The following is a 214898-nucleotide window of genomic DNA, read 5'->3' on the forward strand; positions in this document are numbered from 1 at the left end:
GGATGAAGAGCTCTTGGGGGCAGGAGGAGGAAGGTCGGGAAGGGCCACTCCCGAGCCGGACGCTGAGTTCCACCAGCTGGCGGCCCTGGCGTCATCCACCGCTTATGCCCAGCCAAATGGGGTAACCCAGAGGCGTGGAGTGGTGCGGGGAGACAGCACCGGAGGAGAGGAAGGTTCACCTTCCCCAGGCCCACAAAGGATGGTGTTTCTGGAGGAGAGGATGTCGGCGATGGAGACCACCCTGGCAGTGATGTCGAGGGCGATGGAGCGCCTGGCGTTTTTGGCGGAGCCAGAGAGAGGAAGGGAACTTCGGGCTGGCTCAATGTGGGACGTGAGCGTGGGAAGCAGCCAGGGCTTTGCAGACCTTCCAGCACCGAAGGGAAGGGAAATGCGAAAGGAGCCCGGCGCCCGGCCCAAGACCCAAACAAGCCTGACGCGGGTGGAGGAGAGTGACGACGAAGGGGAAAAGCCTCCGAGAATCCCGGCTACGCTCCCAGCTGAGACCCTAGTGCCCCTGGCGAATGCCGGGCGTGGCACAGGGCAAAGAGAAACAGCAGCGGGGCCCACTGGTCCGCAAGGGGGCTTGTGACGGGCGGAGAATTGGGGATTGCCACCACAGGGACCCCTACCGAGACGAGAGGAACTAAGGATCGATTTTGGGGGAGAGTCCTCTGAACTGGATTTTTTCCTTACCACGGTGAGGGGCTATATGGAGGACAATGCTCACACTTTTAGAACGGAATCCAGCCGGATACGGGCCATTGGTGCAGTGTTGAAGAGGGGAGCGGCTAGCTGGTACGTTCAGCTGCACGCGCGGCGCGACCCATGTCTGGGGTCAGTCCGACGCTTTATGGGGGCCCTGGAGACCCGTTTCCGAGATCCATTGGAGCAGATCCGGGCGAGGGAGAAGTTGAAGACCGTCTCCCAGGCGCAGAGGTCGGTATCTGAGTATGCGGAGGAATTCCAATGCCTCGCCGAAAAGGTGCCGGAATGGTCTGCAGTGACAAAGATGGAACTCTTCAAAGAGGGGCTCAGGCGGGAGATCCTCTCCTGGGCGGTGCATCGTGATGAGCCTGACACACTGCGCGGATGGATTCAGCTGGCGGGGCGCGTCGAGACATCGCTGGCCCAGGCGAGGAGGCACCGAGGAGCGCTACAGCAACGGCCGCAGATGAAAGAGGGGAGCCGGAAGGAGGGATCAGCCCCAGCCGGGAGGAGAGCGGAGCCGACAGGGAACGTGAGCGCCAGCAGGAGTGGCTGCTTTGTGTGCGGCCGGTTGGGCCACAGAGCTGCCGAGTGCTGGCAGAGAAAAGGGGAAAGCGGAGGCCAGCCCAAACCAAGAGCCGTGGCAGGAAAACGCGCCGAGGAAGAAACACCGATGAGGCACCATTCGGGGGGGTTGGTAAGTCAGGACAAAGCTATGATAGTGGTCCCCATTCAGCTTGAAAATGGCAGCAAACAAGCAACCTGCAAAGCGTTTGTGGATTGTGGATGTTCCAGGAACATCATTTCCCCTGAATTAGCCGAGGGATTGGGATGCGAAAGAACGAACCTAGAATCCCCAATAGCATTTTCGCAGTTGGACGGATCCACAGCATCAGGATCGTTAGCTAGGTACAGTGCCGAAGATGTAAAGTGTAAGATAGGGAGTTGGGAAGGAAAGGTGTCATTTGTGATATCACAAATAGCCAGCTATAATGTTATACTAGGCATGCCGTGGCTGGGGCAGGCCAACCCGCAAATCAACTGGGAGGATAAGAGCATGATTTTCGGGATGAATTTGGAAGAAGGGAGCCAGGAAGTTGAGAGGGAGCCGGGGAAAAGGGGGGAGGAAGACTCTATCAGAATAGCAGAACTGGCAGATAAATTACCCCCAGAGTATCGGGATTTTGTGGACGTGTTTGACGAGAAGGAAGCAGACAATTTCCCACCGAAGCGGAGAGTTGAAGTGAAAATAGAGCTAGTCCCAGGAGCAGAGCTTCCCAAGGCAAAGATATACCCGATGTCGGCTAGGGAAAAGGAGGAACTGAGAAAGTACATTGATAAAAACCTAGCGAGGGGTTTCATAGAACCTTCGAACTCCCCTTTAGGGGCACCTGTGTTGTTTAGGCGGAAAAAGGACCAAACGCTGAGGCTCTGCATTGACTACAGGGGCCTGAATGCAATCAGTACTGTAAATAAATACCCCCTACCCTTAGTGAAGGACTTGATCGCTCAGTTATCGGAGGGACAGATATTCACTAAATTGGATTTAATTGAGGCTTACCATAAATTGCAGATCAAACCAGAGGACAGGTGGAAGACGGCCTTCTCCTGCGCCTTCGGATTATTCAATTATTGTGTGCTCCCATTCGGTTTATGCGGGGGAGGGGCCGCGTTCATGCAATTAATCAACGAAGTGTTGCATCCATTATTGTACAAGGGAGTCTTTATTTTTTTAGATGACATATTGATAATGTCTCGGACTAAGGAGCAACACGTAGAACTAGTCAGGGAAGTCCTACAAAAGTTGAGGGAAGCGAAGCTGTATGCGAAGCTTGCCAAGTGCGAGTTCAATAAAGACCAGATAGACTTTCTGGGGTATAGGATTTCCTCCCAGGGAGTGGCGATGGACCCTGCGAAGGTGGAAGACGTGAGGGGGTGGGAAGCCCCCAGAACACGGAAGCAGCTGCAATCCTTCCTGGGGTTCGCAAACTTCTATAGAACATTTATCAAGGACTTTGCGCGCCTCACTTTGCCGTTAACGGATTTGTTAAAGACTAAAGGCAGGGGAGAAACAGCCAAAGTGAAGGCCCCAGGGGCCAAACTGACCTGGACAATAGAATGCCAGGAAGCTTTCGAAGCCCTTAAAAAGCGTTTTACTGAGGAGCCTGTCCTACAGCACCCTGATATGTCTAAGGCCTTTGTACTACATTGCGATGCGTCAGACCGGGCATATGGGGCAGTTCTGCTGCAGAAAGACGAGGGGGGGAACCTGAAGCCATGTGGCTATCTGTCGAAAAAGTTTAGCGATACAGAAAAAAACTGGCCGATTTGGGAGAGAGAAGCCTTAGCGATTCTGAAAGCACTAGAGTGCTGGAGACACTTTCTGGAAGGAAGTGGAACACCGTTTGAGGTGTGGACTGATCATAGAAATTTACAGTATCTGAGATCCCCTCGTAAACTATCAGCGAAGCAGATTAGATGGGCCCAATATTTCAGCCGTTTTGATTTCAGACTCAAGTTCTTCCAGGGGAAACACAACATACTCGCTGACGCTCTCTCTCGGATGCCTCAGCACGGGGGAGGAATTCAGGAATCTGAGGGGAGCCTTTTCCTAGATAAGCAATGGGGCCTGGCAGTACTGACTCGAGCACAAGCGGCCAAAGAAAACAAACGTACTGCCATTTCCAAGGGGGGAGGAGAAATATGGGAGGAAGAGTTGAAGCGAGCATATGGAATGGACAAATGGTTACAAACGAACAAAGAACAGGGAGAACTGTGTGGGGATTTGGTGTTTGTAAATAAGAAATTGTATATTCCTGAATGTTTAAGACAAGAAATGTTAAGGAAGTGCCACGATAACAAGGGTGCAGGTCATCTAGGCCCCACCAGGACTATTAAACTGTTGGCCAAACAATGCTGGTGGCCCGGAATGAGGAAAGACGCCAGGGGGTACGTCACGCAGTGTGAATTATGTGCAGAGGGAAAAACACCACCTGGGAAGCCCCAAGGGCTATTGCAGAAGGTGGTGGAGCCCATGAGGCCATGGGAATGCGTGGCAATGGATTTTGTAGGCGAACTACCCCCCAGCAGAGGCCACAGATACATTTGGACAATATTGGACCTATTCTCAAAACAGGCACACTTTGTGGCCCTGCCAAAACTCCCCTCGGCTGAAAAGCTCACTGATTTGTATGTGAAGCATGTATATCGCCTACATGGGTGTCCCGACAAAATAATTAGCGACCGGGGAGTCCAATTCACTGCAAAATTTTGGGGAAAATTCTTACAGCTGTTAGGAGCAGAAAGGAATCTGAGCTCGGCTTTTCATCCCGCAACCAACGGGGGGGTCGAACGTACCCAACAGACACTGTGCCAATTCTTGAGGATGTACACCAATTATAGACAGGACGATTGGGCGGACCTTCTTCCGTTTGCTGAGATGGCTTTTAACGGGGCCGTACATTCGGCCACAGGTCGTGCCCCATTCGAAATAGTATACGGACAGGAGGTGGCACCTTTCCCCAGGCTACCCGAGTGGAAGGAAGGAGAGGGCCAGACCGACAAGGAATGGCCGGCCAAAATTAAGCAAGGGTGGCAGACCGTGGTGGAGGCATTGCGGGAAACACAAAAGAAGTACAAGCTCTTTGCAGATCGTAGGCGCCGAGAGGGGGACAAATTGGGCGAAGGAGATCTGGTTTGGCTGAGCACAAAAAACCTGAAATTGGGGTTCCCATCTAAGAAATTGGCTCCACGCTATATAGGGCCGTTCAGGGTAGCGAAAAGAATAAACGAAGTGACCTATGAGCTGAGGCTACCCAAGGACCTAGGAAAGGTACACCCGGTATTCCATTGCAGCCTGTTAAAAAAGTATAAAGGAACTCTGGACAGCGGAGAACAATAGTTGTGTTTAATCTTTTCCTTCCAGGACGAAGGGGAGGAGGACGCCATGTCAGAACCCTGCTACTAGAGCCTGTATGTGGCTCTGAGTTTCAGGGTCACTGACATTGATAAGACACCTGCGTCTCAGGACTCGGAGAAGAAACGGCTGCTGGACTTGGCGGGGAATTTGCGCGGGGTTTTACTGAGCGGGAAGAGACTTTTCAAATGAGGGGGAGGGTATATAAAGGATGGTTGGCCGGAGTCTCCCATTCTTGGCTTTTCTGATGTTTATGTTTCCTGCAGTAAAGTTTCTGGTGATATCACAGAGAGTCTCGTGTGTTCATTCAGGAGCGGCTGTGGTGAGCTGACACAGTAGAGTCTCACTTATCCAACATAAACAGGCCGGCAGAACGTTGGATAAGTGAAAATGTTGGATAATAAGAAGGGATTCAGGAAAAGCCGATTAAACATCAAATTAGGTAATGATTATACAAATTAAGCACCAAACATCATGTTATACAACAAATTTGACAGAAAATGTAGTTCAATGCTCAGGAATGCTATGTTGTAATTACTGTATTTACAAATTTAGCACCAAAATATCACAATGAATTTAAAACACTGACTACAAAAACATTGATTACTAAAAGGCAGACTGCATTGGATAATCCAGAACACTGTATAAGCGAATGTTGGATAAGTGAGATTCTACTGTAATATGAAATAATTATTGTGGTAATCCAGTCCAACCCAATTCTGCCATGGAGGACACAATCCAAGCACACCCAACAGATGGCCACCCAGCCTCTCAATAATAATACAGTAGAGTCTCACTTATCCAACGTTCTGGATTATCCAACGCATTTTTGTATTCAATGTTTTCAATATATCATGATATTTTGGTGCTAAATTTGTAGATACAGTAATTACTACATAGCATTAATGTGTAATGAACTACTTTTTCTGTCAAATTTGTTGTATAACATGATGTTTTGGTGCTTAATTTGTAAAATCATAACCTATTTTGATGTTTAATAGGCTTTTTCTTAATCTCTCCTTATTATCCAACATATTCACTTATCCAACATTCTGCCCGTATATGTTGGATAAGTGAGACTCTACTTTAAGAAGAAGAAGAAGAAGAAGAAGAAGAAGAAGAAGAAGAAGAAGAAGAAAAAGAAGAAGAACATCATACAATCATAAGGTTAGGAGACACCCCTAAGGATCATCCAGTTCAACTTCCTTCCACCATGCAGGACGACAGAAACCAAACACTCCTGACAGATGGCCATCCAAGATTTGCACAGTAATAATACAAACCGAATCATAGAATCAGACAGTTAGGAGAGACCCGTAAAGGCCATCCAGTCCAACCCAACTCTGCCATTGGACGATACAATCCAAGCACTCCCAACAGATGGCCAGCCAGCCTCTCAATAAGAATAAGAATAAGAATATCATACAATCCTAAGGTTAGCAGATACCCCTAAGGATCATCCAGTTCAACTTCCTTATAATCATACAGGAGGACACAATCCAACCACTCCTGATAGATGACCATCCACTATCTGCACAATAATAATACACATCGAATCATAGCATCAGACAGTTAGGAGACACCCCTAAAGGCCATCCAGTCCAACCCAATTCTGCCATGCAGGACATAATCCAAGCACTCCCAACAGATGGCCACCCAGCCTCTCAATACTAATACTACTACTACTAATAATAATAACAACAACAACATCATCATACAATCCTATGGTTTGGAGTGACCCCTAAGGACCATCCAGCTCAACTTCCTTCTACCATGCAGGAGGACACAATCCAAGCACTCCTGACAGATGGCCATCCAGCCTCTACATAATAATGATGATGATGAAGATGATAATAATAATAATAATAATAGAAGCATAGAATCCAAGAGTTTGGAGAGACCCCTAAGGGCCATCCAGCCCAACCCTTTCTACTGTGCAGCATGACACAATCCAAGCATTCATAACACATGGACAACGTATAAATACTATACAATACTACACAGGGACATAGACCCCCTCTACCCTCACCACTTTCACAGTACACAAACAACCAAATGCATACTAAACATAAAGACAACCATACAACAGACACTCAATACCACCACTACCTCAACAAGTTCTCACCAACACCACCAGACAACGCCACAGCAACGTGTGGCCGGGCACAGCTAGTATAGTTATATAGATATATAGAGATATATATTTATGGGTCAAAAGCATAGCATATATAAATAAGTATAAAACTGATAATTAAAAAAAAGGTTTCACAAGCAGCTAAATAATTTTAGACCAAAAACAGACAACAGTGACTGCATTGTCTGTAGCTTTAAACAGTTCTCCCTCTGTGCATGAGGCAGGGCATTATGGGCAAGCATACAGGTGCTGAGTTGTTCTGCTCCACAGTCACACAAGGTGGAGGATTCTTCTCGGTAGTGCCATTTTGCCAGACTGCCTTTTGATCTGGGGTTGGGTATTATGTGCAGTCCTGGGAGTCATCGTTTTCCAAGGTCCATACCCTTCACTGGATGTATCTGCACCGGACAATAAATGCAGTCAGGACTCATTTTAAATGTTGTTGTTCTTGTTGTTATTATTGTGCCATGTCTCCATGTTGTGCAGTCCTGGGAGTTATAGTTTCCCAACGTTCACACCCTTTTCAGGATGCATCTGCACTGGAGAATAAATGCAGTCGGGACCCATTTTAAATGCCATTACAGTAGAGTCCCGCTTATCCAACATAAACGGGCCAGCAGAATGTTGGATAAGCCAAAATGTTGGATGATAAGGAGGGATTAAGGAAAAGCCTATTAAACATCGAATTACGTTATGGTTTTACAAATTAAGAACGAAAACATCCCGTTTTACAACAAATTGACAGGAAAAGCTCTTCAATGCACAAGAACATTATGTAGCAATTAGCACCAAGGAGAAGGAGGCGGCTGTATCATCTTCGCCAGAGAGAGAGAGAGAGAGAGACAGAGAGAGAGACAGAGAGAGAGAGAGAGCATCCTCGCTTTCCCTTCCCTAACCCTCCTTGCGTCTGGAGTTGAAAACATGGAAGAGCTGAGAGGTTTTTCCCCACAAAAAGCAGGAAGGGGAGGGATGGTGGGCGGTGCCCAGAGATTCAAGTGTGAGGGCAAATGTCCTGAAAGAAGGCTGAGTGCCACTGACACATTTCGCAGTGTGATGCAGGTAGGAAAACCATCCGTTTCGTTCCAACACTGAGTCAGACTGAGCCCTACACTTCCCTGCTTCAATGTGATGAAGTTATTTGCAAGGATATGGAGTCTACTCACCTGCAATAAAGACACAAGAACTATTACTATACCCATGAAGAGGAGTCTATTCATCTTCTGAAAAAAGAACAAGTTACCTTTTTTTCAATGTGAATGTAACAATCTTACCTTTGACTGGCCTCATTTGTGTTTCTATGCATTGAACTTTTTTGTTTTAAAATACTTTTAGAATCATAAAGTTCGAAGAGACCTCAAGGGCCATCCAGTCCAACCCCCTGCCAGGAAGCAGGAAAAGCACACTCAAAGCACCCCCGACAGATGGCCATCCAGCCTCTGCTTAAAAGCTTCCTTTTCCATCACTGCAATTGCTGGATACTGGTCTTTCCAGTTTTAAGGGAACCTGTTTTGTTTTTCAGGATTGCTCAAGCCTTTCCTGAAGGCATCTCTCTGGGCATGAAAGGCATCTATATATATATAAAAGAGTGATGGAATCGCGGCACCGAGCAAAACAACTAAACTACGGGCCCCCCAACCTTGAAATTGGACAACACAACCCATCATCCACGCCTCTAGGTTGATACAATTAAAAATCCCGTCAAAAACCTCGACGGGGCCTTAAAACCCCAGCCGTCAGCCTGGCTGGAAGGCCCCATGGTGGTTGGAGGAGGAGGGGCCTCCACGCAGCGGGGCCTGTGACGCCTGCCGAAGAGGAGGGCCGCGAGGCCCCAAGGTTTCTTTTTTCTTTTCTTTTTTGGATGTTGAGGCCTGCAGAGGCGAAGGCCAGGGGGGCTTCCAGAAAGGCCCCCCCGCCCACGAAGAGCAACGCAGCCTCCTCCATGCCCCGCAGGCCTCAGGGCGGCTCCAGCTAGGAGAAAGCCGGAGCCGGAACCTCCCCCCGCCCCCCCCCCCGGCCGAAGAGCCAGGCTGGAGGGAGGCCGCAAGGACCAAGGTTTATTTTCTTTTAACCATTTATTTTCTTTTGGAGATAGAGGCCTGAAGGGGTGGCCTCAAGGCCGGGAACAGACCCCGCCCCCGCCGTGTCTTAAAGGGTCCTAATAATCTATAATCTCTAAAATCAGGACATTACATAAAGAAAACAATCTGAAAATGGGAATTCCAGAAAAGAAACCAACAGGGCCAGCTAACACCTCCCGACAAAGGATTCCCCCAGGCAGGAAGCAACAATATAATCTCTAAAATCAGGACATTACATAAAGAAAACACTCTGAAAATGGTAATTCCAGACAGGAAACCAACTGGGCACAGAGTCTGTGCAGTGAGGGAGGTGGGGGCAAGGGTCTGGGCATACGCTGCCATCGAGGCAAGGCGGGAAGTTTCCCGTGTTATGTTTAGAGTAATGGGGGGGAAGTCAGGTGGTGACGCTTCCCTCTGGGAGATGGGGCAGAGGTACGTCAGGCAATGTGGGCCATGGAGTGACTGGTTCTCCAGGCCCTCCACAGGGACCCACAAATATGCCATGATGCGTGGCAAATCCCGACATCAGTGTGATAAATTTGCATGTCTCTCAATATCCAAAAGATTGCCATCATCCATGACCCTCACAAGAGTCAAACCCGGAGTCAAAAGGGTGGAAACACCCAACGTTTGCATAATCTCTGCTGCAGCAGGCAGAAGCATAACTCGGGGAAAGGGTGAAAGCTGGACACTGTGAAGCTTGCCAAGTGGCAGCCAAAGGCTGAGGGAAATGAGGCACAGTTATGGAAACAACAGGAGCAGGGTGCCACACAGTCGGGGTGGCAAGGATGGGGAAACGATGATCAGTGGCTTAGGATCACAGAAATAGGAATGAGGAGGCACTCCAAGACTTCAGGAAATGTTGCTTCAGGGTGGACAGAAGCCAAATGGTTCTCCCACAGGCAGGCAGTTCCTCCCACAGATCCAAGTATTCCATTGTTTTGAACACTTTTTCTGAATCTTCCAATGGTCTCCAAGGTCAAACAAGCTCCAGTTGAGCCAGATTTTAATTCTTTTTCCAGCAGCTGTGTAACTAGGCCACTTCTTGTCATATATTTCTACAAAGCATCACAACTGCATGCCAGTCTAGGAGAGCAGCTGACCTCCCTCCCACTACTGGTACCTCCGTCCCATGGACCTTTTCTGGCGGTGTTCCCTATGCACTCTCCCACTTTTCCTAATCTGTAAGGCTAAGTAACCTCCCCCAAACACCACTTCCATGAAGATGGCCAGAAGACTCACCCCAATCATGGCATACCCAGTATGCACCAATAAGCATTCAAGGGAAGAAGGTTTGAGCTAATCCGTCTGCTTATGTTTGTTGTATCCCAGACAAGACCCAACTGTTGGGCCCAACTGAATATATTAGACCTGCTGCATATCATCCTGTGGACAAACAGATTTCAAACAACAACAACCATAATCATCATCTTTTATTTATTGCTTACCTCTCTATGTGGCCTGAGGGAAGACACAACCTAATTAAATACATCTATGAAATCATGTAAGAAAGCTAAGTTAAATGCAACCAGAAGTGCATATTTTAAAACATGCACATATTAAAATACAAAAACACAGAATATGATGTAAAAGCCATAGTTAAAACAGACTGGGTAGGCTTTCCAAAACCAGTGGAATCACTCCTAGATGTTCCTATAACTAGTTTCCCTGCCTTGTTTTGAACTAATCGGAATTTCCAAACTTGGTACAGAGGCAGCACAATGTAAAGAGCATTGCAGGAATCCAGCCTTCTTAAGGTCCTGCAATTCTTGGAAGGGGCACAACTGGCGTATCAGCTGAAGCTGGTACTAAGCACTCCTGACCATCACATCTTCCTGTTCTTACATTTCAAGAGAGGGATCGAGGGGCGCACCCCCCACAAGCTGAGACCAAAGACTTTAATGGGGAGTGTAACCCTATCCAGAACTGGTTGATCCACCCATAGTGCTCTCGATGTCTTGTCTGGATTCAGTTTCAATTTGTTTCTCCTCATCCTGCCCATTACTTCCTCCAGGCATTCATTCCAAGGAGACCCGCTATCCTGAGATAACAGTGTTTTTCATGGCATGGAGAAACATCTTTGGGTGTCATCAGCATACTGATAGCCCCCTGCCCCATGCCTCCAGATGATCTCTCCTAGCGGTAAATGTAGATGCTATAAACCAACTTTGAAAAATAACTAAACTTTGACCAGGACACCCACTTCAAGAACAAGCAATTTGTGAGCTTCTTGATAAAGACGAAAGGAACAGCTTATTGAAGATCAGGAAGTCTCCCCAAGTCACTTTGGGGAGAGGGGGTGGGGTATAAATAAAATGTATTATATTATTATTATAAGGGGGGTTTAAAAGTGCAGAGTACCACAATGCAACATTCAGCTCACGTGCCTATATAGATAAGTATTGTAGTTCTCCCAGAAAAAGTTACATTGTCGTCAAAGGCAAAAAAAAAAAAAAAAGACAATGGTTCAACTGTGTTTTCCTTCTGACATGTGAACACAGAGCTCAGCATATATTTGATGCAGCATGTTTGAGTAACATCTCTCTTTTTTGGCTTTATGAATTAAATCTTTTGGACCAATTCACAGTTATTGTAATATTGTTTAAATTGAAAGGAGTTCAATCTCCTGATGATGTGGGACTATACTTTGTACTATTTATTAACCTTAAAGATACAGTAGTCTCACTTATCCAACACTCGCTTATCTAACTGGAATGGCCAGAAACGAGAAAACATATATAGGTGAAAGATGGCCTTGGACAACAGAGACAACTGTAGATTGGGTAGTTTCATTCACTTTTGCATGATATAACTAAATATGTGTTTGTAACTGGTGGGACCAGCGTCTGTTCTCAGACAGACAGGGGATGTGGCAACCCTTGAATGTTTTTTTACAAATGAGTGGATTTCCGAGAGGTCTTCTGGTCATGATTTTGGAGGCCATGTATAATGCGTTGGACACTTTTTTCTTCTAATTGTTTTTTAATTTGTTAACACTGTTTTCTAATTTGGTAGGGCAACTACCCAATGTATATGGGTTCAGAAAGGGGCCATCACTTCCCTGGAGTCTGGGGCCCCTTGGTTTACACCATTGTCATGAGAATGCAGTTCCGAAGCAGACCGGTTCCGTCTGTGACAGGAAGACAAAACGGAACGTTGCCATCTCTATTGTCTTCTGGTCTTGTACAGAGACAAACATGTCTGCCCGGAGACTGCTAAAAGTAAGTTCTTGGTTATTATTATTATTATTATTATTATTATTATTATTATTATTATTATTATTATTGTATGACATAGCAAACAAGATAGATATGCTGGATTTTGTTTCACAAAATCACAAGTAGAACACTTCCCAAGTGTCTAGGACTGTGTGATGTATTTTCGGATGATGCACACAGATCCCAGTAGGGTGGCCTTTTGCAGTTGGCAGATCGTAATTTTGTCAATGTCTGTTGTTTCCAAATGCCTGCTGAGATCTTTTGGCACGGCACCCAGTGTGCCGATCACCACCGGGACCACCTGCACTGGTTTCTGCCAGAATCTTTGAAGTTCAATCTTGAGATCCTGATAGCGGCTTAGTTTTTCCTGTTGTTTTTCGTCAATGCAACTGTCACCTGGGATGGCAACATCAATGATCCAAACCTTTTTCTTTTGCACAACTGTGATGTCTGTAGTGTTGTGTTCCAGAACTTTGTCAGTCTGGATTCAGAAGTCCCACAGTATCTTTGCATGCTCATTTTCCAATACTTTTGCAAGTTTGTGACCCCACCAGTTCTTTGCTGCTGGCAGGTGGTACTTGAGGCATAAGTTCCAATGAATCATTTGGGCCACATAGTTGTGCCTCTTTTTGTAGTCTGTCTGTGGGATTTTCTTACAGGCTTTTTGAACGTTTGAGTCCTCTCTTCCAGAGGCTCTTAACACAAGCACTATTCACCCATAGAGGCTCGCTACAATTCCTAGCCCTAGTTTAACTTTTCCCTCAAAGAGCTTTCTCACTAACAGTTCCCAAAACCTTCCTTCCTTCCTTTTCAAAACTCCAAACTCGGATTCTTCTCACTCCAATCCCTAACTCACTCGCTTTCTGGTTGAAGAGCAATTCCTGTCTTGCTGGCCCTGCCTACCTCCTCTTGCTAAGCAAATCCCTCCAATTGCACCAACCAATCAGACTGCACTTCCATAGAGTGGAGCTGCCTGATCACTCCTCCCCTTGCCTGGCTTTGTCTTTCTTACTAAGGCCTTGATCTGTCTTGACACACCAACCCTGCAAGGTAGGCCAATCCGTTACAGAGACCTAGATTATCTGTAAGAACAGTTGGAAGAGACCACATGTGCCATCTAGTCCAACCCTCTGCCATGCAGGAGAAGCACAAAGTACCCCTGACAGATAGCCATCCAGGCTTTGTTTAAAAGCCTCCAAAGCAGGAGCTTCCACCACATTCTGAGGCAGTGAATTCCAATGTTGAACAGCTCTTATAGTCAGAAAGTTCTTCCTAGTGATCAAGTGGAATATCCTTTCCTGTAATTTTTAACCCACTGCTCCGAGTTCTAATCTCCAGGGCAGCAGGAAACAAGCCTGCTCCCTCTACCTTATCCTTTCAAATATTTATACAAGACTATCGTGTCCCCTCTCAACTTTCTCTTTCCCAGATAAGATTAGTCTGGCGTGACCTGTTTTGAGAATCACTGGGGAATTTTAGTGATCATAGCATTCTTTTCTAAGTGGTTGCAAACTGCCTCCTCAATGATCTGCTCCAGAATCCTTCCTGGTATTGACGTCAGGCTGCCTGCACAGTAATAGTTAGCGCCCTTTTTTTCTCTTCTTGAAGATAGGGACAACATTGGCCTTCCTCCAATCTGCTGGGACTTCTCCTGTTCTCTAAGAATTCTCAAAGATTATTTCCAGTGGTTCTGAAATGACTTCTGCCAGTTCCCTCAATATTCATGGACATCGTTCATCTGGCTCTGGAGACTTGAATTTGTTGAGAGTAGCCAAACTCTATTTTGGGTTGCATATCCCCTATTGTCTCATCTGTCCCATATTACTCTGTTTCTCTATGATGTTAATGAAATGTTTGGTGTCCTTGATATATGACATAGTTTGTTTGACAAAGGGCTGTAAAAAAGAGTCAACCAATCTGGATAGTGGTTCGAGGACTGAGCCAGACCCAGATACAATGGGCCGGCCCAAAGGTGGCCTGATGTCTTTGTGTATTTTAGGTAGTGTCTATAAGACCGGAATGCATGGATGTGAGGTCATAAGGAAATCTTTTTTCTTTTTCTGTGATATAATCTAAACTAAGTCCTTCCAGAATTATGGTTCTTATGATGAATTGAATATGTTTGGTCGGGACTTTATCTACAAGAGAATAATGCTCTTTGACTGACAGTTGTCTATATACCTCCTGCATATAATTCGTTGTGTTCATTGCAACGATGGCACCCCCCTTGTCAGCAGGTTTCCATATGATGTTTTTGTCATTGGCTAGTTCTTTAAGAGTTTACCAATCAGTCCTGGAGAAGCTTGTTTTAAATCTGTCATTATTGGGAATGCTTTTCAAATAAATTTCATCACAGACTCTTTTTTTCAAAAGCCCTGATGTCAACATGATCAGTAAATGGAACAAATGGGTCTGCCCCCTCCATACATAACTATATCCATGGGGGTGTCCATCCTCCCCCTTTTCAGCATCCTGCCTCTATTTTCGTGGTAAATTTGTTTACTGGACTGCTGTCTGAATCCTGGAAGCAGAGAGAATGCATAACCTTTTTGAATCTAACAACTCACAAAATCTATTAAACCCTTTAATGAAATACCCGCTCTGTGGCAGTGCCAGTGAAAAGATGCAGAGTCAGAAATTGAATTTTAAATTAAAATGTTGTTTTTGTAGTCTCTGTGACTTAGGTGGAATGGAAATTAAAGGGGCCGCCTGCCGATACCTGGTTGTTTGGTCATCTACACTTTGAAGCATTGCAGGAAACATGGATAACATATTGTTTTATTTGCTAGGTTGGGATTCCTCATGGAAAATGAGGCATATTTTAGATTATTCCAATCAGTTTAATGTCTGGGAAGCAGCATTTGTGTTGGAAAATAGGACCATCTGTAAGGGGAATGTCCCCTACAGTCTATTTGTCACAGTAAGCCTGTGGGGTATATATCTGGACTATTTTATTGCATTTGGGGCTCATAGAAAGGAATGATGGCCCATACCAAAAAGAATCTCCACAAGGAGAATCAGAAGATAATTACAATTTCATTAGTCATTTGGTTTATCGCAAGAAACGGTGCTCCAAACAGGTTTACGAACCAGTTTGAGAATACCTGAGCAGTTCACTTTGGGTTGGATCTGGACTTCTTGCAGAGAGGGATCCCAACTCTCCATTCCTCTGTCCTTTTACAGAAATTGGTGGCTTCTGAGAACGGAAGTATTTGCAAACTTATTTTCTGCTGTTAAAACCCATAAGATTATGTTACATTAATAGCATTTGGATCTGTTCTCCAGTTTAAAATGTAATCAATCTTTCATACTATTTTTATGGATATTAAATAATACTTTTGAATTATACCCGCATTGGCCTGTGACTCCACAACAAACTGTGATATCGGAAATAACATATGTTTTATATTATTGTATTTTTTTCTAATGATATTTGTATTTAAGATGATTTCTTTATTTTGTTCTAATAAATATTAATGTGTTGCCTCATGGTCTGTTAATTACCCAAAAGACTTCTTCCTCTTTTTCCTCCTCCTCTCATTTCTTCAAGTACTATTAGAACAATTTTACAAAAAAGAGGGACCAAAACTAGGTTGCAAAATAAGAAAAACCAAAAAAATAGCTTCTCTAAAGGGTTGTTGTGTGTTTTCCGGGCTGTATGGCCATGTTCCAGAAGTATTGTCTCCTGACATTGCGCCCACATCTATGGCAGGCATCCTCAGAGGTTGTGAGGTATGGAGAAACTAAGCAAGGAAGGTTTATATATCTGTGGAAGTTCCTAGGTGGGGGGAAGAACTCTTGTCTGTTGGAGGCCAGTGTGAATGTTGTAATTAATAACCTTTGTTAGCATTAAATGGCCCTCCCAGCCTCACATCCTGGCCTGGGGGAATCCTTTGTTCAGAGTCATTAGCTGTCCCTGATTGATTTCTGTCTGGAATTCTTCTGTTTTCAGAGTGCTGCTTCTTATTTACTGTTCTGATTTTGGAGGGTTTTTTTAAACAATGGTAGCCAGATTTTGTTCATTTTCATGGTTTCCTCCTTTGTGTTGAAGTTGTCCACATGCTTATGGATTTCAATGGCTTCTCTGTGTAGTCTGACATGATAGTTGTTGGAGTGGTCAAGCATTTCTGTGTTCTCAAATAATATACTGTGTCCAGGTTGGTTCATCAAGTACTCTGCTATGGCTGATTCCTCTGGTTGAGTTAGTCTGCAGTGCCTTTCATGTTCTTTGACTCGTTTCTGGGCAATGCTGCGTTTGGTGGTCCCTATGTAGACTTGTCCACAGCTGCATGGTATACGGTAGACTCCTGCAGAGGTGAGAGGATCCCTCTTCTCCTTTGCTGAATGGAGCATTTGTTGGATTTTCTTAGTGGGTCTGTAGATAGTTTCTAGGTTGTGTTTCTTCGTTAGCATTGCAGAAGTCCAACCTTGACCGCATAGGCAAACTGATGAAGAAACACAACCTACAAACCTTGTTCTCCTTTCTCTTTTGCAGAACATCCAGAAATTATGTTTAAATTGTTGCAAATGCTGTCGGGGGAGGAGGAGTATTAAAATATACCCTGTAAGGTAAGCCCTTCCCCCTTCTCTTCTGGTTGTTTTTTTCCCTTCTAAATTGCTTCACAGGGTTCTGTGACTAATGTTTTGCTGTTTTCTCTTCCTCTTCTCTAGTCCTCCAAAGGAAGATCTGGAGGCCTCCTCCTCCGATGAGATCACAGAAATGGAGACCTGGGTAAGAAGGGAAGGCAAGAGGATTGTACTTCTGCGAAGAGGAGGGGACCAGAATTTCAACTAAGTCTCTTCTCTTCCTTCCACAGCACCAATGGATGGCATCTGTTTCGCAGCCCGGCCAGGATGCGAGGAGGAAGGGCCCCAGTCTATCCGAGGAGTCCTGGGTAAGGAGCGAAATGCAGGCGCCCTGTCTTCCTGCAAAGGGGAAGGGGAGGACGGGATTTCACTTTGCTCTTCTCTTTCCTTGACAGAGCACCCTGGCCAGTGGAAGTGATGAGGACGCACGGTGGAGTCAGCAGTCCCAGGAATCGAGGTAACTTCTTCTCACTTTTTGGGTGTGGGTTGGGCCTTTTTTTGGGCTGGGGGAGTCTTTGGGTGTTATGTACTAACAATTTTTTTGTTTCTTTTAGTGAAAAAGAACCAAGTCTAATTATTGAAGATCTAGAAGATTAAGGTGAGTTGGGAAAATAGAGGGAGGGATGCACCCGGTGGCGCAGTGGATCAAACCACTGAGCTGCTGAACCTACTGACCAGAAGGTCAGTGGTTCGAATCCAGCCAGTGGGGTGAGCTCCCACTGTTAGCCCCAGATTCTGCCAACCTATCAGTTCAAAAACATGCAAATGTGAGTAGATCAATATATACTGGTCTGGCAGGAAGGTAACAGCGCTCCATGGAGTCATGCCGGCCACATGGCCTAGCAGGTATCTACGGACAATGCCGGCTCTGAGGCTTAGAAATAGAGATGAGCACTAACCCACAGATTCGAACATGACTAGACTTAATGTCAGGGGAAGCCTTTACCTTTAACTTTCTCTTTTCAGATCCATCCTCTTCCTGGGACTGCTGTCTCCATCGTGCGTCCACCTCCTTCCCTGGTCAGGGTGCCCAGTGATCCATCTGGAATGAGGCCCTTCCTCCTCCCATCCCGGCCTGGCTGCGGAGCAGATGCCATCCAGAAAGGCGGTAAGAGACTGTGAAAATGAAAGTTTTAACTGTTACCCTACAAACATTTGTCAAAAGGGAATTGCAAGCATTTGAGAGAGTTATCTGATACTGAGCTGGGTTATAAAGTTCTTGGAAGGGATGCTATAGAAGCTGGGGTATCATTGTGGTCCTACCAAACTGTAACTTTTGCTATGGTAATCAATAGCTACAGCATCTCAAAGACTTAAAACTATCAGAAGTTACCTAAGCAAGGAGTATAATAAAGGAGTGGACCCTTCCCTTCCATAGCATGTCTCTCTTGCATCAGTTCACCATCGTTTTATTCCTTCCATCCAGGAGACGCCACAGACACAGAGAGGACTATGTGGAAAGAAGTGCTGAGTTTGCCGATGGTTTGCTCTCAACAGCAATGAAAGACATTCAGTCCGGAACACTGGACGTTAATGAAGAAGGCATACTTTATGGCATACCTCAAAAAACTTTACTTCTCAACTTAGAAGCCTTACCAGCAGCAAAGCCTGCATCCTTTAAAAACAAAACTCGGGATTTCGATGAAAGTGATTCTTACAAAGACAGTAAAGAAACATGTGCAGTGCTGCAAAAAGTAGACTTGGGAGCAAAAGCTTGAGTGGAGCGCACAGAAAAAAGGAAACTCACTCTGTTTGAAACCTCAGAATTAAGATTCCCAACAGCTTCCAGTTACCTCCACCAGTTAACTCTACAAAGAATGGTCACTCAGATTAAAGAAAAAAATGAAACTGTACAATGTGGAAGAACAGGTCTAACTGTACAGCTAAAAATTCCTCAGCTGAGAATGAGTGTTTGTTTCCCAAACAACAGCCTGATAGTGGCAGATTTTCCATGTTATGTACCATGTTTCTAAAACCTCAACAGTCTTAGAAGGATCAGCTCTTCAAAAACTGAAAAGTATACTCCCGAAACAGAACAAAATTGAATGTTCTGCATCTGTAACTCAGTCAAGTGTCAACTCCTACTTTCTGCATGGGGACCTCTCTCCTTTGTGTCTCAATACTAAAAACGGAACTATAGATGGCACCTCTGAATCCACGGAAGGCGGTTTGGATCGCAAGGATAATAAATAGCCAAGAAAAAATGTGGCAGCTTAACATCTGATATAGAGAAAACATTTCAGTTTTCAAAGCATGTGCTAGATACACAACTGAGGTCTTTTCATTTTATTGTTGGTTTAGCAAGAAAGTTGGTGTTTACAACATATGTACTTGTGAAAACTGACAAATTTAGTATAGCTATAGAATGATTAGTACATAAGATGGAATACTAAAGGCATAAAAATGTCACCGTTTTCCTTTAGTGCGGAAAATATGCTAACTTGTAAGGGTTTAAGATGAAGGTTGGAATGCAGATTAGAGGATGTTCAGAATGTGCACAGAATGAGCTTGAGAATGGTTATTTTGGTTTAAGTGTGCGGATTAGTTTATTTAAAGTTTATTTATTTATTTAAATACATTTATTTAAGGATTGTGTTTCATTCCTGTTGAAAAACCTCAATATAACAGTAATGTAATTGCTGCTGTGACATTTCAAAACTTTCAATTTATCAAAATGAATATGAGGTTTTCATTTTGGTGGGCCAAAGCATCATCACTTTGCTAATAACCAAATTTGACAGTTCAGTGTCTTGATAGATTGACAGATACAAACAGGGAAACTGTTTTGAACTTTTAGTACTAGAATTTTCAGTACTAGATAGAGAAAAAGAAAAAAGAATTAAAAAAATAAAACAAAAAGTTTAAAAAATAATGAAATAAAAAATAAAAAAATAATAAAAAAATAAAAATATTTTATTTCAGTGGCCCTTTTTATTGAAAACTAGTTTCTTTTTTTAAAAAAAATGGAAAGTTTTTTTTGTATATTTACTATTTGGAAACTGGACAGTTCATTTTAGATATATAACTTTTCAAAGAATCTCAGAGGACCAGTTATCTTTAGATGACAGTCTTTAAATAACTTTAATGTTCACATGATCTTATCTTCTAGAGATACTCAAAGGGTTATGTTGCTCTATTCCATTCTATCATCGGTATGCAGACAGTGCACCTGGGCAATCTGGAGCCGTAGGAAATCTGTATGAAATCCAAATCCTATCCTCTGCTTAGCCAGGTTGTGCAAACTCCATAGTTCATATACCTCTGGAAGGGAAGCAGGCCTAGATCCCAAAAAATTGCTTATTCGATAAGTTCATTTGTATGCTTTTTCAGCCATGGGATGAAGAAATGCAAGGGAGTTTTCAACCCCAGTGAGGATACGTTTGTATGTGGACACTAAGGGAAAGATCATACCCATTACATTTGGTTTAATACTGAACTTGGGTATACAATCATATTAAACACACAGTGGAATTAAGACATCAATGGTCCTTTTTATTTTTTAAATAGATTTTTATTAAGGTTTTAGTTAAAATAAGAAAAAAGAATTTTAAAAGTAAAAAAATAAAAAGTAAAAAAATTAATAAAAATAAAAATTAATAAAAAATAAAAATTAAAAGAATTAAAAAAAATAATAAAAATTTAAAAAATATATTTCAGTGGCCCTTTTTATTGAAAACTAGTTTCTTTTTCTTTTTTTAAAAATGGGAAAGTTACATTATTAAAAACTTTATCTATTTTACCCTATATGGTTGTTACCCAACCCAATTAGCATACATTTGCTAAAGGATTGCATAATTTAGTATCTGTGACGTATAATTTGCATATAGTGTTTTTAAAGTACTACGTTTAACTAATTTGTTAGCATTTCATAATGAACTCGATAAACACCCAGTCCTTACTGATTGTTACAAATAGAAGGCACTTACAAAATAAAGGTTAACACAACAGCGGTCAACATATCTACTGTTTGCCTTGTTACATATGGATTCAATTTTTTGGCTTATTCACATATTGGGAAGCAAATCATTATAAACCAAGATTTTCATTAGATAGTTGAGACTATCATTAGATAGTTGAGACTGTCAAATATTCAATGTCAAGATCATCTTTAATTTTTTTAAAAAAAAACACAAAGCCATATTTTTGTCAGGATTCAAAAGATTAATTTGTTGCAGCTTTCCCCAATAGCCAAGACGATTACAAATTTCAAGACTTTTTCAGTAACACTTTACTCCTGTTTTTAATTTATGGCTTAAAAGCATGGACAGGGATCCAAAGGGACGCTTCTGATATTGTGCAAACGTACCGTCTTTTGCCTTCCTCTTCTTACCTTGTGTCCTCAGTTACGTTGAGCGAGGGATGGAAGTGTGTGGCTTTGCCACTCACACTGGCGGGAGGCTGGAATCCCAGCTTTTAAAATGTTTGTCAGACAACATTGTATTTTAGCCAGAAATGTATCTCAAAGACAAGTTACAGGACACATTTGATATCATTGAAAAGATGAAAAAATAACAAATTCATAAAATTAGGGATCATTTTGCTATTGACTTTAGCAGTGGCAGTTTTGTATGTAATGTTATAATTTTCAGCATTTTAGTATTTGTATTTATTTTTTGCCAGAAAAAGTATATCAAACTTTTTGATAGTTTGTAGATAATGCACAACCTATACGTTTTTAAAAAATGTAATTATTTTTAACAAATAGGTGGAATCTTTGATTATACAACTGAGGAAAGGCAGAGAAACACATAGACTCCCCTTATTTGACCCTAATGTATTTGTTTTAAAAGTTGTTTACATTATAATTTTGAAGTTCTTTTAAAATTCAGTTACCAGTTGCTACTTAGAAATGGATAAGTTTCTGAAAATTCATATTTCAGCAGACTTTTAAATGAAGGAGAAAGCAAACCCTACATGCTTTCTACTTATTTGAATGTTTCTCAATTATTTTATGTTAAAAACAGTGCTTCTGTTTTTAGATCTACTGCTCAGTAAAGTTGTTTAAACAATTTCTGGTAGCTAATGACTATTTTATATTAAATTAAAGTGTATATTAACTTTAGTGAGACTGATGTTTTGTTACAATACAAATAACTGTATTTTGTGTTTTTTTATTGCATTATTTCCATTGTTGCAGTAATTTAGTAAAACTCTGTGGCTGCCTTGATTTTTCACAAATTTTGTTAATAACAGATTTCTAGGTAATCAGTTCTATTTATGCATAAATCAATTGCACTATAATCCATGAATTATTTATTACAATATTTTCTAATTAATTCCATGTATTTTGTCTTGTGTTGTAAATGTACTGGAATTCTGTTTCCTCTGTGTTGTTATATTTCTAAATCTGATTGTATGAATTTGTTAATGTGTTTCTATGTTGTAATTTTTAGTAAAGCACTTCAATGCTTTTGCACAGAAATTTACAACACTGATGCGTGATTGATTTGCTCCTTCAGTAAAAAGAAAAAAATACTTTATGTTGGCTGATTTGATTTATTCTATAAATATAACCATATCGGCTTAACAAGCCTATAGAAAACTTGTCCTCAAAGCTCTAATACACACAGATAGAACACAATGCAGTTTAAATACATATCTATAGAAAACATGACAGCATTTTTATGTACAGAACAATAAAGAAGGGGAGAATTTTAAAGTGGATTGTGTCCATGATTAATTAGGGTTTTGAAAATGTTAGCAATGTAAATGTGATGTTCCATTCATTTCCTCAAAACAAAATGCTGGCATTCCATAAAACCTGCAATCATTGTGCTCAGTTGCACCAACTCACAGAATGTCCCTTTATGAGAGATTTAAAATAGTCTTTCCTTTGTCTGCATGCAGTCATGCTGGCCACATGTCCTTGGAGGTGTCTAAGGACAACACAGGCTCTTTGGCTTAGAAATAGAGATGAGCACTAATCCTCAGAGTCAGACACAACTAGACTTAATGTCAGGGGAAAACCTTTACCTTTACTTTTCTTTGTCCATGTGGCTAAATTCCTTCCAGCAGCTCATGAAGCAAGAACACGCTTCAAACTTTCTCTCTCTCTCTCTCTCTCTCTCTCTCTGCTTTTTTCTTCCAACTGTCTCTGCACCTGGTTTGCAAAAGCCTGAACAAAATTGCAACTGTACCAAAAACTCCCAGGCTTAACAGCTCTCCTAACAAGGCTCAACCAATCAGCTTCATGCATCTTATTTTGCAGATGACGTACACATATAAACTGATTACTAACATATTGAACAATCTCCATGCCAAATAGATGAGAAGCAACAATTAGAATCCCTCCAAAACTACAAGCACTATCTCAACCCAATTTTGATTATTCTATCATGACCCCAGAGTCAGACATGACTGGACTTAACGTCAGGGGAAACCTTTACCTTTACCTTATCATTATCATTACCTACCTTCAGGGTCGTGGCCAGAAACAAATTTCGGGGGGGGGGGGGGTTGAAAATTTCGGGGGGGGGGTTTAACCCCTAGCACACACCCCTCTCCGCTACAAACCTGTCAATATCTGCTTGAGATAGTGCCTGGAGGGGCTCTTAATGTTTTGTGTCTCATAGACGTAGCATGGGGATTTGGTTAACCAGTTAAAATTCATGAGTAAACCAGGTTTTTTTTATAACCTGAAAAATTTCGGGGGGGGGGGTTGAACCCCTAAAACCGCCCCCTCGCTACAGGCCTGCCTACCCTACTCTTTTGCCAAGATATTTATTTCCTGTGGATAAGAAGAGACACCTAAGATTTCAACCCAAATGGTTCAGCAGATTTCCCTGGTTAGCCTACTCCTTTCACGTACAAGGTGCACTCTGTAAGTAGTACTACTGTGTAGTGTTTGGAGGAGACGTTGGGGTAAAGGTGGTCATCAGAAGCTTGGCACATTGGTTGCTAAACCATTTGTGCGATGGGGAAATGCAATAGAAGTCTTCAAAAGACACAAGAAACAGAGTACCATCAGAATACAGCACCTGCTTATCTACTTCTGTAACTTTAAAATGACTGAGAAACTTAGGTAATACTACCGTGTTTCCCCGAAAATAAGACAGTGTCTTATATTAATTTTTGCTCCCAAAGATGCTCTAGGTCTTATTTTCAGGGGATGTCTTATTTTTCCATGAAGAAAAATTCACATTTATTGTTGGACAAAAAAACGAACATTTATTATATACTGTACTGTAGTTGTCATCATAAACCAGCATAACCAGACAAACTGTGAATCCTATCAAGAATTTCTTGTAACTACTAATATTTCCATATACTACAATCTATGGTACATACATTTACTGATCTGGTGTTCTGTTTGGCGGGCATGCTTCCAAACAAAAACTTTGCTAGGTCTTACTTTCAGGGGAGGCCTTATGTTTAGCCATTCAGTAAAACCTCTACTAGGTCTTATTTTTTGGACATGTCTTATTTTAGGGGAAACAGGGTATCTAACCAGTTATGTCCTGATGTTCTGTTATCCTTGAAAAGTAAATCTCTTTCTGCAGCAACTTTTTCCAAACATCAGCGGTTTCTCTCAAACATAGGCCTCATATAGGCCTTTTGCAAATTAGGTCAAATAGCAGTAAACCAGGACATATGGGACATAGTCACTGGATGTATCTCTGAAAATTCCCTTTTAAACCCACGTCTCTCTCAGTTGAGATCTCGTGACAGATCAGAGGACACTGACTTGAAAATCATCTCAGGAGGGAAAAAGGTTTCAACCCCTCCCAAAAAACTTTTTCTGGTTACAGGCCTGGATAATAGAAAGCATTTGGTGACGTCATTATGTTTCATGGGACCCAAACGCCTACAGGTTTTGGTATCCACGGCTGGCCCTCGAACCAAACCCCAGCGGATACTGAAAGCCCCCTGTAATTCTCCGTCTCCACCCTTAATAAAGGAGATAAAAGGGCCCACTTTACTGTCACAAGCAATGTCTGTGTTTATACACACACACACACACACACACACATATAATGGGTCAAAAGCATTGCATATATAAATAAGTATAAAACTGATAAAATAAAGATATCACAAGCAGCTAAATAATTTTAGACCCAAAGCAGGCAACAGCGACTGCATTGTCTTTAGCTTTAAACAGTTCTTCCTCTGTGCATGAGGCAGAGCACTTTGGGCAAGCATACAGATACTGAGTTGTTTGTTCTGCTCCATAGTCGCACAAGGGGGAGGATTCTTCTAAGTAGTGCCATTTTGCCAGACTGTTTTTTGATCTGGGGTTGGTTATTATGTGCAGTCCTGGGCGTCATCATTTTCCAAGGTCTATACCCTTCTCTGGATGCATCTGCACTGGAGAATAAATGCAGTCAGGACCCATTTTAAATGTTGTTGTTGTTGTTATTGTTATTATTATTGTGACATGTCTTCATGCTGTGCAATCCTGGGAGTTATAGTTTCCCAACGTCCATATCCTTTTCTGGATGCATCTGCCCTGAAGAATAAATGCAGTCAGGACCTACAGTTGAGTCTCACTTATCCAACATAAATGGGCCGGCAGAACGTTGGATAAGCGAATATGTTGGATAATGAGGAGAAATTAAGAAAAAGCCTATTAAACATCAAAACAGGTTATGATTTTACAAATTAAGCACCAAAACATCATGTTATACAACAAATTTGACAGAAAAAGTAGTTCATTACCCATTAATGCTATGTAGTAATTACTGTATTTACGAATTTAGCACCAAAATATCACAATGCATTGAAAACATTGACTACAAAAATGCATTGGATAATCCAGAACGTTGGATAAGTGTGTGTTGGATGAGTGAGACTCTACAGTATTTTAAATGCCACCACCACCACCATCATCATCATGCCATATCTCTATGCTGTACAGTCCTGGGAATCATAGTTTTCCAAGGTCCATACCCTTCTCTTGGTGCATTTACAGTATGGAATGAATGCCCTTGCGCCAGGCTGTTAGGAATTGTGAGAATTTTAGTCCAAAAAACCTGGAGGGCCGAAGTCTACATGGTCCGGTTAATTTAGCCTGCAGAAGAGAAGGCTGAGAGGAGACATGACAGCCATGTATAAATATGTGAGGGGAAGTCATAGGGAGGAGGGAGCAAGATTGTTTTCTGCTGCCCTGCAGACTAGGACGCAGAACAATGGCTTCAAACTACCGGAAAGGAGATTCCACCTGAACATCAGGAAGAACTTCCTCACTGTGACAGCTGTTCGGCAGTAGAACTCTCTGCCCCGGACTGTGGTGGAAAAAAGCCTTCTTTGGAGGCTTTTAAGCAGAGGCTGGATGGCCATCTGTTTGGGGTGCTTTGAATGAAATTTCCTGCTTCTTGGCAGGTGGTTGGACTGGATGGCCCATGAAATCTCTTCCAACTCTATGACATATTATATGATTCTGTGACCATATTACACAATTTCAAACTGCTCTATATGGCACTGTAGATGGGGCCTGAGTTATAACAGCATCAGAAGTTTAAAAAAGCAGAGCAGCATAGAGTTGTAACCTTGTGATACAGTGCATCTCAGTAGGGCTGATGAAAAATATATTGGTAGTTATATATACAGTAGAGTCTCACTTATCCAACACTCGCTTATCCAACATTCTGGATTATCCAACGCATTTTTGTAGTCAATGTTTTCAATATATCGTGATATTTTGGTGCTAAATTCATAAATACAGTAATTACTAGCATTATTGTGTATTGAACTACTTTTTCTGCCAAATTTGTTGTCTAACATGATATTTTGGTGCTTCATTTGTAAAATCATAACCTAATTTGATGTTTAATAGGCTTTTCCTTAATGCCTCCTTATTATCCAACATATTCGCTTATCCAACATTCTGTCGGCCCGTTTATGTTGGATAAGTGAGACTCTACTGTATCCAACTACAAGGATATTTTTTTATCATAAATTGCTGTTGAAACATATGAAATTCTTCATAGACAGTTGTTTTGGTGTCACCAGTGTAGTTCACACCTGCCCTACAGACACCACTAGAATGGATATTTAAATACTATCTTGAAAGTAAGATCCTTGTGAGTAATAATAATAATGGCTCTCAACTACATTATGTAACAAAATTTGAAAAAAATCTGTTCCTGGTTTGAAAATGTTATTTCCTATTTAATTCTGCGGTGCCTACTTTGAAAGTAGTTGTTATCCCCCAGATACTTTTTTGTGGCTGGCACAAATGATGTTGAATTGGTTGAGATTCTCAGAGATATGCATTGAAAAGTTATAGCAAAAATGTGCTGCAGGATGTCCCTTGAATGCACGTTTTCCACATTTTGCTATGTTTTTATGATAGAACTAATTAGGAAATGACATCTATAAACCAGGTACATTAATGGTGTTACTGGATTGCTGTGAGTTTTCCAGGCTGTATGGCCATATTCCAGAAGCATTCTCTCCTGACGTTTTGCCCACATCTATGGCAGGCATCTTCAGAGATTGTGAGGTCTTTTGGAAACCAGACAAGTGGGGATTTATCTATCTGTGGAATGTTCAGGGTGGGAGAAAGAATTCTTGTTTACCCGAGGCAAGTGTGAATGTTTCAATTGGATACCTTGATTAGCACCAAATGGTCTGGCAGCTTCAAGGGCTGGCAGCTGACTGGCTGGGGGAATCCTTTGTTGGGAGGTGTCATCCATGGACGCCTTTTCTGGTTGGATTTTTTCCAGCATATTTTTCAGTGCGCCTTTTACCTACCTGCCAATCAGTACCTATTTATTTTATTTACAGTATTTATATTCCGCCCTTCTCACCCCGAAGGGGACTCAGGGCGGATCACATTATATACATATAGGGCAAACATTCAATGCCCACATAAACATAGAACCGAGACAGAGACAGACGCAGAGGCAATCTAACCTTCTCCTGAGGGGATGTTCGATTCTGGCCACAGGGGGGAGCAGCTGCTTCATCGTCCACTGTCACGGCACTTCCTCATTCCAATGTCGTAAATTAGTTAAATTTGCTTCCCCACTTTATAAGTGGTACCTTATTTCCTACTTGATAGATGCAACTATCTTTCGGGTTGTTAGGTCAGCAACGAGCAGGGGCTATTTTTTTTTTAATTGACGGGTGCTCACCCCGCCACAGGCTGGCCTCGAACTCATGATCTCATGGTCAGAGTGATTTATCGCAGCAGGCTGCTCACCAGCCTGCGCCACAGCCCAGTATTTATCTACTTACATTGCTGTTTTCAAACTGCTTGGTGAGCAGAAGCTGAGCTGATGGTTGGAGCTCATCCCAACCTGGGCTGAAACTGGCCCCGATTGTTTAATGACTGGAATTCCTGTTGCTTAGGTGTTGCTCTTTATTTACTGACCTGATTTTAGAATTTTTTAATTATTGGTAGCCAGGTTTTGTTCATTTTCATGGTTTCCTCCTTTCTGTTGAAATTGTCCACATGCTTCAGTGGCTTCTCTGTGTAGTCTGACATGGTGGTGGTTAGAGATTTCCAGCATTTCTGTGTTCTCAAATGATATGTTGCGTCCAGGCTGGTGTTCCATAGTGTCATCCACTGTCTCTGCCTGGGTCTCCAGCCTGGGCTCCTCCCTCACCTGCGGCCTTTCAGCCAGGGAGGCGCGCCCAGAGAGGCCGGGCCCTTCGGCGCATGCGCATCTGCGTAACGCGGAAGTGGCGTCGCCTCCCAGGGGCGGCGATGGGGTGCCGCGCGGGAGCCTAGCTGAGAGTGAGGGGCGTGCGCATGCGCGGCTTGGGGCCCCCCATGGCGGTGCCAGGGCCTGCTGTTGCTCAGGAGTCCCCGGCTGAGGAGGAAGAGGACGCCGACGAGGAGCTGCTCCAGCTAGAGACGGAGCCGCCGCGGGTGGAAGTGTCCCACAGGGCCGCTCCGGGGGCCGCCGTCCGGCTCAGCCAGGCCTCCTCGGCGGAGTTGGACGATGAGGGCGAAGGTGGCGAGGAGGAGGAGTCGGAGCCGCTCCTGGGCGCCTCCGTCCGGGGCAGGGAAGGCCTCGGTGCCGCAGGTGAGGGCCTTGTGGGCGGGAGAGGGGTCGGAGAGGGGCGCCAGCCTGCTGGGAGTCGGAGCAATGGGCGCCTACTAGGCCGGGCACACTCTCTCAGCCTCAGGAGGGGAGGCCCAGGCGAGTGTTGTCAAGGCCTCAGGGGCGCAGGCGCTAAAAATGCAAACAAGAGGAGGAAAGGCATTTCAGGGCCCTTCCACACAGCCATATAACCCAGAATATCAGGACACAAAATCCCACTGTATCTGCTTTGAAGTGGAATACAGTAGAGTCTCACTTATCCAAGCCTCGCTTATCCAAGCTTCTGGATTATCCAAGCCATTTTTGTAGTCAATGTTTTCAATATATCATGATATTTTGGTGCTAAATTCGTAAATACAGTAATTACAACATAACATTACTGAGTATTGAACTACTTTTTCTGTCAAATTTGTTGTATAATATGATGTTTTTGTGCTTAATTTGTAAAATCATAACCTAATTTGATGTTTAATAGGCTTTTCCTTAATCCGCCCTTATTATCCAACATATTCGCTTATCCAAGCTTCTGCTGGCCCGTTTAGCTTGGATAAGTGAGATTCTGTATATGGAAGTGTGGACTCAGATAACCCAGTTCAAAGCAGATATTGTGAGTTTTTATTGAGCTATGTGGAAGGGGGCCCAGAGAGCTGAGTTTGACGTCTAAGGCCCCTTCCACACAGCTGTATAAACTCCACATTGAATTGGAATACAGTGTTCCCTCACAACCTCTGAGGATGCCTGCCATAGATGTGGGCGAAACGTCAGGAGAGAATACTTCTGGAACATGGCCACACAGCCCGAAAGACATACAACAACCCTGTTCCCTCACTACTTCGCGGTTCACTTTTCGCGGATTCGCTGTTTCGCGGTGTTTCAATAAACTCTAAAAGAATACTATAAATCATAAAAAATTACAATTTACAGCCTAAGGAAGGAGGAAGGAGAAGCCAAAGGGAGAGAAAAGGAGCCCAAGCGGCAACGGGGGGAGAAGGAGGCAATTTATCAACACACAATTTGTTGATAAAGAGTTAAAATAGTGTATAAGTACTAAAATAATGTATAAATATTAAAATAAATATAGTGTCCCTATTTAGCAGATTTTCACATTGTGGGTGGTCCTGGAACCTAACCCCAGTGATAAGTGAGGGAACACTGTGTGGACTTATATAACCCAGTTCAAAGCAGATATAGTGGGATTTTCTGCCTTGATCTGGGTTATATGGCTGTGTGGAAGGGCCCTGGGTTATCTGAGTCCACACTGCCATATATTCCTTTTCAAAGCAGATAATGTGGGATTTTATTCAACTGTGTGGAAGGGGCCCCGGAGAGCTTGATTTGATGTCCAAGGCCCCTTCCACACAGCTGTATAAAATCCGCATTGAACAGATTATATGACTGTGTGGGTTCAGATAACCCAGTTCAATGCAGATATTGTAGGATTTTATTCAGCTGTGTGGAAGGGGCTCCAGAGAGCTGGGTTTGAGGTCGAAGGTTTCTTCCACACAGCTGTATAATCCACATTGAACTGGATTATATAGCTGTGAGGATAACCAAGTTCAAAGTAGATATTATTCATTATCTGCCTTGATATTCTGCGGTATATGGTTGTGGGCCCTACAACAGCCAGCATGCAGACCAAGACTGGTGGGAGACATAGATAGATAAGCTTTATTTATATTCTGCTCTGTTTCCCCTAGGGGACTCGGAGCAGATTACAAGTACACATATGACAAATATTCAGTGTCTTTATACAATTGACAAAAAAAAATAGTACATAAACAGAGGCAAGTCTTCCCTCTTTTCATCTCTGGCATCCAGCTGTGCTTGATTCGGACATGGGGAGATGCTTTTGTTTCATTTTCCATGCCAAGGAGCCTGTCATCCATGGACGTCTTTCCTGGTTGGATTTTTTTCCAGCATGTTTTTCAGTGCGCCTTTTAACCTACCTGACAATCAGTACCTATTTATCTACTTACATTGCTGTTTTCTAACTGCTAGGTGAGCAGAAGCTTGGCTGATGGCTGGAGCTCACCCCAACCTGGGCTGGAACTGCCAACCTATAACTAGCAGTTTAACCACTATGTTTGTTTGTTTTTAAGAAAAAAAAAGAAATTTTGCCTTTAAGGGATTTGCTACCTCTTTCTGTTACAGATGTAGATTTACGTTGTGAGGGGATCAGGATGCTTTTGAGGCATCGATTCATCACATGTCTATGCCATCCTTGTTCATCTAGGGGCCCTTTCACTCAGACATATAATCCAGAATGCCAAGGCAGAAAAGCCCACAATATTTGCTTTGAACTGGGTTATCTGAGTCCACATTGTCATATATTCCTGTTCAAAGCAGATAATGTTGAATTTTATTTAGCATTGTGGAAGGGACTACATTGCTTAGTGAGGCATCGTGGGTGATATTCTATTCTTGGTCCATCTACCTCAGGCATGAACAAACTTCGGCCCTCCAGATGTTTTGGACTTTAACTCCCACAATTCCTAACTGTTTACATTCTAAGAATCATTGTTAGCATTCATACAGCACTTTAGAATATGGGCAACCCCCAGGTTACAAACATCTGACTTACATACAACTCACAGTTAATAACAGGTCTGAGAAAATGGGCAGTGAGAGAAATCTGCCCCTTGGAAGGAAAATTCACTCCTGGAAGAGTTATGGGAAAAGGGGGTCTCCACCTAAGCTTTATCTCCAATCTTTGTTTCCACAATTTTAAAACAAATCCTATTATTACAAGGACAGAAAGTGAGGTGGAATCTTCTGAACAGCTGCACAGACAGCAAGAAAAAAACCCACAGGAGTGTCAACCCTCCCCTATTCATTCCCCTCCCCTTCATTCATTTATTTATTTGGTTGGTATTACACTTTAAAAAGTACCTGATCTGGCTTACATACAACTTCAGAACAAACCTACAGAACCTATCGTGTTTGTAAGTTGGGACTGCCTGATTCACATGATCTGAAGATAAGTTTTTACCTGTAGAATTGTATGGTTCACACTGAGCAAAGGTGGGAAAGTCATGTCTTTAAATTAATGGTTCTCAACTTGGGGTCCCTAGATATTTTTGGCCTACAACTCCCAGAAATCCTAGCCAGTTTACCAGCTGTTAAAATTTCTGGGAGTTGAAGGCCAAAAACATTTGGGGACCTCAGGTTGAGAACCACTGCTTTAGATAGTATTCTGCATTAAAACTCACAGCAAGTAAAAAATACTGGTAATCTTGGAAATTAATATGAGTTCTGACAGTTTTCTCCATTTTATGTGTGGGATAAATCAGTGCTAGTGTGATGCTGTGGCTGGAGTATTTGAAGAAGGGCCCTTCCACACAGTAATATAATCCAGAATATCAAGGCAGATAATCCACAATATCTGCTTTGAATTGGGGTTTCTGAGTCCACACTGCTATATAATTCAGTTCATTGTGGATTTTATTCAGGTGTGTGGAAGGGGCCAAGGACTGTGGAAACCCCAGTTGAAGTCTCCAGGCAGTGATTCACACTTATGTTGAACCAGTCGTTTCTTCCAGTCTAATTCATTGCACAAAATAAACAAGGAGTCACACCATGCCTTCTGTTATTAGATGTGTGAAGTGAATTCTGGGGAACACATACAAATGATGAAGTAGACAGAACTCTGAAAGCTTGTAGGAAATCTGGGATATATAAATAATAAATATTCTAAATAAAGCAGAAATTTGCAGCTTCTCTGAAACACTGGTATCACAGTACATTTTGCCATGCCATTCTGTATGGGTAGACCAAGTTTCAGTAATGAAAGGTGGGAGCTGTGGTGGCGCAATGAGTTAAACCCTTGTGCCAGCTGAACTGCTGACCTGAAGGTTGATAGTTTGAATCTGTGAGATGGGGTGAGCGGCCATCTGTCAGCCCCAGCTTCCCATGCAGGAACATGAGAGAAGCCTTTCACAGGATGGTAACACATCTGGGCGTTCCCTGAGCAACGTTTTGTAGATGGCCGATTCTCTCACACCAGAAGCGACTTGAGTATGTTCTCAAGTTGCTTTATTTTTAAAAAGTAACAAAAGTTCATATATATATTGGTAATGGAGAGGCTATGGATAAAATTAACCTGACAGTGGCCACTAAATGACTTCAGGGAAGAGATGTGAGTTAGAGATTTACTGATTCACAGTTTAGCCATTTGGTCATTACATTTACTTGAACTGCCTTCTGTGTTTCAGTGGCCAGCTAGAAACTTCTACCCCCACACTAGCATTCATGAAGGGAATAATAACTTTTTATTGTTTGTTATTGCCTGGCAAACAGGTGTATTGTTTCTGTCTGGGAGTTATGATCAACTGCTTTTAATACTTGAGAACAGCATGAATGTTTGGAATAGTTTTCTTAAACCTAGTTAGTCTTGTCTCCATCTCAGTTGTAACCTATCTGCCTGTCTGTCTTTTCAGTTCCTACCTTGTTGTCTGGTTCTATTTCCAATAGACTCAGAGTAGTTCCCTTTAACCAGTTCACCAACTCTGTTCAAGTGCCTGTCTTTTGCAACATTTTGTATTTGTCAAAGGAAGACAAAGTCAAGATGAAATTATAACTACAATCTTATGTAGACAATCTAAGTCAAACAAGTCCCCTGTGAATTCTTTGAGGCTATTTCAGAGGAAATGTGTGTTGGATCAGGTTTCACAAGAGGTTATTTTCGATGTATGAAATGCAGCAAAAGGGGAGGGGATAGAAACGAAGCACTAAAGGAGTAAATAGGTGCAGGAGAATTTGTAGTAAATAGGTGCAGGAAAATGTACATAGAGCAATAAATAGAAGTAAGTATATTCTATATTTGGACTGTTTGAATTCTGAAGTATTGCCAAAATGTAAGGTAAAAAAGAGGACAGAGTAAAATGGTCATTAATTTTAGCTGTATATTGCAGTTTTTCTTTATAAATTCTAAAGTATCTCATGTTGAGCATTTTAAAATGTTATATTAAATATTTATTATTTTAGTTATTTCAGGAACTACTATTCCATATTCTTTTTCTGGCATAAAGGAAGGGACTGTCATATTGTTTATAATCTCATAACCATAATAATTTTAAATATTTCATATATATAGTTAGTACTTTATGTATTTAAAATGATTTAATTAACCAACACTACTAATTTGAAATGATTTATCTAGCACATACAGGAATTATTGGATGTACTGCAGAGATGAATTGTTTCTTGGATGATGATCCTGAATTTGGTGAAATCATGCAGCGAGTGGAACAAGCCATAGAATGTGGGGTTTTCCCAGAAAGAATCTCCCAGGGGTCCAGTGGGAGCTACTTTGTCAAAGATTCTAAGCGAGTAAGTGTGTTATTAATGAGAATTTTTCAATACTTTGTTGTTAATAACAGTTTACTTTTGCGGAAGTTTTGTTATGGCCATAGCTAAATATGCATAGTCATTCTGAAGCTTGTTTAATTAATGTCACAATATTGTTTGTGCATAGGTAATGAATAACCAGAGAAAGCTCATGTTATACTAATAGTAAAGGGTCAAAAATCTCTTGTGAGCTTGGGAGTTCACTTCTTATAACATATGAAATACAGCATTATTTTGTATATCTGGGGCAGGCAGCTGTGCTGGGGGCTTGGGTCACTATTAGGAGCACTCCTGTACTTCCACTAGGCTCAATTCCCCCCTGGCCGCCCCCCCCCCCCCAAAGTGCAAAACCAATTTTCATTTTTGAGTGAAATTTGTTAGGCTGTTTTTCATCATTTGAGGTAAGAAGGCAAAAGTATTATATGTTACAGTGGTTTTGAGATTAAGCACCTCATTTGGGGTTTTTAAAAGCCTGGAAAAAATTACTGCAGGTGCAGTCTTGAAACTCCTGGGTTGCCCAAAGGCCCTAAAAACAGAGGGTAGGCTTAATGCAGTCTTTCTCCATTCTTGGTATACTTATTTATTATTTATTTATTTAATACATTTATATCCCGCCCTTCTCACCCTGAAGGGGACTCAGAGCGGCTTACAAATTAAATTTACATACAATATCATATTATTAGCATAGCACAATACTGGCAATAAATTACCATATTGTACTATATCTATATATTGTAATATTATTAATAATATTACATGTAATATATAATTTATCATTAATATTATTATATTGTATTATTAGTATTATATTGTATTATAAAATAATATTATTAATATTATGTGCATATACAATATATTATAATACTTCAATGGATATACATAATATGTCTTTCAAGAATCTATATTTAAGTGCATAAATGCTCTGGTTACTTAGCATTTGACCCGGAGACAAAAATATTGTTTGCTTTGAAACACTGCTGAAAATTTTCCATAATTAATGTTTATTGATTTATTTTATTAGGAAAAGTGGTTGAAGGCATGGTATATACTAGGCATATACCATGCCTGGTATATACTCATGTATTGACCTCATATCTATGTTTAAGGCAGGTTTGGGGACCCCAATTATGGATTTTAATATGACAAAGTTATTTGAAAGCACCAATGCTGACTCAATGAGGTAATTACCCTTGGCCGCTGCCACCTCAATTTTCTCACCCTAGCATTCAAAAAAGGGCAGAAGTGGTGCCATGGAGGAGGGAGTAGCGAGTGGTAGTGTTTATTTAAGGTTCTCCCTGGATAGACTAAGGTCTTGCCTTTTGACATTATATTCAGAGATGGTTCCTTTTATATATATACTAGCTGTGTTGCTGTGGCGTAGTCTGGTGGTATTGAAAATAAAGTAATAAGAAGCAGCCTGGGTTTGTAGTTGCAAGGCTCTTCAACGACCTTGAAGCTGCCCAACAAAGGATTTCTCTAGGTAGGAATCATCGAAGCTTTGTAGCTGCAAGGCTATTCAATGGTATTCTAGCTGGCCAAGTAAGGATTCCCCTGGGCAGGAAGCAGCCAGGCTTTGAAGATGCAAGGCTATTCAATGGTATTCAAGCTGACCAACAAATTGTGGGAGTTGGAGTTCAAAACACCTGGAGGGCCCAAGTTTTCCCAGGCCTGATGTAGAGGCACACAAGGAGGGTGTTTCTGAAGTGTTTGTGCTTCCCTCAGAGGGGGACAACACTTAGAGCAGCCTATCTCCCTCCCAAGATAGTGGTAGCTCTTCCTCCTCTTCCTCCTCCTCTGTGGGGCGGGATGATGGCACCTCCGCTCCCTCTCAGTGTGGAGCAACGGGACTTCCAGCAGCAGCAGCCAACAGAGCAAGAGGAGAGTAAGGGGAGCCAAGCAGGAGGGCGCCCCTCAGCTTCTCCATAAGCAGCCTCTCGACATCGCCTTGTGTGGGGGAGAGGGAGATGAGGGAGCCCTTCGTTGGCCGAGGATGGGAGAAACTTTCCTTCCCGCTCCCTGGGGAACCCACGGTGATGTTGCGATGTGTTCTCTGTGTTCTCGTAGCTCGAGCTAACTCCATGGCTAACTGGCTGATCTGCACATACGCTGCTACGTCACCTTGCTTTTTGGGAGATTTCAGTCTGTTCCTTTTTTGTTTTTTTAGTGAAGGTCATACATTGGATTAATAGGTGTGTTGTGACCAAATTTGGTATCATTTCCTCCAGTGGTTTTTTGTTTATTTGGTCCTAAAACACAGAGTACATTTTTGTAGATATAGATAAGAGTTAAGGTTCAGATCTTTCATTGAGCCAGATTGTTTTTTAACAAGCATTTCTAGACTTACATGAGTATATAGGTTTTTTCTTTCTTGTAATTGCATCATCTTCTAGCTTCTATTTATGTATGCTTTAAGTTTCAAACAAGCTGATTTTAAAATGAATGGGTTTTATTACAGCATACCATTTCAAACCAGTTCTGCTACCTTCTCTTTACATGGTATTGTAATATGGAGTCATTTGCTTCTTTCTCAATTTTTTGCTTCACATGTAATATTGAAATGATATATCTAAAATATACCATCAGTAATCTCTAGATATAGTCTGTTCCTCAGTACACTTATTTGGTCCTTTAGGAAGACAAGCTGAAGCATGTACTTACAGATTTAATAAGTGCGTAGGCTTAGTGTCTTGCTGATGGAAATACAGGAAATACAGATGATTTGCTTGGAGATGTACCTGAGGAATATTTTGAATTTTAAACAGCAAATTAGCACAGATACATGCTAGTAAATTTACTTCTGGTTGGATATACCTGTGTTTGATTTGAAGCAGTTGAAGAGTCAATCCCGCATAGAAATATATATACAACTCTTTGCTTAGGAGCCAGTGTTTCAGCTTCTCACGTGAAATGGTGTATTTCAGTTGCTTGCCTAACTAAACTATTTATTTTTATTCAGTAAATAATTTCTATTTATTCTTCATTGTTTTTGTTATGGCTTTAAGAAAGTGCCTTTGCTTTGAATGTAGGCATATTGTTTGTGTGAATACAGTAGAGTCTCACTTATCCAACATTCTGGATTATCCAACCCATTTTTGTAGTCAATGATTTCAAAACATCATGATATTTTGGTGCTAAATTCGTAAATACAGTAATTACTACATAGCATTGCTGCATATTGAACTACTTTTTCTGTCAAATCTGTTGTATAACATGATGTTTTGGTGCTTAATTTGTAAAATCATAACCTAATTTGATGTTTAATAGGATTTTCCTCACTTATCTTCCATTTTCCAAAAATCTTCCATTTTTATTGTTAATTGGACCAATGTTCTTTTCTTTTTTAAATGTAACTTTTATTCAACAAAAAGCAGATCAACAAGCCTACAGACAACCTAATATAAAAAACACTAGACAAAATACAGAATCACACCCACCCACAAAAACAAAACCATTCAAATACCTTTTCTTAATATAAAAAGCAACAGCAATATTATCCACAACAATAACTACGACTATCTCAGCCCCCTACCACTAAACATATAATACGCACACAATAGTGCCTACTCTATTTGCCTCACACTCGCTGCCTGATGGTTTTAACTTCTTTGCTTTTTTATACCCATAATATATCACTAATGTCACTCTTCCACTATTAGCACTCTTCTAATTCAAAAAATCAGAAAAGGTTGTCTCTGTCTCAGATGTAAAAAGGTAATAAATAAATGATCACTTATTTATTACCCATGTTCTTTTCTAAAACATTTCATCATACATAATAGTAACATAATGACTGAGAGCCAGCTGGTGTAGCGGTTAAGCATCAGAACATGGCACTGGAGACCAGAATTAAAATCCCAATTTGGCCATGGAAATCTATTGAGTAACCTTAGATAAGTAACACTTTCTCACTCTTAGAGAGAGCCTAAGGACCTTATCACATTGGGATATAATCTGTTTATATCAGTATGCATTCCATATTTTTTTAGGAGTGGGTGCATACTCTCCTCATCACCGCTGGTTATTGCCATTCTTATGATTTGAAAGAACTGCACTTTGACACATCACATCACGGAAGACTGACTCCTCCAAACCATTCAAAACACCCCTTAAATCACTCTAGGTGACCTTTAAAAAGTGTAGTTGCTGATGGGATGCCTACAGATTTCCCTGTCACATATAAAAACCGTTTCAATAACGGAAGAATTTGTAGCATTTCAAAAAACACGATTAGAATTCCATCTGCAAGTAATCAGTTTCTATGACGCTTTGCAGATGGATTCTGATGGAATAATAGCAGGATGGAGCAAACCTCATGTGATGGGACCAATTCGAAAACATTCTCAAGCAGTCTCAGAAATGGAGCATTTCATAATGTGATAAGGTCCCATGGCAAACCACCAGCCCCACCTCGAAATAAATGTTGTCAAGAAAACTTTGCAATAGGTTTGCTTTAGGATTATCATAAGTCGGAACTGACTTGGAAGACACACAAAAGCAATCATTATATGCAATACTTATAAATAGGGCAGCTTCAAACCTGTAATTAACTATTTTTTCAGGTGTGACTCTAGAGAGAAGGAACCTGTGAAATATCCCAAGAACAGGCTTGTCCGGAGGACTAGGCTAATATTTCCTAATAATTTCCTAATCCTTTGTCATGGTGATGAATTTACCTAAATTCTCTTGACTGACTTCTGTAAATTCGCCACGCTATTCCCCCTGCTTTCATTATGTAATTTAATCCCATTTTTCCAAATGTATTTAATCAAGTTTTACTGTGTTTTAATTTATTGTAGTTAACTATTATAGGAGTTTTAACATAGTAATTAGTGTCTACTTGTCTGTGTATTTTTGTTTTTGTCTTTTATTGTTGATATAGTTAGTGGACTAATCAATAAATAGATCTATCTATCCTAATCATTTTTTAGTTTGGGTTTCTGACTCTGCTAATCTATATCAGCTATAGTGCTTTCATTTTTTGCTGTGTGGGGTTTCTTTTTCGAAGTTGTGGTAGTAGGAGTTCTTTAATACTTTTGTATTTTTCTGTTATGCTTGTTTATTAGTACTTGCAAATAGCACTATGGTTTGTTTGGTTTTTTGTGAGTTGCTTTGACCTAAGTATATTGAGAAAACCAGGCTGTGTTATTTAAACATTTTGCTATACCATACCAGACTTTGCTAAAACATGTTCCATATTTTAAACTTTACAAGAACCCATGCTGGAGCAAAGGGAAACAAAGAGTGGTGGGTTGGATAAATCAGAAAATACCATGCACATTATATGTAATTTCAGCTATCATAGCTGAAACAGTAAGAGACAATAACTATATATATTCGAAGCTGGAAGCTAATTTCCATGAGAAACAACTTAGTTTCTGATATAGCCCTATTAATTATATATATAGTGTATGTTGATGTTGCATGGAGTGACTCAGCTCTTTTTATACATTTTAAATTGGCATTCTGCAGTCTTGTTTACAATCAGATCTCTCAAGCAGAATGAGAACTTTGCTTAATGACTTGTAAAAGCCTAGGAGAACCATGCCGCTTTCTAGAACCAGGAAGGCAAAAAGAATTGTAGCCCCCTAGAGACTAGCTGACTTGCTGTGACATGAGTTTTTAGTGTGTCCTTGTTAAACACAAACTATGCCATAACATTTTCATTTCTACTGTGATACATTGAAGTAACTCCAGACTGTATGCATTCCCCAGATTATAGACAAAGTAGATTCTGTTGGTTTATTCTTAAATTAATTTTATATAAGTTGGGACAGGTAATCTTTTGAGTGTAAATCAGCCATATACATACATCTATAGGTTTTGGATACCATAGGAAAGAGTTAACATCCGTATGAGGTTTGTTTTGCTGTTTATGCCCCAGTCAGAAGATTTCACCTCACTTTCTGTCCCTGTGATAATTGGATTTTGAAAAAAAAAATGGATTGTGGAAATACAGCCTGGTGATATAGCTATCTTTTTCCCATGGTAATTCTTACAGGAGTGAATTTACGTTCCTAGGGGTAGATTTCTCTCACTTCCTGTTGTATCAGCCCCGTTTGGTTCCTAGGAGTCAGATGTAAGTCTGATGTAACTCGGGGACTGCCTGTACTGTATTAAGTGTAAGCAGATGTACAGTATATTGCTGCTGATACTTTTAAAGTATAATCACAAAGATAATGAAAAAAGAAGAAAAAGGAAATATGAGGGAATATGTAAGTTAAGAACATGGGTTAGGAATAATGCACATTAATATAAGCTGACCAGAAAGACATAGCTAAATCAGCAAGACCTTGCAACCATTCTGTGATGATGGCAAATATTTATCTTCCCGAACTTGGAGTAGAAGTCTTTCATTTTAGTGGTAGTTTGCGGAAGGTAGACTCGAAAAGTAATTCCTACTTGAACTAAGATACACATGGATAATGTATTTCCTAGTAAGCTGTAATTACATTACTTGGAGGTCTGACCTTGTATATTATTATACAAGAAGTCATTATGTCTTCTGCTCCTGGGTATTTTACTATCACTGCTCGTTATTTTGGTCTTCTAATATATCAAATAACATGCTATATACAGGTCATAATTAGTATTAATCAAATCAGTATCACACCCAGGAGTACTGTCTTGGTAGGAGTTCAAACCTATCGTTAAGCTGCTTTTTAAAATGTTCAGATTAATAAATTGTATAAAGTAGAGAAAAATGCAATGGAAAGTATCTTAATACAGCTGTAAAATGCTCTCAGATCTTCTATACTTTGGAGCAGTGTTGAACAAGAAAAAAAATGCTTTTACTATCTGATACAGACCAGTAGTGTTAACTCTCCTACTGCAGTCTGAAATACTGATTACAGTCACCTTGTAAAACATTTTGATGGGGTAGTAGAGATTTATGATGGCACCTCTCTAAGAGAGTCTTTGAGAACTATCACTTGATCTATTTTCACTGGTGAAATTCTATAGCATAGGTACTTGTCTTTGCTGCCCTACACTCTATGCTTTCCAGACACAGAGAGATAATAGAATATGTAGATATACAGATAAATCTATCTCACCAAGTGGCCATGGGTTGAATCCAGTAATGTTTATCTGCCTCTTGGAACCAGTAGAATGGCAGCGTTGGAAGCAAGTAGAAATCCTTTTTACATATATCAAAGTGATTATGCTTTCATTTCCTGGTTTGCTGCCTTTCTGTTAATTTTCTTTCATACTGTAACTCTACTTGAGAAGCTGGAAAGATTCAACAGAAGGCAGTCAAACACCCTAATTACATTGTCAACTTATTTGACAAAGTCACCACACACAATACATAATGACACTCCTGTGTTACACAGTACAAGTAGAATTTATAATAGCAAATATTGTAAGATAGCTGAGACCTCCAGCCGAAATGAGACAACATTCTATTTTGAAAAGGGAAATTGGATTAATTGTTGAAGGAGACAGTTTCCTATCAGTGATGAAATGCCTAAGGGAATAAATTCATCTGGTTTGCTCATTCTTTTCTTTTCCCTCCTTAGAACACTATTGGAGTGTTTAAACCAAAATCTGAAGAGCCTTATGGTCACCTGAATCCAAAATGGACCAAATATTTTCACAAAATCTGTTGTCCTTGCTGTTTTGGTAGAGGTTGCCTTGTTCCTAATCAGGGATACCTCTCTGAAGCAGGTGCCTGCCTTGTGGATAGTAAACTGGGATTAGGAGTGGTACCTAAAACAAAGGTAAGAACAAGTTGCAGTGGAAATCAGCCCAACAGAAATAATATGTAATGATCTGTTTTACATTTTTGTTTTTATAATTCCGCAGAGAACAAGTTACAAACTATTTGTGATTTATCATGCCTGCTGTTTTGGTTCTATTGTGTTTTTGTAAGAGCTTCCTTGTAAATTAACCTTTTCAGTTTGATCTCTCTGTCCGTCCGTCCCCTCCCAAGTTGATTTATTTGTTCACTGTTTGGACTAGGGAAAATATTATCGTTTCAAAGATTGATATAAATTGGTATTGCATCCCAACATTCAACCTACTGTATTTCTCAGGTTGGTAAAATGTCAATAATAACAAAAATCATTCTTAAATATCAATAAAAGAATTGAAAATACAACTTGTTTGTTTTAAGGTTGTCTGGATTGTTAGCGAGACCTTCAACTACAGTGCAATAGATCGTGCAAAATCAAGAGGCAAAAAATACGCTTTAGAAAAGGTGCCAAAGGTTGGCAAAAAATTTCATCGCATAGGACTACCTCCTAAGGTAAGCCTTTCAAATAGATTTTACAATATTTAATTTCAATGGTATTTAGAATCCTAAATCTAATTCAACTAAAGAAAACTGGACAGAAAAACTATTCTGTTTTACTGTCGAGGATCCTATACTGGTTCCCCATGGTTTGTTTTCTCAAAAAATTCATCACACATTACTTTTTTGAAACTTTGAATCACTGTGATACAGCTTTAGGAATACAGGCAGTTCCTGTATTACAAACATCTGACTTACAAATTACTCATAGTTAAGAACAGGGATGAGACAACAGGTAGTGAAATAAATCTGCCCCTAGGAAGCAAAATTAACTCCTGAAAGAGTCATAATGGGGGAAAGAGGTCTCAACTGAAGCCCACTGAAGTCCGCCCCCAATAAATTAAATAAACAAACAGATAAATAATGCAAATTATGAGTGATTAATTTGCACACTTTGCACATTTTTCTACATCTGGACAATCAAAATTTAGTTCCAGTTGTTTTGAACACAAAATATAGACTATCGGTCCAGCGAAGCAACTTCAATAATTGTACAACTGCTTCACTTTTTAATAATAACCAAGATCTCTAGATTAGCATGGCCCAGCTATTTGAACTTCAGTTCAAGAGCCAAGAGCTGTTATTTCACTTTGGATTTCTTTCATGGCACCAAATCAATTTCTGGTCTAAATGTCTGCTACCAATTTTGTTTTTAAATCTGTTTTGGAGTTCATTACAAGTTGGTTCAGTCTACAAAAATATTGAAACAGTAGGTACTTTTAAACTCAATGTTGGTTCTTTCCTAAATGTAGGATTTATTTTAAATTATAGGTTGGCTCCTTTCAGCTGTTTGTTGAAGGCTATAAAGAGGCTGACTATTGGCTCAGGAAATTTGAAACAGACCCTTTACCTGAGAATACAAGGAAACAGTTTCAGTCACAGTTTGAAAAATTGGTTGTGCTTGATTATGTCATCAGGAACACTGGTATTTAGTCATTTCTGTTACTTTGGCAAGAGAATGGGATTCTTATATTGTATCTTTCAAATTTAGAGATAAAAGTATATCTGTTCTACAATCCATTTGAAATATTGAGATTTTCAAAATGTATGGATATAAATTAGCAGTTGCTGTGAATGCTAAATTTGTTATTTGGGAGAATGGCCCTACCATATTAGTTTTCTTCAAAAGTTGTGATTGGTCAGTGTTTTCATTTTAGTAGATTAGAGAACATTTGTCTTTGTTACTGAGCTGTATGTATAGGAGTAGAAATATCTATTCCAGGAATGAGACCTCTAAAGGTTTTTGTACTACAAATCCGATAACTCATTACTGGCTATGCTGGCTGAGGCTGCTGAGAATTGTCAGATATTTTCCAAAATTTTAATTATTTAGTTAAAATACGCTGTTTCGATTTTTGTAAGGCCATTAATTCAGTTCCATTAAATTATGTAGATAAGTACACTGTAAAATAATTAAAAACTTAATTTAAGCATACAAAAGAAATTGTAAGGAAGACGTGCAAACTAAACATTGAGCACATGGCTTTGAATACCTTTTTGTCATATGATTAAAATTGATCAAAATCCTGCCAAAATAAAAAAAAACCTTAAGAAGTTGGTGGAAAGAGAGCAGAGAGGGAACTAAATGGACTTCCCATGGGAGATCGTGCCTCAGTCTGAGAGCAGACACTTAGGCTGGATCTACATTGCCATATAATCTAGATTATCAAAGTAGATAATTCAGATCATCTGCTTTAAAATTGATTATATGAGTCTACACTGCGATATAATCTAGTTCAAAGCAGATAATCTGGATTTTATATGGTAGTGTAGAAGGGACCTGAAAAGGCTCTTTCCTTAATTCTCACCAACTACATCTATGAAGATGGAAGATCTGAGGAAAAGCCATCCTCTGAAGATCTTTGAATTTAGGCCACCTTTCATAGGGAGAAACAGCCTTTTAACTAATTTGCACACAAGACTGTAAGACTTTAAAACACATGTCAATGCTCTCATGAATACTTCTTAGTGGAAAAAAGTTAAAGGTAGTAGTTCTGTTGTTTGTATAATTGGGCCAGTACTTTGGTAAAACACCTCTAAATTATTCATTTCAAAAATATGCTTCTTATTATAAACACATACATTTCACTAACTGCTTCTTCCTACTTTCTTTGAAGACCGTGGAAATGACAACTGGTTAGTCAGATATGAAAAAGAAAATGATGGAATAGACCTTTCTGATAAGGTAAGACAAAAAGATGTTTGTAGTTACACAGTATAGGATAAATGAAATAGTTGGTCTATTCTTGAGCTTTGTCTAGAAATCTGGACTGTGGCATGAGATTCTTTATTTTCTCATCTTGTTTTCTTGCAGACCAGGATTTAACTTGAGTGAAGAATTTACGTTCAGCAGTTTAAGGGAATTGACTGTTTCCATGTGATATAATAATATATATGATAATAACATGATTGTTTTGCTCATTTAATATTTTTTCGGAGCTTGATTATTATCATTTTGATGCAATGATTAAAATGCATGCAATCCCAAGATACAGAAAAATGAGAAGAATATATGCCTTATGCACCTAAATTCTAATTTTCTGTATAAATTCTTCTTCTGATAGGATATCCAGTGGATAAATGATAAAGAATCTATTATCAAAATTGCAGCGATTGATAATGGTCTAGCTTTTCCTTTCAAACATCCTGATGAATGGAGAGCATGTAAGTTTTTTTATGTTGATCACGGTTATTATTAATTAATCACTTAAGTGAATGTAACATCAGTGGTCTTACATATCCATTAATTTCTCTTAACTGAAGAAATAAAGTTTCTTGTTTTATCAACTGGGCAAAGACTCAGATAATGCTTTTTCCCCTAGGACCTCAATGACCTGTTCTCTGACTTGTCTATAATTTATTTATTTACAGTTTTTATATTCCTCCCTTCTCACCCTGAAGGGGACTTGGGGTGGATCATAGATCACATATATGGCAAATATTCAATGCCATTATATACAGACAGGACAGATAGAGGTATACAGTCATTTCTCATCTTTGACGTCCTGGAAGTTGTGCTCGATTCCGGCCACCGGGGGGAGGGAGTGCTGTTGCTCCATCTTCCATGTTGAAGAGCCCTGTTCACAGACTTCTTCCTTTTTTTACCATTGCCATTATTCTGATATTTCCTTACGATGCCTTTAAAATACCTCCCCATTTAAGTGGTACCTATTTATCGTCTCACAGCTGTTTTCGATCTGTTGGTGGGTGGGCAGTGAGCTGAGCTGAAGGTCGGGCACTCACCCCCGACCCGGGCTTTGAACTACCAAACTTTCAATTGGAAAGATTTATTGCAGCTGGTAGTTAACCTGCTGTGCTAAGCCCGGATACAGGATAATGCATGGAGGATTCCTGCACTTCCCTTTTTTGGAAATTCCTTTCAAATGTGTTGAATTAATTTCCCCTCTTGAGTTTGAATTAACAGATAAAACTAAGGTTTTGGGGAAAATGTAAAGAAAGAATGCTTGTATTTGCAGTTAATTTCTAGTTTCTTGTTTTAGTATGTGGGTCATTTCCAATGACTGATTGACAAAACTTCAACATAGCAATAAACACAAAGTATAATTCTTCCATTTATAAAGTATGAAATCTTTTGCCATGACAACAGGGAACTTCAGTTTTTAACTAGAGAGTATAAACAATTTGCATTTCTTGGCATCAGTGAATTGAGCAATCCATTTGAAAGTATTCAACTCAATATAATTGAGAAATGCCTCTTTCACTTTTTCTTCCTAGATCCATTTCACTGGGCTTGGCTTCCACAAGCAAAAGTCCCTTTTTCTCAAGAGACGATAGACTTGATACTTCCTCGTATTTCTGACATGAACTTTGTACAGGATCTTTGTGAAGATCTTTATGAACTCTTTAAGGTAACTTCAAAAATTGGGCAGAATTAGTTAAAGGAGATTATTTCTAATATTTGAAGCTAAGAATGGTCAGCTCTGATTAGTATTTGGAAAGGAAACCACCACTGAATGTATGCTGTATGCAAAATTACCTCTGAGTATTTGTTGCCCAAGAAACCTCTATGAAATTCATAAGGTTGCCATGAGTTGATAGGTGATTTGAAAGCACATATGCACATAGTATTTATCACATGGCAGAAAACCAAAATGCTTGTCTTAATTAGTTATATCAGCAAAGAAATAAGATTAATTGGACCTTTCAAATACACGTTTTAAAATTATTTAATACAACATGCTTACAGTCTTTCATTTATGGTGAAAATGTAGATGGCTTTGATATTAACTATGAAACATCGTTTGTTTCCTTTAAAGACTGATAAAGGATTTGACAAAGCTACGTTTGAAAATCAAATGTCTGTGATGAGAGGACAGGTAAGCATGATGTCTATCAGTAACTTTTAAAATATTGCCATTTTGAGACCCCTTTGGGGTGATAAAGCAGGGTATAAATATAATAATAATAATATATTGAGTTTTTTAAACTACCGAGAGCTACTATTCAGCAGCTGTTCCAGACTAAATCCTATGCAATCCTATGCAAATATTTCTCGGAATACAAGATTTTACTGTACATTGCATCACATCTTAGCAGTTTTGCCAGGAGCTAATGCACCAAATAACCAATAATATTTCTCCTGACATGAAACTAAATGTTCCTACATGTCTCAAAGACTCATAAGTTCTCTAACAAGTTACTGGACCTTCAAAATAAGAGTATTGAGTGTGTTGATCACCTCATAGTTTATCTAGCATCCTCTTAACTTCAAGCAAATTTAGTTCTGGATTTTCTTGGTTCCAAGGACTGCTGTAATTTCCAGTGCATAGTTTGTTGCTTGTTCTTTGGGTTATTATGTAAGGCTATAAGTGGAAGCCCATCATGTCCATCCTGAACCGGACACTAAACTTGCTAACTTCTTAATATCATATGTTTTAATCTGTTTAGATACTTAACCTTACTCAAGCACTGAAAGATGGGAAAAGTCCTCTTCAGCTTGTTCAGATGCCTCGTGTGATTGTGGAGAGAAGTCAAGGTGGAAGTCAAGGACGAATTGTTCACCTGAGCAATGCATTTACACAGACTTTTCATAGCCGAAAGCCTTTTTTTTCCTACTGGTAGAAACAAGTAAATATCTTCATTTTAGCAAGACTTTTTTTGACTGCGTAAAAGTTTCAGAATAATAAGAGTTCTGCTGAATACAGAGTGCTGGACTGCCAAAACCGTGGAACATAAGTTTTGTATTTTTGAATGTAATAAGTTTACAATTTGTTTGAAATTGTGAAAATTTACATCAGGGAAATGAGGAGCTTGTCCTATACTGTATTTTTTATAAACAGTTCAATGTTTTCCTTATTTAATATTAAAAGGGGAAAAAAATAAAGTTTACAATACCAAAGACTACTTTCGATTAAATTGTAGGAATGAACCGTTCTGTTGCATATAAATATCAGAAATCAAAATCCAATTTCATTTGCTTGAAATTAAGCATGTTTTCATTCCTCTGTTGGAAAGTTACTTTACATTTCATCTTAAGTTACCAAATTGCTACATGAGTTTTTATCGATTTATGTACTCAAGCATCATAAAATTGTTTCTTGATCAGCTGATTGGTACCTGGGATCAGTAATATTATATAAGTATGTGAAAAACTAAGGGCAGGTAGATTTATTCAATTAAGGATCACTTTTGCACTGTATAATTGAAAAAAAAAACTGGTTTATTGCATGAAATGCGTGTACCAGTATATGCTGTTTTGTGTTGCAAGTGGAAGAGACCAAGCAGATGTTTCCATTATTTTTCTCTGTAAATGTAAGGCTTGTCTCTCTCCACATGAACTGAGTTATTGACAAAATTAATCAAAACTTCTAACTTGTCTGGAGAAGCAGGCCAACCTTCCTGGCTCTTTTGTCACAATAGACCAGGATGGCATATTCACAGTTCATTTAGTTGTTCTACCTCCTTGCAAAAGAAGCCAAGCAGGGGCAATCAAGCATTATCACATTTTGGATTAAGCCAGAATTGTGATTTTTTCTTAGCACATAAATGGGGCCAGTGCCATAAACCCAGAAGAAACAATTATTTCATAATTTGCAGCACTTACCTCTTCAGTGGATGTGCACATGACATGTTCTGTTTTGTAGTTAGTTGCAATCTGTTACTCACCTTTCCCCTACCTGTGCATAACGTATAATGTGCCATTCATGCTTCATATGTACATTATCTGTGCAGACAGCATTTCTGCTAACAAATGGATTTTTTGAGTGCATCCAATGAGTCTCTAAATCTATACGGGTCCTGGGTTCTTCTGTGGCACTCGCTGTTATATTTGAACATCTTCATGCATCTTTCCATCTGTAAGGTACCTGCTTTACTATTACCATTTTGAGTTGTTGCTTTCCTTTGGGTGAAAAATCCAATTATTGTAGGCACATTGAGTCAATGTTGTTTATGTAAGCTTTGACATACCAATGAGAATTTGATTCAGTGGATCTATATTAGTGGGGAGTAGCCATTGGATTTTAGGTCTTTGTGTTTTAGGAAAGTGGATAAGTGCATGTTAAATTCCTCTGTTTCTTACTGTGTCTTAAAGTACCTCCAAAGATTCTTTTGTTTGTTGCAGACCAAGTTCAGGATTAGAGTAACACTAGTGAGAATGCTTACACAGCTTGACTCTGGTGATGGTTGTATGCATTTATATAGATATGCTTTAGTCTTGATACTTCTGGTTCATTTTTAGGTTGATGTATTGAGAAAATGAATTACCATATATATATATATATTTTCTTAAAGTAAATCAATATTAATGCTGCAGTTCCACCATAATATATATTGAAAGACCATTAATGCTAGTTAAATTGATAATGTGACACCAAAGTAGATAACTTCTATTGCTAACACATTGGTTTTCTCTCTACTGTCTCCTGGATTTAAGTACCGTACCACCTAAAATCTGCAAAGGATTCACCTTGTACATTCCTATCCATTTGTTGTCACTCCTCAGCTGGTTCAATCTATTTTATTGGCCTTAATGTATGTAAATATCAATGCCAAGGGTAATTTGGGATACAGAAATGAGTAATACGTGCTCTAAACTCAGTGTTGAAAATCTCAAATAATATCTGTAGCAAAAATTGCTTCTATGAGAGTTGTGTTTCATTACTTCTAGTGATGCTGTATCTTAAGCTGCTGAGCAATACTCTTGAGCTCTCCAAATGGGTCTATTTTTAATGATTTGTAAAGTGGTAGTAAAACAATGTAGCATAGTTGGAACAATTGACTTGATATACTAAGCCTTAAAATGTAAAAGTTATTGTGGGTTCAAATGACAAGACATGTTCATGAATTTACTGTGGCTTCAAATTTTATCAACTCAAATTTTTAAAGAATGTGCAAGACTACCTTACTTTACTCTTAAAATAATAAAGATCATGGTCTGAAGTACACCTCTCTTTTCCATGAGTGTCATTGGTTGCCTTTTATTTGATTGACATCAAAGTTTTTCACATATTAGGTTAGCATTCATGAATATTAAAAAGAAGGGAGAATTTTAAAGGAAAATTCTCTTGTATATCAAAGATCTAAAGTTATAAGCTTTATGGCTGAATATGGATTCAACTTTTGGTGGGTTTTTCCAGGACCTTTTGTGTATCTTATACATAGGCTACTTTCATTACTAATAGCTGATATCAAAGGGAATAGTGTGTATATGTTTGGTATTGGCAAACAACTTGTGGCCCATCCCAAGAGTGAGAAACAATAATGTGCAGTTTTATCCGGAGATACAAAGTTAAATTATATATTAAAGGAAATGTAATTTGGGATGTGAAGTCTCGGGCATGGCTCAAACCGATCTGCTCGAGTTCAAAGAGTATGTGAAGAATACTAGCCCTCGGTTCAGTTTCCATTTCTGCTTCTACCCCTTGGGAACTTCCAATATCATGGGTCTCCTCTAGGGCTCCTTCTACACTGCCCTATATCCCGTCGGCCATGGCCACTTCCACCTCCTTCAAGGTCAAGCCAGTCACTTCAAGGATACCATCCATCCATCTTTTCCTTCCATTTTTCTCAGTATCATTATTTTCTCCAAGCTTTCCTGTCTTCTCATTATGTGGCCAAAGTACTTCATCCTTGCATCTAATATACTTCCCTCCAGTGAGCAGTCGGGCATTATTTTCTGGACTGGTTTGGTCTTTTTGCAGTCCAAGGCACTCAAGATTTTCCTCCAACACCACATCTATCTTCCTTCGCTCAGCCTTCCTTATGGTCTAGTTCTCACATCCATAGGTTCCTATGGAGAATACCATTGGTTTAACTATGCGGACCTTCGTTACCAGTGTGATGTCTCTACTCTTCACTATTTTATCGAGATTGGTCATTGCTCTTCTCCCAAGAAGTAAACGTCTTCTGATTTCCTGGCAGCAGTCTGCGTCTGCAGTCATCTTTGCGCCTAGAAATACTAAGTCTGTCACTGCCTCCACGTTTTCTTCCTCTATTTTCCAGTTATCAATCAGCCTGGGTGCCACAATCTTGGTTTTTTATGTTTATAGGGCCCCTCCTAGGTAAAGGTAAAGGTTTCTCCCTGATGTTAAGTCCAGTCGTGTCTGACTCTAGGGGTTGGTGCCATTTCTAAGCTGAAGAGCCGGCGTTGTCTGTAGACACCTCCTAGGTCATGTGGCCAGCATGGCTACATGGAGCGCCTTTACTTTCCCGCCGGAGCGGTACCTATTAATCTACTCACATTTGCATGTTTTTGAATTGCTAGGTTGGCAGAAGCTGGAGCTAACAGTGGGTGCTCACTCCACTCCTCAGATTCGAACCTAGAATCATAGAATCATAGAATAGTAGAGTTGGAAGAGACCACATGGGCCATCTAGTCCAACCCCCTGCTAAGAAGCAGGAAATCGCATTCAAAGCACCCCCGACAGATGGCCATCCAGCCTCTGCTTAAAAGCCTCCAAGGAAGGAGCCTCCACCATGGCCCCGGGGAGAGAGTTCCACTGTCGAACAGCTCTCACAGTGAGTAAGTTCTTCCTGATGTTCAGGTGGAATCTCCTTTCCTGTAGTTTGAAGCCATTGTTCCGTGTCCTAGTCTGCAGGGCAGCAGAAAACAAGCTTGCTCCCTCTTCCCTATGACTTCCCTTCACGTATTTGTACATGGCTATCATGTCTCCTCTCAGCCTTCTCTTCTGCAGGCTAAACATGCCCAGCTCTTTAAGCCGCTCCTCATAGGGCTTGTTCTCCAGACCTGCAACCTTTCGGTCCGTAAGTTCAGCTTTAACACACTGCACCACTGGGGACTCTTAGGGCCCCTTCTACACTGCCCTATATCCCAGGATCTGATTTCAGATTATCTGATTCAAACTGGATTATATGAGTCTACACTGCCACATAATCTGGGATATTCAGATAATCTGGGATGAGATCCTGAGATATAAAGCAGTACAGATCCAGACTAAGGGCCTTTCCAGACAGACCCTATATCCCAGGTTTTCTGTTTATCCCAAATTATCTGGAAGGGCCCTAAATTTCAGTTCAAGCAACTTTTCCACCTGATCAAAGCTTCTCCCAGCGAAGGCAAGATACCACCTGGAATACTATGTAGGTCAGTGGTTCTCAACCTGTGGGTCCCTAAATGTTTTGGCCTTCAGCTCCTAGAAATCCTGGTAAACTGGCTGGGATTTCTGGGACTTGTAGGCCAAAGCACCTGGGGACCCACAGGTTGAGAACCATTGATGTAGTTACTCGGTTCACTTTTTTTTTTTTTTTGAATGACCTACTGAACATCCAAGCAAAACAGAAAGCCAGTGGGCGTGGCTTATGTTCGACTTTTGTTTACCGGCGGCGCCCATTGGTTCGGAGCTCTATCCTTTATGTCTCTGGACTAGAACATAGAGTTGAGAAGTGAAGATTATCCTCACTTCCGGTTGTCATGCGACGCAAGTCGTGCACACATCCTTGAGAACGCGTTTGGAGCGCTTTGCTTGCCATACCGACCTTTGCCTACCTCGCACGCATTCGGTGAGGAACCTCTGCGCCTGCGTGAACTTATAGGCGTGTGGCGCGTGACCCCTTTCGGCTGCGATGGAGGGGAGCGCGCGCGCCGGTGTGGCCCTCGTTCTTAAAGGGGAAGGCACAGTAGTCCCATCCCCGCATTGCCCGCACGGTGAGTGAAGGCCAGATCTTCTGTTCTTAAGCAAGTTATTACTAAGCATTTTTTTAAAGCCTGCACTGGGTGTTTTTTAGCCAACTGCGAGCAACCAAGTCTTCCAGGACTTTTGGACTTCAACTCCCAGAAACCCTGATCAAGGGAGCTGAGGCTTCTGGGAGTTGAAGTCCAAAATCACCTAGAGGGAGCTAGGGATGCTCTGCTGAATGGTTGCTGCAGTTTAGTCATCTCAAGGTTTCATACTTCAGCTCATAGAATTCCGGATGGTTGGCTTTGCTGGCAGAGAATTCTGGGAAATGAAGTCTTTCTCCCAAATCATTTTCACCGAGGTTCCAGAAGCAAATTATTCCAATTTATTCACAGTGCCAGTTCCATCAAACTACAGTTTGGATATAACAACTAATATCATTGTTTTTTGATGCCTGCATAAAATACTTATTTTATTAAATTTTAATGCAAGTTCTAAAGTGGGTTGCTGTGAGTTTTCCGGGCTGTATGACCACGTTCCAGAAGCATTCTCTTCTGACGTTTTGCCCACATCCATGGCAGCCATCCTCAGATGTTGTGAGGTATGTTGGAAACTAGGCAAGTGGGGTTTATATATCTAGGGGAATGTTTAGGTTGGGAGAAAGAACTCTTGTCTGCTTGAGGCAAGTGTGAATGTTGCAATTGATCACCTTGATTAGCATTAAATAGCCTTGAAGATTCAAAGATTGGCTGCTTCCTGCCTAGGGGAATCCTTTGTTGGGAGTTGATTAGCTGACCCTGATTGTTTCCTGCCTGGTATTCCGCACCTAAGCTGGACTCTGCAGGCCAATGGATACTCCACCACAGACATCAGAAGAGCTGCAAGACCAAAAACAAGTCACGAGAGTAAAGACAGATCCATCTAGAGGAAAAGTGTTTGTACCATACATCAAGGGAACCACTGACTGCATAGGGAAGCCGAAGAAGAAACACAACCTACAAACTATCTACAGACCCACTAAGAAAATCCAACAAATGCTATGTTCAGCAAAGGAGAAGAGGGATTCTCTCACCTCTGCAGGAGTCTACCGTATACCATGCAGCTATGGACAAGTCTACATAGTGACCACCAAAGGCAGCAGCATTGCCCAGGCACGGATCAAGGAACATGAAAGGCATTGGAGACTAACCAGGGAAGTGAACCATAGCAGATTGCTTGATGAACCAACCTGGACACAGCGTACTATTTGAAAACACAGAAATGCTAGACCACTCTAACAACCACCATGTCAGAGTACACAGAGAAGCCACTGAAATCCACAAGCATGTGGGCAATTTCAACAGAAAGGAGTAAACCATGAAAATGAACTGGCTACCGGTATTAAAAGACTCTAAAATCAGAACAGTAAATAAAGAACAACACTCAGAACACATGGGAATTCCAGACAAGAGACAATCAGGGCCAGCTAACACCTCCCAACAAAGAATTCCCCCAGGCAGGAAGCAACCAGGCTTTGAAGCTGCAATGCCATACAATGCTAGTCGAGATGGCCAATTGCAACGTTCACATTTGCCTCAAACAGACGAATTCTTTCTCCCACCCTGGACATTATTTCACAGATATATAAACCCCACTTGCCTAGTTTCCAACAGAACTTTTAACCTCTGACAATGGCTGCCATAGATATGGGTGAAACTTCAGGAGAGAATGCTTCTGGAACATGGCCATAGAGCCCGGAATCATAGAATCATAGAATAGTAGAGTTGGAAGAGACCTCATGGGCCATCCAGTCCAACCCCCCACTAAGAAGCAGGAAATCGCATTCAAAGCACCCCCGACAAATGGCCATCCAGCCTCTGCTTAAAAGCCTCCAAAGAAGGAGCCTCTACCACGGCCCGGGGGAGAGAGTTCCACTGTCGAACAGCTCTCACAGTGAGGAAGTTCTTCCTGATGTTCAGGTGGAATCTCCTTTCCTGTAGTTTGAAGCCATTGTTCCGTGTCCTAGTCTGCAGTGCAGCAGAAAACAAGCTTGCTCCCTCCTCCCTATGACTTCCCCTCACATATTTGTACATGGCTATCATGTCTCCTCTCAGCCTTCTCTTCTGCAGGCTAAACATGCCCAGCTCTTTAAGCCGCTCCTCATAGGGTTTGTTCTCCAGACCCTTAATCATTTTAGTCGCCCTCCTCTGGACGCTTTCCAGCTTGTCAACATCTCCCTTCAATTGCGGTGCCCAAAATTGGACACAGTATTCCAGGTGTGGTCTGACCAAGGCAGAATAAACTCACAGCAACCCAGAATAAACTCACAGCAACCCAGTGATTCTGGCCATGAGAGCCTTCGACAACACAAAGCTCTAAATTCTTTAGTTTCTGTCTAGACTTTTGCTACCTCCACCAGCTTTAATATTAATAGTCCAAATGGTAATGTGTACACTACTGGAGTTATGCATACCCTGTAATGTTGGAGTTTGTTTTCAAAATGTACCAGAGCCAAAAAATTAATAATACAGAAATGATTTATAGGTGACAGTGCATTGTTGGCCAGGAGTAGAATTTCATGTACAGATCAAAACTACCCAAATGTATCTAGTTGAGCAAAAGAATATGTATCCTCAGCACTTTTTCCTATTCCTTTAAAAAAGTTTCTGATGGATTTGATACTTTTTGGAAACAAGCTTCACAACTAAATTAAACAGCTATATTCCACTGATTTTAGCAGGAACCCACCTTCCCAATGTCATGTAGATGATCATCTTGAAAGTGGTTTTGTTACAAATCACAAAAAGGCATTGTTGTTGGAGATACCAACCTTCTCAAGCCTCCACTATTTAATGTTTTGTTTCTTTTATAATATGTTGGTTTATTTCCTGAAGTATTTGTCTTCTTTGGTTTGCAGTTTCCTTAGATCTATGTACTTAAAGCAGTGGGAGGGACTGCAGACCATGTGACTGGTTCAGTGATTGTTTAGAATGTTCAGTTTTAAACAGGTGACAGTTAGAAAACAGTTGAGGCTTGAATCTATTAGAGTGCAGAAACCAGTGTTACGAGTTAGAAGACAGTTGAGGCTTGAGTCTGTTTAAGTACAGAAGCTAATGTTAGAAGTTAGAAGTCAGTTGAGGCTTGGGTTTCTTTGGAAGCAGACTGTTATTAAAGAGAGCTGTACAAAGTAACATAGTTTTAAAGAGACTGTTAAAGACTACAAGTTAAAGTTTAACCTGACAAGAAATGTACCTCTATATTTAAATACATGAAGTTATGAGTAACACGTTATTTTAAAGAAGTCTACTTGAATCTGTCTATTGAGAGCATAGAATAGAAACAAACTATCTACCTGCCCAGTGATCATCCATTACCCAGTAAATGCAAGGAACACCTCTGAAACTCTGCTATCCAATAGGTTATGATATTAACTGGTCATAATCCCCATTAAATTGTGATCCTAACAGATAATAATCCATTAGCCCTAGAATGATCAATTCTGGGAAGTTTCTGTAATCTCCCCCTGCCCTCCATTTTAACATCCATTAAGTTTCTTGTTTTTCCACTTCTAGGTCCAACTCTTCTGTTTGCAAAGATTGTTCAAGGAAAAGAAGAGGGAAGAAGGTTTTATGCTTGTTCCGCTTGCAGAGAAAGAAAGGACTGTAACTTCTTTCAGTGGGAAGATGAAAAGGTGAATCAAAACAATACAGTTGGAACATGATAATTTCTCTGCCAATATTAGATAAACAAAGTTGAACTTTGTTTAATTGAATTGATTTCAGTGAGAGAGTTAAGCATATTATTTGATAATAACATTATGTAACACGATTTTTGTTTCAGGGTTATAAATGTCTTTTCCTAATTGGTTCTGTCATAAAAAACGGGAACTTTATTAAACTGCAAAAACGTTGTTTTTGCGGGACTTCCTGCAATATATTTTGTTATAGTTTCTCAATGAATATCTCACAGAGTCCCAACTAATTCAACAGAGTTTGTGGCAGCCATAAACACAAAGTTTCTGGAGTATAACTACTGTATTTTCAAAAAAAATACCACACAATTAAACAGGAAATGACACTTTCAAACCAGGAATATAAAATGTTCCTACTTTTGTTACATGGTGTAATATAATCACAAATAAATAGATACACTTCAACTCTGTCGGTAACTTGCAAAGTAAAATATAGTATTATTTTTATTTAGTGTATGTAGAAAAGGCAATGCAGTCTGCGAATGAGCTTTTGAAAAATCAGTTAAATGTTGTTAAATTCACAGATTCATTAAAATAAATATAAAAAGGGAAAAAAGACGAGGGTCATAAGAAAATTTAATCAGTGTAATGTAATGATTGGAACTTTGGACTGGAACTTAATCCTCACAGAGTCATTAAATTCACCAGGTAGTTTTGGATTCGTAATTCCCTTTTATTATAACCTTTTCTAAAGAGTTGCCATGAAGATAAAATGGGGAGAAAGGCCCTCATATATACCAGGTGGATTTTATTGGGACAAAAGTGAGATATAAATAAAGGAAATCATGAATCAAAACTTAGACCATCTATAAGTCCAGTGAGGCACATAATGCATTGCATATTATAATAAAACAAAGCAAAGTCTTTTTCCAAATGAATGTGTGATCTCAATCTCAGGGATTAACCAGGGATTAAATGAAAGCGATCATCAATGTGTGGGATTTAGGCTTCGCTTAGGACTAGTAAAAAGACAACCAAGACCTTTATTTTCTTCTTGAAATGTGAATATTGAAAGGAAAAATTGAAACTTGATCTTACTGAATTTTTGAAAACTATGAGTTATGATTTACATTTTTTCCATATATGTATTTCTTAGGTATCAGAAGCTAGACTTTTAGCACGGGAAGAGTACAACCAAAGTCGCAAACCAACTTTCTCTCATGCAGACAATGTGGAAAGGTATTCTTTTTTAAAAAATATGTTTTTATTGTAAATACCAGTGGAATAATATCAAAATCCATCACAATTTCAATATACACATTCAATTATATATTCTCAGTAACATTACACTTGCTAATTTCACCTTTATCTCCCACTTATGTCTACTAGTTTTTTGCCCCTCCCCCCACCCTCTGTGAACAGTACTTTCTTTCATTCAGATATTATTTTAATTGATCAATCGTAAATAGAGAATGATTCAATTCTTTATATTTTCTTTGTCCTTTGACTTTATCTATCAATCTTCTGACTATTTCCTTTAAATTTGAATTTACCCAGCATTAGTTTAACTTGTTTTAAAATGTAGGTTTTTAATTATTTGTATATTCCGAAGTCCCATAAGAAACGTTCTAGCACTTTGTCACTAATTTCCAGTATTCTACCTTTAAATCTCTTTTATTTCAGTGAGAGAGAGTGTTGGTTATGTCTACAACTTGCCCATTGAGATAAGCGAGACCTAAATTCCACCCCAAATGCATTTATTTCTGGGAAGCAGTGCTGTTGTGTTTGCCTAGCATTTTCAGTGTTATGGACTCAAAAGGGTGTGGGAAGTGTGTGTTTGCAACCTAGATACGGTGGAGATATACACACCAAAAGAGAGTATATATATCACAAAATGAACTTCAGCAAAGTCAATGACATCAATGTTGGTTTTCTCATTTGTTTTTGGACATAAGGTATAAAGCGTTTCTTGCCTTGCCACTATCAAAACGGAAGTTTTGTAGAGAATGCCAACAGCTGCTGTTACCACTGGAGTGGGGAAGGCACTCTGGCCATCAAGTACTGAATGACATCTCTGTGGCCCAGCTAAAAAGACCCAGCCAGCTCCTCAGTCCCCTGGAGAATAAGAAGACAAACGCACAGTATCTCTTTGCAGACAGAAGTTGCCAGTTCCTCTTGGACCTGATTGTTGCTCAGGGATTCAGAAGGGTCCTTTGTGTTGGCACCCCAAGGTAAAGTGACTGAGCGCATTTCTTAACTACAGTACTTTTAAGCAATGTGTTGTGTATCTCTGTGAACTTTTAGTTAAGGAGACTTGGCAGTGTTTGCATCGGAGTGGAAATTGGGGTGTTGTTGATCTATGACTCCCATAATCCCTCACTCTTGGCTATGGGCTACTCCTGATCAGAGCTGGAGGTTCATATTCTGCTCCACTAAGAAGCTGAGGAGGACTTTATCCAAGCAAATACTGTAGCACCAATCTCCTTTTGTTCAAGAGCTCCTTTCCTAGAAGGAGCTCCACTCCTTCTATTGGTAGATAAAAACATTTTTGGAATAGATAATAGTAGATGTGACCCCAGGTATATAGGCATATAAAATAGATATAAAATCAATCATTTATTGAAAATAAATCAACATCTGCAAGGCTTGCTAATCAGGCTGATTTTCCTTTGTGTATAATACAGATTATTTATTTATTTTGTATCAAAAGCATTTCATAAATTAGTATAAAACTGATAAAAAAAATAGAAGGAGCACAAGTGACTAAATATTTTTGGACCAAAAACGGGCAACAGCTATCGCATTGTCTCTAACAATTCTTCCTCTGTACATGAGGCAGGACACTGCGGACAAGCAAACAGATGCAGACTTGTCTGCTCTGTTTCACAGTCGCACAAGGTGGAGGATTCTTTTAGGTAGTGCCATTTTGCCAGGTTGTCTTTTGATCTGCCCACTCCACTTGTGAGTCTGTTCAGGGACTTCCAAGTTGCCCATTCTTGGTTTTCCCCTGGAGGCAGACCTTCATGCGGGGCCATCCAACTGGAATTTCCTGGTTTAGCTGACCAAAAGGACACCCTTGCTGTTGCTGGGGGAATGTCAAGAGGAGTGGTGGTCCTCATAAAGCTTTTCCTTGATTTGATTCTACTGGGTTGTGTAATACAGCTGAAGCATTTTCTGCAGAGTTCACTGTAAACACATCACGTTGTTACTAACAGATTGGTGTGAATGGGTGGCATTCAGAAACCTTTTCCTGTTGCCAATTTTTTCTTGACCCCAGTAGTGATGGCGTCAGGACCCACAGTTTAAGAAGCATAGTACTGGATCAGCCTTTAGTCCTTTGCATATCATTTATCTTTTAATTCCTAGAAGCCCCACCAAGCATGGTCCATAGTTTAGACATTCTTGGAGTTTTAAGTCTAAAGCCTCTTGAGGACAAAAGTTGAGAAGAAGACCAAGATTAGATAGTCTAAGACAGATAGATATACATGTTACCAGCTGTAAGGAATTGTGGGAGCCGAGGTCCAAAACACTGGAGGAGCAGAATTTGAAATAGTGCTATCTTTGTGCAGTGAAATCACCCCAAATTAATGTTTTCCTAAACCTACAAGTTGGTGATCTCCAAAATATTTCTCTTGTATTTTTTTTACATTTTATTGTCTTCCCCTCATCATATAAAACTTTAGGTTATGATAACTGATTTTGTGGTTATCATCACAAGTATCCCAGGTCTTAGAGTCATAGAATCAGAATTGGAACTGCCAAGAAGCAGGACAATCACATTCAGAGTACCCCTGACAGATAGCCATTCAGCCTCTGCTTAAAAGCCTCCAAAGAAGAAGCCTCCACCGCACTCAAGGGCAGAGAGTTCCACTGGTGAACAGTATTCAAGTTCTCTAACAACTGGCAGTAAAAAAATTGTGCCCCTGAGTATATGCCAGGTGCCTTGATTTCTAGCCCATGAAATTAAGATTGGGAAACTAATGCTGGGCAAACATTTAGCTACAGAGAGCAGAGATTTGTTGTTGCTCCCAGAATTGATAGGCTCATGACGTCAACTCTTTCTTGAGTTCTTCAAAGATTTCTCTACTCAGGAACAGTATTGCCACAGGTATCAACTCAATGTAGAATAATGAAGATGATTGATGACGATGATTGAGATTCAGGATCTTAAAGACATTCAAAGTGGTGAACAGTAGTTAAAACAATACAATGTACAATTAAAAACTTATAGACAACAGACATCCAAATTGCGAAACTAGGACTATGTAAAAATGAAAAATTAAAATTACTACAACCAATTTAAAGATACTGTTACTGATTCTTGTGCCATCATCATCTGAGCTAATGCCATGAGAGAAGCATGTCATGGCTGTATGACAGGTGCAAGCCACAGACCACAAATTATTTGGGGGGATTTTTTCCCCTGCTTTTCAGACTTGCTCAAAAAAATAATAATCTGCATCTCCCCAATTTTTTATTTCTTGCAGCCAACGCTGCCAAACGGCTGTTCCTTGAGTGGAGGTTATCCTTTGTACATCCTGAAACCCGTAATTAATAGCCTTAATAGAAATGATATTTAAATGGAAATGAATTGTGTTCTTGATAAAGATCATTCTATGTTTTCACTGGTTGTTGCATGATTTTTGTGAACTATTCTTCTGAATGGCTTTGTGACACTTTTTTTTTCTTCCAGGCTTCATGAATTGATTAAATTCCAAGCATCATGCAAAGGGGAGATGAAAAGCCTTTTGTTGGATATTGATTTCAGGTGGGATTTATATTTAGTTTGATGCTGTCTTCATTTAGAGTTCATTCTGCTCTGTACAGAAGCTACTTCATTTCTAAGCTTTGTCGCTATGCTGATAAAGGGCTTCCAAAACAGTAGAGGCGAAACATTTATATCTAGTTACTTTAATAATAAATCTATAGCCAATTAAGAATTTAAGTAATTCCTGAATTATGCTGTGTTGGGGACAGTTCAGTGCCTAGTTTGGCTAAGGCCTATTCCACACAGCTGAATAAAATCCCACATTTTCTGTTTTGAACTGGAATATATGGCAGATAACCCAGTTCAAACCAGATATTGTGGGATTTTCTGCCTTGATATTGTGAGTTATATGACTGTGTGGAAGGGCCCTAAGTTGATGCAGTGGAAACTTGGAGATAGTGAAGATGATTATGAAAAAGGTACAGATTTGAAAAGACCAAAGAAAAAGGTCAGGGAAGGCTTGAAATTAAGCCACTTCATATGTTGACTTCAAGTAATCAGTAATTGGTTGCAGATTTATATCTCAATTTGGCAAGTAATTACAACCATTTTTTACAGGTATTCTCAGTTTTACACAGAGGAAGAATTCTGCCACTATAATATGTTTAACCATTATTTCTTTGCTGGAGAGGTAAGAAATGCCAAAGGGCTGAAAAAATGTTAGCATTGTGGAATGTAGCATTTATAAAACATTTTGGGAAATGAATGTGAGAAACTAATGACCACAAAGTGCCCTTATTACATGGCTACTGACTCATGGAGATTATCCAATGCTCACACAATAAAAAGAGTTCACTCCTTTTATTTCAGTTCTGTCCTCTTAAGGCAGCCAGATAAAAATGCCCTAAAGATACTGAATCAGATGCATTTGTATATGAATAAACTCAAAATGAATAAAAAATAAGGCAGCTAAACGAAGGTCAATCTTATTGGAGGGCCTTGTATAAATTACACTATGTAACAACATTTTAAAAAATGTTCTTGGTTTGAAACTGTTATCCCTGTTTAATTGCATAGTACTTTGAAAGTAGTTGTTTTACTCCAGAAACTTCATGTTTGTGGTTGCCACAAACTATGTTGAATTGGTTGAGACTCAGTGAAAAACTATAACAAAATGTGCTGCAGAATGTTCAGCAAAAACACAGTTTTTGGAATTTAATAAACTTTTCCCATGTTTTTTAATAGAACCAATTACAAGATGACATTTATAACTCAGGGACAAAAATCATTTTACATAGTGTTAGTGCAATGGTGTGAGGTGACAGGGAAGAATCCTTTTAATCCCACCGCTGCCACCAATTTGTACAGGTGTGACAGGGAGGAATCCTTTTGATCCCACCACTGCCACCAATTTGTACAGATCTGAGGTGACAGAGAGGAATCCCTTTGAATCCCACCGCTGCCACCAATTTGCAATGGTGTGAGGTGACAGGGAAGAATCCTTTTTATTTTAGGTAGTCTGTGATTTTTAGTCACAGGGGACAGACTGGTTCCAAGTTTAAGGAAACCAGGGAGGCAGACCTCTATTAGGCCAGACTAAGCAAGTTAGGTGACTTGTTTAGGGTTATTTATAGAGGCTGTGGATTAGGGGAAGTTAATCCCAGTGGATCCAAGAGGATCAGGTTCTAGTTAGTTTTGGAGAAAGAAGTATTTTGAAAGTTGGAACACCTCACATCTATTTGTAACCGTTAATCTAAGTGCCTTTAAGAAGTTATTGAAACCACTAAGCTCTGTACATGCAATAAACTTGTTTTGATTTTTATTCCATCTAAGTCTCTGTCACAATCATATTCTAAGTTAAGTAACATCACCTTCTGAAGTAAATAAAGAAAGCATAAAAAGAATAAGTGCCATCTGCCTAACATCTCCTCCATTTGGTGGCAGCGAAGATAATTAAACACATAATAATATAATTAACATCATCATCAAGACATCTTTATAATTGGTGGTAACTGTGTGTGGTGGGAAATAAAAGATTCCATTCCTGTCACCTCACGCACCTGTACAAATTGGTGGCAGCGGTGGGATTCAAAGGGATTCCTCTCTGTCACCTCAGATCTGTACAAATTGGTGGCAGCGGTGGGATCAAAAGGATTCCTCCCTGTCACACCTGTACAGTTAGGTTTATGCCTAACTAGGAAATCTGCTGGCATTGATGCTGATGATTTTGCTTATGATTTGAATGGGGGGAGGGGGAGATTGAGTGATGTTATTGGAATCCATAAAATTTGTTTTCACTCAGGTTCTAGGCAAAATATATAATAAACAGCCACCATAACCCCATTCAGATTTTGCCACTGGCCCCAAATATGCCTGTCCTGGTCAAAATAATATATTAACACATATGCATTTTAGAACGCACATGTGGGGACATAAGAGAAGCCTCCCAAAGGATGGTAACACATCCAGACGTCACCTGGGCAATGTCTTTGTAGACGGCCGATTCTCTAACACCAGAAGCGACTTGCAGTATGTTCTTGATTCGCTTCTGACATGATAAAAAATTAAAATGAACAATTAGGAATCTGAAGTTTAGGAAATACCTAAACTTGTTGAAAAAGTGGCTCCAATGTTTACTATGGTCTTCATTTTAGTCCTATGCATTAATGCTCCAGATTTATTGACATTGTTGATCAAGCCTGTGAATATTTGTATAGAAGAACAAAAGATATTCTATGTGAACAGATAATAAAGGAACAAGTAGAGAAATGAACACATATTAGTACATATGCAAATGTGGAAATAATGGTTAGAATTTAAACAACAATACAGTGTGTCTCAGCACAGTACAAAGGTTAAGTCTGATGGGTTGTTGTATGTTTTCCGGGCTGTATGGCCATGTTCCAGAAGTATTCTCTCCTGACGTTTTACCCATATTTATGGCAGGCATCCTCAGAGGTTGTGAGGTATGGAGAAACTAAGCAAGGAAGGTTTATATATATCTGTGGAAAGTCCAGGTTGAGAGAAGAACTCGTGTCAGTTGGAGGCCAGTGTGAATGTTGTAGTTAATCACCTTAATTAGCATTGAATAGCTTCATCTCCTGGCTTCTTCCTGCCTGGGGGCATCCTTTGTTCAGAGTCGTTAGCTTCCCCTGGTTGATTCATGTCTGGAACTCCTTCTCCTGTATTAGCCAATCACTTAGAACCCAATGGGGTTTTCTTGTGAATGAGGCTGTTGTTAAAGGAAAGGATTTCCAGAAGTCATTCTAGGCCTTGACATATATCTATTTCTTTAGATCCCTCAGAATGAGTCTAAATTAAAAGTGAACTATTATCCATTATAGGCTGCATATGAAATCTGTCGGAAATTCTTACAGCAAGACAAAGGTGAAGATGTTATCATGGTGGCCGATCCTCCCTTTGGAGGCTTGGTTGAAGCTTTGGCTTTTAGTTTCAAAAAGCTGATTGAAATGTGGAGGCAAGCAGAAGGTCCAGGTAATTGTTTCTGATATGATATGTGGACTTTTGAAATGATTCATTGATTTCTCAGAAATGATGGCTTCTTTTGTGATTGTTCTCTTAGGCCAGATATGGGTTGTTTCAGACAAATAAGTAGACTGCAGCAATAGCCCAGATCCAACAGTGAACATCACCTAGGATAGTGGTTCTCAACCTGTGGGTCCTCAGATGGTTTGGCCTTCAATTCCCAGGATCAGCTGGTAAACTGGATGGGATTTCTGCGGGTTGTAAGGCAAAACACTTGGGGACCCACAAGTTGAGATCTACGGCCCTAGGAAGAATTGTGTCCTCAAATGGGTTTTGACTGTAGGGAAAGGGGAAAGAAATATATCCCATTCCCCTGGCACATGAACACCAAGGAAATGTTGAATTTAGGCCAACTTTTTAGTAAATTGTGCATTTAAATACCTGTCAGAGCGACTGCTAAAATACAGCAGTAAAGGTAGTACCTGCAATGAGCTGAAAGTCTTGACAGACTTACTAGATAATGCTTTGCTAAAGGCTAAGGAGAAACAATAGTTCTGAAACTTGAATGTAGACAGTTATATATCCTACTTGCAATTGTTTAAAATAAATTCCTTAAAAAATAAAATTGTATACACATTTCTTTTTCTTACTAGACGATACCTGCAAGGAGTTACCTATACTTTGGATATTTCCCTATTTCTTTGAGTCACGTATTCTTGAGTTTTTCTCACATTTCAGCATGTTGGATTATCAGGTATGGATAAAGAGAATGGATGGTGCTTTGAAATAGACAAACAGTATATGCTTTATCAAAATGTTTGAGTGCTTTTTTAAACCATTGATTCCTTTGTCACGTAGTCATTTGTTTAATACTGTGTCCAATTTTGGGCACCACAGTTGAAGGGAGATGTTGACAAGCTGGAAAGCGTCCAGAGGAGGGCGACTAAAATGATTAAGGGTCTGGAGAACAAGCCCTATGAGGAGCGGCTTAAAGAGCTTGGCATGTTTAGCCTGCAGAAGAGAAGGCTGAGAAGAGACATGATAGCCATGTACAAATACGTGAAGGGAAGTCATAGGGAGGAGGGAGCAAGCTTGTTTTCTGCTGCCCTGCAGACTAGAACACGGAACAATGGCTTCAAACTACAGGAAAGAAGATTCCACCTGAACATCAGGAAGAACTTACTCACTGTGAGAGCCGTTCGACAGTGGAACTCTCTCCCCCGGGCTGTGGTGGAGGCTCCTTCTTTGGAGGCTTTTAAGCAGAGGCTGGATGGCCATCTGTCGGGGGTGCTTTGAATGCGATTTCCTGCTTCTTAGTGGGGGGTTGGACTGGATGGCCCATGAGATCTCTTCCAACTCTACTATTCTATGATTCTATGATTCTATACAGTAGAGTCTCACTTATCCAAGCTAAACGGGCCAGCAGAAGCTTGGATAAGCAACTATCTTGGATAATAAGGAGGGATTAAGGAAAAGCCTATTAAACATCAAATTAGGTTATGATTTTACAAATTAAGCACCAAAACATCATGTTATACAGCAAATCTGACAGAAAAAGTAGTTCAATACGCAGTAATGTTATGTTGTAATTACTATATTTATGAATTTAGCACCAAAATATCATGATATATTGAAAACATTGACTACAAAAATGGCTTGGATAATCCAGAAGCTTGGATAAGCGAAGCTTGGATAAGTGAGACTCTACTGTACCTTTATCCAAAAGCTACTTTGCTATTGGTATATTCATTTTAGTATATCTAAATTTCTCAGTCTCCCTTTTGGAAATTAAATTTCACTGTGAATGATTGGGTTTGCCCTACTCTTGGTTTGTCCAGAATCTATAACACTATGTAACAAAATTTGAAAATAATTTCTGTTCCTGGTTTGAAAGTGTTATTTCCTATTTAATTGTATGGTATTTCCTTTCAAAGTACTCTAGTTGTTATACTCCAGAAACTTTGTTTTTGTGACTGCCACAAACTATATCGAATTGGTTGAAACTCTTTGAGTGGTCTGACAGTATGAGACGGCTTCCTCTATTCTTGTATAGAAAGATCAGATCTGCTAGATGGCATCTCTTTTCCTTTAATATATATGCTCAATCTAGAGAGGTTTTTCACTGTGATAATTAGATTTTGAAAAATCAAAGCTGTTGTGGAAACAAGGATTGGTTATACAGCTTCAATGGAGCCCTCTTTTCCTCTTGACAGCTCTTTTAGCAGTGAATTTCCCTTGTGATGGATAGATTTCTTCTCACTTACCCCTGTTATCTTACCCCTCTTAATAGTTGTGTGTAAGTTGGATGTTTGTAACTCAGGGACTGCTTTTATATGTATGCAGAGTAAAAAATGATGGAAAATGTACATGTAATTTTCCGCTATTACTGGAAGTGTGGATAATTGGGTCCTTCCACATTTTGTTGGGACTCCTGTTTCCTATAATCCCTTACCATTAGCTTTTGTGTCTAGGGTTTGAGGGATTTGTATGCCAAGCATATCTGGGGACACACAGTTTCTCATCCTAGTAATATTGAAACTTTGTTTTTCATAGCGTAACTACTGAATCTCCACCTCCTCTGCACCTTTGTTTTTTCATCTAGGTAGACTATGACAACCATGCACTCTATAAACATGGGAAGACGGGTCGTAAGCAGTCACCAGTTCGTATTTTTACCAACCTTTCACCACGTTTGATCGTGCTTCCTACAGAGGAAGGATATAGGTAAGAAATATTCAGTGATCATCAGACTTTAAATAGTACTTTTATAAAAACCCATTAATTTGGCTGAAGATATCAATTACAGGAATGTGTAATGCAATAGACCTTGGAGCAGAAGAAATATAATAATAACAACAACAACAGCAACAATACACCGGACATCACAGTTTTGAAAAGAAAAAGGTTTGGATCATTGATGTTGCCATCCCAGGTGACAGTTGCATTGATGAAAAACAACAGGAAAAACTCAGCTGCTATCAGGACCTCAAGATGGAACTTCAAAGACTCTGGCAGAAATCAGTGCAGGTGGTCCTGGTGGTGATGGGCACACTGGGTGCCGTGCTGAAAGATCTCCGCCAGCATTTGGAAACAATAGACATTGACAAAATTGCGATCTGCCAACTGCAAAAGGCCACCCTACTGGGATCTGTGCGCATCATCTGAAAATACATCACACAGTCCTAAACGCTTGGGAAGTGTTCGACTTGTGATTTTGTGATACGAAATCTAGCATATCTATCTTGTTTGCTGCGTCATAAAATAAAATAATAATAATTTATTTCTACCCTGCCACCATCTCCCAAAAGGGACTCGGGGCAGCTTACAAAGCACTCATAATGTAACAATACAGTTAATTTGGCTGAAGATATCAATTACAGGAATGTGTAATGCAATAGCTCTTCGAGCAGAAGAAATAATAATAATACTGATAATAATAATAATAATACCCCGCCACCATCTCCCAAAAGGGACTCAGAGGAGTTTACAAAGCACTCATAATGTAACAATACATACGGTGCAATAAATGCAGATACATCAATATCAAAGGAAAACATAATTTACATCATCAATACATAAAAAATACCATAATAAAATAAATCAACCCTAAAATAGACATTGATAAAATGTTATGGTAATTATAGACCTAAAATGAATAACAACAAACTCATTGGTTTTCACTGAAAGCACTTTATGGGTCTACAATTTGAACCTTTTGGAAATGCTTTCAACTGCTCTCTCTCTCCACCAGATTTTGCTCTGTCTGTCAGCGATATGTCAGTTTAGACAACCAGCACTGTGAAATCTGCAATTTGTGCACATCTAAAGTAAGTATATGTCTTTTGGAAGAGATTAGTAAGAGTTTAACTTTGATCTGGTATAGAGAGATATGGATTGGGGAGACAAGTGGTTTCAAATTGGAAGCTAAAACCGAAATCCAGTTGCTAAGGAAATAAACATATACTTGCTTCCTGTGTGCATGTACCCTTTTCCTCTAAGAGGAATATATTACAGAGGTAATATATTTTTCCCTTCCAGTTGAGCATATATTCTGACGTACACAAGGAAAGGCTTCAGAGTAGAGGTTATAATAATATAACACACAAATAAAGCACAAAGAGATGTTGTGCTTAAAGCATAACATAAATATAAGTATAAATGGGGAATTCTGACAATTTTGGTCTAAATTCAGTACACAATTAATCTTTTCTTTTATTTTTTTTACAAATAGGATGGGAGACGATGGACACATTGCTTTCTTTGCAAAAAATGCGTAAAACCCAGTAAGTATTTTTGATCTAATTTTCAAGGCCATTCCATACAGCCATATAACCCAGAATATAAAGGCAGAGAATCCACAGTATCTGCTTTGAACTGGATTATCTTGAGTCCACACTGCCATATAATCCAGTTCAATGTGGATTTTATATAGCTGTGTGGAAGGAAGGGACCACAGTTGTTCCTCAAATGTCAAACTGCTACTGAAGGTTTTGCTGCAGGTTGCACTTGTAAAACATGGTTTTGAAATGCCTTTGAAAGTGAACCCTCCAGATAAATTGGGCCACGGTCATTGGAGAGGGTTGTTCTCATGCTTAGGATTGTCTTAGAGCTGCATGGACACTTTCTCTCTTTATAGCTCTAATATGTTCCTTTTATTTTGCAGCTTGGGTTCACTGCAGCACTTGTGATAAATGTGCTCTTCCAAGTCACTCTTGTAAGGATACTGACGCTGGGTGCTATATATGTGGAGCTGCAGACCATAAACGCACCACCTGCCCTAAACTGCAAGTGGCCGGGAGAGGTTATCAGTAAGTTAGTTATATGAATTTTCCTTTTCTTTGCGGGAACAAACAATCTAATTTACTTTTCATGAAAAAAAGGGCCACCTTCGCTGCTACATGGAAAACTACATGTGACTCACAACTCTTTGTATACACATTTTTAAAAACTCAATTCGGTTGCTGTGAGTTTTCCAGGCTGTATTGCCATGTTCCAGAAGCATTCTCTCCTGATGTTTCACCCACATCTATGGCAGGCATACTCAGAGGTTATGAGGTCTGTTGGAAAAGAGGCAAGTGGGGTTTATGTAGCTGTGGAATGATGTCCATGGTGGGAGAAAGAACTCTTGTCTGTTTGAGGCTGAATGTTGCAATTGGCCATCTTAATTAGCATTGAATAGCCTTGCAACTTCAAAGCCTGCTGCTTTCTGCCTGAAGGAATCCTTTGTTGGGAGGTGTTAGCTGGCCCTGATTGTTTCCTTTCTGGAATTCCCCTATCTTCTGAGTGTTGTTCTTTATTTACTTCCTGTTTTTAGATTTTTTAAATACTGGTAGCCAGATTTTGTTTCTTTTCGTGGCTTCCTCCTTTCTGTTGAAATTGCCCACATGCTTGTGGATTACAATGGCTTCTCCCAACAAAGGATTCCCCCAGACAGGAAGCAACCAGGCTTTGAAGCAGCAAGGCTATTCAAGGTGGCCAATTGCAACATTCAAACCTGCCTCAAACAGATAAGAGTTCTTTCTCCCACCCTGGACATTCCACAAATATATAAACCCCACTTGCCTAGTTTCCAACAGACCTCACAACCTCTGAGGATGCCTGCTATAGATGGGGGCGAAACGTCAGGAGATAATGCTTCTGGAACACGGCCATACCATACAGCCTGGAAAACTCACAGCAATCCAGTGATTCCGGCGATGAAAGTATTCGAGAACACATTAAACTCAACTACGTTTACAAGTATGTTTGCTGCAAACACACAAGAAAGGAAGCTGCTATGTTTCAGTGTTTCTGTAGCATTTTAATAAGTTAATTATATATGCATTTATACAATAATTCCTGGGGCCTGCACAATATGTGTTTTCTTTCTGATACTTAAATTTCCATCACAAACTGTGTTTGTGCTCCTGAGCTTGTTATATTGTTCAAATCAAACTCAAAATGCACCATGAATTACAGTTGTTGATGTGCACATTGTCCACCACAGTTATCAGGGTTTATTTCACAGAGAGAGAGAAATCTGTATACCTGTAATTATGTGGCTATTATGTGTTATGTTAATCATGTATTAACATAGAGGATGGATATATTCAAAATAAGAAGAGACAGGCTCTGTGCATCCTTACTAAAGAAATAAGGAAAGATATACAGTAGAGTCTCACTTATCCAAGCTAAACGGGCCGGCAGAAGCTTGGATAAGTGAATATCTTGGATAATAAGGAGGGATTAAGGAAAACGCTATTAAACATCAAATTAGGTTATGATTTTACAAATTAAGCACCAAAACATCATGTTATAGAACAAATTTGACAGAAAAAGCAGTTCAATACACAGTAATGTTATGCTGTAATTACTGTATTTACGAATTTAGCACCAAAATATCACGATATATTGAAAACATTGACAGCTGCAAAAGGCCACCCTACTCTGATCTGCACGCATTATTTGCTGATACATCGCATAGTCCTAGATACTTGGGAAGTGTCTGACATGTGATCCGATACAACAACAAGCATAGTAATCTTGTTTTATGTGTACTAATCTTGTTGTGTATCAAATAATATTTTATTTATTACCCACTTCTCCTTTTGACTCAAGGCGAAATACATCTACAAAATCACTAATTGAAATGCAATCATTAAAACATACATTAAAACATAAATGTTTTAAAATACCTGAGACAAAAGTTAAAACACAATAACCAGATAATATGATTTAAAAGTCATAGCTTTCAATTGTTTTAAAATTTCTAAGGTTAGACTAGAATACGCATAGTGTTTCTAATCGGCCTCTTAACAGTGCTTTCCAGGATTATACAAAGAGTTTCAAAATAGTGCTGTGAGCTTTGGAATTTTTTTTAATGGGCCTGGAACTTTTAACTATTTGTTGAAGTCACATTTCCAGTTTTCTTAATTAACAAATGCCATTTTTTTACATTTTCTTCTTTTCAAAAGTGGCAAAAAGACAAAGAAAAAGAAGAATGCAAAAGCAAATGTTGCCAAAATAAAAGGCACAAAAAAGACAAGAACGGCAAGACAAACGAAGAGCAAGAAATAGAAAAACTGCTCCGGTCTCAGTGTTTGCATCATTTCTTCATTCAGTGTTTTCCAGTTATTAAGCAGCAATTTGGAAGACTGACTGAATTAGGGCTGGGTTTTGCACATATTGTACTGTTTACTAAAAATGGCACAAAAAGGCTTCACAAAAAAGGTCAGCTTCCTAATGTTCTAAAAGTAAACACTATTATATGTTTATGGCTACATACATTATTCAGGGTGAACTTTTGAGAATTCAGTGCAATTCAATAATATTGTATAAATGTGACTATATTTTTGTACCAAAAAAATAGCCTCTTTGATGCCGTCATCATTTTTGTTCATCACTTTGGGTGGGTTTGAATACTCTGACCTGCTAAGAAGATGTTGCAAAGTACTGTGAGACATAGGATAGCTCTACACAAACCATTTATCCCCAAAGACAATCCAAGAGCAAAGTAAGTAAGTAAGTAAAAGTTTATTTGTCCCGAAAGGCACTCAGGGCGGTTTCCAATATAAAATCAGCATAAAACATTGTACAATAAAACACTGAAAACACTATAAGAATTAAAAACAAAAACAAAACATAACAATTGACTAAAACAATCACATAAGCAGGAGGAATATAAACACTCAAATAACATATGAATCTGAAAAAAAAAGAAAACTGGGATGGAGGAGAGGATCAGTAAAAGTTTTTATTCAGATAAAAAGAACTCCATTGTAGATAGAAAGGCTTGGGAGCTGTCTAGTCTACTCTAGACTGGTTTCTAAGGAAAAATAAGAAAGGAAAAATAACAAACATCTAAATACTTGGCTTGGAGCCCCCTGCTCTCCCTTCTCCGATCACTTCGTTGCTTCATCTAATGCCAAACTAGGTGATAAGTGGCCCAATACAAATATCTATCTATATAAAAATGTTCTGACCGTTTTTCCCTTAACTTAAACAACAAAACTACTGGAGCAAATAACACCAAATCGGGCAACAAAAGACATAGTCATCCGGTCTGTGTTTTTACATAAAAAAAACCTTTAAAAATAATCCAAATTACAGAGAATGAGAAAGAGCCTTTCTCCCCTTAACTACCAGTTAGAAAGGTAGACTCTGCTGCCTTTAGCCCCTCCCCCAATGCTGCCATTAGGCCCCGCCACCTTCATGTCCTAGCAACTCCCTCAGCCAAGATGGCGCTCAGGGGACAGGCTCTTAGGCCTGATCCACACTGCCTATAAAATACAGATTATCTTATTTGAACTGGATTATATGGCAGTGTAGACTCAAGGCTGTCCCACACAGCTATATTACCCAGAATATAATCTGGTTAGAACTGGATTATCTTGAGTCCACACTGCCATATAATCCAGTTCAGAGTGGATTTTAAACAGCTGTGTAGAAGGAGCCTCATATAATCCAGTTCTAAGAAGATAATATAAGATTATAAATATAATGTGTAATAATTACTGTGATATAAAAATACAGAACAATATAATATCTAAAACCTGGCCAGTAAATAAAGAACAACACTCTGAAAGCAGGGAAATTGGGAATTCCACAAAGGAAACAATCAGGGCCAGCTAACACCTCCCAAGAAAGGATTCGTCCAGAAAGGAAGCTGAGAAGGGAGTGAAGCACTGTGTATTACCAAAGTCATTATTATTACTATCATTACTATTATTATTATTATTACAGTAGAGTCTCACTTATCCAACGTTCTGGATTATCCAACGCATTTTTGTAGTCAATGTTTTCAATATATCATGATATTTTGGTGCTAAATTCATAAATACAGTAATTACTACATAGCATTACTGCGTATTGAACTACTTTTTCTGCCAAATTTGTTGTCTAACATGATGTTTTGGTGCTTCATTTGCAAAATCATAACCTAATTTGATGTTTAATAGGCTTTTCCTTAATGCCTCCTTATTATCCAACATATTCGCTTATCCAACATTCTGCCGGCCCGTTTATGTTGGATAAGTGAGACTCTACTGTATTATTATTATTGTGTTGCGGTCAACCGTGAAAATGAATACAGTCTGGCTCCAAGTATTCAAAAACACTAAAATCAGAATATATAAAATTAATGTGGTATAATAAAACAGAACAATACAATCTCTAAAATCAGAACATAAAGAACAACACTCTGAAAACAGGGGAATTCCACACAGGAAACAATCAGGGCCAGCTAACACCTCTCAACAAACTATTCCCATCATCAAAGTCTGGCAAATCCTCTGTTTTCTCAGGGCCACAGACAGTAGAAGCACATAAAATATCGCAAAGAACACCACGCTGAAAACAAGGGAATTCCAGACAGGAAACAATAAGGGCCAGCTAACACCTCCCAACAAAAAAATCACTCAGGGAGGAAACAGCCAGGCTTTAAAGCTGCAAGGCCATTACATCCTAATCATTCTCCCTATTTGCAGCATTCATACTTGCCTCCAACAGACAAAAAAACAAAACAATCAGAAATATTGTATATTCACAACCTTTAGGAAATAATATCCCCTGATGGCGCAGCGTGTTAAAGCGCTGAGCTGCTGAACTTCTGGACCGAAAGGCTGCAGGTTTGAATTGGGGGAGCGAAGAGAGCCCCCACTGTTAGCCCCAGCATTTCTGTGTTCTCAGATAATATGTTGTGCTCAGGTTGGTTCATCAAGTGCTCTGCTGTGGCTGACTTCTCTGGTTAGGTGAGTGAGCAGTGCCTTTCATGTTCCTTGATTCGTGTTTGGGCCATGCTGCTGCCTTTGCTGGTCTCTATGTAGACCACCTGATCCTACTACAAGGCATACTTTCTAAGGATGCAGGTTGGCTTTTCGACCACTAGATGGCGCAAGGCAAACCCTCTTACAGGAAGTCCGGGATGGTGATGCTGCTGCTTGCAAAAGCCCGGGAAGGAAGTGAAGCTGTGTTTCATTGCACTGCGGAGTGACAACCGGGCAGGAGAAAAGAGGGTATGATGTGGTTTGATTGGACATATTTTTCAAAATAGGATCCTTCCATTCGATTCCTTGCAGGCACCTCTGCATCAGGGAGTGCTGTCCCGTTGAGAGGCAGAATTATACAGGCTGAGGATCCTTTCCCTGAAATGCATGGTGTCAGATTAGGGAATTTTTTTTGGAACACATATATTTGCTGCTCCGTATATAATTGATCTATATTGGAAATAAGACCCAAGTCTGAACACGATCAGAATGACTATATCATATTTCTTAAAGGGAGTGGACTGGAAAACCCATCAGACATAGTGAGAGGTCTGTAGACAAGTCTTTATTTTAGGCCCCTTCCACACAGGTGTATAAAATCCCACATCTTCTGCTTTGAACTGGAATATATTACAGTGTGGACTCAGATAATCCTGTTTTGTGGGATTTTCTGCCTTGATATTCTGGGTTATATGGCTGTGTGGAAGGGCCCTTAATTAGCTTTATTTTAGTATATACTAGATTGGGTAGCCAGCATTGAAAAAATCAATTTTAATTGTCCAAAAGGCATAAGGTTGTGAATGAACTACAACTCACATCATGCTAGTTAACCCCGAGAAACTCCATCAGTACTTAAAGTTTGTTATGTTGGGCAAGTTTGCTCTGGATCAGTGTTTCTCAACCTGGGGTCCCCAGATGTTTTTGGCCTTCAACTCTCAGAAATTCTAACAGATGGTAAACTGGCTGGGATTTTTGGGAGCTGTAGCCAAAAACATCGGGATCCCAGGTTGAGAATCACTGTTCTAGATGCATCATTGGTGGGGTTTAGTGTGCTCTCTGGCTGTTGTGTGAACTACAACTCCCACTGTGGTGACCCAGTCCACTTAAACCCCTCCAGTAGGTTGAGTTAGTCCTGAGAGTTTTGTGTGACAAGTTTGGTCCAGATCCATCATTGGTCAAGGTCACAGTTTCTCAGGTTGTGGGTGAACTACAACTCCCAGAAAGGAAAGTCAATTTTCCCCAAACCTCTCCAATAATCAAATTTCGGCATATCAGGTATGTGTGCCAATTTTGGTCCAGATCCATCAGTTTTTGGGTTCACAGTGCTCTCTGGATGTTAGTGAACTACAACTCTCCATACAGGGTGATTTTTCCCCAAAGACCTCCAGTATGTTTTGCTGGTCATGGGGGCTCTGTGTGCCAAGTTTGGTCCAGGTCCATCGTTGGTAGAGTCCAGAGTACTCATTGATTGTAGGTGAACTATAAATCCCAGTACCTACAGCTCCAAAATGTCTAAACCAATGCCCCTCAAAACCCACCCGTATTCAAATTTGGGCATTATGGTTATGCATGCCAAGTTTGGTCCAGACCCATCATTGTTTGGAGTCATAGTGCACTCTTGATGTAAGTGAACTAGCTCCTACAAGTCCCCCCAAAGATCTCCAGTTTTTTTATGTTGGTCATGGAGGTTCTGTGTGCCAAGTTAGCTCCAGGTCCATCGTTGGTGGTGTTCAGAGTTCTCTTAAAGAGATGTCTTGTTGAATCAAAAGCTAAGTGATGAATCAACTTGTAAATAAATACAATTGATTCAATGAGCCTACTTTAGTTTGGGCTAACAGATTTAGGCCAATTTTGTCCATCATGTGGCATGGAGAAGCCAGTGATGAGGACCTTTGGTGGTTAGCAAATAATAGAAGGACATTTTAGACACATATTCAGGATTGCTTGCCCCCAATACATAAAGGGGAGAACCGAAGATTGGATTTGTCTTCTTTGTTCTTCATTATTCTCAATAGGAAGCTTCTCAGTATTACTATTGTTTTGGCATGAGTTTAAATATGATGTGTTTAAAAAGGTAGATTGGAGTAACCTCATCCTTAGCTGTATGTTTTGGTTTTAGGGAATTGCCACATCTGCAGCCATGCCTGCTTTCCGGCAGGTTGGGGAGAAGCAACTACCCCAAGAGATCATTTTCATGGCCTGGTCTCCCAAGAGGGATCTGATTGCCTTGGCCAACAAAATTGGAGAGGTAAGGAAACAGAAGAGCGCTAAGAATGAATATCTGTGGAAAGGATGGGGTGTTGAACGGGCATGCTCTTTGATTTTGTTACATGTAAAATCAATTTAATTCTCTTCATGTCCTCAGTAGATATAGCTTGACATACTCATATTATAGACAGTAACTGTTAGTTGATGTGTATTAATAACACTATGTAACCTAATTTGAAAAAAATTCTGTTCCTGGTTTGAAAGTATTATTTCCTGTTTAATTGTGTGGCACTTACTTTGGAAGTAGTTGTTCGACTCCAAAAACTTTGTTTTTGTGGCTGCCACAAGCAGTGTTTAATTGGGTTGCTGTGAGTTTTCTGAGCTGTATGGTCATGTTCCAGAAGTATTCTCTCCTGATGTTTCGCCCACATCTATTGCAGCCATCCTCAGCGGTTGTAAGGTCATTTTGTCTTCTTTGGAGACAGGCAGTTTAAATATTTTATTCCATTTCCTAACATCTTAGGTTTTACTCCACCGTCTTGCAAACTTTCAACGGGTCTGGAGTCTTCCACCAAGCGACAGCACAGGGAAAGACGTGACAGCCCTTGCATGGAGACCAGATGGCAAAAGTAAGATGTAACAAATAATCCTTCCTATTGTGAATTGCACTGTGTAACTAAATTTGGCAATTTATCTGTTCCTGGTTTGAAAGTGTTATTTCCTGTTTAATTGTGCAATGCTTACTTTGAAAGTAGTTGTTATACTTCAAAAACTTTGTTTTTGTAGCACTATTATTTCCTTCAGTCTAGGCACAATGTTTGTAATTTTCCTTAATGAAAATAAACAATTTTTAACCTTTCAGTGCACAGACCGCAACAAAAATTTTGCAGTTTTAAAAAACCTTTTCCATGTTCTTACGATAAAACCAATTAGGAAATGACATTTATAATCCAGGAACAAAAATTGTGTTACATAGTGTTATATTTAAAGTGAAATTCTGGTCTTAAGTCACCTATCATCCTCTCATTGCATAAGACACATCCTGCTTGCTGGTCTTTAAAAGAAAAAAGTGATTCTGTTTAACATCAAAAATTATGACTAATGGATTTGCCTTATATTCCACACTACATGTATGTACTGATTGTATTTTATGTATCAAATGCAGTTCTTGTAACAGTTTATGAAGTCTTCTGCTGTTTGCAGTTGATATTTGTTAAGTGCACTATATATTTTCATATTTCACCTTTCTTTCTGTAGTTTTGGCTTTTGGACTTGCAGATACCAAGAAAGTCATCCTGTGTGATGTGGAGAAACCAGAGAGCTTGCATTCTTTCTCAGTGGATGCTCCTATTACTTATATGCACTGGATGGAAGTTACGGAAGAAAACAGGTAGGCAGGAGACAAAAATTTATTCATACTCATTCATCCAGTAACTTGTGTAACAACAATTCCTTCCAGATGTCCCAAGCACCAGGGCTTAGTGAGAGTGGGGTGCCAGACTCACACAGTATATTTTGGCGACTTCAAAGGTCTACAGGGTTTTTTTAAGTAATGTCACTTATTATTTTAGTATGACAGTACGAAGACAGATTCAATCAAGATATTCCTGTTGTCAAATTTTTTAAAAAACAGTGAAGAGTTTTTTTATCATGTCAGAAGAGAATTGAGGCAAGTCGCTTCTGGATTGAGAGAATCTGCTGTCTTCAAAGATGTTGCCCAGGGGATACCTGAATGTATTACCATCCTACTGAGAGGCTTTTCTTGCACCATTGGTTCAACTTTCCCTGAACTACAAGGGGCCACATAATCAGAAAGAAAGGCTTCCCAAAATGTATTCTCCAGCTCAGCTAAGGGGAGAAAAAGGCATAAGACTAATGTAAAGATTCAGGGCTGACGCTTGAAGCGCAGGTGTCGGCGGTGGCCGGGAGGGCTTTTGCACAACTCAAACTTGTGCGCCAACTGCGACCATACCTCGTGAAGTCTGACTTGACCACGGTGGTGCATGCCTTAGTTACCTCTAGACTGGACTACTGTAATGCGCTCTACGTGGGGCTTCCCTTGAAGACGGCCCGGAAGTTACAATTGGTCCAACGCTCGGCCGCCAGACTAATAACGGGGGCGAGTTACAGGGAGAGATCTACTCCCCTGTTTAAGGAGCTCCACTGGCTGCCGTTTATCTTCTGGTCCCAATTCAAGGAGCAGACCATCATTTATAAAGCCCTAAACAGTTTGGGACCCGCCTACCTTCGTGACCGTATCTCCTACCATAAACCTGCCCGATCTCTCCGATCATCAGGGGAGGCCCTCCTGTCGCCACTACCTATATCTCAGGCCCGCCTTGTAGGAACAAGGGAGAGGGCCTTTTCTGCTGTGGCCCCTCGCTTGTGGAACTCGCTGCCCATTGAAATCAGGCAAGCCCCCACCCTTTTAGCCTTCAGGAAAGATTTAAAAACATGGCTCTTCCGGTGTGCTTTCGGAGAGTAAATGTTCTTTGCTACTCCCCCCAATATTTATCCTCTAGACTGGTTCACTATCTGATGTCCCTGTCCCTCGAGGTTTTTATTCTGATCCCTTTCTCACCCAGAGTTTTTAATTTTTAATCTAGTTTTTAAGTGTAGTGTTCATGCGCCCCGCCCTTGTTATATTGCTGTTTTGATCTTATGTTGTACTGTTTATTTTATGTATTGTATTATTTAATTGCATTATGTTATGGTTATATTGTATTGTCCTGGGCATGGCCCCATGTAAGCCGCCCCGAGTCCCCATTGGGGAGATGGTGGCGGGGTATAAATAAAGTTTTATTATTATTATTATTATTATAAAGACCTTTTGGTTCGTGATAGTGCCAACATATAGTTTGATATCTTATACACACAAGTTGATCTGTTGGTTAGTATGGGATGGCTAGTTTGGACAAGATCAGGATAATAATGTGCATAAATTACACATTCACAAAAACAAAACAAAAATAAAGAAGGACATTGAAAATGTTCTGAGTTTTTAGGATAGTCCAAAAAGTTGGATCTAGCTATTTCTGCATCTGCTTTGCATTTGTGTTCTCCTAAAATTCCCCAGTACTTTGTATGCTTTAAAATCCAAAACTGAAAGGTACAGCATTTGAAAAAAATGCAACAATATGTTGTCTAAATATCCTAAAAGGATTGAGATTCTGTTTGATCTTGGACACTAAGCAGGGTTCGTTCTGCTTAGCATTGGATGGGAGACCACCAACAAAAATACCAGATATTGTAGGCTTTATTTCAGAGAAAGGAATTAGCAAACTATCTCTGAGTATTCCCTGATTAAGAAGACGCTATACAAATCATGAGGTTGCCATAAGTCAGCAGCCAACTTGAAGGCACAAATATCTTGGCAATGAAGAAACAACAATATGGAGATTTTATATTTGTACTTACCCAAAATATAATTTTTGTAAATGAATTATTTAAATAGCAGCTATAGTGTAAGGCTGCTTAGAATAAAGATTCTGCCTCGATTCTGAGTTCTGCAATGGCTGTCATGTTCAATTTTAATTTTGGAATTACTGCAAAAATCAAAAATGTATTCCTTTATTTCAGTGTCCTGACTTCATTTTATGATGCTGAAGATGAATCTAATCTTCTTCTTCCCAAGCTACCTGCCTTGCCAAAGAAGTAGGTGTCATGTTCTCTGGGATTCGGCAGAGTTTTCTTAGTTTTATGATCCCAAAACTCATACCAAAGCCTTCAGAATTTAAATCAAGGCATTGTTATTACTGGGGCAGTCTCTTATAATTATATTCTGAGGTAAGATGTGGTTTTGGTATCTAAGATAGTGAGATAGGCCAGGTATCTAGTGAGATAGGGCAGGGTTATTTTCAGACCCCTATGCATGGGATTCCCAGCCTACACACTGGATGACCAGCTAGCATTTGTTTCTGAGAACATTTGCTCCAGCCTTTTTAGCCTTTTTGGTTAAGTATCTCAAAGAATGGCTAACAGGAACATAGGAAGCCACATTATATTGAGTCATTCTATCGGTCCATTCTGTATTGTTGTCTACACTGGCTGGATTTCAGATAGAAATCTTTGTAAGCGTTGCGAGGAGATAAGAGAATTCCTAGTTTCTTCAGCACAACTCTAGTCCCACCGGAGGACCTAAAGATCCTAGAAGAGACCTCTCGGATTAAAAAAAATTGTGGCATTTTATTCATCTTTTTTCTTATTTCATAGAGGTCCTTCACCCCAGCGCCAGCAAATGTGGAGGGCTGACTGTAGTATTAAATTATTTTATTATTATTTACAGAAATATACAATTAACTTTACCAAGGAGATATCACTTAATGTGCTTAATATTTCTTTTCCTTTTCAAAAATATAGCTATAGTACCACTGCAAAAATTTTCAGGTACAATTCTTTTTATGTTTTCATCTTTTTCTTTATTCATTGTGAATATTTGTGAACAAGTGTGTCGCAACTGATGTGTTAATGTTGTTGTTTTTTAGTGAAGAAAAATCAGATGAAATAATGAAACTCATGGGCGATGTCAGGTAAAAGTTTGTCCTAATTGTTTCTCTACTGTTCTGCATTGTACTGTGAAAAACATTTTAGTGTGCTGACCTAAAGCAGACTTTTGATGCTTTCTCTGGAGTGCTGTCCTTAGCTTGGAAACAGAAATGTTTTTGGTTTCTCCATTCACTCAGATTTTAAAAAGTTTTTAAAGTGTTATGAAATTATGATCACTCTGATTTATGGGCCATTTGATATTTTATTTTTGCAATATTTTTTGGACTTGCAAATAGTCCCGAAACCAGGTTTAGGGTCAGGCGATAAATACCGTATTTTTCGCTTTATAAGACGCACTTTTCCCCCCCAAAATAGAGGGAAAAAGTCAGTGCGTCTTATAAACGCAATATGACCTCACGTGGGCGGCCCCTACGTCACGGCCCTCTGAAAGCAGGCTGCGCGAATGAGTCGGAGCCGGCCGCGACACAAAAGCTGGGACGATGGGTCCAGCATGAAAGGCGCGCCGGGCGGCCCGAAAGAGCGGCCCGGAGGAGGAGAAGGACGAGGCAGGAGGGCCAGAGGAGCCCGAGGAGGAGGAGGAGGAGGAGGCGGCGCCGTGCCCGCCGTCGGGCCCGCCCGGAGCCTGCTCTCCCAGGCGGCGGTGAGGAGGAGGAGAAGGACGAGGCAGGAGGGCCAGAGGAGCCCGAGAAGGAGGAGGAGGAGGAGGCGGCGCCGTGCCCGCCGTCGGGCCCGCCCGGAGCCTGCTCTCCCAGGCGGCGGCGGCGGCGAGGAGGAGGAGGAAGAGGCGGGCGCTCTCCGCGCGGCCAAGATGATGGTGCACTGCGCCGGCTGCGAGCAGCCCATCCTTGACCGCTTCCTCCTCAACGTCCTCGACCGGGCCTGGCACATCAAGTGCGTCCAGTGCTGCGAGTGCAAGTGCAACCTCACCGAGAAGTGCTTCTCCCGCGAAGGGAAGCTCTACTGCAAGAATGACTTCTTCAGTGGAAGAATGAAAAGACGGATGAAACGGTTATAAAATCATCTTTTAGTTCAAATTATTTTTCCCCATTTTCCTCCTCTGAAAACTAGGTGCGTCTTATCAGGTGCGTCTTATAAAGCGAAAAATACGGTAAATATTTTAAAGAAATGCATAGGAAAAATGAATAACACAGCTCTGTTTCCTGTGCTTAATGGTCCACACCTTAGTTACATCTAGAATGGACTACTGCAATGCACTCTACGTGGGGCTGCCTTTGAAGACAGTTCGGAAACTGCAGTTAGTGCAAAGGTCGGTGGCCAGATTACTAACTGGAGCTGGTTATAGGGAGCATACCATGCCCCTATTAAAGCAGCTCCACTGGCTGCCGATGAGTTTCCAAACACAATTCAAAGTGCAGGTTATTTCCTATAAAGCGCTCTATACACTTTGGGTCCAACCTATCTTCGAGACCATATTGCTTTCTGTGAACCGGCATGAGCACTAAGATCTATCGGGGAGGCCCTCCTCTCGGTCCCACCTCTATCTCAAGTGCGGTTGGTGGGGGCGAGAGAGAGGACCCCACACCCAACTTTGTAATACCTTCCTGACGCTAACCCCCACTCTCCAAGCCTTCCGTACACAATTGAAGACATGGTTTTTCGACAAGCCTTTGACCTCATTTAGATTCTTTTAATGAATACACGAGGACCTATAGATTATTTACAAGAATGAGATTGATTACTGTTGTTTTATACCCGCAACTATTGTTGCATTTTACTGATTTTAACCAGGAGTTTTGTGAAGTTGTGATGTTTATGTTGGTTGTTCATTGTTTTAGGTTATTGTGTTTGCACCTTTTGTATTTTGTGTGTTTGAGTTCTTTGTGAGCCACCCCGAGTCCCTCTAGGACAGTGGTTCCCAAACTTATTTGGCCTACCGCCCCCTTTCCAGAAAAAAAAAAATGGAAAAGGGGCATGTCTTAGAGGGCTGGGCGTGGCTCCTGCTCAAGTGGATGGGGCTGAGCCTCTTCACTAGCCCAAGATGCAGGGCTGCGCGGGGAGGTGGGTGGGGCCACAAATGGGCGGCCAGGACTGGGATGGGCGGAGTTACGAGCTCTGACGCAGGGCTGAGCTTCTATCCCTGTCTTGTGGTGCCGGCCACGACACAGGAGGCGGGGCTAGATGAGGGGGCGGGGCCCCTTCCCAAGTGCCTGACGGGGCTGAACCTCTATACCCTGTCCCCATGTTCTAACAAGCACCTCAGGGGAGGTATACAGAGGCTCAGCCCTGTTTTGGGAAGAGGTCCTGCCCCCGCCCCTAGCCCCGCCCTTTAGTCCTAAAAGTCCTCTCAGGAGAGGTATAGAGGCTCAGTCCTGTCTCGGGCTTTTGGAAGGGGGCTCCGCCCCCTTCCCTAGCTCCGCCCTCTGTGTCCCAACAAGCGCCTCAGGAGAGATAGATTCTCAGCCCTGTCTCGGGCTCTTGGAAAGAAGCCACGCCCACTCCTCTAGCTCTGCTCCCTGTGTCCTAACAGGTACCTCAAGTGCTTAACCCTGTCTCCGGCACTTGGGAAGAGGCCCCGCCCCTCCCCTAATAGGTGCCATCACCGCCCCCCCTGGATCACTGCAGTGCCCACCAGGGAGCGGTAGCACCCACTTTGGGAATCACTACTTTAGGAGATGGTGACGGGATATAAATAAAGTTTATTTATTTTATTTATTTATTTTACTCTTTTTTTTAAAAAAAAAGGCTGAACGCTCTGGTGCTTGGAGGCAACGACGGATTTATTGAGATCTATGCTTATGGAATGTATAAGATTGCTACAGTAACAGGGGTAAGTGGACAGTTTGATATGCTGACTATGGGTAGGAATGACCTCCCCAAAAAGGTTCATTACACTTTGTAACATGATTTTGTTCCTGGGTTATAAATGTTTTTTCCTAATTTGTTCTTTCATAAAACATGGAAAAAGTTTATTAAACTGTAAAGAAATTTTTTTGCGGGACATCCTGCAGCACATTTTGATATAGTTTCAATGAATATCTCACAGAGTCTTAACCAATTCAACATAGATTGTAGCAGTCACAAAAACCAAGTTTCTGGAGTATAACAACTACTTTCAAAATAAGTACACAATTATACACTTTCAAACTAGGAACATAATTTTTTTTTTAAAAAACTGTTACATTTTGTAATTGACGTGCCGAACTCTCCGAGTTTGTGATGTTATGAAAAGATTCAGCCATAGCAGTACAAGGTTGATCAGAGTTTAAAACATACTTTCATGTAAATACCATTGTCCTTCTTGCCATATCTGGATTGCATGATTTTAATTGATGTTTTAATAATTGATGTTTAACTGCTGGATTTTAATTGTATTTGTTTATTTTATGGATGTATATGTGTATGACATCAAATTGTTGCCTGTTGTAAGGCCGTCCTGAGTTCCTTTTGGGGTGAGAAAGGCAGGGTACAAATGAGATATCTAAATAAATAAATATCTCATTGTGCAGATCCTATCTAGCTTTCTGGTTAGGAAAGTTCTGGTTTTGTCTTGTGTTTCAAGCCTTTCTGGAGGATTTGTTATCACCAACATCTGTTCTTTCCAAGATTTGCAAAATTCGGTGTTCCTCACTTCTCAACAATTTATTTTATAATTTTTAGTAATAAAGTATAGGAAGTGGGAATGGGTGCAAGAATTGATATAAAATAGGGATTTTCCTAACATCTTATATTATCTTCTTTCGTAATCATCTGATACAACAAAGGTTTCTATGATGTTAAAAAAAGAAAAAGAAAGAAGAAAAAATACACTTTTATCTAATCTAAAACAGAAAAATAGAAAAGCAGGTATAGAGAATATTAAAACAAAAAAGATAGGAAAGTTAAAAAATGAAAAACAGAAAGCCCTATCTAACTCTTCCTGCCCTGTCACTCCAGTCATCTTCATAATAAAAAATCTAATTTTTTATCTTGTGTCTTCTTACTTCTGGTATGTTAACTTTTCAGAATCCCTTGGATATCATTGGGGATCCTGTTATTCTTGCCACTAACTCCCCATTGTCTGTTCTTGTTAATCTTACATCTGTATAATAGTGATTATCTTTCATTTTTGTGAGAAAAGAAATTCCCATGGAGCATGTGAAGATCCATGTGATCTCCCCAACTTTCTCACCTGTATATACACATGGAAATCCTAATTAAAATAAATTATGTGGTATCATTAAACTGCTTTGTGATAAATACGGAAAACTAATGAAACTGTTCTGAATTCTGTGTTTCTATTTTGAACAGGTTTTATTGCACATGCACAACACACTTTTATTCAGAAGGAAACTCTATTGAGTATACTGATGGTTGCTTTGCCTAGAAATTTATCCCATTGTGTTTTGAATACAGTCTCACATTTGAAAGTGGGAAGCAAGAAAGGCATAGACTGATCATGTACTGGCGTAGTTTATACCTAAAGCCTAACAATTACTTTGTACCATGGATTTTTGCAGGTAATTGGTTCTTGTCTTGCCCTTTGTTTATCGAGTGACTTGAAATCATTATCAGTTATTACTGAAGTAGAGGTTTCTCCAGAGAGCGATCCAGAAATAACTTATTTCCAAGTGAGTTAAATTCAGCAGCAATATTTTTAAATGATCTCAATTGCTTCATTTCTTCAAATTATGTACATAATGAGATATTTTGGAGATGGAACCCTGGGGGTAGTTTTGTCACCATATTTTAAGTAATTTTGTGTCTGAAATAAAGGTTATGTGCATTGAAGGGTCAGAAAAGCCAAAATGTCACTATCTCAGCTACTCATGTGTGCAATTTCCGATTTTGGAGCCTATAGCACATGCATATTTACTAATACTACTTACACATCAGCTATGACTGGTGTATAAGCAGCCAGTGCATGCGTTTGCATTGAGTGGGGAGCCAGAATGACATTTTCAGCAGTTTCTTCACATGTTTGATGCACATGGATACTGAATAGTTGAACATGGCTATAGTTTTAGTTGCTTGTCCTTCCCTGTTACTCTAGATCAGCGATTCTCAAACGATTCTGTGAAACCTAGGCTTCTGCAAAAGGATTGTAGGGGTTCCATAAATAATATTTTAAATCTTTTTAAAAACTCATTTTAAAACTCCATGCCAGAGTATGAAGATCTTATTGAAATTCAGTGCACCCATTGCTTTAAAAGCAAAATTTGAATCTGTGCCACTGAATGACTGAGGGATAGGACTGATGGACATATACCAGTCAATAGCCAGAAAGGCTATCCAAGCAATGTCCACTTCAAAGTGAATCAGGCTTTAGGAGTAATCGGATGCTGCCCCAGATTTATGTAGTCTGCTATCAGCCTTAAAACCCAATTTCAAAATTATTTTAAGTATAAAAATGAAACAATTTCATTCATCACTTTAAGTATGAATACAGTATTTTCCTTTCCAAAATAAACATTTGTGGTTATATGTTTTCTTGTAACAAAATAAAGGTTTGGCTATATTTAAAATGTTTTTATTTCCAAACTTACTCTTTATACAAAACACATGAGCAATAGGAACAAAGCTTAGGAATAAAGTTAAGGTTCCATGTGAAAATAAGGGAGGGAGTATTTTGAAGGGTTTCATGACTGAAAAGGTTGGAAACTGCTGCTCTAGACATCTGTGCTCAATATGTTACATCTACTGTACTGATAAAAACTTTGTTCTTTGATCTAGTTGGACACTAGCCTGCTCTCCACCTATTTACCAGAAGTGACTCGAATGGCTCGAAAATTCACACATATTTCAACTCTTCTACAGGTATGGTCTTAAAATAACCCTCTACTTCATATTGACCAAAGTACAACCTGTGCTCTGGATTAAACCTTCTGCAGAAAACCTGCTCACTTTTGGTATAACCAGCTGTATAAGTGGTAGTAATTTTAATTGAAATTAAGAGACTTCCCTGCATGAAATGGGAATCAAACTGCCAATATCATTTTTCTTTCTTTACATAATTCAAAATAAGAAACAGATTTTAAAATATGGTAACTCTGGTGTTATGCTATTTGAAATTTCAAGTTCTAATCATTTCATTTCATTTCATTTAATGATGGTTGTATAGTAAATGCGTGTGCTTAGTATAAAGACTGATTCTAATTGAATTCTTTTGATAAAAATGGCTTTCATTTCCAATTTTTTGAGAAAACACCGATGTTTGTTTTTCTCTATTTGTAAATAGTACATAAAGCTTTCTCTGACATGTATGTGTGAAGCTTGGGAAGAAATATTGATTCAGATGGATTCACGGCTAACCAAATTTGTGCAGGTATTGGTGATTTTTTCTCCCCTTTCAATGTCGCACTTTCAAAACCACTAAGCAATGTTTCTTACGTGTTTTAAGAATGATGACCACATTATTGACTCAGTTGTTGATGCTTAGTTCAGAAGTTGGAGATCACAGTTATACAGGTGATTAGCATAAATACAATGCCTGCAAAAATCAAGAAGAGTTTTGAGAACTTAGAATTTTAAGAACATCTGAAGCAGTGATTCTCAACCTGGGGTCCCCAGATGTTTTTGACCTACAACTCCTAGAAATCCCAGCCAGTTTATCAGCTGTTAGGGTTTCTGGGAGTTGAAGGCCAAAAACATCTGGGGACCCCAGGTTGAGAACCACTGATCTGAAGGAACATCTAGACCAGTGGTTCTCAACCTGTGGCTCCCCAGGTGTTTTGGCCTACAACTCCTAGAAATCCCAGCCAGTTTACCTGCTGTTAGGATTTCTGGGAGTTGAAGATCAAGATATCTGAGAACCCACAGGTTGAGAACCACTGATCTAGAAAATTCTAAAGCAGGAGTGTCAGAATCATTTTTATTTAGGGCCATATCAGCCTTATGGTTGCCGTTAAAGGGCCGTTGACTCTATTGATGGAGAATCCATGGAGACGGGACAACTAATTTTTTTACGTAGTAGTCGGTGGCCTTTATTTTTTTTTTCCTATTTGGGTCCCCAGATGTTATTGAACAACAACTCCCATCAACTTTGCTTCTCTGCAATGTGGACTGGGGAGAAGGTGAATCATAACCCATCAGCACTTATGGCTCTGAGGTTGGGGAATGGTTAAATGACATTTTAGAGTCAGACATCATATCTACAAGCCTTGTATCTTGTGAATTGTTTAATTTAAAGTCTTGTCATATAATGTCGTAATTTAATGTTTGTGATTATCTGTTTAAATTTTTATGGTTTCTGGGTTTTTTTTATATTGGCATTGAACGTTTGCCTTTGTTTGTTGGAAACCGACCTGAGTCCCCACAGGGAGATATCTAAATTCAATATTTATATAAATTTATATCTAAATTCAAACCCCACTATCCCAATTAAACAGAACAAAATGCAGCCTTTCAGATGTTACTGCATCACAACTCAGCTCTAGTCATGATATTTAATGATATCATGGTGTTGTAGTCCAGCATCTGGAGGGCCACATAAAATGACATGGCGAGTCGGATTCAGCCAGCAGACCTTGAGTTTGACATATGTGTCCTAAAGAGTATTCATACCTCAATCTTCTGTTTTCAGGAAAAGAATACAACCACTTCTGTACAAGATGAATTCATGCAATTATTGTTGTGGGGTAAAGCTAGGTAGGTATTAGAATCCTGCAAATGTTTTTTTTTTCAAATTTGTGCATTATTCATGATGAATTATTCATTTCATTATTCATTATCATTATTCATTTCCTTTTTGGTACACAGTCTCGAGCTGCAAGCCCTATTGATGAATCAACTCACAGTCAAGGTATGTTAAGCTGTACATTACAGTTTTTCAAATGCCATTTGGTTAACTTGCACTGGTAAATGCAACGTCTTTTCCAACAGGGCTTAAAAAAACTTGGCCAATCCATGGAATCTTCATACTCCAGTATTCAAAAGCTTGTCATAAGTCACCTGCAAAGGTAAAAAAATCTATCATTTCTGCTTGCTAGTCATACCGTATCAACATGACATCTTCTAGATATGCTGAGTTATATCTCCACTGTTCCTAGACAACATGGCCAATGGCCGGCATATCTTGAAGATGTCAGGATAGGGAATATGGTAATAAACATCATTTCTAGTCGATGAATGAGAATACAGTAAGGTTTGGAGGTGCAGAACCTCTATAAAAATGAAAAAATGAATTAAAATATTACTATATTTTTAGTTGTGAGACTACCTCTCTAGGAATTTCTTAGGCCCCTTCTACACTGCCATATAATCCAGATTATCAAAGTAGATAATCTACATTATCTGCTTTGAACTGGATTATATGAATCCACACTGCCATATATTCCAGTTCAAAGCAGATAATCCAGACTTTATATGGCAGTGTAGAAGGGGCTTGAGTCCTCCAGGGTGATTCTGTGATCAGCTTCCACCAGATAGAATTGCTTTAGAGGACTTAGAGATTCCTTTTTTTTTTTTCGTGTCAGGAGCAACCGGAGTTGCTTCTGGAGTGAGAGAATTGGCCGTCTGCAAGGACGTTGCCCAGGGGACGCCCGGATATTTGATGTTTTTACCATCCTTGTGGGAGGCTTCTCTCATGTCCCCGCATGGAGCTGGAGCTGATAGAGGGAGCTCATCCACATCTCCCCAGGTGGGATTCGAACCTGGCAGCTTTCAGGTCAGCAACCCAACCTTCAAGTCACTTAGTCCACTACGCCATCTGGAGATTCCTAAACATACCATATTGTTTAAATCTGTGAATAATCAAAAGTTAAATCGCAAATGTGGAAGGCCAATTGTGTTTCAGATACTGGTAAATTGTTAATGTGGAGAATTGAGAATATTCATTTTTATTTTATTTTTTTCATGTCAGGAGCAACCTGAGTCGCTTCTGATGTGAGAGAATTGGCCGTCTGCAAGGACGTTGCCCAGGGGACGCCTGGATGTTTTAATGTTTTTACCATCCTTGTGGGAGGCTTCTCTCATGTCCCCGCATGGAGCTGGAGCTGATAGAGGGAGCTCATCCACACTTTTTATTTATAAGATTATAAAACATTAAGGATAAATGTCACATGAAATCTCCACCTTCTAGATAGTAGGACAAACTGTTAAGAGTCTCCACATATACAAGCACCTCTTACGTCTGGTTCCATGTAATGGCTGGCTCTGCAGAAATTATGTTAAATATATAACTAGAATAGCAGCCAATAGTGTAATAAAGCAGCCTTGAGGCAGCATAAACCCAAACATAACACATTAGCTATAAATGGTTCTACTTTGCCTGTTCCAGTATTTTAGCCAATTATTTTATCAATTATTATTTTTAAAGACTTTAATATTACATTGAGCGTGATGGCAAATCTTCTGTTCAACAATTTGTTATCTTTCCTTGGCAGCGGCTCTGAAGCCTTGCTCTACCATTTAAGTGAACTGAAAGGAATGGCAGCATGGAAACAAAAGTATGAGTGTCTAGGATTGGATGCCTCAGGAATAGAAGGTACAGGGTTAACTTTCTAGCTGTCATATTGATAGCAAATTCAGTGGACTTTAGGTAACTATGAACTCTTTTCCTGCAGAAGCAGTTACTGCGGTGGGTTCCTTCATCCTGAAAGGAAATGAGCTACTTCAGTATGTATTGATCTAAATAATTATATGCAAAGGCTTTGTACCTTTGAAAGTATGGTTGATTATTCCAACAACTGAAACACATGTAGATGTTGTTCGAAATACAATACAGTGTTCCCTTGCTACTTTGCAGTTCACTTTTTGCTCCCTCGCTGTTTTGCCAGTGTACTGTATATTGTAACTGCTAAAATAAAGTACAGACTGCATTGTAGTAAGTGGTCTGTGGTTTGCTCTCCTCCACACATAGAGTAAATATAGTGTCCCTACTTCGTGGATTTTCATTTATTCCAGGTGGTCCTAGAACGTAACCCCCGCAATAAGTGAGAGAACACTGTGTAGCATTCTAGTGTTTTAATGTCCAGAGGCATCAGTTCATTTTTGGCAGATGATCCTCATTTGTAGTCACTTAAAAGGAAGTGTGCATTGTTACATGCTCACTGATCAACCTTACGAAGTTTCTATAAGTATTAACAATTAAGAAAAAATATTCTGAATCTGTATATACATAGGCAAAACTGCTCTGGTTGATGACGGTAATGGAAGATCCAACATAGATGTAGCTTTTGGGATTGCTGTTATCCTGCAAAAAAAAAAAAAGATAAAAACTGGTCTAAGTCGAGAATCTATAGGTTTTTTGCCATTTCCATATATGGCATTCTTTCCCTTCTGTGACTACAGGGTATCCCAAAGGTCGCCATACACAGGGAAAATGGGAAATTGTAGCAAAATGTCCCTTTATTTACAAAATATTCTCTGTTCTAAAAGCACCTCGTTCTAAACACACATGAAGTCAAAATATTAATTCAAATATAATATATGAGTTTGTTAATTTTTCCTGTATGCAGAAACTTTGGGGATACTCTCTGTTTCTGTGGATAGGGGCTGTAATGACAAAAGTAGCCTTTCAGGATATTGCAGGAACCATGCCTCAAATAATCGTGTCATGCTATTCTTATTCTTTCTATGCAGAGTTATTGACAGCAGTATGAAAAATTTCAAAGCTTTTTTCCGGTGGCTCTATGTGGGTAAGTAAAGTGATGCTACTGTGTATTCTCATGTATAAGTCAAGAAATGTTAATAAACATTAAAAACAGTGAGGAAGCTTTCCCTTCTCCACAGTATAGCCCTCAACTTATGTCTGGGTCATGTTAAAATTCATCATTTTGCTCCCAAAATCTGCCCTGGATTTTTACTTGAGTTAATTTATCCACAACTATATATGGTAATTATTTTAGTTAGGGAACAGATGAGCCTGTTTAAAAAAATAAGCAAATAGTTCTCAAATGTGTATGAGACTATCTGAATGATATGTAAGATAACATTGTAGTCCGTGCTAATTTAGACGCATCATAGATAAACACGTCACTTGACTTTCTGAAGGAAACTTATATCTGCATCCAGTTGAGATGTAAGTGACTTTGTAGAGCAGTGGTTCTCAACCTGTGGGTCCCCAGATGTTTTGGCCTTCAACTCCCAGAAATCCTAACAGCTGGTAAACTGGCTGGGATTTCTGGGAGTTGTAGACCAAAACATCTGGAGACCTATAGGCTGAGAACCACTGTTGTAGAGTGAAAGCAACATATGAACCTGCAAACTAGTATATTTAGATATTGCCATGGCATAAACTCTTTAAATGACCCCAAGTGAGGTCTCAACATCTCATGCTAAGAGCTGTTGATTCTGGTTCCTTACACCATTTCTTTTCTACATAAAGTTTTGATATTTTGTACGTAAGGTAGGAATGGAAGATGTTGCATCGTTGTTTTGAAGTTTCAGCCATTTATGTATGCTGATATGTAGGTAGTTTTAAATTCTGACATAATAAAGAATGTTTGTCAAGTATGGCATCCCAGTGACAGCAATATTTTGTATATTATACATATTTAGTCCTCATTTTACAAATTGAGAGAATGCAATCTCCAAGAATAAAGAAGTATTTGCAGCATATTTGTTTCTAGAGCAATGACTAGCACATAAGCATTTCCTTTCCATGCTCCCTTATTCTAGCTATAGCTTTGGGGAAATAGACTTTCCTATTTTCAAACACACAGAAGGTGACATTGTAAGAAGGAGATCTAAAATAACCTAATTGTCTTGGTCATATTTTTATTTTCCAGCTATGCTGAGGATGTCAGAGGATCATGTCCCTCCAGAACTAAATAAGGTAATACTAATGTGGTCGGCTATGCATGTTCAGTAGTAGGTCTATGTAACTTCTAGTCCACCAAGCAGAATTTGACCTAACATTAAAAATCTTCATGCCTTTCTAGCAGCTTCTTTTCCCTCCTTTCCTTGTCCATGTTGTTGAAATTATAAGCAGCCAATAAAAGGAGGAAATTTGTTTACCTTTCATACATATTTGAGATGTGACTTGCTGATAGTGTTGACTTGTTTGACCATTGTAAGAACGGTCTTCTGGTGTTGTTCAGGGACAGTAGATCCTTCTAAACATGGGACTGTTTCTGCATTATAATTTTTGTTTGATATTTAAAATATGAACGTGAATCAGATTAATAGTTTTTGATTTCCATTTTTAAGAGGTTTGTATTAACATTTATATGAACAGTAGAAGGAAAATAGTAACTTGGCCCATTTATTGCTTGCTAGATTTAAATCTGTGCTTCTGTGTTTGGTATTACTAGTTTATATTTTGTTTTCATTGTCTAAAATAGCCGCGGTGGCCATTGGGGTTAAACCCTTGTGCCGGCTGAACTGCTGACCTGGAGGTTGGGTTGCTGACCTGAAGGTTGCCAATTCGAATCCGTGAGATGGGGTGAGCTCCCGTCTGTCAGCTCTAGCTTGCGGGAGGCATGAGAGAAGCTTCCCAACAGGATGATAACAACACATCTGAGTGTCCCCTGGATGTATTGTTAGACAGCCAGTTCTCTCACACCAGAAATGAGTTCTCAAGCCGCTTCTGACACAATTAAAATAATTTGTTCCTGTTTAAAGATTGTGATGGATTTTAAATTTTAAAGTATCTACCTGCTTATTAGGGACAAAACAGATCCCATTTCATGCAAGATTATGAATATTTTGATCTTTTCTTTTCCCAAAGATGACTCAGAAAGATATCACTTTCGTTGCTGATTTTCTTACTGAGCACTTCAATGAGGTAAGTTGTGGAGTTTATTTTTGTTTCCCATGAGAAGCCTGTCCAGTTTACAGGTGCATCACCTGATTTGGAGATTTATTTGTCCAAAGGAAAGCAAGCAGAACCCTTGTGCTATGTGTCAGAAAGGTAGGACTGCAGAACTGAAAGATGCACCAGAGTTCATAAAATCCCAGTCCCCTGCCAGTGCATAAACCCACTGCTGTAATCTATTTCATTGCTTCCAATCTGAAGCACTCTGAAATATGCTTTACATTTGTGCCCTTGTAATGCTGGCTTGAAACCCTTTGAGTCAGCTAGATAACATTTTTTTAAACACGCTTTCTCATTGAGGCTATGAAATGTTGTATAAGACTCATTGTATATACTGAGTTACTGTAGATATTTTAGTAGCCCTTCTTCCTTTGCACAACTAAATCAATTGCAATGTTTACTAGTATGTGTTTCTTTTATAGGCACCTGAGCTTTACAATCGTAAGGGGAAGTACTTCAATGTTGAAAGAGTTGGCCAGGTAATGTATCAGGCTCTTCCTTGCAATTGCAATATGGATAAATAAAGTATTATAGAAAGGGCTGCTGGAAATCCTGAGATGCAACAATGGTATATATACATTCAGCATATAAAATTATTATTATTATGGTTAGCAGCCAGCTGCAATAAATCACTACTAACTGAGAGGTCATGAATTCGAAGCCAGTCCGTGTCAGATTGAGTGCCCGACAATTAAAAATAGCCCAGCTCGTTGTTGAACTAAGCAACCTGAAAGATAGTTCCATCTATCAAGTAAGAAATTAGGTACTGCTTATGCGGGGAAGCTAATTTAACTAATTTACAACACCATAAAAATCATCCAGCAGTGTGCAGAAAGGAATGAGGAAGCAATCCATCAAGGACTCAGTGTCACAGTGGATGATGAAGCAGCAGCTCCCCCTGTGGCCAAAATTGAGCATACCCTCATTAAGCCTGGAAGCTGGAAAATGTTAAATTGCCTCTGTATCTCTGTATGTCGTATGGCATTGAATGTTTGCCATATATATGTACATTGTGATCCGCCCTGATTCCCTTTTGGGATGAGAAGGGAGGAATATAAATACTGTAAATAAATAAATAAATTCTAACCGGCACCTCTCTCCCCGAAGGGACTCAGGGCGGCTTCCAAATATAACACGAAAACATGGCAAACATGCACACTCTACATTTTGTCATCGATCGGGTGAATTTATATCAACACATAAGCAAATGTGTTTCCTTTCCACTGTATCCCCCATGCATTTTCCTAATCCTTATTTTCAACAATAATATCAATTATATAAAACCTGAACAAACTGTGAAATCCCTCATTCCATTTACGTTTGGGTTTTGTCTGAAGTGAGATGGGATGTGCCTGATTTGATGAAACTCTGGATATTATTATCCATTAACTATGTTCAAGCACTGCAGAAATACTGTAGTCCTTCGCCAGTCAGACTTTCAGCACAGCTACAAAGTGAAGGGAGATAGCAAAAATGAGGCAAGTAAATAGCACATTGTAAATGGACAGAAATTTCCTGGAAGGCCACCTATAAATCCTCTTCTCTTGCTTCCTACTTTTCTGCAAATAATACCTGTCCACTCCACACTAGATTTGTGATAGTGATTTGGTATCCTATGTCTGCAGAGAAATATCTGATTTGGGTACTTTGGTGGCTGTATATATGTTGCTTTGAAAATATGATACAGCAAAAAGAAGCATTACTTTTTCCCCAATAGAAAGATGAGGATGTGAATAAAATCAAAATACAACTTGTGCTTACTTAATGCACAATTAATACTCTATTACAATATGCTAGTTGTAGCTGCCAATTTCACAAATCAAAGGTTTATAACCATCTCTGATATCTATTCTGCTTAGGTGACACGGTATTTTCAATAAACTGTGATAACCTGCTGAAGACTAGAGCAGTAGTTCTCAACCTGTGGGTCCCCAATTCCCAGAAATCCCAGCCAGTTTACCACCTGTTAGGATTTCTGGGAGTTGAAGGCTAAAACATCCGGGAACCCACAGGTTGAAAACCACTGGACTACAGGAATCTTATTCTTCTATTTTTTTACATAGATGTTTTGGACTCAGAAGACAGAAATATTTAAAAGCATCCAATATTTTCCCCCTACATTGTATTTTCAAACATATGTTTATCTTGATTAGACATTTGCTCATTCAATTTTCTTCCAGTACTTGAAAGATGAAGATGATGACCTTGTATCTCCACCTAACACAGAGGGAAACCAGTGGTTCAACTTCCTAAAAAATAGCAATCATCTTAAAGGTACAACATCTCCGTGCAGTCATTTAAAGATACCAAAGATGCCAATGTTAGCAAATCCTCGTATATGGTGGTGCATGTTAGCAGATGATCCTGTAGCCATAGGGCAGGACAGTGTATAGCTTCTCATTTTGCATTTGAAGTACAGTATATGGAAATTTGTCTTTAGGGTACAGGGAGGAAATTGGTTGCATGCATCTTAATATCTATATTAGGGCACATGATAGACACATATAGTTCAGAACCAGAATGCCTTGAGTTCAGGTGCTCTGCATCTGAGTTATTCTGCATTCCACATCCTTCCAAACATTTTATGTTGATGGCACACTTTTTAGACCTGCATCATTTTGTGACACCGTATTCAGTTTTGCTAGCAAACTGGAGGTTAAATCAACCCCGTATAAAAGATACAGATACATACATAAATAACAAAATGTTTGGGGACACAGCAATAATTGTCTAATGTTTACATATGTTGTTCTAATGTTTTAAATTGTTACGTAATTGCTTTTAATTGTTGTTGTTCGGGCATGAAATAATGCCACCCATGTAAGCAACCCTGAGTCCCCTTCACGGTGAGAAGGGCGGGATATAAATATCATAAATAAACACAATAGTAACTTTATTCTTGTGCCCCGTTTCCATCACCCCGAAGGGACTCAGGGCGGCTTACATGGGGACGAGCACTGCAACATCATAAGTTTACATATAACCAGTAATTTAAAACAACATAGCAATATAAATATAAACAACATAACACAACAGTTACTTTTAAAACCTGAACATCAATTATAACACATCTCATAAAAAACTTTCATTTATATTTTTAAAAATATATGATTTATTATTTCACATAGACTCAGGTTTCTCATTACGTTCACGTGCCACACCTACACACTGCAGCAGAGACATTTAACATGTTGTGACATGCAGTTTGGAATGCTCTGCTGTATTCTAATAATGAACATATTCTATGAGTATGAGTTATTGTCTTTATCGGCAGACTGGAAGAGATTTGCAGTAAAAAATGACACCCCAACTCCCCCAAAAAATCCTCACGTATCATTTTGTCTTGCTTGTTAGATAATTTAAATATCCAGTCTTCTTCACCTAACTATCATTAATGCAGCACCTTTTTCATTTTATTTAGAAAGCCCTTTGTTATTTCCATACTATCCTCAGAAGTCGCTGCATTTTGTAAAAAGGCAAATGGAGGGAATTATTGATCAGTGTCTACAAAAGCCTTCCGTAAGTATCCTATTCTGGTTTGAATCTCATCTCTTTTATTTTGGAAGCAAGTGAGAAGAATGAGCCATTGTTTTACATGGAAAGCTGAATTTCCTAACTTCAGAAAGATGTGTTCCCTAGTCTTGCTTTTTTTTAAAATCAGGAATTGGAAAAAAATTGAGTTTTCAGATGATTTGGACCACAAGTTTCATGATCTTGGGAACTGATCTGGTAACTGAAGATCCAAAATATTTGGAAGTTCAAATGGTTGCCATCCCTATTCTAAATGGAAATTGTGAGGTTGGAGCAGACATTGGCTCTCTTCCTCAGCTGAGATAGGGAGAAACGGTAACTTTTAGTGCATGTTCTGTATTGCAAATGAGAGCCTGAACTATATTCTGCTTTTTGATGATCCATATTGTTGAGCAATATTATTATATTTCCCTGCCTGAGTGAACCACTTATTAAGCCATACTTCAGAAAATCTGGAGGTTTTATTCATGGTTTTTCCATTTACATAGAGGTCTTGTGCCCCTAATCCATCATCATCATCATCATCATCATCATTATTATTATTATTATTATTATTGACACAATGACATTGTATGACACAACAAACAAGATAGATATGCTGAATTATTATTATTATTATTATTATTATTATTATTATTATTATTATTATTATTTCTTTCCTGTTTTATTTCTTAAAAAGAAGACCAAAACTGCTAACAATAGAAGCAATATAATATAAAATTTTAAACCTAAAAAAGTGAAACTATTAAAATAGAATTAAACATTGACACTATTAAAAATAAGCAGCTAAAACTATTAAAACTAATTAAAAACTATTCATCTAGTATTATTAATGTGGAAAGACTGACTGTATTGCATGTATTTGTCCATGGATTTAAAAAACCTTCTCAGGTGGATTATAATCAACTTCATCTCTTTATTACTCTTACTTTATTTCAAATGTTAGAAGAACAATTGTGCAAGAATTGAAATTTGAAACAGGCACAGTTTACTATAATGGCTTTTGCTTGCATGTAACAGAACTCAATTAACTCTTTTTGTGTTTCTGTGAGTAATTTGTTTATCTATGTGTGCCTATCCTCTTTCTCTCTAGGATGTCATTGGGAAATCAGTGCACCAAGCATTTTCTATACCTTTATACAAAGCATCCAAAAGGTAGGCATGTAAAACAAAAATATATTATATTTATGTATTACATATAGGACATCTAAAAAGGAAATGTTGGGATGTGGCATGCTTCTGTTCAGTAGAGTCCCATCCTGTCAACCATGTCTTTCTTTAAAATGTATGTATATCCTTTCAAGTGATCTGCAGACTTATAGTAATATTATGAATTCTATAGGCCAAGGTGCATGCACTCAGAGATGGGGTGGCCAGTTACTTTCTCTGAAATACAGCTCACAGCATTTGATATTCATTTGAATCTCCCATCCGAGTGTTAACCAGAGCTGAGCTTCCAAGATCAAGTGCTTTTACATCCCAAATAGACATGCTTTTCAATATCTACATGAAACCGCTGGGCGAGGTCATCCGGGGTTTTGGAGTTCAGTGCCATATCTACGCGGATGACGCCCAACTCTATTACTCTTTTCCACCAAAATCCAAGGAAGCCCCTCGGATACTGGATCAGTGTCTGGCCGCTGTGTTGGCCTGGATGAGGGCGAACAAGCTGAGACTTAATCCTGATAAGACAGAGGTCCTCCAGGTCAGTCGCAAGTCTGATCGGGGTATTGGGTGGCAACCTGTGCTTGACGGGGTTGCACTCCCCCTGAAGGCGCAGGTCCGTAGCTTGGGGGTCCTACTGGATTCGGGGCTGACTCTTGAGGCTCCGTGGCCGGGAGGGCCTTTGCACAATTAAAACTTGTGCGCCAGCTGCGACCATACCTCGAGAAGTCTGATCTGACCATGGTGGTCCACGCCTTAGTTACCTCTAGACTGGATTATTGCAATGCACTCTACGTGGGGCTGCCTTTGAAGACGGCCCGGAAATTGCAACTAGTACAACGCTCGGTTTCTAACTGGAGCAAATTACAGGGCACGTTCAACGCTTCTGTTTAAGGAGCTCCACTGGCTGCCGTTTACTTTCAAGGTGCAGGTTCTTACCTACAAAGCCCTAAACGGTTTGAGACCCGCCTACCTTAGAGACCGCATTTCCCCCTACGAACCCGCACGATCTCTTCGCTCGTCGGGGGAGGCCCTTCTCTCGCTTCCACCACCCTCGCAGGCGTGGTTGGTGGGGACGAGAGACAGGGCCTTCTCTGTCGTGGCCCCCCAGCTTTGGAACTTGCTACCTAGGGAGATTAGGCTGGCCCCCACCCTCCTCTCCTTCCGGAAGAACCTGAAAACCTGGCTTTTCGGGAAAGCCTTTGATGAGTGATTTCTGTTGGTTCAAGTTGTCTGCCTACGTAATAATAGACCCACTGATTCGCCTTCTTATTGTCATTATTGTCGTTTCTAGTACTTTAATACTATGTCAATTACGTAACTACCTCCCCCCGATTTGACGCATTCGCCCTTTGGCCTAGATTTGTGTTTTATATCTGTTTTTAACACTTTTTCTTGCAAGATTGTTTTTATGATGGTTTTACTGATATTGTTGATTTATTGTTGTAAATTTATATGTTTTGATTTGTTTTTATATTGTGATGTTGGGCAAGGCCCCATGTGAGCCGCCCCGAGTCCCTACGGGGAGATGGGGCAGGATACAAGAATAAAATTATTATTATTATTATTATTATTATTATTATTATTATTATTATTATTATTATTATTGCAATGCACTCTATGTGGGCTTGCCTTTGAAGACTGTTCAGAAGCTTCAAATGGTCCAACGGGCAGCAGCCAGATTCCTCATTGGAGCGGCATACAGGGAGCATGCAACCCCCGTGTTACATCAGCTCCACTGGCTGCCAGTCTGCTGCTGAGCATAATTCAAAGTGCTGGCTATAGACTATAAAGCCCTAAACTGTTCTGGCTCAGCTTACCTGAATGTATCTCCCTCTATGAACCACCTTGGAGGTTAAGATCTTCTGGGGAGGACCTAATCTCAATCCCACCTCCTTCACAGGCATGATTGGTGGGGATGAGAGACAGGGCCTTCTCAGTGGTGGCCCCTTGGCTATGGAACATCCTCCCCAGCTAAACCAGGGCAGCCCCCACTCTCATAGAATCATAGAATAGTACAGTTGGAAGAGACCTCATAGGCCATCCAGTCCAACCCCCTGCCAAGAAGCAGGAAATCGCATTCAAAGCACCCCCGACAGATGGCCATCCAGCCTCTGCTTAAAAGCCTCCAAAGAAGGAGCCTCCACCACAGGCCGGGGGAGAGAGTTCCAGTGCCGAACAGCTCTCACAGTGAAGAAGTTCTTCCTGATGTTCTGGTGGAATCTCCTTTCCTGTAGTTTGAGGCCATTGTTCCATTGCGTCCTAGTCTGCAGGGCAGCAGAAAACAAGCTTGCTCCCTCCTCCCTATGACTTTCCCTCACGTATTTGTACATGGCTATCATGTCTCCTCTCAGCCTTCTCTTCTGCAAGCTAAACATGCCCAGTTCTTTAAGCCGCTCCTCATAGGGCTTGTTCTCCTGACCCTTCAGGAAGAAAGTAAAAACCTGGTTATGGGACCAAGCTTTTGGCTAGCAACTTAGTGCAATATGAGTATATGGAATAGTGAAATGACTAATGGAACGGCCTTGGATTTTGATTCCGGATGACGTGATTTTAATCATTGTTTTAATATTGTTGTTTGATTTTTGGTTTTAATGTATATGTGTATTTTTACTGTATGTATGTTCATGGCATCAAATTGCTGTCTTTCTGTAAGGTCTTTATGAGTCCCCTTCTTGGGGTGAGAAGGGCAGGATATAAATGTAGTAAATAAATAATAAATTTTAGGGCATTTGGGGTCTTCCATGCTAACCTAACATTCAAATAAGCACTACCCACTGTCCCAGGCTATAATTCTGTCTTAATGCTTGGTCAGCATTTTGTGCTCATTTGACTGGATCCGTCTCCTTGTTATGCTGTTTGTAGCTCCTTCCATATTGTTTGCTATTTGCTAAACAGTTTTGTACAATTCTGCCAGTTTCACTGTTCACCAAATCTGCTGCTACCTTCCTCTTATGCATGGATGGTAATGTTTTGACCTCATAAAGGTGAATGTACAGGGTATTATTTTGCTATTACATGTATTATTTCCATGTCACTGTTATTTCTTATTTCTCTTCCTCTTTTTTCTTTCTTTTTCACTTTAGTGAGGATTCAGCTTCTCATCTGTTCAAGTTACCCTTTTTGTAAGTATGACTGATTCCCTCGTACTTCATTCATTAAGCGTTGCCTTTTCCCTCCTTATCGCTTTTTCTATTACCTTTTCAGGTGGAATGATAAAACCTCCAATCTGCATTATGTTTTGTTCACAATGCTAGAAAACTCCATTTCTAAAATCTATATATTGAGGAGGCCTACGGATGTTTCAAGGTATATCAGTGCTAATGGACTTTTATTTTATTTCTTTTAAAAAAAGTATTAATGTAATTCTGCAAAGCCACATGCTAGTTGACACTGCATTGCAATGATTATAACAAACAGAATATGTGTCAAAATATGTGATGTCATGGGATGTTCATGTACTTCTTTTTAAATTGTTTTATTATGTATATAGGAAATAAAAACACTCTTCCGATGAAAAAAGTTTAGATTGATACATTGATGCATTATGAATAAAGTAAAAGTGTATTTGAGTGCAAAGAAAATATCACAATGCCCAAACAGTGAAAAAGACGTGATATTAGCAGGAAGACAATATAGCCAAGGAACTAAAGTGTTAGAACATCCTGGAATGTAGAAACACCAAATTCCACATTCATTTCAAAGCTCATTTTTTCCAATATTTTATAATGTTATTTTATTTGTCTCCACTATCTTAGGTCTGCAAATAATGGATTACTTGCCATTGACTTTGGAAATTTTCTGAACAACAGTATTAGTGAAAGTTCAAGTACAAGGTTAGCTGGAACAATAAGTATCTTCCAAATATTCATCAAATCATATGATAGTATATTTGTTGTCCTCTGATTCTAAGAAATGAGTCTGACCAAATTGCTCATGAGGTGGGAGGATATTTAATTTTCATTCTGAATTTAATTTCAATTGTATGTGTTTCTGTACAGAGTACAGTTTTAAATAAACCCACTGGGTGTCAGTGTTACAAATAGTTTAGCCTCTCTGTCTTTCGGTGCCTAGTCTTCTTAATCCATTCAGCACTATGTATAAGGCCTCTGAGAGTTTGATTAAGAAACCAGTTGGCTAACAAATATAAAATACATACAGACAAATGTTAATAGTAGCATCTATGATCAGAAAGATTTAACTTGGCTACTTCTGAAAGATTCAATTCACAGCCAATTTGGCTGGTAGATTATGAGAACTGTAATTAATACAGATTTTTTTCCAGGCTCTAAATAGACATAACTATCTAATGACTACTTGAATGTTGTTGATATTTAAAGCTCTTAAATACCATGTTCTTTGTTCATGGTGTTTAAGAGCTTTAAATATCAGTGCTAGCAGACAGAATAGATGTAGTAACTCATGATTGAGGGCACCGGACCTCTGTGAAAGAGACCAGACTCAAATAAATACATTGTTAGGATTTTTTACCTGATAGAATATCTCTCTAAAAATGTGTGGGTCTTCCAGCATGATTCTATAGCCAACCTTTGCTGGATTCTGACCATAGAATCACGTTGAACCAGGTTGGACTATAAAGAAATGGATTGCGGTGATGGGGAGCACAATGGGTAGAACACTGGGGGAAGGAAAAGATTTAATTATATAAATTGTAAAGATTTTCTTTTCTTTGTAACAAAATGAATAGTCATGTAATAAAAATTATTTAATAAAAGAAACTTTTCATTTTCTCTTTGCAAAGGAAAAAAAAAAGACATAGAATCACGTTGGAGGACTTCCCTTCCATTTTGTATATAAATACGTAGTGATTCTTTCACATCCGGTCAATACATGCGGAGTCCTATGAATTATATTCAGGTCTGAAGGCAAAAGAGAATGTTAAAAGTTTGGGCCAACATAAAATATTACATGAAATTTATTGTATTTTAAAGCAAAAACATCTGTATGTACTGTGCTTTGTGAAACAGGTTTGGCCACAATTAAAGTGTTTTTTGTCTTCTTCTCACCATAGCTTCTACAGCTGTCTTGATGCCCATTTCTATGATGATGACACTATAACAGTCATTATCACTGAGAATGCAGAACAAGAGGGGAAGGAAAGGATTTTGGCCCAGCTGCCTTTGTCATCCATATATACCGAGGAGAACCAAGAACTGGAATTCAGCTGGAATTCTGGTCAAAGGTGCCAACTGACAGATGTTTCAGAGTGTTGTTAGTGTTACTATGTATGTGTGTTTGAATGCATACTTTAGAATAGATACAGGGTGTTAGAAACTTCTGAATTAAGAATCTTGTATATTCCTTTTGGTGAAGTACAATGTCCCCCCCCCCCCCCCCAAATATCTCTTTAGGTTTGGTTCCAAGATCCTCTATGGATACCTTATTCCATGGATGCTTAATGGCATTATATGCAATGGCATAGTAAAATTGCACCCTTTATATCAGTGATTCTCAACCTGAGGTCCCCAAATATTTTTGGCCTCCAACTCCCAGAAATCCCAACAGCTGGTAAACTAGCTGGGATTTCTGGGAGTTGTAGGCCAAAACATCCACAGGTTGAGAACCACTGTCTTATATAAAAGGGTAAACAGCAAGCTTTTGCTTTTTGGATTTTTTCAAAAATATTTTTGAGCTGTGGTTGTTTGAATCTGTGGATGCAGAATCCATGGATATGGAGAGTCAGCTGTAAAGTGCTGTGTTTGCTATTTAATTGTTTTGTAGGAACTCGTAGTCCAAAAATGCTCTTATAAGTACAGTCAGGCCTCCATATTGGCTGGGGTAAGGGCTATAAGACCCCTCGGAAGAATGAAAAACTGTAAATAAATTGCAATTTTCTTACCTGAGAGAATAGCTCTCTGTGAATGTCTAAGCCAGTGGTTCTCAACCTGTGGGTCCCCAGATGTTTTGGCCTTCAACTCCCAGTAATCCTAACAGCTGGTAAACTTTGGGATTTCTGGGAGTTGTAGGCCAAAACATCTGGGAACCTACAGGTTGAGAACCACTGAGAGTCCACTGAAAGCTGAACATAGAATCACATTGGAAGACATAGAGAAGTGACCACAGATTTGTAGAGAGAATATTGTAAATCAAATCTGTGTATAATTAAATTCACAAAAGTCAAAACCACAAATGCGAAGGGATGACTGTAGTTTCTGAAGCTAACTTCTTCCCTTTATGTGGCTGTTGCATTACTTAGTTGGCTAGTTTCAGACACATTTTCTTGTCAGAACAAAGATTTCACATTGTCAATATATTGTGGAAAAAGCTAATGGGTGTGACTAATTTACCTGAATGAGTATATGACATTTCCACAATCTTCACTGGAGACCTGGCAGCATATGTGGAAATATACATATTTAACTAACTTGTTAATGCATAAGAAGGAAACTCAGAAAGCGGGGTTGTTGTAAAGCCCAACAAATATAGCCTGAGCTTTTATGGACCGTAACTCACTTTATCAGTACCATGATAAAGATGAAACTTTTCCAATCTGTACCTGCCTACATGTTAAGATGTAGTTAGGAGGGACTCCTCTGTGACTACATTTTAGGAGAAATATACATCTAAGGTGCCTGCCTAGGTTTGGAATGCCCTTTCTTTGGAAACCTGACTAACACAAATGTTGCCTCATATTGGCACCAAGTCAAATATTGGCTGTTCACCCAGGCTTTTGCCCAGGGTACATCACTGGTGCGCTGGACTGTGAGATTTACTTCTTTATGTTTGTTCTTTGCAATACTGATTTGTTATGGCTTCTTTGAAGCTGCTATTATAGATTAAACTTCACCACGAGATATTTAAATGTAGTGATGATAGACATACTTAATAATAAACCAAATGGTGTATAGCCCACAAAAGCTTATGTAGTAATATACTTGACAGATTGTAGGGTGCTATGGGAGTCTTTATTTTAACATGGATAGTAAAGGTAAAGGTTTTCCCCTGACATTAAGTCTAGTCATATCTGACTCTGGAGGTTGGTGCTCATCTCCATTTCTAAGCCGAAGAGCCAGCAGTGTCCATAGACTCCTCCAAGGTCATGTGGCCAACATGATTGCATGAAGCGCTGTTACCTTCCCATTGGAGCGGTACCTATTGATCTATTCACATTTGCATGTTTTCGAACTGCTAGATTGTCAGAAGCTGAGGCTAACAGCGGGAGCTCACCCCGCTCCCCGGATTCAAACTGCAGACCTTTCAGTCAGCAAGTTCAGCAGCTCAGCGATTTAACCCACTATACCACCGGTGGGTCACAACATGGATAACCTTTTCAAAATCTTTACATTTATGGATACATTGAATGAGCATGTTATGAGGGTTTCTGGAATTTTAACACTTTATGTGGAGATGAAAATGAATTTCTTCTGGATCTTACCTAGGTTAGACATGCAGTGCGATGGCATTCCTACTCGTACTGTCACCATAGAAGGCCAGTGGAGGATGCTGGAGAACATGAAAGCCCAGTATGTTGCTGTGAATGGTGTCCGAAAGGTTTCTTGTGTGGTAAGGATCAAGCTTACAGATTTTACACAGGACTGATTCATTGATAGGGTGTTTCAGCAGGGAGACTTGCTTTGAAAGAAAGTATGTGCAGGGCTGTAACCTTCGTTTTTCTTTTCTGATGGATAAAAGAGGCTAGACTGATCTATCCCCATCTCGACGGGAATAGATCAGTCTAACCTCTTTACACTATGCAACAAAATTTGAAAAAAATCTGTTCCTGGTTTGAAAGTGTTATTTCCTGTTTAATAGTGTGGTACTCACTTTACAAGTAGTTGTTATACTCCAGAAACTGTTTTTGTGGCTGAGAGTAGTACTATTATTTCCTTCAGTCTAGGCCAAGGGTTCTCAAACTTTTTCAGCCATGGAGCCCTTTTTGAAGCAAAAGTTTCTTGTGGAGCCCCAAGAAATGTTTATATATAATATTATATATAGTGTATATATCAGACATGGGCAAACGTTTGAAGAACAATTTTAACCAACATAAACTTTACAGTGAGCCCCGGTGGCGAAGTGTGTTAAAGCACTGAGCTGCTGAACTTGCAGACCGAAAGATCCCAGGTTCAAACCCCGGGAGCGACGTGAGCAGCTGCTGTTAGCTCCAGCTTCTGCCAACCTAGCAGTTTGAAAACATGCCAATGTGAGTAGATCAATAGGTACCGCTCCGGCGGGAAGGTAACGGCGCTCCATGCAGTCATGCCGGCCACATGACCTTGGAGGTGTCACAGACAACGCCGGCTCTTCAGAGATGAGCACCAACCCCCAGAGTCAGACATGACTGGACTTAACATCAGAGGAAACCTTTACCTTTACCTTAAACTTAACAGTAATTCAGTGGAAGACCCCGGGGGTATTCAGCCTTTGTTGTGGTAGTAGTAGAAATAGTAGTGGTAGTAGTAGAAATAATAATAATAATAATAATAATAATAATAATAATAATAATAATAATAATACGAGCAACTCCATTCTACCATGCAGGAAAAGCACAATCAAAGCACCCCTGAATGGTGGGAGGGAAATAGGGTTTTGGAAGCAAAGAAAGCGGAGGTGGAGGGGGTGGGGTCTGGGCATTAAGAAAAAAGGCATTTGAGGACACTGCTGCTGCTGCTGTTTTGGCAACTCCAAACTTTAAATTTCCCTGCATTTCTCAGGAGGATGAAGAGGAGGCAGGAAGCAGCTTGGTGCCGCGGAGCCTATCACTCATGGAGGCCCAAGGGCTTCACAGTATAGTTTGGGAACCCCTGGTGTTGCCACTTGATTTGTAATTTTCTTTAATGAAAATATGCCATTTTTAACCTCTGTGCAGACTACAAAAACAAAAGGTTTTGCAGTTAAATAAACCTCTGCTTTTTTTATGATAGAACCAATTAGGAAATGGCATTTATAACCCAGGAAGAAAAATTGTGTTACACAGTGTTAACTGGTAAAATAGTTTTGAGATTCTGTGCAGCAGTACAAGAATAGTATTTTGCTGAAAATGTATTGCTATTGTACTATCCCACAAATTCAATTTATTGCGTTGAAGCATGGGAACCGTTTCTTCATGTGCAATTCCATTATATGAAGCCAAATTTTGTAAACAAAACAAATGGATCAAGAGATAATAATAATAATAATAATAATAATAATAATAATAATAATAATAATAAATTTATTCTTATATCCCGCCCCATCTCCCCGAGGGGACTCGGGGCAGCTCACAACAATAATAAAAACAGATAGAATCTCTCCTACATGTTCAGGACTTGAATCTTTTCAAAACAAGCATCCTAAACCTATCATATCTTGCACTGTTGTGTTGGATTAAATTTTTGGGGTGCTTGTAGCTTTTTAAATGTATATACAGTAGAGTCTCACTTATCCAAGCTTCGGTTATTCAAGTTTCTGGATTATCCAAGCCATTTTTGCAGTAAATGTTTTCAAAATATGATATTTTGGTGCTAAATTCGTAAATACAGTAATTACAACATAACATTACTGCGTATTGAACTACCTTTTCTGTCAAATTTGTTGTATAACATGATGTTTTGGTGCTTAATTTGTAAAATCATAACCTAATTTGATGTTTAATAGGCTTTTCCTTAATCTCTCCTTATTATCCAAGATAGTCGCTTATCCAAGGTTCTGCTGGCCCATTTAGCTTGGATAAGTGAGACTCTACTGTATCCCCAAACTACAGGAAGTTCAGTAATTATGCCAATCTTGTTGTGGTTCTTAAGATGATACATTCAAAATTTGCATTTTGACTTCCTGAGATATATTTTTCTGAAATATTTTCATAGCTAAGTTCGAACCTGCGGCACATCCGAGTGTTTGAAATGGATGTGGAAGATGACGGAGAAGCTGAGGAGGAAGAGGAGGAGGAAGCAACACAGGTTGTTGGTCCGGACCAGGAGGAACTCAAACAAACTACTGAAAACCCTGAAAAGAGTGTCTGCTCTGACTCTGTTGAATTGGCAGATCAAATAGAAGAACATGAATCAAGCCTCCGTGTCTAAGAGAAACTCATGTGATTCTTGTATGTTACAAAGAAGAAACAGAGGCATGGTCTTGGCTGTTGAGTGTTTTTGGTGGGAAGGAATCACACTGATTTTTTTTTAGCTACAGTACACTAGTGCTGCTTTGAGTGGAGAAATCCCTGGATGTTCCTTTTTCCATGACTCCAAAGTTCAGTTTTTGTGTGTTTGTGCTACATTGTCTGAATAAGTGCAGAAATGTTTTTGGGAAGATGTTTCTGCTTTAAAAATGTTAGCCGTACCTTCATTTTCAATACCCATTGTTTACATTCCCACATATTTCCCCAACATTTTCACAGTATTGTTTTCAGGTGCCATAGGTGGACATCCACTGATGCATCTGTTCACTTTTCCAAGCAGCCTGTGTGATGTGAGAAGTGGATGGGAAGCCATTCTGAAGCCTGTTTTTCTTTCCTGTGTGAATTTTGTAAGGGAAGATAAATTAAAAAGGAGTATATTTTTCTGTAGTTATCTGATCTTTCTGTTTCAAATTTCCTTTCACATTTTTGGAGCTGTTTTTTAGATACTTTAATGTGAAAAAAAAGGATTCTCTTTACAACTGAAAGAAATGCTACTGAAAACCAATTGCTTGCTTCAGAAGGTTTTTTTCCCCATTTCAGGAGCAACTTGAGAAACTGCAAGTCGCTTCTGGTGTGAGAAAATTGGCCGTCTGCAAGGACATTGCTCAGGGGTTGCCCGGATGTTTAATATTTTACCATCCTGTGGGAGGGCTTCTCTTGTGTCCCCACATCGGAAGCTAGAGCTGACAGGCGGGAGCTCACCCTGCTCCCCGGATTTGAACCGCCGACCTTTTGGTCAGCAGTCCTGGCAGCACAAGGGTTTAACCCATTGCGCGACCGGGGTCACAGTTTAAGAAAGTGACTTAACTTTTTCTGGGACGTTCTTCACCAGCCAGTTTTAAGTAATAAATACTTAAGACCATCATATCCGTGGGGATATATTCCAGGACAGACCACATTAAATTATCTGACTTCTGTCCCCAGTATATGATAAAGTTGAGATAGAGGACCTAGATATTCTGAGATATGTATCCTCGCTAGGGATTTCCTAGTCCTTCGGCATGATTATGGTAACTTCCAGGAAAAACATACCATAGAATTGCTTGGAGAACCTAGAAAAGACTTAAGAGTATTTTTCTCTGGCTGTGGATATGAAACCACTCATATGAGTTCTATGGTTATGGGATTCTCACTGTATTACACTTTAGGTCAGTGGTGTTTTAAGTGAAAGTCTCTAGACAACTATTGCTTCCAAAGTCCTTGGAAAACATTTAGTACTGGTCCCTGGTACACTGAAAAAAATAATTCTGGTTTTTACATTGTTGAGCCTGAAAAACACTGCTCTAGATGAAAATTAAATGTTTCATTTTCAGTTAATACCTGAAATTGTATCTAACACTAGATATTAAGTTGCTGTGAGTTTTCTGGGCTGTATGGCCATGTACCAGAAGCATTCTCTGCTGACATTTGGCCTGCATATATGGCAGGCATTCTCAGAGGTTGTGATGTCTGTTGAAAACCATGCAAGAGAGGTTTAAATATCTGTGGAAAATCCAACCTAGACACAGCATATTATATGAGAACACAGAAATGCTGGACCACTCTAACAACTACCATGTCAGACTACACAGAGAAGCCACTGAAATCCACAAGCATGTGGACAATTTCAACAGAAAGAAGGGCCGGGCTGTGGCGCAGCTGGTTAGTAGCCAGCTACAATAAATCACTACTGATCAAGAGGTCATGAGTTCAAAGCCACCCCGGGTTGGATTGAGCGTTTGACCATTAATAGCCTAGCTTGTTGTTGACCTAAGCAACTCAAAAGACAGTTGCATCTGCCGAGTAGAAAATTTAGGTACTGTTTTATGTGGATAGGCTAATTTAACTAATTTACAACACTATAAAAACATCCAGCAGTGTGCAGAAGAATGAGGAAGTACTCCATCAAGGACTTGGTGTCACAGTGGATGATGAAGCAGAAGCTCCCCCTGTGGCCGGAATCGAACATACCCTCATAGAGCTGGAAGCTGGAAAATGTTAAATTGCCTCTGTGTCTGTATGTCATATATCTAATGGCATTGAATGTTTGCCATGTATATGTACATTGTGATCCATCCTGAGTCCCCTTCGGGGTGAGAAGGGTAGAATATAAATAGTGTAAATAAATAAACCATGGAAATGAACAAAATCAGGCTACCAATATTAAAAAAAACTAAAATCAGGACAGTAAATAAAGAAAAACACCGAGAAAACGGGAGAATTCCAGACAAAACAATCAGGGCTAGCTAACATCTAACAAAGGATTCCACCCAAGCAGTAAGCAGCCAGTCCTTGAATCTGCAAGGCCATTCAATGCTAATCAAGGTGGCCAATTGCTACATTAAGACGTGCCTCAAACAAGCAAGAGTTCTTTCTCCCACTCTGGACTTTCCACAGATCTATAAACCCCTCTTACCAAGTTTCAACAGACCTCACAACCCCTGAGGATGCCTGCCATAGATGCAGGGGAAAACTCAAAGCAACCCAGTGATCCCAGCCATGAAGGCCTTCGACAACACTAGATAGTTGAGTTTCATAAATTTGTAAGAGTTGGAAGGGACCTTGTGGTCTATCAAGTCCAATCCCCTGCTTAGTGCAGGATCTCCAGCTAAATCACCCCCTAATTTTCATACTTAGGATTAACTTCTATACTCCCTAGAAATATCATTGCACAATAGGTGTTTTTTAAAAGGATAAAAATGTTAGGAACAGATTGCATTTCCTCCAACCAACCCTTGACCATAATGTTATAGTCCTGAGAGACCATAAAATAAAACTTTGGATTCAGAAGGCATACACAAAAATAGGTTTTCGAAGTGATATGGGGGGAAACTGAACAGTAATGATTGAGCTCACTAAATACTTCATTGCAGAAACTGATTTTCACGGCATTGTTCTAGTCAGGGTTACTAAGGTTCATCACATTCTGATCTTATGTATATTTACAGGGAAGTATTTCTCTGTTCTTTTCAGTAGTTTCTTTTCCCTGTGCTTGTTACTATGTGAGAGAAAATATACTAAGGGCTTGGGGATGGGATAATAAGCAGTTGCATAAAAAATGAAAGTGGCAATAAACCTAACAGAATGGGAAAAGATATGGAAGAGGAAACTAAAATTTACATACTCAACTGAACTGAAAGAAAACTGTTATAAGATCTTTTACAGATGGCACATCACACTAGAAAGTCTAGCGAAATTTAACAAAGGTAAGGGAGATGGGAATTGTTGGAAATGTGGTAAACACATAGGAGACTTCACTCACGTGTGGTGGGGGTGTAAAAAGATTTTAAAAAATTTGTCAGGAAACCCTCAAAGAAATAGAGAATATACTTCAAATAAAATTTGATTTAAAACCAGAGTACAGTAGAGTCTCACTTATCCGACATTCGCTTATCCAATGTTCTGGATTATCCAACACATTTTTGTAGTCAATGTTTTCAATACATTGTGATATTTTGGTGCTAAATTCATAAATACAGTAATTACTACGTAGCATTACTGCATATTGAACTACTTTTTCTGTCAATTTTTTTGTATAACATGATGTTTTGGTGCTTAATTTGTAAAACCATAACCTAATTTGGTGTTTAATAGGCTTCTCCTTAATCTCTCCTTATTATCCAACATATTCACTTATCCAACGTTCTGCCGGCCCGTTTATGTTGGATTAGTGAGACTCTACTGTACTACCTCTTAGGAATTACAGACTTTCAGGTGGATTTAAATACGGGAAAGCTCTTCATATACATGGTTACGGCAGCTAGGATATGAATAGCAAAACTATCGAAAACACAAGACATCCCCACAATAGAAAAATGGATGCTGAGACTAATAGATATTAAAAACATGGATTTATTAACACAAACAATATCACAGAATACATCACCAAGACAAAAGACAGATTGGAACAAACTCAGACAATATTTGATAATTTTTTTAAACTTATATGATACGTGTTTACAAGCAATCCTTGGCTTTAGGATGTAAATAGACATTTGCCGGCTCTTATTTTGGGAAGAAGAAGACGTTTCCGGCAATGCAGAGGATCTGGAAGGGAACCACAGTTTTGGCGGGAGGTTCCTTTATCAAAATTCTTTTTTTTTTCTTTCCCTTCTCTATTTCTTCCTCCTTTCTATCCCCCCCTAAACTGTTCATCTACTTTTTTATGTACACTTAAAATCATAAATAAAATATTTTAAAAAATGAAAGTGCACTGCAACGAATAGGAAGTGTGTGTACATTTGACCTTAAGATATTTCTGAAGCCATGATTGGATCTAAACCAGTGGTTCCCAACCTTTTTTTGACCAGGGACCACTCTCCAATATTAGGACCAAAAGGGTTACCAATCCGTTTTTGGTCAACTTTAGATTTGGTTTGGTTATTAGGTGTGCTGATTCAGAAAATTGCATTGGATAGACCACATCAGCTCTAGTTTCTGATACAGAACAAATGCCATCCATTAGTCGCTATCTGTTCACACACAGAAAACCATATTTAATAATCTAGAGCTGATGTGGTCTATCCAATGCAATTTTCTGAATCAGCACCCCAGAAAACCCCGGGAACAGGCTTAAAAATGAAGATACCAAGGCGCCCCTGCTTCTAGGCGCCACATGGAACGGCTCCATGGGAGGAAGAGGAGAAGCAGCAGTCAGGAGGCTTGTCACACTTTTCGTGAGTAGACAGTCTCTCCTCTCCTAACATCCCCGTTGCCTCAGCACTATAAAAGGGTTTTGTGAAACCAGTTGCTCTCATTGCAAAAGTGTAGTAATGGTGAGCCCGTGGACCATATTTTAGTTCTTGGGGACCACTGGTGATCCATGGAGCACAGGTTGGGAACCACTGATCTAAACAGACACTGGGATCAAAATAACTTTTATCCTAAAATCATTTGAAGTTAAAACTTCACAGACTGCATTTTACATATTTGAGATGTATTTGAGTATGGAATGCATATTAAGCACTTTGAGCTTCATAAAAAGATGAATCTAGTCCAGTGTTTCTCAAACTATGCTCCTCCAGGTGTTTTGGATTCCAGCTCCCAGAAATCCCAGCCAGCTTACCAGCTGATCTAGTCCATTAACCTGCAAACAGCAGTGTCATTCAAATACTTCTAGAAAGCATATTGATATTACTATGTAGATCAAACAAGAAAATTAATTTTGGGGCAAAAACTCCCGCATCACCAGACACCGACTCTGATATTCTAGGTGTTCTAGACTTTAAAATGCAACATTAGCTTTAACAAATATGTTGGCAGTTCTTTAGTTCCAGAATTAGAACTTGGAGTTTTACTACCTATAGACTCACAATTGGATGTGTAGAGTGTGGATGTTAACAACCTTCACAATGCAACAATTAGAACACAATAGATGACTCAATCCCTCTTTTTTCCCTTGATTTCTGCTCAAAATTATTGAACTAAATTTAACAACAAAACTGTGCAATGTTTGTGAACTTTCACAAATTCTTTTCCATAAGTGCCTAGAATTATTGCTGTTACTAACTTTATTTTCCAAGAGCGGGACTCAAAGTGCCTTGCAAATTAAAATTCTTACAATATAGTTTGAGACAGAAAAAGTCAGTCTTAACATATAATTAAACCATTATCAACTTGACCAAGTACATGTCCTCAGATGCCCTTCAATTTTTATATCATCCTGAATAATTGCTGCAGATAAGCATCAAGGGCAAAGGTGACACACTTCTTTCCTGGTGGCTTGTTTATTTTACACTTGATTCATGAGTTGACCTAGTGTTACCATGAACCAAAGAGTAATAACTTTTTACTGCTTCAATGTAGATAAGACTGGGATTCCTTCTTAGATATTTTTGTAAGGGAAAGAAGGCCTTGGAAAATATGGGTCAGCAAACCGCTTTCATAGGAAAACTCAATACAGTTGTTTTGTCTAGTTAAATTAGAATGTGCAGAATGTTAAAAATAATGTGCTACACAACAAGCTGGAAGGTTGTTGGGTTTGAAAGAACTTAACAGATCCTCAAGCTGCCTGTGTCAGATGGGTGCACTATATTAGTAATAACATCAAGACCACATTATGTATTGGAATATACTTTCTACTACCATCTGGAAAGAAATGTTTCCAGGAATATTTTGCAGAAAAGTACTCTATCTTGAGTTTGGTGACAACATTTAGCACTATTTTCTTCTGTCTTGAATCCAATCAATAAACGATTTGGTTCCTTCCCAATTTGACCTTTATTGTCACTTAGGTTCCTTTGCTTTAAAGATGATATAAATGCAAGTTATTCATTCAAATTTGTTTTCCCAGTACACATGACAGCCATGTTACTTTCTCAAGCACTTGGTGCAGATTGAAGATTGTATGTCGTTTAGTGTCCCTTCCTGAATCCTAACTAAACAAATAGCAAACTTTGAAATTTTACACAAATACATATTGCGGACCAGGAGCAATGCAGCAATGACTGTGTGATGTACAACAGAACTTGATCAAAAGACTGATTATCTTTTAAAAATATTAATTTACATCAACAGAAATAACAATACTAAATATCAAACATAAATATGCCAGCATTCAAGATAAATTCAGAGAGTACCAAAAATAATAAACCGTATATACGAGTTTAAGCCAAGTTTTCAACCTTTTTTTAAGGTGAAAAAGCCCTTCTCAGCTTATACTCGAGTATATTAAAAATAATAAATAAATAAATAAACACTCTAGACTGGGGTCTTTCCCACTTTTCCAGTTCCCGTTTCCATCCCAACCTTTCCCAGTTTCCAGCCTCTTCCACAATATGTGAAATCTAACTTTCTTGGCATATTTTCACTCTTCAGCATGAAATTTCTCACCATCAATAACAGAAGGGATACAAAACAGTTATGATACAACGTTTTGTAACTAGTATTTGCCCTCTTCCCCTAAAAAGGGGGGAAAGACTGGCTATCTTTGACCTGAACATGTTTGTTATTGTAAAGAAGTATGAATTTTAATTTACAGATGTCATGTTTAACTGCGTTTTAAAAGTCATGTTCAACTGTGTTTTAAAAGAGTATTTCAGTTACTCTGCTCTCATGAGTGGTTGCATTGGGGAAGGGCGCGGAGCCAACTGCGTTTAGCTGAAGAGAGAGCAGAATTTGGAGGGAAACTCAGTCTGTGGTCAGAGAACCACAGGGAAGGTTGATTTTAGAGTCTGTGTTCTGTTGAAGCACAGGGAAGGCTGATTCTCAGTTGGAGAATCAGGATGGCTCAAAGGTTGGATTTTGAGCCAAGTTTAAAATAAGATTGGTGACTTATTTTAAGGTAGTCTGTTTCTAGATAAGGAACAGATAGTCTGTGACTGAAATTCACAGGGTGACTGCAGGTTAAAGCAGTGGAGAAAGAAGTGACATTTTAGGAAGTTTGAATCACCTCATTCTAGCTTTGCAACTGTTAATCTAAGTGCCTCTAAAGAAGTTATTGTAACCATTAAGCTTGTGCCTCAATAAACGTGTTATTGTTCTTTTTAACATCTCAGCTTCTGTCATCTATTTTACCATCAAAAGCGAACAAGAAAGAAGAAAAATAAAAATTTAAAAGTCTCCTCTCTAAGTAGCCAGTGGCTAAATCTTCCAATAGTGGTGGCAAGAATTGATAATCCCTTTAACATCAGGTGGCAGCGTTTAAAATAAAAACATCTTTAATAACTGATGGCACCGGATATAGTTATATATATAATATAATTTAATAAAAACATCATCTTTCTCCACAATTGGTGGCGGAGGTGGGATTCAAAAGTATTCCCCCCTGCCTGAAAGAACCTCAGTCGTTCTTAGATCATTACAATTGGTGGCAGCGGTGGGATTTCAAAGGATTCCCCCCTGCCTGAGTTTGTTACAGTTATCTATAAGAATAATTCTAAAGATGAATTATAATGCAGCAAAAATTGAGTGTTATGTGGTCTGACAACATAAAAATTCAAGATGCACCTGTACATCTTGTCTGGTTTGTAAAATTGGATTATCCATTATATGAAGTACAACTCACAATACAATTATAAATCAAAATATGCTATCAGGTTTAGATGGAATCACTAGATCAGTGGTCCCCAACCTGTGATCCGTTGACCACCAGTGGTCCACAAGAACTAAAATATGGTCTGCAGCTTCACCGTTACTACACTGTTGCAACAAGAGCGACTTGTCTCACAAAGTCCTCATAGTGCAAAGGCTTACTAAATATGGGTTTCTGTGGGCAAGCAGATGGTGACTACCGGATGGCATATGTTCTGTATCAGAAACTAGAGCTGATGTGGTTAATCCAAAGTAATTTTCTGAATCAGCACCCCAAATAATCAAACCAAATCTAAAGTTGACAAAAAGCTGATTCGTAACCCTTTTGGTACTAATGTTGGAGAGTAGTCCCTGGTAAAAGTGGTCCCTGGTCAAACAAAGATTGGGAACCACTGCACTAGATAGACAGACAGATCGATGGGTGGATAGATATATTCCACTTGCTGTTGAAATGACTTATCTATGTCAAGCTATTTTTGGTCTTCATGCAGAGCTGGAAGGTAAAAGTGCCTGTTGAGGTTAACTGGAGCTATGCTCCAGTGAACTTGAAAGCTATAATAAAACTCTATGAACTTCAAAATATCTAACACAACTCTTTAACCTATGCCGTATTTACTGCTTGCTGTCTGGAGAATGAGGTAACACCTCGTGTAAATAATATTACAGTCAAAAAGGTTTCCTCTTCCCATTCTTGAGATAAAGCAGAAGTGGGAACTGAGTGACCCTCCAGATATTGCTGAACAGCAAGTTCCAGTATTCAACACCAATACTTATGCTGGCTAGTGACTAGGGCTAGGGCTGGGCTGTGGCGCAGGCTGGTGAGCAGCCTGCTGCAATAAATCACTCTGACCATGATGTCATGAGTTCGAGGCCAGCCCCTGGCAGGGTGAGCACCTGTCAATTAAAAAATAAAAAATAGCCCCTGCTCGTTGTTGATCTAGCAACCTGAAAGATAGTTGCATCTATCAAGTAGGAAATAAGGTACCACTTATAAAGTGGGGAGGCAAATTTAACTAATTTACGACGTTGGAATGAGGAAGTGCTGTCACAGTGGATGATGAAACAGCTGCTCCCCCCTGTGGCCAGAATCGAACATCCCCTCAGGAGAAGGTTAAATTGCCTCTGCGTCTGTCTCTGTCTCGGTTCTATGTGTATATGGGCATTGAATGTTTGCCCTATAAGTATATAATGTGATCCGCCCTGAGTCCCCTTCGGGGTGAGAAGGGCAGAATATAAATACTGTAAATAAATACCTCTAACATTTAATTTGATCCATCTCAAAGCCCTGCTTTATAGTTTAAAAGGGAGCAGGGAAAGTCATAGTTAGATCTGTTTATTTCACCCTTAAGTCAGTAGATTGAACAGATTGACAGATTGGCTTTGATTGGGAAAAGCCATAAAGTGCCTTCGTGATGAACGTAAAATAACTTTTCATGTGTTAACGATCCATCAAGAATAAAGAGTAATTGGCAAGTGTCTGGTGGTTGCAAAAGAGTGCAGACTGGGAAAGCTGTTTAAACTCAAGAGAAAAAATTTAAGCACTACTGTTTTCATGCTGAAGATAAAGAAATGTTTCATATGGGAAGTCAACCACCCATGACATAATGCTGATCTAAACCATCATATGATATGAAAACTACATTGCTTAGGTTCCAGATGTTCATCCTGTATTTTATGTGACTGAATATCTGTAGTGATGAACTTGCTGAACCATAGAATTAAAGTACAAGGAACATGAGAAGTAACTCAAATATTTTCTTGGGTCAAGAATTGCACAATTGTACACAAATGTGGGGGAGAACTAGGTACTTTTGGGGCTCTAATTTGATTCACAGAAGTTTTATTTGCAAAAAGGATTGCCATAAAAAAGGCCCAGAGCGAAGAGTGGTGTGGCATGTACATCAGAGTCAGTTTTAACATGAAGATATATCTGGTAGTGCAAGTAGTGTCAGAAGTTGTTATGCCTTAATTGGAAAATCAAAAAATATTACCAAGGCTATTTTCTTTTCTCTCCTTATAGCAAGATCTCTCCATTCCATGACTCATAAGCATTTTAATTCTTTGTGCCGCTCTTTCACTCATAGTAATGTGAAGCAAATCTACCTTGACTTTGAAAATCAGGAAACGTGACTGTCAGCTATCCTTCTTAGTAAGTCTACAAACTCTCCTTCCACCAGTAATTAACATAAATGTCAGGATCAACAAAATGCTATACAATTGCTTGTCAAGACTGATCTCAGGACAATTCACAATAGCAGGTGGCTGGGGGAGGAAGTAGAACAGAAAGGATCCTATGGGAGTGGACAAATAAGGGATATTGCCAAAGTAAGTATATTTCAATATAAAATGTTCCTTAATTCTCCAAATTTCTAGCATTTCAGAGAAGAAGACATTCATATGTAGAACTCTTGAATTTGCTTTGTTCATATTCATTTGGTATCTTTGCCTGCCCCATTTCCTAGGATGCCAAAACTATAATTATATATGCCTGGCTGAAGTTGCTGCAATGCTAGAAATTTGGACATTGAAAGAAACTGTCATGGGAGCGATCAAAAATTCTTATTTGGGGAGCAATGCACCATCTCTCCTCCAATAAAGTAGAGTCTCACTTATCCAACACTTGCTTATCCAACGTTCTGGATTATCCAACGCATTTTTGTAGTCAATGTTTTCAATACATCGTGATATTTTGGTGCTAAATTCGTAAATACAGTAATTACTACGTAGCATTACTGCGTATTGAACTACTTTTTCAGTCATATTTGTTGTATAACATGATGTTTTGGTGCTTAATTTGTAAAATCATAACCTAATTTGATGTGTAATAGGCTTTTCCTTAATCCCTCCTTATTATCCAACATATTTGCTTATCCAACGTTCTGCCGGCCCGTTTATGTTGGATAAGTGAGACTCTACTGTAGCTCCATCCCTGGAGTAATGTATGGTAAGGAAATGTGGTCCTACAAATGTTGTTGGATTCAGTTTCCCATCTGTCCCAACCAATATATCCAATGATGAAACATTATGGGAGTAGTAATCAAGATAATAATAATAATAATAATAATAATAATAATAATAATAATAATAATTTATGACCTGCCCTCTCTTCCCAAAGGGACTCAGATCTGGGAAGCTTCAGTTTTCCCAGTTCTGGAATACAGGTAATTCAACGTTGAACCAATAAAGACACCTCATAAGCCAGAGTGTTAAACCGCCTGCTAGAGAAGTTTCTGCCGACCAGAAGGTTGGCAGTTCAAGCCTGGGTCAGGGTGAGCTCTCGCCATCAGCTCATCTTCTGCTCACCCAGCAGTTCAAAAACACAACAATGTAAGTAGATAAATAGGTACAGCTTTCACAGGGAGGTAAAAGGTGCCCTGAAAAACATGCCGGCAAAAATCCGACAAAGAAAGGCGTCCATGAACAACAGGCTCTTCATCATGGAAAATGAAACAACAGCATCTCTCCATGGCTGAGTCGAGCACAGCCAGATGCCGGAGATAAAAAAGAGGGAAGCCTGCCTCTGTTTATGTACTATCTGTTTTTGTCAATTGTATAACGGCATTGAACGGGGAGATAGAGCAGAATATAAAGCATATTACGGGGGGCCCAGTGGCACAGTGTGTTAAAGCGCTGAGCTGCTGAACTTGCGGACCAAAAGGTTGCAGGTTCAAATCCGGGGAGCGGAATGAGCTCCCGATGCTAGCTCCAGCTTCTGCCAACCTAGCAGTTCGAAAACATGCCAATGTGAGTAGATCAATAGGTACCGCTCCGGCGGAAAGGTAATGGCGCTCTATGCAGTCATGCCGGCCACATGACCTTGGAGGTGTCTATGGACAACGCCGGCTCTTCGGCTTAGAAATGGAGATGAGCACCAACCCCCAGAGTCGGACACGACTGGACTTAATGTCAGAGGAAACCTTTACCTTTACCTATATAGTATATTATTATTACAGCAGGAAGGTTAGGTCATCTCACATGAAAGATTGGGAAAAGACCTAAGGCATCTGGCTGGCTCCAGAAATTGTAAGTGGGAAGCTGCCATTATACTACTCCTTGGCTGGGTATGTTCTGGCCATTTTTAGTGCAGGAGTAAGTGTGGCTTTGAGCCTATTGAATCTCAGAAGATAAGTGGATTTCCCTTCATATTAAGGATGTTTGACCATAGTAGGGCTGTGGAGGGAGGACTTTCATGTGCTTCTGGGCACAATATAAATTAAATATTTTAAAGCAAAAATAATATAATTCCAGCAGGAATGCTGTCAAAGTTCTTGTTTTGACTAGAGCTGGAGTACTAGTTATTTGCTAACATCTGAATACAATGAAAACCTTGTGTCAGTTATCATTTACATGAGCTGGTGGAGGAATCCTTCCTCTTTTGATAAATTCTTTGCCTCCCAAATACCATTTCTTTTTTAGTAAGCTATTTAATCTTTGTCATTTTCTTGCCTTCACTAGATACTGCTAATATTGGTGGACCCTGTCCATTGCCTGAGATCTGCCAGACTACATGAGAACTCTTGGGACTTTCACATAGTCCTTTATCTTGTTGAATGTTTGCAACTTCTGTACTTAAGCAGCACCTCCAGAACGGATGCAGTTGTAGGCCGCCTAATACATCCAGTAAATCAGATTTGGGCATGGATAGGTGTGTTTTAGCAATGGCCTATGAGGCAGAATGTTTGCATCAGAAAAGTCCTTGATCTTGCTGATCATTTTGCCGTTGCCGTACTTAAGTAGCTCCTCCAGAAAAGTTACAGCTGTAGGCAGCCTAGTACACCCACTGAGTCAGATTTGGGTACGACAGATTATGTGTTTTAGCAATGATCTATAAACCAGGATGTTGGCATCAGGAAAGCAAAAAAAAGCAATATTCACCGTTGAGATTGCAGGTTTGCACAAGTATCATATTGCACAACATGACAGGTATTTTATTAAGAAACCCTGTTTGGTGCCCATTATTAATCTTGGTGGGAATTGATTGGTTATGTCCTATTTACATAATAGGGTGTTGGCATCAGGAAAACAAAAAAAAAAAGCAAAAAAAAAAGCAATATTCACAACCCTGTTTAGTGCCCATTATTCATCTCAGTGGGAATTGATTGAGTACGTCCTAGTTATATAATAAATAGATGCAAAATTACATAGGCATCATCACGTAATGTCCTTCCCATGCCTTACTCCTTGCAGTGTTAGGAGCATGCTAAAAATGAATATCCTTTTAAACCATGTTTTTGGGCTTCTTGGAAGACTAAAGCATACAGGGATCACTCCCCGCCCCAAAATTGCATTGGATTTTGTTCGTCTGTCAGGTTTGACTTTGCCTCCCTTTGATGGCCACCAAGTGGGTTTCCAAAAGTGTAACTTTCGTTCACATATTAAAACTTTCTGTGGAGCGAGGCCCTCCCAGACGAATGATAATAGGCACTGCCAGTCTGATAAATATTTTGATAATATTTGACAAATAACTTCAGTGGCCGGAGGTTATGGATATCTTTAAATGGTGCTTGCTGTACATTTTTAAATTGTTTTATTTGACATGTTAATTGGGTTTTTTATATAGGCATACGATGTTTTAACTGATTATGTATTGTGGTCAGATGTATTTGTATGAATTTTATATGTTGTATGCTGCTTTGAATCTCACCCATAGGAGAAAAGCGGGCTAGAAATGAATGAAATAATAAAAATAATAATAATAATAATAATAATAATAATAATGAGACTTAAGAGTGCTACAAGTATCAAGTGATATTGGAAAGTGATATAAGGAAAAAGTATAATGAGAATATACGAAAATAGAAAAGATGATAACTCAAAGGGAGGTTAAAGAAGAGAATGTAACATTAAAAGGAACATAAGTGATGTCTATAAACTATTATTAATGGACAAACAGGAACAAGTTCATTTGAAGGAAGTATGGGAAGCAGACTTGGGAAAAAGTGAATAATCAAGAATGGGCAAAGATATGGACTTAGAGATGACTAAAAATATGTCCATAAGAATTAAGGAAAATTATTACAAAACAGTATGGAGGTTGTACCTAACCGCCATTAGATTAAATCAGATTGATAAAAAATATTTGAATCAGTGTTGGAGAGGCTGTCAGGAAATAGGGTCATATCTTCATATGTGGTGATCATGTAAAATTATACAAAAATTTTGGGAAATGATATGTAGAATCATAGAACAGTAGAGTTGGAAGAGACCTCATGGGCCATCCAGTCCAACCCCCTGCCAAGAAGCAGGAAATCGCATTCAAAGCACCCCCGACAGATGGCCATCTAGCCTCTGCTTAAAAGCCTCCAAAGAAGGAGCCTCCACCACAGTCTGGGGGAGAGAGTTCCACTGTCGAACAGCCCTCACAGTGAGGAAGTTCTTCCTGATGTTCAGGTGGAATCTCCTTTCCTGTAGTTTGAAGCCATTGTTCCGTGTCCTAGTCTGCAGGGCAGCAGAAAACAAGCTTGCTCCCTCCTCCCTATGACTTCCCTTTATGTATTTGTACGTGGCTATCATGTCTCCTCTCTGCCTTCTCTTCTGCAGGCTAAACATGCCTAGTTCTTTAAGCTGCTCCTCATAGGGCTTGTTCTCCAGACCCTTGATCATTTTAGTTGCCCTCCTCTGGTGCTTTCCAGCTTGTCAACATCTCCCTTCAATTGCGGTGCCCAAAATTGGACACAGTATTCCAGGTGTGGTCTGACCATGGCAGAATAGAGGGGTAGCATGACTTCCCTGGATCTAGATGCTATACCCCTATTTATGTAGGCCAGAATCCCGTTGGCTTTTTTAGCAGCTGCATCACATTGTTGGGGCCCCTGGTGGCAAAGTGTGTTAAAGCTCTGACCTGCTGATCTTGTGGACCAAAAGGTCCCAGGTTCAAATCCCGGGAGCAGAATGAGCGCCCGCTGTTAGCCCCAGCTCCTGCCAACCTAGCAGTTTGAAAACATGCGAATGTGAGTAGATCAATACTCACGGCGCTCCATGCAGTCATGCCAGCCACATGACCTGGAGATGTCTATGGACAACGCCGGCTCTTTGGCTTAGAAATGGAGATGAGCACCAACCCCCAGAATCGGTCACGACTGGACTTAATGTCAGGGGAAACCTTTACCTTTACCTTATCACATTATTGGCTCATGTTTTACTTGTTGTCCACGAGGACTCCAAGATCTTTTTCACACGTACTGCTATTGAGCCAGGCGTCCCCCATTCTGTATCTTTGCATTCCATTTTTTCTGCTGAAGTATCTTGCATTTGTCCCTGTTGAACTTCATTTTGTTAGTTTCAGCCCATCTCTCTAGTCTGTCAAGATCGTTTTGAATTCTGCTCCTTTCTTCTGGAGTGTTAACTATCCCTCCCAGTTTGGTGTCATCTGCAAACTTGATGATCGTGCCTTCTAACCCTTCGCCTAAGTCATTAATAAAGATGTTGAACAGAACCGGGCCCAGGACGGAACCCTGCGGCACTCCACTCGTGACTTCTTTCCAAGATGAAGGCAATGCATTGGTGAGCACCCTTTGAGTTCGTTCGCTTAGCCAATTACAGATCCACCTAACCGTAGTTTTGTCTAGCCCACATTTTACTAGTTTGTTTGCCAGAAGGTCATGGGGGACTTTGTCGAAGGCCTTACTGAAATCTAGGTACGCTACATCCACAGCGTTCCCTGTATCGACCCAACTCGTAACTCTATCGAATTATTGCATTGCCCTCCCCTTTTGCCTTGCTACTCTGAGGAGGGGCTGGATTCTTTTTAAAATAAGAGTTATCATACAGTATTTGCATTGTGCCATCGATAAATCGACACAGGTTTTCTGGTCATTTTTTGACTAGAATCTACAAAGCATAAAAAGCACGTTGCTGCAGAGTATTTAAAAATAATAGGGGAAACCCTGTCTTTCTAAGCACAATTAAGAAGCAGGGAATGCATGGCATTGTTAATGATGGCATGTAAAGACTTATTTTTCAAAGAAGTTTTCTATTCGTACATTATATAGTCACAATACTCTGGAGTCTAATCACCTAACAGTACCCATATATAGAAATGAAGACATCAACCTAATACACTAATAATAACCTTTCTGACTTGCATTGCACAAAAAGTATTTTTCAAAACAGCAACAGAAATTAAAACCATCAAGGTCATTGACATCAAAACAAGGTGACTCTCACCACAGGATAAAACAATAATATCCCATCTCTATCACCAGTTTTCAATCAAGAGGTGAGGCAACATGCAAATGTTTTGTATTCCTGGAAACATTTAACCCAGTAACACTTTCTTTAACCTATTTTCTTTGCAAAGAAATCTGAAAATTATCTGGGATGTAGCATTTCACTTGTGTCGGTTGCATGTGTAGGATCTAAAAACCACAAAAGCACCAGATTTGGTCTTATTTTGGACTCTATTTTGGTACTTGAATGGCAAGCCACCAATGAACACTAGATGCTGTAAGAAATATTTCTAAGGAAGGACTTGGCAAAACCACATCTAAGTATTCTTTGCCTAAGAAAACTCTATGAATTTCATGGTATCACTATAAGTCAACAGGAAGCTTGAAGGCACACACGCACACATACGTTTCATGTATCAAGCTGAGAAAGATGGACTGTTAGTACAAACATATAATCTAAACTCCATCGGCTTCAGGGTGGCTTACTTTTAGGCGTATCTAGCACTGTAAACTTTATTAGTTTTCATTTGTACACTATGGCGTGATTTTACGAGGTTATTGTTGTTGTCATTATTGTTTCTGTTGTTATAATTATTGTATTTATATCTTGGCTTCTCCCCATTTTGAGACTCGGGGTGGCTTGATACAGATAAAACAGCCATAATTAAAAATTGACAATTAAAAGTAAACAAACAATTTTTGAAGTTAAAAAGTAATAAAACCAAAGTAAATTGCAAAACTAGTTTTAAAAAATGAAAACAAGAAATAGAAGCCCTGCATGTTATACAAATACTAGTTTTGTCTAGAAAATTAATTCTCAAAGGTCTGCTGGAATAAAAAGGGCATTTCCATTTTCACTAAATACGTGTCATAATCTAAAACTGGGATCCTCAAACTTTTTAAGTCAAGGGCAAGTTCACTGTCCATCAGACTACTGACGGGCCGGAGTATAGTTTGGGGAAAAAATGAGCAAATTCTTGTGCACACTGCACATATCTTATTTGTCTTGCAAAAATAATATGAAAGAACAATTCAATATTTTAAATGAGAAACCATTTTAACCAACATAAACTTACTAGTATTTCAATGGGAAATGTGGGCCTGCTTTTGTCTAATGAGATAATCTAGTTAATTAGGATTGTTGCTATTGTGTGCCTTCAAGTCATTTCAGATCTAGGGTCTCCCTAAGTTTAAAGTTTAGTGTGAGGAGGGGGCAAGTCAATGGCCTTGCAGGGCCATATTCAGCCCGCGAGCCTTAGTTTTGGGAACTTCTGATCTAACAGTCAACGATGATGCCTCACTTTGCACTGAAAGGGGGACATACAAAGCATCTCCTCGAAGACTGAGTAAATACAGTTGGGCGTACCCTGGGCAACGTTTCTTGTAAACGGCTAATCTTTCCAACCCAAAAGCATTGCTTTATATAAAATGCATTTGACACTAAATAAAAATTGCACTGAAAGCATACAAGATGGGGAGCTGCAGAAGGAAGGAGGGAGGGAGGGAGGGAGGGAGGGAGGGAGGGAGGGAGGGAGGAAGGAAGGAAGGAAGGAAGGAAGGAAAGTAAGTAAGTCGGCATCACTCCCCATCCAAAAACTCCATGTCCTTCCTTGTTTCCTGGCAGCTGCATTTAACTTCTCCCCGAGGAACAGATTCCCCTTGCTATTTGGATTAACCACAAACCACTAGCACCACTCCCGCAAGGATTATTCTCTTAAAACCCACTCAGAGATATTTCAGAGAGCCTACTTTGAAAGATACTCATTGACCAAACTTTCCCAGTTCCTCCCTGGGAAGGAGGGAAACAGAGAAACTAATTCCCCCATATTTCCTGATAACTCCCATATTTCAGCTATTTTTTTTTGGGATAATCCCAGCTCACCTAAATTTAGAAGCACGACATTGCTCTCTGTGTTTTGTATATGTCTGTGGTGAGGTAGGGCTGGGGACACACTTTGAGGTAGGGGGATTATGGAGGGGGGGGATGGGATGAACCTGTGCACAAATCTTCTCTATTGTGAGGAAACGGGACAGGGTTTAGGGTAGTGGTTCTCAAGCTGTGGGTCCCCAGGTATTTTGGCCTTCAACTCCCAGAAATTCTAATAGCTCGTAAACTGGCTGGGATTTCTGGGAATTGTAGTTCAAGACACCTGGGGACCCATAGGTTTAGAACCACTTGTTTGGGGGTCTCCTTCCCCCCCATACACCTTCAAGTAAGGAAAAGGAGGAAGGGGGGGGGGAGAAGAACATGTCAGGGAGGAAGATGAGAGGAAGAGGTGGAAGAAAGAGAACAAAGAGCTCCCATAAACTTTTCAGTCATACATAACAATGTGCATCCATGAAATGAAACAACCAGGTCGGATAAACCATTCTTTCTGACTTAAAGTTTTTTATGGCCAAGAATTGGTCACCTTTGTGGGAAAGTTTCCCCGTTCTGTACAAAAAAGGGACATCAGTTTCCCTTGAAGCCTGAACCATATAAATGTAACAACAACAACAACAACAACTTTATTCTTGTATCCCACTATCATCTCCCCGAAGGGATTCAGGGCGGCTTCCACAAGGCACAAGGTGTCCAAAAAGCAGAGCATGAAATAAAACACAATATAAAATACAATTGAATTAAACATATAAGCATGTAAACAACAACAAAAAAACTCAGAATAAAACAGCGCTCATCCGTCAATGGCGATAGCTAATGTAAACATGGCTAGGCTGTAAACAACAGGGCAAGGGAATAGGAATAAGTGCAGAGCTGTAACCATGGAACGAAGGCATAGGATAAAGTGCAAGGATTCACAACAAATTCATAGATCAACTAGGGACTAGGCATTCTCAAAAGCTTGTGTGAATAGACAGGTCTTCAGGTCCCTAACAGAAGGCGGAATCTCCTTCCTTAACGCAAGACGCATTCCAGTTTGTAAAATTATATATATATTTTAAGAAGGTGCCAATTGTTTCAGAGCTGAGATCCCTGGGTGCTACAATGACAGAAGAAAGTAATCCAAGGACACAATAGCAGGATTAGAGGAAATGAATACATCTCTAAGCCAGAACTAGTTCCAAAACAGTTTACATAGAAATATAACAACCTGATTGAATCTAACCACTTCATCACTTAAATTCCACTGAGTTCTATACTTAAAATCTGGTATTCCACTGGTCCACTACATTCGTTTTGGTTAAAGTGCAGTTTTTGAGTCTTTTAAACGTTGAGGGCAGCAATTTTTCCAGCATATCAGGAAGAGGTGAGGAAATGGATTTTTCTCCAAACTCCGGATGTTTTGCCAAATTGAAGCATCAGTAGTTTAAATGTTTTTGAATCTTTACATCAAACTGTAATTTAAGATATGACTGTTCAACTCTGATTAAATCATTATTTTCATCTTCTTCAATGTAAATGTGCTTATGTATCCTTTTAATAATAATAGAGTGAAATAATAAATGTAATAATAATAATAATAATAATAATAATAAATGCAGTAAAATAATAAATGTAATAATAGAGTAAAATTCTATGATTCTATGAAAATAATAAATGTATTAATAATAATTAATAGAGTAAAATAATAAATGTAACAATACCAATAATAATAGAGAAAAATAATAAATATACCATATATACTTGAGTAAAAGCCGACCTGAATATAAGCCCACCAGGACCCTCACCCGAGTATAAACCGAGGAGGTTTTTTTTTCAGTCCTAAAAAAAGGGCTTAAAAAAGGGCTTATACTCAAGTATATACAGTATTTTGAAAGATGAATAGCTTCTGCTGGAGCGTTCAAGAAGAAGCAATTCATATCTGGCTTTTTGAGCAGGGAATAGGCATTCCTTAAAATCACAGAATCCCGGGATTGGAAGAAACCACAGGGGCCACCCAGGCCCACCCCCTGCCATGCAGGAACATACAACCAAAGCACTCCTGATAGGTGGCCGGCCAGCCACCCTAATATATACAAAAGAACAGACAGTTCATAAACATGACAACCTGGAGTTTCACTTCATAATTGGTTTATTTTGCCGTGGCATTGCCAAATGAGCCATGAGCTGGCACACCAGGGGTGTGATCTTGAGGGCCAGAATATGGGTGTGCCTTGGGCAATTCAGAAAGAAGGAGGCAGATGAAGACACATGATGAACTTTAATTAGAAGGCCTGTCGTAGTGTTATGTCTACAACAAAAGACAGTCCAGATGTGGGAGTGGACGATACAAAGAATCATCGGGAGTCATTAGATAGAGATTAAAGTCTGGGTGTGAGACGTGAAAGGGAATATCAAAGAGAAGCCAGTGATGAGAGAAACTATGTACAGGTTTCCTGAGAGTGGACCATGCTTCCAGAATTTAAGATAGATTTATGGAAATTTTCCTGAGACAATTAACACTGGAGAGATAAGGAGAACAAGGTTTAATATCTTCTTATCTAGGTCCTGTATTTGATGTCAAAATTAGATTTACAGGGTCAGCTTTTTATGTCCAACAGCGTAGATGCCTGAAGAAGAAAACTACAGCACTCCTTATTGACTGGATGATCTTGATCCCAACTGCTAGTGTATGGCAGTTATCAGACAATGTGAAATACTGGCAATTGCTATAAAATAGCTGGATCTCAAATATTCTATTGAAATACTAGCTTGGGTACCCAGCGGTGCCCAGGTTATTTGAAAAGGACATTGTTTGTTTTTGGATGTTTGGTCATATGCTACACTATTTCTTTGCTTTTGTTTTTTATGAACACTCATAAAATGCATAGAGATGTGGGTGAACTGTAATTCCGAAAAATCTTGGGTCAATCCTCCGCAAACTCCAGTTTGCACAGTTGGCCATGTTGGATCTGTGTGCCAAGTTTGGTACAGATCCATCACTTGCTGGGTTCAGTGTTCTCTGAATACGGGTGAACTACAACTTTCTGATGCCAAGGTCAATCACCCCAAATCCCACCAGTATGCAAAGTTGGCAGCATTGAATCTTGTGTGTCAAGTTTGGTCCATATCCATCATTGGTGGGGTCCGGAGGGCTCATGGAATACAGGTGAACTATAACTCCCAGAGTTCAAGGTGAATCATCCCCAAAGTCCACCAGTATTCCCAGTTAGTCATGTTGAATTTGTGTGCCACGTTTGGTCCAGATCTGTCATCAGATGGGTTCAGTGTTCTCTGGATACAGTGAACTATATAGTCGTATAGTACAATATCTATATATATAAAAGGGTAATGAAATTTCGGCCTAGGACAAAACAACAAAACTACACATCCCAGAAACACTAAACTTGGCAGCACAATCCCTCATCCATGCCTCTACGTTCATACAACAAAAAGAAATGAAATATAAAGTCCTAATTAGAGGGAGAGGAATAATTGTTTTTTATCCAATTGCTGCCAGTTAGAAGGCTAAGCTCCACCCACTTGGTCTGCTGTCAGTTAGAAGGCTAAGCTCCACCCACTTGGTCTCCTAGCAACCCACTCAGCCCAGGGCCACTTCAATCAGGCCTCTTCCACACTGCCTATAAAATACAGATTATCTGATTTCAACTGGATTATATGGCAGTGTAGACTCAAGATGAGCACCAACCCCCAGAGTCAGACACGACTGGGCTTAATGTCAGGGGAAAACCTTTACCCTTTACCTTAACTACCACCAATTCCTCAATACTTTATTTCCCATACCACCATACTTCCCCACAGCAACGCGTGGCCGGGCACAGCTAGTAATAATATATAATGCTTATATAGTGCTTTTATTGTGCTATACTAATAATTTAATTTATTGTATGTATATATAATTTGTAAGCCACCCTGAGTCCCCTTTGGGGTGAGAAGGGCGGGATATAAATGTTGCTAATAATAAATAAATAAATAAATAAATAAACTATAACACCTGGATGTCAAGGTCAATCACTCCCAAACCCCAGCAGTATGCAAAGTTGCCCATGCTGGATCTGTGTGCCAAGTTAGTTCCAGGTACATCTTTGGTAAGGTTCAGAGTGCTCTTAGATTGCAGGTGAACTATACATCCCAGTACAACTCCTATAAATCATGGTGAATACTTCCCCAACCTCTCTCTCTAGTATGTCCAGTTGCCGTGTGCCATAGAAAAGAATAGGAAAGGGTTAAGGGAGAGGCAGTGGGTGGGGTCATGAAAATTCCACACCAATGGAGAGAGAAAGGAACCCTGGGATGTGGCGCTTATTGTAACCTGCAATGTCCTTGGAGGGAGGGCTTTGGTGGCTTCCAAGCATTGTGGGTTAAAGCTGTTTGTGGAGGCCGAAGGCTGTCTGTGTAAGTGGACACCCCTGCCACATGTACACATACACATTTTCACTTTTATTATGTGTACAGATTTTACCATTCAAACCGAGATTTTAAAGATAATAATAAATAATAGTAACTTTCTTTATACCCCGCCACCATCTCCCCGTGGGGACTCGGGGCGGCTTACAACGAGAGTATGAGAATATGATCTTTTCCATAATGTATTTTTCAATTCTAGATGAAAGAAAGCATGCGGATTACACATAAACAAAGGGAATACATATGGAGAACAGACTGAAATTAAGAATGAATGTGTACGTTACGGGATCTTAAACTATGTCCAGTAGAGTCTCACTTATCCAACATAAACAGGCCGGCAGAACGTTGGATAAGTGAAAATGTTGGATAATAAGGAGGGATGAAGGAAAAGCCTATTAAATGTCAAATTATGTTATGATTTTACAAATTAAGCACCAAAACATCATGGTTTTCAACAATTTGACAGAAAAAAACAGTTCAATACACAGTAACGTTATGTAGTACTTATTACTGTATTTATTAATTTAGCACCAAAACATCGCAATGCATTGAAAATATTGACTACAAAAACACTGACTACTAAAAGGCAGACTGCGTTAGATAATGCAGAACGTTGGATAAGCGAAGGTTGGATAAGCGAGACTCTACTGTAGTAGTATGGGATGATCTAGGAGGATTACTTTTTCCTAGTAGATCCTTTGGAGATCTTTGCATTTGCCATCTTGCAACCACCAGAAAAACGCTTTCTAAAAACTTCAGTGTAAAAACTCAGTTCATTTGTAAAATATGCAACAGAACATGATAAATATGCAGAGTGGAGGGGCAAATTAATTAATACCAAGTAGTGAGCTTTGTTACTAGTTCTTGCATTTATTCTATGGATGTCAAGCTGGAGTTTGTGAAAAATAAAATCATGGCCTGACATCATGTGCTGTTATTTCAGATACCTTGGTCTTCAACAGATAACACATTACATTACCACAAACAAATGGAATGCTGGAAGGACTAGTGAAACCGAATGACTCTGCTTTTGCTTAGTGAAGTAATTTATCTCTGGGTTCCTCTCTCTTCCAAATTCTGGGAATTCTAATTTCGTAAAATAAATCTATCTATCTATCTATCTATCTATCTATCTATCTATCTATCTATCTATCTGTTATCCAGACCCCCCATGACGCAGCGGGTTAAACCCTTGTGCCGGCAGACTGCTGACTTGAAGGTTGAGTTGCTGACCTGAAGGTTGCTGGTTTGAATCTAACTTGGGGAAAGTGCGGATGAGCTCCCTCTGTCAGCTCCAGCTCCTTCCAGGGACATGAGGGAAACCTCCCACAAGGATGGCAAAACATCAAACATCTGGACGTCCCCTGGGCAATGTCCTTGCAGACAGCCAGAAGTGACTTGCAGTTCCTCAAGTTGCTCCTGAAATGGAAAAAAAAATCTTCAAAAAAGACATGTATAAGCAGTCTCTGAGTTACAAACATCCAACTTACAAACAACACATAATTAAGAACGGGGGTAAGACAACAGTAAGTGAGAGAAATCTACCCTTCTGAAGGGAAAGTCATTTCTGAAAGAGTTACCTGGGGAAATTGGTGTTGGGGATTGTGGATGATAGATGGAAGCTCTTACGTGTGCCTGTGAGCCCAAAGACACCCTGCAGAAAGAGGCACCACTCAGCTCTGCAAAACAAACAACACAGGAACATTTATTAAATTAAATGGATCAACAGAACTATGGTATTTTCCTTATCATATTATTACTATTATATTATTCATTATTCATGACTACATTGAAACTAGAATAGAGAGAAATCAGTGTGGAAACTGCAAGAGGTACCATAGATCGTTGTACATGGAAATACGGGTAGTAAATAGTTTTTGATTTATTAAATAGTTATATATTACAATTATACATTTTTGTTATTTAAACTATACATATTGCGAAATTATGGTTTTTTTTTCTCCAAGTGACACACCACCCAAGTCATGCTAGGTTTTTTTGGTGAATTTTGACACACCAAGTGCAAAAGGTTGCCCATCATTGACCTAAGGCAAAACAAGTGCTCAAGCAACGCACTCATGATATCTACGCTCAATTGGACCTAGCAAGTATAGGTAGGTCTTCTGCCACAAAGTTTTTAGCCTCCCACAAAATGAATATTCATTTAGAACACTATTTGATTATTCCAGTTCCGTTACCCTTAAGAAGAATATACACCAGGGCCAGGTTCGAACAACTCGGTATTATGATGCAAACTGGTCGCTACTGTAACATCCCAAGAAATGAGAGATTTTGTGTTTGGGGAGAACAAATAGTGGAAGATATCGAACATTTTTTAATTGACTGCCCAGCATATGCCGAACTTCGACACAGATATTTACATCCATTACTATCTAATGAAATATATCTAAGAAATATATCTGTTCTCACTTACATACAAATTCAAATTAAGAGCAAACCAACAAAACCTATGTCGGTTGTAAATTGGGGACTGCCTGTAGTTTCCACAGCAGATGGCCTGTGTAGTCTAGTGGTTAAATCAAGTTGCCAGTCCTAACTAAATTAAACATATTGAGTCAGTTGCTGCATGGCAAGTCAATATTTTTGTAAATCTCATTGGTTCAGTGGGGCTGTTATAGTTGGGACTATTATTTGCATGTAGCTCATGGCCTTTGCCCCCCAAAAAGACTTACTGTTATTAATTTTATTGGGGATTTGTGTAGGGAAATGCCCCAACAGAGCTACACAAATGTCGTACATGCTCTAAAAATTATTCCCTTCACCAGAGTCCTAGGGGTTGTCTCCAAACCATCAAATATGGCTTGTAATCGGATTAACAGTAAAAAAAAGAAAGAAAGAAACAAAGATGAAGGCTGTCATACATCGGTGCTAATTCTTATGATAAATAAGGAAACGGGCTAAAATATTTTGTCTATTGTTTTGTTCTCTCTCTACTACCCTATGCCCCTATGTTTAGCCATCGTTCCTGCGTCTGAAAGGCAAATTATTTGGAAACTGGGTGGATGTAGAATTTCACATGACGTAAAATACTTCTTGTATCATCTATTGACAGATATTCTCCCAGGCAGAAAGGTCAAGTAAGGTTCAATTAATCCATTTTAGAATGTTCTTCACGGAACTTTGCACTCTTCAGCCTGAGCCGTAAGATGCTTCGGAGCAGTTTCCTGGTAAAAAGGAGTACTGAAATCTTGTAATCTGTTTGTAATAGCTGGCGATTTCCTGCTACACAGGTTGAGCAGGAAGGAGGGGCAAGCGTGATCTTACCGTGACTGAAATTTGTTTGGGACAGTAGCTCGATGTGAGATGGGAAATGTGTAGCTCTCCAGATGTCAGATTGTATTGCTGACCACTCTTCACTATTGCCTATGCTTGCGTGAGCTAGTAGGGGAATTGCGGTCCAAAACCTTCAGGAGTGTTAAGGATTATAAAAGGTAAAGGTTTCCCCTGACGTTAAGTCCAGTCATGTCTGACTCTAGGGGTTGGTGCTCATCACTATTTCTAAGCCGAAGAGCCGGCGTTGTCCATAGACACCTCCAAGGTCATGTGGCCGGTATGACTGCATGGAGAGCCGTTACCTTCCCGCCGAAGCGGTACCTATTGATCTACTCACTTTGGCATGTTTTCGAACTGCTAGGTTGGCAGAAGCTGGAGCTAACAGCAGCCGCTCACACTGCTCCCGGGGTTTGAATCTGGGACCTTTCGGTCTGCAAGTTCAGCAGCTCAGTGCTTTAACAACTTTGCCACCGGGGCTCCTTGTTAAGGATTATACATGATGTTAAATTTAAGCTCTTACGTCCACCTGTGAACCAAAGTTACCCTGTAGTGCAGGGGTCCTCAAACTTTTGAATCAGAGGGCCGGTCCACAATCCTTCAGACAGTTGAGGGGCCGAATTATCATTTGAAAAAAAAAAACGAACAAATTCCTATGCACACTGCACATGTCTTATTTTTTATAGTGTAAAACAGCAACAACAACAATGAAAGAACAGTACAATATTTTAAAATGAAAACAATTTTAACCAACATAAACCTATCAGGATTTCAATGGAAAATGTGGGCCTGCTTCTGGCCAATGAGATAGCCAAGTTAATTAGGATTGTTGTTGTTGTGTGCCTTCAAGTCATTTCAGAGTTTGGCCGAGCCTAAGTCTAAAATTAATTATTTATTTACTGCATTTATTTACTACATTTATATCCCACCCTTCTCACCCCGAAGGGGACTCAGAGCAGCTGTATGTACATACAATATATTATATTATTAGCATAACAGAATATTAGCATTATATATTACTATATTGAACTATACCACTATACTGTAATATTATATGTAATATAGAATTAATATTATTATATGGTATTATTATTAGTATTATATTGTGTAACATAATATTAGTATCAATATTATATGTATATACAATATATTATATTATTAAAACTGATATAAAAATATATTATAAAACTGAGGGCGGGGGCCAGGTAAATGACCTTGGAGGGCCGCATCTGGCCCCCGGGCCTTAGTTTGGGGACCCCTGCTGTAGTGTAATGATGTGCCACTCAGCTTTGTAGTGCAAGTAACAGGAACTTTACTAACTTCAAAAGATGAAACAGAGCAATAATATTTACAATGATCTCTCTGGTTGCTTAGAGAACAGTAGGAATAAATAGTCCTTTTAAAGTCCACAAAATTGCCTCAATGCCATAGAAATAACAAGGACTCAGAAAGTCAGCAGCCATCTTCTCTCCTGGCTGTTTCCAGTCAGCATGCACACACTCACTCTGAGGTAAACCTGCTCAAACTGGGTCCCCAGTAGCATGGCAGAGAAAATAACCAATCAGATTCTAGGCTCTTCGCAGGCTCAACCAATCAACTTCTTACATGTAATTTTCCAGTTAACCCATACATAATTGTGTCTTTACAAACCACAACAAGGAGGACCTCAAGTCATGCAATCTCAAGTAAGATAACTTGACAGCCTTTTGCTGATAGTATACCATATCAAAATAGGGCCGTGGTGGCGCAAAGGATTAAACCCTTGTGCTGCTGAACTGCCGACCTGAAGGTTGGCATTTCAGATCCGCTGGACATGGTGAGCTGCCGCGGTTAGCCCTAGCTCCTCCCAACCTAGCAGTTCAAAATATGCAAATGTGAGTAGATAAACAAGTACCGCTTCAGTGGAAAAGGCATAAAGCAGTCATGCTGGTCACACGATCAGGAGGTGACAATGCAGGCTCCTCAGCTTGGAAATGGAGAAGAGTTCCTCCCCCAGAGCCAGAAATTCGTACCACCTCCAAAGCCGGAAATGAAAGGAGAAGCCTTTGCCTTTGTCTGTGTGTCTCATTGTATTGAAACAAGGCATTGAATGTTTGCCTGTACTTGTTTATATACTATAATCCACTCTGAGTCCCCACGGGGAGAAGGGCAGAATATAAATAAAGTGCTATGTTATGTTATTATGCCATTGAGGAGGAAATGAGAAATTTAAATCATTCAAACACGTCATTAAAAATATACAGCAACTAATAAATGACACCATGTAACACAATTTTGTTCTCAGGTTATAAATGTCATTTCCTAATTGGTTCTATCATAGAAACATGGAAAAAGATTATTAAACTGCAAAAATGTTGTTTTGTGGTCTGCACAAAAGGTTAAAAATTAAAAGTTGAAAATGGCACATTGAAAGTTTAAAAATGGCAGCCACAAAAACAAAGTTTCTGACAACTATTTTCAAAGTAAGTACCGCACAATTAAACAGGAAATCACATTTTCAAACTAGAAACAGACTCCCCCCCCCAAATTTGTTACACAGCGTTATTAAAAAAAAATTGTGTCAGGAGCAACTTGAGAAACTGCAAGTTGCTTCTGGTGTGAGAGAATTGGCTGTCTGCAAGGACGTTGCCCACGGGACACCCGGATGTTTTGATGTTTTTATCATCCTTGTGGGAGGCTTCTCTCATGTCCCCGCATGGAGCTGCAGCTGATAGAGGGAGCTCATTCGCACTCTCCGCGGGTGGGATTCGAACCTGGCAGCTTTCAGATCAGCAACCCAACCTTCAGGTCACAAGGCTTTAATCCACTATGCCACTAGGGGCTCCTAATGTTATTTAATGAGTGCGCTGTATGATAGAATCATTCACGGATCTTCATTTCTAACCACCGCGAGACATTGTTTTCACAAAAGTACAAGTCTAATTCCTCTGCTTTGTAAGATCACTGGTGATTATGTGGATTTCACCAGTGATCTCCTTATAAAGCGGAGGAATTAGACTTGTACTTTTGTGAAAACAATGTTTCGCGGTTTTTGTGACAGCAGTTTCTTGTAGTGGTTGAAAAAGAAGCTTAGTGAGCAATTCTAGTCACACAGAACACAGTTGAAAAGCAAATCCCATTTAATACTAATCAAGGTGATTAATTACAACATTCACACTTGCCTCCAACAGAAGAGTTCTTTCTCCCACCCTGGACCTTCCACAGATATATAAACCTCCCTTGCTTAGTTTCCAATATAACTCACAACCTCTGAAGATGCCTGCCATAGATGTGGGCGAAACACCAGGAGAGAATGCTTCTGGAACATGGCCATACAGCCTGGAAAATTCACAACAACCCAAATCCCATTTATCTAATAATTTATTGGTTGCTGCATTTTATCAATTTGTCTGAATGATTTTAAATTCTTATTCCTTCTTCTATAGTTTATCATGCTGCTAATCAAGCCTGCAATTGGCTAAAACAGCAAAAGTTTGAATGGTTTTTAAATTCAGTGCTTCATGCAGCTCTTGCCATATAAATTTAATATGATTGTTTTGCATGGGGAGAAAATAATTGCATTTATACCAGTGGAACATTGTGTTTATATCAGTGATTCTTAAATGTTGTATATTTTGCAAGAAATAATATTATTCACATTATAAATGTGTAATTGAAAATTGCTTGTCAGTTGCACCTAATTTCTATTGGAAATGTAGATTAAAGATACAGGGGCTGGATAGGGGATTCAGGGAGCTATAATTCAAAAAGTAACCTTTCCAAGCTCTTCTTTAAGACCAATGACCATAACAGGCATGCAGTGGGAAAACACCCTCTCCCTTCCTTCCTGGTTCTTGTTTAATAATAATAATAATAATAATAATAATAATAATAATAATAATAATAATAATAATAATAATTTGATTGAAGTCAAAAACCAGAAACTCCTCAAAGCACAGCAGACAAAAAAATCAGTACAAGAAAACCGCACTACAAACTAGAGCTGACAGCTGGCACAACAAAACATTGCATGGAAAGTTCCTTGACAAAATTGAAGGAAAAGCTGATAAGGAGAAGACCTGGCTCTGGCTCACAAATGGGACCCTGAAGACAGAAGGCCTGATCCTTGCAGCCCAGGAGCAAGCCATCAGAACAAATGCAATTAAGGCCAAGATCGAAAAATCAGCTGATGACCCAAAATGCAGACTGTGCAAGGATGACGAAACCAGTGATCATATCCTCAGCTGCTGTAAGAAAATTGCACAGACAGACTACAAACAGAGGCACAACTATGTGGCCCAAATGATTCATTGGAACTTATGCCTCAAGTACCACCTGCCAGCAGCAAAGAACTGGTGGGATCACAAACCTGCAAAGGTTGTGGAAAATGAGCACGCAAAGATACTGTGCGAATCCAGACTGACAAAGTTCTGGAACACAACATACCAGACATCACAGTTGTGGAGAAGAAAAAGGTTTGGATCATTGATGTTGCCATCCCAGGGGACAGTCGCATTGCCGAAAAACAACAGGAAAAACTCAGTTGCTATCAGGACCTCAAGATTGAACTTCAAACACTCTGGCAGAAACCAGTGCAGGTGGTCCTGGTGGTGATGGGCACATTGGGTGCCATGCCAAAAGATCTCAGCCGGCATTTGGAAACAATAGACATTGACAAAATTACGATCTGTCAACTGCAAAAGGCCACCCTACTGGGATCTGCACGCATCATCTGAAAATACATCACACAGTCCTAGACACTTGGGAAGTGTTCGACTTGTGATTTTTGTGATACGAAATCTTGTTTGCTGTGTCATACTATGTTGTTGTGTCAATAATAATAATAATAATAATAATAATAATAATAATAATAATAATAAATATTTATATCCCATTTTTCTCCCTCACGGGACCCAAAGCAGCTTACAAAATATTAAAATCACATAAACAACAGAGTACATCAATAATATAAACATAATAGGATAAACAGATTAAGAAAAACAACTACAGTATACATTCAGGTGATTTTTGTGATACGAAATCTTGTTTGCTGTGTCATACTATGTTGTTGTGTCAATAATAATAATAATAATAAATATTTATATCCCATTTTTCTCCCTCACGGCACCCAAAGCAGCTTACAAAATATTAAAATCACATAAACAACAGAGTACATCAATAATATAAACATAATAGGATAAACAGATTAAGAAAAACAACTACAGTATACATTCAGGTTCATGAGGCATCATATCGAGACATATATTGCACTCTACGCCAGTCCACAACATATGGTATTCTTGTCATTCCTGATTATAAAATAATTGTAACTATGTCATTATAACACCAGCAAGACAAGAGAAAACATTACACACTACCATTTGTTTACTTTCTATTTTAAGCTAAAACCACATCTCGGGAAAATATAGGGTTACAATATAAAGCAAAAATTATTCCTGAGATCTAATCATAACACAATGTAACAAAATTTGAAAAAAAAATGTTCCTAGTTTGAAAGTGTAATTTCCTGTTTAATTGTGTGGTCCTTACTTTGAAAGTAATTGTTATACTCCAGTAACCTCGTTTTTATGGTTGCCATAAACTAGGTTGAATTGGTTGAGACTCGAGATATTCATTGAAAAACTATAGCAAAATGTGCTGCAGGATGTCCTGCAAAAACAACGTTTTTGCAGTTTAATAAACTTTCCCCATGTTTTTATGATAGAACCAATTAGGAAATGACATTTATAACCCAGGAACAAAGTGTTACATAGTGTAATTTGCTCTTGTATCTGTTTGGCAACCTGAATATCACAATAAGCTGGACTGTTTTTTTTTTTTCAAACTGTTTTGCCTTGAGGAAGCATTTCATTGCGGCTTGTAACTCTGCCAGGCCATGCTAACTGCTAAGCACTTGGATGTCTTGATGGCACTCCTTTGCCTGTTGCTTGACTGTGTATCTGTGCCAAATATTGCTGGAGTTGCCAACTGTTCCCAGTGGGCTACTAGAGCCTACATTTGTTAAAATTGAAAATGGTGGGACTTTTTTGATTTATTTATTTATTTATTTATTACATCACTTCTACCCCGCCCTTCTCACCCATCAGGGGACTCAGGGCGGCTTACAGTATAACCATACACATTAAAAACAGTTTTCATCAAATTTAAAAATCCATCAAGATTAAAAATTACAATAAAATTAAGAATAGCCATTAAAATATACATAATTATACATTTAAATATACATTTAAGGCGCTTTCCATGTTCATGTGGGGTCTGTCAGTAGGTCATATATTCTTATCTCATTTTTGCTGCTACTCATGCTCAAATGCCTGGTCCCATAACCACGTTTTTGTCCTCTTTCGGAAAGACAGGAGGGAGGGAGCCTGCCTGACTTCAATGGGGAGGGCGTTCCATAGGCGGGGAGCCACCACTGAAAAGGCTTTAATTTTTTAAAAATTGACATGAGACATGATGATTGTTTGTATATTATATTAGTACTTTGTATCTTATATTAGTACTTCTCAAAGTGGTGGTCCATGGATGTTCTGGTTTATAAGCTATTGGCTGCCAGTGTGTGATAAGTTTCAGGAGAGAAAGAAACAATTATAGTCAATGGGTACAAATATGGTGCAGGTCCCTGGAGCACTGGGTGGGGTGTGTTAATACTGCTGGTCGCCCATATCAGTTAACATATTGCCAAATCAAGGGATGGATAAATCCCCCCCCCTCAGTTTACAATCTATCTATCTATATATATAAAATGATAAAGTTGTTTGCGCAGTGACTATAACAACAAAACTAAACATCCCAGAAATACGAAATTTGGCAACACAATGCAAAAGGCTTGCCTCCAGGTTACAACAACACAACCACACCACAAAACCACAATCCAGACCCACAAAACTCACAACAACGCATCATGCGATAACAACACAACTAAACGCCCCAGAAATACAAAACTTGGCAACACAACGCAAAAGCCTTGCCTCCCAGTTGTAACAACACAACCACACCACAAAACCACACTGGACCCACAAAACTTACAACAACGCATCATGACTATAACAATACAACTAAACGCCCCAGAAATACAAAACTTGGCAACACAACACAAAAGCCTTGCCTCTCAGTTGTAACAACACAACCACACCACAAAACCACAATCCAGACCCACAAAACTCACAACAACGCATCATGCGATAACAACACAACTAAACGCCCCAGAAATACAAAACTTGGCAACACAATGCAAAAGCCTTGCCTCCCAGTTGTAACAACACAACCACACCACAAAACCACACTGGACCCACAAAACTTACAACAACGCATCATGACTATAACAATACAACTAAACGCCCCAGAAATACAAAACTTGGCAACACAACACAAAAGCCTTGCCTCTCAGTTGTAACAACACAACCATACCACAAAACCACAATCCGGACCCACAAAACTCACAACAACGCATTGTGACGATAACAAATACAAAATTTGACAACACAACTCATCCACCTCCCCAATCCCTACATTCACACTTGGCCTCCAAAAAAACAATTACAATAACAACAATGACAACAACAACAACAATAAGAATCAACACCATCACAGGCAAGAAACAGCCAGGCACTGAGGCTGAGAGGCCAGTCAGTGCTACACTGGGCCTCCAAAAAACAATACAGTAGCATCTAACTTATCCAACCTTCATGACCACAACAACAACAATAATAATAAACAGCTACACAGGCAAAACAAAAAAAGACTATTGTACCACAATAAAAATATAAACCGCACTCAGCAGAATCAGACATTACAACTAATAACAAACGAAAGACAACAGGGATCTCAAGCAATTATCAATCAACACAAAAATTGAAGAAGGTAACAGACTTCAAATACTACTACTAATGTGAGTATAAAGAAGGTGGAGGTCACAGCATAAATACAACCTAATGTAGACTGACCAACACCACCAGACTAAGCCACAGCAACGCGTGGCTGGGCACAGCTAGTATATATATAAAAAAGGGTAATGAAATTTTGGCCTAGGACAAAACAACAAAACCACACATTCCAGAAACACTAAACTTGGCAGCACAACCCCTCATCCGTGCCTCTACGTTCATACAACAAAAAGAAAAGAAAAATAAAGTCCTAATTAGAGGGAGAGGAATAATTGTTTTTATCCAATTGCTGCCAGTTAGAAGGCTAAGCTCCGCCCACTTGGTCTCCTAGCAACCCACTCAGTCCAGGGGACAGGCAGAGTTAGGCCTCACTTAGGCCTCTTCCACACTGCCTACAAAATACAGATCATCTGATTTTAACGGGATTATATGGCAGTGTAGACTCAAGGCCCTTCCACACAGCTATATAACCAATTTATAATGGATTTAATGTCAGGGGAAAACCTTTACCTTAACTACCACCAATTCCTCAATACTTTATTTCCCATACCACCATACTTTGCTACAGCAACGCGTGGCTGGTCACAGCTAGTATATATATAAAAGGAGAAAAAAAATTCGTCCTAGGACAAAACAGCAAAACTACAAATCCCAGAAACACTAAACTTGGCAACACAACCCCTCATCCATGCATCTACGTTCATACAACAAAAAGAAAAGAAAAACAAAGTCCTAATTAGAGGGAGAGGAATAATTGTTTTTATCCAATTGCTGCCAGATAGAAAGCTAAGCTCTACCCACTTGGTCTCCTAGCAACCTGCTCAGCCCAGGGGACAGGCAAAGTTAGGCCTCAGGCCTCTTCCACACTGCCTATAAGATACAGATTATCTGATTTTAGCTATATTACTCATTTATAATCTTATATTATCTGCTTTGAACTGCATTATCTTGAGTCCACACTGCCAGATAATTCACTTCAGTGTGCATTTTATACAGCTGTGTAGAAGGGGCCTTGTATAATCCAGTTCTAAGCAGATAATATAAGATTATAAATATACAGTAGAGTCTCACTTATCCAACATAAACAGGCCGGCAGAACATTGGATAAGTGAATATGTTGGATAATAAGGGATTCAGAAAAAGCCTATTAAACATCAAACTACAGGGAAGGAGATTCCACCTGAACATCAGGAAGAATTTCCTCACTGTGAGGTTAGGAGAAACCCCTAAGGATCATCCAGTTCAACTTCCTTCTACCATGCAGGAGGACACAAACCAAGCACTCCTGACAGATGGCCATCCAAGATCTGCACAGTAATAATACAAATCGAATCATAGAATCAGACAGTTAGGAGAGACCCCTAAAGGCCATCCAGTCCAACCCAACTCTGCCATTGGATGATATCATCCAAGCACTCCCAACAGATGGCCGGCCAGCCTCTCAATAATAAGAATAAGAATATCTGTCAGAACCCAGGCTGCAGAGCACCAATAACCATACACAGAGGCCAGATTCTATCTAATATCTTTATTAAAGAAATATATAAAGTCAATAAAAATCAGTGTAGAATATAGTTCAGAAGTAGACCTTTCAGAAAAGGTCAAATATAGTCCAGAAAAACAATGTCCAATATATGATATTAAAGTCCAAAGTTATAATCCACTTCACCGAAACACACACTATTTTGCAAGCAATAGTGTGGGGAACTGTCCATAGTCTTTGAGGCTTAAGGTAAATCCGGATCAAGGGAAACAAGGCTGGAATCCGGGAACCAGGGTCCGTGGGTTTAAAATGCAAGGCAAGACAAAACTTGAGGCTTGGCAAGGTCCAACTAGAAACAAGGCAATCGTGGAACAAGAACTGAGTCCATAGAGATCCGTGGAACAAGGCAGGGCTGGGAACTTGATTCAGGAGCTGGGAACTTGATTCAGGAGCTGGGAACTGGAGTACGTAGTCTACACGCGATCTCACTCCACGAGCTGACGAATTGACTCCGCAAGGAATTCTTTGTGGCCAACATCTATATAGGATCTTGCTTTCCCGCCAAAGCACACTTTCTCTGGGGAACAAGAACCGAAACCTATACTGTCCAGATGCAAGACTCCTTAAACTTTCCCAAGGGAAATAGACTTAATCATCTAATTGTCTGGCAGCTATCCGAGCGCTTCTGCGAGTCGCCTCCCGCGCGTGTCTATCTTGATTATAATAAAGGCGGCGAGAAAATGGGGGAGATTTCGACTCAAAGCTTGTTTGGCTGTCTTCTTGTGGGCAAACATCCTGCAGCTGCAAGGGCTCCAAATCTGGCAGAAACGGTGGGAAACCCAAGTTTTCCTCTTCATCTGTCACAACAGTACTAGGAACAGGACTACATGGCCCATGAGACATCACAATATCATACAATCCTAAGGTTAGCAAATACCCCTAAGGATCATCCAGTTCAACTTCCTTATAATCATACAGGAGGACACAATGCAACCACTCCTGATAGATGGCCATCCAATATCTGAACAATAATAATACACATCGAATCATAGCATCAGACAGTTAGGAGACATCCCTAAAGACCATCCAGTCCAACCCAATTCTGCCATGCAGGACACAATCCAAGCACTCCCAACAGATGGCCACCCAGCCTCTCAATACTACTACTACTACTACTACTACTACTAATAATAATAATAATAATAATAACATCATCATCATACAATCCTAAGGTTTGGAGTGACCCCTAAGGATCATCCAGATCAACTTCCTTCTACCATGTAGGAGGACACAATCCAAGCACTCCTGACAGATGGCCATCCAGTCTCTACATAATAATGATGATGAAGATGATGATAATAATAACAACAACAACAACAACAACAACAGAAGCATAGAATCCAAGAGTTTGGAGAGACCCCTAAGGGCCATTCAGCCCAACCCTTTCTACTATGCAGCATGACACAATCCAAGCATTCATAACACATGGACAACGTATAAATACTATACAATACTACACAGGGACATAGACCCCCTCTACCCTCACCACTTTCACAGTACACAAACAACCAAATGCATACTAAACATAAAGACAACCATACAACAGACATTCAATACCACTACTACCTCAACAAGTTCTCACTAACACCACCAGACAACGCCATAGCAACGCGTGGCCAGGCACAGCTAGTACCATATAATCAAGTTCAAAGCAAATAATCTGGGATCAGAAACTGGATTTTATGGCAATGTAGGTCTAACTTCACACTCTCTGTTTTTTTTTTTGTTTTTTTTTTTACTGACAGTCTGATACCAGTACAATAGAGTCTCACTTATCCAACATAAACGGGCCGGCAGAACGTTGGATAAGCAAAAATGTTGGATAATAAGGAGGGATTAAGGGAAAGCCTATTAAATATCAAATTACGTTATGATTTTACAAATTAAGCACCAAAACATCATGTTTTACAACAAATTGACAGAAAACGCAGTTCAATACATGGTAATATTATGTGGTAATTACTGTATTTACGAATTTTGCACCAAAACATTGCAATGTATTGGAAACATTAACTACTAAAAAATCTATTACAAATAAAGATAGAACTGCATAAAATGAACTTAGAGTAAATAGTCCTATAAGAAGGTCTGTGTCCTATTTTGAAAAACAACCCTGCAATCCATTTTTAAAAGGTGAACTATTTCATTGTAATCTATTTAGAAGGAAATCACTTAAAATTAAAACAGACATAAAACATAATTAAAATACATTCCAATATGAGTCGAGTCATCCAAAGATAAGGTCTAAAACCATTCCATAATCCATTGCACAATTTCCAGATAAAATTATTTACTCCTTTCTGTTGAAATTGTCTACGTCAGTGGTTCTCAACCTGTGGGTCCCCAGGTGATTTGGCCTACAATTCCCAGAAATCCCAGACAGTTTACCAGCTGTTAGGATTTCTGGGAGTTGAAGCTCAAAACATCTGGGGACTCGCAGGTTGAGAACCACTGGTCTACATGTGGATTTCAATGGCTACTCTGTGTAATCTGACGTGGTGGTTGTTAGAGTGGTCCAACATTTCAGTGTTCTCAAATAATATACTGTGTCCAGGCTGGTTCATCAAGTGCTCTGCTATCGCTGATTTCTCTGGTTGAGTTAGTCTGCAGTGCCTTTCATGTTCCTTGATTTGTGATTGGGCTGCGTTTGGTGGTCCCTATGTAGACTTGTCCACAGCTGCATGGTATACGGCAGACTCTGCAGAGGTGAGAGGATCCCTCCTGTCCTTTGCTGAATGTAGCATTTGTTGGATTTTCTTAGTGGGTCTGTAGATAGTTTCTAGGTTGTGTTTCTTCATCAGCTTACCTATGTGGTCAGTGGTTCCCTTGATGTATGGTATACACACAATGCATAGTTTGCATGTTCTGTTTTATCCTGCTTGCATCCTACTTTTAAGTGTTGGATTTTACAGTGTTTTGTATAGATGTTTGTTTGATGTTTGTTTGATGTTGTTTCTGTAAATGCATATGACCATTGGTCGGAGCATTAATAAATTGATTGATTGATGTATGGTAAGAAAACTTTCTCTCTGTGTGGATCTTTGTCTTTACTCTCGTGACTTATGCAGTCACACCCAGGCACCTTTTAAAGCTTTGAGATGTGCTTCTTCCTTTGCCCAGGTGAACTGCGGGGGCCTTACTTAGAAGCTCTGGAAATCCCAGTAACCAAAGGCACTTTAAGTTGAACAATCAAATAAAATTTTATTTTCACAAAGTCCTTGGCAGACTTGGCACACGTAGTTAAGGTTGCAAATAAAAACAGTCAACTTATAAAACCTTGCAGATGTTCCTTTCTTGCTTTTCCCCTTTAGTTGCTGGGTTAACTTCCACCAAAGGCGAAGAGATCCTGAGATCCTCTTTACCCTAGCCCTGAGCTTCTATCAAAAAGGTCTATAACTATCTAAGCTCAAAGCTAGTTTTTGAGGAGAAGTTGGTAGGGCTTCTTCCAGTGGCAAAGAAATCCGGAGATGTTCTCTGCCCCAGTACCAAGCTACTATTTTTAGAAAGAACAGGTCTTTTCCTATCTGTGCTCGGCACTGGTTTTAAAGGCAGGTCAGTACTTACGATGGCTTTTACAGAGTTGGCCTGGCTTGGCCACACAAACACATCTAAGTTGTTTCTTCTTCAGTCTAGAAGGCAGAAGAGGCTTCTCAAAATGGAGCCTTCTTTCCCCAGGAAAAGGCGCAGTCTCTAGAACAAAAGATACATTTGCAGGTTGCAAGCAGCAAAGACTTGCAAACTGGAAGCAGCAAAGGCCTGCATGCTGGTTGCAAACCTCTGTTAATGGCTAGCCATCAGGGTGCTGCAGAATATGCAACAGCCCTAGAAGAAATGCAAACAGATGCTATTCCTATAACTATGAAAAAATGCAAACCAAACCTCTGGGGGATGGAACATGACTTGTTCTTGGCCTTGCCGCTTTTCTGATGTCTGTGGTGGAGTCTCCATTAGCCTGTAGAGTCCAATTTAGTTGGTTCAGTTCACCTTGGAGGAGGTGGGGGTTGAAGATTCTTTTTGCATGGTCTGCCAGGGCTTTAATTGTGCTTCTTTTTTTGACTTGGGTGATGGTTGGAGTTTTTATGTTGGTATCTATCTGTGTGTGTAGGTTTTTTGTAAACTGTGTGACCCAATTGTTGACTGGGTTTGCAGATGAGTAGGACATCTATAAATGGCAGTTTTCCTTCATTTTCTTTTTCCATGATGAATTGGATGTTTGCAGACTAACTGCAGAAAAGTGTTAGCTGATGAAAGAGAAAAATCATGATAGGATGCATTTTGAAAGAAGTCTTGAACATTTTCAAAATGTTTTGTTTACTTTCATTGTTTTCCTGGCCTTTTAAATTCATTTCACATGTTATAGTTCTGGTTTTGAATAAAATGTTTGTTGAAATACGTTCAATTTCTCATCATTTGGGGGAATGTAGAAACCTATCTATTTTCTTTCCATGTCTTTTCTCTATAACCAAATTTTCTATTGAAGAAGTAATGTTCAAAACTCCATCTCCTTTAGTAACTGGAGTCTTGAATGGAGGAGAAAAGTTAAGCAATCTCTTTGCTGCTTTGAGGTGTAGACATCTTAGGTTTTATTGCAGCTTGATAACAAGAAAAAAACAGTAAATATCTGTGAAAAGATTTCTATCCTGGCTCTTTGCACGCATTGGCAGTTCCATTTGGGAAGTAGCGCTTTGACTTTCCTTGTAGAGAGAAAAAGTGGGGTATAAATAAACATAATAAACATAATAATACTCTAATAGTGATTTCATTAAGAAAGCAAGAAACGTTTTAGGAACGTCCCACAATACTGTAGATTCAATATGGATTGATGCACCACAGAAGAAAAAGTTTCAAGACTTTTGTACATACTCATGAATATGTTGTCCTCATGTATAAGTTGAGAGCAGGTTTTTGGGTCCAAAAATGCCACTGCTGTCTTGAGGCCAGTTAAAATTGGCCACTGTCATTTTCTCTTCTAGGCATTAAAAAAGGCCAGAAGTGGCACTGTGGCCAGAAGAGTAGAGAAGTTTGAAGCTTCTTCAGGGATGGACTAAGTTCTCACCTTTTGTAACTCTACTCAGGTAAAGGGATTATTACCTTTTTGATATATGCCGATGATAATGTAGTCTGTGTGCATTCAGAAGACTTACAAGCCATTCTAAACACCTTTACAGAAGCATACGAGAAGCTCTGTCATTGAACATTGAGAAAACCAAAGTGCTCTTCCAGCAGTCACAAGGCTAATCCCTCTGCAATACTGAAGGGACCATAAGCCAGAAAAATAGTAAACTTTTGCCTATGTGGCTTTGCCTCTGCATATGCCCCTCCCTTCCTGTGAGCTGGTGCCTTTCTCCAGAAATTCTAAGGAGAGAAGAAAGCTCAGAGTAAACAAGTTAGGTCATTGGTATCACTTGTGCCAAAGTAGGTGTGGAAGGTGAGGAAGACCCTCAGCCATTGGTCAGGTTTAGCTAGGTCAAGATATATATTCTTTGTTTGCTGTATGCTTTTGCGATGGCTATTTGCATGGTATTGTAGCGGAACCTTTGTGCTACGGTCCTTGTTGAGCGCAGTGGAGGGATTGGAGACGGACAACTGGAGTATTTCCAAGAAAGCAGTTTTATTTGGCAAGTGGCCACTAGGGTTCCCCCTCGCACAAAATAAGTGCTTTCCCAGGGAGAACCCCCAGCGGCGGGCTGAGTAAATATTTATACACACTACAGGGTTCGGGTTATGCCCGCCCACAAGCAAATTCATTGGCTTAGATTTGTGACGCTGCTTGACTTGCATCCAATCAGCGCTGACCAGCGGCCCGGCCGCACTCTTTCTGTGCCGTGTTCACAATCATTCAGGGCGCCTGCGTGCGCAAGCGCTGTTTGTTTATCTTTAGCTTTCATTTCTTCAGAAACACATGATTTCCCAGAAATCACATGTTTCTGTGAGTTTTTGCACCCGGGTCGCTAGCCGTCGCCATCTCTGCCCATATATGGTATTTCCTGGGGTTCTTTAACCTCCCGCCTCAGTATGGACCCATTGAAGTGGATGTGTACAGCTGTTCTAATCATAGCTGTGATAATAAACTTTGCTTTTTGCATCTCTCACGAGACTGGATTTTCTGTCTGATTTCCCTCCTGAGCCAGGACCCTTTGAAGGTAATTTTCTTACAATACCAGAAATACAGCTTAATGGTGTAATGTTAGAAAATGTTGACCATTTCCGCTACCTTGGCAGCCACCGCTTCACAAAAGTCAACATAGACACTGAAATACAACACCGCCTGAGCTCTGTGAGTGCAGCATTCTTCCAAATGAAGAAGAGAGTGTATGAGGATCGGGACATCCATAGGGACACCAAGGTGCTTGTTTATAAAGCTGTTGTCCTCCCACCCGTTACACGCCTGCGAAACGTGGACTATCTACAGACATCAGATTCCACTCCTAGAACGCCTTCGAAAAATCCTGCAAATCTCTTCTGTGAACTAGAAGAAGACAGGACCACCAGCACTGAAGCAATGTTCCTACGCCATCAACTCCACTGGACTGGCCAAGTTGTCCAAATGCCTGATCACCATCTCCCAAAGCAGTTACCAACTCAAGAATGGAAAACGGAAAGTTGGTGGACAGGAAAAGAGATTTAAAGTTGGGCTTAAACCTAACCTTAAAAACTGTGGCATAGACACTGAGAACTGGGAACTTCTGGTCCTTTAGCACACTAGCTGGAGGTCAGCTGTGACCAGCAGTGCTGTGGAATTTGAAGAGGCACAAATGGAGGGCAAAAGGGAGAAACGTGCCAAAAGGATGGTGCATCAAGCCAACCCTGATTGGGATCGCCTCTCACTTCCTATTGCCTCATCCTTGTTCTTAACTATGAGTCATTTGTAAGTTGGATGTTTGTCACTCAGGGATTGCATGTACCTCGAAATATTGCGTATTTAACTTACACCATTAAATGTTTTCTCTGCACATGAAAAAAGAACGAACGGAAGTACTTTCAGATTGTGCTGATAATTCTATAATGCTAACGTTTAGGAAAATCTTTCTGCCGGAAAACTCTTCATGGAATTAGAGCATGTAAGATTACTACTGGGAGCAGATAGGACCTTGTTCCAGACTTTTGTATCTATATAGATAAGTATGCAAGGGGGACAGAGCTCAAGGTTCCCTCCTCCTCCCCTACCAGACCTGATAAGAGATGATTTACTTGTTTCTTTTCCCTTTTTCTTTTGCTTTAAGACACCTTCTCTATTTGAAACATCCTACTAATTCATTCTGAGATGCCTTATGCAGCAAAAAGACAGAGTGAGTAAATGCCTTGTAATAATGGACTGTCTGTTATGTTTAAAAGATTCAAAATAATATCCTACTACAGTAGAGTCTCACTTATCCAACATAAACGGGCTGACAGAACGTTGGATAAGCAAATATGTTGGATAATAAGGAGCGATTAAGGAAAAGCCTATTAAGCATCAAAATATGTTATGATTTTACAAATTAAGCACCGAAGCGTCATGTTATACAACAAATTTGACAGAAAAAGTAGTTCAATCCGAAATAATGCTATGTAGTAATTACTGTATTTACGAATTTAGCACCAAAATATCACGATTTATTGAAAACATCGACTACAAAAATGCGTTGGATAATCCAGAACGTTGGATAAGCGAGTGTTGGATAAGTGAGACTCTACTGTATTTGGTAATAAAACAATATTTGTGCAATTTTTTGAACAATAATATCAATGTTTTCTCCTCGCAGAGTCCATCTTGGGTATGAGAAGGAGTTGTAAGTGACAAACAATACTAATACAGTAGAGTCTCACTTATCCAACACTCACTTATCCAACATTCTGGATTATCCAACGCATTTTTGTAGTCAATGTTTCCAATACATCGTGATATTTTGGTGCTAAATTCGTAAATACAGTAATTACTACATAGCATTACTGCATATTGAACTACTTTTTATCAAATTTGTTGTATAACATGATGTTTTGGTGCTTAAAAGGTTGGCGGTTCGAATTCAGGGAGTGGGGTGAGCTCTCACTGTTAGCCCTAGCTTCTGTCAACCTAGCAGTTTGAAAACAAATGTAAGTAGATCAATAGGTACTGCTCCGGCGGGAAGGTAACGGCACTTCATGTAGTCATGCCGGCCACATGACCTTGGAGGCGTCTACGGACAATGCCGGCTCTTCAGCTTAGAAATGGAGATGAACACCAACCCCCAAAGCCTGACACAACGAGACTTAATGTCAGGGGGAAACTGTACCTTTACTTTATCACACCAAGCCGCTGTTATAGCATGCATATGCACCAAGCCAAGCACTTTCTTCACAGTAGTGAAATTGCACAAGTTCACACCATCATTTTGTAGCCCACCTACCTGCACTATTCTGTATCCATCATGCCTTGCGGTTCATTTATTTTTGATTTTTTAGTACAATTTTTAGCACAATTATACAATCCTGGCATTAAAAAAGGGAGACAGTACTTTGGGAATAATGAGTGCGAGGAGGAAGAGGAGGAGAAATCCCACATTATCTGAGTGTGGACTCCAGATAACCCAGTTCAAAGCAGATATTGTGGGATTTTCTGCCTTAATATTCTGGGATATAGGGCTGTGTGGAAAGGCCCATTAAGGCCACATTAAATCCAGATTATCTGCTTTAAACTGGATTATACAACAGTGTAGATTCCTAATCCCATTCAAATCAGATAATGTGAATTGTCTCCTTTAAAAATCTGGATTATATGGAAATGTAGAAGGGGCCTAAGGGATGCTAGAGGCAGCTGTGGAGTAGCTTTTCTAGGCCACTGTTTCTTTAACTGTAGGTCCTGACCCCAAATAAGATCCCCTTAAGCTAATGTTAGGGTTCCAAAAATTCTATATGCCACCTAGATATTTACGTGAATCCGCTAGCAACAATGTGTAGTGTTTATGATGGGTTCTGCAGAAAATACAGGGTGCTGGAAAAATAACTCCTTAGTTTTAATGTGCATATACTGTACTTAAAACTAGGGAGTTCTTTTTCAAACACCCTGTATTTCAGCAGTACTCCAGAAAAAGGAAAATCAGCTTGTTTGGCAACCTTTGCAATGCTGGCTTACTTTTGATTTTTATACCTGTTTTATATACAGTAGAGGCTCACTTATCCAACACTCACTTATCCAACGTTCTGGCTTATCCAACGCATTTTTGTAGTCAATGTTTTCAATACATCGTGATATTTTGGTGCTAGATTTGTAAATACAGTAATTACTACATAGCATTACTGCGTATTGAACTATTTTTTCTGTCAAATTTGTTGTATAACATGATGTTTTTGCGTTTACAGTAGAGTCTCACTTATCCAACACTCGCTTATCCAACATTCTGGATTATCCAACGCATTTTTGTAGTCAATGTTTTCAATGCATTGTGATATTTTGGTGCTAAATTCGTAAATACAGTAATTACTACATAACATTACTGTGTACTGAACTACTTTTTCTGCCAAATTTGTTGTATAACCTGATCCTTTGGTGCTTAATATGTAAAATCATAGCCTAATTTGATGTTTAATAGGCTTTTCCTTAATGTCTCCTTATTATCCAACATATTCGCTTATCCAATGTTCTGCTGGCCCGTTTATGTTGGATAAGTGAGACTCTACTGTAATTTGTAAAATCATAACCTAATTTGATGTTTAATAGGCTTTTCCTTAATCCCTCCTTAGTATCCAACATATTCGCTTATCCAACATTCTGCCAGCCTGTTTATGTTGGATAAGTGAGACTCTACTGTACCTATATACCTGGGCCCACTGAAAGGGGTTGCGAAAGAATTTCTCTGGCAGAAAGGGGTTGCAAGTTCAAATTTTTTTAAAGCTTTGGTCTGAAGTCTATGCCTTTTAGCAAATTCTCAACCCATTTGGGCCTGATAATTTTTTATGTGACTTTAGATATATAGGTATACTTTACAGATAAAAAATCAGCATTTCCAAGGCTTGCTAAACAGGCTGATTCTCCTTTTTATGAAGCACAACAGAAGCATCTTCTGCAGAATTCACTGTAAACATTGCATTTGTGTAAATGTCTAAAACACCCACTACGTGATGTTGCTGGGACCACATTTGGGGTCAGGACTCTCAGATTAAGGCCCCTTCTACACTGCCATATAATCTAGACAAATCAAACAATCCATATTTTTTGTTTTGAATAGGATCATATGAATCTATGGCCCCTTCCACACAGCCATATAAATATCAAGTCAGATGAACCAGAATATCTGCTTTGAACTGGATTATCTGAGTCCACACTGTCATATAATCCAGTTCAATGTGGATTTTGTACAGCTGTGTGGAAGGGGCCATAGCTACAATAATATTCCTGGCTCAAGCTTTATTGCATTTTCTTTTACTGCAGATATGCTGCAGAAACCCTGATACTGAAAATCTGTGTTTTGCCAGGCCTCATCTTTCCACTGCCAATGCTGCTAAAAATCTTCCAGCCAGACAGATGCCAAGAAAAAAAGGTGGGACTGATGACGTGAAAAAAGGACTGTATAAAGAAGGTTGTTTGCCACATGCATTGTTAACATAGGTACAACTCTAAATAATAATAATAATAATAATAATAATAATAATAATAATAATAATAATAATAATCAACAAAACATTGCATGGGAAGTTCCTTGACAAAATTGAAGGAAAAGCTGATAAGGAGAAGACCTGGCTCTGGCTCACGAATGGGACCCTGAAGAAGGAGACAGAAGGCCTGATCCTTGCAGCCCAGGAGCAAGCCATCAGAACAAAGGCAATTAAGGCCAAGATCGAAAAATCAGCTGTTGACCCAAAATGCAGACTGTGCAAGGAAACCGACAAAACCATTGATCATATCCTCAGCTGCTGTAAGAAGGTTGCACAGACAGACTACAAACAGAGGCACAACTATGTGGCCCAAATGATTCATTGGAACTTATGCCTCAAGTACCACCTCCCAGCAGCAAAGAACTGGTGGGATCACAAACCTGCAAAAGTATTGGAAAATGAGCACGCAAAGATATTGTGGGACTTCCGAATCCAGACTGACAAAGTTCTGGAACACAACACACCAGACATCACAGTTGTGGAAAAGAAAAAGGTTTGGATCATTGATGTTGCCATCCCAGGTGACAGTCGCATTGGCGAAAAACAACAGGAAAAACTCAGCCGCTATCAGGACCTCAAGATTGAACTTCAAAGACTCTGGCAGAAACCAGTGCAGGTGGTCCCGGTGGTGATGGGCACATTGGGTGCCGTGCCAAAAGATCTCAGCCGGCATTTGGAAACAATAGACATTGACAAAATTACGATATGCCAACTGCAAAAGTCCACCCTACTGGGATCTGTGCGCATCATCCAAAAAAAACATCACACAGTCCTAAACGCTTGGGAAGTGTTCGACTTGTGATTTTTGTGATACGAAATCTTGTTTGCTGTGTCATACTATGTTGTTGTGTCAATAATAATAATAATAATAATAATAATAAACGAAATCCAGCATATCTATCTTGTTTGCTGTGTCATAATAATAATAATAATAATAATAATAATAATAATAAAAAATACCCTTCTCTTGGTGCATTTAAACTATGAAATGAATGCCCTTGCACCCAACTTTAAACACCATGGCTCCATGCGATGGAGTCCTCCTGGGAGTTATAGTTTCCCAAGGTCCATACCCTTCTCTGTGGGGCAGCTGAGAGAGAGAGAGAGAGAGAGAGAGAGAGAGAGAGAGAGAGCGCATCACTGCTTTCCCTCCTTGTTTCTAGAACTGAAGCCACGTAACATCTGATATTTCAAAGAGAGGAGGGGAGGGATGGGGGGGAGCGATGGTGTCCAACAATTAAAATGTGATGGAAAATGTACTGAAAGAATGCTGAGTACCACAGAGTATCACAGATACATTTAACAGTGTGATCAAGGTAGGGAAATCATTTGTTTCATTTAAAAACTGAGCAAGACAGATCTCTATACTTCCCTGCTTCAATGTAATGACGTGGCTAGTTTTCAGTGATGAAATATTGCACTCATATAATTTTGAATGGAGCCCCCAGTGATGCAGCGTGTTAAACAACAGAGCTGCTGAACTTGTGGACCAAAAGTTTGCAGGTTCGAATCCGGGGAGCAAAATGAGCGTCCGCTGTTAGCCCCAACTTCTGCCAGCCAAGCAGTTCGAAAACATTCAAATGTGAGTAGATCAATAGGTACCGCTCTGGTGGGAAGGTAACGGCGCTCCATACAGTCATGCCGGCCACATGACCTTGGAGGTGGCTACGGCTAACGCCGGCTCTTGGGCTTAGAAATGGAGATGAGCACCAACCCCCAGAGTCGGACACAACTGGACTTAATGTCATGGGAAAACCTTTACTTTTACTTATAATTTTGGGTGGTTTTCTGGTAGCCAATTCATCGAGATTGGCTTCTTCCCCCCGTTTTGTATCCTTGGCATTTGATGAATCACAAGCAACCCGTTGTTTTGAGATGCTTGTTTTGCTTTCCGAAACTGCGTGATCCATTGTTTTGATTGTTTGCTGGGATTCTGCTTCCATGTAACTGACTGTTCCTTTCTGTGCATTATGCTGGGAACGCAGAGGGACCTTGGTGAAACGTAAGGCTATCGCAAGTCAGACAGAGTTTATTTCTTGCAGCCACGTGACTCATATCCCAGAAGGGGTTATCCCGAAACTGCCTTTTAATCCTTTCTCTTCCCTTATTGCTTTCCTATGCAGCAGAATCCTGGTTGCCACAGAAACAGAGGCTGCCATGTCTGCCAAGGCCTTAGGCCCGGGCTGGGATGGGGGACCATACGTGGAATAAAAACCAGGATTCCTGGGCAGAAGCGGGGATTTTGAGCATTTTCGAACTCCCATGACATTCAGCATTACATCTTCTGAACAACTAATTTTAGACCCCTTCCACACAACTGAATAAAATCCCACATTATCCGCTTTGAACTTGAATCTACGGTAGTGTGGACTCAGATAACCCAGTTCAAAGCAGATATTGTGGGATTTTCTGCCTTGATATTCTGGGTTATATAGCTTTGTGGAAGGGCCCTAAATGTATACAAGAGCAATTTGTACCGAATAGTAGAATTTACCATCAGCCCCTCCATCTATGGATTCAAACAGCCACAGTTTGAAAACATTCCCCCCCAAAAGCAAACCTTGGTTTTGCCATTTTATATAAGGGACAATGTTTTGCTAGTAAAGGTTTTCCCCTGATTTTAAGTCCAGTCGTGTCCGAGGATATAAGTTAGTATAGTCAGATCTATAACTGAGTCAGTATTACAATTGTATGTGTTTTTTATTCAATCAGTGTCTATAGGTAAAGGTAAAGGTTTTTCCCTGATATTAAGTCTGGGGGTTGGTGTTCATCTCCATTTCTAAGCCACAGAGCCAGCATTGTCCGTAGACACCTCCAAGGTCATGTGGTCGGTATGACTGCATGGAGTGCCGTTACCTTCCCGCCAGAGCGGTACCTGTTGATCTACTCACATTTGCATGTTTTCAAACTGCTAGGTTGACAGAAGCTGGGGCTAACAGTGGGAGCTCACCCCACTCCTCGGATTCGAACTGCCGACCTTTTGGTCAGCAAGTTCAGCAGCTCAGTGGTTTAACCTGCTGTGCTACCAGAGGCTCCTTTTTGCTATGCCATTGTATATAACGGGACTGGAGCATTCAGAGATTTTGGTATTCAAAACCCCACTGTCATCGTCATTTTTCCTTCCATTTCTTTCTTATAAATTTGTGTATCATCGCTCAGTCTTCTTGCAAGTTCTGTCAAAGATGCAGAAAACATTTTGCATGGCCGAAATCTGTTTTCCTCGTCTGTAGAACTATTATATTTTTTAAAATTCTTATGATTTGCTGTTTTGGAAGTTTTTTTTTGCTCAAAATGGAAATGTATTGTGACATCTGTGGTTGAAATGTTACTTCTTGGCTAATAGATCTGTTTATTGATTAGTCCACTAACCATATCAACAATAAAAGACCAAAAACAAAGAATACACAGACAAATAAACACTAATCAATATCCTAAAACTCCTCGAATAGTTAACTAAAATAAGTTAGGTGGGTAAAGGTTTCCCCCTGACATTAAGTCTAGCTGTGTCTGACTCTGGGGGTTGGTGCTCACCTCCATTTCTAAGACAAAGAGCCAGCGTTGTCCATAGACACCTCCAAGGTCATGTGGTTGGCATAACTGTATGGAGCATTGTTACCTTCCCGCTGGAGCAGTAACTATTGATCTACTCACATTTGCATGTTTTTGAACTGCTGGTTTGGCAGAAAGGGACCTCGGTGGCTCAGCGGATTAAACCACTGAGCTGCTGAACTTGCTGAATGAAAGGTCGGTGGTTCGAATCCGGGGAGCGGGGTGAGCTCCCGCTGTTAGGCCCAGCTTCTGCCAAACTAGCAGTTTGAAAACATGCAGATTTGAGTAGATGAATAGGTACCACTCCAGCAGGAAGGTAACAGTGTTCCATGCAGTCATGCTGGCCACATGATCTAGGAGGTGTCTACACACAACACCGGCTCTTCGGCTTAGAAATCAAGATGAGCACCAATCCCCAGAGTCGGTCACAACTTAATATCAGGGGAACTTTTTACCTTTATCTTTAGGTTGGCAGAAGCTGAGGCTAACAGTGGGAGCTCACTCCACTCCCCGGATTCAAACTGCTGACCTTTCAGTCAGCAAGTTCAGCAGCTCAGTGATGAAATTTGATTAAATAATATGTTCGGTAAAATAGGATTAAATTACAAGATGGAAACGGGGGTAAGAGTGATGAGTTTAAACAAATCAGTTGGAGGATTTAGGTTTATTTATTTCATTTATCTTATTTATACCCTGCCCTTCTCAGCCTGAAGGGGACTCAGAGCAGTTTATAAACTACGGCAAAATTCAGCGCCGCCTCAAATGCACAACCATAAACATACCATATTAAATTATAAAACAGTTAAAACATATAAACAGTTAAAACATATAGATACAACTAAACAGATTAAAAACCGATTAAAACCTACAAAGTGCCGAGTCATGATTTCCATACTTCTAGGTTTCCTATGGCCATTATTTATTATTCAAGCTGCTAGGTTGAGGCCAAATTCTACATAACTTTACTCCCCAAACGCTTGTGGGGAGTAAGGCCAAAGTGCTGGCCAAAGCCAGCACTTTGAATTGAGCCTGGTAGCAAACTGGCAGCCAGCAGAATTGATGTAACAGGGGGGTTGTATGCGCCCTGGCTGCTGTCCATTGGACACAGTCTACAGAGGCAGCCTCATGGGGAGCACATTGGAGTAGTCTATTAGAGATGTAACAAGAGCATGGACCACCATGACCAAGTATATAAGTTTATTGCCATGACAAGGGATCACATTTTGTGAGATAAAAAAATCTCTCCAATGGGTGGCTTTTATAATGAATTTGGCTATGCAGCGGGCTAAGTGTAGAGTCTCCTCAGAAAGAAAATAAGACAATTTGACAATTGGATTCTAAACAAAAGCTGTTGTAAATATTGGGATCTCACCTTGACATATAGATAGACAACAATCAACAAAATATTCACAATGTTCTCAATAGCTGGTGCACCACTTTTGTGGTAAGGTAATTTTTGAAATCATCCTGGCTTATAGGAAAGAGGTATTTTAAACAATTTTTAATGGAATCATGCCATTATGACCCGCTAAACGAGAGCTTTCCAAACATTTCATGTTAGTGACACAGTTTTTAGACACATATCATTTTGTGACACAGTAATTCAGTTTTGCTACCAAGCCAGAGGTTAAACCAACCCCTCTTAAGAAATACAGATGTGTAACTCAATTGTAATAACAAAATGCATGAGGACACAACATATCTCATGAAAACCTCTCATTTATATTGTTAAAAATATATGATTTATTGCTTATTTATTATTATTATTATTGCTATTATTCTTAAATTTATTTACATCCCGCTTTATCTCTCCCGAAGGAAGCTCATAAAACTCATAACATAAAAACAGTATACAGTTTAATTCTGCCAACCTAGCAGTTCGAAAACATGCAAATGTGAGTAGATTAATAGGTACCTCTCTGGTGGGAAAGTAACGGCGCTCCATGCAGTCATGCCGGCCACATGACCTTGGAGGTGTCTACGGACAACGCCAGTTCTTCAGCTTAGAAATGGAGATGAGTACCAACCCCCAGAGTCAGACACAATTGGACTTAATGTCAGGGGAAAACCTTTACCTTTACCTATACAGTTTAAAATATACAAATATGTAAACATTAAAAAAGATTAAGTATACACAATATTAAAAATTCTCGGTTAAGAAACATTAAAACATATCCAAAGTTAAAAACTTATTTCACATCAGATTTCTCTATATGTTTGCACAACACACCTACACACTGCAGCCGACACGTTCATGTGTTTCAACACACACTTTAGAAGACTCTGCACTAAACCAAAACAAACATTTTTTAATCAAAACTCAAAAAGTGATCAAACTTTAAAAGCAAAACAAAAATGCAGATAAAGTAAATAAAACTAGAAATCAGATAGAAAAAGATTAGTAATGTTTATCACATTTAAAAGCCATGTAATAATAAAGATAGCTTAATATGAGTTGTCGAAGGCTTTCATGGCCGGGATCACAGGGTTGTTGTATGTCTTTCGGGCTGTGTGGCCATGTTCCAGAAGTATTCTCTCCTGACGTTTCGCCCACATCTATGGCAGGCATCCTCAGAGGTTATTTATTATTATTATTATTATTATTATTATTATTATTATTATTATTATTATTGTGAGGTATACCTCACAACCTCTGAGGATGCCTGCCATAGATGTGGGCGAAACGTCAGGAGAGAATACTTCTGGAACATGGCCACACTGCCCGAAAGACATACAACAACCCAGCTTAATATGAATTTATTTCTTTTAAAATCCAATGGCAATGGTATCTGATTTATTAGCTACTCACCAAGACATCCATAGATCAGATCTTCTTTCTGCCAACGTCTGACTCATTTAGGAAAACCACTGTATCTCACTCTCAACCTCCTACGTCAACGTTAACAATACCACCTACTTTTCAGAGTTGTAGTATGTATTAATAGGATGATCAACCTGGAACCTTTTGATATTCAAAAGGGACTATTTTAAATGCATGAGCAAAAATAAACAAAGACATTTGGAAGCTCCTCTGGCTAATTGGTTCAAGCACCTATGTGGGTACCTTTATTTGCAAGTTATTCATTGGCGTTACAACACAACATGGAAATGAGTATTTACTATGAGTGATAGCATAGGCATTGTCCAATATGTACTGCTGACTCTCACTCTACAACACTTCAGATTACACTCTAGATCACAAGAATCTCAGCAGATGAAGAAAGAATTACATTTTACCAGTAAAAAAATATGTATTGTAATTTTAGAGCCAGGCATTGAGATTAAGTTGGACAGCTTTCTTCCAAATGTTTATTGAGCCCTGATGTTCTATCTAGTGGCCAAAATCACTCAGGTACATACATAAATATACTATCAGACATCCCTGATACCCATTAGCTTGTGCTAAGGTGACAACAATGTAGTCATGATGCATATGAAGACTCTAGGTGTGTTCAACATTTGCAGGGCTAGTAGATTTAAATGTGATAAGAGAACATGTTTATTGAGCTTGACAGGAAGTATCAGATGGCATCTGATGGCAATGTTCTTGCATAGAGCTATAGTTCAAAAGTAAGTTAATATATACAGTAGAGTCTCGCTTATCCAAGCTCCGCTTATCCAAGGTTCTGTATTATCCAACGCAGTTTGCCTTTGAGTAGTCAATGTTTTTATAGGCAATTTTTCAATAAATTGCAAAATTTTGGTGCTAAATTAATAAATACAGTAATTATTACATAACGTTATCTTGGACTGAACTGCTTTTTCTATCCATTTGTTGTAAAGCATGATGTTTTGGTGCTTACTTTCTAAAAGCATAATATAATTGGATGTTTAATAGGCTTTTCCTTAATCCCTCCTTATTATCCAACATTTTCACTTATCCTATGTTCTGCTGGCCCGTTTATGTTGGAAAAGTGAGACTCTGCTGTACTCCTATTTCAAAACATTCAAATTGGGCTGCTTCATATACTTTTTCCAGGACCCCCACTGCCAATGCTATGCTGAAATAGGAAGAATGGGGTACTCTTTCAGATACTAAACTTATTATGGATTTTATTTGCCTATAGTTGTCATTACAGTTTTGTTTTTGTTTTTCCCCAGGATGCAGCTGCCAATAGTGAATATAATTTTTAAAAAAATCTTGTCTAAGGTGATTTGTGGTGCAGCAACAGTGACTGAAATAATATAGGTTTTTAAAAAAGCCAAAAAGCAAATAAGGACATTCTGTTAGGAACCGCAGTGGAGCAATGGGTTAAACTCTTGTGCCGGTTGAACTGTTGACTTGAAGGTTGGCAGTTCGAATCCATGAGATGGGGTGAGCTCCCATCTGTCAGCCCTAGCTTCCTGCGGGGACATGAGAGAAGCTCCCTGCAGGATAGTAACACATGCAGGCATCCCCTGGGCAATGTCTTTGAAGACGGACGATTCTCTTACACCAGAATGACTATGGCTACAGCCCTGAGCGACTTGCCTTAGTTCGCTTCTGACATGATAAAAAAAAAGTTGTGAAAAAGTCCTTTCCAAGTTTTGATTATTAGATTTGGTGTATTGACTTTATCAACACGTCTCAACCTGGGGTCTGGAGCCCTGGAGGGTCACAAGGGGGGTTTCAGAGGGATCTCAATCAGAAAACACATATTTCTGATGGTCTTAGGAACCCAAATCCCTCCAGTATTTTCTGTTGGTCATGGGGGTTCTGTGTGTGAAGTTTGGCCCAATTCTATCGGTGAGGTTCAAAGGGCTCTTTGACTGTAGGTGAACTATAAATCCCAGCAATTATAACTCCCAAATTTCAAAGTCTATTTTCCTCAAGCTCCACCAGTGTTCAAATTTGGGGATATTGTGTATTTGTGCCAAGTTTGGTCCAGATCTATCATTGTTGGAAGCCCACAGTGCTCTCTGGATGTAGGTGAACTACAACTCCAAAACCCAAGGTCAATGCCCACTAAGTCTTCCAGTATTTTCTGTTGGTCATGGGAGTTCTGTGTGCCAAGTTTGATTCAATTCCATTGTTGGTGGAGTTCAGAATGCTCTTTGATTGTAGGTTAAGTACAAATCACAGCAACTACAACTTCCAAATGACAAAATCAATCCCCTCCCAACCCCACCAGTATTTAAATGTGGGTGTATCAGGTATTAGTGCCAAATTTGGCCCAGTGAATGAAAATACATCTTGCATATCAGATATTTACATTAGCAAAATTAGTTATGAAGTCGCAACAAAAATATTTTTTATTGTTGGGGGTCACCACAACATGAGGATTAAGCGGTCGCAGCATTAGGAAGGTTGAGAACCACTGCCCTAAAAGGAAGATTTTTAGGGAGATAAACTAGCATAGACAACATGTTATCCAGTCAGGACAAGAGTATTCTCAGAACTCTTAGGCTTAGTTAGGTTTTTATAAACAAGAAAAAAATGACAAATTAAAGTAGTTAGTAATTTAGTACTTTTGAATTATCACAATCCCAGTAACATTGATATGAAGATGAGATATGAGAATCTTTTAAAGATTAAATGTGGAATAGTCAGTGTTGTCTTTTTAAATCTCCACATCATCTTGGAAAAAAATTCAGATTATTAAGCTGCAGGTAGGCAGTGCCTTGAGAGGCTGAGATAAATAGGAATGTGAACCAGTGAGACAGGAGACTTTGGCCAGTACCTGCTCTCTTTATAAACTGTAGCTCCCAGCAGGATACTTCTTTGAAGCCTTCATTGTCTGGAGGGGAAGGAATAGGTGAGTAAAAGGAAACCTCTGCTCAACTTTGTATTCCTTTTATGTTTTCACGAATATTTGCCTGCTAGGTACTTCCCCAGCAGTTTACCTGACATATAACAGCCAGGAGAAATCTGGAAAGTATATGGTAAACTCCTGTTTTGATTTTTCCACTAATTTGATCACAAATTGGAGTATTGTGAACACAAAATGATATTTATACAAATGTTTGTACAACTCTTGTTTTATTCCTAAGGACCAAACTTGGTAAAAGTGAGGGCAAGTTCTTAGTAATGAAAGGATCTGCAGTAAGCAAATGTGCTGTCTATATGCTTGGTTTAATTTTTATTTTTTAAACATTCTTTCCTTTCTGAAACTTCTTCTTCCCCTTGTACCTCTTTATCACTAGGAAACATAGATCCAGAAAATATCTCTCAACTGCATCTTCCGTTGATCAAAATTAAAATGCATTTTCTGCATATCATTTGTTTTGATGCACTGAGATAAAATCAAATATTGTTACCTGAAGTTATCAGTAGGCAGGATTTCACTGAGATTTTCATAATGGTTTTTCCAGTTACATTTGAGTGCCTCTTTGCTCGAAGTGTTCATTGTTTTCTTGTTCGGGATTCCTTACTCATGTTGGAATTTTTTAAAAGTCAGAGTTCTCTTTGTTTAATACCATAGGCTAAGAGGAGAAGGCGGCTAACACACTGTTTTTGACTGGACATTTAGCTGTGGGCGAAAGTGGGCTTTTGAATATCACATCTTATTTAGTGACACACTTAAGAGAACTCAAGATGAATATTTAACTTTTGGGTATTATGTTTCCCAACTCTCATAGTAGAACTATAGGACTAAATTTAAATGCTTTACAACCTCTCCCAGGCTTGAATTGAAGCAAGAAAAACTTGTCTTAGCAATTTTAAGCTCACCTGAGTGCTTGCTTGTCCCATCATGTGAAATATTAACACACCAGTGACATTAAGAGTGCTAGGATGAGTGAGCCACTGGGAAGATGCTGCGAACTGCCAATTAATGATGAGAAATTCTATATTTCACTCTGAGTCTTTTAATCTGTTATTACAACACTGAGAGAGCTAAATTATGCTGTCACTTAGTACAAAGTTATCTAGCCCTGGAGCAGTTAGTTGAATCATTCTGACTTCCGCAGTCATTGTTTTTAATGTGAGTTTGGAAGTATCAGATCACGTGCACTTTCTTAACTCAAATTAAAACCTTTCTGTAGAGCCAGGCCATCCCAGACGAATGATAATAGGCACTGCCAGTCTGATAAATATTTTGATAATACTTGACAAATAACTCCAGTGGCCAGAGGTTATGGATATCTTTCAATGGTGCTTGCTGTAAGTTTTTAAATTTGTTTTGTTTGATATGTTAATTGGGTTTTTTATATCGGGATATGATGTTTTAACTGGTTATGTATTGCAGTCTAATGTACCCTACCTGGCTGTTCCAATGTGCCTTCCCAGATTAATAGGAAATCTCCAATACCAAGTCCCATAAGCACTTTATTAGAACTAAGATCGTATATCGCACTCTGCACTTGCCCTAGAAGCCTTATATATCACCTGTCACTTCAGCACCTTTAATCTTGTACCCATTACTCTGGCCCGGCCCAGTTTTATTGTGTTTTAGCATATTGTTTATTGCTTGTTGTTTATACTGTTTTAATTGTTTCTAATTTGCCTTTTGTTTTGTATTGTTATATTGTGTGTTGAGGCCTTGGCCTTTGTAAGCCGCATCGAGTCCTTCGGGAGATGCTAGCAGGGTACAAATAAAGTTTAATAATAATAATAATAATAATAATATCTGAATGAATTTTATTTGTTGAATCTCACCCATGGGAGAAAAGCGGGATAGAAATGAATTAATAATAATAATAATAATAATAATAATAATAATAATAATAATAATACAACTAAAGTTATGTCTTTGCATCTTGAATATTCTGTCACTTGTAATTTTCCAAGTACAGTAGAATCTCACTTATCCAAGCTAAACAGGCTGGCAGAACGTTGGATAAGCGAATATGTTGGATAACAAGGAGATATTAAGGAGAAGCCTATTAAACATCAAATTAGATTATGATTTTATAAATTAATCACCAAAACATCATGTTATACAACAAATTTGACAGAAAAAGTAGTTCAATACGCAGTAATGCTATGTAATAATTACTGTATTTACGAATTTAGCACCAAAATATCATGATATATTGAAAACATTGACTACAAAAATGGCTTGGATAATCTAGAACCTTGGATAAGCGAGGCTTGGATAAGTGAGACTCTACTGTACTGTGTTGTTTTTATTTGAAGCAAGGGTGGTCAATTGGATTTCAGGCTGGTCTTGAAATTTCGAGACTCTTGTTAAAATCCCTGCTTAATTATGATTTTGTAGATCAGTGATTCTCAACCTGGGGTCCCCAGATATTTTTGGCCTTCAACTCCCAGAAATCCCAGCCAGTTTACCAGCTGTTAGGATTTCTGGGAGTTGAAGGCCAAAACATCTGGAGACCCCAGGTTGAGAACCACTGATGTAGATGAACAAACATAGTTCTTATATCTCAGCTTAATGCAGGAGTGAGTTAACTGCTGCTCTCCAAATTTTGTTGTACCTTTACCTAATACTGGGAATTGGTCAGTAAGCCTTTGGAGGACCATACTTTGTCCACCATGGTTTCATACAATCTGTTTTAGGTACAGTAGAGTCTCACTTATCCAACATTCGCTTATCCAACATTCTGGATTATCCAACGCATTTTTGTAGTCAATGTTTTCAATACATCGTGATATTTTGGTGCTAAATTCGTAAATACAGTAATTACTACGTAGCATTACTGCATATTGAACTACTTTTTTCTGTCAAATTTGTTGTATAACATGATGTTTTGGTGCTTAATTTGTAAAATCATAACCTAATTTGATATTTAATAGGCTTCTCCTTAGTCTCTCCTTATTATCCAACATGTTCACTTATCCAACGTTCTGCTGGCCTGTTTATGTTGGATAAGTGAGACTCTACTGTAGTTGTAAGAATAAAATGGACAAAGGAAACAGATCATAGACTGCTTTAAACTTCATGGAACACATATAGTCAGGTAATAAATGGTTAGGACATTTCACAAGGCTTGCATTTTGAGGTGAATCATTAATTGCACCATGTAGAAGATGTGGCTGAAAGAGTTTTTTTCCACAAGCCCACATAATAATCCTCCGAAACAGGTGGGACTTCAGCATGCATCCATATAAAATGGCCTGCTTTTTGAGTATCATTGATTTAGTATCTCTACCCACAAAGGCAATGTAAGCTGCATGCTTGAGCTAAAAAACAATTTGAGAATGTTTCTCAGCTATAGAGAGGTTATGGAGTAGCGAGAGGTTGGAGAATAGAGCTGTATGTGACATGTGTACTGATTTATGCTCTCAAGCTGTCCTACTGTTCTCAGGTATAACGGAAGATGCAAACCCACACCCACCAGTGTTCAGTTTTTTTTCGTGTCAGTAGCAACCGGAGTTGCTTCTGGAGTGAGAGAATTGGCCGTCTGCAAGGACGTTGCCCAGGGGATGCCTGGATGTTTTGATGTTTTACCATCCTTGTGGGAGGCTTCTCTCATGTCCCCGCATGGAGCTGGAGCTGATAGAGGGAGCTCATCCGTGCTCTCCCCGGGTGGGATTCAAACCTGGCAGCCTTCAGGTCAGCAACCCAACCTTCAAGTCACAAGGCTTTTATCCCCTAGGCCATCGGAGGCTCCTTTCATTTAAATTACAGATATCAATATGCTCTGTTTCTTTATGTGGAATGGGAGTGTCATCTTGTCATCTTGCTTAGAGAGGAATGGTGCTGTGGATAAAGGACCTCATCACATTGAAGTTCTGAATCTGGGGGAATATGGGGGCATCTGTGGGGCAGCGGGGCCAATCCAGCGGGCAGCGTGAAAACCCATTGTTCTGGATCATTCGCATTGCTCCCTTCCCCATTGCCACCCGGCTTCCCCCCACGCTTTTCCCGTTCTATCAGATGAGGACATGGAAACCCTCCTGTGTTCTTAGGGCTCCATTGTAGGATGCTTCCAGCACAGTTCATGGACGGAGCCCCACTGGAAGTAGTTGTGTGTCAGCTGATGGGATCCAGTGCACTCCATCCAGGAACTGTGTCTGAAACGTCCTATGACGGGTAAGAAAGCCTGTGTGATGACGTCAAAAGTTAGACTTGACCCTAGAAGACTTAGATTTTAATGCCATTGTATTATCTGGGAATGGTCATGAAAGTTATTATCCTGAAGTTAATTCAAGTATACGGGATGCAACAACCTTCAAAGTATCTATGTCCCAAGATGATGATAGGATTTAAAATTAAAAACTGAGTCCAGAAATGAATAGATAACTATGGAAATCAAGAAGCATTAGAGTAGTGGAGATCCCTGGACTGGTGCTGATCCCTGGATTGCTGCTGATCCTGGGTGAGTTTCTAGGAAACAAACAAATAAAATAACCATTAGGCATGAATATAGTGCCAGTCACTGTCACAAAAAATAACTGATACTGTAGTTCCCTGCATCAGATAATTTGGAACTAGATTAATATATATAGATGTTTCATGGCAGCAAATTTCAGGTCTGTTGTATACTTCTCAGGCACACATCCTAATGAAATTCATGTTGCAGTACTGCAGTCTGAAGATTAATAATTCACAAATGTTGGTCAGCAAGTGTAAGTGGAAGGTTAGTCATTAATTTAGCATGAGTGGATATTCCTCTGTTTTTTCTAAGCATGGAAAATTGACATGTCATTCACTTATTGTGTGGGCTTGGAAAAATACTTCTGAAGGGTACTTAAGGACATGTCATGAACCAAAACTATATCTGTAACTGAGGAGCAGATCCAATTATATTATGCATTTAACAAAACAGAACAGATGCATATATAGATTTAAATAACATTTTTACAAGTAATGTCGACTACAATAAATGTGTCTTGAGAATTTTCCCAGACACCTGGTAGCCAAAACTTCAGGATCACAGTAAAACAGCCCTTTTGTTAATATCCTCCAACTTAGTGGTGGACCAAGTATTAATCGACCAGATGTATACAAGACTTGGTTGTCCCTTAGATGACAGGGCCTCAAACCATTTAGGATATAGAGGCCAAACTCACTGCTTTCTATTGGTCCCAGAACTGAATAGGATGTCAATGTAGTTTGATCGGCTTTCTTTAGATAGAACTGGAGTTACTCAACCACTGACACTAACCAGCTCTCTATTAAATATTTTTAATTCTTTCCTCCCCCAAATTTACAACTACAGTATAACCATATGTCAAGTACAGTCATACTTTATTAGATCAATTCACTGATAAATAATATATTTATCTACAAAGATAATTAGTCAGAAACTCTTGGCAACTCAAGTAACTTGAGCATTCCCAGACTGTGTATTTTATGCTTTAAGGGAAATGTTACCCAATTCAGGATTACCGCTAAGATTCTGTTGAAATTAGCAGATTTCCATATTGCACTTTTAGTTTTCCTGGAACAGGCTTCAGCTTTTTGGCCTTTATTCATCCCAGTTCAGTCCCCAGATATCTGCCCAGGTGCAGATTCACATATATATGCGTACATAGAGATTGTATAATATGATACTAATAAACTGATTGTGATTTGGGATATTTTTGAAATAATTGGTAAGCAATGTATTCCTGTACATGATTGTCTCCTTTAATACCTAAAATACAAATTCTAGCCACTTGCTGAATTAATAGGTTGGATGTATTTCAGGTTCTGGCAAGTCATTTTCAAGAGTTCACTTCTTCTCCCAGTTTCACTTCAATTTTACTTTGCCTTCTTCCCTGTAATTTTGAATTTTGTGAGTCAGGTTACTTTACTGTACTTACTTCAAGTACAGCTTCTCCTTTCATTGGGTCTGTCATGGATGCATAGCTACAAACAATGCTTTCTAGTAATGTACTAGTGAGGAGTTTATATGCTTCTTTGTGTTATACCAGCAGAGCAGAGATAGGATCTTTTATAAACGAATAAAAACCTTGGGAAAGCTAACCACGGCCACTGTCATTGAGCCAGTGAGTCACCTAAAGCTATGAAAGGTCATTCCTTGTGTTCCAGTTGGGTATTTTTGGGACAGCTACAAATAGTCCATCCAAATAATTGAGAAAGACCTATGGAGCATAGTTCATTATCCTACTGAAACAACTGGGAAGGAAATGTACTTCACGTTGGCTTAGTAATTAATGTGTGTTCTCATTTACAAGTCAGCGTGTATATCCCTGAAAAATTAATAGAAAGTGACTGAATATTTGCAAAAATTAGTACTGAAAGTTGGGGATCATAGGAGCCAAGCTCTTAGACAAGGACCATTCCCCAGTTTTCATGCTTGGAATCTCAAGGGAATGAATGGAGAAACTATTATTTTCTTTTGATTAGGAGCTTGCCAAATCCAAGTGTAGATCTCTAAGAAGTGTAAGATTTGGTGGTTATAATGTGTTAGCATCAGAAACGTATAAGAAGGGAAAATACTGATTCGTAGGTTTAGAAGCTTTTACTCATATGTAGATGACATTCGAACAGCATAATACTGCCTCAGATTAGGAAAACTGATGGGGAATGTTACTGGGGCATGGAAAAGTAGAATTGTGTTTTATGCATTCCTGTTTATGTGTATAATGTTTTAATTGCTGTATGTTTTAACTTGTATGTTTTCTATTGTGTTGGAAACTACTCTGAGTCCCTTGAGGAGAGGTGGTATATAAATAAAGTGTTGTTGTTGTTATTATTATTATTATTATTATTATTATTATTATTATTATTATTATTATCTTATAGGAGCCTCTGGTGGCCTAGGGAATAAAAGCCTTGTGACTTGAAGGTTGGGTTGCTGACCTGAAGGCTGCCAGGTTCGAATCCCACCCAAGGAGAGCACAGATGAGCTCCCTCTATCAGCTCCAGCTCCATGCGGGGACATGAGAGAAGCCTCCCACAAGGATGGTAAAACATCAAAACATCCAGGCATCCCCTGGGCAACGTCCTTGCAGACGGCCAATTCTCTCACTCCAGAAGCAACTCCAGTTGCTCCTGACATGAAAAAAAATCTTATTTGTTTGGCCCTTGTTCACCATGACTAACTCTGTGAGTTGACATGGTACAATTTATTTGGATATCAGTATGTGGGGGCTATGAAAACATTATGACCACTTTTAATTTTAAGAGCATTAATATTAGTTTTAAAGGAACCCCGGTGGCGAAGTGTGTTAAAGCACTGAGCTGCTGAACTTGCAGACTGAAAGGTCCCAGGTCCAAACCCCAGGAGCGGCATGAGCTGCCGCTGTTAGCTCCAGCTTCTGCCAACCTAGCAGTTCGAAAACATGCCAACGTGAGTAGATCAATAGGTACCGCTCCATCAGGAAGATAACGGCACTCCGTGCAGTCATGCCGACCACATGACCTTGGAGGTGTCTACGGACAATGCCGGCTCTTCAGCTTAGAAATGGAGATGAGCACCAACCCCCAGAGTCAGAAATGACAGGGGAAACCTTTACCTTTTTAAATATTAGTTCTAGATACAGAACAGTGAATGCCTGGCTCAACAGTAGTATGTGTGAAAAAGATCTTGGAGTCCTCGTGGACAACAAGTTAAACATGAGTCAATAATGTGATGTGGCAGCTAAAAAAGCCAATGGGATTTTGGTCTGCATAAATAGGAGTATATTGTCTAGGTCCAGGGAAGTCATGTTGCCCTTCTATTCTGCCTTGGTCAGACCATACCTGGAATACTGTGTCTAATTTTGGTCACTGCAATTTAAGGGAGATGTTGATAAGCTGGAATTGTGTCCAGAGGAGGACGACTAAAATTATTAAGGGTCTGGAGAACAAGCTCTATGAGGAGCAGCTTAAAGAGCTGGGCATGATTAGCCTGAAGAAGAGAAGGCTGAGAGGAGACATGATAGCCATGTATAAATATGTGAGGGAAATTCATAGTGAGGAGGGAGCAAGCTTGTTTTCTGCTGCCCTGGAGACTAGGATTTGGAACATTGGCTTCAAACTACAGGACAGGAGATTCCACCTGAACATGAGGAAGAACTTCCTAATTGTGAGAGCTGTTCAGCAGTGGAACTCTCTGCCCCAGAGTGTGGTGGAGGCTCCTTCTTTGGAGGCTTTTAACAGAGGCTGGATGGCCATCTGTTGGGGGTGCTTTGAATGCAGTTTTCCTGCTTCTTGGCAGGGGGTTGGACTGAATGGCCAACGAGGTCTCTTCCAACTCTATGATTCTATGAAGAGTGTTGTGCATGTACAATAAACCTGTTCAAAATAGAACAGAATTCTACGCTTCTATGATTCTATGTTAGATCGTTTCCCAACAGAAACAGTTCTTATTCACATAATGATGGCATATTAAGAACCAGGGGCCCCTGGTTGTGGCGCAGTGTGTTAGAGCGCTGAGCTGCTGAACTTGCAGACCGAAAGGTCCCAGGTTCAAATCCCGGGAGGGGAATGAGTGCCCGCTGTTAGCCCCAGCTCCTGCCAACCTAGCAGTTCGAAAACTTGCCAATGTGAGTAGATAAATAGGTACCGCTCCGGCGGGAAGGTAACAGCGCTCCATGCAGTTATACTGGCCACATGACCTTGGAGGTGTCTACGGACAACGCCTGCTCTTCGGCTTAGAAATGGAGATGAGCACCAACCCCCAGAGTCGGTCACAACTGGACTTAACGTCAGGGGAAAACCTTTACCTATTAAGAATCAAGAAAAATGAAAACTCCCCTTAGAGCTGCTGTTTTTTTTTATTAGAAACAGCATAAATGAGTCAGCAGCACAATGAACAGCAGTTATCAATGTTACCCCTGTACACGCAACGTACCTGTAATCTTACAGTGTTTGATAAGGCTTACTGTCTATAAGTTATTCACGCTGTGTTGACATTGAAAATAAAAGCATAATCGGCATGAGCATCATTTTGCTTCAAAGGCAATGAAAGTTTAAAGAAGAAAAGAACATAAAAATGATCTAGTATTTGTGTGATCAAAAGCAGGCAGACCTTGATCAATTTAAACAAATATTTGATCAATCCAATGTTTATAATGTAGTATGATTTTGAAACATGTACAACTTTATACAGTAAGCCAAATAGCACACATTTGCCAGGAGCATCTTTTATTTTCTTTCCATTTGAACAATTTTTTCGTGTCAGGAGCGACTTGAGAAACAGCAAGTCGCTTCTGGTGTGAGAGAATTGGCTGTCTGCAAGGACGTTGCCCAGGGGACGCTCAGATGTTTTGATGTTTTTATCATCCTTGTGGGAGGCCTCTCTCATGTCACCACATGGAATTTGAGCTGATAGAGGGAGCTCATCCGTGCTCTCCCCAGGTTGGATTCAAACCGGCAAACTTCAGGTCAACAACCCAACCTTCAAGTCATCAGTCCTTGCCGGCACAAGGGTTTAATCCACTGTGCCACCAAGTGCTTAGCGAAAGAACCATTGAAAGCATTTTCTTTTCTTTTCCTTTTACTTATATTTTTTATCTCTGATCCAAGGGGGAGATTACAATAAAATAAAAGATGCTTCTGGTAAGTGAGTGGTCTTTTCCTTATAAATCATCAATTGATTTTTTTCCTCCAGAATGCATTCTCCCATAAAGAGTCATATTAAGAATGTATCTTTCAATTTTATATCTTGAACCCTTTGGACAGTTTTTTTTAAAAAAGTATTCTCTGATAAACCTTTTCTTCTTCTTCTTCTTCTTCCCCTCTTGTAGGACATGGCTCCGTGGCCTGAACTAGAGAACACTGACACTAATAATTATATTGAAGAGCCTTGTTCTAAACAAAACCAGGTCATGTCTGAGAAAGATGTAAAGGATACAGAAGGTGAGAACAAAGATAATTTTAAATGTCTGCTCCTATATACTTGATATAAGCATTTTCAGAACATTGCCAGTTTATATACTTCTTTGGAGGCTTTTAAGCAGAGGCTGGATGGCTGTCTGTTGGGGGTGCTTTGAATGTGATTTTCCTGCTTCTTGGCAGGAGGTTGGACTGGATGGCCCACGAGGTCTTTTGCAACTCTACGATTCAATGATTCTATGCTTAAAAACTAAGGATAAAAATGATATTGGTTTGCTTACTTGTCCCATTAGGTGAGGAAATTTCTTTAAGGAATCAGCTGGAATTTTTGCCCACATACTCCACCATTGCCTTGACAGGAGAAATGGAGGAAGAAGATGATCCATGGAGTATGCCAGTGCTCCAGGATACTGGAGTTAAATGGTCAGGTAAGGTTCTATTATAGTTAAATCTATTGAACGATGTTTATAATTTCCCATTTTCTGTCATCTTCAATCAATTGATAGAGGTCAACTTATAGTCTCCCATCATGATTCACCCTTGGTATGTTGGTTAAGATTAATGAGAATGTTGTCGAAGGCTTTCATGGCCGGGATCACAGGGTTTTTGAATGTTTTCTGGGCTGTATGGCCATGTTCCAGAAGTATTCTCTCCTGACATTTCGCCTACATCTATGGCAGGTATCCTCACAACCTCTGAGGATGCCTGCCATAGATGTGGGTGAAACATCAGCAGAGAATACTTCTGGAACATGGCCATACAGCCCAGAAAACATACAACAACCCAAAGCTCTCAGTTCTCCCAAGCTCCTCTGCCAGCAGAGCCATTGGGAAATGTAGGACTTTATCACACATACCTGCAATTCCACTACAGTTGTGTTATCATTGATAGCATATACTTGCCACATTGAATGCCTTTGGTATCACATTTCTGTTTACTAGTGCAATTGTGCCAATTTGCGGTCCTGCTCTCTCTCTTTTTTAAAATATGTTTTTATTGTACACACCGGTAGAATAATATCAAGATCCATCACCATTTCAATATACATATCGAATGATGTATTCTTAGTAATATTATCCTTGCTAATTCCACCTTTCTCCCACTTGTGTCTATTGGTTTTTCACCCCTGCTCTCATACTTCTGCACACACTTGTAATTTTTTCTTCCCATACTACTGCTGCCTTAATGTTTTTTATTTTCAACACAATTGCGCAATTACAGCATTGATTCTAAGAATCCATTGATTGTAAGATGCACACTGATTTCAATACCACCAAAAGAATCTCTCTCTCTCTCTCTCTCTCTCTCTCTCTCTCTCTATATATATATATATATATACACATACTAGCTTTTCCCGGCCAACGTGTGGCCAGGCAAAGATAGTTTATAATAAATCCACCCCTCTTTGTTAAAAAGAGTGCTGCTTATCTTCCTAGTCTGAATATTATTTTAAAAAAGGGAAATTGCATTATTATTCTCTCACTTTGCCTTCTCATTAAACACACTCCAGTCAGTAGGCTGAGGAGAGGCAATTTCTAAAAATATTCTTGGACATTTAAAGTGTCCCCTCACTACTTCGCGGTTCACTTTTCGCAGATTCGCTGTATCGCGGTTTTTCAATAAACTCTAAAAGACTATTATAAGTCATAAAAATTACAATTTACAGCTTAAGGAAGGGAGGAAGGACAAGCCAAAGGGAGAGAAAAGGAGCCCAAGCGGCAACGGGAGGAAAAGGAGGTGATTTATCAACACAGGATTCGTTGATAAAGACTTAAAATAGTGTATAACTACTAAAATAATGTATAAACATTAAAATAAATATAGTATCCCTACTTCGCGGATTTTCACTTATTGCGGGTGGTCCTGGAACCTAACCCCAGTGATAAGTGAGGGAACACTGTAAACTTCATAAGAAAGTGTTATGATTAACTTTTTTAAAAGGGGAACATTCCTTCTGGTTTATTATCTGCAGAGCTTACAGCATTGGCCTTGACTCCACAGAAATGTTGGAAACTGATGCACTGTGTTGAATATGAGCCTATAGATCTGTTACTGTTTTATACATCAATACCTGTTTTTTGTTTTCCAGAACTGGATGGGAAAGGCAAAATACTCTGTGTCTTTAAAAACATTGGAAAGTTTATACTTTTACTTGGCTTGCTGTACTTTTTTGTTTGCTCCTTGGATGTTCTCAGCTCGGCGTTCCAGTTAGTAGGAGGTAGGACACAATTTTTTAAAACATCCTGAAAAATGTCTTTATTTAATTCTGTAAATACGGGTAGGTACTTAAACACCATATTTCCAGGAGAACTTTTATCTTCATAAGGTTAATTACACAAGGAGAAGCCTGCAAACAGGACATGAGTGCAACAGCACCTTCCTGTTTTGTTCCCCTGAACCTGGTAATACACAGAGGTAATACTGATGGTAAATACATAGCTATCATAACTAGTAGGTACAGGATGTTGACAGTCCTTGCTCTGCCTCTTGTTTCCAGTATACAAAACTGATAGAATCATAGAGTTGGAAGAGATCATATGGGTAATCGAGTCCAACCCCCTTCCATGTAGGATATGGTACTACAGTATTCCCTCACTACTTCACGGTTCGCTTTTTGCGGATTCGCTGTTTCGTGGTTTTTCAGTAAACTCTAAAATGATATTATAAATCATAAATATTACAATTTGCAGCCTAAGGAAGGGAGGAAGGAGAAACTGAAGAGAGAGAAAAGGAGCCCAAGCGGCAACGGGGGGGAGAAGGAGGCGATTTATCAACACACGATTGGTTGTTAAAGACTTAAAATAGTATATAACTAGTAAAATAATGTATAAATAAATAAATCCTACTTCGTGGATTTTCACTTATTGCGGGTGGTCCTGGAACCTAACCCGCGCGATAAGTAAGGGAACACTGTACATCATAAACCTAAATACCCCAAAAGGTACCAGATCTGATGTGATCTTGGAAGTTAAGCAGGATCACACTTGGGGAGCACTTGGATGGGAGACCACCTAGGTTGTATTTCAGAGGAAGGAACTGGAGACAGGGCCTCTGAATATTCCTCATCAGGGGCTTGTCTGCCCAGTCCAGAAAATTGTAAATAGTGTCAGAAATAGCTCCTGGACATCCACATGATGTCCAGGTAATCTGCTCCATAATGTGAGATAAAATTGTTTTTACCCTGCATTAGCAGAACTCAGAGAATGCTTTAGAGCTTCCCTGAAGCTCCAGAGCAGCCCCACACTTTTGGGTTGGTGCAAATAATTATCCACATGGGCTTGTGCCATCATATCATTTTCCATGCATCCTGTGGCACAAGAAAAAGAGGAAGGTATTTGCTGTTTTTTGTTGCCATGACATTCCCACTCCAAGACCTCTCTGGAGCTCCATGGCTGGCCATCGCAGCAACATAGACCACAAAAGAGTAACTGTCCAGCAAAGTGCTTCTGCTCCAATTCAAGGGCAAAGCTTGTAAACAGCTCCGAATCTGGGGCTGGTCAGAAGAAGCAATGCTCCAGCCCATCCACTAGTTCAGGTACCTATATATTAAAAAAATCTATGAAATCTTTGGGGTTGCCGTAAGTTAATAGGTGCCTTGAAGGTATATACACACTGAAATCATACATCTTCATCAGAAACATTATTCTCCCATCTGTGAAGGTATTGTACCAGTTTACTCATTAAAGCAACTAAAGACTTTTTAAACCCAACTGTTTTGTTCAAGGCTGTTATTCTTTAACTTGGTAATGAAGTAATATTAACAAGAGGTGAAGAACTGTAAAATGATTGGCTTTATTACCTCATCTCTTTAAATCTAAAAACTTCTAATTTACAAGAATAGGCGACAGCGTAAGAGTTTATCTGGCTGGAGATTAAACAGTGCCATAAATGAGATTTAGTTACGGGTTGCCTGTTGAGTTATGGTTAATTTAATGGGATTTCTTGGGCAAGGGATACTCATTGGTGGTTTTGTCAGTTCCTTCCTCTGAAATATAGCCTACAGTACCTGGCGTTCATCGGCTGTTACTCATCCAAGAATTAGCTAGGGCTTGCCCTGCTTAGCTTCCAAGATCAAACCAAATCTGATGGCTTTAGGATATTTAGGTCCCATTTAGTTATGTGACGGTTCCTAATTTTGATTGTATTTCCAAGCATTTATTTGTATTCTTGTTTGATTTATTTGACTGAAAGCATTTACACCCTCCCCTTTAGTCAAAAAGATTCCACAGTAGCTTACACATACTTAGTTTGACATCTCATGTCCTCAAAGATGCATCTAAATAAGAGAGGGCACAGAAGGAACAGAATGTCTTCTCAAATCCAGACCCAGTCTATTCAACATCCTGCTCCACTCAAGGCTATTTTCTTCCTGGATGTAAGCTGCCCAGTTGCTCATCTGATGAGAAGCAATTTATTGGATTCCTGGCTGCATAACAGCCATTTAACAAATTGCAACCCGTGTCCTACAAATAAAAGTGAACACAGTGGTTCATGTTCTTTTGGAAGTCCTTTATTAACCATAGAGATTATTAATACTGTAGGAAGATCAATAATTTCCAAATGATTTGCCATGGCACACTACCGGAAGAATTAAATAGCTCAATCATTGAGGAGTCTGCTTCTATCAATGAATCACCACTATGTCCTTGCATGTTTCCTGATATACCTATTGAGGATGACAGACTTAATCTGTTTGTGATCCATACCTATCGATATCCTAAGTCTGTCATATCCTTTCCCCCTTGACAGTTTGTATTTTAAAAATAATAAATTGTTTCATTTTGTACCTACTTTAACCTATCCTTTTGCTGAGATCTACGAGGGTTGAATGAAAAGTAATGCCTCCACCTTCATAACTCCTCAACAGATGGCTATACTGGTATGCGGCAAGTACTGGCTTGTTTAGTAGACTCTCCTCTACAGTTCCATTTGGCAAGAAGCCTTAGCATTGAACGGTTGTGTTGTTAAAGTGCAAAGTATGGAATCCTTGCACAGATGGTTGGTAATGCGACGTAAGCAACATGCAGTCATTGAATTCTTGACAGCGGAAGGTGTCACCCCAAGGGAGATTAATCAGAGAATGCAAGCTGTTTATGGTGATTGTGTTGATGGGAGTACTATGTGTCGTTGGGCAAGTAAGTTTAAAGATGTTGAGGTGGGAACATCTGACTTGCGTGACAAACAAAGAGTTGGATGTCCTGCTACAGCAACCACCGAGTTTCACAAGCAAAAGGTTGAAAGATTGATTCAGGATGATTGTCATATCACTCAGAGAGAAATTACAAGCATAATAGGCATTTCAGAAGAACGTGTGGGTCACATTATTGCTTTGCTTGGCTATCGGAAGATCTGTGCACGGTGGGTACCCAGGATGCTGACGCCTGAAATGAAAGTGCACAGACTTGAAATTTGCCAGGAACTCCTCTCGCATTACGAGAATGAAGGTGACGCCTTTTTTCTTTGGTGTGACACCTTCTGCTGTCAAAAATTCAATGACTGCACATTGCTTAAGTCACATTGACCGACTGTCTGCTCAGGGTTCCATACTTTACACATTAACAACACAACTGTTCAATGCTAATCCTTCATGGAAAATGAAACTGTAGAGGAGAGTCTACTGAACAAGCCAGTACCTGCCGCATACCAGTACTACCATCTGTTGAGGAGTTATGAAGGTGGAGGCATTACTTTTCATTCAACCCTCATATATGGCAACATTTCTTAAAGTGCACAAACTGAAGGGTCAAGGTGCTTCTACTCATACGTTAGTCTAGGAATTGTGAATCAGTCTGGGTTGCTTAAGTATAGGCAGAACTACATGGCCAAACATGTCACATATGCACTGGGCAGATTGGGTGTATATAGAGTCAGCAGAATTAACTGCCCACGTTTGAAGCTGCTTATTACCTTTCTGTGCGTGATTGACTCACTGACTCATGGAGAACAACAGGATGGACTAGTTTGAGCAATTTGTACCCATACATTTGTTAAAAGTAAACTTTTACATGCCGACTCCAGAGTGAAGTTTAGTTAGAAAAAAAAATGTGTCAACTTTGTTTGTTTGTATGTTTGAGGGAAAATGCTTTAAGGTATTGTCTACATTACATGTTTTTATTTTCTGTGACATGCACAGGTTCTTAGAATTATCCTGTAAATTGCAATATGTTGATAATTCTGTTGAATCCTTCAACCTATTACAGAATGTCACAAAATCTGGGAAAAATCTGTTCCTCGTTTGAAAACGTTATTCATGTTTAGTTGTGCGGTACTTACTTTGAAAGTAGTTGTTATACTTCAGAAACTTCACTTTTGTGGCTGCCACAAACTGTTGAATTGGTCGAGACTCTATGAAATATTCATTGAAAAACTATAGCAAAATGTGCTGCAGGATGTCCATGGAACCTTTCCCCATGTTTTTATGATAGGAAATGACATTTACAATCCAGGAACAAAAATCATGTTACATAGTGTTATCTTAGATCAACTAGAGACTGGGTGAACCTTCAACAGACGACTTGAAAAACCGATGACTTGTCAGATTTCCAACATAATCTGATGAAAAATTGACAGTGTCTTGAACATCTAAGGCAGTGGGTGGAAGGATTCAACAGAACTATCAAGAATGTCTATTTTTGAATAAAATACGTCTAAACAAATAAAATAAAATAGTAGAATAAAATATTTCTGAATTAATTCCAAAGTCTTGTAAATATCCCCCTTCTCTATTTATTTATTTGTTTACAGCATTTATATTCTGCCCTTCTCATCCCGAAGGGGACTCAGGGCGGATCACATTACACATATAGGCAAACATTCAATGCCTTTTTACATAGAACAAAGACAAACAAACATAGGCTCCGAGCGGGCCTCGAACTCATAACCTCCTGGTCAGAGTGATTCATTGCAGTGATTCATTGCAGCTGCTCTCCAGCCTGCGCCACAGCCGGAGCTTCTCTACTTGTTCAAGTCACCTTTCCACTTCCCTTTAAAACAAAAGTAGAGAAACGGTAATCTTACAGATGTTATTGGATTATGACCCATATCATCCTTGAACACTGACCATGATGGCGGAGGCAGTTGAAAGTTGGTATTCAGCAGCTTCCAAGGGTTTCACATGTCTGTCTTATAGTATTGCTTTCAGATAGAGATGTGTGGGCTCATACAGCTATATTTCCTTTGTGGTGGGCTTTTGTGAACTTCTCTGTTTCTTATGAGCCCATCTCTTGAGAATTTTGCTGACTTCTCTTTTAAAAACAGACAAGAAACAGGGAAAGAACTATGGAGACCTGAGGGGAAGGTTACGGGAAGGAAGTGACTATATTTTATACCTGTACTGTAAACAGTACATCTTCAGCTTCTGCGGTTGTTTTTAAATAAAAAAAAATTCATGAAAAATTGCTTTTATCTAGTAAAAGTCATTCAGAAAGACATAATAGTGAGACATATGCAAGAATTTTACCTTGCTCTATAACCCTAAGACTGCTTTCCGAAAAACAAGAACAATACCTCGCACTGTATCCTTGGTTGTAGTAGTATCTGGGCCATTCATTGTTGGTCTTGCTTTGTCCTTATTTCAATGGTGTATCTGTTGTGTTTGCATAAATGAATTCCAAGCATACTTATGTATAAGAATCTAGTATTTTATAAGTCAGGCACTATGTAACTCCATGGAGGGGAAATTAAATTTTTTGTCTGCCCATAGTGAGTCAAAAATCAAGGATGTTACTGTTTTGCATATCTCTATCCTGAGTTTTATATTAAAATCCCCCCCTTTCCCACCCAGGTAAAGCAGCAGGGGATATTTTCAAAGACGGCTCTGTGTTGTCAAATCCTGTTGCCGGCCTAGTGATTGGTGTTCTGGTGACAGTCATGGTGCAGAGCTCTAGCACCTCTTCATCTATCATAGTCAGTATGGTGTCCTCTTCATGTAAGTTGACTGGCAAATGTGCAAATGTTTTATACAGATTATATTCAAAGTTGCACGTACAAATATGAGGAGGGTGATGAGAAGGGATAATTGACGTATTACATAACATGAGTCTCAATATATATATATATATATATATATATATATATATATATATATATATATGTATGTAATAAAATGGGGAAATCTGCCCAGAGTGGGTTTTCTTATCATTGTGTTGTATTGACAGAGAAAGGCTTTCATAGTTGTATTTTGCCCTTCTGTGTATCTAATTAGGAAGAAACTCTTAAGAGAAATATTTTGGCAAGAGAAGGGTCAATCTGTAATTGAATAACTCATATGTCAACCATTCTGAAAAAAAGAGAATGTGATGGTGACAATGGTGACAATGATGACGATGATGATGATGATGATTATTATTATATCTATATGCCACTTTTTATCTTAACAGAGTCTCTTAACAAAGACTCAAAGTGGCAAACAGTTCACTCAGTACTGATAATGACCACTTGGAAACTTGTATTTAACGGTATATTCTCAGTATTTAAATATATTTTCAAAATGCAATTCTGTTATGATCCTCTTTATTCATAACTCATTCACCTTGATTCCTACATCTTATATACACCTCACAACTTCTAGGACTGGTGTAAAAATGCCTGACTACAAAATTTGCTTATCAGCATAAAAAGAGTATCATATTAGTAAGATCGGTATGTTCCTTGTGTAGTACATTAAACAGATAGATTTCTGAAAAGGCATAAAGGTGACAGCTATTAGAAGAATCCTGGCCAGGTCCGAAAGCAACCATGAAAGTTGTAGGATATATGTATGCATCTCAAGTTAGTGGATATGATCTGAAGATAAGTTTTCATGCTGACCTAGAAAACTTTCAATACAGACATGACATCTTCACAATTAGGACAAATTGCTGTGGTTTAAATCATATTTCAGACCTATCCTGGCCATGCTTCTGTTCACAAAGTCTTGTGCTGTCTTTTTTCACAAACTGTTTCTGCTAAATTTTTGAGAAGTGGCAGAATAGTGAAACGAAGAAAGACTCTATATTGTATCAGTAAGCCAACAAATCATACTGATTAGTTCTTTTTTGTAAACTAAACTAGTTAAGCTTTTTGTTCCAAATCCAGATCATAAATGGCATGATACCAGATCCTGATTGGTTAATTTTTATTTTATTTATTGCATTTATATACCACTTTTCTCACCCGGGGGGGGGGGGGGGGCTCAAAACGGGTCACAACATAATCAATGGCTAAATTCAATACCTCACATGTATAAAAAAAATAACATATCATTGTAATGTAAGTGCCAACACTCTCAATCTCTCTTGCTTTCTTTTCAATCTCTCTTACTTTTTTATTTTGCAGTATTGAGCGTTCGGCATGGTATTCCAATCATAATGGGAGCCAATATTGGTACATCGGTCACAAACACCATTGTGGCACTCATGCAAGCTGGAGACAGGAATGAGTTTAGAAGGTACCACTGCTTTAATTTTAAGCCATGATTTTGCAAAACAGATGCACTTTCGCAGGAAGAACTGCAAAAAAGAAAAAAGGAGAGCCAGTGCTAAAAAGAAGTATGTAAATATGGAATAAATTAGAAGAACAGGGCAATAAACCAATGAAGAAAAAACTATTGATATAAGATTGTATAGTAACAGGCCTTTTAGAAGTCCTTGCATTCCTTCATGGATCATAACAGGTTTGTTAGGATTTGTTGTACGGTTATAAATGAATATTTTTATAGATAGCATATATATATTTATTTGTACATTAGTGCTTTTCATCTTGATAGACCATAAGTCTTAAACCATGATTTTTTTTACTTCCTTCAATATTATAATATCTGCCATGTATGAAATGAGAATGAAATAATGGTTAGATTAAGAAGTGAAATCCCATCTCTTTTCATTTTGATTAGCGGAAAGCTGAAGAATGTTGGGCTTAATCATCATGAATAATACTATGTAACAAGATTTGAAAAAGAAAATTATGTTCCTGGTTTGAAAGTGTTATTTCCTGTTTAATTGTGTCGTACTTACTTTGAAAGTAGTTGTTACTTTCGAGAAAATTCATTTTTGTGGCTGCCACAAACTGTGTTGAAATGTTTGAGACTCTGTGGGATATTCATGGAAAAACTATAGCAAAATGTGCTGCAGGATGTCGGGCAAAAACAAAGTTTTTGCAGTTAAATAAACCTTTTCTATGTTTTATGACAGAACCAATTAAGAAATGACATTTACAACCCAGGAACAAAATGTTACATAATGTAATACTTGGCATAACTGTTGTGCATTTTGCTTCTTAATGTCTCTTTACCTTGGTTATAAAGGTATAAAGGTGCTATTGTGAAAGGCACGCAGCAGCCAAAGATATGCAAAAACATGACTACATACAAAAGAATGAAATTTACATGGATCCAGATTGGTTAACTTTAGTTCTGTGTTGCTGTATACTATTGTGAAAGGCATGCAGTAGCCAAAGGTCTCTTTCAGGAGAGACAAAGCAGGGTATAAATAATAATATTTTTTTTTCGTGTCAGGAGCAACCTGAGTTGCTCCTGCAGTGAGAGAATTGGCCATCTGCAAGGACGTTGCCAAGGGGACGCCCGGATGTTTTGATGTTTTACCATCCTTGTGGGAGGCTTCTCTCATGTCCCCGCATGGAGCTGGAACTGATAGAGGGAGCTCATCCACGCTCTCCCCGGGTGGGATTTGAACCTGGCAGAACCCAGCAACCCAACCTTCAAGTCACAAGGCTTTTATCCTCTCTCTCTCTCTCTCTCTCTCTCTCTCTCTCTCTCTCTCTCTATATATATATATATATATATATATATATATATATATATACACACACACACACACATACATACATACATACATACATACACAATACCATGATTATATCCAAAAGCATTACATTTGAATGGATCCAGAATGGTTGGCTTGAATTCTTCAAACCAGTAAAAACTCATAACCTGTTTTCCTCAGTTAAAGAACGTCATAATTTCTGAAACTAATTTATCCTGTTTCCACTTAAACCTCAGCATATGTGTGTAATTAAGAGAAATGTATAATCTTTTTCACGGTTCTGAACTTGGATAACTTTAAGCATCAAAGCCACTGATCATGCTTTACCATACAGTATCTTCTCTGAGAGACTCTAGGAGTTATGACAACATAAGTATTAGAAACAAGCGCTCTGTGGCATTTTTCAGAATTCCTTTGCAGTGTATAAGGCAAAGTGAGGCCCATGGACCACAAGTGGCTCCATGGCCCCCACGTCAAGAAAAACTCTTTTGTTCCAAAATGCTCTAAAATGTGTGGAAAATATTTCCATATTGTTTGGAGATGTCCCAGATTCCTCTTGGGGATCAAAACAAAATTCTGCAAAACTTTTTTTCCTGAAACCCTTGTGATAGGCTCACCATAAGTCTGAAATGACTTGAAGATACAACAGCCAATATCTTATGATGGTAGGAAAGTCTGTGAGTAGTTGACTTTGTGCTTACCTGGTCAATCTTTCCTGTTGTAGTTTGGATGGGACAGAAAGACAGAGAACAAGCAGTGAACTAGCTGGAAATGCCTCAAGACGCAGAACCTATTTCAAAATCCCTTTGTCAGGAATGTCTGTTGTTTGCCCTTGTTTATGTTCTGTTTGTATACATATAGAGATATTGCAGCAGGTATTACAAAATCCCTAGAGAGCACTTTTTCCTCAGTCGAGAGCCAAGAATAATGAATAGTGTTGCCTCAGAACCTTTCACCATAAGCAGGCAGTTTTTTTATTGTGTCGGAAGCACATTGAGAACATACTGCAAGTTGCTTCTGGTGTGAGAGAATTGGCCATCTACAGAGATGTTGCCCAGGGGACGCCCAGATGTTTTACCATCCTGCTGGGAGACATCTCTCATGTCTCCACAAACTAAAGCTGACAGACGGGAGCTCACCCCATCTCACAGATTCGAACCAGCAACCTTCAGGTCAGCAACCCAACCTACAGGTCAGCAGTTTATCCGGCACAAGGATTTAATCCATTGCGGGGGGAAACTGAATATTGGGGGAAACTGCCTATCTGTTATGGGTTATACTGTACCCTGAGAAAGACTGTGCCAACATGAAATACATCAAGACATGGATCCATCCTCCTGAAACCATTTTGATGTATCACATTTCTGAATTTTCTGTACTGCCTTTGATGATGAATTTACTCTTCTGCTTTGCTTTGCTTTTTCTGCAGGGCCTTTGCTGGAGCAACAGTCCATGATTTTTTCAACTGGCTTTCAGTGTTTGTGTTGTTGCCCATTGAAGTTGCCTCAGGCTATCTTTATCACCTTACAGACGTCATTGTAAAGTCATTTCATCTTGAAAGTGGAGAAAATGCTCCTGACCTACTCAAAGTCATCACTGATCCTTTTACCAAACTTATCATCCAGGTAGGCTATAAAGATTGGACTAAAGCCTGGAGCATTTTTTCTGACAATAGAAAACACAAGCTACCACTCAATTATTAGTGCCAATGAGAATAAACGACTGAATTAATATTAATATAACCTATAAAGGTAGATAGTTCTAACTAGAGCAGCTCCACCAAATGTACAGACAGTTGGATTTAAACCTAAATGTGTAGACCAGTTGTTCTCAACCTGTGGGTCCCCAGATATTTTGGCCTTCAACTCCCAGAAATCCTAACAGCTGGTAAACTGGCTGGGATTTCTGGGAGTTGTAGGCCTAAAACCTGGGGACCCACAGGTTGAGAACCACTGGTGTAGACCTACAAAGTTGTACATCTGTTAACCAATTGTCGATTGGTTTAGATTCCATGTGTCTGGCATTATAGATATAACTTCAGCAAGAATTACAGTTTAAATGTATTAAAGACATAGAGCTAAAAAGGCTTTCTAGGTCATTAGTCCAGCTCAAGCCCAGTGCAGAAAATTCAGAGCTACAGCATGCCCAGCAGTTGCCTGATAGCCTCTGCCTTGAAAACTGCCATTAAAAGAGAGCCCATCAATCCCAGGTAATTGATTCTATTGACTTGTTCATAATTTGTAGCAGTGGAAATCTAAGCTACTGTAATTTATGTTCTTTAGGAACTTTATTGAAGGTTTTAGGTTCAATCCCTTTCGTCTCCAGGAAGATCTGGGAAAGACGTTTTCCTGGGCAAGTTGAACCACTGGTCCCTAGCAATCTGTCTTGCTAAGAACCTGCGACAAAGACAAATCAAGCAAAAAACACAATTGTTTATCTCCCCTTAAAACAATCAATTTGTTGTAAATTGCTGTGAGGCGAGAAACCAGGCAAGCCTAGTTGGTACCAGCCGATCACAGCTCAGAAAATGCTATGAAGGAGAAAAGATACAGCACTGAGACTGAGTAATAAAGAGCTGTAATTGATAGTTAGCCAAGTAAGGGGACTTGATAGGATTTTGGGGAGCAATTACTGATTAGTTCAGGAGTTGTTGTTTGATTCAATAATACATTTATCCTCTTCTAGTTCAAACACGTAATTTTGCCAATTTCTCAGTTTTACATTTTAATTGTGTATTTGTATTTTGAGACACCTTTTGATTGTTTTTTGAGATACAAAGTAGCACAGACGTAAACCATAATGTAATGATGCATTCTCATTGAGTAAATAATACAAATTCTCCTTTTTTGGTCTGTTTTAATAGCTTGATAAATCCGTGATAAGTGGAATTGCTACAGGAGATGAAGCAGCCAAAAACAAGAGTCTTGTGAAAAATTGGTGCAAAACTGAAAATAGCCTGGTGAGAACTGTTAAAATGGTCATTTCATTAAACAGTCATCTTTATGTTTCTTTTTGACAATTAATAACCAAAGGAAAGGGACTGTTGTATTTTTTTTCCTTTGAAAATTGCAAATGTTACATTTAGAATATCATCCTGAAGATTTACACCTATAGATAATAATTGTCAGCAAAAGCCCTTTATTGTTTTCATTGTTTGCACTGAACATAGGATAATAAATACTAGTCTGGGATAAGGTTTCTTTACCCATGTGCAAATGATGTATCTCTGCAAAACCTCACTGTTTCTTCCAAAACCCTCTGTACTGAGGGAAAATCTGATATAGAGGACTTGAAAAAAATATCTTGGTAGCCTGTAGCAGGTGTGAATAAGGGAAGAAAGCCTCGATTCAACTGGTACTGTCCATGAAAGTCTACCACTCTGTCATAGCTCTTGTTTGTATTACCGTAAATCTAAACTACCACTTTGATACTTCTATCATTTAGAGCAGTGGTTCTCAACCTGTGGGTCTTCAGATGTTTTGGCCTTCAACTCCCAAAAATTCTAACAGTTGGTAAATTGGCTGGGATTTCTGGGAATTGTAGGCCAAAACACATGGGGACCCACAGGTTGAGAACCATTGATATAGAGTGTTCAGTTTGGTTCACATAATTTATTAACTTGGAGGAAGGGGAAGATTGGCTTCAGTAACAGAATATTTTTTAAAATAGCAAAAAACGGAGGGAGGCAGAAAGAGGCCTCAAATTTTGACAGTCCCATCAGTTTCATTATTGTGATGAATTCTTTGTTCTAGGGCTTTTACGCTGGAGAACTACAGTAAGTCATAAATGAACAGGTTATTGATTTTATTGGTTTGCTTTGTCAATGCCTAGACTGCAGTGAATACTACTGTCTCATCGTCTGCAAATTGTACATCTCCAGACCTTTGCTGGGCAAATGGAAACTTGACATGGACAACTAGAAATGTATCTGGTACAGAGTATATTAAAAAATGTAAGGACAACTTTCAGTTTCAGTTCTGCAAAGATTTTGTAATCATTGTGTTCCAAGTTTGGAGTTTACTCATGAGAGAAAACCATGAACAATTTGATTTCATGTACAGTAGAGTCTCGCTTATCCAACGTAAACGGGCCGCCAGAACGTTGGATAAGCGAATATGTTGGATAATGAGACATTAAGGAAAAGCCTATTAAACATCAAATTAGGTTATGATTTTACAAATTAAGCACCAGAACATCATGTTACACAACAAATTTGACAGAAAAAGTAGTTCAATACGCAGTAATGCTATGTAGTAATTACTGTATTTACGAATTTAGCACCAAAATATCATGATATATTGAAAACATTGAATACAAAAATGCGTCGGATAATCCAGAACGTTGGATAAGCGAGTGTTGGATAAGTGAGACTCTACTGTATTTGTTTGTTGATTTGTTAATTCGATATCATGCCTTCGCGCAATTTGGGAGTCTTACAAATCAAACAAAATATATCTAAAAACTATTAATACAAAATTTTAGAAAAACTGTTTAAACAGTTCAGTTTAAAAATGTACATTACGAGCAATTTAAAATCACAATTAAAACAGTAAAAATACATACTGTTGCAGCAAGTTAAAATACAAAAGACTGCCTAAATAAATTGTTTAGAAGAATATTAGAGATAGGGCCAATCAAAACTCCCATGGAAGAGAATTGCATGATTTGGGGGCAGGGATTAAAAAGACTCTCTCATGTCTCTCACCAAATATGCACGATAAAACACTCTCTCACTGATCGTGGCTCATATCGATATCTATGCTCTTTCAGATAGTCTGGACCCAAGCTGTATAGGGCTTTAGCAGTCATAACTAGCATCTTGAATTCTGCCCAGAGATGAATTGGTTGTTTGTGAAGATATTTCAAGAAGGGAGTTATATCCTCTCCATAACCAGTCTGAGTAAAGAATTTTGTATTTGCCTAAGTTTCTAAATTATTTTAAAGGCAGTCCTACATATAGTAATCCAAATACAAGGTTGCATGATTCAATGAATTCATATTATTGTCCAAATCCTGGGTGAAAAATAAGTTATACTGTCACACTTTCCTCATGTACAGTTGCTAGTGAGCAAACTTCGGTCCTCAAGGTGTTTGGACTTCAACTCCCACAAGTTCTAACAGCCTACCTGCTGTTGTGGAAAATGTGGGAGTTGAAGTCAAAAACACCTGGAGAACCGAAGGTTGCCCATGCCTGCTGTAGACCCACTGAATCAAATGCTAAAATGTAAATCCCACTTATTCATCAATGAGTCCAATTGGAACAAGCAATTGAATTTGACTGTAAAAACTGTCTCAGATAGACTATAGGGCTTGAAGTCTAAGGTTGCCACCATTTTCCACACCTGTGAAACCTTCTAAGAATGCTTAAGTGCCAAACACTTGAGCAATGGCACCTAACTATGGATAAGATGCCAATGCTGCGGGGGTGACATCTTGGAGCTGGGTGTGCTTCTACAAAAATGGAGCTGACTCCTGGTGTCTTGCCATGATCTTTGTTGAGGGATTTCCCAGCAGTGGAAGAATAGAAATGAATTGTGTTACATCTGAGGCACGCTGCCTAATAGCTTGCCTATTCCAGTAAAGTTTTCCAAGGCTGGAATTTTGTTGAGGCTTTGCATTTGTACTTGCAAATTTATAGATATTATCAGTTTGGCAAGGAAGTCTCCGAGACTTTCTTATGCAAAATATTCCCTGGATTGCAGTCATCCATGAAGTTCCCAGAATGTTCTGTGGATACAACATGATCTTTTGTTTGTCACTCTGGCTTCTCCAGTCTATCTCATAGAAGAAACTCCAACCGAGAATTGTGTTATATTGCCTGGCCCAATGTAAGGTGACAGTTATGACATATAAAGCCCTAAACGGTTTGGGCCCCGCCTATCTCCGCAATCATATCTCCTCCTATGAACCGGCACGGACTCTTAGATCTACTGAGGAGACCCTCCTCTCGCTCTCACCAACCGTGTTTGAAACCGTGGTGGGAGCGAGAGGGAGAGGGCCTTCTCGGTGGTGGCCCCGTTTTTGGAATGCCCTCCCCAGAGAGATAAGATGGGCCGCATCACTATCCTTCTTCCGCAGGGATCTAAATACCTGGTGGTTCCAGGAAGCCTTTAAAAATGATTAGTCTCAGACCTTACCCTGGCCACCAGTTAGGATCCTGCTTTGCACTTTACCCACTTCCTCGGCTCTACGATACCTTGTACTAGTCTAGTCCTTCTATAACTGCTCAGTAGGCCTTGGAACTGAGTATCCCAGGCTCTATCCTGGCCATCAGTTTGCATTTTACCCACTCCCCGGCCCTATATTACTTTGTTGCACTAGCCCTTGCCCAACCTTTCGTAGTTGTCTTGCCCTACCTTGAAATTCTGACCATTGGTAGTTGAATTTCACCCAATGGAGTAGTACTGGAACTGGCTTCTAATTTTAAATGTGTATGTTTGTTTTAATAGTAATATGTTTATGTTTTTATTATGGCTATGTTGTATGTTCAATGTTGGTAATTGAATGCTTTACCTACACTGGAAATCACTCTGAGTCCCTTCGGAAGATAGAGCGGTATACAAATAAAGTTTTGAGGATGCCTGCCATAGATATGGGCGAAATGTCAGGAGGGAATACTTCTGGAACATGGCCATACAGCCTGGAAAACATACAACAACCCTGTGATCCCGGCCATGAAAACCTTCGATAACACATTTTATTTATTTATTTATTTATTTATTTATTTATTATATTGGCTCTTACAAAAATCTTGGCCAATAAATTGGCATCATATACTGTCAAGGACAGAACGCCACAAGATTCAAAGTAACAGAGTTTATTAGATTACAGAACTCAAAAATGCCCGTAAAACACAAGGGCCAGGCAGTTTTTGCCTTTAGGAGCAAAAAGGGGCAAAAGTAAATGTTCAAAAGATAAACCGGATTAAACCGGAGTTTAATCCGGGTAAAAACAAACTGTTTGCGTCAGCCTGGGTATAAACGAAACGAAAGCCAAGGAACAAAAGATACAAAGAATGCAACTAATTGGCAGCAGATTCCTCTCTGCTGCCAACACTGTGCTTAGAGTAACTTGCGTCGCTCCCCCACACACACAGCAGACAGGATCTCCAACACGAGTAAATCAGCCAAGGATTGTAGCAGTTGAGTAGACCAGTTCCGTTCCGTAGATCAAAGCCAGAAGCAGACGTTTGTAGTTTTTCCAAGTCCAAGAAGGGGGGAAGACAAGCCGTGGTCAGTTCAGTCCGAGTTCTCAAAGCAGGAGATGGCGTCCGTCAAGAAGACGACGGAGGGTCAAGCTAATAAGAGTAAGCACAGGTTTGCACAAACAAATGCCCACACAATCCCTCCCGCCGTCTGACCCTGGATTCCAATCAACTTACGTCACAGCACAGGAAAGCACACAAGTCTTCAGGGAAGCGTCCCACACACACACGGATCCCAAGCGTTTGCCCAGATTACCTTGCCCAACGCAATTTGCAATTGCTCCCAAGCCCCATTTTATGCCAGTTACAAATCTTCATCACTGTCAGCTGTCCTCCTTAACCCGGGCGTTTCCTCATCACTTTCCTCGTCAGAGCTGGAACACCTCTGACTACGCCCAACAGCATCTCCAGCTGTGGATCCCGTCCCATCCCTCCAGCTAAACCATGGGTCTAATCCTGAAGGTCCCCATTCATCTTCTGTCCCATCATGGCCAGTGGCACCCACTTCCTCCCTTACCCGAGTCCAATCCATCTCATCCTCCTCTGAGCTAACCAGCCCCTCCTCCATTCTCTCCGTAAACCCTTCGAAAGACTCCTCGTCAGATGGTGCTGCAAATATGTCTCGCAGTCTTTTTCTCTCTCGCTCCTCGAGAGTATCTGACTCTCGAGGAGTCTTACGCCCACGTCTGTCAGTAACAGAGCCATGAGGCTCAATCATAACATATACTGAACATCAAGATTTTGAAAGCTGCTTTCACAGCATATCCAGGGAAGATACAATAGGGTTCACATGTAGCCACAAAACCTATACCATATTGTTTTCTTTTAAATCATTTATTCCATATTTTCCAAGTTGTACAAATTGGAATAAGATTATATACTATGTGCAGTAAGCATAGTACTGCCCAGCAAGGAAAGAACCATATCATACTTTAGAAGTTATATAGCTGTTAAATTGAGGTCATCAGAGAAATGAGATGGCAACCATAATTCAATACAGCAAAAGCACTTTAATGGACAGGGATTCAGGCCCCTTCTACACTGCCATATAAAATTCAGATTATCTGATTTGAATATGGAAGTATAGTCTTATATAATCCAGTTCAAAGCAGATAATGTCGATTATCTGCTTTGATAATACGCATTAAATAACAGTGTAGAAGGGGCCTCAGAGCCTGTTTTGTAGTGCTAATTATTCAAATCTTTCTGCCTTCAAAAGTTCAAAAGAAGGATACATTTATCTTAATGTTAGAGTGAGTGAATAGTCCTCAGAACAACAAAAGTTTCTTCAATAGCTAATATATTAATTTCTTCTTCTTTTTTAGGTCAGCACATTTTTGCAGGATCAGATCTCCCAGATCTTGCTATTGGTCTCATCTTGCTTGCTTTTTCCTTGCTTGTTCTGTGCACTTGCTTGATACTAATAGTCAAGTTGCTGAATTCTGTACTTAAAGGACAAGTTGCAAGTGTTATCAAGAAAACACTCAACACTGGTAAGAATTTCTTATGTTTTCTAAAACATAACAAATAGAATATTTACAAATATTGAGCACAGTCAAGGATATCCTTTTTCAGTGGAAATTCCAGTGAAATGAGTTTCAATGGGATCTTATAAAAGAGGCACCCTCTGAGCTGTGTTTTTCGTACTGAATTTGTATATCAGTGAAAAGAAAAATGGTGCCAAAGCCCCAAAATTTGTTTACCTCCATTCACACACTGAATTGCACACTAGTTGTTTTCTGTTGTTCTTTTCCACATGAGAATGAAGTCACAAGTGGGGATAGTTAGGACAACTTACATGGAATCGGTAACTTAACTTCTGGAAATTTGGATGGGAAGAATTCACTTATTGAATCCTCGCCAGGTGCTTCCAGTGTTAAACTCATGTTAGCTCTCTTCACAATGTGAAGACAGCTGGCTACATCCCAAATAATTTTCACATACATATCCAACCCTATTCTTTCATTCCCTGACCTCAAAGTATGTAACAAAATCTGAAAAGAGGTTGTGAATGCATTCACATGAATAAAAAAAGGAAACACTTTAGTCCTCTCTGCTCAAAATATCTTTCCATTTCTTTCCTCAACTCCACATCTACCTCAGTGTATGGAATAGATAAACAAAATGATCACTGCACTCTTTACCCACATTTTCTGAAATTAGATCCACTTATCCCATATTTTGTCTCCAGTTGTTTGAATGTTGCCAATTTTCTAACTATTGTTCATTGTGTAAATGTTCAACAGCACAACAAAACCCCTATGCATTATTTAGACTAAATGTTTGTGAACCGTTAATGCATCTCATTCTTCTCTCTTCCCCCTCCAGATTTTCCCTTTCCGTTTTCTTGGTTGACAGGATACATGGCTATGCTAGTGGGTGCTGGCATGACCTTCATTGTTCAAAGTAGTTCTGTGTTTACCTCTGCAATTACTCCACTTGTTGGTATGTCTTCTATGGAAGTATTTTGAATTAGAGATTGCTGGACAGAGGAGGCTAGATTGATCTGCTGGTTGGCTTTCAATGGTAGAGGGGAAATTTCAGTTCTTGACTAATTTTGTATTTAAAAAACCATGTGTAAGAAAACTCTTATTTGGGCAAGCGATATCACTAGGGGCTGCTGGGGGTTCGGACCACACCAGCTGACACCATCAGAGAGGGTGACACCAAAAATGTCTCTATAAAATGTTGATGCAGTCTTGCAAAATAAATTCATTATTTTTTATTTCAAGTAGGTATACCATTTTTCATAAACAGTGGACTCCCAGTATCCGCTAGGATCTGAGTCTAGGATTCCCCTCCCCTTAGAAGTCCCATTATTTCACTGTCACTGACTTTGCCAATTTGTGTGATATTCTAGCTACTAGGGTTGTACATTTGTATAGAATTACTTACCGTTTCTGTTCCATTCATATGGCCTCATTTCCTTTTCCGTCCTCTGCTTATAGAAATGGGTGTCTATACAAATGGACTTGGGGGCTGAAGCAGTTGACTTAGGCCCTTCTACACTGCTAAAAATCCAGATTATCAAAGCAGATAATCCACATTTTTTTGGTTTTTTGGACCTTAGACAGCTACTGTTTGTTTTCTCAATTCATTTCATTGTTTCTTATGTTCCTGTGGGGTTGTACCGTTCTGTGCAATCTGAATGGATGAAACGGTACAAAACCACAAATGAAACAGATGAAACAGAATTTGAGCCCAACCCTACTAGCTACAATATTGTGGTATCGTCTGATATTGAAGAAGGTAGGAAACCATCAGTTTTCACACTGGGTGACACCAATTCTAATGAAGCTACTGTTTGGGGCTGAAGCAGTTGACAAAGGCCCCTTCTACACTGCTAAAAATCCAGATTATCAAAGCAGATAATCCACATTATCTGTTTTGAACCGGATTCTATGAGTCTATACTGCCAGATAATCCGGTTCAAAGCAGATAATCTAGATTTTATATGGCAATGTAGAAAGGGCCAAAGATAGCTACGTTCAACCCATTGAGACCTGTTGTCCATTTATTTTATAGCATATGCATGTATAATCAGTTTGTAGCTAAAGGATGTTATAACCTAGACTTTATAATAATACAGTAGAACAGTGGATGGTTAAAGTCTTTAAAATAGCAGAAATGGACAAATTAGCAATGATAAACAAAGAAAAAACACAAAAAAACCTTTATCAAGGTCTGGGAATCATTAAACTCAGTAAAAAAAGGAAAGATTTTTTTAGAAGGCTTCATCATTTAACCTGTTAGAATCGGTGTAGGGAATATATAAATAATAAAAATCAGGCCAGGAGGAAGAATAGAAAAACAATGTAATTGGAAGGAAGAACGGAATTACATATGGATGTCTCCAACCCAAGAGATGGGAAGTCACTAAATTGGATGGGGTAGGAAAAGGAGAGAGTATAACAAAATACAAATATTATATAGATATTAGGAAGTATTGTACAGGTACATGCATATATACTTGAGTATAGATTTGTTTCACTGTTTTTTTATGAACATGTGAATTGAAAATAAAAAAACATATTAAATAGAATACAGTAGAAATATTCTGTAACATTACAGGGCTGATGTATTATAGCTATAAGCTTCGTTAGCTCTCTTAGCTTTATAATTGTAGGGCTGTTTCGTTGTGTTGTATTAGTGTAAGATAATGTACAAGTAACATTTTAAGCACTATAATCCATCCTCCTTTTCCCCTTTCAGGTATTGGTGTTATAAGTATTGAACGGGCATACCCCTTAACCCTTGGGTCCAACATTGGTACAACCACGACGGCTATTCTTGCAGCCCTGGCCAGTCCAGGAAGTAGACTAAAGTATTCTTTGCAGGTTAGCATTTTGGGTTTTTTTTGTTATTTGTAAATGTAAAGTCTTAATGAGAAATTTTATACTCAATATGTATTTTATCTGTATTAGGACTGCACATTCAGTAGAGGAATACTGAAAACAAGAAGGGCACTTTAATCCAATTTTTTTTTGTTCAGCATGGTTGTTTCTCAGTGTGATGAGAAATAAATGGCAAATGGATTGCACTGAAGGGTTCAGGTTGCTAAAGTGCATAATATATTCTAAATATATATATTTATTCATTACTTTTTACTGAAAATGCCCATGTTATATGATACACCCTTTATTTTTTTAAAATTTAATTACTGTATTTATATTCTGCCTTTCTCACCCCGAAGGGGACTCAGGGCGAATCACAATGCACATATACATGGCAAACATTCAGTGCCATTAGACATACGACATATAGACAGACACAAAGGCAATTTAACATTTTCCAGCTTCCGGCTTCATGAGGGTATGCTCGATTGTGGCCACAGGGGAAGCTGCCGCTTTATTATCCACTTGTGACACTGAGTCCTTGATGGAGTACTTCCTCATTCCTTTCTGCACGCTGCTGGAAGTTTTTTGATGTCACAAATTAGTTAAATTAGCCTCCCCGCATAAAGCGGTACCTAAATTTTCTACTTCACAGATGCAACTGTCTTTCAAGCTGCTTAGGTCAACAGCATTCAGTTTGTGTATTGTTATGTGTTTGGTTAGAAAAAAATGAGCTGAGGTGGAGATTTGCTCTTGCTCAGCCCTGTTAATTGTAACGAGAAACAAAAGTGTTGAATTCTCAGGTGGTTGGAGTTTCATAATAGGTGGATAATATAACAGTGGGAGCCCCGGTGGCGGAGTGTGTAAAAGCACTGAGCTGGAGACCGAAAGGTCCCAGGTTCAAGCCCCGGGAGCGGAGTGAGCGGCCGCTGTTAGCTCCAGTTCCTGCCAACCTAGCAGTTCGAAAACATGCCAATGTGAGTAGATCGATAGGTACTGCTCCGGTGGGAAGGTAACGGCGCTCCATGCAATCATGCCGGCCACATGACCTTGGAGGTGTCTCGACGGACAACGCCGCCTCTTCGTCTTAGAAATGGAGATGAGCATCAACCCCCAGAGTCAGACATGACTGGACTTAACGTCAGGGGAAAACCTTTACCTTTACCTATAACAGTGGATCCATTGAAGGAAAGATGAACTGATAGCATGAGTGAAGCCTAAAATAATACACAAAGGCACACATTACTTGATAGTTGGTCTGACATGTTTTCCTTTTTTTCTTTCAGATCGCTCTCTGCCACTTCTTTTTCAATATTTCTGGGATTCTGCTGTGGTATCCAATCCCATTCATGCGCATCCCAATTCGGTTGTCCAAGGGTTTAGGGAACGTGACGGCCAAGTACAGGTGGTTTGCCATTTTTTACCTTCTCTTCTGCTTCTTCTTGATCCCACTGGCTGTCTTTGGCCTGTCGGTGGCTGGCTGGCAGTACCTTGTGGGCGTTGCCATTCCCATTTTGACCGTCTTGGTTGCTGTGGTCATCATCAATGTTCTGCAAAGGAAGAAGCCGCAGTTGCTGCCTCATAGACTCCAAAACTGGGGGTTCCTCCCCAAATGGATGCGTTCTCTGGAGCCTTGGGACAACGTGGTGACTTCTGTCAGCTCCACCTGTGGGAGATGCTGCTGTTGCTGTTGCAAATGCTGCAGAAGGGACAAAGGGGAAGACGTGGCAAAAGAAAAGCCAACAAAATCTCTGGAATCTTATGTGAACCCAATTTCACTGGCCGACGAAGAAAACAATCTTCCAAATTCACCATCGATAACTAAACCTAAGCAAACAGACTCGACAACCACAGCCTTTTAGCAGAAGAAGGTCAGGTTTTGAGGACAAGAGGCTAAGGGGGGGAAATGTAAAGAAAGGGGAAAGAAGCTGAGAGGGGAAATCTTGATCAGCTTCTTCGGCACAGTGAAGAGAACAGATTGATGGTGGTTCACTGTTTTGGCAAACAGGCCATAAGTCAAATCGAAACTATTAGCTGTTCGTGAAGAACCATAAGCTGTCTCCGGTGCCTTTGTCGGGCCTTGACTCTACACTGCTGAGCCAGAGTAGGCAGTAGAGCAGTGCTGAGGACTTTGCCATATGAGTTTTTCTACTGCAGTTCAGTACTGCTATGAATCCTTTATTTCCTTTGCTGCTTTTGGTCTGCCATTCAACTGTTACTCAGAGTTTGTCATCAGAGGACCCAAAGGCCAGGTACATAGACAATGAATGTGAAATCTGCATATAAGGGATCTATTAAATGATTAGTAGGGTCAGATTTAGAACAATACTTTGAAATAAAGTATAATACCAAACAGAAGGACAGTAACATAGTAGGAGAGACATTTTTTTAGCACGGTTGTTTCTGTGATTTTTGTCTTCTTGCTAGGAGCCCTAAAGTAAATACTTTGTAGAAAACTTTTTCCCCCAGAATGAGACAGTTTGCAGGCTGCATTTAAAAAACAAGAACCGTCGCAAGATCTGGCCATTGCAAACTTGGCTTTAGACAAGATTAAATGCCTCATCATCACCAGAATGATAGGTGTTCCCAAAGATTTGTGATCCAAAAGATGCATGGGATAAATCTTTCTCTCCCAAAAGTGTGCTCTTGAAAGCACTGAGTGACTCTGACTACCTTTATCTCCCTTTGGATGAAGTTAATGAACTGCCAGAAGGGCAAGAAAAATTTTCAGTCTTTGGACTTTTTGTATTTCCAGAAAAAGGACACTCAACCCGTATTTTAAAAAATTAATTCTAGGTGAGAGTTTGAGAAAACTGATGTATTTTCATAAATTTATTCAAAGTAATTTATAACACAAAACCTAGATGATACAATGGGTTAAGAGGCTGAAATGGGAGAAACGTGTTGTTATGTCATCCTCTCGGGATGGAAAAACATAAGTAGATGCATATGCCATTATTTTGTATATGTGCCATAGTCATATTTAATGATATTTTAGTTGTCAGTTAAAATTACTGGGAAATTGTATGATTGTGCAGTAGAGAGAGCATTGTCCTAAAGTTTAATCTTTGTGGGTGTACCAGTATATATGGAAAATGTATGTTTGTACGATCCTTTTGCTCTCATTGGAACATACTCCTGTTTAAGTCATTGGGACTTCAAATGGATCAGTTATGGCTAGATCATGCCCAATTTGTATCACGTCAGCAGAAAAGAAAGTCACCTTGTCTCATTAAGCCAGGTTAGCTTCTGTAGATATCTGAATATATGTGCTTGAAAAATACATATCGGGCTCCAGCCAATATTAAGCACTTTTAAATCCTATTGTTTACAGAGGAGGAATAAAGTGCATACATAAATGAGCAGTGTTTAGATTTGGCTAGATCAGTCCTTCCCCAAACCAGGGCTTTGAACTACTGCTCCTATCCGCCATCTGCCTCAGCCTGTGGTCAGAAACAATGGGAGTTATAGCACCAAACACATGCAATTCTATGCATGATTACTCAGGAGTAACTGCCATTATTTTCAATGGAGCTTAATCTCAAATGCATGTTAGTTGAAAATCAGTATTACTAGGTCTTAAACGAATAAGGATTGTAATCTTCATCCAGTAAAAAGAGCTTTTGACAATCTTACAAGCAGTTCGGTTTGCACAATCCTATTTCAAAACTCACGCTGTAGCACAATACTGTTCATTTGTAGGTTTGGATGGTACAGTTTAAACTTCATATAGGAATATCGTCTCCTCCTTTTGTACAGACTTGTTTCGTTTTTGCTTTCAAATAGCACTCCGGGAACACAGGGCACAATACAACTGATATGAAGCACTTTTAATCTCATTCATTTCAGTAGATTGATTTTAATGGGATTTAACCTCATCATGCTTATCTTCCTTTGATTGTTTGCGGAAATGTTGCTTATTTTATAGTGGACATGAAAATGTTGCTTTCTCACTTAATCATTCTGTTTGAACAGATTCGTTCAACACACAATTGGCCGAATTTCAGAGGAATGTTGTTGGTGTTGAATTGTTCTGAAAGAAAAAGGCAAACATTTGTATAGACTTCCTCTCTCATTTTTCACTTAGTTATGGATCATAGTATCTCCTCATCTACCTCTCTTTCAGCTGTGGAGTGACTATCAGGCCACAGTTCCCATCAGCCTTAGCCAGCAAGGCCAGTGCTCAGGAATTATGAGGTTGAAGGCCAATATGTGGATAGTCACTGTTTACATAAGTAACACACTGTTAGTGGAAGCCTTGTTCTATGTACCACAGGGACTCCAGCTGCTTGTAAGAGCATAGTTTGGCATAGGCTTAGACATAACCAGAAACATAGCTATCTAACTTCATGGCTATGTAGTTCTGAAAAAGTGGTGGACTGTTGACTATTACTCCAAAAAGAACACTTATCGTTTGTGAAAGGAGAAACTCCGATGGAATTCTTTTAGTGCACCATTCCCTCTGCTAACATTACACTGGCTTTTGGCCAATGTCACTGCAACAGGCATGGGTTTCATTACACATCCTGTTCTGTGCCCAGACTTTTCCATGGGTTTATGCCGGTAGAAAGATACCATTGTATGTTGGCTATAAGAAAGTGTATATATAGACTCCATAAAAAGGGTATACATGTGAATGTAGTACCAACCCCCACATGCGGATCATATCTCTGCACAGTTTGCCTCTTGAAAATTTCCCTCCACTTGAGTACATTGAGAGGACTGGTAGAGAGAGTGGGTGATGGGCAAGATATTGTCCTTTTCTGTTGTATACTATGATATTTTCTCCTTCTAGCACTATGCTTTCTACATGACTGTAGTAAATCTGTGATTGCTACATTGCTGCACTTATTTTGGCCATAAATCCTTCCCTCTTAACAGCTATTTTTCCAAGTGAGTGAGCATACAAATGTGACTCAAACTTTTGGCTGAAGTAGGGTAATTCAAGAAAAGGTCCGTTTCAAGCCTGGGTCCATGTTCAACTAGTTGCATAGTAATCCTCATAGCCTGATTTACGAATTCAAGAGCTCATTTTTCTACTTTAGCCCATAATAGGAACTCAATGTGCCTAGGTTAGTGCCCCTATCTAGCAAAGGACACAACACAGTGAGCAAAGTTCAGCATATCTGCCAGCTGGAGCCTTATTGGGCTACTCATTTCTGTGACTATAAGTAGGAAACTAGTTTTTAAATTCAAATATCAGCTATTTCAAGAGTAGAAAGGTATGAACCAGTCTTCTCCATTCTGTCTTAGTTGCCAAAAAACTGATGTATTTTTAATGTTTGTTTTTTTTTTCTTTTACCCCTGTGGCAATGCACAGCTTCCAGCTCCAAATAGGGTTAATTTGGGTGTTCGACAACCATGCAATCACAGTTGTGTGATGGATGGAGTGCAGCCATGCTAAGTGGTCCCATCTGATCTTTTTGCATCCTTGTCTCTGACACTTTTCACCCACTAAATAGGAAGGACGGAAGAGAGGATAGATGCGGGCTTACATGGATCACCTTCTGTGAAGATTGTGTGGCCTGTAAGGTATTACTGCAATTTCCAGCAGCCAAATTAGCCCATAGTGAATGCTGGGAGGTATAGTTCAACCACATCAGAGAGGGCCATATATTTCTCACCTCTGATTTACAAGTTTCGAAATGTTACTTTCAGGGACTACAATTCCCAGGAATCCTTAAGCAGGACATCTAGTGACTCTTTCCTTTTAGCTTTAAAACAGTTTTTATTGTATAGTTTTTCATTTTTTTAAAGTTTCATGGAACCTCTCGTGATACGTGTTTTTATTGCATATTGTAATATGTTGCACTTCTGGTCTTGATGCAATGTAAAAAAGAAAATTTATTGTGGAAAATGTCCTTTGAAATGGTGTGTTGTATATAATTTGTGACAAAAGTATGGAGTTTAGGTTTTAATGAGGTTTGCTTTAAAAGCAAATCTGCAGCCTTAAAAAAAGATGAAACAATGTCTGTAATACATTAAATGTTGAACTATTTTTATCTGCTACTTACATTTTGTTATGAACTGTATGACCAGCTGCAAAAAAAAAAAATCATCTCGTTTTGTAATCTGATAGTGGATTTTTTCTTACTAAAAGGAGACATTGAATGCAAAATAAAATATTTTAAAAACAGTAGTATGTGTGAAACTATTTACATTATTGCATTATTACATACAGTAGAGTCTCACTTATTCAAGCTAATCGGGCTGGCAGAAGCTTGGATAAGCGAATATCTTGGATAATAAGGAGGGATTAAGGAAAAGCCTATTAAACATCAAATTAGGTTATGATTTTACAAATTAAGCACCAAAACATAATGTTATACAACAAATTTGACAGAAAAAGTAGTTAAAATACACAGTAATGTTATGTTGTAATTACTGTATTTGAGAATTTAGCACCAAAATATCACGATATATTGAAAACATTGTCTACAAAAATGGCTTGGATAATCCAGAGGCTTGGATAAGCGAGGCTTGGATAAGTGAGACTCTACTGTAATTCTTTTGGGACACTCTTTTGGAATATGCTTGTGCCTATTTAATTTTTATGGGTGAGGTATTTGCCAATTCTGTAGTCCATAAGTTGCACTTGTGTAATTTCATTTAGCTCAGAGAGTACTGGAGACTTGGTTTTGTAAGATCAGTTTCATTTTAGGAGAGCATAAGGTAAAGATAAAGGTTTTCTCCTGACATTAAGTCTAGCCGTGTCCGACTCTGGGGATTGGTGCTCATCTCCATTTCTAAGCCCAAGAGCCAGCATTGTCCATAGACGCCTCCAAGATCATGTGGCTAGCATAACTGCATGGAGTGCCATTACCTTCCCATCGTAGGTACCTATTGATCTACTCACATTTGCATGTTTTCAAACTGCTAGGTTGGCAGAAGCTGGGGCTAATAGCAGGAGCTCACTCTGCTTCCCGGATTCGAACTGTCGACCTTTCGTTCAGCAAGTTCAGCTCAGCGGTTTAATCCGTTGTGCCATCGGGGCCTCCCATATAGCAGACCATAATGAAGGCAAATTCCCATAGCAGGAGTTATAACAGTGTTGCCAGTTGAGGATTATCCCAGGCCCTGGGGATTCTAGTGCCAAATCCATTCCAATTTTTCATTCAAACACACATACGTACTGAACATATTCCTGTTTGAAAATTAAAACAATAGCTATAGGGGCTGTTTCCAAACGTTATTGTGTGACTTCAAGTCATTTCCCACCAATGGGGACCCGACCACATGATTTTCTTGGTAAGATTTATTCAGCAGAGGCTTGCCATTGACTTGCCTCTGTGGTTGAAAGAGTACGATTTGCACAAAGTTACTCAGTGGGTTTCCTGTTCGAATGGGGATTCTAGCCCTGGACAGCAACATTTAATCTACTCCACTGAGTCGAGGATGAGCCCTGATCTATAATGGCTAGCAGAAAAGGAAGCTAAATAAAGGAATTCCCTAGAAAGGCACTGCTATACAAGTTGGCGTGAACAACTCCACCCAGTCCTTTCATCTTGCCTGGAATAAGCCCACCCAAACTGGTAAAAAGTACTATTTTCTCCTATTTGGACATTATTCACAAAAGTCTGAGACTGACGATCCTAGAAAATACAAGTCCAAGAAAGCAACAGAATGTTCACAGCCTTTCAACACAGCAAAACTCACGTGTGGTTTCTCTTAACCTTTTACTTCTGAATATCAAATTTAGACTGCAACAATGTCAATTCATTGTCATTCACTTTCTCTGAAGATACTACCATCCAAAATCAGAGGAGTAAAACTGATAACCCTTAGCAAACTATTCCTTTTAATTTTTAGAGCACCTTTCCACTCAAGAGCACAAAATGGTTTACATGGTCACCTCATGCTACCCTCACAGCAATGTGAGGTTGTTGTGGTATGCCTTCAAGTCATTTCAAGACGTACGGGATTGACAGCATGTGACTCTCCCAAGGTCACTCAATGAGTTTCCATACCTGAGCAGGGAATTGAACTCTGGTCTCCAGAGATGTAGTCCAACGCCCATACCACTACACCACGTAGATGAGGCTAATGGTTCACTATCCTAAGATTACTTTGTGAGTTACGTGGCTGTGGGACTTTGAACTTGCATCACCCCCACTCTTAGTCCAAAATGATAACTGTTACATAACACCGGTTCAACAAAATTGTAGATGACCTTGCCCAGTTCTACATATGATCTTCACGACATCTTTTAATTAAAGGTTGAAAAATATGAAAGGTGAAATACTTATACATGGGATATTTTCCCCCTGTACTGTAATAGCCTTTTCTTGCATTCACATGTTAGCTTATTTAAGTATAGAGAATCCATATGGAATCATATCTAGGGTTTATTCCCCTTGTGTTGTCTACACTTGTGTCTTTTTTCCAGCACTGATTTGCTGGGTTTTATTTTTGTGATATATAAATTTACAGAATTACAACTTCATCACACGGGGCTTTATCTCCTCCTAGGACGCTGCCAAGACACAGGACGGAACCCGACAGACACATAGCTACTTCCAGTGGGGCTCCGTGCCGGCTCCATCTTGGCAGTGTTGTCAGAGGCAGCCTTGAGACCATGTCACTATCCATGTTCTCATTCACTAAGTCGGGACAGTGCGGAAGGAAGCCAGGGGCAGCCGGAAAGCATTATGTGATGGAAAGGGGATGAAGTAATGTGCTGCCACACAGTTTATAGACTTCCGTCTGATGTGGTCCTTAGTTTGTCCAGTGTGAGTAGGCAAAGTTTTATTCAGACCTTTCAAGGACTCTGTTCTTTCAACATAATTTTCCTGTTAGCAGAGCTAACTTTTTTTTTTTTTTTGCTTCTTCCGGGGATTTAATGTTTATTTATTTATTTATTTGCCTCATTTATATGTCACCTTTCTCACCCCGAAGGGGACTCAGAGCGGCTTACAAATTAAATTTACATACAATATTATATTAGCATAGTACAATACTGGTAATAGATTACTATATTGTACTGTATCAATATATTGTAATATTATTAGTATTAATATTATTAGTAATATTACATGTAAAATATAATATATAATTAATATTATTATATTGTATTATATTGTATTATTAGTATTATATTATTATTGGTATTATATCATATTACAATATAATATTGTGAATATTATATGTATATACAATATGTTATAATTATTATATATTATTATAAATTATATTGTATACACACACACACACACACATATATATACTAGCTGTGCCCGGCCACGCGTTGCTGTGGTGAAGTATGGTAGTATGGGAAATAAAGTATTGAGGAATTGGTGGTAGTTAAGGTAAAGGGTAAAGCTTTTCCCCTGACATTTAGTCCAGTCGTGACCAACTCTGGGGGTTGGTGCTCATCTCCATTTCTAAGCCAAAGAGCTGGAGTTGTCCGTAGACTCCTCCAAGGTCATGTGGCCATAGGCATGACCGCTTGGAGTGCCATTACCTTCCAGCCGGAGCTGTACCTATTCATCTACTCTCATTTGCATGTTTTCAAACTTCTGGGTTGGCAGAAGCTGGGGCTTTAGATAATATGTGGAAGAGGCCTAAGTGAAGCCTAACTCTGTCTGTCCCCTGGGCTGAGTTGGTTGCTAGGAGACCAAGTGGGCAGAGCTTAGACTTCTAACTGGCAGCAATTGGATAAAAACAATTATTCCTCTCCCTCTAATTAGGACTTTATTTTTCTTTTCTTTTTGTTGTATCAACCTAGAGGCATGGATGATGGGTTGTGTTGTTAAATTTCGAGGTTGGGGGGCCTGTAGTTTTATTGTTTTGTGCGCTGCCCTGATGCCATCACTCTTTTCTATATATAGATATAAACACACACACATATATATGTTGCTGTTTCATCATTCATTGAATAACTTGACTTATTTGTGCCAGTGCTATTGTATGTTCTTGTAAACTTTAATTTTTTTTTTACTCTCATCATGAAACAATTGGGCAAAGTGGGAGAGAAAGCAGCTAATGCTGAATGACCATCTTAGCTCCCTTGATTCACTGAAAACTGTTAGGAGATCTGTTTTTCTCTGTCAGTTGGATTTTTTTATAGCAGTTCAGTTTTTTCTCATCCAGCCTCCCTTGTGTGTCTTCAGATGTGCTCCATGCCAGTTCCTTACATGCCAGTTCCTCACGTTTACACAGAGTATTTCCGTGCTTCACCTTCTCTCCCTCAACATCTCCCTCTTTTCTTTAAACAACATATATATACAAAAAAAATCTCGACTTTTCCATTTCACTTTCTAACTTCTCTCTCACACCAAACACTGGATCCCCAGAAGCAAAAAAGACTTTTGACTCCAGTAACAACCAGCAGGAGTGACACTATAAGTTACCGCACTCAGTGACATCAACCATAGTGATGGGAAATATTTTATTGATATTATTATGAAATCATATAATTGGTTTTGAAAGCCACTTTGGCAGGAAAATATTAAATACAAAAAAGGGAAAGGGAAAGGTAAAAGTTTTCCCCTGACATTAAGTTTAGTTGTGTCCAACTCTGGGGGTTAGTGCTCATCTCCATTTCTAAGCCGAAGAGCCAGCATTGTCCGTAGAAACCTCCTAGGTCATGTGGCCAGCATGACTGCATGGAGCGCCATTACCTTCCTCTGGAGCGGTACCTATTGATCTACTCACATTGGCATGTTTTCGAACTGCTAGGTTGGCAGAAGCTAAGGCTAACAGTGGGCGCTCATTCCGCTCCCCGGATTCGAACTGTCATCCTTTTGGTCAGCAAGTTCAGCACTGTGCTATCAGGGGCAAACGTGACTCCAAATCCAAATGCACCAGACTCATATATATAAAATAAATGGATGTAATAATAATAATCATAATAATAATAATAATAATAATAATTTATTTATATACCACTCTATCTTCCAGAAGGGACTCAGGGCGGTTTCCAACAATAATACAACAACATACAATACATAAACAGTATAAAAAATACATTATTACACAAGATAAAAACCTTTGCATTAAAAATAATCAATAACAATCAGAGCAGCTTTCAATGTTCTGTCTTCATGCCAACATCGTGAAAAGCAATGCATCCAGACAAGATTTGTCTCATTCACAGAATTTTATGGAGTGATTTGGTGGTATCCAGATAATAGTGACTGATTCTTTATAACCATCCCATAATTTCCCCCTACTTACATGCTTTTTCTTCCTACATGGAAAATTTTGTTCAAGTAGGGATATATATCTTTGCTGTGTGTTTTGGTTATTATTGCTAGAAGTAAACTGTCTGCACGCACCTGGAAATTTTCATTTTATTCAGCTGACTAGCAAATCTGTGTATAGTGCCCCCAATTTGAATTTCTTTAGGCGAGACCAGTCTGGTAATTGAATGCCAATAAAAGATTCTGCTTGGCTTTTGTTCCATCAGTGAGGAAATGCGAATGGCACAATAAATTACCTTTATTGCCAACCATAAACAAACCATGAACTACTGTAAATATACAACCAGGAACTTGGCTTTAGAGGGCGGGATAATTATTGTGTCAGGCAAAAGGCCAAGGATGGCCCAAAACAGCGTTGCTGCTTGAGAGAGAAGCAAATAGCACACTCTCCGTCCTCTCCATATTCTCCTAAAACAGGACGCAGGAGGGCCAGATGCAGACAAGTTATTTTGAACCTGGGAAGCAAAATCCTTCAAGCATCTGGACCCACTTTGACGGCAACTGTATAAGCGGATCGCAATGTACATATATGGCAAACATTCAATGTCTTTAGACAAACAACACACAGACAGATACAGAGGCTATTTAACTTCCCAGCTTCTGGTTTTGTGAGGGTATACTCGATTCTGGCCACAGGAGGAGCTGCTGCTTCATCATCCACTGTGATGACGAGTCCTTTTTTGGTGGAGTACTTCCTCATCCGGTGTTGTAAATCAGTTAAATTAACCTCCCTGCATAAGCGGTCCCTAAATTTTCCTACTTGACAGATGCAACTGGCTTTCGGGTTGCTTAGGTCAGCAATGAGCAGGGCTATTTTTTATTTTAATTGTCGGGTGCTCACTCCAACATGGGCTGGCCTCGAACTCATGACCTCTTATTGCAGCTGGCTACCAACCAGCCTGTGTCACAGCCCATTTTAAACACAGTTACTAGAGATGGTAGTCCCACAGTGTTCAGCAGAAACTGCTCCTGAGTTGCCTCCATTGGTGTTGTTATGTAATTTCAGCTCCCCAAAAACCACGGGTTTGGTGGCCCAGCGTGCCAAACTCCAAAGACTGAATAAGACATGGACGGGTTACAGGAAAAAGGAACAGAGGTGTTTATTTACCTCGGTCAGAGTGAATGTTAGCAGAGACTATGCTCCAAAGAGTGACATAAAAGTAATTAAAAACATACAGATTTATTTATAAAACTACTGCAAGTTGCTATAATGTATAATGTATACATTATACATTATAATGTATACATGATAGCTGTATTCTCAATTTGCTTCTGACACAATTAACAACAACAACAACAACAACAACAACAACAACAATAATGGATTGTCGATGTTGCAATCCCAGGTGACAGCAGGATTGAGGAGAAACAACTGGAAAAGCTGACACGATATGAGGATTTAAAGATCGAATTACAAAGACTCTGGCATAAGCCAGTCAAGGTGGTGTAAATCAGTGGTGATCAGCACACTTGGTGCAGTGCCTAAAGACCTTGGCCTACACTTAAACACAATAGGCACTGACAAAATTACCACCTGCCAGCTGCAGAAGGCCACCTTACTGGGATCTGCACACATTATTCGCCGATACATCACACACTTGGGAAATGTCAGATGTGTGACACAATACAACATCCAGCAGAGTGTCTGCTGTGGACTCATCTTGCTGTGTTTCAAATAATAACGTCAAAGACTCTGGCAGAAACCAGTGCAGGTGGTCCCGGTGGTGATGGGCACATTGGGTGCTGTGCCAAAAGATCTCAGCCGGCATTTGGAAACAATGGGCATTAACAAAAACACGATCTGCCAACTGCAAAAGGCCACCCTACTGGGATCTGCACGCATCATCCGAAAATACATCACACAGTCCTAGACACTTGGGAAGTGTTCGACTTGTGATTTTGTGATACGAAATCCAGCATGTCTATCTTGTTTGCTGTGTCATAATAATAAAATAATAATAATAATAATAATAATAATAATAATAATAATAAATTATAGCACTTTCACATCGATTTGAAACAAAAGGACTTGGCCACATTGGATGTTGATTGATCCAGACCAAGGCCAGCTAGGATCCACTTGCTGGTTGGTTGAGAAGTGTTATCCACTGTGGTTTGGCTCACAGATTTGTTAGGAATTTTAATAGACTGTCATTGCTCAATTTGAAGTCTTGTGGCTGTTTTCTTGGTCCACCCATGGAGTGGTACTGGAGGGATGGAATGTGGGCAGGGTCTGTGTTTTAATGGGGCTAATAGCTCTGTTCCTGGAATGGGACAATGGGTTTCAGCTGGCCAAACAATGTGTGGCAAGGGTGTTGGCACAGCCTCAATGAATTTCCAGGGAGGGGTCTGATTGGGTGATTGAAATTGGGAAATGTTCCCAGGGTTAAGGTTTGATAGTATTTTGGGAACCCCGCATCTCCATGGCTTTTCCTAAGCCCACCATGAAACTCCTGGGGTATTGTGAAGGGATTATGTTCCTTCCTGGATCAAAGAATGGGATAGTACCTGGGTGTGTGTATGTGCTCATGCAGCTTTGGTGATTTCATTTGGAAGTCGCCTGGAACTGGAAGAACGGTCACTTCCATTTATACAGTAGGAATATTTAACTGGAGAGTCATCATAGTGTTGAAGTATTCAGTTGGTAAATGTTTGCTTGGCTTTTCAAAACATGGCAAACTTATCATACTCCTTCAGATAAGGTTAGCCCGGTCAGCTTCCATATGTGGAATAGATAATAACATCATCTTTGCCTTACACAATAACAGATTCTCTGTGTGCCTTTGACTGGCGCCTCAAAGGATGGATGAAGTAAATCCTATTGAACCTCCCTGACAATATCCTGAAGGGATTATTCTTGAACTTCTGGCTTGGACTATAGCACAGAGTTCTCATTCCCAACAATGCTGATGCATCTGCCTTAGCAAACAAAACCAGGATCAGCAGCCCACTCAGAAGGTATGACATGATAGATAAGCTGTATTCCCAGAAAGTCTGTCACCTGAACCAAAAAAGCTTATTCTTTCAAACAAAAGTGATTCATCCTCACGCTTGTTTTTTTCCGCCTTGAAGGTACATGCAGATCCCTCCCAACTTCAGTTTAAGTTCATGAGCCTTGACATTCCTCTTCCCTGGACCAGACTGAAATATTGACTTTGATGATGTTACTAAATAAATACCTGCAAAGAAAAAGCCAATGGTATGTCAGTTTAATGATTATGTAAAAAAAGTTCCCTTTGTTCTATCAAGGATTGACTTCTGATACAGAATATGGAGCTATTCCTCCTCTCCTTCTCTCCTCTAACAATAATTCTGAATATATTTCAGAGATAGACTTCACAGAACTTACATTCTGAATCTGCTAAAAAGACCAGCACATTGACACAATGAAATAGATACAGTAGAGTCTCACTTATCCAAGCTAAACGGGCTGGCAGAAGCTTGGATAAGCGAGTATCTTGGATAATAAGGAGGGATTAAGGAAAAGCCTATTAAACATCAAATTAGGTTATGATTTTACAAATTAAGCACCAAAACATCATGTTATACAACAAATTTGACAGAAAAAGTAGTTCAATACACAGTAATGTTATGTTGTAATTACTGTATTTACAAATTTAGCACCAAAATATAATAATAATAATAATAATAATAATAATAATAATAATAATAATAATAAACTTTATTTATACCCCGCCACCATCTCCCCAACGGGGACTCGGGGCGGCTTACATGGGGCCATGCCCAGAACAATACAATATCACAGAATATAAATAAAACAACAAATCATAACACATTAAACAATACAATAAAAGATAATATACACGACATTAAGCAAAATCAAAAGAACAATAAAACCAAGGGCGGGCCACATGAACACTAGGTTAAAAATATCATGATATATTGAAAACATTGACTACAAAAATGGCTTGGATAATCCAGAAGCTTGGATAAGCGAGGCTTGGGATAAGTGAGACTCTACTGTATTAAAAAGCATATTTAAGTCATTAATTTTCTCCTAGAAACCTGGAAATAACAGTTCTTGAAGATATGTGTGTCTTGCAGATGTGTGTCAATGCCCTCAACAAGACAAGCTTTTTTTGGCACATGACCAAGTGACCAAGCTGTCCTCCAAGTAAAATTGCTAAGGAAATATGGAAGAAATGATGCAATAAAAGTTTGCAGAATCGTACATGTGTGGAGAAAATAGTTATCATTTTTCTTCTTCTCTCATAGACCTGGAACCCAGGGCCACTCACTGAAGTTGAGCGGTGGGAAATTTAGTATAGATTAGATGAAGTACTGTTTCACATAGTTTCATTACCTCATCAGATGGGTTAATTTGCCTGTCTACTATTCGATGATTCTATCTGGATGGCCATCTGTCGGGGGTGCTTTGAATGCGATTTCCTGCTTCTTAGCGGGGGGTTGGACTGGATGGCCCATGAAGTTTCTTCCAACTCTATTATTCTATGATTCTATGATTCTATTATTCATACTCCGTTTGCTCTCTGCTTTCACCATAGAACCCATTAGACAATGTACAAGGACTTCTGGTATGCTCCGTGAAGAAAGAGAAGAGGAAGCGACTTGATTAGACTTGATTAGCCCATCGGCCGTATCAAAACATTTAGCACATAGACATATATACAACATACAACCCACGGTACAAAAGAAGTTAAAATAAACAAGCTGTTAACAAGATCCCATTCAGGATTCTGGCCAGCCTTTTTTTTTTGGCATAAAGATATAATGAAGTTTATTTGGCAAAAAAAGAAAAAGAAAAAGAAAAGAAACCTAGAATTAAAGTAAAATACATGATGGATGAAAGAAAGAGGGGAGGTCTAGCTACACCTGGTTTAAAACTATAGTTTAAGGCGGCAGCACTATTGTGGGCCAAAGATTGGGCAAAACTTGAAAATAGCAAAATTTTTGAATCTGAAGGGAATAGACCTGAGATTAGGGTGGCACTCTTATCTCTGGTATGAAAAAAAAAGATAGAAAATAATTTCATTTTATAAGGTCCTCAATTCTTAAGATATGGGAGAAATATAAAAAAAAGTTATACAAAAAACACCATTATGGATATCACCATTAGAGGCCTCCCAAAGAAGAATACAGGAGAGCAAGCCAGCTGCAACCAGCTGCAATGAATCACTCTGACCAGGAGGTCATGAGTTTGAGGCCCGGTCAGAGCCTATGTTTGTCTTGTCTTTGTTCTATGTTAAAAGGCATTGAATGTTTGCCTATATGTGTAATGTGATCCGCCCCGAGTCCCCTTCGGGGTGAGAAGGGCGGAATATAAATGCTGTAAATAAATAATAAATAAATAAATAAATAGAGTCTCACTTATCCAACATAAACGGGCCGGCAGAATGTTGGTTAAGTGAATATGTTGGATAATAAGGAGGGATTAAGGAAAAGCCTATTAAACATCAAATTAGATTATTTTACAAATTAAGCACCAAAACATCATGTCATGCAACAAATTTGTTAGAAAAAGTAGTTCAATACGCAGTAATGCTATGTAGTAATTACTGTATTTACGAATTTAGCACCAAAATATCACAATATTTTAAAATCATTGACTAAAAAAATGCGTTGGATAATCCAGAACGTTGGATAAGTGAGACTCTACTGTAATAGGGTGGGAAAATTGGCTTAAATATAAAGATCTATTAATAATAAAAAATGGGAATTGGAAACTAAAAATACAACGGGAAATGAATAAATTAGATACAAATATTTCCTAGTTTTAATATTATTGCATAAGGAGGGGTAAATCATAATCAGGCTCGGGAGGGAGAGTCTTATGGCGTCTATAAAGCAAGATTTGGGCCCATCCTAGCGTTAAGATCTCTTCCCAAAATGACAGAAGCATTTGAGTTCTGCAAGCCGTGTGATGCAGAGAAGAGAAGGTTCTGGCATTCGGTACAAATTGTCGGGTTCTCTTCTCCCAGTTGTGCTGTGGGTCAGTCTTCCAAAGGAAAAAGCACCTAGACACGCTGGTAGATTCCAACAGATTTTATTGTACCGAATGCCAGAACCTTCTCTTTGGCCCACATATATAGGGGCTCTCACATACCAGAGGGTCATTGAGGTTTTATGGCTGGCTCGTTTTATGGCTGGCATCTGTTCCTTGTCAGTCAACCAGAGATGTCAAGGATTGGAGATCATGACACTTTGAGGACCAAAAGCACAAGCAAAGCACCCCTGACAGATGGCCTCCCAGCCTCAATGTTTATTATTATTATTATTATTATTATTATTATTATTATTATTATTATTATTATTATTATTATTATATTTTGTATTTGTTGAGCATCAGAGGTGGAGGATATCGCACATGTACTGTTCAGCTGTGAATTGTATAAGAAAGAGAGACCAATGTCTCGGACCATACATTATTCACAAAACACACTGGGACCCACATATTAAAATTTCATTTTTGTTGGCCAGCCAGAATCCTAAAATAACTTCAGCCTTTGTGCCGTGGGGGCCGGATAAATGGCTTCAATGGGCCGTATGTGGCCCCCGGGCCGTAGTTTGGGGACCCCTGGTATAGGCCTTGGTTCTGTTCCTTAAAACTGATGCCAATTCAGGCCTATCTTTAGCACCAAATTCTTCCACCAGCATCCACAAGGGAAGTTAGAAATGTGGTCAAGAACAAGACATAAGCACTTTCTTCAGACCTTCAGAGTCTGAGGAGTTGCAAAGGAAGATAGCAAAAAAAGACAACTATGGGAATATTATGGAGAGCTTACAGTAGGCCATGGAAAAAAATAATACACTTCATCTGATCATGCTCAGAATACCTGTCCTTTACCACCCTGTAACCATATCCAGCTCTTACAAATCTTGAGAACCTCTGGCTCAGAAGACATGAGCTTGAGCCTCAACCTCCATCCATTTAGCAATAACCCAATAAAAACAGGGGCACTTAAGTGATAGCTCTGATGTGATTATCTTATTATCCTCTTTTTATTATTCTAGTCCAACCAGAAAACTGCTGGCTCCGTGATTTCCACTCTTAGTATCTGCGGTTTGACGTCACATTGTTGTCACAACGCCCTTCCATACATTCTGCAGGTGTTTATTGTGGCAATTCATATAAATATAGTCTTAATTCCATTTGGCATTGGCCTATATGGGAGCCTAAGGACACAGAAATGGTATGGTTTTATTTGGAATATTGTAAATTGAAACAGCAGTTGATAATAAAATGGCAAATGTTATATGTATTTGCAATAAGTGCATTAAAATGGAAGATGATGTAGTCCTGTTATTTCTCCGCTTTGCTCTCATGAAGGGACATCATTGTTCACACACGGACAATTTCAATTACTTGATGCTATTTTACGGCTTATCATCAAAGATACCAAAGATAGGAGTAACTGAAGTTTAGAGATAGCTATCTCATCAATCCCACTTTTGTTACCTTGACTTGTTACCCATGGGGCAATTCTGACATCATAATAGTTATCGTGTGTCTGGCATTTTTTCTTTTATGTTAAGCCATGTGATTTTTACATCACATGAAAGTTACGGGGTGGAAATACATGACAAATCACGTCTTTAGTTCTTATACCCATGAGGTCTCTTCCAACTCTACTATTCTATGATTCTATACCACAAGATCTAGAACTTAGACTATGTAGTCTTTTCACACTGCACAGTTATTGTACTACCATTCCACTTTAACCGGCATAGTCCCATCCAATGGAATCATAGTATTTGCAGTTTAGGGAGCGTTACTTATCATTCTCTGCCAAGAGCTCTAGTAGTTCATGAAACTACAAATCCCAAGATCCCAGTGACCGCATATTGGAATTCTAGAGTAGAAAGTGAATTTCATACCTTTCAACACAGAAAAGTGTAATCGGCTGTTAACTTTTATCACTCCATCATGCTAGCTAGGATGGTAAAAGATTGCATGAGACAAGAGGGGCATGAGTCTGGAGGTTATGCCACTTTCCCTACACCATCGTTGTTGTTTTTAAAAGAAGGTTGGATATGGAGAAAGGCTGTAATTTTCAAAGTATACTCCTGAGCTATACACTGAGTACTATGGATCGCTGTCCTGTAATAAACATGCACAAATCTGGTTTCATATCATGAGAATGATAACAGGTTAGTTAAAAAGATGTATTTGCTGTCTTAACTTAAGGTGACTTACAGTATATCTGGATAATAATGTTATGTAAAACCATCAAATTATCAACAAGGTATCATAAAATAGTCATAAAAATACAGTATTCAAACACAACACCAACA

At 39.5% G+C, this 214898-nt stretch overlaps 6 protein-coding genes and 1 long non-coding RNA gene across 14 annotated transcripts; 6 read left to right on the forward strand and 1 right to left on the reverse strand.

The window, feature by feature from the left end:
- Positions 1–10251: 10251 nt before the first annotated feature.
- On the reverse strand, positions 10252–28241 carry LOC134299416 (uncharacterized). Of its 3 annotated transcripts, none has more exons than XR_010006624.1 (2): positions 27493–28241; positions 10252–17754 (listed from the first exon to the last, which is right to left on the reverse strand). It is a non-coding gene; the product is annotated as an uncharacterized LOC134299416 (long non-coding RNA). The 3 variants fall into 3 exon arrangements; XR_010006625.1 differs by lacking the exon at positions 10252–17754 and adding an exon at positions 22098–25084; XR_010006623.1 differs by lacking the exon at positions 10252–17754 and adding an exon at positions 22098–25124.
- Positions 11928–22113, forward strand: LOC134299415 (ligand-dependent nuclear receptor corepressor-like protein). Of its 4 annotated transcripts, XM_062982190.1 has the most exons (8): positions 11928–12054; positions 16547–16620; positions 16723–16783; positions 16869–16946; positions 17034–17095; positions 17193–17236; positions 17605–17746; positions 18065–22113. In XM_062982190.1, the coding sequence occupies exons 1-6, from the start codon at positions 12031–12033 to the stop codon at positions 17233–17235; spliced, it is 342 nt and encodes a 113-aa protein (XP_062838260.1). In that variant the 5' UTR covers positions 11928–12030; the 3' UTR covers position 17236; positions 17605–17746; positions 18065–22113. The 4 variants fall into 4 exon arrangements, 3 of the variants coding, with proteins under 3 accessions (XP_062838260.1, XP_062838261.1, XP_062838259.1); XM_062982191.1 differs by having other exon boundaries at positions 17193–17746; XR_010006622.1 differs by lacking the exon at positions 11928–12054 and adding an exon at positions 13063–13101 and having other exon boundaries at positions 16869–17095.
- Positions 28242–28248: 7 nt separating the features above from the next.
- Positions 28249–49670, forward strand: pi4k2b (phosphatidylinositol 4-kinase type 2 beta). The gene is made up of 10 exons (XM_003226122.4): positions 28249–28610; positions 33787–33956; positions 41492–41692; positions 42088–42219; positions 43036–43189; positions 44382–44449; positions 44829–44928; positions 46000–46133; positions 46542–46601; positions 47173–49670. Exons 1-10 carry the CDS (start codon positions 28334–28336, stop codon positions 47344–47346), a joined length of 1470 nt encoding a protein of 489 aa, XP_003226170.1. The 5' UTR covers positions 28249–28333; the 3' UTR covers positions 47347–49670.
- Positions 49671–52140: 2470 nt separating this feature from the next.
- Positions 52141–72279, forward strand: zcchc4 (zinc finger CCHC-type containing 4). Its single transcript, XM_003226123.4, has 13 exons — positions 52141–52390; positions 55913–56031; positions 57188–57270; positions 57987–58262; positions 60725–60799; positions 61358–61430; positions 64084–64234; positions 64879–64979; positions 66828–66949; positions 67977–68052; positions 68457–68508; positions 68889–69033; positions 71179–72279. The coding sequence occupies exons 1-13, from the start codon at positions 52309–52311 to the stop codon at positions 71279–71281; spliced, it is 1458 nt and encodes a 485-aa protein (XP_003226171.2). The 5' UTR covers positions 52141–52308; the 3' UTR covers positions 71282–72279.
- Positions 68910–108575, forward strand: anapc4 (anaphase promoting complex subunit 4). Of its 3 annotated transcripts, none has more exons than XM_062982186.1 (29): positions 68910–69033; positions 76088–76216; positions 76700–76805; positions 77434–77566; positions 79756–79830; positions 80536–80562; positions 80661–80705; positions 83386–83470; positions 85140–85250; positions 86353–86436; positions 86858–86944; positions 88202–88266; positions 88378–88420; positions 88501–88577; positions 90003–90103; positions 90183–90234; positions 91201–91256; positions 92349–92395; positions 93290–93346; positions 93799–93855; positions 95557–95650; positions 96798–96895; positions 98001–98062; positions 101158–101196; positions 101279–101380; positions 101830–101907; positions 103104–103274; positions 105472–105595; positions 107875–108575. In XM_062982186.1, exons 2-29 carry the CDS (start codon positions 76109–76111, stop codon positions 108088–108090), a joined length of 2400 nt encoding a protein of 799 aa, XP_062838256.1. In that variant the 5' UTR covers positions 68910–69033; positions 76088–76108; the 3' UTR covers positions 108091–108575. The 3 variants fall into 3 exon arrangements, with proteins under 3 accessions (XP_062838256.1, XP_062838257.1, XP_003226178.2); XM_003226130.4 differs by lacking the exon at positions 68910–69033 and adding an exon at positions 73828–74217; XM_062982187.1 differs by lacking the exons at positions 68910–69033; positions 105472–105595 and adding an exon at positions 73816–74217 and having other exon boundaries at positions 107875–108012.
- Positions 80724–83365, forward strand: LOC134299414 (homeobox protein cut-like 1). The gene has a single exon (XM_062982188.1). It carries the CDS (start codon positions 81125–81127, stop codon positions 81695–81697), a length of 573 nt encoding a protein of 190 aa, XP_062838258.1. The 5' UTR covers positions 80724–81124; the 3' UTR covers positions 81698–83365.
- A 54567-nt stretch (positions 108576–163142) lies between the features above and the next one.
- On the forward strand, positions 163143–197795 carry slc34a2 (solute carrier family 34 member 2). Its single transcript, XM_003226124.4, has 13 exons — positions 163143–163270; positions 173038–173149; positions 173419–173553; positions 175215–175343; positions 180909–181052; positions 182441–182552; positions 185315–185510; positions 186749–186844; positions 187717–187837; positions 192415–192582; positions 193418–193534; positions 195302–195426; positions 196710–197795. The coding sequence occupies exons 2-13, from the start codon at positions 173041–173043 to the stop codon at positions 197283–197285; spliced, it is 2028 nt and encodes a 675-aa protein (XP_003226172.2). The 5' UTR covers positions 163143–163270; positions 173038–173040; the 3' UTR covers positions 197286–197795.
- Positions 197796–214898: the final 17103 nt, after the last annotated feature.

Source organism: Anolis carolinensis, chromosome 5 (assembly GCF_035594765.1).
Source record: "Anolis carolinensis isolate JA03-04 chromosome 5, rAnoCar3.1.pri, whole genome shotgun sequence".
In the NCBI taxonomy this organism is placed as follows: Eukaryota; Metazoa; Chordata; class Lepidosauria; order Squamata; family Dactyloidae; genus Anolis; species Anolis carolinensis.

Bases quoted from the DNA above. Each gene is read 5' to 3' on its own strand.
- pi4k2b (XM_003226122.4), top strand. From the start codon at position 28,334: ATGCGCGGCTTGGGGCCCCCCATGGCGGTGCCAGGGCCTGCTGTTGCT. The intron at 41,693-42,087 runs GTAAGAACAAGT...GTTTGTTTTAAG, and splicing joins GAGTGGTACCTAAAACAAAG to GTTGTCTGGATTGTTAGCGA. The intron at 44,929-45,999 runs GTAAGTTTTTTT...TTTTCTTCCTAG, and splicing joins TCCTGATGAATGGAGAGCAT to ATCCATTTCACTGGGCTTGG.
- anapc4 (XM_062982186.1), top strand. From the start codon at position 76,109: ATGCCTGCTTTCCGGCAGGTTGGGGAGAAGCAACTACCCCAAGAGATC. The intron at 80,706-83,385 runs GTAAAAGTTTGT...TTAAAAAAAAAG, and splicing joins AAACTCATGGGCGATGTCAG to GCTGAACGCTCTGGTGCTTG. The intron at 90,235-91,200 runs GTATGTATTGAT...CTTTCTATGCAG, and splicing joins AAAGGAAATGAGCTACTTCA to AGTTATTGACAGCAGTATGA.
- LOC134299415 (XM_062982189.1), top strand. From the start codon at position 12,031: ATGTCTGCCCGGAGACTGCTAAAA. The intron at 12,055-16,546 runs GTAAGTTCTTGG...TCTCTTTTGCAG, and splicing joins CTGCCCGGAGACTGCTAAAA to AACATCCAGAAATTATGTTT. The intron at 16,621-16,722 runs GTAAGCCCTTCC...CCTCTTCTCTAG, and splicing joins ATTAAAATATACCCTGTAAG to TCCTCCAAAGGAAGATCTGG.
- slc34a2 (XM_003226124.4), top strand. From the start codon at position 173,041: ATGGCTCCGTGGCCTGAACTAGAGAACACTGACACTAATAATTATATT. The intron at 187,838-192,414 runs GTAAGGACAACT...CTTCTTTTTTAG, and splicing joins TACAGAGTATATTAAAAAAT to GTCAGCACATTTTTGCAGGA. The intron at 192,583-193,417 runs GTAAGAATTTCT...TTCCCCCTCCAG, and splicing joins CAAGAAAACACTCAACACTG to ATTTTCCCTTTCCGTTTTCT.
- LOC134299414 (XM_062982188.1), top strand. From the start codon at position 81,125: ATGAGTCGGAGCCGGCCGCGACACAAAAGCTGGGACGATGGGTCCAGC.
- zcchc4 (XM_003226123.4), top strand. From the start codon at position 52,309: ATGGAGGGGAGCGCGCGCGCCGGTGTGGCCCTCGTTCTTAAAGGGGAA. The intron at 56,032-57,187 runs GTGAATCAAAAC...TGTATTTCTTAG, and splicing joins TTCAGTGGGAAGATGAAAAG to GTATCAGAAGCTAGACTTTT. The intron at 57,271-57,986 runs GTATTCTTTTTT...TTTGGACATAAG, and splicing joins CATGCAGACAATGTGGAAAG to GTATAAAGCGTTTCTTGCCT.